The sequence below is a fragment of the Trichomycterus rosablanca genome, chromosome 1, assembly GCF_030014385.1.
Source record: "Trichomycterus rosablanca isolate fTriRos1 chromosome 1, fTriRos1.hap1, whole genome shotgun sequence".
In the NCBI taxonomy this organism is placed as follows: domain Eukaryota; kingdom Metazoa; phylum Chordata; class Actinopteri; order Siluriformes; family Trichomycteridae; genus Trichomycterus; species Trichomycterus rosablanca.
This window is the reverse complement of record NC_085988.1, coordinates 380,904-669,261: the sequence shown is the minus strand read 5'-3', so window position 1 is coordinate 669,261 and position 288,358 is coordinate 380,904. Positions and strand designations below refer to the sequence as shown.

Genomic DNA, 288,358 nt, shown 5'->3' with positions numbered 1-288,358 from the left:
ATCACTGGTAACAGTGGCAGAAAGAAGGACCCTGAGCAAACAGAACTCCATCATGGACAACGAAGCGGAACGCTAGACTTTAAAATTCTCTCATCATCTGTCTAGACCCCTCAGGTCTGTTCGATCAACCCGAATTTTCCTTCCAATCTAGTCGTATCCAATTACCCGATTGCATTATGCTTCCTCTCTACTGTATCGCATAAACTACAAAATACTCCTCTTAGTATTCAAGTCCCTGCATGGTCTGGCTCCTGACTATCTCTCTGTTCTGCTGACCAGCTACTGTCCTTCACGCTCGCTCCGGTCTGCTGATGCCAGCTTGCTCTCTGTACCTCCTGTCAAGCTGCGCATGTACGGTGAAAGAGCGTTTAGTGTTGTTGGCCCAAAGTTATGGAACACCATCCCCCTTTATCTCCGCTCATGTTCCTCCTTGACAATTTTTAAGAAGCAATTAAAAACTTATCTCTTTAGAACTGCTTTCCATAATTCTTAGTTTTATTGAATACTTGTTTTTAATGTGTTTTATTCTCAGTTATATATATATATTTGCAGTAGTACTATTTACTTTCTTATGTTTTATTACTCGTTTTACACCTTTTCTGTTGTTTCTCTTTTAATTTCTTTGATGTGTAAAGTGTCCTTGTGTATCCTGAAAGGCGCTTATAAATAAAATGCTATTATTATTATTATTATATTACTGATGTTGACCTTCACCCTGATCCTCATTATCACCCGTCTCCGTGCAGGTGCCATCAATCAGCCAGCAGTAGAAATCATGATTATAAGAGCACCACGACCTTGATCAGGTTTAATAAAGCTGAATGAGTGAATGAATGAGTTAGTATCATAATAGCTAATAAACCTGAACGTTGTAGCTCAACCACCTTCAGCTGGTGTGTTTGTACTGAAGTGAATCATCTGTAAGTCAAATATTTATTTATTGATTTATTACACTTTCATTATTAACTACATTCTAATTAATAACAGAACTAGAGTTCATAATAAAATATCACTGTGAGGATTTGAGAAGCTTTAACTTCCTTTTTACACAAACTACTAGCTTCTCCGCTAACTCTTAGCATCTCACATGATTCAGTACTGATGAACCGATTCATTTGAACCGATCCAGCAAAATGAATCAGTTTATCAAAACTAATTTTTTATAGAAACACATCGAGTTGTATTTTTATTTACATTTATGATATTTAGTGGAGTTCAATATTTAAAACACATTTATTATTTTACATTTAGTTATTCAGACAAATGGTACAAAGCTCAAACCCAGTAAAAAGAAGAATGTGTGATGTGTTCATTCTCTTCAATCTTTATTTCACTGAAGATGTAAGAAGTTCTATTGGAGGTCTTTTCTGCCAGATGCTGCCCACAATAGTTGTAACGTTCTCACCGTGTTTAGAGCCTCACAGAATAAACAATAGCCAATTAAAAGAGTCTAAAAGAATTAGCCAGATTTCAGCTCACCCCAAAGATTTTTAATGGGATTGAGATCAGGACTCATTGCTGGCCATTTTAAAACAGTCCATTTTTTCCTTTTCAACCATTCCTGCGTGCTTTTGGAGGACCCATGATCTTCGACTCAAACCAAGTTTTCTTACACTGAATAGAACATTTCGCTCTAATTCTCTGATTTCATACTTCCTGTGATACGGTCAAGGCCTCCAGTACCAGATACAGCAAGACAGCCCCACAGCATTATGGATCCTCCACCATGCTTAACTGTAGGTAGGGTGTTCTTTTCCTTATACACTTCATTGCGCCGTCTGTAAACAAACTGTTGGTGTGCATTGCCAAAAAGCTCTGTTTTTGTTTCATCGGTCCACAGAACATTTTCCCAGAAGGATTGTGGTTTGTCCAGGTACTCTTTGGCAGAGATTAGTCGTTCCTTTTAGAGCAGGGGTGTCAAACTCACGGCCCGCGGGCCAGATCCGGCCCGCCACGTCATTTTATGTGGCCCGCGAGAGCTTAAACGACTGTACGATTGTTGTGATGGTTCGAGTCGTTACAGAGACGCGCTTATAATTTAATGGGACACCTGCGCCTTTAAGCCTTTAACTGTTGACATCGTAGTCATGGCAACTAACTTTGACCTTCGCTGAGAAGCCATGTGACTTTTACGGCAAAAGAACGCGGGTAGTAATGTAAACAATAATAATAAATATAAATAATTATCTTGTAATATAATACCAAAGCATCGTCTGTAAGTAGTGGCGTTTATATTCTCAGTTGTTAGTAAATGTTTAGTGAGTATATCACAGCGTTTTAGTTACAAATTTACCATAATTAAATACAATTGTTACCGTTACTATAGCAATTAGTATCTTTACACAGAATGCTAACTCGTTAGCGCTATTTTACGTTTGGTTAAATCTCATATTGTACCAGATGTAACACTTGACTACAGCTGTGTGCTTTTACTGTATTAAGTTCTTTATTGTTTTTATTGTTTGTATTTTTACTTCATTCTGGTGCACACAGTGTATCACACAGCTGGGGAGCAAATAAACCGACTGTATTCTGAAGAGAGCTGTCTGTCTGTCTGTCTGTCTGTCTGTCTGTCTGTCTGTCTAGCTGAGCAAGGGGGATAAACTATTAGTGAAGGCAGAATGATTGTCTTAAAAATACACTGTAAAATCCTACATTAATTGCATCTCTCAAAATGCATGCTGATTTTGTGACCTGCAAAGTGACACATCCTGCCAGTAGATGATGTTAAGAAATATTTACACATGATCCCAAAAAGAAGATAATTAAGAAAATTAAGCAGAAGGAGGAAATTTAATGAAAATGAAAACCGGTGCGTCTCTTGTGTTATGAGGCCGTGTCTGTGGTAAAGTAGGACATTATAAATGCAGAATTCAGCCTCCAAGAAAAACAACAGACTGCAATCACAGCAGGATACGTTACAATCGGCCCTTTGAGGGCCACAATAATGCTGATGTGGCCCTCGGTGAAAATTAGTTTGACACCCCTGTTTTAGAGTCTTTTCTTCAGCAATGGTTTCTTCCTTGGCCTTCACCCATAAACCTCTGCTTGGTTTAGTGTGCGCCGTATGGTACTTGTTGAAACCATGACCCCAGACTGTTCCAGGTTGGCCTTCAGGTCTTTGGATGTTTGACATGGTGTTTTTTCCACCATTTGCACCAACCTTCGAAGACATCTCTCATCAATTTTCCTCTTCCCTCTACGTCCATTGAGGTTCTTGACAGTTCCATGCTTGGCAAACTTCTTAATAACATTGCGCACTGTTGAAACAGGGATACCAAGGTCTTTGGAGATGGCCTTATACCCTTTGGAGGTCTTGTGTTTGCTAAAAATAGCACTTCTGATGTCCTCAGACAGCTCCTTTGTCTTCACCATTGTGACAAAGGAACAGGGAATAACATGTGGCTTTTTAAAACACTGAAGTCATCATTCATTGGGTAATTAATGTCACATGGGCACTGACAATTTATCACAGGTGATTCTAATTTGTGATTTAGCACAGGTGAGTCAAAATGTGTTTCCATACTGATTTACTGTAAAGGGTGCCAATACCAGTGCCACAGCAAGCTTTAGGTTTTTCTATTTTTCCCTCCCATTGTTGTTTGTTTTAAATGTTGTTTATCATTTGCTCTTTTGTATTAAACACAAGTTTTCTATAAAAATAAAGCTGTTACACTTGATTCATTTTTTTCAAGGAGATATTCCACATTCCACAATAATGGTGAGCAGGACTGTAAGTACATCTATCTATCTTTGTATTAGATCTTTAATAATGCAGTCAGCAGAAGAGGGACACGTCACCCCGGAGGATCTACAACATGAAGGATTCCAGAAGAAACCAATAAAAAAGGAAGAAGATGAAGATGAGGACGATGATTGCTTCTGTAAGTAAATATGGAGCAATGAGCCATTTCTCCACCAGACAGTGTGGTACAGTACAGTGTGGTACAGTACAGTGTGGTACAGTACAGTGTGGTACAGTACAGTATGGTACAGTACAGTGTGGTACAGTACAGTGTGGTACAGTACAGTATGGTACAGTACAGCAGGGTACAGTACAGTGTAGTACAGTACAGTGTGGTACAGTACAGTATGGTACAGTACAGTACAGTATGGTACAGCACAGTATGGTACAGCACAGTGTGGTACAGTACAGTGTGGTACAGTACAGTATGGTACAGTACAGTGTGGTACAGTACAGTGTGGTACAGTACAGTGTGGTACAGTACAGTACAGTATGGTACAGCACAGTATGGTACAGCACAGTGTGGTACAGTACAGTGTGGTACAGTACAGTATGGTACAGTACAGTGTGGTACAGTACAGTGTGGTACAGTACAGTGTGGTACAGTACAGTGTAGTACAGTACAGTGTGGTACAGTACAGTATGGTACAGTACAGTGTGGTACAGTACAGCAGGGTACAGTACAGTGTAGTACAGTACAGTGTAGTACAGTACAGTGTGGTACAGTACAGTATGGTACAGCACAGTGGTACAGTACAGTACAGTATGGTACAGCACAGTATGGTACAGCACAGTGTGGTACAGTACAGTGTGGTACAGTACAGTATGGTACAGTACAGTGTGGTACAGTACAGTGTAGTACAGTACAGTGTGGTACAGTACAGTATGGTACAGTACAGTGTGGTACAGTACAGCAGGGTACAGTACAGTGTAGTACAGTACAGTGTGGTACAGTGCAGTGTGGTACAGCACAGTGGTACAGTACAGTGTGGTACAGTACAGTACAGTATGGTACAGCACAGTGTGGTACAGCACAGTGTGGTACAGCACAGTGTGGTACAGCACAGTATGGTACAGTACAGTGTGGTACAGTACAGTGGTACAGTACAGTGTGGTACAGTACAGTATGGTACAGTACAGTGTGGTACAGCACAGTGTGGTACAGCACAGTGGTACAGTACAGTGTGGTACAGTACAGTGTGGTACAGCACAGTGGTACAGTACAGTGTGGTACAGTACAGTGTGGTACAGTACAGTGGTACAGTACAGTGTGGTACAGTACAGTATGGTACAGTACAGTGTGGTACAGCACAGTGTGGTACAGCACAGTGGTACAGTACAGTGTGGTACAGTACAGTGTGGTACAGCACAGTGGTACAGTACAGTATGGTACAGTACAGTGTGGTACAGTACAGTGGTACAGTACAGTGTGGTACAGTACAGTATGGTACAGTACAGTGTGGTACAGCACAGTGTGGTACAGCACAGTGGTACAGTACAGTGTGGTACAGCACAGTGTGGTACAGCACAGTGGTACAGTACAGTGTGGTACAGTACAGTGTGGTACAGTACAGTGGTACAGTACAGTGTGGTACAGTACAGTATGGTACAGTACAGTGTAGTACAGTACAGTGTGGTACAGGACAATGTGGTACAGTACAGTGGGGTACAGTACAGTGGGGTACAGTACAGTGGGGTACAGTACAGTGTGGTACAGTACAGTGTGGTACAGTACAGTGATGTACAGTACAGTGTGGTACAGTACAGTGGAGTACAGTATAGTGTGGTACAGTACAGTGTGGTACAGTACAGTGGGGTACAGTATAGTGTGGTACAGTAAAGTGGTACAGTACAGTGTGGTACAGTATGGTACAGTACAGTGTAGTACAGTACAGTGTGGTACAGGACAATGTGGTACAGTACAGTGGGGTACAGAACAGTGGGGTACAGTACAGTGGGGTACAGTACAGTGGGGTACAGTATAGTGTGGTACAGTACAGTGTGGTACAGCACAGTGGTACAGTACAGTGTGGTACAGTACAGTGTGGTACAGTACAGTGGTACAGTACAGTGTGGTACAGTACAGTATGGTACAGTACAGTGTAGTACAGTACAGTGTGGTACAGGACAATGTGGTACAGTACAGTGGGGTACAGTACAGTGGGGTACAGTACAGTGGGGTACAGTACAGTGTGGTACAGTACAGTGTGGTACAGTACAGTGATGTACAGTACAGTGTGGTACAGTACAGTGGAGTACAGTATAGTGTGGTACAGTACAGTGTGGTACAGTACAGTGGGGTACAGTAGAGTGTGGTACAGTAAAGTGGTACAGTACAGTGTGGTACAGTATGGTACAGTACAGTGTAGTACAGTACAGTGTGGTACAGGACAATGTGGTACAGTACAGTGGGGTACAGAACAGTGGGGTACAGTACAGTGGGGTACAGTATAGTGTGGTACAGTACAGTGTGGTACAGTACAGTGATGTACAGTACAGTGTGGTACAGTACAGTGGAGTACAGTATAGTGTGGTACAGTACAGTGTGGTACAGTACAGTGGGGTACAGTATAGTGTGGTACAGTACAGTGTGGTACAATACAGTGTGGTACAGTACAGTGTGGTACAGTACAGTGGGGTACAGTATAGTGTGGTACAGTACAGTGTGGTACAGTACAGTATGGTACAGTACAGTGGGGTACAGTACAGTGTGGTACAGTACAGTGTGGTACAGTACAGTATGGTACAGTACACCGTACAGTGTGGTACAGTACAGTACAGTGGGGTACAGTACAGTGTGGTACAGTACAGTGTGGTACAGTACAGTATGGTACAGTACAGTATGGTACAGTACAGGACAGTGGGGTACAGTGTAGTGTAGTGTGGTACAGTACAGTGTGGTACAGTACATTGTGGTACAGTACAGTGGGGTACAGTACAGTGGATAGTGGGATTAGAACCTGTACTGTACCGTATTGTCTTGTGGAGAAGTGCTGCTCCACTCCAGTCTGGATTTAAGGTTTAAATCTAACTAGGATTTATTTGTGATTGGAAAACCAAACCCACAATTTTACATTTCCTCCAGTTGTTGAGTTTCTTCTTCACATGTTGATGGAATTTCAGGTGAAGGATCTTTAATCCCTGTGGAACAAGTCATGGAACTCTTCTCCCCAGTGGTCCAACTGTAGTTTGTCTACAGTTTGTCAACTGTCCAACTGGTTTGTCTGTAGAAAAAAAATCCTCTTTCTGACCATATTTTCTCAAAATCACGTGCATGTTCTAATGCTAGAAGATTCATGAATAATAGCCAAACAGTCGTGGTCAGGGTCCACTTCACTGCCAGAGTGCTGCAGGAGGTCCTGAAGTAGTTGAGCAGGAGAAGTGGACAGCGGTTTAATGTGGAACACAGAATAACTTCATAGCGTGATCTATGTTGTGCAGTTATATGTTGTGTTCATATGTTTTGTAAATTATGAATAACTTGATGTGGTGTGAGCAGAATGAGCGAGTAAGATCTGTGTGTCCTGTAACATCTACAGCCTTTGTTGAGACTAAAGCCAAGATATTGAGTCTTTGCAATACTGTAGTTTGTGCAGTGATACCTTAAATCCACTTGGTGCTAGGTGCTGAAGAAGTAGTAGGGATGCTTGATGGCAGGTATCTTCATCCTTGGCAGCAACCAGCAGGTTGAGCATCATCTGCATGCATATTATTCAAGCAAGTGTTGATAGCAAGACGTAAATCAGAACTATAGTCTCCTTCACTTTAAAAGAACAAGCAGTGTTTACAATATATAAATCAAGATACATCTTAGGTTTAGTTGTTTGTCCTTGTGAAACACTCAATACATTCTGATTACAATAACAGACTGACCTCAAACCAGCATAGAATCCGTATTCCTCTTATTCCATACTTTCTTTTTCCATCTTACCTTCATCCCACATACCTTTCTTTTTCATCATCTAAACCATCTGTCATAAATCCATATTCCAAATCAGGGTCTCCATATTTATCCACTATACACAGTGTAGCAGTTCACTAATATTCAGATTTAAATGAACCCTTCCTCAAACCTATGAATTTAATCCATCCTTACAAATTATCAATCCAACTTTGTCCTAATCTATCAAGCTATTGCTCAGGAGTTTCATGTGAATTTGGAACAGTCAACATTCTTAGAACCTTTGGCGCCCATTTTTAAACTTTTTTTAAGTACTCCCTCTCTCACAGGAAATGTTCAAGAAATATTAAATATGCTAAAAATTGAGTAACAATAATAATTGACCAGATAGTAACTTATGACACAACAGGACATTGTCTCACATCAACTTTACCCATGCTGAGCAAGCCAAGGGCGACAGTGGCAAGGAAAAACTAACTTAAAAATGACAGGAAGAAACCTTGAGAGGAACCAGACTCAGCAGGACCCCCCGTCCTTCTTGGGTGGCCTGGAGGAGTTCTTTATTTTTAATCCAGTCTTTGAAGAAGACCTGACATTATAAGTTCTGGACATTTTTGTTGCGCCCTGCCAGGTTCTCGTCCAATCCAGTAGGGGCACTCCAGGTTCCCGTCCCATCTTGTAGGAGCAGCACCGTTGGCCCTGCAGTCTTGATCCGCAGTCATCAACCTCGGGAGGGTAAACAGGTTTCCGTCAGAACCACCTTGGGGTAAAAAAAACCAGAAGATGTAGTTACAATGTGGAATCGTCAAAATATCAGTTTACAGAGAGTAGCGGCAGGGAGTAAAACTTAAAGTAAAAAAGGGGGTTGGAGTACAGAGCACCTACAGGAGCCGTAGTAACAGCGAAAGTATGCTTAGCTTTAGATGAAGTGGTGGAGTTGCCATTGGGGTTGGATTCACCGGTGCTTTTCCAGACGTCCTGGGAAGGTGCTGTCCGTCCATGGAGTGAGTATGAGTGTGTTCGAGTGGGTGCCTATACATATGGCTTGTGGTATGAAACTGTTACACAGTCTAGTTGTGTTTGTGCAAATGCTGCGTTACCTTCTCCCAGATGGCAGGAAAGTAAAAAGTCCATGCGATGGATGTGATGGGTCTTCCACAATGCTGAGTGCTTTGCGGATGCAGCGTTTGTTAAATATGTCCCTAATAGATGGAAGAGAGACCCAGATGATCTTTTCAGCTGTCCTCACCACTCGCTGGAGAGTCAGATGCGCTGCAATTCCTGAACCAGACCGTGATGCAGCTGCTCAGGATGCTTTTGATAGTTCCTCTGTAGAATGTGGTGAGGATGGGAGGTGGCAGGTGAGCTTTTCTCAGTCTCCTCAGAAAGTAAAGGCGCTGTTGGGCTTTCTTGGTTATGGCGCTGGTGTTGAGGTTCCAGGTGAGGTTTTCTGCCAGGTGAACACCAAGGAACTTGGTGCTCTTGACGATCTCCACAGAGGAGCCGTCAATGTTCAGTGGAGAGTGGTCATTCTGTGTTCTTCTGAAGTCGACGACCATCTTTTTAGTTTTGTCAGCATTCAGAGACAGGTTGTTGACTTTACACCAGTCCGTTAACCGTTGCACCTCTTCTCTGTATGCTAACTCGTTGTTTTCGCTGATGCGGCCCACCACGGTCATATCCAGCAGATAAGAACATTTCTGAGAAAAATCACTTACCTGAACTGACTTGCTCGCATTCTCCACCATTTGTTAGATCTGCTGCTCAGATAGGATAGGATCTAGTGGGGACATAAAACCTGATTAAACAGGGGCGTGGTTAACCAGTGCTGAAATAAAAACCTCTGTTGCAACAAAGAGGCTAGAGGAGAACAAGTCACCAAAAGTTTATGAACACACAATAATTAATCTAACAGTTTGTGAGAAGCGTTTAGCATTAGACATGATAAAAGCAGAAAAGGGGGCGTTTGTGTAATGATTGGAGGTTCATGTTGTGCTTTCATACCAAATAATACAGCCCCTGATGCTACTACAGGTATTACAAAAGCTTTGCAAGGTCTAACTCAGCACTTTAGGCATCACTTAATAGTCTTATAGACCTGATAGGACATGGAAATAATAAAACTTCCTGCACAACAAGAAGTTACATGTCATGTAAATAATGATAGATTACAGCAAAGCAGCCCCACAACATTATTGATCCCCCACCATGTTTCACTGTAGGTAGATGTAAACATTGCAGAGGTTCTTCGTCCATAGAGCCCTGCTTTGTTCAGTGTGTGGTAAGGATTGAAACTCTAGATGTCTCCAGTTCAGCCTGAAGTGCTTTGGACTGGGTTGTTGTACTGGGTTTCTTAGCCACATGTAGAAGCACTTTTTGTTGGGTTCTCTCATTGATTTGCCTGTTTCCACCACATCCTGGAAGGATCCTTAAGTATCAAACATAACATTTTGAACAATGTTTATTTATATAAATATATTTGATTCTTTCTGCTTCAGAACTGAACAAGGATTCCTCCTGCTCCTCGTGTCCACGTTCCTCTACAACCCAAAATCACCTCCACAATCACATCAAGAGCTGCAACCATGATAAATATGAGACTCTGGTGAAGATTAAGACTGAACATGAGAATCTGACGCCCACCAGAAGCTCCAGTAATCAGCAAATGTCCTCTGGTCCTGTCAGCATTAACACCTCTCTCAGTCCCACACAGAAAGAGGGAAACGTCTGCTCACAGTGTGGGAAGAGCTTCAGGTTCCAGCGTGATCTCAAAATACACCAGCGCATTCACACTGGAGAGAAACCGTATCAGTGTACACAGTGTGGGAAGAGTTTTAATAGAAAGAGTGATCTTAACAGACACCAACGCATTCACACTGGAGAAAAACCATATCAGTGCTCATAGTGTGGGAAGAGCTTTAATAGACAGAATCGTTTCAAAATACACCAGCGCATTCACTGGAGAGAAACTGTATCAGTGCTCACAGTGTGAAAAAAGTTTTACTACACAGTGTCATCTTAAACGACACCAACGCATTCACACTGGCGAGAAACCGTATCAGTGTTTACAGTGTGGGAAGAGTTTTAATCAACAGAGTTATCTTAAAGAACACCAGCGCATTCACATTGGAGAGAAACCGTATCAGTGCGCACAGTGTGGGAAAGGTTTTAATACACAGGGTCATCTCAGAATACACCAGCGCATTCACACTGGAGAGAAACAGTATCAGTGCTCACAGTGTGGAAAGAGTTTTAATCAACAGAGTGATCTCAAAACCCACCAGCGCATTCATACTGGAGAGAAACCATGAGTGCTCACAATGTGGGAAGAGTTTTAATCGTCAGAGTGTTCTTAATAATCACCAGCGCATTCACACTGGAGAGAAACCATTTCAGTGCTCACAATGTGGGAAGAGTTTTAATAGACAGAGTCATCTTAAACAACATCAGCGCATTCACATTGGAGAGAAACCGTATCAGTGCTCACAGTGTGGGAAGAGTTTTAATCATTTAACAACAGCTAAGAAACACAAGTGTGACACATTCAGTTGTACCGAATAAACGAAGGGTTTGATTTTTAATACCACATTCCCAAAGTAATCACCAAGTGTTCCTGTTAATGTAGCAACAGCTGTAATGTTTAGCATGTGCACCTGTTTCTGTTTATTTTAATAAATGAACCCACAGTCTCTGCAGTCGGGTGGAACAGTGGCTTAGCAGGGTTTCCTCACACCTCCCAAAAACATACCAGTATGTGGACTGACTGATATAAATCCTTCTTGTGAGTGAGTGAAAGTTTTCCTTTAAAATTCTACATGTAAAAGTTCCTTATTTGGAAACTAAACGTGGTGTTCCGTATTGAACTGATACAGGACGCGCTTTGTTCCATATTTTTATTAATGGGAGAGAAATGCTGCAAGTTTTCCACAAAAATTACAACGACCCTTTTTACCATTCCTTATGACAGTACCCTCAGGACCATCCTGGCTGATGCCCACATTCTCCACCATTTGTTAGGTTTTTACTCAGTCACCCAAAGTCCCATCCTTTGAGCTAATAGAAAGAACTTAACCAGGAGAAGAATCATTCAGTGAATCTGGTGCACGAGGAAAGCACCCAGACAAGACACCAAGTCAAAGTATGAATGTCTCAGTTTATTAACAGAAAACCGTTTTTATAAACACAGGATTACATGAGAAAGTTTTAGAGAGAAGAAGAGTTTTAATAAACAAGATCACAACTAGCCAAAACAATGTTCAGAGCTGCATGCTCAGCTTGTAAGCAGTGAGAAGTGAAGAAATACTAGGTCTAACACCATAAGTATATGGACATAAGTGTAACTAAGATCTAACATAATAGAACAAAATCTAAATACCAATTTATAAACAGGTGTAATACACAGAAAATAAGTATTTGATCCCCTGCTGATTTTGTAAGTTTACCCCCTTACAATTAACATACATGCTAAGTCTAAATTCTGTTAATGTAGCTTAATAAAAAACATTATTAGTTATCTGTCATCATATCTAAGGTAAATGTTAATGTAATCAATATGGCTGACCACACTGAATTGTGTTAGCATACATGCTAAGTCTAAATTCTGACATTGTAGCTCAATAAAAACCATTATTAGTTATCTATCATCATATCTGAGGTAAATGTTAATGTTCTCAATATGGCTGACCAAACTGAATTGTGTTAGCATACATGCTAAGTTTAAATTCTGACTTTGTAGCTGATTAAAAAACATTATTAGTTATCTGTCATCATATCTGAGGTAAATGTTAATGTTCTCAATATGGCTGACCACAGTGAATTATGTTAGCATACATGCTAAGTCTAAATTCTGACATTGTAGCTCTATTCAATTCAATTCAACTTTATTGTCATTATACAATACAGGGTTGTACAGTATAACGAAACACTGTCAGGCTACATCTCCAGTGCAGACTGTTTTGGGAATTCAAAATAACCCTTAAAGATTGACACAGACAACCGGGATAATGATAAAAGCAAATAATCAATTTATTACCCAGCTGAGGACCAATCTCAATGCAAACGCTCACACAGCTTTACAGAGGAGAGAGGCGTATGCCGTCTGTAGTATCGCAGTATTTATACCCCACTTTACTGCCCCTTCAGGCTAACTCTTCTCAGCGACCCAACTCAAGGTCAACTTTCCACATCAAACTTGCTTATCATCCTACAACAATAGTCAGTTTGTTAGAAACATGGCGTACTTCCACAAGAATGCACCCGTATCAAAACCCTGCGTGCACCCCCGCACACAGAGTCCCGACACCCATGCATTCCCATGGAAGCAAGAAGCCCATGCCAAGGTCAACATATCTCTGCCCCTAAGTAACCTTCCAAAAGTCTCTTCTACCTCTGCTAATTGAACTAAGAAAGCAGAAACGTATAAGTTTGATGCAAATAACTAATAAAATATAAAATTTCCATTCACAAGACAACGAAAGACAATAGTGCAAAAACGATGGGGGAAGTTACCAAAAATTACCATACATAAGGTGCATAGACAAGGTGCAAGAACAAGACAAGGTGCAAAGACAATCTAAGCTGCAAGAACAAAACAAGGTGCAAGAACAAAACAAGGTGCAAGAACAAAACAAGGTGCAAGAACAAGACAAGTGTTATAATCTAAATTATTATTGGGCATTACAATATTAGTCTAAAACATTTTGGTATTCAAGGAATGTGATTGGAGTTGGACCAAACCGCCACGTGGCATAAAACCGGTTAGAACTGGCTGAGCGGAAGCCTGGAACAAAAGGCATACCTTATATGGAGTAGTACTACACCTGGCCACTAGGGGGGGGGGGGTAAACTATAAATAACAGCTGCGCGCTCTACTCGGGGTCTGTTGTATTCTTCACTTAGACGGAGAGGCTTCAGAACGCAGCTGCTTGTGACCTGGAAGACGAACCAACCTTTTCTAAATAAAACTTTTAAAGAACGTCACCTTGTCTCCTGATAAATTCGGATCGATTCTAACAAAAGATCCACGACACAAGGTGCATAGACAGACTGAGGTAGTGGATTTGGATTTAGCAGCTATGTTTAGGTAAGCAAAATTTGAGGTAGTGGATTTAGCAGCCGAAGTCCAGTAAAAGTGTGAGTGCAACAGTCATAGAGGTAGTTATGTCCTAGTAGTTGTTGTAGGAGTGACCAGTTTAACCGCTCGTGGGTAGAAACTGTTCTTCTGGTGGTTCTGGCTCGAATGGTCCGGTACCTCTTCCCAGATGGCAGTGGCTGGAACAGGAAGTGGCTGGGGTGTGTGGGGTCAGAGGAAATGTTCCTGGCTTTCCTCAGACATCTTTCATTGTAGATGTCCAGTATGGGTGGGAGTGCGATTGCAGTGATGTGCTGGGCAGTTTTCACCACCCTTTGAAGAGCCTTGTGTTCAGCAGCTGTGGCACTGCCATACCAGACCGTGATGCACCTGTCAGGATGCTCTCCACAGTGGATCTGTAGAAGTTACAGAGAAGCTGCTGTGGCAGGTTGACTCTCCTCAGTCTTCGAAGAAAGTGGAGACGTTGTTGTGCCTTTTTGATGACATGCGATGTGTTGAGTGACCAGGTGAGATCCTCAGCTAGGTGGATGCCAAGGGACTTGAAGTTAATCACTCTTTCCACCATTGTCCCCTCGATGCTCAGTGGTGTGTGCACTCTGCTCCCCTGTCTGAAGTCAATGACCATCCCCTTGGTCTTGCTAACATTGAGGGAGAGGTTGTTAGCAGTGCTCCACTCTGTGAGCATCCTCACTTCCTCCCTGTACAGACTCTCATCATCGTTGGTGATTCTGCCGATTACTGTGATGTCGTCGGCAAACTTGATGATGGTGTTGGAGCTGTGTTTTGAGATGCAGTCATATGTGTACAGTGTGTACAGCATGGGTCAGAAGACGCAACCTTGTGGGCATCCTGTGCTGAGTGTGAGGATGGGAGAGGTGTGGTCGCCCATCCTAACAGATTGTGGTCTGGAGGTAAGAAAGTCCATAATCCAGCTGCATATTGTGTGACTAATCCCAAGGGTGCTCAGTTTGGAGACCAGTCTGGATGAGATGATGGTGTTAAAGGCAGAACTGAAGTCAATAAACAACATCCTGACGTATGTGTTAACTCCATCCAGGTGACTTAGTGCGGTGTGCATTGCCGGAGAAACTGCGTCATCAGTAGATCTGTTGGCACGGTAGGCAAACTGATGAGTGTCCAGGGTGCTAGGAAGACTACTCTTTATATGAGCCAAGATCAGTCTCTCGAAGCACTTCATCACTATGGGTGTGAGAGCGATGGGGCGGTAGTCATTCATACATGTGATGCTGGACTTCTTTGGGACTGGTATGATGGTGGTGTTCTTGAAAGAGGCAGGAACAGTAGACTGTGCCAGGGAAAGGTTAACGATGTCTGTAAAGGTGGCAGCCAGCTGGTTGGCACATGCCTTCAGGACCCGTCCTGGAATGCCATCTGGACCTGTTGCTTTCCGGGCTGGCACCCTCATCAGTGCTCTTCTCACCTCGTCTGTAGCTAGAATGAGTGCTGGCTCTTCTGTGGAAAGAGGCACAGCAGACGTGGTTGGTTGAGCCTGAGCAGTGGTCTCAAAGCGGGCATAGAAGGTGTTCAGTTGGGCAGGGAGTGATGCCGACTCTCAGGTTACGTCTAGCAGTCTTGAGTTCTTCGGGGTTGCCAGATTTAAAAGCTGCATCCCGTTCTTTCAGTAGACTGCGGACTTCGCTGTTCATCCATGGTTTTTGGTTTGGAAACGTGCAGATTTGCTTTGTTTGAGTCACATCATCTACACATTTCTGGATGAAGCCAGTGACAGATGATGCATATTCATTCACATCAGTCAGACAGTCACTGGTGGCTGCAGTTTTAAACATATCCCAGTCCGTGCACTCTAAACAGTCCTGCAGTACTGATTCTGCCCCTTCAGGCCACACACGCACAGTTCTCACTGTAGTTTTAACCCGTTTCAGTAGCTGTTGGTATGTGGGCTTCATCAGTAGCGAGGTGTGATCACTCTTACCGAATGGAGGCAGCGGGATGGAGCTGTAGGCATCCTTCACATTCGTGTAGACGTGATCCAGTGTGTTTTTCCCACGTGTCAGACAGAGGACGTGCTGATGGAACTTAGAAAGCACTGTTCTGAGATCAGTCTGGTTGAAGTCCCCTGCGATGATGAGTGCAGACTTCGGGTGGCGAAACTGATGCTTGTTGATAGCATTAGCTAACGTGGTTAGCGCTAGCTTAGCGTCGCTTTGTGGGGGTATGTAAACAGCCACCACGATGAGTACAGTAAATTCCCGGGGGAGGTAATAGGGTCTGCATCTTACCACCATAAACTCCAGGTCAGGAGAACAGTAGTGATCCACAACAGCTGAGTTGTTACACCATCGCTCGTTCACAAACACACATAATCCTCCGCCCTTTGTTTTTAGCGATGCAGCCGTATGGTCCGCGCGATGTGCTGTTAGCCCCTGTAGCATGATAGCCGAGTCTGGTAGTCTGCTGTGAAGCCAGGTTTCCGTAAAAATAAAAACAACAGTTCCTGGTTTGGCGATCTGTTATGAGCCTGAGTTTTAGTTCATCCAGTTTGTTTTCAAGAGAACGGACGTTCGCTACGAGTAAACTAGGCAGCGGTATCCTAGTTAGCTTTGTTAGCCTAGCCCAGACACCCGCTCGCTTACCCGCTTTTGTTTACGTTCGCATGCCCGTCGTCGGCGTCTTCCGGTACGAATTGAGACCACGAATGGCTCGAGGCCTCTGGAGCGAACAATGGGCAGCGCGAGTTCGGGAAACTGCAGGCTGGGTGTTAAGTCCTTACAGAGTTCTCCGATGTCTAATAAGGTTTGTCGGTCGTAGACAATGCTTGTCTTGCACATCGTGGACAAAAAAAAAAAAAAAAAAAAAAAAATATATATATATATATTAAATACACTAAATACACAGATAATGCTACACGTTAGCAGGAGAGGTAGCCTAGCTGCTGCCATCACCAGCACCGCCGGAAGTTGCCTCTATAAAACCCAATATTAGTTATCTGTCATCATATCTGATCTAAATGTTAATGTTCTCATTATGAATGACCACACTGAATTGTATTAGCATAAATGAAGTAAATTATAATAATAAGAGCACCACGACCTTGATCAGGCTTAATAAAGCTGAATGAATGGAGTTAGTATCAGTACTTACACTGCAGTCCAGTAGGGGCGCTAATAAACCTGAATGTTGTAGATCAACAACCTCAATTCAAACAGAAGAAGAAGCTGCAGCAGCTGGTGTGTTTGTACTGAAGTGAATCATCTGTAAGTAAAATATTGATTTATTTATTTATTACACTTTAATTATTAACTACATTCTAATTAATAACAAAACTAGAGTTCATAATGAAATATCACTGTGAGGATTTGAGGAGCTTTAACTTCCTTTTCACACAAACTACTAGCTTCTCCGCTAACTGTTAGCATCTCACATGATTCATTACTGATGAACCGATTCATGTGAACCGATCCAGCAAAATGAATCAGTTTATCAGAACTAAATCTAACATTTTTATAGAAACACATCGAGTTCTATTTTTATTTACATTTATGATATTTAGTGGAGTTCAATATTTAAAACACATTTATTATTTTACATTTAGTTATTCAGACAAATGGTACAAAGCTCAAACCCAGTAAAAAGAAGAATGTGTGATGTGTTCATTCTCTTCAATCTTTATTTCACTGAAGATGTAAGAAGTTCTATTGGAGGTCTTTTCTGCCAGATGCTGCCCACAATAGTTGTAACGTTCTCACCGTGTTTAGAGCCTCACAGAATAAACAATAGCCAATTAAAAGAGTCTAAAAGAATTAGGCAGAATATTCCTTAAAGGAGAAATAAGTACATCTATCTATCTTTGTATTAGATCTTTAATAATGCAGTCAGCAGAAGAGGGACACGTCACCCCGGAGGATCTACAACATGAAGGATTCCAGAAGAAACCAATAAAAAAGGAAGAAGATGAAGATGAGGACGATGATTTCTTCTGTAAGTAAATATGGAGCAATGAGCCATTTCTCCACCAGACAGTGTGGTACAGTACAGTATGGTACAGTACAGTGTGGTACAGTACAGTATGGTACAGTACAGTGTGGTACAGTACAGTGAGGTACAGTACAGTGAGGTACAGTACAGTGTGGTACAGTACAGTGAGGTACAGTACAGTGTGGTACAGTACAGTGTGGTACAGTACAGTGAGGTACAGTACAGTGTGGTACAGTACAGTGAGGTACAGTACAGTGAGGTACAGTACAGTGTGGTACAGTACAGTGTGGTACAGTACAGTGAGGTACAGTACAGTATGGTACAGTACAGTGAGGTACAGTACAGTGTGGTACAGTACAGTGAGGTACAGTACAGTGTGGTACAGTACAGTGAGGTACAGTACAGTGAGGTACAGTACAGTGTGGTACAGTACAGTGTGGTACAGTACAGTGAGGTACAGTACAGTATGGTACAGTACAGTGTGGTACAGTACAGTGTGGTACAGTACAGTGAGGTACAGTACAGTGTGGTACAGTACAGTCAGGTACAGTACAGTGTGGTACAGTACAGTGAGGTACAGTACAGTGTGGTACAGTACAGTATGGTACAGTACATTGTGGTACAGTACAGTGTGGTACAGTACAGTATGGTACAGTACAGTGTGGTACAGTACAGTATGGTACAGTACAGTATGGTACAGTACAGTGTGGTACAGTACAGTATGGTACAGTACAGTGTGGTACAGTGCAGTGTGGTACAGTAAGGTACAGTACAGTATGGTACAGTACAGTGTGATACAGTACAGTATGGTACAGTACAGTGTAGTACAGTATAGTATGGTACAGTACAGTATGGTACAGTACAGCACGTAGTACAGTGCATTGTGGTACAGTACAGTGTGGTACAGTACAGTGTAGTACAGTGTGGTACAGTAGTGTGGTACAGTACAGTGTGGTACAGTACAGCGTGGTACAGTACAGTGTGGTACAGTACAGTGTGGTACAGTACAGCGTGGTACAGTACAATGTGGTACAGTACAGTGTAGTACAGTATAGTATGGTACAGTACAGTATGGTACAGTACAGTGTGGTACAGTACAGTGTGGTACAGTACAGCGTGGTACAGTACAGTGTGGTACAGTACAGTGTGGTACAGTACAATGTGGTACAGTACAGTATGGTACAGTACAGTATGGTACAGTACAATGTGGTACAGTACAGTATGGTACAGTACAGTGTGGTACAGTACAGTGTGGTACAGTACAGTGTGGTACAGTACAGTATAGTGTGGTACAGTACAGTATGGTACAGTACAGTGTGGTACAGTACAGTATGGTACAGTACAGTGTGGTACAGTACAGTATGGTACAGTACAGTATAGTGTGGTACAGTACAGTGTGGTACAGTACAGTGTGGTACAGTACAGTTTGGTACAGTACAGTGTGGTACAGTACAGTATGGTACAGTACAGTACAGTGTGGTACAGTACAGTGTGGTACAGTACAGTGTGGTACAGTACAGTTTGGTACAGTACAGTGTGGTACAGTACAGTATGGTACAGTACAGTACAGTGTGGTACAGTACAGTGTGGTACAGTACAGTGTGGTACAGTACAGTATGGTACAGTACATTATAGTGTGGTACAGTACAGTATGGTACAGTACAGTGTGGTACAGTACAGTTTGGTACAGTACAGTGTGGTACAGTACAGTGTGGTACAGTACAGTATGGTACAGTACAGTATAGTGTGGTACAGTACAGTGTGGTACAGTACAGTGTGGTACAGTACAGTATGGTACAGTACAGTATAGTGTGGTACAGTACAGTGTGGTACAGTACAGTGTGGTACAGTACAGTATAGTGTGGTACAGTACAGTGTGGTACAGTACAGTGTGGTACAGTACAGTATGGTACAGTACAGTATAGTGTGGTACAGTATAGTGTGGTACAGTACAGTGTGGTACAGTACAGTATAGTGTGGTACAGTACAGTGTGGTACAGTACAGTGTGGTACAGTACAGTTTGGTACAGTACAGTGTGGTACAGTACAGTATAGTGTGGTACAGTATAGTGTGGTACAGTACAGTGTGGTACAGTACAGTGTGGTACAGTACAGTATGGTACAGTACAGTATAGTGTGGTACAGTACAGTATGGTACAGTACAGTGTGGTACAGTACAGTTTGGTACAGTACAGTGTGGTACAGTACAGTATGGTACAGTACAGTGTAGTACAGTACAGTGTGGTACAGTACAGTATGGTACAGTACAGTGTGGTACAGTACAGTATGGTACAGTACAGTGTGATTAGTATTGGGGTCACTAATCAGTAGAAATAATAAGAGAATGTGGATAGTGGGATTAGAACCTGTACTGTACCGTACTGTCCTGTGGAGAAGTGCTGCTCCACTCCAGTCTGGATTTAAGGTTTAAATCTAACTAGGATTTATTTGTGATTGGAAAACCAAACCCACAATTTTACATTTCCTCCAGTTGTTGAGTTTCTTCTTCACATGTTGATGGAATTTCAGGTGAAGGATCTTTAATTCCTGTGGAACAAGTCATGGAACTCTTCTCCTCAGTGGACCAACAGTGTGGAGGTTTCCAGATGAAGCCTGTGAAGAAGGAAGAACCTGAAGATACAGGTAGGTAATATCCAAAAAGTGTGTCAAGAGTGGATGCTCCATTGGAACTTGGAACACAGAATAACTTCATACCCTGATCTACGTTGTGCAGTTATACGTTGTGTTCATATGTTTTGTAAAATATGAATAACTTGATGTGGTGTGAGCAGAATGAGCGAGTAAGATAGGATTATTTTCTGTGTGTCCTGTAACATCTACAGCCTTTGTTGAGAGTCAAGCCAAGTTCATGCATTAAATCGCATCCTAAATAAAAGGTAAGTCAGTAATGACCACGAATCGATGAGTAAAGGAAATTATTGTAAAACCGTATCAACAGATAACAGATGTGTAAGTGGACAGTTGGTTGAGACCCCTTCTACAGTATATCCACAGACCATAATTTGTTGTTAGAGACTGGACTATTGTACTGGCGACCACTTAAGGAACAACAGGTGGCACCAGTGTCCACAAGAAAGTCATAAACTTCATCCTCTACCTGTAAAGACAATAAAGGTGAAGTAGAAAACTTGTCAGACAGGGTGGTAGTCTAGCAGGACCAATCTATTTGCACCTCAGGGTCTCTGAGGTGTGGGCAGCTTTATCGTGAATTAGGAGGAGCTGTGGGAGTGGCCTGCTAAACCATCATTAGCATAGGAGCCCACTGGGTGGGACCAGGAGTCCACTGACGGTTGTTTGAAGGAGGAGCCTGCTGCTTCTGAGATGAAGCGCCATTTTGTTTGCCATTCTTGTTTTTACCTTTGCCCTGCTTTAACTGTTTACCATATTCAGAACCTGTACCCTGTTCACACTGTGTTTATAACACTCACGTTCATAATGACCAGGTATTTCACAATAACAGCATTTTCCCTTTCTACCATTCCTCCTGACCGCCCCCCATGAAGCATCCTGTACACAAGAAACAGACACAGCAGAGGAATTAGTACACTTACCAGGAAATGCTCCAGAACCTTCTACTTCTCACACATGCTTCTGAAAGTACTCCACACTCATGTCAGTTATGCCTGATTGTAAACACATATACATGCAGATGATGCTCAGGTTATTATTCCAGCAGGTGTTGATAGCAAGACGTAAATCAGAACTAATCAGTCACCTTCACTTCAAAAGGACAAGCCGTGTTTACAATATATAAATCAAGATACAACTTAGGTTTAGTTGTTTGTCCTTGAGAAACACTCAATACATTCTGATTATAATAACAGACTGACCTCAAACCGACACAGAATCAGAATCAGCTTTATTCGCCAAGTATGTTCACACACACAAGGAATTTGTTTCTGGCTGTTGTTAGCTCTCTACAATTTACAAACAATACAATATACAGACAAGACTATATGTAGACAATGTACAAATTTACATGTTCAGCAGATTTGCATATTTACAGGAAATATTAAAATAACATAAGATAAATAGTAAAGTAAGGTAAGATGCAGTTACAGTATTATACAGCAGGTATAAAGTGCAGTGTGGCGTGTAAACAACAGTTCAGTTTTAGTTATTAATGAGTTTGATGGCATTTGGAAAAAAAACTGTTAGAGTGTCTGTTTGATTTTGTGTGCAGGGCTCTGTAGCGCCTGCCAGAGGGTAGTCAAGTCAAGTCAAGTCAACTTTATTTATATAGCGCTTTTTACAATAGACATTGTCTCAAAGCAACTTTACAAAATCCAGGACCAACAGATACAAAAACCCCTGTTGAGCAAGCCGAGGGCGACAGTGGCAAGGAAAAACTCCCTGAAAATTACGGGAAGAAACCTTGAGAGGAACCAGACTCAACAGGGCCCATCCTTCATGGGTGGTCTGGAGGAAACTTTACATAAATACACGATTTACACAAAGCATACAAACACAGAGTTAAATGATCTAAAAGTCATAACTGGTAATAAATAGATAAATAAATAATAATAGAGTTGTTATTGGCTCTAGTCTTCAATAAAGTCTGTAGTGAGTTCTTGTCATTCTCGGTGCAATTACTCCAGAACCGTCACATCCGGCAGGAGCAGCATCGTTGGCACGGCAGTCTCGACTTTAATCCTTAACCTCGGCGGGTAAACAGGTTTCCATCAGAATGCCCTCGGGGTCAAACAATAGAGAATGTAGTTAATAATGTACAATGCTAGTTGAGTAAAACAGTTTTACAGAGAGTTTTAGACTCCGGCAGCCCTAATTATTACAGCATAACTAAAAGGGAGAGCGAGCAGGTAACAAGGTCATGAAGGCTTTCACAGGACATCAGCGCCCATCTCCCCACCGTCACCAAACCTGAGTGATCGGACAAGAGAGGCAGAACGACAGCAACCCAACATCCCTGATCACCACAAGTTTCTATGACCAAGAACCCCCAAGCTCTGCACCTTTGTCTATATTAATCAAAAGCCTGAGAAAATAAATATGTTTTCAGTCTAGACTTAAACATTGAGATGTGTCCGAATCCCTAACAGAGGCAGGAAGATTATTCCAGAGTTGTGGAGCTTTGTAAGAAGATGCTCTTCCACCAGCTGTGGTCTTTTTTAATTTTAGGAACTATAAGTAACCCTGCATCTTGTGAGTGAAGTGGACGCGCTGGGTTGTAGTAATTAATAAGTTCACTCAGATACTGTGGAGCCAGACCGTGTAGCGCTTTATAGGTTAGTAAAAGTATTTTGTAATCAATGCGGAATTTAACTGGCAGCCAGTGTAGAGATGATAGAACAGGACTAATATGATCAAATTTTTTAGTTCTAGTTAGCACTCGAGCTGCTGCATTCTGAACTAACTGGAGTCGGTCAGTCAAATATGATTGAAACCAAGAGAGTGCGAGTCCTTTAACACCTACTGTATTTTCTAGCCTCTCCAGTAAAATGTTATGATCGACTGTATCAAACGCTGCACTAAGATCTAATAGAACAAGAAAAGAGACACATCCATTATCAGAAGACATTAACAACTCGTTAACTACTCTAATTAATGCGGTTTCGGTACTATGATTGGGTCTAAATCCTGATTGAAATTTTTCATGAATACAATTTTCATTCAAATAAGAACATAACTGTTTGGAAACGACTTTTTCTAATATTTTAGAGACAAAAGGAAGGTTTGAAATTGGCCTATAATTAGCTAGTACATGTGGATCAAGATTAGTTTTTTTTTTTTTTAATTAATTTTTTTATTTCAATTTTGTCAGAGACATATCCACAAACAAGTGAAAGACACAAAGTAGAAAATATCCTACATAAAGTAAATTAAAGAACATTGTCAGTTTGCAGGAAAAAAAAACCACCCAACAACAATACAATTGTGGGTCTCCATTTTAACATTAGAACATTTCCAAAAAAAACGTATTCCCATAAATAAACAAACAAACCTACAAACAAAATAAATAAAAAAAAAATAATAAAAAAAACAATTAAAAAAAACGTAAATAAATAAAACAACAAATAATATTTTTTAAAAGAGAATAAATAAATAAATAGAAAAAAAAAGGGGGGGGAATGGGGAAGTGGAGGGGGGGAGGTACTCAGTCTATCGATAATGAAGATAAAGATGCAATATGTGTAAGAAAAGGGCGCCATTTGTCATAAAAGAGGGTGGTACGACCATTAGAAGTTGCCAAGATTTTTTCCATTCTCAAGGCCTGCAACACATCCGAAAGCCAAATTGAAATTAAAGGAGGTTTGGAAGATTTCCACAAACGAAGAACGCATCGTCTCGCCATCAGGGAAGTAAAAGCCAGCACCCCAGACTGCATGGTTCAGATATGAGGGAGGTTCGGGGAAAATCCAAATATGGCGAGAGAAGCATCTGGGACAATATTTAAACCAATTACCTTGGAGAGGAAATCAAAATAATTTGTCCAAAATACAATGTGGGGCAAAAATAAAACATGTGACCAAGATCGCAAGGAGAAGCACCGCAGCTATTGCAACAATCATCTACTGATTGTGGATAAAATTTGGCTAATTGCGATTTTGATCGATGCACCCTGTGTAGAACTGTAAAAATTGAAGTCTGACACAGGGCGCACACGTACGTACCACTTTGATCGCCCCGCTCCACAAGTCATCCGTAATGTTAATCTCCAACTCTCGCTCCCATTCACGTCTAGCTCTAGAGGGCCTGATATCAGTTAATGCCATGAGCTGAGAATATATTGAAGATATAAGAGATTTCTGAAAGGGGTTCAAACTAAACAAAGATTCCCAAGGCTGGGGCGACGGTAAAGTATGATATGAGGGAAATAATATGGACAGGCAGTGTCTAATTTGCAGATATCGAAAAAAGTGAGAAGAGGGCAGCTGGAAGTCGCTCTGTAATTGGGCAAAACTACAAAAACTGCCCTCCTTGTAAAGATCACAAAGGGAAACAAGACCCTGATCATGCCAATGTCGGAAAGCCAGGTCTGTACGGGAAGGGGAAAATAAATGGTTATCTAATATAGGTAAGGATATAGAGGGAGATAGAAACTTAAAGTGTTGCCTGAATTGGAACCAAATGCGAAGTGAAGACCTAACCACTGGGTTACCTACCAAACCCACCAGTGACTGTGGCAGAGACGTAAAGAGAAGGGCCAGAAGAGAAGAATTTGACACGGATAAAAGTTCCAGTCTACACCATAGTAAGTCCGGGGCCTTCATCCAAAAAAGGATTCTATGAATATGTGCAGACCAATAATAAAATAAAAGGTTTGGGAGAGCAAGCCCACCCCGAGATCTGAACCCCTGTAACAGAGACATTCTAACCCTAGGTGACCTGCCATCCCAAACAAAATTGGTAATCAATTTATCCAATTCAATAAAGAATTTCTTGGGCAGAACTACCGGGAGAGTCTGAAATAAGAAAATAAATTTAGGTAAAACATTCATTTTTACAGTGTTGATCCTAGCAATCATGGATAAGGGGAGGGATTTCCACCTTAACAGATCTCCTTTTAGCTTACAAATTAGAGGATCAAAATTAGTACGGATAGCGGCTTCTAGTGAATTAGTAATAAAAACACCTAAATACATAAACCCCTCATCGGAGAACCGAAAAGGGACATGAGTCCTAGCCATAGACCGAGCCAGGGAGTTTATAGGGTAACATATACTCTTCTGAAGGTTCACCTTATAACCTGAAAAGGACCCAAAACCTGATAATGTGCTCAGTATAGAGGGAAGAGAGTTAATCGGGTCAGCTACATATAATAACAAGTCATCGGCATAGAGTGAAACCTGCATAGTAATGCCCGCACGACAGATCCCCTGAAACTGATGCAGAGATTTCAACACCACTGAGAGGGGCTCGATGGCCAAAGCAAACAATAAGGGGGATAATGGACAGCCCTGTCTAGTTCCCCTAAACAGGGGGAAATAAGAAGATTGTGTGGTATTAGTACGAACAGAGGCACACGGAGCAGTATATAATAGTCTTACCCAAGAAATGAACTTGGAACCAAAACCAAATCTGCGCAAAACTTCAAATAGATACGACCACTCCACTCTATCAAAAGCCTTCTCGGCATCTAATGAAATAACAATCTCTGGGTGGACCTTAGAACCATCCATCGATATCACATTGAGCAATGTCCGAACATTAGAAAATAAATAACGACCTTTAATAAACCCATTCTGGTCCGTCAAAATAATCCGAGGGAGAACAGATTCCAACCGCAAAGCTAATAATTTGGCTAGAATTTTATAATCCACATTGAGTAAGGATAGCGGTCTATCCGAAGAACAAAGGGAGGGGTCCTTGTCTTTTTTCAAAAGAAGAGAGATAGATGCCACAGTGAGAGTGGGCGGCAATGCACCCAGGGACACGGCCTCATTATAAACTCGTAAAAGAAGGGGGGCAATTTTGGAGTTAAATTTTTTATAAAATTCGATGGGGAATCCATCTGGACCGGGCGCCTTACCTGATTGCATTCTAGAAATAGCTACAAGTATTTCCTCTAACCGAACAGGTGAATCGAGATCAGAGACACATGCTGGGTCAACTGTTGGGAGGATTAAATTATCAAAAAATCTGTTCATTTCAGGATCGTCTGCAGTCGACTCGGATGTATATAGCACTTTATAGAATTCCTGAAAAGAACGGTTTATCGACAGGGGATCTGTGCACATGCTACCATTCTTATCCCTAACCTGTGAGATAAATCTAGCATTTGTGAGGCCCTTCAGACGATGAGCTAACAGTCTTGAGGGTCTGTCCCCACTCTCATAGTATTTGCTGCGAGAGCGTAAGAGGAGTCGCTCAGTCTCCTTTGTGGTCAGAAGATCAATCTGTAATTTTAACTCAACACGTTGCTTATGTAAGGATGGAGATGGAGAGACAGAATTAAGACGATCCAGGTCAGCGAGCCTGTCTGCGAGACTCCGCAGGTCAAGTCTATATTGTTTATTGGAGTGGGCAACATAGGATATAATTTGGCCACGCAAATAAGCCTTAAGAGCCTCCCAGACAAGGGCCGCCGAGACAGTGCCATCGTCATTGATGTGTAAGAAATCATCTATAGAGGAAACAATATAAGCACAAAAATCTTCATCAGCTAACAGTAGAGAATTGAGCCTCCAGGGAACGGTACAACGAGGAAAATTAGAGAACTTTAGGTCTAGAGAAAGAGGAGCATGATCAGAAATAATAATCGGGAGGTAATCGACAGAGGACACGTTAGAAATGAAAGAGTTTGAAATAAACAAATAATCAATACGGGAGTAAGACTTATGAGCATAGGAATAGTGAGAAAATGATTTGCTTGCCGAATTATAATGCCTCCAAGGGTCACTGATACCATAATTAGAAAGAAACTCGGCAATAACTTGAGAAATCTGGGAATTAGGAGAGGGTGTCGAGGAAGAACGATCTAGTACAGGATCAATTACAGAATTCAGATCACCCCCATAATCAAAGAATGAGTATGCAGGAACGGAATAGAGCTAATTAATCTACGCATGAAACCAGGATCATCAAAGTTAGGTGCATAAAAATTTACCAATAATACCGGCGTGTTAAGCAGTACACCACTCACGATCAACCACCTCCCTGATCTATCAGAGATCACTTTCTCCATTACAAATGGAGTTCCCGATCTGATCAAAATAGCAACTCCCCTGGTTCTGTAATTATACGCCGAGTGGAAAATCTCACTTATATTAGGTCCCCGTAATTTGCAGTGATCAGAATTATTCAAATGCATCTCTTGTAAAAAAAATCACGTCCGCCTTTAATAGTTTCAAATGTGTCATAACCCTAGATCTCTTGATGGAATTGTTAAGGCCATTAACATTCCAGCTAACTATTCTTAAAGACATCATAAAAAAATTTTTAAAGGTAGAATAATAGAGACGAAGAGTACCTGGGCAGAGAAAGGGTAAAATAAATAAATAAATAAATAAAAACAAACGAAAAAAAACAAAAAAAAAAACACACACATACCAACCCTTTGAACATACCCACCCATTATATAAACTATAAAACAAGTCAGAAAACGAAGTCTCAACAAAGCTCAAACACAGAGCTATCCCTAAAGTAGATATACTCCCGGTAAGCTAGCCAACCTAGCCAGGGTAACCGGCAAAGCAAAATGTACACATTCAATGTGCAAGAGTGTCAGTCTCTCTCAGAAACCAAAGATACAATCTTAAAATAACATTTCACATAAAAGCATAAACATACCAATAACAAACAGCCACCCAACTCAGCCCGCCCGCAGCCCCCGCACAAACTGTTCAGCCTCTCCAGGAGAGGTAAAGACATGACTCTCACCGCCAGCAGTTATACGGAGACGCGCGGGATAAAGCATACCGTAGCGCACTCCGTCCATTGAACGAAGAGTGTTGCGCACGCCGTTAAACGCTGCTCGCGCCTTAGCAACCTTCGCCGTAAAGTCCGGGAAAACAGAAAGAGTCATGCCTGAAAACGAGCTCCGGGGCTGCAGCCTGGCTTGTTTGAGGATAGTGACGCAGTCTTCATAGTAGTGAAGTTGCGCAACAATCGGTCGGGGAGGCTGACCGGGGGTCGGTTTAGGGGCTAATGAACGATGGGCTCGATCGATCCGCGGCGGCTCGGGTAAATGGAGCGTGCCTTTAAGTAATGTGGACACTGCAGCCGCTGAGAGGGAAAACGATCCGTCCTCAGGAACTCCGACGATACGTATATTCTGTCGCCGTGAACGAGATTCCAAATCCTCACATTTGGCTTCCAAATCAGCTACAGTCTTAGTCAGGGAAAAAACGGTAGTCTGAAGCGCCGACAGATCACCCGAGCACGCCGAGAGAGATCGCTCGACCCCATCCACGGTAGCTTGAAGAGTGGTTACGTCAGATTTCAGATTCGAGAAATCACGAAGTAAATCTGTCTTCAAAGCGAGAAGATCCGTCTTAATATTAGAATAATGCTCATTCAACACATCGCGAAATTCAGCCACCACAGCCCGAACGATCTCAGACTTAAAAGCTGCTATATCTGGAGTCAAGGCCGAAGCGAGAGGCCCACCCGACGGGCTGGATGCCCCCCGCGAAGGCGGGGATGTGGCGCAAACTGCAGGCCGGATCGAAGACTGTGAAAGTCCGGCGGTTTTAGCTATTTTCGGTGGCATGAATGCAGCGAAAAATAGAACTGAACAAATGTAGATATGATATAGTTCACAAAAAAAGTAAAGACGGACACTCAAGCACGTGAAAATAATAATAATTAAGATGGGCTTTGCAGGGCCCTAAAAAAACACTGCTACTCCATGCGGTCGAACCGGAAGTTTTCAAGATTAGGTTTTTTAATCAGGGGTTTAATAACAGCACTTTTAAACAATTTAGGTACATACCCAAGGCTAAGGGATGCATTGATTAATGTAAGCAGGGGCTCTACAATAGCTGGGAGTAAATCTTTAAGTAAACGAGTTGGAACAGGATCGAGTATACACGATGATGACTTAGATGATATAATCAACACAGTTAGTTCATTTTAGGAGATTGGATTAAAGGAATTTAGTTGGATTAACTCGTTACTATTATCATCACTATTATCACCAATGCTGCTCGGAGTGAGTCCATACTTAACATTGGGAAGTGACACACTTTGACTCTGAAGTCGTATATTTTCTATCTTGTCATTAAAGAATTTTTAAAAATCATCACTGGTACAGTCAGGCGGTATATTAGATTCAGTTTCATTAACGTTTTTAGTTAATTTGGACACTGTCTCAAAAAGGAATCAATGATTGTTTTTATTTTTCTCTATTAGGGACGAATAATATACAGATTTAGCTTTTATAAGTGCATGTTTATACTCAGTTAGAGCATCTTTCCAAGCAATCTTATACACTTCCAGTGTAGTGTGACGCCACTTGCGTTCTAATTTCCGTGCTGCTTGTTTAAGTGCGCATGTGTGGTCATTGTACCAAGGAGCAAGTTTTTTCTCCCTAATCAGTTTAGTTTTGAGTGGGGCTACGTTATCTAAGGTTGTGCGCAGTACAGTCTCTAGGTTTTGAGTTGCCTGATCTAGTTCTTTAGGTTCTGATGCTGGTATATTTGGTAATTCTGGTAGGCAGTTTATGAACGCTGCTGCAGTTGCAGATGTAATAGTGCGCTTATATTTAAAACGATTTGGTTGCTGTATATTATTGGGCAGGGACACTTCATATATTAGTAGAGAGTGATCAGAAATTAAGTCATTCTGTGGTACAATTTTCAGGTTGTCTATGTTTATACCATAAGTAAGTATTAAATCTAAGGTATGTTTACAGCGGTGAGTGGGTCCTGTTACATTTTGGGTGATGCCTAAAGATTCTAAAATAGAGTCAAACGCAGTTTTGAGTGGATTACATTTATCCTCATAATGAATATTAAAGTCACCAACAATTAAAGCTTTTTTAGTTGATAAGACTAATCTAGAAAGAAAATCGGCAAATTCGTTAAGAAATTCTGAGTAAGGACCAGGGGCTCGATAAACAGTAACCAGCTTAAACATACTAGTTTTATCAGATGAACATTTATTGGCTATGTCAGAGATAAGAACTTCAAACGAGTTTGTTATGGGAGTTGATTTTACAGTAAGACCTATGTCTTTATCATAAGTTGTGGCTATTCCTCCACCACGACCACTAAGACGTGGCTTATGTTCATAACTGTAACCCGGAGGTGATGCTTCATTTAAACCTAGATACTCATCAGGTCTAGCCCAGGTCTCGGTTAAACAAAGTGTACTAAGACTATTATCTGTAATTATTTCATTTACAATTACTGTTTTACATGCAAGTGACCTGATGTTTAGAAGTCCTAACTTTAGTTTAGCCCTACTATGGTTTTCATGATGCTCATTTAGATTAATTTTAATTAAGTTATTATGACATACTTTTTGATATTGTTTTGGCTTACACCTGCCACGGTAAACAGACACAGTCTCAATGGTTTGTGACCTAAGGATTCCGGGTGACGTCCGATGGCGACTCGCAGACAGTCGGTTAGGCCTGTTAGTCTGTTGCTTGGTCTTGGCTCTGGATAGTCATTTAACACTATCTGCCGCTACACTAACACGATGGTAAAGCCTGTCACCTATGCTGCAAGAAATGCGAGCAGCACCCTCCCACGTGGGGTGGACACCATCCCACTTCAAAAGACCAGGACTTCCCTCAAAGGTGGACCAGTTATCTACAAAATCAATGCAGTTTTCTGAGCACCATTTAGACATCCAGCGGTTCAGCGACAACAACCTGCTGTAGGTTTCGCCACTGGGTCGAATCGGTAAGGGGCCAGAGCACACTACTGCCTCAGACATCGACCTAGCTAACTCACACACCTCTTTAACATTACTCTTAGTAACCTCAGACTGCCGTAAACGAACATCATTAGTGCCGACGTGGATAACAATCTTCGAAAATCTACGATTAGCATTAGCCAGCACTTTCAGATTTGCTCTGATGTCAGGCGCCCTGGCCCCCGGAATACAAGTGACTATGGTTGCTGGTGTCTCTATGGGGGTCGCAATACGCACGTGTCAGAGCTGAGAATCTCCTATAACCAGAGCGCTTACATTAACAGGCTTCTCAGCGGGTGGCTCATTGAGTGGGGAAAACCTGTTGGACACGTGCAACTGAGATGGTCGGTGCTTTGCCCTACGACTATGTCGCCGAGACGTCACCCAGTCACCCCGCTGTGAGGGCTCTAATGCCGGAGTCTGGGGTTCTATACCTGAACTGCTGGCATTCGGGACTGCTACAGCTGAATCTAAGCACTCACTAGTAGTAGTCTGTTCTAACGCCCGAATGCGCCCTTCTAACACTGAGATCTTCTCCATCAGACTAACAACTAATCTACACTTATCACATATAAAGTTATCACTAAACACGGAGAAGGAATAACTGAACATGTTGCACTCGGAACAGGGATATAAAGCCATTATAATAATAGAGAAATGTACTTAGCTTTAGAAGATGAGTTGAAGCTGATGTTTAAGTTGGATTCACCGGCGCTTCTGCTGGTAGTCACAGAAAAACCGCTTTAATTCCGGACGAAACAGGCGATGATGAGCTGGAATATAAAAACCAACAACCAAACAACACAAACGCACTTCGTTCGGACAAAACAGCTGTAATTCTAAAGGAAAACGGTGTTTATGCGCTCGTGTACAAAATAAATAAACAGAACGCGCTTCCTACGAACAGAAAACTGCTTTTACTCTCCACAAAGCAAATATGTTTAAGCGCTAAAATACATAAACATCCAAACACAAACGTGCTTTGTGCGGACAGAAAGCGGTTTTAATTCTGGATGAATAAAATGTTTATGCGCTGAATTACAAAACAAACAAACTAAAACCGGCTTCGTTCGGATGCCGGTAGCAGAAGTTTTCACAAGCACGGATTTACGTTAGTAAACACAAGCGTAAACACAAGCGCTAGTTTTTACGATAGACAAAATAACACTCTATATCAACTACGTGTGAAAGATTAACGTTTAAATTACACGTATATAAAAAGTTATTTAGCTAATGGCTACAAACAAACAACTAGGCTACAGTCTCAGCGTGCGTACCACCGGAAACCGTGCATACCACCGGAAAAATTGACAGTTTGGAATGAGTGGTGTCTGCTCTTGGTGCCAGATACCACAGCACACCTTCAGCACACCTTCAGGGGTCTAGTGGAGTAGTGGAGTCCCAAGGAGGGTAAAAAGTTCGTGTCCAGGGTGTGAGGGGTCTGTGATAATTTTTTCTGCCCGGTTTCTGGTCCTTGTTGTGTATAAATCCTGGAGGGTGGGCAAAGGAGCACCGATGATTTTTGCTGCTCTATCCACCACTCTTTGCAATCTGCATCTGTCCTGTTTTGTGTCCAGAATCTGTATTCCTCTTATTCTCTGTTTTTGTTTTTCCATCTTACATTCATCCCAAATACCTTTCTGTTCCATCCAAAGATCTAAACCATCTGTCATAAATCCATATTCCCAATCAGGGTCTCCATATTTATCCACTATACACAGTGTATCAGTTCACAAATATTCAGATTTAAAAGAACCCTTCCTCAAACCTATGAATTTCATCCATCCTTACAAATTATCAATCCAACTTTGTCCTAATCTATCAAGCCATTGCTCAGGAGTTTCATGTGAATTTGGAACCGTCAACATTCTTAAAACCTTAAAACATTTTGAGTACTTCCTCTCTCACAGGAAATGTTCAAGAAATATCAAATATGCTAAAAATTGAGTATCAATAATAATTGACCAGATAATAACTAATGACACAACAGGAGTAGAAGAGATGAAACCTAAAACAACAACAATAAATAATGGATCCCAGACCAGAGTAATCAGATAGGTGTATGGAACCTTCAATCAACACTTTATTCTGAACCGTACTCTAAATGCTGACCAGTTTCAGCTCACCGTTTCCTCTCCAGACCGACAATCCAGCAGATAAGAACATTTCTGAGAAAAATCACTTACCTGAACTGACCTCCCCACATTCTCCACCATTTGCTGGATCTGCTGCTCAGATAGGATAGGATCTAGTGGGGACATAAAACCTGAAGAAGATGAGGATGATGAGGATTTCTTCTGTAAGTAAATATGGAGCAATGAGCCATTTCTCCACCAGACAGTGTGGTATAGTACAGTGTGGTTAGTACTGGAGTCACTAATCAGTAGAAATAATAAGAGAATGTGGATAGTGGGATTAGAACCTGTACTGTACCGTACTGTCCTGTGGAGAAGTGCTGCTCCACTCCAGTCTGGTTTTAAGGTTTAAATCTAACTAGGATTTATTTGTGATTGGAAAACCAAACCCACAATTTTACATTTCCTCCAGTTGTTGAGTTTCTTCTTCACATGTTGATGGAATTTCAGGTGAAGGATCTTTAATCCCTGTGGAACAAGTCATGGAACTCTTCTCCTCAGTGGACCAACAGTGTGGAGGTTCCCAGATGAAGCCTGTGAAGAAGGAAGAACCTGAAGATACAGATGAACTCAGTAAGACTTTTTGATCTTCAGCAAAATCACATTTTTATTTAATAAAGTTTTATTTTGTGACCTTATTTTGTCTCCAGGAATTTAAACTGTATCACTAATCCTGCTACTAGTACCTCTACTAATACCACCACCAGAATTACTAAAGCCACAACAATTACTACGACTACCTCCACTATCACCACCACCACCAGTACTTCACTGCTGTGTTTTGAAAGAAAAATATGGCTTTTTCAAGCACTGTCTTTGCTCCATAATCTTATAATCTTTTATTCTGCTTGAGTTCTTCTGCAGCACTTGTGGTCAGGTAAACAATATGGGGTACACACTGCTACAGCTGGGTGGGGGGGGGGGGGGGGTCCAACCAAAGCTTTTGGATTGAGATCAGGACTCTGTGCTGGTTACTTTAAAACAGTATTTTTTCCTTTTTTAATCATTTGGGCTATAGTAGAGTCAGACGGGTCATGACCTTTAACCACAGCAAGTTGGGAAGGCAAAGTGCAGGCTTGAATGAGATCAGAAACCAATTTAGAATTGGCAGTGGGTTTACCATCTACAGAAACAAAGCTTATGGCAGACCAGATTTTTTCAAAATCATGAGCCACGCCAAATGCATAACTTTAAATAGTAACAGGTTGTCCTGAGAGAACAGTGCTAGCACGAGTGAGTGCAATCAATTCAGCTGCTTAAGCTGATTTGTGAGGAAGGGAGGAAGCCTTAACCACAATATCTAGCAGCTTACACACAGCATATCCACAAAGAAAAGTGGAATAATTAGATTTTAAACAAGAACCATCAACAAATATTGCAGGATCAGTGGATGTTAAAGGACAATTTTTGGAGCATCCTGCACCATCATAGCACAAGCCGCAGTAGCACGGACGCAAGCAGGCATATCTTGGACCACTATGTCCAATAATTTGGACAGATAAGCCACAGGCCTCAAACCTGGTCCACCATGCTCTTGCGCAAGCACAGCAGAAACAGATAAGGTTTCTCTCAGACATAGAGGTGGAATGGTAGGTCATACCTGGGCAATCAAAGAGCTGGTGCTGAACAGAGAGCTGACTTTGGAGCTTTGAATGCTGCTGTTTTCTCTGAAGTCCACTCAATCTTAGCTGTCAGATCAGTAGGAGAACATGCCTACTGTAATTGACAAGTCCCAGAAAGTTTAGCATGGCTTTAGCTTCTGGCATCAGACGAACTCCTACAGTCTTTGTTCAGGGTGAAATCCAAATACTGTACAGTGTCTTTGCAGAACTGTAGTTTATGCAGTGATACCTTAAATCCACATTGTGCGAGGTGACGTAGCAGCAGAACAGATGCATGGCGACAGATGTCCTCAGTCTCAGCAGCAACCAACACAAGTGATGAGTGTAGAGCCCTGAGGTAGGACAAGACCCTCCAACACATATAGGAATATAAAAAATATAGAAAATAGGAAGAGATGTTTACAACACTGTGCCACTGATAAGAGGCTGGTATACAGTAGATGTGAGATCGCATTGTGTCATTAGAGACTGGTCCAATGTATTCATGACTACTGAGAGAGGAGCAAGTGGCACCAGTGTCCACCAGGAAGTCATAAACCTCATCTCCCACCTGTAAAGACAACAAAGGAAAAGTAGAGAATTTGTCAGATAGTAGTAGTCAAACAGGACCAATCAATTTACATGTCAGTATCTCCGGTTTGTGGGCAGCCGTACTGTGCATCAGAAACAGGAGGAGGATCAGTGGGTTTAGCTTAATACACCATCATTGGAGGTGGTGCCCACTGGGCGTCCACTGTGGGTTGGCAGGAGGTGGAGACTGCTGTTTCGGAGAGTCAGAGCCTTTTGGCTTTCCATTCTTGTTCTTACCATTAGGATTGCCTTTACCTTTATTCTAATTCGAGCCTGTGCCTTGTTCCCGTTGTTTTTGGTTTTTTTTGTAAGTCACGCTCACAATACCACGTTTTCCACAAAATTACAACGACCCTTTATACATTGTTATTGACAGTACCCTCCGGACCATCCTGGCTGATGCCCACATTCTCAGAATCAGAATCAGAATCTTTTTATTCGCCAAGTAGCAGATGTGCAAGGAATTTCTTTTGGTGCAGGTGTCAACATACATACAAGTTAAATAGTAAAAGGTACACTATATCTAAACGTATAATAAACAATAACAATGGTATATACAATATATACATAGAATAAAATAAACAATATAGTAGTGATAAAAAATTGTGCAATAGAGATTATTTACACATAAGGTGCATATGTGCATTAACTATTAAAATGCGGGAAGCTTGTGTGAAACCCACGAGCATTTATTAAAACGGAGGGATGTGGGAGTAGTCCTTGTTGAGTAAGCTGATTGCCTGGGGAAAGAAGCTGTGGAGGTGGCGGTTTGTACGAGTCTTTAATGCTCTCACTCTCTGTCTCCGCTGAGATGAGAACCTCTGAAAAAATGAGTGACCGGGGTGAGAAGAGTCTGCCATAATCTTCCTTGCCCTCTTTTTCATCCTAGAGGAGTATAGATCTTCTAGGGTGGGAAGACGACAGCCGATGATTTTCTCTGCACATCTCACTGTACGCTGTAGCTTACGTTTGGTGTGCAGAGACGCCGAGCCAAACCAGACGGTGATAGAAGCTGTGATGACGGACTCGATTATCGCAGTGTAGAATTGAACCAGCAGAGCTTGGGGCAGTCTAAGTTTCTTAAGCTGTCTCAGGAAGTACAAGCGCTGCTGGGCCTTCTTCATAACTGCTGTGCCATGCCTGTCCCATTTAAGATCCTGTTGGATGGTCGTGCCCAGAAATTTACAGGACTCGGCTCTGCTGACTGTGGAGCCGTGTATGACCAGTGGAGGCAGTGGAGAAGGTTTTTTCCTGAAGTCAATGATCATCTCCACCGTTTTTTGTGTGTTTAGCTCCAGGTTGTATTTACCACACCATGACACCAGCTGTGTTAGTTCCTCCCGGTATGTGGACTCGTCGTTGTTTGAAATGAGTCCGATCAGGGTAGTGTCATCTGCAAATTTAATGAGCTTAACTGAGTTGCTGTTAGATCTGCAGTCATTGGTGTAGAGGGAGTAGAGCAGAGGAGAGAGCACACATCCCTGTGGAGCGCCAGTGCTGAGGCAGAGAGGATCCGAAATGTGGTCACCCACCTTTACATACTGTTTCCTGTTAGACAGGAAGTTGTGGATCCAGTAGCAGATAGATGGGGGTACATTGAGCTGCCACAGTTTTTGAAGCAGAAGGTCAGGAATGATATTGTTAAAAGCAGAACTAAAATCTACAAACAGCACACAAGCATACGTAGAAGGGCTGTCCAGGTGTTGCAAGATGTAAGAGAGAGCCAAATTAATGGCATCATCTACAGACCTGTTGGCTCTACAGTATATGCAAACTGGAGAGGATCCTGAAGGTCATGAGTCATAACTTTAAGTTGTTGAAGTACCAGTCTCTCAAAACACTTCATCACCACAGATGTTAGGGCCACTGGTCTGTAGTCGTTCAGGCAGGAAATCTTCTGCTTTTTTGGAACTGGAACGATGACAGAGGTTTTGAAGCATGCAGGAACAGCAGACATGTTCAGGGACTGATTGAAAAGATCAGTGAGGATGGGAGATAGTTGATCAGAACAATGCCTGAGTGTAGCAGGTGAGATGCCATCAGGTCCAGCAGCTTTCCTGATCTTCTGTTTCCTGAGAACACAGCCGACCTGCTGTTCATTGAAGGTGATGGGTGGAGGTGGGGTGGGGGTTACAGGTGTTGGGGGTGAGGTGTGAACAGGCAGCTAACAATTTGTGGCAGACAGACTAAAACTTGGCAGGGGGGAGGAGGGAGATGTCCTTTGTGTTTCAAATCTCGAATAGAAGTTATTGAGCTGGTTTGGCAGCAGGGGGTCCACAGTTGCGTTTGATGGTTTGGGTTTGTAGTTTGTGATGGATTGAAGTCCTTTCCAGATGGAGGAACAGTCATTTGAGGAGAATTTCTGCTCCAGATTTTTCCTGTATTTGTGTTTGGCAGCTTTAATTCCCTTGTTTAATGTCTTCTTTGCTTTTCTGTAAGCATCGCGGTCCCCACTTTTAAAAGCCATCTCTTTTTCTTTGTGCAGTTCCCTAAGTTCATTTGAACTCCACCATTTGTTAGGTTTTTACTCAGTCACCCAAAGCCAAATCAATGTTCAGAGCTGCATGCTGAGTGCAGAAATACTAGGTCTAACACCATAAGTATATGGACATAAGTGTAACTAAGATCTAACACTAACATAATAGAACAAAATCTAATTACCAATTTATAAACAGGTGTAATACACAGAAATGGTTACATATGTGATTTACACACACAATATAGTACAAATGTCTTAAGCCTTGTGGACAGGGTGTGGGTATAACAAAGGAGTGGCTCCGTAAAAAGCATTTCAAGGTCCTGGAGTGGCCTAGCCAGTCTCCAGACCTCAACCCCATAGAAAATGTGTGGAGTCCGTGTTACCCAGCGACAGCCCCAAAACATCACTGCTCTAGAGGAGATCTGCATGGAGGAATGGGCCAAAATACCAGCTACAGTGTGTGCAGACCTGGTGAAGACTTACAGGAAACGTTTCACCTCTGTCATTGCCAACAAAGGTTATGTTACAAAGTATTGAGTTGAACTTTTGTTATTGGCCAAATACTTATTTTCCACCATAATTTACAAATAAATTCTTTAAAAATCCTACAATGTGATTTCCTGGATTTTTTTTCCTCATTTTGTCTCTCATAGTTGAAGTGTAGCTATGATGAAAATTACAGACCTCTCTCATCTTTCTATAGTAGGAGAACTTGCACAATCAGTGGCTGACTAAATACTTTTTGGCTCCACTGTAAGTGGGTATTTGTATGTGTTTCTTGTAATCTCACGGTTGGACGACTGCAACTCCCTCCTGGCAGGAGCTCCCATGTCCACTATTAAACCATTGCAGCTCAAAAGCTTTGCAAGGTGAAAAGTGGAAAGTTTTTGTGTCCAAGTAGTTTCAGTAAAGACGTAATTTTAAATGAAATATTTAATATACGAGGGTGATGATAATATTCACCACAACTGTGTTTAACTGTGTGTGTTAATAATTCAGGATGAATCAGGTTACAGGACTTTAACACAGGATCTCAGTTTGGGTGAAAAATTTGTTTCCTTTTTAACATTTACTAACAATGTTTATTTATAGAAATATATTTGATTCTTTCTGCTTCAGAACTGAACAAGGATTTCTCCTGCTCCTCGTGTCCACGTTCCTCTACAACCCAAAATCACCTCCACAATCACATCAAGAGCTGCAACCATGATAAATTTGAGACTCTGGTGAAGATTAAGACTGAAGATGAGGATCTGACGCCCACCAGAAGCTCCAGTAATCAGCAAACGTCCTCTGGTCCTGTCAGCATTAACACCTCTCTCAGTCCCACACAGGAAGAAGGAAACGTCTGCTCACAGTGTGGGAAGAGCTTCAGGTTCCAGAGTGAACTCAAAGTACACCAGCGCATTCACACTGGAGAGAAACCATATCAGTGCTCACAGTGTTGGAAGAGTTTTAATCAACAGGGTAATCTCAAAACCCACCAGCGCATTCACACTGGAGAGAAACCGTATCAGTGCTCTCAGTGTGGGAAGAGTTTTACTGCACAGAGAGATCTCAAACAACACCAGCGCATTCACACTGGAGAGAAACCGTATCAGTGCTCACAGTGTGGGAAGAATTTTAATCGTCAGGGTGATCTCAATATCCACCAGCGCATTCACACTGGAGAGAAACTGTATCAGTGCTCACAGTGTGGGAAGAGTTTTAATAAACAGAGTTGTCTCAAAGAACACCAGCGCATTCACACTGGAGAGAAACTGTATCAGTGCTTACAGTGTGGGAAGAGTTTTAATCATCAGAGCCATTTTGAACGACACCAGCGCATTCACACTGGAGAGAAACCGTATTATTGCTCACAATGTGGGAAGGGTTTTAGTACACAGGATAATCTCAACAAACACCAGCGCATTCACACTGGAGAGAAACCGTATCAGTGCTCACAGTGTGGGAAGAGTTTTAATCAACAGGGTAATCTCAAAGCACACCAGCGCTTTCACACTGGAGAGAAACCGTATTATTGCTCACAGTGTGGGAAGAGTTTTACTCAACAGGGTAATCTCAAAGCACACCAGCGCATTCACACTGGAGAGAAACCGTATCAGTGCTCACAGTGAGGGAAGAGCTTTAGGTTCCAGCATAATCTCAAAATACACCAGCGCATTCACACTGGAGAGAAACCATATCAATGCTCACAGTGTGGTAAGAGCTTTCATATCACCAAGTGTTCCTGTTAATGTAGCAGCAGCTGTAATGTTTAGCATGTGCACCTGTTACTTTTTATTGTAATAAATGAACCCACAGTTTCTGCAGTCGGGTGGAACAGTGGCTTAGCAGGGTTTCCTCACACCTCCCAAAAACATACCAGTATGTGGACTGACTGATATAAATCCTTCTTGTGAGTGAGTGAAAGTTTTCCTTTAAAATTCTACATGTACATTTTCTTTCTACTTTTATAAATGTAGAATATTTTGTGTTTACTGATTTTTTATGATTTTATTGTATTTAGTTTTTCTATTGAAATAAACACTATTGTTGCAGGTTGTAACATAATGTTGCAGGTTTATAATGAATGAATATGATTGTAATGGTAATAATAGCAGTTTTATTTTAATAAAGAATTATTTGATATGTTGCTGTTATTAGTGTCACTTCTCTATAAATGTGGCTATGAAAAAAAAATGCTTTAGCCTAACTGCAGTGGTTCTAGCACACAGACTTAGGCTAAGCATACATTTCTGGCTGGCGTCAGGCTCCTTCAGATAGCTGAAATCAAACGGGAGTAAAACTCTACTGTAGGCAGTGGTGTAAATTAATACATTAATAATACTAATGGCAAATAACTAATAATGTTTTTATTGAGCTACAATGACACAATTTAGAATTAGCATGTATGCTAACACAATTCAGTGTGGTCAGCCATATTGGGAACATTAACATTTACCTCAGATATGATGTCAGATAACTAATAATGGTTTTTATTTAGCTATGATGACAGAATGTAGACTTAGCATGTATGCTAACACAATTCAGTGTGGTCAGCCATGTTGGGAATATTAACATTTACCTCAGATATGATGACAGATAACTAATAATGGTTTTTATTGAGCTACAATGACACAATTTAGAATTAGCATGTATGCTAACACAATTCAGTATGGTCAGCCATATTGGGAACATTAACATTTACCTCAGATATGATGGCAGATAACTAATAATGGTTTTTATTTAGCTATGATGACAGTATTTAGACCTAGCATGTATGCTAACACAATTCAGTGTAGTCAGCCATATTGGGAACATTAACATTTACCTCAGATATGATGACACATAGCTAATAATGGTTTTTATTGAGCTACAATAAAACAATTTATACTTAGCATGTATGCTAACACAATTCAGTGTGGTCAGTCATATTGAGAACATTAACATTTACCCCAGATATGACGACAGATAACTAATAATGGTTTTTATTTAGCTACAATGACAGAATTTAGACTTAGCATGTATGCTAACACAATTCAGTGTGGTCAGTCATATTGAGAACATTAACATTTACCCCAGATATGACGACAGATAACTAATAATGGTTTTTATTTAGCTACAATGACAGAATTTAGACTTAGCATTGTTACGACGAATCTTTTTGTCGAGAGGCTCTGAAGAAGCAGTCGGAGAATCCAGAAAGTACTCTTCAAAAACACTTTATTAAGTGAAAGAAATGATCTGTGAATATATGTCAGAGCTAAGCCGATCAGCGCTCTTTTTCTCCTGTAATCCAGATGATCACCAGCCAAAAAAGACCGTGCGTCTGAGCGCGCCGGTTTTTTAAACTAAGCTAGGCTCCTCCTCCTTTACTGCTGGTGGAGCCAATGAAATGTGCTAAAAAGCCCAGGCTCCGCCTCCCCCCTCGGAGGGACCCTACCAAGTGATCATGGTAGGCGCCATTTTGAACAAAGGGCCACGTGGGAAAATGCCGTAAAACTTCCCATATTGAATTTACGTTTTTTATGTTCCGAAAAACCTAACCAACCCCCCTTGAAAGCATCTTAATGCTTTCACATTAACTTTTAACTATAGGTTAGGTGTTTCTAGATTCCAGGAGAAAAGGATAGCAGTCAGCAACCCCCCCCCCTTCCCCCCCAATTTAACCCCTTCTGACTTACATGGCCACTGGGCTGAATTTTTACAATAAAAGGTATCTAAAATTAAAAGGCTACCAGTTAAACTAAAGGAACCGTACCTATCGCAACAGCTCCTAACCCTAAAACAAACAAACAACAAAAAATAATAAAAACAGGAAATCAAAATAAAGTAATTTAAAAAATAGGAAATCAAAAAGAGAAGAAAAAATAAAAACAATGGGTGCGTAGCTTCTACAGGAAGTCCGTTCAGGTTGTCCTCCACCGGACGGAGCTGCAGATATTCAGAAGGGGCCCATAGCTCCTGTTTCTCTGCATGGCTCATACAGTCTCATGGATTCTCCCCTGTCGGTCTTACCTGTTTCCGCAGCAGCACGAACATTTAAACAATGAAACACAGGGAATATCCTTCCTAAAAATAGCAGAGTACCAAACATATATACATCGTACACAATCCTGAACTAACCCCTTGCGTTTTGTAGCTAAACTATGTGTGTTGTACTTAACTAGTGTTTTCAAAGATGATCTGCGTGTCTGCGAACTATATGTTTATGTTTTTCCTCCTAGTCTAACCAAATCCTTTCCCATCTTCTTGTTCCGTTCCGTTGGCTCCACTGGACTCTTCTTCCACATAGTCGGTTTTGTCGGGCTTTCTGCTGTGTTTTGTTCCCTGTTGGCTGGTCCAGTTGGTGTCACTTCTGTCCCTCGGAGTGGGTCTTCCAATTCACACGAAGTCTGCCTCTGCCAGTCCTTCCACGTCTCCTTCCTTCCTCTCGGTGTATGATCCGTAGTGCTGGTCCTCTCTCCTCATTTTCTCTGGACGGTTTTACCTTTAAGTAAGCAGAGTTAGTAGCACTTATGCCGCTCGAAGTGGGTCTTCCGGCCCACCTTCAAGGGTATCCTCCACCTTATCATCTATATGATATTTAGACAAATCAGCCAACACCATCTGGATAACTGGAGGATCCTGCCCCCCTCTGCTTCCTCTACTTACTACTTCTACCACAAATTTTTCTATTAATACCCTGATACACGGGACACCACAACAACAACATACCACTAAAATTGCCAATCCCACACATACTGACATCACCAAACTCGTAATAGCTCCCTTCCATGGTCCAAACATCTTTTCTAGCCACTTGACCCATTCTCTTACTAGTCTGACCCGTCTTAAGCAGAATTAAGAATCACCCTCAAGGATGGGTGCCTGCAGATCCTGTCCAGTCCCTGCGAGGGTTCTGGTCGGAGGTTCAGCACGGACGCAGTGGCTCAGATGATACCAGTTGTTACCTTTCTTTCCTCTTACTCTGACTGCATGTGAAGTGGCTTCAGTCACCTCCCAAGGTCCGGTCCACCTCGGCTGATCCCACTTCCGTTTGTGTGCCTTGATCCTGACCCACTGTCCTGGTTCCACCGTAGGCAGCGCTGGTGCTCGTTCCTCTCCTTCTTCCAGTTTCTGGGGAGAGATACTGGCAACAAACTTAGTTAAAGCCTCCATGTAATTATCTAACTCTTCATCCCACAAACTTAACATTTTGCCTACAGCTCTATCTCGTGGCGGACCTGGCATGGTTCGGCCAGTCAGTAGCTGGTGCGGTGAGTAATGAGTGTCCCCCCTAGGGGAGCTTCTCATGGACATGAGCACTAATGGCAATGCTTCAACCCAAGTCATCTTGGATTTATAGCAGGCTTTGGCCAATTTGGTCTTGATTGTTTGATTGGCTCTTTCTACAATACCCTGCGAACTTGGATGATACACTGAGCCAAATTTATGGGTTATACCCAGGGCTTTTTCCACTTCTTGTAGTTGCTTGTTGCTGAAGTGGGTCCCATTATCCGACCTGATTATTGTAGGTACACCATACCTTGGAATCAGCTCGGTCTTAAGCCATTTCACTACAGTTTTGGCATCTTCACGCCTGGCAGGTATGGCTTCCACCCACCTTGTGTATCTGTCTATCATTACCAGTAGGTAACGATAACCCTTCACCACTCTGTCTGGACCCATGTCAGTGTAATCAATGCAAATTTCTTTAAAAGGTGCGTCTGGTACTGGAAAGTTTCCAATAGGTAACCTGTAGGTTGGTTTCGGGTTATTCTCCTGGCACGCCCCACACTCCCTCACATGCAACTGAACCATGTCTGCTAGATTTGGATGCCACCAATTGGCCCTAAGGTGATGCAGCATGGTTTTTGTCCCTACGTGGGTGGGACCATGGGCTTCGATTAGGAGCAGCTTTAATACGGCCCCTGGTGCCACTACCTTCCCTTCATGATTTCTCCAGATTCCGTCTACCTCTTTTGCCCCTTTCTGTAACCAACTATTCTTTTCATACGCTCCTGCCCTCTCTTGCATCTGTCTAAGATAAGTGTCTGTAAGTTCCGGCAGACTCAGTGTCGTCAGTGCTACCAGCTGTCTTACATAACCCCCCGCTGCTTTAGCTGCTAAGTCGGCTGCATTGTTCCTTTGGGCTACCGTGGTTTTCAGGTTGGAATGTCCCTTACACTTAATTATGGCCACATGCTTCGGTAGGTGTACTGCTGTCAACAGTTCCTGTAACTCCGTCATGTGTTTAATAGGGGTGCCCTGCGAGGTGACTAGGCCACGTCGGAGCCATTGAGGTCCATCTACGTGTATGGCTGAGTGAGCATAGGCTGAATCCGTGTAGATGTTAACTCTCTTGCCAGCTGACAGCTTCAGTGCCTTAGTTAAAGCAGTGATTTCTGCCAGCTGGGCGGAAGCTGGTTGCGGTATGATCCCATCCTCTACTGTCTCAAACTGTCCCTGTCTTTCGCTTACCACAGCATATGAGGCTACCAACCCCTCGTTGCTCTTGTAGCAGCAGCCGTCACAATACAGGTCCATGTCCCTTTCTCCTAGAGGTTCGGTGCTCAATTCCTCCCTAACTCTCAGCGCTTTACTAGCTACTAACTCACAGATGTGTACCTCATCTTCGTCTGTTTTACCAGGAAGTGTGCTAGTCATATTAACAGTTTTTGCAGGTGCAAAGGTGATGCTTGGCTGAAGCAGGGTGTCACTAATCTTTGAACGCCTAGCATTAGATAGTGTAAACGCAGCTGAGGTCAAGAATGCTACCACCCCATGCGATGTGTTGATTACCAAAGGATGACACATAACAATGTGGGCTGTTTTGTCCACTGCTGTGGCTAATGCTGCCAAATGTTTAGTACATTGTGGTTGTCCCTATACTACCGGATCCAATTTTGAGCTATGGTATTGGAGAATTTGTCTTTCCCCATTGCTCCCCCCTCTCTGAAAAAGAACAGCATTTACAATGCCTTCTTTTTCAGAGACATCCAGATAAAAAGGTTTAGTGTAGTCAGGGGACTGCAAATGCTCTGCAAGTGCGAGTGCTTGTTTTACTTCTACAAAACTGGCTTCCAGGTTGGTACTCCACTCAATTAGAGCAGTGAGGTTACGTTGACCCAATCTGGTCACTTCAGACCTCAGTGGTGAGGTTAGGCCAGTGTAATTTGGGATGTAATTTCTACTATAGCCTGTTAGACCTAGAAAAGATAGCATCTGGCTGACTGTTTTAGGTTTAGGGAAGGCTCGGATAGTTTGTACAGCTTTCAAAGTCAATGTGTGTCCCTTTGGAGAAATGCAACGACCTAAGAAGGTGACAACGGGTCGGCAAACCTGTAATTTGGATTTGTTGACTTTATATCCTGCTTGTGCTAACTTACAAAGGACTGTCTGTGTGTCTGTCAGGCAGGTGCGTGAGTCAGTGCAGGCAATAAGCAGGTCATCTACATATTGGATTAGTGCTGTGTCAGTGTCTAGCAATTGGTCAGTCAGCAGCTGTGAAAGGTCTTGTTTTAGACACTTGTTAAAAATGCCGGGACTGTCCTTGTAACCCTGTGGTAATCTAGTGTAGGTGTATTGTTGTCCCCGATAAGTGAAAGCAAAAATGTTAGCTAAATGTGATGGTATTGGTATGCAGAAGAAAGCATTAGCTAAGTCAATAACTGTGAAGAACTTGTGCTCAGGGGTCAAGTTCTGTAGTGATCTGTAGGGGTCCGGGACCGGTATGCTCTCAGTGACAGTCACCTGATTGATCAGTCTCAAGTCGTGCACCATCCTATATTCGTTCTTGTCTGGCTTTTTGACAGGAAGTATGGGTGTGTTCCAATTTGATTGGGTTGGGAGTAAAACACCGGCATCCAATAGGCCTTGTATAGTTGGGGCAATGCCAATCTCGGCCTCAGCAGAGAGTGGGTATTGCCTTTTATATACGACCTCTGCCTCGGGTTTCAGAGAAATAGGGGCGACATGATGTTTTACATGCCCTACGTCTATCTTGGAGGTGGTCCATAAAGAAGTAGGGACAGTCCTTAGCATCTGATCAGCCAGGTGGTGATCTGTGAGTTCTCGTCCATGGTGACGTGGGAGGGAAACCTGCTCATAACGTGCATTGTCCACACACTTACAACCAATTTTCCAATACTTACTGTCCAGCGTTCGTGACAGGTATGGAACGTCCGTCGGTGCATATGTCAGGGTCTGTGCATGACTTACCATAGGACCAAGGGATCTAGCTTCAAAACCTTTAACCAACAGCAGGGAGACGTGTGGTGTCAGCGAGGAATCTGGATCCCTTCTGAAGTACTCCATCTGCTCCTGGTTTAGCTGCACTGCTGCTGCTACTCCCTCTGGTCCTAAGAAAATGGCTACACTACACAATTGGTTATTTAACCCTTCCATGTTTTGTTTCCATAAGTCGTCGTACAGGTCATCAGGGTCTCTGGTGTAGTACAGGGTACAATGGTATGGGTCTTGGGGCGGAATTAGGCAGGCTTGTGCCATCAACCAGGGTTTCCACAAGTTAAATACATACATTAAATTGGATGTGGTACCTTGTTTGTTGGGTGCGGTCAATCTAGCCCAATAGATGTCGCAGGACTGAGGTTTTGGCTCAGAAACAGGCTGCATTACACAAATTCTGGCCTCTGGAGGAGGCTCCTGGCCTGGTAAAACTAACTTTGTACCTTGTGGGGTACAATATACAGTGGCCGATAATTTGCACAATACATCTCTACCCAACAGACAAATAGGACAATTTGGAGAATATCCTGCTGGTTTACCTGGGGGTATGTCATTGGGTGGGGGCCGGTTGATGTCAAATGATAACCAGTCACTGTTATCTGTTCAGGGGGTCCAGGTGGCTTGGATATGGGGGATATAGTTGGGAGAGCTTGAAAAGAGGATCTGGTCTGGTCAGAGCCTACACTATCTTGTTCTGACTCACCACAATCACTACGATTGTCTTGAGGTGAGTGTGTAGGTACCTGTTCGGGGAATCTTACCGTGTTATTTTCAGGTCTCTGTTGTTTTGTGCCAGCTGGTGACTGTTGTAAATCAGCCATTCTATCTACGGTTTGTTTGTGTTTTTTCCTTAGGTTAGCCATTTCGGCGTTTAAGTCGTCCAACATGGCCAAGTGTACACTTAACTGCCCTCCGGTCACTACCATAGTAGTCTCTTGGGCTTCCGGACGGTGATGTGTGGGTGAAGCAACATCCTGCTTAGTGGGATCTGAATGCTTCTCATCCCTTAGCGGCATCTGCTGGAGAACTTTTAACATATTACTTACATTTTCATATGGAGGAGGGGCCTTAGGTAGGGGTACTGCACCAGAATTCAAAACTGATGGATCAGGGACTGGTAATTTAGGCTGAGGTGCGTTAACGTCTGGAGTCACAAGTCCTTTGCTCATTTCTCTATCTGCCTTGCTTATTACAACTTTCATATGTTGCAAAGCCACCTTAGTTCTAACTAGTTGGTCCTGCAGCTTTATCAGCCGTCTTCTGTAGACTAAAGACTTCAGTAGCCCTCCTTGATCTAATTTCTCCTGCTGTGCCCCAACTTCTCCCTGCTGGTGTCCCAAGATTTGTAATCTCTGTGCAGCTGGAGGAACAGGCTCACTTGAAATTGGATACAATCCCCTAGTTACCCAACTATGAAATAATTTTTTATATTTCTCCCCTTCCTTGTCTCTACCTTTTGCTGGAGTGGTGTCTTTAATCCTATTAATAACTACCTGCTGCAATTGTCCTGCGGTTAGATCTCCCATTTTAGGTTAAGTTTACTATATATATTGTTATCAAAGACCTGTGCAGTCAAAGTCAAACACAAGTGTGATGGACTGGATAAAGTGTCAAGCTAAAAGGCAACGCACATCAAGTTATTCACCTGGGGAAGAACTGGTCTTACTCAGAGATGGGGAGTCGCAGATAATGTCAGTCACTCGTGATGTCACTTTAGCTCCGCCCCTTGAGGGTCGTCCAGGGCCCGTAGTGGTATTCCTTCAATTCACTATCAACTACAGAGGGGAGCACATACCGTATTTCTAAAGTTTATCATTAACACTACAATGGAGGCCTTAAACTTTTGGATCACGTAGACATGTGTTCCTAACTTCACAACCCCCACACATTAGAACAAAGAAACAATAGAACAATCTCTCAACAATACATGCACCAACACACCCAGCAAATCTCTTATCACAATCAACAAGCACTGTGTTACTCTCAAATAATTTTTAATCTTATTCACTATTACAACCCTGATTAAGGAGATTTTCCTTAATTATTTGTGAAAATGTCCTATTCTTCAGTTTAGAGGGATAATACTTTCCACACATGAATTCTACTCTAAGTGCCTCCGTCCTAGTTTAAGAATTAAAATCTATTGTTCGGATATAATTCATTAGGGCTAGCAAGTCAATGGATTCTTCCAGACGCTTTCCACCTTAAAACCCTCTTAAAAAGGTACCATATCATATACTAGTCTTAACTCACAGTTATCTTAAGATTATAAAAATAAATTTGATTATAAAATTAACTGCAGCACTTACCCAATCCAGGCATACAAAGACAAAGATATCCGACAGAAATGCGCTGCGCATAAAGAGCCGAAATGGCCGACATACAGCAAGATATCACGCTGCGCGCCCGGAGCCAATATGGCCGCCGAACAAAGGAAACCACGCTGCGCAACCCACAGCCAAAATGGCGCCGGCGGACAAAAGATAACACGCTGCGCATCCAGAGCCAAAATGGCGCCGACGAACAAAAGAAAACACGCACACACACGAAAGCAAGATGGCTGACAGAGAGAAGCCAACAGACAAAGCAAAATGCACACACACGGTTTCACCCGCGGTTCGCAGACAAATATACACAGAAACACTGACAAACAAAACTCCTGATGAACCGAATTTAGAATAATCAAATTACTCGAGCCCCGTTACCAAAACAGACAGACTCTTTAAAATTTAGAACGCTCAAATCAGGCGAGTCCCGTTACCAAAACAGACAGACTCTTTCAAGATTTGTGTCACTCGAATTAATCGAATCCCGTTACCAAAACAGACAGATTCGTTAAAATTCAGAACGCTCAATTCAGGCGAGTCCCGTTACCAAAACAGACAGATTCGTCAGAATTTAGAGCACTCAAATCGCTCGAGCCCCGTTACCAAAACAGACAGATTCGTTAGAATTTAGAACGATCGAATCAGGCGAGTCCCGTTACCAAAACAGACAGACTCTCCTTCCACTCCGATAGTGTCCCGGGCTCCGACCCAGCCGAACACAATGGCGCCCTGTACAGTTTATTTAGACCGGTCTGATTCAAACTCAGCAATCAGGAAACATACATTTTTAGCTCCAGCATATATTCACAGTTTTAAACTATCTAATGATACTTTAGTAATTTAATCAGACACTTACGGATTCTCAGATTCAATTTCACACTCACTACGCTAAATAATAAGTGCAGCTAATCTATACAGAGAACGTCTGTTTACCTTGTGTAGGCGCGCCTTGTAGTGAGTACAAAAGATTCATAGAATCCAGGTCTTAGCTCAGTCAGCTGAATCAATTTTATGCTATTTCAGGCCTCTTCGAACCATCCTCTGCTACCATCTGTTACGACGAATCTTTTTGTCGAGAGGCTCTGAAGAAGCAGTCGGAGAATCCAGAAAGTACTCTTCAAAAACACTTTATTAAGTGAAAGAAATGATCTGTGAATATATGTCAGAGCTAAGCCGATCAGCGCTCTTTTTCTCCTGTAATCGGGATGATCACCAGCCAAAAGAGACCGTGCGTCTGAGCGCGCCGGTTTTTTAAACTAAGCTAGGCTCCTCCTCCTTTACTGCTGGTGGAGCCAATGAAATGTGCTAAAAAGCCCAGGCTCCGCCTCCCCCCCTCGGAGGGACCCTACCAAGTGATCATGGTAGGCGCCATTTTGAACAAAGGGCCACGTGGGAAAATGCCGTAAAACTTCCCATATTGAATTTACGTTTTTTATGTTCCGAAAAACCTAACATCAGTCATATTGAGAACATTAACATTTACCTCAGATATGATGTCAAATAACTAATAATGTTTTTTATTTAGCTACAATGACAGAATTTAGACTTAGCATGTATGCTAATACAATTCAGTGTGGTCAGTCATATTAAGAACATTAACATTTACCTCAGATATGATGACAGATAACTAATGTTTTTTATTTAGCTACAATGACAGAATTTAGACTTAGCATGTATGCTAATACAATTCAGTGTGGTCAGTCATATTGAGAACATTAACATTTACCTCAGATATGATGACAGATAACTAATAATGGTTTTTATTTAGCTACAATGACAGAATTTAGACTTAGCATGTATGCTAATACAATTCAGTGTGGTCAGTCATATTAAGAACATTAACATTTACCTCAGATATGATGACAGATAACTAATAATGGTTTTTATTTAGCTACAATGACAGAATTTAGACTTAGCATGTATGCTAACACAATTCAGTGTGGTCAGTTATATTGAGAACATTAACATTTACCTCAGATATGATGACAGATAACTAATAATGGGTTTTATTTAGCTACAAAGACATGATTTAGACTTAGCATGTATGCTAACGCAATTCAGTGTGGTCAGTTATATTGAGAACATTAACATTTACCTCAGATATGATGACAGATAACTAATAATGTTTTTATTTAGCTACAATGACAGAATTTAGACTTAGCATGTATGCTAACACAATTCAGTGTGGTCAGCCATATTGAGAACATTAACATTGACCTCAGATATGATGACAGATAACTAATAATGTTTTTTATTTAGCTACAATAACAGAATTTAGACTTAGCATGTATGCTAACACAATTCAGTGTGGTCAGCCATATTGAGAACATTAACATTTACCTCAGATATGATGGCAGATAACTAATAATGTCCTAAACTGTTTTCTTCTGCTGACTGAACACTTCATCAGAACAACCACCAACAAACTGGTCTGGCAGGAGTTAGAAGCTGCTGAAACATGGCCGACACTGTCCACAATCGAGCAAGCTTTACATCATCATGGACTGAGATGTTATTAGGTAAGAAAGTAGCTGCAGCTTTAAACTGGCACCTTAAAGCTGGACTGAAGCTGGTTGTGGGTCAGATAGAGTCTCTTCAGTTGTGATAAATATAAGGATCATTTCTGTAATGCACTTCGGGATCTTGTCCTGTCTTGATCATCCTCCTCTATCACACCAACCACCTGCATTCCTCCCTCACCACATCCTAAAACCTCTTCTTTGGTGTTCGTCTCCTACTCCTGCCTGGTGGCTCCATGCTCACAACTCTTCTGCTCATATAACTTTCATTTCTCTTATGAACATCTCAAACATCTCAAACTCACCTTACTATCTTTGTCTCTGAAATATCCTTCCTGTGCTGTACCTCTATTAAACTTGTTCTTCATCTCTGCAGCATCTTCATCTCTGCCACCTCCAACTCCATCTTCTGTATTTTAGTCAGTGCCACTGCCTCCAAGTCCTACACCGTACCAGGCCTCACCAGTCATGTAGTCTGTCCTTCCTTATTCCTGCCCATAACACCATATGAAGACTAGCAGTGAGATGTTCAGAAGTAATTACAGACAGGTTTGAGGTGGAGTGGGTACTGCATCATGGACCAGCTCTGAGTCCGGCCTTCCACTACTTCTCCATCAACACACTTTGCTGGCATGAAACCATAATGCTGTTCACAAATCCTCACCTCTCTTCTCAACCTAGTTTTTCTTCTCTTTCCCAGATCTTCATGCTGTGGCTGATGAACTTTATTCCTCTGTAGTTGCTGCAGCTCTGCACATCACCCTTATTCTTAAAAACTGGAACAGTTACGCTTCCTCTTCACTCCTCAGGCATCCTCGTACATTCCATCATTTTGTTAAACAATCTACTTAAAAACTCCACAGCCATCTTTCCTAAACATCTCCATGTCTTCACTGGTACGTCATCTGAGCCAACTGCCTTTCCACTCTTTATTTTCTATTTGGCTGCCCTCACTTCCTCCTTGCTAATCCAAGACACTCTCTGGCTCACTATCTGTACGTTCTCCAACCTTCTCTCTCCACTTTTGTTCATTCATCATCATCTCACTAAACTCTTTCCATCATCTCAGAACACTGTCCTCATTTATCAGCACATTCCCGTCTGCATCCTTTATTATTCTAACCTGCTGTAAATCCATTCCAGCTCTGTTCCACTGTCTGGCAAATCCCTCCAATCACCTTCCTTAGTCTCCAGCTTCATATTCAGCTAGCCATACATCCTTTACTTAGCCTTTTACCACTCCTCACTTTGCCTAACGCCACATCTCCTTGTTCTTCTGTCGATTCTCTTTGCCTTTCTGGAGATACCAGTTATTTTTTGCCTAGTTACTACAGTTTCTCTCCAACGTAAATGCGCTGGTGTATTTTGAGAACACTGTATATACAAGCTCTTCCCACAATCTGAGCACTGTAAGGAAAAAGGAAGGAAGGACGTCTCTCCGAGGTTAATAAAAAATGGTGAATCTTTATTACAGGAAGCAGTAGCAAGATACACGGGTGTAAGTTGGATTCAGCGGAGCTGGACTGAACATTTAGTGATTGAAGAACACAGCAAATATACATTTGAAAACACCGCCTATCATTTAAGCACTTCCTGTGAGGGATGTGTATTACCAAAAGCAGAGCAGACAAGATGGAACGGTCACCTCAGTTCTACCTGATGTATCTTTGATCACCTTCATGTGTAGGCCGGTTCCCTCTGTCTGTGATGGTTGTTGATCACTCATGATAATAATTCCTTTATGTTGGTTAGAACTTGTGAGAGCTGTCTCTGCTCTTCCTGTTTCTTATGCTAAATAAGCCAGATGTTCTCCCTAACTGTGAGGAGAGACACCCTGGCTCTTTGGACAACAAACTGGACTATATACGCCTACTACAGACAACTCAGAAGTCTGTGAGAGACTGTTGTGTTTTTGTGTTTACAGAAACTTGGCTTAATAACATTGTTCCTGACCACGCTATAGAGCGGCTAACATGCTATCGGGCAGACAGAGCTCTCGTTGAGGGATGAAGCTTACAAATGCAGCTTACATGGAGCTTGCATTCAATACGATCGTCCCCCAACAGCTCATTCTCAAACTCGACAGGCTGGGGCTGAACACCTCACTGTGCAACTGGCAGTACGGGTCGGCAGTAACACATCCAGCACAATCACTCTGAACACGGGGGCTCCCCAAGGATGTGTGCTGAGCCCTCTCCTATTCACTTTGCTGACCCACGACTGCCCACCGTTGCTCAGCTCCAAAGCCTTCATTAAGTTCGCGGACGACACGACTGTGGTGGGTCTCAAAAAAAACAACGACGAGACAAACTACAGGAGTGAGGTGAGTCGCCTGTCCCAGTGGTGGATTTCAGAAGATCATGCACACAACATGCTCCTCTGACCATCGACGGTGCTGCTGTGGAGAGGGTGAGCAGCATCAAGTTCTTGGGAGTGCACATCACTGAGGACCTCTCCTGGACTAACAGCACAACATCTCTAGCCAGGAGGGCTCATCAGCGTCTCTACTTCCCCCGTGAGCTGAGAAGAGCCAGAGCCCCAGCCCCCATCATGTGTACTTTTTACAGAGGTACCATCGAAAGGGTCCTGACCAGCTGCATTACGGTATGGTACGGCACCTGCACCGCGTCCTGCTGCAAGACCCTCCAACGCATCGTGAGAGCAGCTGAGAAGATCATTGGCACCTCTCTTCCCACCCTTCACGAACTTCACAACACCCGCCTCACCCGTAAAGCCCTCTGCATGGCAGGTGATTCCACCCACCCACTACACAGCTTCTTCAGTCTGCTGCCATCAGGAAGGAGACTGCGGAGTCCAAGACCAGCCGACTGAGGGACAGCTCCATCCACCAGGCGGTCAGGATATTCAAACTCGCTTCCTGTTCTGCCCCCCCCCTCACGAACCTAACCCCCCCCCCCCCCCCCAATCAATACCAAAAACTTACATCCCCATTATCTTTTCAATGCACACATCACTTTAGATAATTGATTTTGCACTGCCGTTGGAATTACACTGGTTTTAACAAAGACTTCATAATCTGCACTGCCACTTTAAATATAAAGTTTTAATATTGGGACTTCTGTTTCTAAATTTTCAAGTGGTAATTTTTACTTCTATATTTTCATATTTGTGTCAGTGTATATATATTTGCGCCTCAGTGTGTGTTTATTCTTATTCTATTTTTATATTCTTTTATTCTAGGTTTATTGTTAATTGATGTTTAATGTTGCACCATGGGTCAGAGAGTAACGCAATTTAAATCCTCTGTTTGTCCTGTACATATTGCAGTTTTGACAATAAAGCAACTTTGACTTTGACTTTTGACTAATGCCATTGAGTGCAGCTAGGTAAAACCAGTCACAATTGGGTCCTTACTGTAATTCTTACAGTGTGAATGCGCTGGTGTGTTTTGAGAATACTTTGTGTATTAAAACTCTTCCCACACTGTGAGCACTAAAATGGTTTCTCCCCAGTGTGAATGCGCTGGTGTGTTTTGAGATTACCCTGTTGATTAAAATTCTTCCCACACTGTGAGCACTGATATGGTTTCTGTCCAGTGTGAATGTGCTGGTGTATTTTGAGAGCACTCTGTTGATTAAAACTCTTCCCACACTGTGAGCACTGATATGGTTTCTCTCCAGTGTGAATGCGCTGGTGTGTTTTGAGAATACTTTGTGTATTAAAACTCTTCCCACACTGTGAGCACTGATAGGGTTTCTCTCCAGTGTGAATGCGCTGGTGTGTTTTAAGAGCACTCTGTTGATTAAAACTCTTCCCACACTGTGAGCACTGATATGGTTTCTCTTCAGTGTGAATGCGCTGGTGTATATTGAGATAACTCTGAGAATTAAAGCTCTTCCCACACTGTGGGCACTGATAGGGTTTCTCTCCAGTGTGAATGCGTTGGTGTGTTTTAAGAGCACTCTGTTGATTAAAACTCTTCCCACACTGTGAGCACTGATATGGTTTCTCTTCAGTGTGAATGCGCTTGTGTATATTGAGATAACTCTGAGAATTAAAGCTCTTCCCACACTGTGAGCACTGATATGGTTTCTCTTCAGTGTGAATGCGCTGGTGTATCTTGAGATAACTCTGAGAATTAAAGCTCTTCCCACACTGTGGGCACTGATAGGGTTTCTCTCCAGTGTGAATGCGCTGGTGTGTTTGAAGATTACTCTGTTGATTAAAACTCTTCCCACACTGTGAGCACTGATATGGTTTCTCTCCAGTGTGAATGCGCTGGTGTATATTGAGATCACCCCGGGACCTGAAGCTCTTTCCACACTGTGAGCACTGATAAGGTTTCTCTCCAGTGTGAATGCGCTGGTGTATATTGAGATCACCCCGGGACCTGAAGCTCTTTCCACACTGTGAGCATTGATACGGTTTCTCTCCAGTGTGAATGCGCTGGTGATTTTTTAGAACACTCTTTATATAAAAGCTCTTCCCACACTGTGAGCACTGATACGGTTTCTCTCCAGTGTGAATGCGCTGGTGTATTTTGAGTTCACTCTGGAATTTAAAGCTCTTCCCACATTGTGAGCACTGATAAGGTTTCTCTTCTGTGTGAATGCGATGATGTATTTTGAGTTCACCCTGGAACCTGAAGCTCTTCCCACACTGTGAGCACTGATATGGCTTCTCTCCAGTGTGAATGCGCTGGTGTCTTTTAAGATTATCCTGGAAGCAAAAGCTTTTTTCACACTGTGAGCACTGATACGGTTTCTCTCCAGTGTGAATGCGCTGGTGTCTTTTAAGATTATCCTGGAAGCAAAAGCTTTTTTCACACTGTGAGCACTGATACGGTTTCTCTCCAGTGTGAATGCGCTGGTGTTGTTTGAGATGACTCTGTCTATTAAAACTCTTACCACACTGTGAGCACTGATACGGTTTTTCTCCAGTGTGAATGCGCTGGTGTCGTTTGAGATTACTCTGTTGATTAAAACTCTTTCCACACTGTGAGCACTGATGTGGTTTATCTCCAGTGTGAATGCGCTGGTGGATTTTGAGTTCACTCTGGAACCTGAAGCTCTTCCCACACTGTGAGCAGACGTTTCCTTCTTCCTGTGTAGGACTGAGAGAGGTGTTAATGCTGACAGTACCAGAGGACGTTTGCTGATTACTGGAGCTTCTGGTGGGCGTCAGATCCTCATGTTCAGTCTTAATCTTCACCAGCGCATCATCATATTTATCATGGTTGCAGCTCTTGATGTGATTGTGGAGGTGATTTTGGGTTGTAGAGGAACGTGGACACGAGGAGCAGGAGGAATCCTTGTTCAGTTCTGAAGCAGAAAGAATCAAATATATTTCTATAAATAAACATTGTTAGTAAATGTTAAAAAGGAAACAAATTTTTCACCCAAACTGAGATCGTGTGTTAAAGTCCTGTAACCTGATTCATCCTGAATTATTAACACACACAGTTAAACACAGTTGTGGTGAATATTATCATCACCCTCGTATATTAAATATTTCATTTAAAATTACATCTTTACTGAAACTACTTACACACAAAAACTAAATCAGACTAACCTGTGATTCATTACAAATTAGACTCACTGCTACCGGTCACATGACCTTAATTAGCCTATGAATGTTTGCTACTTGAGGAACCTTCCAGGATGTGGTGGAAACAGGAGAATCAATGATCAATGGTGGGGGATCCATAATGTTGTGGGGCTGCTTTGCTGCTCTGGGACTGGAGAACAATAATGTGTTACAGGATTTGTGTGTTTATTTATTTCTGGTGGAATGTTTCATCTATCAGCAGTTACATGATGTATAACTTGTTCTTTATGAAAGTCTACTCATAGTTTATAATAAATAAACAACCATTTATTCATTCTGTCTCGAGGAGTGACAGTCCAGTGTTCAGTCTCTATATTAATGGTTTAACATATGCAGCATCTGGGAATTTCAGTATTTGGGTGCAACTTTTATAAGCATGTTTATGTTCTTCCTCATTGGTTTGGGTACTGGAGTAATTACAGCTTCTCTTTTGCAGCTGGAATATTTCTACATAAAATGGCTGTTAACACCTTCCTATAAACGTTATTAAACACCACATTAACCCCCCTCCCAGTGTAGCAGTGGGTCCCCATATTGTTTACCTGACCACAACAAGTGCTTCAGAAGAACTCCAGCAGGATAACAGATTATGAGATTGTGGAGGAATTGCAGTGATTAAAAAAACATATTTCAAAGTAGTGTTAGTTATGGTGGAGGTACTAGTAGTCAGAATCAGAATCAGGCTTTATTGGCCAAGTATGCTCACACATACAAGGAATTTGTTTTTGGTTACACAGATGCTTTCAGTGCATGAAAAATACAGTAAAGACGATCTTATTCACACAGCTCACACTCTCCTTACACACACATTCATACCTGTAAACATAGAAAACATTGTAAACATTTAGCATGTGCAATTTACATTGTGGTTTTAAAAAAGGTGCAGTTTTGTGCAATATAAAAACTATAGAAAATAGAAAAAAAAAAATAATAATAGAAAATAGAAAAAAATATATAAATATGAAATGGAAGTAAAGGTGAAAATCCTGTGTATGCTATTACATAAATGAAATAGGTAGTTTTTGATGTGCAAGTGTCCCGAGTATTAACAGTACAGTAGTGTTCAATTGTTCATGAGCTTAATGGAGTTTGGATAAAAACTTCTCTGTAGCCTGGTCGTTCGGGTCTTCATGTGGCTGAAGCGTCGGCCTGATGGAAGGCACCGAAACAGGTGATGACCAGGGTGAGACGGGTCAGTGATGATTTTCTCTGCACGCTTCCTGGTTCTGGAGGCATGCAGGTCCAGCAGTGTGGGCAGCTTTACACCGATGGTCCTCTCTGCAGACTTGATAATGCGCTGCAGTCTCTTGGTGTCATGTTTTGTGACAGCGCTGCCCCACACTGTGATGGATGTGGTGACGATGGACTCTATGATGGCTGTGTAGAACTGCACCATCAGCTCTTGGGGTAGGTTGAACTTCCTCAGCTGGTACAGGAAGTACATTCTCTGTTGAGCCCTCTTGATGATGGAGTTGATGTTGCTGTCCCACTTCAGGTCCTTGGAGATCGTTGTGCCCAGGAACTTGTAGGACTCCACAGCCATCACAGTTCTGTCTAGGATGGTGAGTGCTGGCAGGGTTGGGGGGCTCCTCCTGAAGTCCACGGTCATCTCCACTGTTTTAGCTGTGTTCAGCTCCAGATTGTTCTGACTGCTCCAGAGGACAACCTGATCAACCACCCGTCTATAAGCAGACTCATCACTGTCACTGATGAGACCAATGACTGTAGTGTCATCTGCAAACTTCAGGATTTTAACAGAGGAGTCCATGGAGGTACAGTCATTTGTGTACAGCGAGAAGAGCAGTGGGGAGAGTACACAACCCTGTGGGGCACCCGTGCTGATGGTTCGGGTCCCTGAAGTACACATTCCCAGCCTCACCTGCTGTTTTCTGCCAGTAAGAAAGTCAGTTATCCACTGACAGGTGGAGGCTGGTATGCTGAGTTCAGTCAATTTGCTGTGTAATTGTCCTGGAATAATTGTGTTGAAGGCTGAGCTGAAGTCCAAGAACAGAATTCTTGCATAAGTTCCCGGGTGATCAAGGTGTTGAAGGATGAAGTGGAGACCCATGTTCACTGCATCGTCCACCGACCGGTTGGCCCGATAGGCAAATTGCAGGGGGTCTAGCAGGGGGTCCGTGATTTCCTTAATGTGGTTGAGAACCAGTCTTTCAAAGGACTTCATGACCACAGAGGTCAGGGCAACAGGTCTGTAGTCATTTAGTCCTGTGGTAGTTGTCTTTTTGGGAATGGGTATTATTGTGGAGCATTTAAAACAGGATGGAACCACACACAGCTCCAGTGATCTGTTGAAGATCTTAGTGAAGACAGGTGCAAGCTGGTCTGCACAGGTCCTCAGGCAGGAGGGAGAGATTCCATCAGGACCTGGGGCCTTCTTGACTTTCTGTTTTTTAAAAAGTCTCAGCACATCTTCCTCGCAGATCTTCAGGGCAGGCTGGATGATGGGTGGCTGATAGTCAGATGGGTGTGAAGTGGTGTTGGATGGGAGCTCGTTGCTGGGCTGTTCAAACCTGCAGTAGAATCTGTTAAGGTCATCGGCCAGTTGACGATCTCCCATTTTCTGTGTAGGTGGCCTTTTGTAGCTGGTGATGTTCTGCAGACACCTCCAGGCGGTTGATGGCTCATTTGTGGACATCATACTGCTTAGCTTGTTGGAGTAGTTCTTCTTTGCAGCCTTGATCTCTTTGGTTAGGATGTTCCTTGCCTGGTTGTACAGCGCCCGATCCCCACTTCTATATGCTACCTCCTTAGACCGGCGCAGCTGTTTCAATTTGGCATTAAACCAGGGCTTGTCATTATTATATTTAATGCGAGTCCTGGTGGGAACACAGATGTCTTCACAAAAGCTGATGTATGAGGTCACAGTGTCCGTGTATTCATCCAGGCTGCTTGTGGCATCATCAAACACACACCAGTCTGTTAATTCCATGCAGTCCTGAAGCCTTACTTTAGCCTCATTAGTCCATTTCTTCACTGTGCTGACTACAGGTTTGGCGCACTTGAGCTTCTGTCTGTAGGAAGATGAGAAGATGAACTAAACAGTGGTCAGATAGTCCCAGTGCTGCACGAGGGACAGAGCGGTACGCACCTTTAAATACAGTATAGCAGTGATCTAAAATGTTGCTCTCCCTGGTGGGGCAGGTAACATGCTGTCTGTATTTAGGTAGTTCGTTGTTAAGTTTTGCTCTGTTAAAGTCCCCTAAGATGATGAAAACAGAGTCTGTGTGTTTGTGCTCCACGCTGAGGATCTGATCAGCACCTCACGCTTGAGGTGGAATGTAAACAGCAACAAGCTCAACTGATGAAAACTCCTAAAAACGTCTACAGTTCAGGAAAAGTGATTCCAGATTAGGGCTGCATGTTCTCATTAACACTGTCACATCTGTACACCAGCCTTGGTTGATATAAAAGCAAATTCCGCCGCCTTTTTTCTTGCCGGAAAGCTCGGCGTCGCGGTCCGCTCGGTGGAGATGAAAGCCGTGCAGGTGGAGCACGCTGTCCGGGACGGAATCGGTGAGCCAGGTCTCAGTGAAGCACAGTACAGCAGAGAGAGAAAAGTCCTTGTTGGTACGGTTTAACAGTGAAAGTTCGTCCATTTTATTTCCTAAAGAGCGAAGGTTTGTCATGTGGATGCTGGGTAGCGGTGTACGAAGTCTGCGCTGTTGGAGTTTGACGAGCGCTCCGGCGTGCTTCCCACGTCTGCGCATCCGCCTGCGTCTGCTCAGGAGCGCAGCCGCTCCGCTGACCAAAATGTCCAAAAAACTGTCCGAAAATGAAAAATCAGGAAATATACCTGGTGGCATGAGCTGCCTGATGTTCAGCAGATCTTCTGTGCTGTATTGGAGTGTGTTTGGATCACACATGCCAGAACAAACAAACAAAAACAAATAAAGCACTACGGAGCTCCTAACCAGTGTCGCCATCTGCGGCGCCATCTTGGATCTTGGATATTGGTGTTGGTTATGGTGGAGGTACTAGTAGTGTTGGTTATGGTGGAGGTGCTAGTAGTGTTGGTTATGGTATAAGTACTAGTAGTGTTGGTTATGGTGGTGAAACTAGTATTGTTAGTTATGGTGGAGGTGCTATTAGTGTTAGTTATGGTATAAATACTAGTAGTGTTGGTTATGGTGAAGATATTAGTAGTGTTGGTAAATACTAATATTGTTGGTTATGTTGGTGGTACTAGTAGTGTTGGTTATGGTGGATGTACTAGTAGTGTTGGTTATGGTGGAGGTACTAGTAGTGTTGGTTATGGTGGAGGTGCTACTAGTGTTGGTTATGGTGGTGGTACTAGTAGTGTTGGTTATGGTAGAAATACTAGTAGTGTTGGTTATGGTGGTGGTACCAGTAGTGGTGGATATGGTGGTGGTACTGGTAGTGTTGGTTATAGTGAAGGTACTAATATAATTGGTTATGGTGAAAGGAAATAGTAGTGGTGGTTATGGTGTAGGTACTAGTAGTATTTGTTATGGAGGAGGTACTAGTAGTGGTGGTTATGGTGGAGGTACTAGTAGTGTTGGTTATAGTGGAGGTACTGGTAGTGTTGGTTATAGTGGTGGTACGAGTAGTGTTGGTTATGGTAAAGGTACTAATATAGTTGGTTATGGTGAAAGTACTAGTAGTGTTGGTTATGGAGGAGGTACTAGTAGTGGTGGTTATGGTGGAGGTACTAGTAGTGGTGGTTATGGAGAAAGTACTAGTAGTGTTGGTTATGGTGGAGGTACTAGTAGTGTTGGTTATGGTGGTGGTACTAGTAGTGTTGGTTATGGTGGAGGTGCTAGTATTGTTGGTTATGGTGGTGGTACTAGTAGTGTTGGATATGGTGAAAGTACTAGTAGTGTTGGTTATGGAGGAGGTACTAGTAGTGCTGGTTATGGTGGAGGTACTAGTAGTGGTGGTTATGGAGAAAGTACTAGTAGTGTTGGTTATGGTGGAGGTACTAGTAGTGTTGGTTATGGTGGTGGTACTAGTAGTGTTGGTTATGGTGGAGGTGCTAGTATTGTTGGTTATGGTGGTGGTACTAGTAGTGTTGGATATGGTGGAGGTACTAGTAGTGTTGGTTATGGTGGTGGTACTAGTAATGTTGGTTATGGTGGAGGTACTAGTAGTGTTGGTTATGGTGGAGGTACTAGTAGCAGGACTAGTGAAACAGATTAAATTCCTGGAGAAAAAATAAGGTCACAAAATAAAACTTTATTAAATAAAAATGTGATTTTGCTGAAGATAAAAAAGTCTTACTGAGTTCATCTGTATCTTCAGGTTCTTCCTTCTTCACAGGCTTCATCTGGAAACCTCCACACTGTTGGTCCACTGAGGAGAAGAGTTCCATGATCATGAGATTATTGAGGAATTACAGTGAATGGAAAGTAATATTTTAAAGTAATGTTGGTTATGGTGGAGGTACTAGTAGTGTTGGCTATGGTAGAAATACTAGTAGTGTTGGTTATGGTGTAGGTACTGGTAATGTTGGATATGGTGGAAGTACAAGTAGTGTTGGTTATGGTGGTGGTACTAGTAGTGTTGGATATGGTGGAGTTACTAGTAGTGTTGGTTATGGTGGTGGTACGAGTAGTGTTGGTTATGGTGGAGGTACTAGTAGAGTTGATTATGGAGGTGGTACTAGTAGTGGTGGTTATGGTGGAGGTGCTAGTAGTGTTGGTTATGGTGGTGGTACTAGTAGAGTTGATTATGGAGGTGGTACTAGTAGTGTTGGTTATTGTGGTGGTACTAGTAGTGTTTGTTATGGTAGAGGTACTAGTAGTGTTGGTTATTGTGGTGGTACTAGTAGTGTTTGTTATGGTAAAGCAACTAGTAGTGTTGGTTATGGTGGAGGTATTAGTAGTGTTGGTTATGGTGGAGGTATTAGTAGTGTTGGTTATGGTGGAGGTACTGGTAGTGTTGGTTATAATGAAGGTACTAGTAGTGTTGGTTATGGTAGATGTACTGTACTATTAGTGTTGGTTATGGTGGAGGTACTAGTAGTGTTAGTTATGGTGGAGGTAGTAGTAGTGTTGGTTATGGAGGAGGTACTAGTAGTGTTGGTTATAATGGAGGTACTAGTAGTGTTGGTTATGGTGGTGGTACTAGTAGTGTTGGTTATGGTGGAGGTACTAGTAGTGGTGGTTATGGTGGGGATACTAGTAGTGTTGGTTATGGTGAAGGTACTAGTAGTGTTGGTTACAAAATAAAACTTTATTAAATAAAAATGTGATTTTGCTGAAGATAAAAAAAAGTCTAACTGAGTTCATCTGTATCTTCAGGTTCTTCCTTCTTCACAGGCTTCATCTGGAAACCTCCACACTGTTGGTCCACTGAGGAGAAGAGTTCCATGACTTGTTCCACAGGGATTAAAGATCCTTCACCTGTAATGATAAACCTTTATTAGTCCCACAGTGGGGAGATTCTCAGTGGTGCAGCAGTGAAGGGATAGCAGCGCACTCAGCACAAGAAATACATAAATAAACAGAACAATGTAAAACAATAAAGACATTTTCAATCATAATAAAAACTCAAACATATTTACAAATAATTACAAATAATTACACATGGAGAAGAAGTTGCACATTGTTCTGTATGTTCTGAAGTGTGTGTGGAAGTGATCTGCTGGTTATATCATCTAACAGCAGCAGGAAGGAAGGACCTGTGGTAGCGCTCCATCACACATTTAGGGTGAAGCAGCCTGTCGCTGAAGGAGCTGCCCAGTGCTGCCAGAGTCTCCTGCATGGGGTGGGAGTCGTTCTCCAGCTGCTGCCCCAGCAGACCACTCCATAAAAGATGGCTGATGCCACCACTGTATCAGAGATAGTCCTCAGGATGCTCCAAATGGCCGCAGTCTCCTCAGTAGGTAGAGTCTGCCCTGACCTTTTTTATAAAGTGCAGGAGTGTTAACTGACCAGTCCAGTTTGTTATTTAGATGAACACCCAGGTATTTATAAGAGTCCACTCTCTCAATGTCCATTCCCTGGATGTTCACTGGTGGCAGGGGGTGTCTGCACCTACGGAAATCCACCACCAGCTCTTTGGTCTTCACCGCGTTTATCTGGAGGTGGTTCTGCAGACACCATCCACAAAGTCCTGGATCAGTTCTCTGGATCAGTTCTCTGGACTCGCTGTCCTGGTAATTAGTTATGAGTCTGACAATCGTCAAGTCATCAGAGAACTTCTGGAGGTGACAGTCCAGTGAGCTGTAGGTGAAGTACAGCTGTACAGGGTGAAGAGGAACGGTGCCAGTACCGTTCCGTGAGGAACCCCTGTGCTGCTGACCACCATATCAGACACTCAGTCCCGTGCCCTCACATACTGTGGTCTGTTGGTGAGGTAGTCCAGTTGGACAGGTGACTGTCCACTCCAACATGATCCAGTTTTTTACTTCAGGAGCCCCAGCTGTTTGGTGTTAAAAGCACTGGAGAAATGGAAGAAGGTGATTCTCACAGTACTCCCAGGTTTCTCCAGGTGAGAACGAGCTCTGTGTAGAAGATAGATTCAAACTGAAGAGGGTCCATGGATGCTAACGACTGATCCCTGGTGTAAACAATAGGTGTGTGTGGATCCACACGGGATCTCCAGCCACAGTCGTAAACAAGCAAAAACACTGTACTGTACTGTACCACACTGTAACACACTGTACTGTACCACACTGTAACACACTGTACTGTACCATACTGTACTGTACCACACTGTACTGTACCACACTGTACTGTACCATACTGTACTACACTGTACTGTAACACACTGTACTGTACTGTACCACACTGTACTGTACCATACTGTACTACACTGTACTGTAACACACTGTACTGTACCATACTGTACTGTACCACACTGTACTGTACCGTACTGTACCATACTGTACTGTACCACACTGTACTGTACCATACTGTACCACACTGTACTGTACCACACTGTACTGTACCACACTGTACTGTACCACACTGTACTACACTGTACTGTAACACACTGTACTGTACCATACTGTACTGTACCACACTGTACTGTACCGTACTGTACCATACTGTACTGTACCGTACTATACTGTACCACACTGTACTGTACCATACTGTACTGTACCATACTGTACTGTACCATGCTGTACTACACTGTACTACACTGTACTGTACCACACTGTACTGTACCGTACTGTACCATACTGTACTGTACCGTACTATACTGTACCACACTGTACTGTACCACACTGTACTGTACTGTACCATACTGTACCACACTGTACTGTACCACACTGTACTGTACCACGCTGTACTGTACCAAACTGTACTGTACCACACTGTACTGTACCACTCTGTACTGTACCACACTGTACTGTACCTCACTGTACTGTACTGTACTGTACCACACTGTACTGTACCAAACTGTACTGTACCACACTGTACTGTACCACTCTGTACTGTACCACACTGTACTGTACTGTACCACACTGTACTGTACCACTCTGTACTGTACCATACTGTACTGCACCACACTGTACTGTACCATACTGTACTGTACCATACTGTACTGTACCACACTGTACTGTACCACACTGTACTGCACCACACTGTACTGTACCATACTGTACTGTACCACGCTGTACTGTACCACACTGTACTGCACCACACTGTACTGTACCACACTGTACTGTACCACACTGTCTGGTGGAGAAATGGCTCATTGCTCCATATTTACTTACAGAAGAAATCATCGTCCTCATCTTCATCTTCTTCCTTTTTTATTATTTTTATCTGGAATCCTTCATGTTGTAGATCCTCCGGGGTGACGTGTCCCTCTTCTGCTGACTGCATTATTAAAGATCTAATACAAAGATAGATAGATGTACTTATTTCTCCTTTAAGGAATATTCTGCCTCATTCTTTTAGACTCTTTTAATTGGCTATTGTTTATTCTGTGAGGCTCTAAACACGGTGAGAACGTTACAACTATTGTGGGCAGCATCTGGCAGAAAAGACCTCCAATAGAACTTCTTACATCTTCAGTGAAATAAAGATTGAAGAGAATGAACACATCACACATTCTTCTTTTTACTGGGTTTGAGCTTTGTACCATTTGTCTGAATAACTAAATGTAAAATAATAAATGTGTTTTAAATATTGAACTCCACTAAATATCATAAATGTAAATAAAAATAGAACTCGATGTGTTTCTATAAAAATGTTAGATTTAGTTCTGATCAACTGATTCATTTTGCTGGATCGGTTCAAATGAATCGGTTCATCAGTACTGAATCATGTGAGATGCTAACAGTTAGCGGAGAAGCTAGTAGTTTGTGTGAAAAGGAAGTTAAAGCTCCTCAAATCCTCACAGTGATATTTTATTATGAACTCTAGTTTTGTTATTAATTAGAATGTAGTTAATAATTAAAGTGTAATAAATAAATAAATCAATATTTTACTTACAGATGATTCACTTCAGTACAAACACACCAGCTGCTGCAGCTTCTTCTTCTTCTTCTGTTTGAATTGAGGTGGTTGATCTACAACGTTTAGGTTTATTAGCGCCCCTACTGGACTGCAGTGTAAGTACTGATACTAACTCATTCATTCATTCAGCTTTATTAAGCCTGATCAAGGTCGTGGTGCTCTTATTATTGTAATTCATTTCTGCTAATACAATTCAGTGTGGTCAGTCATAATGGGAACATTAACATTTACCTCAGATATGATGACAGATAACTAATAATGGTTTTTATTAAGCTACCCCTCACTTACTCCATTTCCCATCTCCTACAAACCCCCTAAATCCTGTCTCGTCATATTGAAATGAACCCTCCTGTTTGATCCTGTCATATTACCCCCACTCCCTGAATCCTACACACACACCCAATCCTGTCTACCCACACCTAATTGTGTTATTAAGCCCAAAGCCCTTTTGTTATCTCCTGTTCCTTGTCTCCTGTGTTACCCATAATAAAACCAGCACCCTTTTATTACCCTAGCCCAACCTTTTGGTCACCAAGTCTTCCCAAAATATATGTAGTTAGATTTTCTGCCGGTCTTGCAAGCTGTGCCCATACGCCTGTATGTGTTAATAAACGACTCTACTTCTGAAGACCCAGATGTCTCCTGGCTCTTGTTTAGCTGAATTTCTAACAGTGGTCAGTCATATTGAGAACATGAACGTTAATCTTCCGCTTGTAGTTGATGTAGTTTTATTTTGTCTATCGTAAAAAGCGCTTGTGTTTACTAACGTAAATCCGTGTTTGTTTTTGAAGTCTGTTACTGGGAAACTTCTGCTACTGGCATCCGAACGAAGCCGGTTTGTGTTTGGCTGTTTTTGTACTTCAGCGCTTAAACATCTTTGTTTTGTGGGGAGTTAAAACCGTTTTCTGTTCGTAGGAAGCGCGTTCTGTTTATTTATTTTGTACACCAGCGCATAAACACCGTTTTCCTTTAGAATTACAGCCGTTTTGTCGGAAACGAAGCGTGTTTGTGTTTGTTTGGTTGTTGGTTTTTGTATTTCAGCTCATCATCGCCTGTTTCATCCGGAATTAAAGCCGTTTATCTGTGACTACCAGCTGAAGCGCCGGTGAATCCAACTTAAACAGCAACTTCAACTCATCCTCTAAAGCAAAAACAAAGTATTGTTATAATGGCCCCAGCAGGAGCTTTATATCCCTGTTCCGAGTGCAACATGTTCAGTTATTCCTTCTCCGTGTTTAGTGATAACTTTACATGTGATAAGTGTAGATTAGTTGTTAGCCTGACGGAGAAGATCTCAGTGTTAGAAGGGCGCATTCGGGCGTTAGAACCAGTGGTGTATAGTAATGAAGTAATAATACTTCGTTACAGTACTTAAGTAGTTTTTTGGAGTATCTGTACTTTACTGGAGTATAAAAATTTTCTGCAACTTTTACTTTCACTTTACTACATTTACTTAAGAAAATGTGTACTTTTACTCCGATATATTTCACGTATGTAAATTCGTTACTTTAAAATAAAACGATAAGAATAGTTTTTAGCTGAATGATGTGAGATGTGTGACAGACTGCACGCAGGTTTGGCGAATCTGCGCTTTAAGTTAGAGCGGTGGTTAAACACATTACTGCGCATGTGCAAACAAACGTTCTTGTTCTGAGTGAAGCGCGTCGCTCTGTTCACCCAAACACACAAAAATCCCGGAATATCAGAATCTCCCCGTCTAACCTCACCAAACACACTGATGTCAGTTAAGAACGATTAATAAAGTAAAACCGCAGCATCCGATTTTTTATTTCTTATTATTCGCATTGAGATTGTTCAGATATCTAGCTCATACCTGTCAAGTCTCCCGTTTTGGCCGGGAAACTACCGTATTTTACCCCTCTTTCCCGCCGTCCTCCCGTATTAGTATTTTCCCGTAAATTTCCCGTATTATATTATAATTTTAAAAAACATTCCTGTGCCTCTCCAAACTGAAATCTTACTGTGATGTTCTGTTATTTACATTGGGCAAAGGGAGACCCCTGGCGTTCATTTGTGTTTTTGCTGTTCCAGTGGGTAGTTTGGACTGTATGAGGTAACTAATCAGTTGCGGTTTTCTTACTCGGCATTATATGGCCAGCAAAACATTTGCCTGTGAGTATTTTTATGTTTAGTTACTGTATAACTTTATTTTTAGACTATCTCTGATGTAAACCTTGGTTAATGTATGAAAATAAGTTCAAAATCTCTTGAGTAATTTGTAAATGCTAACCGCTAGCATCTATATGTTTTTTTTTCCATAGAAGTTAGCTTTAAGCTAATGATTGGGTTCTATTCATTTTAATGTACAGTGTCACGTAAATGCACTCAGGAAACAAATGTAACTAAGACCCATTTTGTATATCTGCTTTACAGTCTTACAGTGAGTCTTAAGTAAAGTTTTGGAGATTATTTCGGTTTCCGGCTTTTCTTGGGAAACTTATCTATCTGTCGAACTTGTAGCCACACACACGAGCAGGGGCAGAATAGTCACTAACCTCGCGAGAACTGCCACCCAGGCTGCTGCAAGTGGCAGTTCTCGCGAGGTTAGTGCGGACAGCGGGAACAAACCTGGAACAGGGAGAGATGGATGGATGCAAGGAGAGAGAGGGCATTCCTGCCAAAAAAGTAAAGACTGCATGTAAATATCTAGAGAAATGGGACATCGAATTTACCTTTCTAAAGAGGAGCAGGATGGGGCAGAGTTATGCAAAGGTAGGCCTATCAGATTCTGATCATCTAATTGTAGTTTGTAAGTGGTTCACAGGTGGTTATTTTAGATTTCTTGTAAACCTGTCTTAAAATGTAAGGGATACTGAACCTCGGTTGGGCTGGTGGGACGACTCGAAGCGTGCGGCGGAAAATTTCCCTTATTTTTAAATCCAAAACTTGACAGGTATGATCTAGCTACCATTTTCAATTACATTCGAACCACAAATAAAACGGTTCACTAAATTAGTTTGGAATGAATTCAGTGCAGACATGAAGACACGTCCATTATTTACAAAGACTGATAAACAAATATTTCCTCAGATAACTTCTGTATTACACCGACAGTAAAAAGATTCAGGGTGTTGAGGAAAATGCAGCACGTCTTTAACCCTTTAATGGTCTCAACAATAAAATAATGTTTAAAAGATTATTTCTTTGCTTTTACTAGTTTTTAACATTTCCAACTTTTCATGGATGATTTTGACATAAGTTAGAAATTGTGCTTTTTTTTATATGAATACCAATATTTTTTTTTAGTTTAACACATGCCAATCAGGGAGTAGATCTGGCCCAAACGAGATTATTTAAATACAATTAATTAATTACGATTAATTAATTTTGCCAAAGTTCAGTGGTTATAGGTTGTTGAGATATACAGTGCCTTGCAAAAGTATTCAGCCCCCTTGAACTTTTCAACCTTTTGCCACATTTCAGGCTTCAAACATAACGATATGAAATTTTAATTTTTTGTGAAGAATCAACAACAAGTGGGACACAATCGTGAAGTGGAACGAAATTTATTGGATATTTTAAACTTTTTTTTAAAATAAAAAACTGAAAAGTGGGGTGTGCAATATTATTCAGCCCCCTTGCGTTAATACTTTGTAGCGCCACCTTTTGCTGCGATTACAGCTGCAAGTCGCTTGGGGTATGTCTCTATCAGTTTTGCACATCGAGAGACAGAAATTTTTGCCCAGTCTTCCTTGCAAAACAGTTCGAGCTCAGTGAGGTTGGATGGAGAGCGTTTGTGAACAGCAGTTTTCAGCTCTTTCCACAGATTCTCGATGGGATTCAGGTCTGGACTTTGACTTGGCCATTCTAACACCTGGATACGTTTATTTGTGAACCATTCCATTGTAGATTTTGCTTTATGTTTTGGATCATTGTCTTGTTGGAAGATAAATCTCCGTCCCAGTCTCAGGTCTTTTGCAGACTGCAACAGGTTTTCTTCCAGAATGGTCCTGTATTTGGCTCCATCCATCTTCCCATCAATTTTAAACATCTTCCCTGTCCCTGCTGAAGAAAAGCAGGCCCAAACCATGATGCTGCCACCACCATGTTTGACAGTGGGGATGGTGTGTTCAGGGTGATGAGCTGTGTTGCTTTTACGCCAAACATAACGTTTTGCATTGTGGCCAAAAAGTTCGATTTTGGTTTCATCTGACCAGAGCACCTTCTTCCACATGTTTGGTGTGTCTCCCAGGTGACTTTTTATAGATATCTTTGAGAAATGGCTTTCTTCTTGCCACTCTTCCATAAAGGCCAGATTTGTGCAGTGTACGACTGATTGTGTCCTATGGACAGAGTCTCCCACCTCAGCTGTAGATCTCTGCAGTTCATTCAGAGTGATCATGGGCCTCTTGGCTGCATCTCTGATCAGTCTTCTCCTTGTTTGAGCTGAAAGTTTAGAGGGACGGCCGGGTCTTGGTAGATTTGCAGTGGTCTGATACTCCTTCCATTTCAATATGATCGCTTGCACAGTGCTCCTTGAGATGTTTAAAGCTTGGGAAATCTTTTTGTATCCAAATCCGGCTTTAAACTTCTCCACAACAGTATCTCGGACCTGCCTGGTGTGTTCCTTGGTCTTCATGATGCTCTCTGCGCTTTAAACAGAACTCTGAGACTGTCACAGAGCAGGTGCATTTATACGGAGACTTGATTACACACAGGTGGATTCTATTTATCACCATCAGTCATTTAGGTCAACATTGGATCATTCAGAGATCCTCACTGAACTTCTGGAGTGAGTTTGCTGCACTGAAAGTAAAGGGGCTGAATAATATTGCACGCCCCACTTTTTAGTTTTTTATTTCTAAAAAAAGTTTAAAATATCCAATAAATTTCGTTCTACTTCACGATTGTGTCCCACTTGTTGTTGATTCTTCACAAAAAATTACAATTTCATATCGTTATGTTTGAAGCCTGAAATGTGGCAAAAGGTTGAAAAGTTCAAGGGGGCTGAATACTTTTGCAAGGCACTGTATCTATGACTTGTACAACCCAAATCAAAAATTGGGACAGTATAGAAAATGTGAATAAAAAAGACATTCTTACATTTACATCGATATCTTATATGAACCCAGAATATTTCATGTTTTGTCTGGTCAACTTCATTACAATTCTTAACATAATTTTTTAAGCCTACAACACGTTCTAAAAAAGTTGGAAAGCTGGAAGTTAGAGCTAATAATAAGGTAAAAAAAAATAATGACGTGATTTTAAACAGGTGATGTCAACAGCTGATTATAATGATGAATTGCACAAATCATGTTCAGATGGAAGAAAGAAAAAAGGTTGTTAAGGTGGTTTACAGGATTAAAAGAACAATCTTCATATTTTTCAAAATGACCGCTTCAGTTTATACTAACAGCATTTACTTTTACTTCTACTTTTAATACTTAAGTACATTTAATATTAAATTACTTTTAATACTTAAGTACATTAAACATCAGATACTTTTAGACTTTTACTCAAGTAATATTCCATGAGGTGACTTTTACTTCTGTCTAAGTAAATTTCTGGTAAGATACTTGTACTTTTACTCAAGTACGGCCTTTGGGTACTTTATACACCACTGGTTAGAACAGACTACTACTACTAGTGAGGGCTTAGATACAGCTGTAGCAGTCCCGAATGCCAGCAGTTCAGGTACAGAACCCCAGACTCCGGCATTAGAGCCCTCACAGCGGGGCGACTGGGTGACGTCTCGGCGACATAGTCGTAGGGAAAAGCACCGACCATCTCAGTTGCACGTGTCCAACAGGTTTTCCCCACTCAGTGAGCCACCCGCGAGCAGCCTGTTAATGTAAGCGCTCTGGTTATAGGAGATTCTCAGCTCCGACACGTGCGTATTGCAACCCCCATAGAGACACCAGCAACCATAGTCACTTGTATTCCGGGGGCCAGGGCGCCTGATATCAGAGCAAACCTGAAAGTGCTGGCTAATGCTAATCGTAGATTTTCGAAGATCGTTATCCACGTCGGCACTAATGATGTTCGTTTACGGCAGTCTGAGGTTACTAAGAGTAATGTTAAAGAGGTGTGTGAGTTAGCTAGGTCGATGTCTGAGGCAGTAGTGTGCTCTGGCCCCTTACCGATTCGACCCAGTGGCGAAACCTACAGCAGGTTGTTGTCGCTGAACCGCTGGATGTCTAAATGGTGCTCAGAAAACTGCATTGATTTTGTAGATAACTGGTCCACCTTTGAGGGAAGGCCTGGTCTTTTGAAGCGGGATGGTGTCCACCCCACGTGGGAGGGTGCTGCTCGCATTTCTTGCAGCATAGGTGACAGGCTTTACCACCGCGTTAGTGTAGCGGCAGATAGAGGTAAATGACTATCCAGAGCCCAGACCAGACAGCAGACAAACAGGCCTAACCGACTGTCTGCGAGTCGCCATCGGACGTCACCCGGAATCCTTAGGTCACAAACCATTGAGACTGTGTCTGTTTACCGTGGCAGGTGTAAGCCAAAACAATATCAAAAAGTATGTCATAATAACTTAATTAAAATTAATCTAAATGAGCATCATGAAAACCCTAGTAAAGCTAAACTAAAGTTAGGACTTCTAAACATCAGGTCACTTGCTTGCAAAACAGTAATTGCAAATGAAATAATTACAGATAATTGTCTTAGTGCACTTTGTTTAACCGAGACCTGGGCTAGACCTGATGAGTATCTAAGTTTAAATGAAGCATCTCCTCCGGGTTACAGTTATGAGACTGCAGTGCCAATGTTGCTACTCCTGCCGGATGTGACGGGTCTGGAGTATTTGCACCAAGAATGACAAGAACTCACTACAGACTTTATTGAAAACTAGACCGAATAATAACTCAAATATTATTACTTATTTAATTATTTATTTATTGCCAGTTATAACTTTTAGTTCATTTAATTCTGTGTTTGTATGCTCTGTGTAAATCGTGTATTTATTTAAAGTATCCTCCAGGCCACCCAAGAAGGACAGGCCCTGCTGAGTCTGGTTCCTCTCAAGGTTTCTTCCTGTAATTTTCAGGGAGTTTTTCCTTGCCACAGTCGCCCTCAGCTTGCTCAACAGGAGTTTTTCTTCTCTTTCCCAGATCTTCATGCTGTGGCTGATGAACTTTATTCCTCTGTAGTTGCTGCAGCTCTGCACATCACCCTTATTCTTAAAAACTGGAACAGTTACGCTTCCTCTTCACTCTTCAGGCATCCTCGTACATTCCATCATTTTGTTAAACAATCTACTTAAATACTCCACAGCCATCTTTCCTAAACATATCCATGTCTTCACTGGTACGTCATCTGAGCCAACTGCCTTTCCACTCTTCATTTTCTTTTTAGCTCTCCTCACTTCCTCCTTGCTAATCCAAGACACTCTCTGGCTCACTATCTGTACGTTCTCCAACCTTCTCTCTCCACTTTTGTTTATTCATCATCTCAATAAACTCTTTCCATCTTCTCAGAACACTGTCCTCATTTATCAGCACATTCCCGTCTGCATCCTTTATTATTCTAACCTGCTGTAAATACTTTCCAGCTCTGTTCCACTGTCTGGCAAATCCCTCCAATCACCTTCCTTAGTCTCCAGCTTCATATTCAGCTAGCCATACATCCTTTACTTAGCCTTTTACCACTCCTCACTTTGCCTAACGCCACATCTCCTTGTTCTTCTGTCGACGCTTTTTACCTTTCTGGAGATACCAGTTATTTTTTGCCTAGTTACTACAGTTTCTCTCCAACGTAAATGCGCTGGTGTATTTTGAGAACACTCTGTATATAAGCTCTTCCCACAATCTGAGCACTGTAAGGAAAAAGGAAGGAAGGACGTCTCTCCGAGGTTAATAAAAAATGGTGAATCTTTATTACAGGAAGCAGTAGCAAGATACACGGGTGTAAGTTGGATTCAGTGGAGCTGGACTGAACATTTAGTGATTGAAGAACACAGCATATATACATTTGAAAACACCGCCTATCATTTAAGCACTTCCTGTGAGGGATGTGTATTACCAAAAGCAGAGCAGACAAGATGGAACGGTCACCTCAGTTCTACCTGATGTATCTTTGATCACCTTCATGTGTAGGCCGGTTCCTTCTGTGTGTGATGGTTGTTGATCACTCATGATAATAATTCCTTTATGTTGGTTAGAACTTGTGAGAGCTGTCTCTGCTCTTCCTGTTTCGTACGCTAAATAAACCAGATGTTCTCCCTAACTGTGGGGAGAGACACCCTGGTTTAGAACTTGATTATGATAATATTGCCATTGGGTGCAGCTACGTTAAACCAGTCACTGTTGGGTCCTTATTGTAATTTTTACAGTGTGAATGCGCTGGTGTTGTTTGAGATTACTCTGTACATTAAAACTCTTCCCACACTGTGAGCACTGATAGGGTTTCTCTCCAGTGTGAATGCGTTGGTGTCTTTTGAGAGCACTCTGTATATAAAAACTCTTCCCACACTGTGGGCACTGATATGGTTTCTCTTTAGTGTGAATGCGCTGGTGTGTGTGTAGATAACCCGGTTGATTAAAACTCTTCCCACACTGTGAGCACTGATACGGTTTCTCTCCAGTGTGAATGCGCTGGTGTATTTTGAGTATACTCTGTCTAGTAAAACTCTTCCCACACTGTGGGCACTGATACGGTTTCTCTCCAGTGTGAATGCGCTGATGTATTTTGAGTTCACTCTGTCTAGTAAAACTCTTCCCACACTGTGAGCACTGATACGGTTTCTCTCCAGTGTGAATGCGCTGATGTATTTTGAGTTCACTCTGTCTAGTAAAACTCTTCCCACACTGTGAGCACTGATACGGTTTCTCTCCAGTGTGAATGCGCTGATGTATTTTGAGTTCACCCTGGAACCTGAAGCTCCTCCCACACTGTGAGCACTGATATGGCTGCTCTCCAGTGTGAATACGCTGGTGTCTTTTGAGTTCACTCTGTCTAGTAAAACTCTTCCCACACTGTGAGCACTGATACGGTTTCTCTCCAGTGTGAATGCGCTGATGTATTTTGAGTTCACCCTGGAACCTGAAGCTCCTCCCACACTGTGAGCACTTATATGGCTTCTCTCCACTGTGAATGCGCTGGTGTCTTTTGAGTTCACTCTGTCTAGTAAAACTCTTCCCACACTGTGAGCACTGATACGGTTTCTCTCCAGTGTGAATGCGCTGATGTATTTTGAGTTCACTCTGTCTATTAAAACTCTTCCCACACTGTGAGCACTGATACGGTTTCTCTCCAGTGTGAATGCGCTGATGTATTTTGAGTTCACCCTGTAACCTGAGGCTCTTCCCACACTGTGAACACTGATATGGCTTCTCTGCACTGTGAATGCGCTGGTGTCTTTTGAGTTTACTCTGTCTAGTAAAACTCTTCCCACACTGTGAGCACAGATACGGTTTCTCTCCAGTGTGAATGCGCTGGTGTATTTTGAGATTATGCTGGAACCTAAAGCTCTTCCCACACTGTGTACACTGATATGGCTTTTCTCCAGTGTGAATGTGCTGGTGTATTTTGAGATTATGCTGGAACCTAAAGCTCTTCCCACACTGTGAGCACTGATGCGGTTTCTCTCCAGTGTGAATGCGCTGGTGTATTTTGAGATTATGCTGGAACCTAAAGCTCTTCCCACACTGTGTACACTGACATGGCTTTTCTCCAGTGTGAATGTGCTGGTGTATTTTGAGATGACTCTGTCTAGTAAAACTCTTCCCACACTGTGAGCACTGATACGGTTTCTCTCCAGTGTGAATGCGCTGGTGTCTTTTGAGATCACTTTGGAACCTGAAGCTCTTTCCACACTGTGAGCACTGATACGGTTTCTCTCCAGTGTGAATGCGCTGGTGTCTCTTGAGATAACTTTGGAACCTGAAGCTCTTTCCACACTGTGAGCACTGATACGGTTTCTCTCCAGTGTGAATGCGCTGGTGTGTTTTGAGTTCACTCTGGTACCTGAAGCTCTTCCCACACCGTGAGCAGACGTTTCCTTCTTCCTGTGTGGGACTGAGAGAGGTGTTAATGCTGACAGTACCAGAGGACGTTTGCTGATTACTGGAGCTTCTGGTGGGCGTCAGATCCTCATGTTCAGTCTTAATCTTCACCAGAGTCTCATATTTGTCATGGTTGCAGCTCTTGATGTGATTGTGGAGGTGATTTTGGGTTGTAGAGGAACGTGGACACGAGGAGCAAGAGAAATCCTTGTTCAGTTCTGAAGCAGAAAGAATCAAATATATTTCTATAAATAACCAATAAACAACAAACGTTATGTTTGCTACTTGAGGAACCTTCCAGGATTTGGTGGAAACAGGAAAATCACTGAGAGAACCCAACAAAAAGTGCTTCAACATGTGGCTAAGAAACCCAGTACAACAACCCAGTCCAAAGCACTTCAGGCTGAACTGGAGACATCTAGAGTTTTTAATCCTCTATAGATGAAGGCTCTGCAATGTATTCCTGCGTTATGTTTACATCTACCTACAGTGGGGGATCCATAATGTTGTGGGGCTGCTTTGCTGCTCTGGGACTGGAGAACAATAATGTGTTACAGGATTTGTGTGTTTGTTTATTTCTGGTGGAATGTTTCATCTATCAGCAGTTACATGATGTATAACTTCTACTCATAGTTTATAATAAATAAACAACAATTTATTCATTCTGTCTCGAGGAGTGACAGTCCAGTGTTCAGTCTCTATATTAATGGTGTAACATCTGCAGCATCTGGGAATTTCAGTAATTGGGTGCTTTTTTAAAAACGTATAGTTTGTGTTTATGTTCTCCCTCATTGGTTTGGGTACTGGAGTAATTACAGCTTCTCTTTTGCAGCTGGAATATTTATACATGAAGTGGCTGTTCCTATAAACTTGATTAAACACCACATTAAGGTGGAGGTATTAGTGGTGGGTATGGTGGAGATACTGGTAGTGTTGGTTATAGTGTAGGTATTAGTGGTGGTACTAGTAGTGTTGGTTATGGTGGAGGTATTAGTAGTGTTGGTTATGGTGGTGGTACCAAAAGTGTTGGTTATGGTGGAGGTATTAGTGGTGGTTATGGTGGAGATACTGGTAGTGTTGGTTATGGTGGTGGTACCAGTAGTGTTGGTTATGGTGAAGGTATTAGTGGTGGTTATGGTGGAGATACTGGTAGTGTTGGTTATAGTGTAGGTATTAGTGGTGGTACTAGTAGTGTTGGTTATGGTAGAAATACTAGTAGTGTTGGTTATTATGGAGGTACTAGTAGCGTTGGTTATAGTAGAGGTATTAGTAGCGTTGGTTATGGTCAAATTACTAGTAGTGTTGGTTATGGTGGAGGTTAGGGATGCATCGATACCATTTTTTCCCAAACGAGTACGAGTACAAGTACATGTATTTTAGTACTCGCCGATACCGATACCTATTTAGAATGATGCAATCTGGAGCATTATGGGATAGTGTAGTTTTTAGTGTAAAATAGTGCAGTGGAACAGTTGCTTGGGTTGCATCACTAATTGTAAAAAAAAAAAAACACCGCACAGACATCATTGAGAAAGCTTCCGACAAGCTAACGTTAACGTTCATTAATAAACGCACGTAATTAACGTTGTGCACATCATACATGCGATGCGATTCTGCTGATTGAAATATTTACTTTAAAAAGATAATACAGTCCGATCCCATCTGAGCCGATTCTATCAGCACATACATTCGTGGTTCACCTCGGTAAATCGTAAACGACTCTGAGTCGGCTCCCGCTCTGTGGTAATAACCAGTATAATTAAGCCTGAGCTTTATAATGTAAGCGAGTCACACAGAATGTTCTGTAGTATTTGGTGTTTATTTACAATCGCATCATTCATTATAACAGTAAACACGGAGAGATGACTGAGAAAAGAAACTTACGCTGCGCTTAAAATGAGTCGACTCATGAATCACTTGTATCGACACTGTGAACAGAGTATTGAACACACACACGTCCTGTAACAGCGGTCGCTGCTTTTGTAACCGGTTATCTTCACTGTGAGCTCTATTTTAAGGTTTTTTTTTTTGTCAAACGGAACTAAAGAACATTAAACGTGCGTGTGAGCGTGGTCAGTGAGAATAATTCAATCTGTCTCCCGTGGGTGAAAAATGAATTGCTTTAGTTTTAGAAGTAAAAAAATCTCGTAATGTCACGCCCCCCGGTCAGGCACTCGCGCCCCACAGGTTGAAAATCCCTGCGTTAACGCAGCAACATGCACTACGTACACGGTATCGGATGTTTAGTATCGGAGCCTCGTTTGCGAGTACGAGTACATGAGCGCGGTATCGGGCTAATACCCAATACTAGTATCGGTACTCATGCATCTCTGGTGGTGATACCAGTAGTGTTGGTTATGGTGGAGGTATAAGTGGTGGTTATGGTGTAGATACTGGTGGTTATATTGGAGGTACTAGTAGTGGTGGTTATAGTGGTGGTATTAGTGGTGGTACTAGTAGTGTTGGTTATGGTAGAAATACTAGTAGTGTTGGTTATTATGGAGGTACTAGTAGCTTTTGTTATAGTAGAGGTATTAGTAGCATTGGTTATGGTGATGTTACTAGTAGTGTTGGTTATGGTGGAGGTACTAGTAGCATTGGTTATGGTCAAATTACTAGAAGTGTTGGTTATGGTGGAGGTACTAGTAGTGTTGGTTATGGTGGTGGTACCAGTAGTGTTGGTTATGGTGGAGGTACCAGTAGTGTTGGTTATGGTGGTGGTACCAGTAGTGTTGGTTATGGTGGAGGTATTAGTGGTGGTTATGGTGGAGGTACTGGTAGTGTTGGTTATAGTGGAGGTACTAGTAGTGGTGGTTATGGTGGTGGTATTAGTGGTGGTTATGGTAGAAATACCAGTAGTGTTGGTTATGGTGGAGGTACTAGTAGTGTTGGTTATGGTGGAGGTACTAGTACTAGTAGTGTTGGTTATGGTCAAATTACCAGTAGTGTTGGTTATGGTGGTGTTGCTAGTAGTGGTGATTATGGTTGAGGTACTAGTAGTGTTGGTTATGGTGGAGGTAATAGTAGTGTTGTTATAGTGGAGGTACTAGTAGTGTTGGTTATGGTGGAGGTAATAGTAGTGTTGTTATAGTGGAGGTACTAGTAGTGTTGGTTATGGTTGAGGTACTGGTAGTGTTGGTTATGGTGGAGTTGCTAGTAGTGGTGATTATGGTTGAGGTACTAGTAGTGGTGGTTATGGTGGAGGTACTAGTAGTGTTGGTTATGGTTGAGGTACTGGTAGTGTTGGTTATGGTGGAGTTGCTAGTAGTGGTGATTATGGTTGAGGTACTAGTAGTGTTGGTTATGGTGGAGGTACTAGTAGTGTTGGTTATGGTGGAGGTACTAGTAGCAGGACTAGTGATACCATTTAAATTCCTGGAGAAAAAATAGGGTCACAAAATAAAACTTTATTAAATAAAAATGTGATTTTGCTGAAGATAAAAAAGTCTTACTGAGTTCATCTGTATCTTCAGGTTCTTCCTTCTTCACAGGCTTCATCTGGAAACCTCCACACTGTTGGTCCACTGGGTAGAAGAGTTCCATGATGAGATAATGGAAGAATTACAGTGATTGGAGAAGCCGTATTTTAAAGTAGTGTTGGTTATGGTAGTGGTAGTAGTAGTGTTGGTTATGGTGGAGGTACTAGTAGTGGTGGTTATGGTGGAGGTACTAGTAGTGGTGGTTATGGTGGTGGTACCAGTAGTGTTGGTTATAGTGGAGGTACTAGTAGTGTTGGTTATAGTGGTGGTACCAGTAGTGTTGGTTATGGTGGAGGTATTAGTGGTAGTTATGGTGGAAGTACTGGTAGTGGAGGTTATGGTGGTGGTACCAGTAGTGTTGGTTATAGTGGAGGTACTAGTAGTGTTGGTTATAGTGGAGGTACTAGTAGTGTTGGTTATAGTTAAGCTACTGGTAGTGTTGGTTATGGTGGATGTAGTAGTAGTATTGGTAATGGTGGAGGTACTAGTAGTGTTGGTTATGGTTGAGGTACAGTACTAGTAGTGTTGGTTATGGTGGTGGTAATAGTAGTGTTGTTATGGTGGCGGTACTAGTAGTGTTGGTTATGGTGGCAGTACTAGTAGTGTTGGTTATGGTAGAATTACTAGTAGTAGTGGTTATGGTGGAGGTACTAGCAGTGGTGGTTATGGTGGAGGTACTAGTAATGTTGGTTATGGTGCTGGTACTAGTAGTGGTGGTTATGGTGGAGGTACTAGTAGTGTTGGTTATGGTGGAGGTACTAGTAGCAGGACTAGTGATACAATTTAAATTCCTGGAGAAAAAATAAGGTCACAAAATGAAACTTTATTAAATAAAAATGTGATTTTGCTGAAGATAAAAAAAAATCTTACTGAGTTCATCTGTATCTTCAGGTTCTTCCTTCTTCACAGGCTTCATCTGGAAACCTCCACACTGTTGGTCCACTGAGGAGAAGAGTTCCATGACTTGTTCCACAGGGATTAACGATACTTCACCTGAAATGATACATCTTTATTAGTCCCACAGTGGGGAGATTCTCAGTGGTGCAGCAGTGAAGGGATAGCAGCGCACTCAGCACAAGAAATACATAAATAAGCAGAACTGTAAAACAATAGACATTTTCTATCATAAAAACTCTAAAACATAATTACAAATAACTACAAATAATTACACATGGAGAAGAAGTTGCACATTGTTCTGTATGTTCTGAAGTGTGTGTGGAAGTGATCTGCTGGTTATATCATCTAACATCACTCCCTGGATGTTCACTGGTGGCAGGGGGTGTCTGCACCTACGGAAATCCACCACCAGCTCTTTGGTCTTCACCGCGATTATCTGGAGGCTGTACAACACTGTGCTGTACCAAACTGTACTGTACCTCACTGTACTGTACCATACTGTACTGTACCACACTGTACTGTACCATACTGTACTGTACCATACTGTACCTCACTGTACTGTACCATACTGTACTGTACCATACTGTACTGTACCATACTGTACTGTACCACACTGTACCTCACTGTACTGTACCATACTGTACTGTACCATACTGTACTGTACCTCACTGTACTGTACCATACTGTACTGTACCACACTGCACTGTACCATGCTGTACCACACTGTACTGTACCATACTGTACTGTACCATACTGTACTGTACCACACTGTACTGTACCACACTGTACTGTACCCCACTGTACTGTACCTCACTGTACTGTACCATACTGTACTGTACCATACTGTACTGTACCACACTGTACTGTACCACACTGCACTGTACCATACTGTACTGTACCATACTGTACCATACTGTACTGTACCACACTGTACTGTACCACACTGTACTGTACCATACTGTACTGTACCACGCTGTACTGTATCACACTGTACTGTACCATACTGTACTGTACCATACTGTATCATACTGTACTGTACTGTACCACACTGTACTGTACCACACTGTACTGTACCATACTGTACTGTACCACGCTGTACTGTACCACACTGTACTGTATCACACTGTACTGTACCATACTGTACTGTACCACACTGCACTGTACCATGCTGTACTGTACCATACTGTACTGTACCATACTGTACTGTACCCTGCTGTACTGTACCACACTGTACTGTATCACACTGTATTGTACCATACTGTACTGTACCACACTGCACTGTACCACACTGTACTGTACCACACTGCACTGTACCATGCTGTACTGTACCATACTGTACTGTACCACACTGCACTGTACCATGCTGTACTGTACCATACTGTACTGTACCATACTGTACTGTACCCTGCTGTACTGTACCACACTGTACTGTACCACACTGTACTGTATCACACTGTACTGTACCATACTGTACTGTACCACACTGCACTGTACCACGCTGTACCACACTGTACTGTACCATACTGTACTGTACCACACTGTACTGTACCACACTGTACTGTACCATACTGTACTGTACCATACTGTACCTCACTGTACTGTACCATACTGTACTGTACCATACTGTACCATACTGTACTGTACCACACTGTACCTCACTGTACTGTACCATACTGTACTGTACCATACTGTACTGTACCTCACTGTACTGTACCATACTGTACTGTACCCCACTGTACTGTACCTCACTGTACTGTACCATACTGTACTGTACCACACTGTACTGTACCATACTGTACTGTACCACACTGTACCTCACTGTACTGTACCATACTGTACTGTACCATACTGTACTGTACCTCACTGTACTGTACCATACTGTACTGTACCACACTGTACTGTACCCCACTGTACTGTACCTCACTGTACTGTACCATACTGTACTGTACCATACTGTACTGTACCATACTGTACTGTACCTCACTGTACTGTACCACACTGTACTGTACCACACTGTACTGTACCTCACTGTACTGTACCATACTGTACTGTACCATACTGTACTGTACCACACTGTACTGTACCATACTGTACTGTACCACACTGCACTGTACCATACTGTACTGTACCATACTGTACTGTACCACACTGTACTGTACCACACTGTACTGTACCACGCTGTACTGTATCACACTGTACTGTACCATACTGTACTGTACCATACTGTATCATACTGTACTGTACCACACTGTACTGTACCACACTGTACTGTACCATACTGTATCATACTGTACTGTACCACACTGTACTGTACCACGCTGTACTGTATCACACTGTACTGTACCACACTGTACTGTACCATACTGTATCATACTGTACTGTACCACACTGTACTGTACCACACTGTACTGTACCACACTGTACTGTACCATACTGTATCATACTGTACTGTACCACACTGTACTGTACCACACTGTACTGTACCATACTGTACTGTACCACGCTGTACTGTACCACACTGTACTGTATCACACTGTACTGTACCATACTGTACTGTACCACACTGCACTGTACCATGCTGTACTGTACCATACTGTACTGTACCATACTGTACTGTACCCTGCTGTACTGTACCACACTGTACTGTACCACACTGCACTGTACCATGCTGTACTGTACCACACTGCACTGTACCATGCTGTACTGTACTGTACCATACTGTACTGTACCACACTGCACTGTACCATGCTGTACTGTACCATACTGTACTGTACCATACTGTACTGTACCCTGCTGTACTGTACCACACTGTACTGTACCACACTGTACTGTATCATACTGTACTGTACCATACTGTACTGTACCACACTGCACTGTACCATGCTGTACTGTACCATACTGTACTGTACCATACTGTACTGTACCCTGCTGTACTGTACCACACTGTACTGTACCACACTGTACTGTACCACGCTGTACTGTATCACACTGTACTGTACCATACTGTACTGTACCATACTGTATCATACTGTACTGTACCACACTGTACTGTACCACACTGTACTGTACCATACTGTATCATACTGTACTGTACCACACTGTACTGTACCACACTGTACTGTACCACACTGTACTGTACCATACTGTATCATACTGTACTGTACCACACTGTACTGTACCACACTGTACTGTACCATACTGTACTGTACCACGCTGTACTGTACCACACTGTACTGTATCACACTGTACTGTACCATACTGTACTGTACCACACTGCACTGTACCATGCTGTACTGTACCATACTGTACTGTACCATACTGTACTGTACCCTGCTGTACTGTACCACACTGTACTGTACCACACTGCACTGTACCATGCTGTACTGTACCACACTGCACTGTACCATGCTGTACTGTACTGTACCATACTGTACTGTACCACACTGCACTGTACCATGCTGTACTGTACCATACTGTACTGTACCATACTGTACTGTACCCTGCTGTACTGTACCACACTGTACTGTACCACACTGTACTGTATCATACTGTACTGTACCATACTGTACTGTACCACACTGCACTGTACCATGCTGTACTGTACCATACTGTACTGTACCATACTGTACTGTACCCTGCTGTACTGTACCACACTGTACTGTACCATACTGTACTGTACCACACTGTACTGTACCTCACTGTACTGTACCACACTGTACTGTACCATACTGTACCACACTGTACTGTACCATACTGTACTGTACCACACTGTACTGTACCATACTGTACTGTACCATACTGTACTGTACCACACTATACTGTACCACACTGTACTGTACCACACTGTACTGTACCACACTGTACCACACTGTACTGTACCACACTGTACTGTACCATACTGTACTGTACCATACTGTACTGTACCACACTGTACTGCACCATACTGTACTGTACCACACTGTACTGCACCATACTGTACTGTACCACACTGTACTGTACCATACTGTACTGTAACACACTGTACTGCACCATACTGTACTGTACCACACTGCACTGTACCATACTGTACTGTACCATACTGTACTGTACCACACTGTACTGTACCATACTGTACTGTACCACACTGTACTGTACCATACTGTACTGTACCATACTGTACTGTACCTCACTGTACTGTACCTCACTGTACTGTACCACACTGTACTGTACCATACTGTACTGTACCACACTGTACTGTACCATACTGTACTGTACCATACTGTACTGTACCTCACTGTACTGTACCACACTGTACTGTACCATACTGTACTGTACCATACTGTACTGTACCTCACTGTACTGTACCTCACTGTACTGTACCACACTGTACTGTACCATACTGTACTGTACCACACTGTACTGTACCACACTGTACTGTACCACACTGTACTGTACTGTACCACACTGCACTGTACTGTACCACACTGTCTGGTGGAGAAATGGCTCATTGCTCCATATTTACTTACAGAAGAAATCATCGTCCTCATCTTCATCTTCTTCCTTTTTTATTGGTTTCTTCTGGAATCCTTCATGTTGTAGATCCTCCGGGGTGACGTGTCCCTCTTCTGCTGACTGCATTATTAAAGATCTAATACAAAGATAGATAGATGTACTTATTTCTCCTTTAAGGAATATTCTGCCTCATTCTTTTAGACTCTTTTAATTGGCTATTGTTTATTCTGTGAGGCTCTAAACACGGTGAGAACGTTACAACTATTGTGGGCAGCATCTGGCAGAAAAGACCTCCAATAGAACTTCTTACATCTTCAGTGAAATAAAGATTGAAGAGAATGAACACATCACACATTCTTCTTTTTACTGGGTTTGAGCTTTGTACCATTTGTCTGAATAACTAAATGTAAAATAATAAATGTGTTTTAAATCATTGAACTCCACTAAATATCATAAATGTAAATAAAAATAGAACTCGATGTGTTTCTATAAAAATGTTAGATTTAGTTCTGATAAACTGAATCATTTTGCTGGATCGGTTCAAATGAATCGGTTCATCAGTACTGAATCATGTGAGATGCTAACAGTTAGCGGAGAAGCTAGTAGTTTGTGTGAAAAGGAAATTAAAGCTCCTCAAATCCTCACAGTGATATTTTATTATGAACTCTAGTTCTGTTATTAATTAGAATGTAGTTAATAATGAAAGTGTAATAAATAAAAAAATCAATATTTTACTTACAGATGATTCACTTCAGTACAAACACACCAGCTGCTGCAGCTTCTTCTTCTTCTTGTTTTGAATTGAGGTGGTTGATCTACAACGTTTAGGTTTATTAGCGCCCCTACTGGACTGCAGTGTAAGTACTGATACTAACTCGTTCATTTATTAGGCTTGTTCGAGATGAGCAGCCGGTTGCAGTTGGGGGAGGAGGTTAAAAGGAAAGTTCTAACAAACATGTTATCAAACACATATTTATGTTAATGAATAGATTTAAATATTTGTCTACAACAATTTAAATGAATAGACCTAAACTAAGTAGCCTATTTTTCAATTTAAATTTCTAATTCAATATTCTATTGAAACATTTCACATGAAAACGTGTGAATACATAATTCCAAATATACGGTTTGTTCAAGGTAGAATCAGTGAATATGATAAACAATGTATACAAAAGTGTTCCAAAAATAATTAGATGGAAATTATGAAGTGAACTCAATCAGACCTTAATCATTATGGTAAATAGACTGCAATTATATTGTGTCAAAGTGGCTTAAAGTCCAAACTGTCTACATAATTATTTTATCTACGTAAGGACTCACATTTACCCTTCTTTAGGCTTGTTCCAAAAATACAACATTTTGTAGAGGATGTTGTCCCCCTCTATAGTCTCTCAGAATTTAGAGGTCATTTCAGACTCTCCAAAGGACAAGTGGAGGTACGTAGAGTATGTGGAAGCCACATAATCATCCAGATGGTTTTAATGTTATCATGATAACCGTCTTTTCTCTCACGTACTATTTAGGATCTTATAAACACGTTTGGCCCTGTCTATATGAATCCACAGCAGACAAAATTGCCACTGACAAAGAGTGTCCTAGCCTGTCTATGGACACTCGAACCAGGAGTCATATAGGGGTATTTCAGACCGATTCAATATCACAAAATTCACTCTTGCCAAACATCTCCAGGAGTTTTGTACTCTGGTAAATACACACATGGCACACCACATTTCCTGGCCTTTAGGACAAACCCTGCACAATTCTTTGTTAGGCTTTCAAGCAGCTGGATTTCCAAACACTATCTGTGCAGTAGATGGATGCCACATTCATATTCAGAAGCCACACTGTGACAACCCCCTGGCATATTTTAACAGGAAACAGTTCTATTCTATCATTCTCACTGGATTTTGTGACAGTCAGCGTGGGTCATCCTGGTAGCTGGCATGATGCCAGAGCCTTTCGCCTCACAGAGGTTGCTCGTCTTTTAGAAGAAGATCCACTGTCCCTGGTCCCACGAGGGATGTATATAATTGGGGATTCAGCCTACCCTCTATTGCCCCAACTGATGAGGCCTTACAGAGACAATGGGCACTTGACAGCTAGGCAGAAGCGCTTTAATAGAAAACTAAACACTGCCCGCGTGGTCATTGAGCATGCCTTTAGCAAAGTTTATAGGAGACTCCGATGCCTGCACATGAGGAATGTCCAATCCATCAGCTCAGCAGTGTCAACTTGTTGCATTCTACACAATGTTTGCTTGGAGCCAGGAGACCATGGCGATGATGTGCAGGATGAAGAGGATGATGAACAGCATTCACTACAACCTCACAACCAAGATGCAATTCATTATAGAGACATAATAATAAAAAAAAAATGTAATCTTTAACTTTATGCCTTTTGGAGATTATTTTATCTTCAACTTGCTTAACTGTTCACAGTAACAGTAATTGTGACCGGGGTGCCCAAATGTTCGCATGCCACTGTATTTTATAGATGCATTGTTAAACAGTAAACTTCAGTATGCTCACCGATGTGCCCAGTATGAGTCACTAATGAATAATATAGTTAATAAGTACATTGTACAATTGTGTAGAAGCTTCTTCGAGCACTGACAAATCAGTTATTTAGGCATTGATGATGAATAGTGGCTGTGGTTTATTGAAGATGAACCTCACTCCCCTCCATACAAGAATACCAGTCACGCTGCCTCAGAAGAGCCACCGAGATAGTTGGTGACCCCACACACCCGGCCTATGGACTGTTCAGCCTCTTGCCCTCTGGCAAACGCTACCGCAGCATGCCATGCAGGACCGCCAGACTCAGCAAGAGCTTTTTTCCACAAGCCACCAGATTACTCAGCTCCCTATAACAGCACACACAACATCCCTGCTCACACTTACGGACTGTCAAAACATTTATTTATTAAGATTTAAAATACCTACACCATGCTGCTACTCTTCTATTATACTCTGTGTAATAACTTAAGTGTTTAACACCAGGCATTTTATTTATTTAATACACCCGTACCTCACCACTGCAAATTATGTGCAATATTTCCTACTAGTGTGTATATATTTTTTACTTTACTTAACGTGTATTTTATGTCTGTTTACAATGTATGTGCAATAGTGCTTTTTTATTTTGTATTTTTTTACTTAATGTATATCTTTTTTTAAACTTAATGTATATTTTGTCTTGTATATGCTTTTTTTTTTTTTTTTTTTTTTTTTTTTTTTTTTATTCTGCACATTGGAGCTTGGGAAACGCAATCTCGTTCAGCTGTGCACTCCTAGCTGTATAGTCTGAATGACAAAGTTTACTTAGACTTTGACTTAACACAGTCATCTTCTGAACAATATTGTTTTGTTCTTTCAGAACAGCTTACCTTCTGGTCTTGGTCCTTGTAAAGAAACATGACATGCTCATCCACACAGCTTTATTTATGTAGCATATTTTAAAATGTTTACAAAGTTTACAGAGAAGAATGAAAAATAAAATAAAAGTGTAATAGTGATAGAGTGTTATTAAAAACAGTTAAGATATAAAATATTAAAGCAATTCAGATTGCTTAATATTAATAAAATTACACCAGTCCACAAGATCTGCTACCTCCCTCCTGTACATCGTCTCATCCCCCCCCAGTAATAAGACCAATGACGGTGGTGTTATCAGCAAACTTAATAATACTGGTGGTGTTACAGGAGGCCACACAGTCATATGTGGAGAGCGAGTACAGAAGAGGGCTCAGCACGCAGCCTTGAGGTGTCCCAATGTTAATGGTCTTTGTGCTGGATGTTCGAGTGCCAATCCTGACTGACTGAGGTCGGTCAGATAGAAAATCTAGTATCCAGTTACAGAGGGTCGGTGTCAGTCCAAGGGTGTGGAGCTTCTCGGTGAGCTTGTGTGGGATGGCTGTGTTGAACGCCGAGCTGTAGTCGATGAACAGCATTCTTACATATGTGTCCTTGCCTTCCAGGTGTGAAAGGGCTGTGTGCATGGCTGTGCAGATTGCATCATCAGTGGATCTGTTTTGATGATAAGCAAACTGTAGGGGGTCGAATGTGTCCGGAATAGCTGTTTGGATACGAGTCATGACTATCCTTTCAAAGCACTTCATTACGATAGGTGTGAGCGCAATGGGACGATAGTCATTCAAGCAGGTTATTGTGTTTGTCTTTGGGAGTGGAACAATGGTGGTGGTCTTAAAGCAGGAAGGAACAGAGGCTTGCATAAGAGACAGGTTGAATATGTCTGCAAACACATCCGCCAACTCTGATGAACAAACCTGTAGTGCACGGCCGGGAATGTTGTCTGGACCAGTTGCCTTCCTTGGGTTTATTCTCAGAAGCGCCCTGCGCACCTCCATCACAGACACAATGAGTGAAGCGTCCTGTGTGCTCTCTGCGGCTGGAACCTCTTCCAGTGGTTCGATGGTGAGGGCCTCAAAGCGCGCATAGAACTCATTCAGCTCTTCTGTTAGTGATGGATTGCTGGTTGTAATGTCCATGGTCCTCTGCTGGTAGTCTGTGATGTGTTGCAAACCTTGCCACATGCGCCTGGAGTCCGTATTGATGTAATATCCCTCCAGCTTCAGTGTGTACTGTCTCTTGGCCCCTTTGATGGCTCTACGCAGGTCATATCTGGCCCTTTTGTAGTCCTCTGCGTTGCCTGAGACAAATGCAGCTGAGCGAGCACGTAGCATGGAACGAACTTCACAGTTTATCCAGGGTTTTTGGTTGGGGTAGTTCCTGCAGTGTTTAGTGGGAACAATAGCATCAGTGCAGTAGCTGATGTAGCCAGTTACTCCAGAAGCGTATTCCTCTAAATCAACAGTACAGTCCTCTCTCAGAGCAGCAGTTCTAAACACGTCCCAGTCTGTGCTGTTAAAACAGTCCTGAAGTTCCAGATCAGTTTCTTCATTCCACACTTTAACAGTTTTACTCACTGGTGGTGCTTGCTTGAGGAGTTGTCTGTATGCAGGGTAGAGGAACACGGAGATGTGGTCAGACTGTCCGAAGTGTGGTCGTGGTACTGCCCTGTAAGCTCCCTTTACATTGCTGTAGACTTGGTCAAGCACGTTCCTCTCCCTCGTCGGAAAGCTTACATGTTGGTGATATTTGGGCAGAACAGTTTTAAGGTTGCAATGGTTAAAATCGCCGGCTGCGATGAACACGGCGTCCGGGTGTACAGTCTCTTGTTTACTGATTGTATTGTGCAGTAGTCCCAGTGCTGTAGCGGCGTTAGCTCGCGGTGGAATGTAAACAGCGAGTATAAACACTGCGTTAAACTCCCTTGGCAGATAAAAGGGTCTACACTTCAGCATTAGCAGTTCTAAATCAGCTGAACAGTGTTTTTCCACGATCTGTACATCCGAGCACCAACTGTTGTTCACGTACACACACACACACCGCCGCCTTTGTTCTTACCCGACGCGGAGTTGCGGTCCCAGCGGTAAACAGAGTGCGTCTGCAGATGAACTGCCGAGTCCGGCGTTTTATTTGAGAGCCAGTTTTCTGTCAGAATAACAGCACAGCAGTCTCTGATCTCACGTTGTGTTGTTATCCTGGTTCTCAGCTCATCCAGCTTGTTTTCGAGGGAGCGAACATTAGCCAGCAACAGGCTAGGTAGCGGTGGTCGCGTAGCCCTAGCCTTTAGCCTAGCATGAAGCCCACCTCTCTTGCCACGCTTACGTTTTGGCCGCTCTGTTCGCCGCCTACGTCGCTCGTCCAACGCCGGTGCTGCTGGTCCATGCTGCTCACATTCCGCGGAGTGTGGACGTAAAAGAAAGTCAAAGTCCGAAATGCTTAATGAAAGTTCATGATGAACTTTACCAATGTCCAGGAGTGCTTCTCTGCTATACCTAATTTGTGCGTAGCTAAACTTTGTGTTTAATCCAAATAAAAAAGCTAAAATAAACAAAAAATAGCGTTTGAGTAAGGAGGACGGTACAAAGACATCTGCCACGGTGGGCGCCATCTTGGATTAACCGAGAACCATATTGAGAACATTATTATACAAGTCATATTGAGAACATTAACATTTACCTCAGATATGATGGCAGATAACTAATAATGGTTTTTATTGAGCTACAATGACAGAATTTAGACTTAGCATGTATGCTAACACAATTTAGTGTGGTCAGTCATATTGGGAACATTAACATTTACCTCAGATATGATGGCAGATAACTAATAATGGTTTTTATTGAGCTACAATGACAGAATTTAGACTTAGCATGTATGCTAACACAATTTAGTGTGGTCAGCAGGGCTCTCAAGTTTGCTTGGAGTGAGATGGGGGGTCCCTCCCAGTGTCCCATCAGCATAAACACAATTTGCCTCAAATGGGCCCCTTGAACAGCAGTGGTCATTGTCTCTTCACTTTACACTAAATTCTGTAATATTAAATAAATTGTTTTAGCTACGCCTTTCTAAACAAACAAACAAAAAACAGACAAATGAAATAAAGAAAAACAAATGGGCTCCTTGAACAGTGGTGGTTATTCTGTCCCTCTGTGTGTGTTTGTGTTTATGAGTGATGATGTGTGTTGTAAGTGTTTGTGGCAGATTTTGATGCCTTGATGCCTTGATTTTTGGGGGCTCCCATTTAAAGCACTGTGGTCCAATGTCAGCCATGTTCACGATCATGATGGATGACAGAGTTCTGGTTTTGGTTTTATTGAGCCCCACCATAAAAAAACCCAGTGATAGCTCAGTGGTTAAGGTACTGGACTAGTAAACAGAAGGTTGCCGGTTCAAGCCCCGCCACCACCAAGTTGCCACTGTTGGGTCCCTGAGCAAGGCCCTTAACCCTCAATTGCTCATCGTGTTCCGCTCACTGTGTAAGTCGCTTTGGATAAAAGCGTCTGATAAATGCTGAAAATGTAAATGTAAAAAACCCTCTCTGCATCTGCATTTGAGTGTGGCAGAACTAACACCAGTTTGGCAATTGTAGACAGCCTCGGAAATCTGCTCATACCCGTCACCTTTGAAAAAAATGAACCAAGGAAGCCTAATTACACTCCTACATAGTTTTATTTTATATTTTGCAGTTATTAAGTTGCTCATGTCAGTGGCTGTGTGCTGAGTATAGGTCTTATACAAAGAGTAGAAAAACTATAGTAACTAATGAAAGATTAAAATAAATGAAGGTATTACCTGATGATCCTGACGCTTGTCTTCCACCTCCAGCTCGTCTACAACTATGTGCACAGACTCACCCAGCAACAAGACATTCTATTTTCTGATTGGCTGAGAAATTCTATTTTCTGATTGGCCGATAGGTCGCTAATTCAAGACAGCTGCATGAGCGCAGAGTAGTCTGCCTGTGACTCGTGTGTAGGATAGATTATAGTCATTTCTGTGCAGCGAAGTTAATCATTTCTCAGAGTGAGAAATACCATGTGTGGCGTGTGAGATAGTTGAAATGCGTGAGACTTGAGAGCCCTGGTGGTCGGTCATATTGAGAACATTAACATTTACCTCAGATATGATGACAGATAACTAATAATGGTTTTTATTCAGCTACGATGACAGAATTTAGGCATCCTCGTACATTCCACCATTTTGTTAAACAATCTACTTAAATACTCCACTGGCATCTCTCCTAAACATCTCCATGTCTTCACTGGTACGTCATCTGAGCCAACTGCCTTTCCACTCTTCATTTTCTTTTTAGCTCTCCTCACTTCCTCCTTGCTAATCCAAGACACTCTCTGGCTCACTATCTGTACGTTCTCCAACCTTCTCTCTCCACTTCTGTTCATTCAACATCATCTCAATAAACTCTTTCCATCTTCTCAGAACACTGTCCTCATTTATCAGCACATTCCCGTCTGCATCCTTTATTATTCTAACCTGCTGTAAATCCATTCCAGCTCTGTTCCACTGTCTGGCAAATCCCTCCAATCACCTTCCTTAGTCTCCAGCTTCATATTCAGCTAGCCATACATCCTTTACTTAGCCTTTTACCACTCCTCACTTTGCCTAATGCCACATCTCCTTGTTCTTCTGTCGACGCTTTTTGCCTTTCTGGAGATACCAGTTATTTTTTGCCTAGTTACTACAGTTTCTCTCCAACGTAAATGCGCTGGTGTATTTTGAGAACACAGTATATAAAAGCTCTTCCCACAATCTGAGCACTGTAAGGAAAAAGGAAGGAAGGACGTCTCTCCGAGCTTGATGAAAAATGGTGAATCTTTATTACAGGAAGCCGTAGCAAGATACACGGGTGTAAGTTGAATTCAGCGGAGCTGGACTGAACATTTAGTGATTGAAGAACACAGCATACAGTGGGGTCAAAAAGTATGTAGTCAGCCACTGATTGTGCAGGTTCTCCTACTTAGAAAGATGAGAGAGGTCTGTAATTTTCATCATAGCTACACTTCAACTATGAGAGACAAAATGTGAAAAAAAAATCCAGGAAATCACATTGTAGGATTTAAAAAAAAATTATTTGTAAATTATGGTGGAAAATAAGTATTTGGTCAATAACAAAAGTTCAACTCAATACTTTGTAACATAACCTTTGTTGGCAATGACAGAGGTGAAACGTTTCCTGTAAGTCTTCACCAGGTTTGCACACACTGTAGCTGCTATTTTGGCCCATTCCTCCATGCAGATCTCCTCTAGAGCAGTGATGTTTTGGGGCTGTCGCTGGGCAACACGGACTCCACAAATTTTCTATGGGGTTGAGGTCTGGAGACTGGCTAGGTTACTCCAGGACCTTGAAATCCTTTTTACAGAGCCACTCCTTCGTTGCCCGAGCGGTGTGTTTGGGATCATTGTCATGCTGGAAGACCCAGCCACGTTCCATCTTCAATGCTCTCACTGATGGAAGGAGGTTTTGGCTTAAAATCTCACGATACATGGTCCCGTTCATTCTTCCCTTAACATGGATCAGTCGTCCTGTCCCCTTTGCAGAAAAACAGCCCCAAAGCATGATGTTTCCACCCCCATGCTTCACAGTAGGTATGGTGTTCTTGGGTTCTTCTTCTTCCTCCAAACACGACGAGTTGAGTTTTTACCAAAAAGTTCCATTTTGGTTTCATCTGACCACATGATATTCTCCCAATCCTCTTCTGGATCATCCATATGCTCTCTGGCAAACTTCAGACAGGCCTGGACATGTACTGGCTTAAGCAGGGGGACACGCCTGGCACTGCAGGATTTGAGTCCCTCTCGGCGTAGTGTGTTACTGATGGTAGCCTTTGTTACTTTGGTCCCAGCTCTCTGCAGGTCATTCATCAGGTCCCTCCGTGTAGTTCTGGGATTTTTGCTCACTGTTCTCATGATCATTTTGACCCCACGGGATGAGATCTTGACCCCAAGGAAGATTATCAATGGTCTTGTATGTCTTCCATTTTCTTACAGTTGCTCCCACAGTCGATTTATTCACACCAACCTGCTTGCCTATTGTAGATTCACTCTTCCCAGCCTGGTGCAGGTCTACAATTTTCTTCCTGGTGTCCTTCGACAGCTCTTTGGTCTTGGCCATGGTTGAGTTTGGAGTCTGACTGTTTGAGGCTGTGGACAGGTGTCTTTTATACAGATAACGAGGTCAAACAGGTGGCATTAATACAGGTAACGAGTGGAGGACAGAAGAGCTTCTTAAAGAAGAAGTTACAGGTCTGTGAGAGCCAGAAATCTTGCTTGTTTGTTATTGACCAAATACTTATTTTCCACCATAATTTACAAATAAATTCTTTAAAAATCCTACAATGTGATTTCTTGGATTTTTTTTTCACATTTCGTCTCTCATAGTTGAAGTGTAGCTATGATGAAAATTACTCATCTTTCTAAGTAGGAGAACTTGCACAATCAGTGGCTGACTAAATACTTTTTGGCCTCACTGTATATACATCTGAAAACACCGCCTATCATTTAAGCACTTCCTGTGAGGGATGTGCATTACCAAAAGCAGAGCAGACAAGATGGAACGGTCACCTCAGTTCTACCTGATGTACCTGTGATCACCTTCATGTGTAGGCCGGTTCCCTCTGTGTGTGATGGTTGTTGATCACTCATGATAATAATTCCTTTATGTTGGTTAGAACTTGTGAGAGCTGTCTCTGCTCTTCCTGTTTCGTACGCTAAATAAACCAGATGTTCTCCCTAACTGTGGGGAGAGACACCCTGGTTTAGAACTTAATTATGATAATAATGCCATTGGGTGCAGCTACGTTAAACCAGAGCCGTAGATAGAGAGAGTTGCGACACTCCTTGATCTTGCTGCCACGCGGTCACGTGGTTCATGTAACCCTCCAATAGTTCCAAACAAACCCGGCGCTGTCATGTTCTCATATGGGACCGGCAGCAGTGAATGAAATATTAAACACTAAATAATAAACATTTGTACAATTTCTGGGTATTTTCACCTGCCTTTACATTTACTGCATCTGCTTTGTTTATGTCAGTTTGGTATATGAAGTGGAAGATTGATGTTTATAATGATGTTAATAGGTCGTTCTTGTTAACACACAGTACATTATATTAGCATACATTACATAATGCCATATCATTAAGTAGTAGAGAGAATATACAGTACAAAGATTAAAGTTTTTTTATGTTTTGTTCTTTGCATAAACTATAATCTCCCTTCACTTTCCTGAGGATTCATAATAATAATCATTTTGGTTAAACACTAAGTCATGTGCTGGATTCATAAGGTTTACCTGCACTGAATGAACAGATTGATAAACACACTACCGTACCTGTAACATTATAGTGCAGGTACATGAAATAGCTTCATTCATCTCTTATTTCATGAGTGATTAATCATTCATTCCTACATGTAATACATGAATGAATTCATTATGAATATGCACAAGTTCATTTTGTCTAATGTAAGTGGTGGACAAGGTGCACAAACCATGTAGTTGAGTTAAAGTAGAGATATTAAGGTAAAATATTACTCCAGTAAAAGTAGTAGTAAAAGTAAAAATACTCGTTACCTCCACTAAAGTACTAAACTAAATTTACCTTCAAATGTACTTAAGTATGAAAGTAAAAGTAGCATGATTTATTATGGCTCTAATGTTTTATGATCATTTCTGTAACAAGACTCTTGATTAATCAACTCATTTTAGGTGAAAAGACTCGTGTGTCATTAATTAAGCTTAACTGACTAAGCTAAATTCGGTTATACCTGTTAATTAAGATAAACATGTAACATTTAGTGCTGAGCAAATGCTAAACAATAACAGGATTAAGTATATTAATGACATCAAATTCATTATTTTTTTAAACAAAGCAACATACAGCTGAAAATGCTTGATAAGTAGTGGAAATGAATGGGGCTCTATGGGATGTTTGGAACTATTCAGAGCTCCACAACCCGGAAGCTGCACAAAAAAAATGTCCCGCCCCCGTAACAATGGTTCCCTGTGGGAGTGTCACCACTCTGTTCTCTCTACCGCTCTGGGTAAAACCAGTCACAGTTGGGTCCATACTGTGATTCTTACAGTGTGAATGTGCTGGTGTTGTTTGAGATGACTGATTATTAAAGCTCTTCCCACACTGTGAGCACTAAAATTGTTTATCTCCAGTGTGAATGCGCTGGTGTATGTTGAGATAACCTGGTTGATTAAAACTCTTCCCACACTGTGAGCACTGGTATGGTTTCTTTCCAGTGTGAATGAGCTGGTGTGTTTTAAGAGCACCCAGAATATTAAAACTCTTCCCACACTGTGAGCACTGATATGGTTTCTCTCCGGTGTGAATGCGCTGGTGTCTTTTAAAAGCACTCTGATTTGTAAAACTCTTCCCACACTGTGAGCACTGATATGGTTTCTCTCCAGTGTGAATGTGCTGGTGTCTTTTAAAAGCACCCAGAGTATTAAAACTCTTCCCACACTGTGAGCACTGATATGGTTTCTCTCCAGTGTGAATGCGCTGGTGTCTTTTAAGATCATGGTTTCTATTAAAGCTCTTTCCACACTGTGTACACTGATATGGTTTCTCTCCAGTGTGAATGTGCTGGTGTATTTTGAGATAACTCTGTGTATTAAAACTCTTCCCACACTGTGTACACTGACATGGTTTTTCAGTGTGAATGCGCTGGTGTATTTTGAGTTCATACTGGAAATTGAAGCTCTTCCCACACTGTGTACACTGATATGGCTTCTCTCCAGTGTGAATGCGCTGGTGTATTTTAAGAGCACTCTGATTTGTAAAACTCTTCCCACACTGTGTACACTGATATGGCTTCTCTCCAGTGTGAATGTGCTGGTGTATTTTAAGAGCACTCTGATTTGTAAAACTCCTCCCACACTGTGAGCACTGATATGGTTTCTCTCCCGTGTGAATGCGCTGGTGTCTTTTAAGATCACACTTTCTATTAAAGCTCTTCCCACACTGTGAGCACTGATACGGTTTCTCTTCAGTGTGAATGCGCTGGTGTATTTTGAGATAACTCTGTGTACTAAAACTCCTCCCACACTGTGAGCACTGATATGGTTTCTCTCCAGTGTGAATGCGCTGGTGTATTTTGAGTTCACCCTGGAACCTGAAGCTCTTCCCACACTGTGAGCACTGATATGGCTTCTCTCCAGTGTGAATGCGCTGGTGTATTTTGAGGTGATTCTGTCTATTAAAACTCTTCCCACACTGTGAGCACTGATACGGTTTCTCTCCAGTGTGAATGCGCTGGTGATTGTTGAGAACACTCTTTATATAAAAGCTCTTCCCACACTGTGAGCACTGATATGGTTTCTCTCCAGTGTGAATGCGCTGGTGTCGTTTGAGTTCACTCAGGAACCTGAAGCTCCTCCCACACTGTGAGCACTGATATGGTTTCTCTCCAGTGTGAATGCGCTGGTGTTGTTTGAGTTCATTTAGGAACCTGAAGCTCCTCCCACACTGTGAGCACTGATACGGTTTCTCTCCAGTGTGAATGCGCTGGTGTGTTTTGAGTTCACTCTGGTACCTGAAACTCTTCCCACACTGTGAGCACTGATGCGGTTTCTCTCCAGTGTGAATGCGCTGGTGTATTTTAAGGCCACTCTGGTACCTGAAGCTCTTTCCACACTGTGAGCACTGATACGGTTTCTCTCCAGTGTGAATGCGCTGGTGTATTTTAAGGCCACTCTGGTACCTGAAGCTCTTTCCACACTGTGAGCACTGATACGGTTTCTCTCCAGTGTGAATGCGCTGGTGTACTTTGAGTTCACTCTGGAACCTGAAGCTCTTCCCACACTGTGAGCACTGATGCGGTTTCTCTCCAGTGTGAATGCGCTGGTGTATTTTAAGGCCACTCTGGTACCTGAACCTCTTTCCACACTGTGAGCACTGATACGGTTTCTCTCCAGTGTGAATGCGATGGTGGATTTTAAGTTCTCGCTGGAACCTGTAGCTCTTCCCACACTGTGAGCAGACGTTTCCTTCTTCCTGTGTGGGACTGAGAGAGGTGTTAATGCTGACAGTACCAGAGGACGTTTGCTGATTACTGGAGCTTCTGGTGGGCGTCAGATCCTCATGTTCAGTCTTAATCTTCACCAGAGTCTCATATTTATCATCACTGCAGCTCTTGATGTGATTGTGGAGGTGATTTTGGGTTGTAGAGGAACGTGGACACGAGGAGCAAGAGAAATCCTTGTTCAGTTCTGAAGCAGAAAGAATCAAATATATTTCTATAAATAACCAATAAACAACAAACGTTATGTTTGCTACTTGAGGAACCTTCCAGGATTTGGTGGAAACAGGAAAATCACTGAGAGAACCCAACAAAAAGTGCTTCAACATGTGGCTAAGAAACCCAGTACAACAACCCAGTCCAAAGCACTTCAGGCTGAACTGGAGACATCTAGAGTTTTTAATCCTCTATAGATGAAGGCTCTGCAATGTATTCCTGCGTTATGTTTACATCTACCTACAGTGGGGGATCCATAATGTTGTGGGGCTGCTTTGCTGCTCTGGGACTGGAGAACAATAATGTGTTACAGGATTTGTGTGTTTGTTTATTTCTGGTGGAATGTTTCATCTATCAGCAGTTACATGATGTATAACTTCTACTCATAGTTTATAATAAATAAACAACAATTTATTCATTCTGTCTCGAGGAGTGACAGTCCAGTCTTCAGTCTCTATATTAATGGTGTAACATCTGCAGCATCTGGGAATTTCAGTAATTGGGTGCTTTTTTAAAAACATATCGTTTGTGTTTATGTTCTCCCTCATTGGTTTGGGTACTGGAGTAATTACAGCTTCTCTTTTGCAGCTGGAATATTTCTACATGAAGTGGCTGTTAACACCTTCCTATAAACTTGATTAAACACCACATTAACCCCCCTGTGTAGTAGTGTTGGTTATGGTGGTGTTACTAGAAGTGTTAATTATGGTGGTGGTACTAGTAGAGTTGGTTATGGTGGAGGTACTAGTAACGTTGGTTATGGTGGAGATAACTTGGGTGTCACAATAGATTCAGATCTCTCCTTTGATACACACATTAATAATATTACTAGAGTTGCTTTCTATCATTTGCGTAACATCTCTAAAATAAGAAATATACTATCTGTTAATGACGCTGAAAAACTGATCCATGCGTTTATAACTTCTCGGTTAGATGATTGTAATGCTCTTCTAACTGGATGCTCTGGTAGATCCATAAACAAACTCCAGTTAGTTCAAAATGCAGCAGCTCGAGTGCTAACTAGAACTAAAAAATTTGATCATATCACTCCTGTTCTATCATCTCTACACTGGCTGCCAGTTAAATTTCGCATTGATTACAAAATACTTTTACTAACTTATAAAGCGCTACATGGTCTGGCTCCACAGTATCTGAGTGAACTTATTAATCACTACAGCCCAGCGCGTCCACTTCGTTCACAAGATGCAGGGTTACTTATAGTTCCTAGAATTAAAAAGACCACGGCTGGTGGAAGAGCGTTTTCTTACAAAGCTCCACAACTTTGGAATAATCTTCCTGCCTCTGTTCGGGATTCGGACACAGTCTCAATGTTTAAGTCTAGACTGAAAACATATTTATTTTCTCAGGCTTTTGATTAGTATAGACAGAGGAGCAGAGCTTGGGGGTTCTTGGTCATAGAAACTTGTGGTGATCAGGGATGTTGGGTTGCTGTCGTCCTGCCTCTCTTGTCCAATCACTCAGGTTTGGTGACGGTGGGGAGATGGGCGCTGATGTCCTGTGAAAGCCTTCATGACCTTGTTACCTGCTCGCTCTCCTTTTTAGTTCTGCTGTAATAATTAGGGCTGCCGGAGTCTAAAACTCTCTGTAAAACTGTTTTACTCAACTAGCATTGTACATTATTAACTACATTCTCTAGTTTTACCCCGAGGGCATTCTGATGGAAACCTGTTTACCCGCCGAGGTTAAGGATTAAAGTCGAGACTGTCGTGCCAACGATGCTGCTCCTGCCGGATGTGACGGGTCTGGAGTAATTTCCACCAAGAATTCACTACAGACTTTATTGAAGACTAGAGCGGATAACAACTCTATTATTATTTATCTATTTATTACCAGTTAATTAACTTTTAGATCATTTAATTCTGTGTTCGTATGCTCTGTGTAAATCGTGTATTTATTTAAAGTATCCTCCAGGCCACCCAAGAAGGATGGGCCCTGCTGAGTCTGGTTCCTCTCAAGGTTTCTTCCTGTAATTTTCAGGGAGTTTTTCCTTGCCAAAGTTGCCCTCGGCTTGCTCAACAGGCGTTTTTGTATCTGTTGGTCCTGGATTTTGTAAAGTTGCTTTGAGACAATGTCTATTGTAAAAAGTGCTATATAAATAAAGTTGACTTGACTTGACTAGTGACACGGTTTAAATTCCTGGAGAAAAAACAAGGTCACAAAATAAAACTTTATTTAAAAAAAATGTGATTTTGCTGAAGATAAAAAAGTCTTACTGAGTTCATCTGTATCTTCAGGTTCTTCCTTCTTCACAGGCTTCAGCTGGAAACCTCCACACTGTTGGTCCACTGAGGAGAAGAGTTCCATGATCATGAGATTATGGAGGAATTACAGTGATTGGAAAAGCCGAATTTTAAAGTAGTGTTGGTTATAGTGGAGGTACTAGTAGTGTTGGTTATGGTAGAAATACTAGTATTGTTGGTTATGGTGGAGGTACTAGTAGTGTTGGTTATGGTAGAGGTACTAGTAGTGTTGGTTATGGTGGTGGTACTAGTAGTGTTGGTTATGGTAGAGGTACTAGTAGTGTTGGTTATGGTGGTGGCACTAGTAGTGTTGGTTACTGTGGTGGTACTAGTATTATAGTGGAGGTACTAGTAGTGGTGGTTATGGTGGAAGTACTAGTAGTACTTGTGTTATAGTGGAGGTACTAGTAGTGGTGGTTATGGTGAAGGTATTAGTATTGTTGGTTATGGTTGAGGTTCTGGTAGTGTTGGTTATGATGGAGGTACTAGTAGTGTTGGTTATGGTTGAGGTTCTGGTAGTGTTGGTTATGATGGAAGTACTAGTAGTGTTGGTTATGGTTGAGCTACTGGTAGTGTTGGTGAACCTGCCATCAACAGAACTGCTCTCGACCGACCAAGGCGCTACCATTATCTCAAGAGATAGACGGATGCCTGATACTAGTAGTGGTGGTTATGGTGGAGTTACTAGTAATGTTGGTTACAGTTGAGCTACTGGTAGTGTTGGTTATAGTGGAGGTACTAGTAGTTTTGGTTATGGTTGAGGTACTGGTAGTGTTGGTTATGGTGGAGATACTAGTAGTGTTGGTTATGGTTGATGTACTGGTAGTGTTGGTTATGGTGGAAGTACTAGTAGTGTTGGTTATTGTGGAGGTACTAGTAGTGGTGGTTATGGTGGAGGTACTAGTAATGTTGGTTATGGTGCTGGTACTAGTAGTGGTGGTTATGGTGGAGGTACTAGTAGTGTTGGTTATGGTGGAGGTACTAGTAGTGTTGGTTATGGTGGAGGTACTAGTAGCAGGACTAGTGAAACAGTTTAAATTCCTGGAGAAAAAAATGAGGTCACAAAATAAAACTTTATTAAATAAAAATGTGATTTTGCTGAAGATAAAAAAGTCTTACTGAGTTCATCTGTATCTTCAGGTTCTTCCTTCTTCACAGGCTTCATCTGGAAACCTCCACACTGTTGGTCCACTGAGGAGAAGAGTTCCATGATGAGATAATGGAGGAATTACAGTGATTGGAGAAGCCGTATTTTAAAGTAGTGTTGGTTATGGTGGTGGTACTAGTAGTGTTGGTTATGGTGGAGGTACTAGTAGTGTTGGTTATGGTGGAGGTACTAGTAGTGTTGGTTATGGTGGAGGTACTAGCAATGTTGGTTATGGTGGAGGTACTAGTAGAGTTGGTTATGGTGGTGGTACTAGTAGTGTTGATTATGGTGGAGGTATTAGTAGTGTTGGTTATGGTGGAGGTACTAGCAATGTTGGTTATGGTGGAGGTGCTAGTATTGTTGGTTATGGTGGTGGTACTAGTAGTGTTGGTTATGGTGGAGGTACTAGTAGTGTTGGTTATGGTGGAGGTACTAGCAATGTTGGTTATGGTGGAGGTACTAGTAGAGTTGGTTATGGTGGTGGTACTAGTAGTGTTGATTATGGTGGAGGTAATAGTATTGTTTATTATGGTGGAGGTACTAGTCATGTTGGTTATGGTGGATGTACTAGTAGTGTTGGCTATGGTGAAGGTAGTAGTAGTGTTGGTTATGGTGGAGGTACTAGTAGTGTTTATTATGGTGGAGGTACTAGTCATGTTTGTTATGGTGGAGGTACTAGTCATGTTGGTTATGGTGGATGTACTAGTAGTGTTGGCTATGGTGAAGGTAGTAGTAGTGTTGGTTATGGTGGAGGTACTAGTAGTGTTTATTATGGTGGAGGTACTAGTCATGTTAGTTATGGTGCTGGTACTAGTAGTGTTGGTTATGGTGGAGGTACTAGTAGTGTTTATTATGGTGGAGGTACTAGTCATGTTGGTTATGGTGGAGGTACTAGTAGTGTTGGTTATGGTGGAGGTACTAGTAGTGTATGTTATGGTGGAGGTACTAGTAGCAGGACTAGTGATACAGTTTACACAAAATAACACTTCATTAAATAAAAATGTGATTTTGCTGAAGATAAAAAAGTCTTACTGAGTTCATCTGTATCTTCAGGTTCTTCCTTCTTCACAGGCTTCATCTGGAAACCTCCACACTGTTGGTCCACTGAGGAGAAGAGTTCCATGACTTGTTCCACAGGGATTAAAGATCCTTCACCTGAAATGATAAACCTTTATTAGTCCCACAGTGGGGAGATTCTCAGTGGTGCAGCAGTGAAGGGATAGCAGCGCACTCAGCACAAGAAATACATAAATAAACAGAACAATGTAAAACAATAAAGACATTTTCAATAATAATAAAAAGTCAAAAACTCTAAAACATATTTCTAAATAACTACAAATAATTACACATGGAGAAGAAGTTGCACATTGTTCTGTATGTTCTGAAGTGTGTGTGGAAGTGATCTGCTGGTTATATCATCTAACAGCAGCAGGAAGGAAGCACCTGTGATACCGCTCCTTCACACATTTAGAGTCTCCTGCATGGGGTGGGAGTCGTTCTCCAGCTGCTGCCCCCAGCAGACCACTCCATAAACGATGGCTGATTCCACCACTGTATCAGAGAAAGTCCTCAGGAGTGCACCCCCCCACCACACTCCAAATGACCACAGTCTCCTCAGTAGGTAGAGTCTGCTTTGACCTTTTATTATAAAGTGCAGGAGTGTTAACTGACCAGTCCAGTTTGTTGTTGAGGTGAACACCCAGGTACTTATAAGAGTCCACTCTCTCAATGTCCACTCCCTGGATGTTCACTGGTGGCAGGGGGAGTGTGCACCACCACCAGCTCTTTGGTCTTCCTCACGTTTATCTGGAGGTGGTTCTGCAGACACCATCCACAAAGTCCTGGATCAGTTCACTGTACTCGCTGTCCTGGTCAGTATTTATGAGTCAGAACTTCTGGAGGTGACAGTCCGGTGAGCTGTACATGAAGTCAGCCGTGTACAGGGTGAAGAGGAACGGTGCCAGGACCGTTCCCTGAGGAACCCCTGTGCTGCTGACCACCGTATTAGACACTCAGTCCCGTGCCCTCACATACTTAAACCTTAAATCCAGACTGGAGTGGAGCAGCACTTCTCCAAAGGACAGTACGGTACAGTACAGGTTCTAATCCCATTATCCACATTCTCTTATCATTTCTACTGATTAGTGACACCAGTACTAACCACACTGTACTGTACCTCACTGTACTGTACCACACTGCACTGTATCTCACTGTACTGTACCACACTGTACTGTACCTCACTGTACTGTACCTCACTGTACTGTACCTCACTGTACTGTACCACGCTGTACTGTACCACACTGTACTGTACCACACTGTACTGTATCTCACTGTACTGTACCTCACTGTACTGTACCTCACTGTACTGTACTGTATCTCACTGTACTGTATCTCACTGTACTGTACCTCACTGTACTGTACCTCACTGTACTGTACCACACTGTACTGTATCTCACTGTACTGTACCCCACTGTACTGTACCCCACTGTACTGTACCTCACTGTACTGTACCTCACTGTACTGTACCTCACTGTACTGTACCACACTGTACTGTATCTCACTGTACTGTACCACACTGTACTGTACCCCACTGTACTGTACCCCACTGTACTGTACCACACTGTACTGTACCTCACTGTACTGTACCTCACTGTACTGTACCTCACTGTACTGTATCTCACTGTACTGTACCACACTGTACTGTACCTCACTGTACTGTACCACACTGTACTGTATCTCACTGTACTGTACCTCACTGTACTGTACCTCACTGTACTGTACCACACTGTACTGTACCACACTGTACTGTACCACACTGTACTGTATCTCACTGTACTGTACCACACTGTACTGTACCATACTGTACTGTACCACGCTGTACTGTACCACGCTGTACTGTACCATACTGTACTGTATCTCACTGTACTGTACCTCACTGTACTGTACCTCACTGTACTGTACCACACTGTGCTGTACCATACTGTACTGTACCACACTGTACTGTACCACACTGTGCTGTACCATACTGTACTGTACCACACTGTACTGTATCTCACTGTACTGTACCACACTGTACTGTACCATACTGTACTGTACCACGCTGTACTGTACCACGCTGTACTGTACCATACTGTACTGTATCTCACTGTACTGTACCTCACTGTACTGTACCTCACTGTACTGTACCACACTGTGCTGTACCATACTGTACTGTACCACACTGTACTGTACCACACTGTACTGTACCATGCTGTACTGTACCACACTATACTGTACCACACTGTACTGTACCCTGCTGTACTGTACCCTACTGTACTGTACCTCACTGTACTGTACCTCACTGTACTGTACCTCACTGTACTGTACCATACTGTACTGTACCACACTGTACTGTACCATACTGTACTGTACCATACTGTACTGTACCATACTGTACTGTACCACACTGTGCTGTACCACACTGTACTGTACCATACTGTACTGTACCACACTGTACTGTACCATACTGTACTGCACCATACTGTACTGTACCACACTGTACTGTACCACACTGTCTGGTGGAGAAATGGCTCATTGCTCCATATTTACTTACAGAAGAAATCATCGTCCTCATCTTCATCTTCTTCCTTTTTTATTGGTTTCTTCTGGAATCCTTCATGTTGTAGATCCTCCGGGGTGACGTGTCCCTCTTCTGCTGACTGCATTATTAAAGATCTAATACAAAGATAGATAGATGTACTTATTTCTCCTTTAAGGAATATTCTGCCTAATTCTTTTAGACTCTTTTAATTGGCTATTGTTTATTCTGTGAGGCTCTAAACACGGTGAGAACATTACAACTATTGTGGGCAGCATCTGGCAGAAAAGATCTCCAATAGAACTTCTTACATCTTGTTTTAACTAATGTTTATTTTCATAATCAATCTGGTGATTCTGTTTTTGATTAATTGATGAGTTAGATGATCTAAAATACAAAAACAGAAACAATATTTAAATAAAAAGATGTTTCTGGCTTTTGTTCTACTAACTTACATTGAACGTCTTCAGAATGTGAAGAAAACTGGGACTATAAAGCTCCAAACACTGAAAGAGAACATTCCAGGAGAAGTGAGATGTTGTGGAAACGTTTAGGGAACATTCCAAAGCAACATTTTCTGTATCATCATAGAATAAAAGAACTGAATGGAACTAAATTCCCACATTCTCACTGCAGGTTCCTATAATCGATGTAAATGAGCTCGGGGATGTTCAGGGAACGTTTTCATAACATCACAACATTAAGAAAACTGGACAGAATAACGTTAAGGGAACGTTCCAATACAACCTTCTTACAACCAAAACTGTGATTCATTTTGGTTCAAATGAATCGGTTCATCAGTACTGAATCATGTGAGATGCTAACAGTGAGCGGAGAAGCTAGTAGTTTGTGTGAAAAGGAAGTTAAAGCTCCTCAAATCATCACAGTGATATTTTATTATGAACTCTAGTTTTGTTATTAATTAGAATGTAGTTAATAATTAAAGTGTAATAAATAAATAAATCAATATTTTACTTACAGATGATTCACTTCAGTACAAACACACCAGCTGCTGCAGCTTCTTCTTCTTCTTCTGTTTGAATTGAGGTGGTTGATCTACAACGTTCAGGTTTATTAGCGCCCCTACTGGACTGCAGTGTAAGTACTGATACTTACTCATTCATTCATTCAGCTTTATTAAGCCTGATCAAGGTCGTGGTGCTCTTAATATTATTATTTACTTTATTTATGCTAATACAATTCAGTGTGGTCAGTCATATTCAGAACATTAACATTTACCTCAGATATGATGACAGATAACTAATAATGTCCCAAACTGTTTTCTTCTGCTGACAGAACATTTCATCAGAAAAACCACCAACAAACTGGTCCGTCATGAGTTAGAAGCTGCTGAAACATGGCCGACACTGTCCACAATCAAGCAAGCTTTACATCATCATGGACTCAGATGTTATTAGGTAAGAAAGTAGCTGCAGCTTTAAATTGGCACCTTAAAGCTGGACTGAAGCTGGTTGTGGGTCAGATAGAGTCTCTTCAGTTGTGATAAATATAAGGATCATTTCTGTAATGCACTTCGGGATCTTGTCCTGTCTTGAACATCCTCCTCTATCACACCAACCACCTGCATTCCTCCCTCACCACATCCTAAAACCTCTTCTTTGGTGTTCCTCTCCTACTCCTGCCTCCTGCCTCTTCTCCTCATATAACTTTTATTTCTCCTCTGAACATCTCAAACTCACCTTACTAACTTTCTCTCTGAAATATCCTTCCTGTGCTGTACCTCTAATGAAATGTTCTTCATCTCTGCAGCATCTTCATCTCTGCCACCTCCAACTCCCTCTCCTGTATTTTAGTCAGTGCCACTGCCTCCAAGTCCTACACCGTACCAGGCCTCACCAGTCATGTAGTCTGTCCTTCCTTATTCCTGCCCATAACACCATATGAAGACTAGCAGTGAGATGTTCAGAAGTAATTACAGACAGGTTTGAGGTGGAGGGGGTACTGCATCATGGACCAGCTCTGAGTCCGGCCTTCCACTACTTCTCCATCAACACACTTTGCTGGCATGAAACCATAATGCTGCTCACAAATCCTCAACTCTCTTCTCAACCTAGTTTTTCTTCTCTTTCCCAGATCTTCATGCTGTGGCTGATGAACTTTATTCCTCTGTAGTTGCTGCAGCTCTGCACATCACCCTTATTCTTAAAAACTGGAACAGTTACGCTTCCTCTTCACTCCTCAGGCATCCTCGTACATTCCATCATTTTGTTAAACAATCTACTTAAAAACTCCACAGCCATCTCTCCTAAACATCTCCATGTCTTCACTGGTACGTCATCTGATCCAACTGCCTTTCCACTCTTCATTTTCTTTTTAGCTCTCCTCACTTCCTCCTTGCTAATCCAAGACACTCTCTGGCTCACTATCTGTACGTTCTCCAACCTTCTCTCTCCACTTTTGTTCATTCATCATCATCTCAATAAACTCTTTCCATCTTCTCAGAACACTGTCCTCATTTATCAGCACATTCCCGTCTGCATCCTTTATTATTCTAACCTGCTGTAAATCCATTCCAGCTCTGTTCCACTGTCTGGCAAATCCCTCCAATCACCTTCCTTAGTCTCCAGCTTCATATTCAGCTAGCCACACATCCTTTACTTAGCCTTTTACCACTCCTCACTTTGCCTAATGCCACATCTCCTTGTTCTTCTGTCGACGCTTTTTACCTTTCTGGAGATACCAGTTATTCACCTAGTTACTACAGTTTCTCTCCAACGTAAATGCGCTGGTGTATTTTGAGAACACTCTGTATATAAGCTCTTCCCACAATCTGAGCACTGTAAGGAAAAAGGAAGGAAGGACGTCTCTCCGAGGTTAATAAAAAATGGTGAATCTTTATTACAGGAAGCAGTAGCAAGATACACGGGTGTAAGTTGGATTCAGTGGAGCTGGACTGAACATTTAGTGATTGAAGAACACAGCATATATACATTTGAAAACACCGCCTATCATTTAAGCACTTCCTGTGAGGGATGTGTATTACCAAAAGCAGAGCAGACAAGATGGAACTGTCACCTCAGTTCTACCTGATGTACCTTTGATCACCTTCATGTGTAGGCCGGTTCCCTCTGTGTGTGATGGTTGTTGATCACTCATTATAATAATTCCTTTATGTTGGTTAGAACTTGTGAGAGCTGTCTCTGCTCTTCCTGTTTCTTATGCTAAATAAGCCAGATGTTCTCCCTAACTGTGAGGAGAGACACCCTGGTTTAGAACTTGATTATGATAATAATGCCATTGGGTGCAGCTACGTTAAAGTTAGTTACAGTGTGAATGCACTGGTGTTGTTTAAGATGACTCTGATTATTTAAGCTCTTCCCACACTGTGAACATTAATATGGTTTCTCTCAAGTGTGAATGCGCTGGTGTATTTTAAGAGCACTTTGAGTATTAAAACTCTTTCCACACTGTGAGCATTAAAATGGTTTCTCTCCAGTGTGAATGCGCTGGTGTCTTTTGAGCGCCCTCTGTTGAGTAAAACTCTTCCCACACTGTGAGCACTGATATGGTTTCTCTCCAGTGTGAATGCGCAGGTGTTGTTTAAGATTACTCTGTGCATTAAAACTCTTCCCACACTGTGAGCACTGATACGGTTTCTCTCCAGTGTGAATGCGCTGGTGTCTTTTGAGAGCACTCTGTATATTAAAACTCTTCCCACACTGTGGGCACTGATATGGTTTCTCTTTAGTGTGAATGCGCTGGTGTATGTGTAGATAACCCAGTTGATTAAAACTTTTCCCACACTGTGAGCACTGATATGGTTTATCTCCTGTGTGAATGCGCTGATGTACTTTAAAAGAATTCTGATATGTGAAACTCTTCCCACACTGTGTACACTGATATGGTTTCTCTTCAGTGTGAATGCGCTGGTGTATATTGAGCTCACCCTGGGACCTGAAGCTCTTTCCACACTGTGAGCACTGATAGGGTTTCTCTCCAGTGTGAATGCGCTGGTGTATATTGAGCTCACCCCGGGACCTGAAGCTCTTTCCACACTGTGAGCACTGATACGGTTTCTCTCCAGTGTGAATGCGCTGGTGTCTTTCAAGATCACTCTTTTTATTAAAGCTCTTCCCACACTGTGAGCACTGATACGGTTTCTCTCCAGTGTGAATGCGCTGGTGTGTTTTGAGTTCACTCTGGAATTTAAAGCTCTTCCCACACTGTGAGCACTGATACGGTTTCTCTTCTGTGTGAATGCTCTGGTGTCTTTTAAGATTATCCTGGAAGCAAAAGCTTTTTTCACACTGTGAGCACTGATACGGTTTCTCTCCAGTGTGAATGCGCTGGTGTATATTGAGATAACTCTGAGTATTAAAGCTCTTCCCACACTGTGAGCACTGATACGGTTTCTCTCCAGTATGAATGCGCTGGTGTCTTTTGAGTTCACTCTGGTACCTGAAGCTCTTCCCACACTGTGAGCAGACGTTTCCTTCTTCCTGTGTGGGACTGAGAGAGGTGTTAATGCTGACAGGACCAGAGGACGTTTGCTGATTACTGGAGCTTCTGGTGGGCGTCAGATCCTCATGTTCAGTCTTAATCTTCACCAGAGTCTCATATTTATCATGGTTGCAGCTCTTGATGTGATTGTGGAGGTGATTTTGGGTTGTAGAGGAACGTGGACACAAGGAGCAGGAGAAATCCTTGTTCAGTTCTGAAGCAGAAAGAATCAAATATATTTCTATAAATAAACATTGTTAGTAAATGTTAAAAAGGAAAAACATTTTTCACCCAAACTGAGATCGTGTGTTAAAGTCCTGTAACCTGATTCATCCTGAATTATTAACACACACAGTTAAACACAGTTGTGGTGAATATTATCATCACCCTCGTATATTAAATATTTCATTTAAAATTACGTCTTTACTGAAACTACTTACACACAAAAACTAAATCAGACTAACCTGTGATTCATTACAAATTAGACTCATTGTCACCGGTCACATGACCGACCAAGATGGCGGCGCGTGCACAACGTGAGGCTCAGCGTCTCTCCAGACTTTGCATATTAGTAGTTATTAGTTTACTGTTTTTTAGTTATTGCGTTCCATACTGCCAGGCGAGCATCTCATATAGCCGGCAGACACTGATTAATATTGGTTTAAATAATTTAAACGGTATATTTGATCTGCAACTTCCTCTGGAAATCTCCGTATCACCGTGGACTACAGAATCGACTCACTCAGCTGAACGAAGCCGGCGCAAGTGCAGAGACAGTAAACAAAGGCGAGGAAAACGTGGAGGGCTACGGGCTAAGCTAACGCTAAACCAGCATCGTACACCGGTTACCAACATCTTTCTTACCAATGTATGATCTCTGTCTAACAAAATGGATGAGCTGCGACTCTGGACTACAACACACAAGTGGATCATGGAATGTAACATCACGTACTCCGATAAGAGTAAAGGAGGAGGTCTGTGCATTTATGTTAACAAATCATGGTGTACAGACTCCATTGTAACTGAAAGTCACTGCTTTGCGAACGTGGAGTATCTGATGATTAAGTGCAGACCTTTTTATCTACCGAGAGAGTTCTCCATTGTTGTTGTTACTGCAGTTTACATCCCACCTGATGCTAATGCCAAGTTAGCTTTAGAGGAACTGAGTACAGCAGTCAGCAAACAACAAACTGCACACCCAGACGGATTATTTATCATTGCGGGGGATTTTAATCACACCAACCTGAGGACTGTTCTACCAAAATTCCATCAGAATGTCTCCCTCTCCACTAGAGGAAAGAACACCCTGGACTATGTGTATTCGAACATTGCAGAGGCATACAAAGCCACCCCCCTCCCCCACCTGGGACAGTCTGATCACCTCTCATTGTTCCTGCTCCCCAGGTATGTGCCACTTATCAAATGTGTGAAAACCACAACAAGGACAGTTAAAGTGTGGCCAGATGGCGCCATCTCCTCCCTACAGCATCAGTTCCATAACATTTACATTTTCAGCATTTAGCAGACGCTTTTATCCAAAGCAACTTACACAATGAGCGGAACATGATGAGCAATTGAGGGTTAAGGGCCTTGCTCAGGGACCCAACAGTGGCAACTTGGTGGTGGTGGGGCTTGAACCGGCAACCTTCTGTTTACTAGTCCAGTACCTTAACCACTGAGCGATCACTGGCCATAACACTGATTGGAGCATGTTTTCGTCTGAAGCCTCCATAAACATACACTGTGTTCCAAATTATTATGCAAAAAGTGTTTAGGAGAGATAAGGTAAGAATTTTTTTGTTTGTCAGTTAAACTCATTGATGGTGATGTGTGTCAGGGCTCTTTATATCACTGAAAGCAATTGCAGACACCTGTGCTAATTAGTTTGGCAGGTGTGTCCAATTAAAGGCAAGACTACTTAAGAAGGCTGTCCCACATTATTAAGCAGCCTACATTTTCAGCCAAAATGGGAAAGAAAAAGGATGTGTCGGCTGCTGAGAAGCAACAAATTGTGGAGTGTTTAGGTCAAGGCATGACTACAATTAACATTGCCAAGACACTTCATCGTGATCATCGCACAATCAAGAAGTATGTAGCTGATTCAGAGCACACACTTGTGCGTGCTGATAAGGGAAAATTGAGGACTCTTTCCAACAGGCAATTACGTCAGGTTAAAAGAGCAGCTGCAAAAATGCCTTGTCATAGCAGCAGACAAGTTTTTGAAACTGCTGGTGCCTCCAACGTCCCCCGAACAACAAGATGCAGGGTCCTTCAGAGGTTTGCAGCTGTGCGTAAGCCATCCTGTTGACCTCCTCAATCCACTGCACACAAGCAGAAACGGCTCCAGTGGGCCAAACAATACATGAAGACTGACTTCAAAACTGTTTTGTTCACCGATGAGTGCCGTGCAACGCTCGATGGTCCAGATGGATGGAGTGGAGGATGGCTGGTTGATGGACACCCCATGCAAACAAGGCTACGGCGCCAACAAGGAGGAGGTGGAGTAATGTTTTGGGCTGGAATCATGGGGAGAGAGATTGTCGGCCCCTTTAGGATCCCTGAAGGGGTAAAGATGACCTCCATAATGTATGTGGAGTTTCTCAAACAGCACTTCCTGCCATGGTTCAAGAAGAAGAACCGTGCATTCCGCAGCAAGATCATTTTCATGCATGATAATGCACCGTCTCATGCTGCAAAGAACACATCTGCATCTCTGGCTGCTATGGGCATAAAAGGGGACAAACTTATGGTGTGGCCCCCATGCTCCCCTGACCTCATCCCCATTGAGAACCTCTGGAGCATCATCAAAAGGAGTGTCTATGATGGCGGGAGGCAGTTCACATCTAAGCAACAGCTCTGGGAGGGTATTCTGTCCTCATGCAAAACAATTGAAGCAGATACCATCCAAAACCTGACAAATTCAATGGACGAGAGAGTTCAGAAGCTCCTTTCGAACAAGGGGTCCTATGTGCAAATGTAACATCACCTAGAATAAAGTTTTGACTTGAAAACTGTTTGATTTCAGTTTGTAATAACCTGCTAATGCTTATAATTTCACAAATGACCATTTTTTTGTTCTTTATAAAAATGAAAAGGTTGAAAACTCTGCTGTGCATAATAATTTGGAACATGCATTTTGAGTGCATTTTGAGTGTTTTATTTTTTTAAAAATATACTGTTATCATTGGCAGTTTGTTCAAAAACCTTTCAATTGTACTCTAATAGTTGATGACTGGAAAATTACAATGACTGAAATTCATATAGGTAATTTTGGAAAATCTGAGAAAATATTATTTGCATAATAATTTGGAACACAGTGTAGACTTGGACACATACACATCATCTGTAATAAACTACATCAACACGTGTATTGATAATGTCACCTCTGTCAAGCATGTGAAAATCTTCTCCAACCAGAAACCCTGGATGAATGCCGAGCTTCGACTTCTGCTGAAAGCACGGGACGCTGCATTCAGGTCGGGTGACACTGAGGCCTACAGTTCAGCCAGGGCAAATCTGAAAAGGGGCATCAGAAGAGCCAAACACACCTACAAACTGTCTGTTGAGGAGCACTTTCACAACTCTGACCCCCGTCGTATGTTGAAGGGCATTCAGACACTCACCAGCTACAAACCATCCAACAGTGCGTCCCTCCCAGATCAGCTTAACAGGTTCTAATCTTGCTTTAACTTCAATGGACTTCACACCACACAGAGTCGACCACCTGAGGACTGCAACCTCTCCACAGCCGAGGTGTGTTCAGTACTGAGTAAAGTAAATGCGAGGAAGGCTGCCGGCATCCCTGGACGTGTCCTGAGAGCATGCGCTGAACAGTTAGCCCAGGTCTTCACTAACATCTACAACCTGTCACTGGCCCAGGCTGCTGTTCCTACGTGCTGGAAGACATCGATCATCATTCTGGTGCCGAAGCGTACTACTGCAGCTTGCCTGAACAACTTCAGACCGGTAGCACTCACCTATTGTGATGAAGTGCTTTGAGAAACTGGTTCTCTGCCATCTGAAAGCGGCGCTTCCACCAGCACTGGATCCCTACCAGTTTGCCTACATTTACATTTTCTGCATTTAGCAGATGCTCTTATCCAGAGCGACTTACAAAAGTGCTTCCATAGTAAACATTTCATTTCTCAAGTTTTAGTAAACAGCCAAAGTGTTTTGTTTTTTGTTTTTTGCAAATAGGAAAAAAATGTTAGTAAATAAGTACAAGTCAACTTAAGTGCTTAGTAAAAAGGTGATAAAGGTTTTTTCCATCACTTGGGTGCTAGAACAGAGAAGAGCTTTGATGCTCGTCTTCCTTCAGTCCTGGGTGGAGGATCAAATCGAGTGAGACTAGTGGCTCGGAGGTTGCGCGATACAGAACGGGGTTTGATTAGACCGCGAAGGTAGCTTGGGGCTGGTCCTGAATGTGTGCAGCTACAGGAAGCCAGTGAAGAGAACGCAGCAGTGGGGTGATGATGTGGCAGCGTTTAGGTTGGTTATAAACCAGACGGGCAGCTGCATTTTGAATGAGCTGTAAGGGTTTAATCGTGGACATGGGAGTTCCTGCCAGGAGGGAGTTGCAGTCGTCCAACCGTGAGATTACAAGTGACAGAATCTGAGGAGCTTCCCTGGAGAGAAATGGTCGAATCTTCCGGATGTACAGGAGGAACCGGCACGATCTTGTCATGTTGGCTATATGAGGAGAGAAGGTCAGCTGGCTATTCAGGACAACACAAAGACTTCTTACCTTATCAGATGTTCTGATCTGGAAGTCATCAAGAGAAATGACTAGGTCCTGGTTTGGAGATTGATCTCCAGGAATGAGCAACATCTGTGTCTTGCTGGGATTGAGTTTTAGATGATGAGCTGACATCCATTGTGAGATATCTCACAGACATGCCTACCGTGCAAACAGATCAACAGAGGATGCCATTTCCATTGCCCTTCACTCCGCCCTCACCCATCTGGACAATAATGACACCTACATACGGATGCTGTTTATTGATTTCAGTTCTGCCTTCAATACGGTAATCCCAACCAAGCTGGTATCCAAGCTCAGTGACCTGGGAATCGGCACCCCCATGTGTAACTGGGTCTTGAACTTTCTAACAATCAGACACCAGTCTGTAAGGTTAGGTAGTCAGGTGTCCTCTAGCCTAGTCTCCGAGTACTGGTGTTTCACAGGGCTGTGTTAAGTCCACTGCTTTTCTCCCTGTTCACCCACGACTGTGTGCCGCTGCATAGATGCAACATCCTCATCAAGTTTGCAGACGACACCACAGTGGTTGGCCGGATCAAAGACAACGGCGAATCGGCCTACAGGGAGGAGATCCAGCACCTGGTGGCGTGGTGTTCCTCCAACAACCTTCATCTGAACACCGAGAAGACCAAAGAGCTCATCGTGGACTTCCGGAAAACCAGGAGCTGTACACATCTCCCTGTCCTTATCAATGGTGACGAGGTGGAGCGTGTCTCCAGTTTCAAGTTTTTGGGCATCCACATCTCTGAGGATCTTTCCTGGACCCACAACACATCCTGTCTGGTGAAGAAAGCGCAGCAGCTTCTCACAAACTTTTACCGCTGCACCATGAGAGCGTACTGTCCAACGGTGTGACAGTGTGGTACGGCAGCTCCACTGTGGCTGACAGGAAGGCCCTTCACAAGGTGGTGAGGACTGCTCAACGAATCATCGGTACACAGCGCCCCACCATCGGAGACCTTCACCACCAGCGCTGTGTGCGCAGAGCACATAGCATCATCAGGGACCCCTACCACCCCAGCCACACACTGTATAACCTTCTGCCATCTGGGATAAGATACAGGAGCATACGTGCAAGGACCAGTCGGTTTTTTTCCCACCTCAATTGTTACGTGGGTGGAGAAAGGACTCAAGCGCGGGGGTTAAATGAAATAATGATTTTATTTAATTAGACAAAACAATAAAATCAAAACACAAAACAGAAACAAAACAAATAGAAACCCCAAAGGACGGCGCTGGGCGCTGCCGGCAACAAAAACCAAAAGGGAAAAAATACCAGATGTTGGACGCGAACCCCGGTCGTTGCGCGCGGAACCGGGCGTGTTACCAGCGCGCCAATACAGCGCGGACGAGGGGGTGAGTGTAGTGAGTGTAGTTCGGTGAGCTGACGCAAGGGTAGCAAGTCTCCGCTAATAGCCTAGCCCCAGCACAGCGGTTGGCTAGGGTTGTTCGCTATCGGCGGACACCTCGCTTAAGGAACCACACCGATCTGAAAGAAGAGAGAAAATCATATTTGGTTAGTCAAGTTCACAAATGCGGATACGAACCGGGTGATGGCGTGATAGCCGAGCGCTTGACGGCATCACCATCAGGCAGTACGAAACCCACTCGAACTCAGTATAAACCAGTTGGATTCGAACCGGGTAGTGGCATTTTAGCCGAGCGCTTGACGGCATCGCCACCAGGCAGTTACAGAATCCAATGGGCCACTAGAAAGTGAACGCCCCCGAAATCACCTATGGTGCGGTTCGGGTGGAACAGAAGGCTCCTTCTTTAGCCGCAGCTGGAGACAGTCTGTCCGAGAAAATAGGTAAAGAAAACCAGTTAGTGATAAAGGTAATCAAGCTCCTAATGCGGATTCGAACCGGGGTTGCTGGCGGACCAACCGAACGTTTTACGGAGTCGCCACCCAAGGGTTGCAGAATCCAATAGCTAGATTCAATAAGCGAACTATAGCGGTGAGAGATCCAGCGCCGTGTCACGGGGCTGGCTTCACCCGCTAAAGCTAAATGCTAAGCCAATAATATCGATTAAGCGAACCGGTTATTGACTAAGGTAATCAAGCTCCTAATGTGGATTCGAACCGGGGTTGCTGGCGGACCAACCGAACGTTTTACGGAGTCGCCACCCAACGGTTGCAGAATCCAATAGCTAGATTCAATAAGGGAACAATAGCGGTGAGAGAACCAGCGCCGTCACACGGGGCTGGCTTCAACCGCTAATGCTAAATGCTAACGAGGAAATAAAAAGCAGTTCGAGGACTGCACGGCATCGCACCACGCTACTTCTAAGAAAGGTAAAGCAAAGATAATTACCTCAACCTTGCGGTCTACACACCCTAATGGCCTTATGCCACCAGGGGTACCTCTAAGGCTAAAAAGAAGCATGGGGGAGCCGTCAGCAGTCCCCACGGACACCACAGTGCCCAAAACAAAAAAGGAAATGAAGGCAGAAGGTGCGACGCCTGCAGCCTGGTGGCGTGCCCTTAAATAAGGGAACCGCAGCTGCAGGTCGTTCGCCCTAACGAGCTGGCCTATTACTTAAGGCCTAGCTCAGAACTGCTCTGTAAGGCTTGTGACGTCGGGGGAGAGTGGTAAGTCCCACAGACGCCACAGAACCTTACACAATAACTTTATTGAACACCATTATTCACCGTTAACACACTACATTCTGGACATTCTGAACTAAACCCTGGACCTATTATTTATTATTTATCATTGCACCTTCTGATTACACACTGGACTGTGTTACTATTTATCATTGCACATTTCTCATTGCACAAGTTGCACCTGCACTTTACCATCACCCTGGACTGCAGTAATTATTTATCATTGCACCTGCACTTTACTTTACACAACTGTCATACATATATATGTATAGTTATAGTTATATTTTCACCGTCCTATATAGTTATAGTTACAGCTCTATAGTTACTATTTACACATCCTTTATCCTAGTACTGTTATTACTAATATATACCTAACTAATTTTATTATTATTATTACTGTTATTATTATAATACATATTCATTTTTGCTAATATGCTTATTGTTATTATTGCTATTATGTATTTAGTAATATGTACATAGATATAATTTCACATATGTAATTAGCTATAGTTATAACTCTATATTCATATTAATCATAGGTATATGTTACTAATATTCTCTGTTCTTTTGCACAATGCTACTATTTGCTAGATGCTAACTACATTTCGTTGCCTTGTACCTGGACTGAGCAATAACAATAAAGTTGAATCTATCTATGACTTTAATTAGCCTATAAATGAAGATTTTTAACCAGTTTTATTCACTGTTTCCTTCTTTACAATGGCGACTTCAACAGTTAAAACGTTATGTTTGCTACTTGAGGAACCTTCCAGGATGTGGTGGAAATAGGAAAATCAATTAAAGAACCCAACAAAAAGTGCTTCAACATGTGGCTAAGAAACCCAGTAGAACAACCCAGTCCAAAGCACTTCAGGCTGAACTGGAGACATCTGGAGTTTTTAATCCTCTATAGACGAAGGCTCTGCAATGTATTCCTGCGTTATGTTTACATCTACCTACAGTGGAACATGGTGGGGGATCCATAATGTTGTGGGGCCTGACCACAACAAGTGCTTCAGAAGAACTCCAGCAGAATAATAGATGATGAAATTGTGGAGCAATTACAGTGATTGAAACAGCTTTTAAAGTAGTGTTGGTTATGGTGGAGGTACTAGTACTGTTAGTTATGGTGGAGGTACTAGTAGTGTTGGTTATGGTGGAGGTACTAGTAGTGTTGGTTATGGTGGAGGTACTAGTAGTGTTGGTTATGGTGGAGGTACTAGTAGTGTTGGTTGTAGTGGAGGTACTAGTAGTGTTGGTTATGGTGGTGGTACTAGTAGTGTTGGTTGTAGTGGAGGTACTAGTAGTGTTGGTTATGGTGGAGGTACTAGTAGTGTTGGTTGTAGTGGAGGTACTAGTAGTGTTGGTTATGGTGGTGGTACTAGTAGTGTTGGTTGTAGTGGAGGTACTAGTAGTGTTGGTTATGGTGGAGGTACTAGTAGTGTTGGTTATGGTGGAGGTACTAGTAGTGTTGGTTGTAGTGGAGGTACTAGTAGTGTTGGTTATGGTGGTGGTACTAGTAGTGTTGGTTGTAGTGGAGGTACTAGTAGTGTTGGTTATGGTGGTGGTACTAGTAGTGTTGGTTGTAGTGGAGGTACTAGTAGTGTTGGTTATGGTGGAGGTACTAGTAGTGTTGGTTGTAGTGGAGGTACTAGTAGTGTTGGTTATGGTGGTGGTACTAGTAGTGTTGGTTGTAGTGGAGGTACTAGTAGTGTTGGTTATGGTGGAGGTACTAGTAGTGTTGGTTGTAGTGGAGGTACTAGTAGTGTTGGTTATGGTGGTGGTACTAGTAGTGTTGGTTGTAGTGGAGGTACTAGTAGTGTTGGTTATGGTGGAGGTACTAGTAGTGTTGGTTGTAGTGGAGGTACTAGTAGTGTTGGTTATGGTGGTGGTACTAGTAGTGTTGGTTGTAGTGGAGGTACTAGTAGTGTTGGTTATGGTGGTGGTACTAGTAGTGTTGGTTGTAGTGGAGGTACTAGTAGTGTTGGTTATGGTGGAGGTACTAGTAGTGTTGGTTGTAGTGGAGGTACTAGTAGTGTTGGTTATGGTGGTGGTACTAGTAGTGTTGGTTGTAGTGGAGGTACTAGTAGTGTTGGTTATGGTGGAGGTACTAGTAGTGTTGGTTGTAGTGGAGGTACTAGTAGTGTTGGTTATGGTGGTGGTACTAGTAGTGTTGGTTGTAGTGGAGGTACTAGTAGTGTTGGTTATGGTGGAGGTACTAGTAGTGTTGGTTGTAGTGGAGGTACTAGTAGTGTTGGTTATGGTGGAGGTACTAGTAGTGTTGGTTGTAGTGGAGGTACTAGTAGTGTTGGTTATGGTGGTGGTACTAGTAGTGTTGGTTGTAGTGGAGGTACTAGTAGTGTTGGTTATGGTGGAGGTACTAGTAGTGTTGGTTATGGTGGAGGTACTAGTAGTGTTTATTATGGTGGTGGTACTAGTAGTGTTGGTTATGGTGGAGGTACTAGTAGTGTTGGTTATGGTAGTGGTGCTGGTTATGGTGGAGGTACTAGTAGTGTTGGTAATGGTGGAGGTATTAGTAGTGTTGGTTATGGTGGTGGTACTAGTAGTGTTGGTTATGGTGGAGGTACTAGTAGTGTTTATTATGGTGGTGGTACTAGTAGTGTTGGTTATGGTGGTGGTACTAGTAGTGTTGGTAATGGTGGAGGTATTAGTATTGTTGGGTATGGTGGAGGTATTAGTAGTGTTTATTATGGTGGAGGTACTAGTCATGTTGGTTATGGTGGAGGTACTAGTAGTGTTGGCTATGGTGAAGGTACTAGTAGTGTTGGTTATGGTGGAGGTACTAGTAGTGTTTATTATGGTGGAGGTACTAGTCATGTTGGTTATGGTGGAGGTACTAGTAGTGTTGGCTATGGTGAAGGTACTAGTAGTGTTGGTTATGGTGGAGGTACTAGTAGCAGGACTAGTGATACAGTTTACACAAAATGAAACTTTATTAAATAAAAATGTGATTTTGCTGAAGATAAAAAAGTCTTACTGAGTTCATCTGTATCTTCAGGTTCTTCCTTCTTCACAGGCTTCATCTGGAAACCTCCACACTGTTGGTCCACTGAGGAGAAGAGTTCCATGATCATGAGATTATTGAGGAATTACAGTGAATGGAAAGTAATATTTTAAAGTAATGTTGGTTATGGTGGAGGTACTAGTAGTGTTGGTTATGGTAGAAATACTAGTAGTGTTGGTTATGGTGGTGGTGGTAGTAGCAGTGTTGGCTATGGTAGAAATACTAGTAGTGTTGGTTATGGTGGTGGTAAGAGTAGTGTTGGTTATGGTGGTGGTACGAGTAGTGTTGGTTATGGTGGAGGTACTAGTAGAGTTGATTATGGAGGTGGTACTAGTAGTGGTGGTTATGGTGGAGGTACTAGTAGTGGTGGTTATGGTGGAGGTGCTAGTAGTGTTGGTTATGGTGGAGGTACTAGTAGTGTTGGCTATGGTGAAGGTACTAGTAGTGTTGGTTATGGTGGAGGTACTAGTAGCAGGACTAGTGATACAGTTTACACAAAATGAAACTTTATTAAATAAAAATGTGATTTTGCTGAAGATAAAAAAAGTCTTACTGAGTTCATCTGTATCTTCAGGTTCTTCCTTCTTCACAGGCTTCATCTGGAAACCTCCACACTGTTGGTCCACTGAGGAGAAGAGTTTCATGACTTGTTCCACAGGGATTAAAGATCCTTCACCTGAAATGATAAACCTTTATTAGTCCCACAGTGGGGAGATTCTCAGTGGTGCAGCAGTGAAGGGATAGCAGCGCACTCAGCACAAGAAATACATAAATAAACAGAACAATGTAAAACAATAAAGACATTTTCAATCATAATAAAAAGTCAAAAACTCAAACATAATTACAAATAATTACAAATAATTACACATGGAGAAGAAGTTGCACATTGTTCTGTATGTTCTGAAGTGTGTGTGGAAGTGATCTGCTGGTTATATCATCTAACAGCAGCAGGAAGGAAGGACCTGTGGTAGCGCTCCATCACACATTTAGGGTGAAGCAGCCTGTCGCTGAAGGAGCTGCCCAGTGCTGCCAGAGTCTCCTGCATGGGGTGGGAGTCGTTCTCCAGCTGCTGCCCCAGCAGACCACTCCATAATAGATGGCTGATGCCACCACTGTATCAGAGAAAGTCCTCAGGAGTGCACCCCCCCCCCACACACACACACTCAAAATGACTGCAGTCTCCTCAGTAGGTTAACAGCAAAAAAAGTAAACAAGCGAAAACACTTCGCCAACAAAGAGTAAAACTTCAGTATTTACAAAAGAGGAAAAAGTAAAAAAAAAAAAATCTAACGTGAGCAGAAGCAGGGCTCCAGAGTGCGACCAATTTGGTCGCACATGCGACCTAATTTCTCAATGGTGCGACTAAAAAAAATCTTAGGTCGCACCGGTGCGACCAGCTGTTCGAGGGAAAAAAAAGTCTCTGCGACTCTGATAGTCTCCCTGTGGTTCAACAACAGACACACAATCAGAGATAGTGAAGGGCGGGACAATATTGTAGTGGCGGTATGTGACATTCAGCTTAGCCAATCAGAATGCAGCACCTGGTTTGTGTGTGTGCGTTCGGACGCTCTGCAGTTTGATTAGTTTTGTATATGAGACTCGCCGTATAGCCCCAGGATTGAAGTTCGGGTGCTGGAACTAGGCAGTATAAAGTGTTGTAACGCTCTTTGAAGTCCTGACTAAACAGTTAAAGTGACTCGACCCTGCCGTGTGCCTTTATTCCCACACCTCCACCACCGCGCAGCAAAAGACCCGTAGCATCCCCACCGGACAGCGGCTAGGTGAGCCGACCCTCTACAGTAGCAAGTGGCTAATGCTAGCGGTAAAGTGCGGCAATAGTGAAAGTAAAAACACAACAATGTTTACGTTAAGTAAAATATAAAAATAACTAAAAGAAAATGAAATATCAGTATACATGTAATCACAGTACACAGTGAGTGCACCGCAAGCAATTTTGGGAATCTGTGTAAAGCCGATAATATAATGCACTGCAATTAAGATTACACTCTAGAGCCCCATACACACACACACACACACACACACACACACACAAACCTACACAAATATACACACATACATACACAAATTTACTCTTATTATTTTTATAATTTGTATTATATGTATATGTATTATAGTTACTATAATTAGACTATAATACTATAGTTGACTGTAAATAGTGTAAGAAGACCATGGCCGGCAATAGTGCATTTGTGACTGATTGTAATACATTTCGAATTAAAAAGCTGAAAAAGCACAATGCATCTATAAAACACATTACATGCCAGGATAAATGCACTGCCCAAGTGTCCCCCTCTCCTTGCTGCCTTTCAGCGGCAGGCAGCAGCAAATAGATCATCAGACGAGGCCATGTTGATCAAATTGTTACTTAATCATTTACAAGTCAATATTGCCTATATGGACAACGATTAAAAAAAAAGTGAACCTGTAAAACTGCGGTGTTAAATGCGATCCGGTCTAAAATTTGGGTGCACCTAACTTTTGTGCTGGTGCACCTAAGAAAAAAAGTTAGGCGCACCAGTGCAACCAGTGCAAAAAGTTAGTCTAGAGCCCTGAGAAGGTGCAACAGAAGCAACTCCACAGAGCCATATTCCATCAACATGTGAAGAAGAAACTCAACAACTGGAGGAAATGTAAAATTGTGGGTTTGGTTTTCCAATCACAAATAAATCCTAGTTAGATTTAAACCTCAAATCCAGACTGGAGTGGAGCAGCAACAGTATGGTACAGTACAATGTGGTACAGTACAGTATGGTACAGTGCAGTGTGGTACAGTGCAGTGTGGTGCAGTACAGTGTGGTACAGTATGGTACAGTACAGTATGGTACAGTACAGTGTGGTACAGTACAGCGTGGTACAGTACAGTGTGGTACAGTATGGTACAGTACAGTATGGTACAGTACAGTGTGGTACAGTACAGTATGGTACAGTACAGTGTGGTACAGTACAGCGTGGTACAGTACAGTGTGGTACAGTATGGTACAGTACAGTATGGTACAGTACAGTGTGGAACAGTATAGTGTGGTACAGTACAGTGGGGTACAGTACAGTGTGGTACAGTACAGTATGGTACAGTACAGTATGGTACAGTACAGTGTGGTATAGTACAGTATGGTTAGTACTGTGGTCACTAATCAGTAGAAATAATAAGAGAATGTGGATAGTGGGATTAGAACCTGTACTGTACCGTATTGTCCTGTGGAGAAGTGTACTGTACCACACTGTACTGCACCACACTGCACTGTACCACACTGCACTGTACCATACTGTACTGTACCACATTGTACTGTACCATACTGTACTGTACCATACTGCACTGTACCACACTGCACTGTACCACACTGTACTGTACCACATTGTACTGTACCATACTGTACTGTACCATACTGTACTGTACCACACTGCACTGTACCACACTGCACTGTACCATACTGTACTGTACCACACTGTACTGTACCACACTACTGTACCATACTGTACTGTACCACACTGTACTGTACCACACTGTACTGTATCATACTGTACTGTACCACACTGTACTGTATCATACTGTACTGTACCATACTGTACCGTACCACACTGTACTGTACCATACTGTACTGTACCACACTGTACTGTACCACACTACTGTACCATACTGTACTGTACCACACTGTACTGTACCACACTGTACTGTATCATACTGTACTGTACCACACTGTACTGTATCATACTGTACTGTACCATACTGTACCGTACCACACTGTACTGTACCATACTGTACTGTACCACACTGTACTGTACCACACTGTACTGTACCACACTGTACTGTACCATACTGTACTGTACCACACTGTACTGTATCATACTGTACCGTACCACACTGTACTGTACCATACTGTACTGTACCATACTGTACTGTATCATACTGTACTGTACCATACTGTACTGTACCACACTGTACTGTATCATACTGTACCGTACCACACTGTACCGTACCACACTGTACTGTACCATACTGTACCGTACCACACTGTACTGTACCATACTGTACTGTACCACATTGTACTGTACCATACTGTACTGTACCATACTGCACTGTACCACACTGCACTGTACCACACTGTACTGTACCACATTGTACTGTACCATACTGTACTGTACCATACTGTACTGTACCACACTGTACTGTACCACACTGTACTGTACCACACTGTACTGTATCATACTGTACCGTACCACACTGTACTGTACCATACTGTACTGTACCATACTGTACTGTATCATACTGTACTGTACCATACTGTACTGTACCACACTGTACTGTATCATACTGTACCGTACCACACTGTACCGTACCACACTGTACTGTACCATACTGTACCGTACCACACTGTACTGTACCACACTGTACTGCACCATACTGTACTGTACCACACTGTACCGTACCACACTGTACTGTACCACACTGTACTGTACCACACTGTACTGTACCCCACTGCACTGTACCATACTGTACTGTACCATACTGTACTGTACCATACTGTACTGTACCACACTGTCTGACGGAGAAATGGCTCATTGCTCCATATTTACTTACAGAAGAAATCATCGTCCTCATCTTCATCTTCTTCCTTTTTTATTGGTTTCTTCTGGAATCCTTCATGTTGTAGATCCTCCGGGGTGACGTGTCCCTCTTCTGCTGACTGCATTATTAATGATCTAATACAAAGATAGATAGATGTACTTATTTCTCCTTTAAGGAATATTCTGCCTCATTCTTTTAGACTCTTTTAATTGGCTATTGTTTATTCTGTGAGGCTCTAAACACGGTGAGAACGTTACAACTATTGTGGGCAGCATCTGGCAGAAAAGACCTCCAATAGAACTTCTTACATCTTCAGTGAAATAAAGATTGAAGAGAATGAACACATCACACATTCTTCTTTTTACTGGGTTTAAGCTTTGTACCATTTGTCTGAATAACTAGTCAAATAATAAATGTGTTTTAAATCATTGATGGATTTATTTAAAACTACTTACAATCAATCACATTTATAGCAATTATAACAGAGAACAAAGAACTGAACTGGTAGCTCAGTGGTGGAGATGATGGTTGAACCAGATGTACGTACTCTAAGCAATCATAATTGTTTATAAAAATGATAACTGACAAGTGATTTTTAACTATTACCCTAACGTTAATACATGGTGTCAGATAGAATCAGTTCACTACTTCAAATACGAAAGCTCCCCTGAACGCATGCGCGAGGAGCCTCGCACATTTAGTTTAAATAAGAAAACCGTTATTTTTTACACTTATTCACTGAGGATTTCAAGGTAACGTTAACAGCTGCTCTTTAGGACTAAAAACTTACTAAAACATTATATTAAAAATACTGATATACTGTAGTAACAGAACAATAGATATAATCGAATAATTACGTATTTTTGATAATTAATAAATTTAGTATAGCTAGCTTGGCAGGTACGGTAAACTTACTATCTAGCCAGCAATAATTTAAAACATACATCTAAAGGAAACTTACACTGATATTATAGATACGATATAAACCATCAAACAATATAGCCATGTTATATTACACACATTATATTAAAAAAAAACTACATTAGTTACCTATACCTACAGCTGTGTGGAGCTGGTGGTCCATCTTTTTTGAGTAAGGGTCGTGATGTATATAAAAGGTTGGTTACATTAGTTCCCTCTTCCTGGCAGTTGACAATATTATAAAAACTTTTAGTCATTGGCTGGCATAAATAACCCAGGAAACATGTTTACAAAGACAAAGCACATTATCATGCCTAAAGCACATATTTACAAGTCTTTATGAAGTTCCTTGATTGAATGATTGAACTAATTAAGTGTTTATATTTCTGCAGTGACTTTTTGTGCACCCCTGAGTCCAGCTCACTCAGCCACCTTCTGTTATTTGTCCTACACTGATCCTGGTAAGATGTTTACAAAAGCTGCTTTTATCAACATACAGTTTGAAAGACATGTTTTAGGATCGATTAGGGATAATGTACGCAAGCACTGTACACTCACTGTAAAATATTATAATCAAAAAGCACATTATCATGTCTAAAGCACATATTTCCAAGTTTGCGCTTATGTTCTTCGGCCTACTAAAGTCACTGTTTCTTCTGCTCTAGCACTGTTCTGGAAACTGCTTGTAGTGATGCCACTCCTGCTGCCTGAGTAAACCAATAAACCATTAACCAGGTAAACATATTTAAAGTAAAATTACTGGTTGCAGCAGTCATTTTAACTGGAACTGAAATTTTTGAATAAGATGAACAAGATCCACATTGATCTGTAAAAAAATAGCATCAAATTCTGTTTTTATTTCATTTCAGAATAACAGACCAGTGTGAGGCAGGAGATCGGCAGTCAATTTATGACAAGACAAAAATTATTTGTAAATTATTTCTTGGCAAATCTGAAAAAAATAAATAAATAAAAATGTGTTTTGGTGTACATTTGTTTTTTTTCTGTTACCGTTTTAACTGTTCTCGATATATTTTTACTTATACTTAATTATAATAAAGTATATATATTTTACAGAGTATTTTCATAGGTAATATCTCAACGTGCTTACAAGAGATGTAAAACACTGAGTGCTTAATGTGTGTACATTCGTCTTCTTATTAATACATTATTAGTAGTAGTACTTATTAATACGGGGCAATTGTAGTAGTGTAGCAAGAACAGTTGTAGTAGTCCCGGTAACCATTAAAGGTTGAATATGGCTGGGGAAAGCCTTTTAAAAATCTACTGCAGGCCAGAACTAGGCCATATTCAGTTCGATAATGGTTGTTCTGGCTAGCAGGTGGTCAAGTGCTGGCTTATTGTCATGGCTGGGATCCGGGCAGCCGTATACGGCCCACAATCTAACGTCGTTTATTTTGACACCGGGCCTGATCCGGCTGCCGGATGTGGGCCGACACAAAAAAGTTTCAGCATGCCGGATCTGGCCCAGAACTGGGTAGCTGTTTAATTATTTCATGGAATATGAAATACTGCTGTTACATGATTTTCACTGTGAAATCCTCTCACATACCAGTAACTCAACCATTATGAAAGAGCCACAGGCCCGTCTTACACATTAAAGACTGCAACATAACTTCAGGGAAGCTTCGTGTTTTAACAACTGAATCAATGGAACTAAATTCCCACATTCTCACTGCAGGTTCCTATAATCGGTGTAAATGAGCTCGGGGATGTTCAGGGAACGTTTTCATAACATCACAACATTAAGAAAACTGGACAGAATAACGTTAAGGGAACGTTCCAATACAACCTTCTTACAACCAAAACTGTGATTCATTTTGCTGGATCGGTTCAAATGAATCGGTTCATCAGTACTGAATCATGTGAGATGCTAACAGTTAGCGGAGCAGCTAGCGGTTTGTGTGAAAAGGAAGTTAAAGCTCCTCAAATCCTCACAGTGATATTTTATTATGAACTCTAGTTCTGTTATTAATTAGAATGTAGTTAATAATTTAAGTGTAATAAATAAATAAATAAATAAATATTTCACTTACAGATGATTCACTTCAGTACAAACACACCAGCTGCTGCAGCTTCTTCTTCTTCTTCTGTTTGAATTGAGGTGGTTGATCTACAACGTTCAAGTTTATTAGCGCCCCTACTTGACTGCAGTGTATTATTTTATATATTTATATTCATTCACTTCATATTTTTGTACATAAAGAGTCTTTAATCAATACCTGTATTTATGTGTATAATGTGTATATTTGTTGTAATTAATGTGTGTTGCAGCTGTGAGGGACCGAGCACCTAATTTAAATTCCATGTTGGCGCCTTTCGCATCTGATTGGTTGAAATGTTCCCAGCTCGATTGTGGTTGGCTGTGGGCTCATGGGCGGGGCGGTAGCGCTAACACCTTTATTCACTGCAGCAGCTGGTGTGTTTGTACTGAAGTGAATCATCTGTAAGTAAAATATTTATTTATTTATTTATTACACTTTCATTATTAACTACATTCTAATTAATAACAGAACTAGAATTCATAATGAAATATCACTGTGATGATTTGAGGAGCTTTAATTTCCTTTTCACACAAACTACTAGCTTCTCCGCTCACTGTTAGCATCTCACATGATTCAGTACTGATGAACCGATTCATTTGAACCGATCCAGCAAAATGAATCAGTTTATCAGAACTAAATCTAACATTTTTATAGAAACACATCGAGTTGTATTTTTATTTACATTTATGATATTTAGTGGAGTTCAATATTTAAAACACATTTATTATTTTACATTTAGTTATTCAGACAAATGGTACAAAGCTCAAACCCAGTAAAAAGAAGAATGTGTGATGTGTTCATTCTCTTCAATCTTTATTTCACTGAAGATGTAAGAAGTTCTATTGGAGATCTTTTCTGCCAGATGCTGCCCACAATAGTTGTAATGTTCTCACCGTGTTTAGAGCCTCACAGAATAAACAATAGCCAATTAAAAGAGTCTAAAAGAATTAGGCAGAATATTCCTTAAAGGAGAAATAAGTACATCTATCTATCTTTGTATTAGATCTTTAATAATGCAGTCAGCAGAAGAGGGACACGTCACCCCGGAGGATCTACAACATGAAGGATTCCAGATAAAAATAATAAAAAAGGAAGAAGATGAAGATGAGGACGATGATTTCTTCTGTAAGTAAATATGGAGCAATGAGCCATTTCTCCACCAGACAGTGTAGTACAGTACAGTGTGGTACAGTACAGTGTGGTACAGTATGGTACAGTACAGTGTGGTACAGTACAGTGTGGTACAGTATGGTACAGTACAGTGTGGTACAGTACAGTGTGGTACAGTACAGTGTAGTACAGTATGGTACAGTACAGTGTGGTACAGTACAGTGTGGTACAGTACAGTGTGGTACAGTATGGTACAGTACAGTGTGGTACAGTACAGTGTAGTACAGTATGGTACAGTACAGTGTGGTACAGTACAGTGTGGTACAGTACAGTGTGGTACAGTATGGTACAGTACAGTGTGGTACAGTACAGTGTGTTACAGTACAGTGTGGTACAGTACAGTGTGGTACAGTACAGTGTGGTACAGTATGGTACAGTACAGTGTGGTACAGTACAGTGTGGTACAGTACAGTGTAGTACAGTACAGTGTGGTACAGTATGGTACAGTACAGTATGGTACAGTATGGTACAGTACAGTGTGGTACAGTACAGTGTGGTACAGTACAGTGGGGTACAGTACAGTATGGTACAGTACAGTATGGTACAGTGTGGTACAGTACAGTGTGGTACAGTACAGTGTGGTACAGTACAGTGTAGTACAGTACAGTGTGGTACAGTATGGTACAGTACAGTATGGTACAGTATGGTACAGTACAGTGTGGTACAGTACAGTGTGGTACAGTACAGTATGGTACAGTACAGTATGGTACAGTGTGGTACAGTACAGTGTGGTACAGTACAGTGTAGTACAGTACAGTGTGGTACAGTATGGTACAGTACAGTATGGTACAGTATGGTACAGTACAGTGTGGTACAGTACAGTGTGGTACAGTACAGTGTGGTACAGTACAGTGGGGTACAGTACAGTATGGTACAGTATGGTACAGTACAGTGTAGTACAGTACAGTGTGGTACAGTACAGTGTAGTACAGTACAGTGTGGTACAGTACAGTATGGTACAGTATGGTACAGTACAGTGTGGTACAGTACAGTACAGTATGGTACAGTACAGTATGGTACAGTACAGTGTGGTACAGTATGGTACAGTACAGTGTAGTACAGTACAGTGTAGTACAGTATGGTACAGTACAGTGTGGTACAGTACAGTGTGGTACAGTACAGTGTGGTACAGTACAGTATGGTACAGTACAGTGTGGTACAGTACAGTGTAGTAAAGTGCAGTGTGGTACAGTACAGTGTGGTACAGTATGGTACAGTACAGTGTGGTACAGTACAGTGTGGTACAGTACAGTGTGGTACAGTACAGTATGGTACAGTACAGTGTGGTACAGTACAGTGTAGTAAAGTGCAGTATGGTACAGTACAGTGTGGTACAGTACAGTGTGGTACAGTACAGTGGGGTACAGTACAGTATGGTACAGTATGGTACAGTACAGTGTAGTACAGTACAGTGTGGTACAGTACAGTGTAGTACAGTACAGTGTGGTACAGTACAGTATGGTACAGTATGGTACAGTACAGTGTGGTACAGTACAGTGTGGTACAGTACAGTACAGTATGGTACAGTACAGTGTGGTACAGTATGGTACAGTACAGTATGGTACAGTACAGTGTAGTACAGTATGGTACAGTACAGTGTGGTACAGTACAGTGTGGTACAGTACAGTGTGGTACAGTACAGTATGGTACAGTACAGTGTAGTAAAGTGCAGTATGGTACAGTACAGTGTGGTACAGTACAGTGTGGTACAGTACAGTGGGGTACAGTACAGTATGGTACAGTATGGTACAGTACAGTGTAGTACAGTACAGTGTGGTACAGTACAGTGTAGTACAGTACAGTGTGGTACAGTACAGTATGGTACAGTATGGTACAGTACAGTGTGGTACAGTACAGTACAGTATGGTACAGTACAGTATGGTACAGTACAGTGTGGTACAGTATGGTACAGTATGGTACAGTACAGTATGGTACAGTACAGTGTAGTACAGTATGGTACAGTACAGTGTGGTACAGTACAGTGTGGTACAGTACAGTGTGGTACAGTACAGTATGGTACAGTACAGTGTGGTACAGTACAGTGTAGTAAAGTGCAGTGTGGTACAGTACAGTGTGGTACAGTATGGTACAGTACAGTGTGGTACAGTACAGTACAGTATGGTACAGTACAGTATGGTACAGTACAGTGTGGTACAGTATGGTACAGTATGGTACAGTACAGTATGGTACAGTACAGTGTAGTACAGTATGGTACAGTACAGTGTGGTACAGTACAGTGTGGTACAGTACAGTGTGGTACAGTACAGTATGGTACAGTACAGTGTGGTACAGTACAGTGTAGTAAAGTGCAGTGTGGTACAGTACAGTGTGGTACAGTATGGTACAGTACAGTGTGGTACAGTACAGTGTGGTACAGTACAGTGTGGTTAGTATTGGTGTCACTAATTAGTAGAAATAATAAGAGAATGTGGATAGTGGGATTAGAACCTGTACTGTACCGTACTGTCCTGTGGAGAAGTGCTGCTCCACTCCAGTCTGGATTTAAGGTTTAAATCTAACTAGGATTTATTTGTGATTGGAAAACCAAACCCACAATTTTACATTTCCTCCAGTTGTTGAGATTCTTCTTCACATGTTGATGGAATTTCAGGTGAAGGATCTTTAATCCCTGTGGAACAAGTCATCTCTGAGGAACACCTCACCCCAGTGGACCAACAGTGTGGAGGTTTCCAGATGAAGCCTGTGAAGAAGGAAGAACCTGAAGATACAGATGAACTCAGTAAGACTTTTTTATCTTCAGCAAAATCACATTTTTATTTAATAAAGTTTTATTTTGTGACCTTATTTTATATATATATACAGTGAGGAAAAGAAGTATTTGATACACTGCCGATTTTGCAAGTTTTCCCACCTACAAAGAATGGAGAGGCTGTAAATTTTATCGTAGCTACACTTCAACTGTGAGAGACAAAATCTAAAATAAATCCAGATAATCACATTGTATGATTTTTAAATAATTCATTTGCATTTTATTGCATGAAATAAGTATTTGATACAATGGAAAAACAGAAGTTAATATTTGGTACAGAAACCTTTACAGAGGTCAGACGTGTCCTGTAGTTCTTGACCAAGTTTGCACACACTGCAGCAGGGATGTTGGCCCACTCCTCCATACAGATCTTCTCCAGATCTTTCAGGTTTCGGGGCTGTCGCTGGGCAACATTAAGTTTCAGCTTCCTCCACAGATTTTCTATTGGGTTCAGGTGTGGAGACTGGCTAGGCCACTCCAGGACCTTGAAATGCTTCTTACGGAGCCACTCCTTAGTTGCCCTGGCTGTGTGTTTCGGGTCATTGTCATGCTGGAAGACCCAGCCACGCCCCATCTTCAATGCTCTCACTGAGGGAAGGAGGTTGTTGGCCAAAATCTCGCTATACATGACCCCATCCATCCTCCCTTCAGTCGTCCTGTCCCTTCTGCAGAAAAGCACCCCAAAGTATGATGTTTACACCCCCATGCTTCACGGTTGGGATGGTTGTACTCATCCTCCTTCTTCCTCCAAACACGGCAAGTGGAGTTGATACCAAAAAGCTCTATTTTGGTCTCATCTGACCACTTGACCTTCTTCCATGCCTCCTCTGGATCATCCAGATGGTCATTGGTGATTTTCAAACGGGCCTGGACATGTGCTGGCGTGAGCAGGGGGACCTCGCGTGCCCTGCAACCAACCAACCAACCAACACTACTAGTACCTCCACCATAACCAACACTACTAGTACCTCCACTATAACCAGCACTACTAGTACCACCACCATAACCAACACTACTAGTACCTCCACTATAACCAACACTACTAGTACCTCCACCATATCCAGCACTACTAGTCAGAGTCAGAGAGGTTTTATTGTCATTTCAGCTACATACAAGTACATATTGAAACGAATAATATTAATAAATAACTACAAAAGATATTCCTAATTATCCCTAATCTAAACAAGTAATTAGAAGACAGGACTAAAGACAAGTGTTAGTACATTATGGTGAATAGATGGTACAATGGTTCATGAGGTAGTGACATGTTGTACATTAGCAGCGTAAAATTGGCAATGGAGCCTAAGAAGTAAATAAGGTGCAAAAATACAAAAAGACTTTTTCAATATTTGAATAAACAGGTAAAAACAGTCTAACATAGTCAATATAGTTCAGTGTGTGGCAGCAGAAACATTTCTGGAGGAAATTGTTATAGTACCGAGTTGAGGAGTCTGATTGCTTGTGGGATAAAACTGTTACACAGTCTGGTTGTGTTAGTCCGGATGCTGCGGTATCGTCTCCCAGACGGGAGCAGAGTAAAAAGTCCATGTGATGGATGGGTTGGATCGTCCACAATGCTTAGAGCTTTGCGGATGCAGCGGGTGTTAAAAATGTCCGTGAGAGATGGAAGAGCGACCCCGATGATCTTTTCAGCTGTCCTCACTACTCGCTGGAGAGTCCTGCGGTCCGACGCAGTACAGTTTCCGAACCAGACAGTGATGCAGCCGCTCAGGATGCTCTCGATTGTTCCTCTGTAGAACGTGGTGAGAATGGGGGGGTGGCAGATGAGCTTTCCTCAGTCTTTTCAAAACGTAGAGACGCTGCTGGGCTTTCTTGGTGATGGAACTGGTGTTGAGGGTCCAGGTGAGATTCTCCTCCAGATGAACACCGAGAAATTTGGTGCTCTTGACGATCTCAACAGATGAGCCGTCGATGTGCAGTGGGGAGTGGTCCCTTAGTGTCTTTCTAAAGTCAATGACCATCTCTTTGGTTTTATCCACGTTCAGAGACAGGTTGTTGACTTGGCACCAGTCCGTTAGATGTTGTATCTCCTCTCTGTATGCTGACTCATCGTTGTTGCTGATGAGTCCCACCACAGTTGTGTCGTCTGCAAACTTAACGATGGAATTCGAGCTGTGCATTGCTGTACAGTCGTGCGTAAGCAGAGTAAACAGCAGTGGACTGAGCACACAGCCTTGGGGAGCGCCGGTGCTCAGTGTGGTGGTGCTGGAGGTGTTCTTACCGATCCGGACGGACTGAGGTCTCTCAGTCAAGAAATCCAGGATCAAGTTGCAGAGAGAGGTGTTCAGGCCCAGCGTGCTCAGCTTTCCAATTAGATGCTGAGGAATGATGGTGTTGAATGCTGAGCTAAAGTCTATGAACAGCATCCTGACGTAAGTGTTCTTTCTGTCCAGGTGTGTAGAAGCCAGGTGAAGTGTGGTGGATATGGCGTCGTCCGTTGAGCGGTTAGGACGGTACGCAAACTGCAGTGGGTCCATGGTGGGAGGCAGTAGGGTCTTAATATGCCTCATGACTAGTTTCTCGAAGCACTTCATGATGATAGGTGTGAGTGCTACGGGACGATAGTCGTTGAAGCATGACACAGATGACTTCTTTGGCACAGGTACGATGGCGGTCGTCTTGAGGCATGTTGGAACGATGGCGCTGCTCAGGGAGATGTTGAAGATGTCAGTGAATACATCTGCCAGCTGGTCTGCACATCCTTTGAGCACTCGGCCAGGAATGTTGTCTGGTCCAGAAGCCTTCCGTGGGTTGACTCTGTGCAGAGTTCTCCTCACGTCCGCTGTGGTGAGACGAAGCACCTGGTCGTCACAAGGTGGGGTCATCTTCCTCGCCAACATGTTGTTCTGCGCCTCGAACCGAGCGTAGAAGTCATTCAGCGCATCTGGAAGGGAGGCATCACTGTCACAGACGGGTGGAGTCGTCCTGTAGTTGGTGATGGCCTGGATGCCCTGCCACAAGCGCCGTGTGTCACCGCTGTTCTGGAAGTGGCTGTGGATGTTCTGGCCGTGTGCGCGCTTTGCTTCTCGGATTGCCCGGGACAGTCTGGCTCTCGCTGTTCTCAGAGCCGGCTGGTCACCTGCTTTAAAAGCGGAGTCTCGGGCCCTCAGCAGTGCACGCACCTCTGGAGTCATCCACGGCTTCTGGTTGGCTCTGGAAGTGATGGTTCTAGTGGTAGTGACGTCCTCAATGCATTTGCTGATGTAGCAGGTCACTGAAGTCGTGTACTCCTCTAGATCAGTGTAATCGCCGTATGTTGCAGCCTCCCTAAACATGTCCCAGTCAGTGCACTCAAAACAGTCCTGAAGAGCAGAGATGGATCCTTCTGGCCAGGTTTTCACCTGTTTCTGTACAGGTCTGGAGCGCCTGACGAGTGCTCTGTGTGCTGGAATTAGCATTACAGAGATGTGGTCTGAGTATCCGAGGTGGGGGCGGGGCTCCGCCCGGTACGCACCGGCAATGTTCGTGTAAACATTATCCAGCGTGTTCGCTCCTCTCGTAGCAAAGTCCACATGCCGATGGAATTTAGGGAGAACAGACTTGAGATTTGCATGATTAAAATCCCCAGCGATAATAAACAGTCCGTCTGGATGAATGTTCTGCAGTTCGCTGATGGCTCTGTAAAGTTCGCTCAATGCTTCCTTCGCGTTCGCGCTGGGCGGAAGATACACCGCGACAATAAGCACGCTGGTGAATTCCCGTGGTAAATAAAAAGGTCTGCATCTAACAATAGCAAATTCCACCATCGGAGAACAGTACGCCACAACAAGCACAGAGTCCTTGCACCATTCGGTGTTAATGTAAACACAAACGCCTCCTCCTCGTGTTTTACCGGACTGAGCTGCGTTTCTATCGGCGCGATACAGTGCTAGCCTGTCTAGCTGAATGGCACTGTCTGGAATGTTGTCGCTAAGCCATGTTTCAGTGAAAATTAAAACACAACAGTCCCTGTACTCACATTGGGTAGTTCGCTGAAGTCTGATACAGTCCAGTTTATTCTCTAGAGAGCATGCATTTGTGAGGAATAACGATGGTAGAGCTGGCCGGCTTGGGTTAGCTTTTAGCCTAGCACGGACCCCGGCTCGCTTTCCACGCTTCTGCTTCCTCGAGCACCGCTTGCGGCGCCCCCTCCCCCGGTCACCTGCTTCAGGTAACACCGAGGACTGCAGGTCTGGTTCGCGAAGTAGGCAGAGTTCATGCAGAGTTCGCTGCAGATCATCTTGCAGGTTGGTTTCTGACTGTTTTCTCAATTGTAGCATTGTATGGCGGTTGTAAACTGAGTCAAAAGTGGTTTCCATACGTTTATAAACAAAACTGTCCTAAACAAACTTACAAACTTTTCCTAAAAACAACAAAAAAACAGTTTTTCGACCCCAGAGCGGCCGCTGCGTGTTAACGCGCCGCCATCTTGGAACAGGGTGTACCACCACCATAACCAACACAACTAGTACCTCCACCATAACCAACACTACTAGTACCTCCAATAACCAACACAACTAGTACCTCTACTATAACCCGCACTAGTAGTACCTTCAACATAACCAGCACTACTAGTACCTTCAACATAACCAGCACTACTAGTACCACCACCATAACCAACACTACTAGTACCACCGCCATAACCAACACAACTAGTACCTCCACTATAACCAACACTACTAGTACCTTCAACATAACCAGCACTACTAGTACCTTCAACATAACTAGCACTACTAGTACCTCCACCATAACCAGCACTATTAGTACCACCGCCATAAGCAACACAACTAGTACCTTCACTATAACCAGCATTACTAGTACTTTCAACATAACCAACACTACTAGTATTTCCACAGTAACACTACTACACTCCACTATAACCAACACTACTAGTACTTCCACCATAACCAGCACTACTAGTACCACCACCATAACCAACACTACTAGTACCACTGCCATAACCAACACAACTAGTACCTCCACTATAACCCACGCTACTAGTACCTTCAACATAACCAGCACTACTAGTACCATACACATAACTAGCACTACTAGTATATCCACCATAACCAGCACTACTAGTAGCACCGCCATAACCAACACTACTAGTACCTTCACTATAACCAGCATTACTAGTACCTCCAACATAACCAACACTACTAGTATTTCCACAGTAACTAGCACTACTAGTACCACTACCATAACCAACACTACTAGTACTACCAATATAACCAACACTACTAGTACCTTCACCATAACTAACACTACTAGTACCTCCACTATAACCAGCACTACTAGTACCTCCAACATAACCAACACTACTAGTACCTCCACCATAACCAGCACTACTAATACCACCACCATAACCAACACTACTAGTACTTCCAACATAACCAGCACTACTAATACCACCACCATAACCAACACTACTAGTACCACCGCCATAACCAACACTACTAGTACTTCCAACATAACCAACACTACTAGTACCTCCACTATAACCAACACTACTAGTACCTTCAACATAACCAGCACTACTAGTACTTCCACCATAACCAGCACTACTAGTACCACCACCATAACCAACACTACTAGTACCACCGCCATAACCAACACAACTAGTACCTCCACTATATTTGTTTTGGGTTTCATCACTTTTATGTGAGCAGGAAATGAATAATTCAGGATAGGGCTGAAACGATTCCTCGAGTAACTAAAGTGATTAAATTACTAAAAATGATCAATTCAAAATTTTCGCATCGAGGAATGGTTTATTCCGTACACCGATACCTAGCTCGCGGTGTTCCGCACGGACTTTCACGACGCGTTCACGCTGTGTGCAGGTGATGTGAGGAAGCTGAGGGCTGTGTCCCAAATCTCACACTCAAACTGTACTTATTCAATGTACTTTCCGTTTGCGTACTGTTTAGTATGAAAGTAGCGATTTGAAATGCCGAGATTTCATAGCGTGGACTGCAGAATGGAGAGAAAGAGAGAGAGAGAAAGAGAGAACATAGCAAGCGAACAGAGAAAACGACTGAAACAATAAAGTATTCTGATTCTGATTCTGAAATAATTGTAAACTGAAAAAAACCCAAACTAAAGTTCAGAACAACATCCAGACCATCAGAGAGTCGTGTTTAGGGCTGTCGCGCTAACCGCAATTTTGAAATATCGCGGTATAGACCAGCCAACCGCAGGGCATGCTGGACAACCGCAACACCGCGATATTCAAGTTTTTTCTTTCTTTCTTCTCCTTTTTTTTATTGTTGCAGGTCCATCTTGTTTTATACGCTTACATTCGTGCGTAATAAATGTTAAATAAATTCATAATGAAAATGATCTAGGAGCGACATTTTCCCACAACCTGTTCTCATGCGTTGCTGCTGAGTGTCGGGCTTTGTGTTTTAAAATGTAAACAATCGCAACAGGAATTATAGGCAAGTTTATTAATGATTAAATTGAGTTCACACTCAATAAATACTTGTAATTTAGACCATATTTAAACAGCCTCGGCGTACTAAAACACTTAATGAGGGTTAATATGGCATTGCAGCCTGCAGATTCTATCTTGCTGGCTTGCTGGAATGATTTAAATGCATTTTTTCGTTGAATAAAAATGTATTGAAACGAATAATAACTTGAAACGTAGTATATATTGTTATGTTAATTATACCTACTAAATAGATGGTTAATAGTGGCGCGATAACCAGGCTAGACTTTCTCTGATCTCTAAAGTCGCATGCAGGTTCAGTACATCTACAGTGTATTAATGCAACGAGCACCATCAGAGAGAGTTTTAGTACCGAGGGGAACATCGCTACCCCACTCAGATCCTCTCTAAAACACATCAGGTGAACATGTTGGTTCGTCTAGCGCGCATGATAACGCAGGTTTAAACTCTTACAGACTTTTGTCTTTATTCTATTTTTTTACCATATTTTGATTAGATGTGCATTTAAAATATTTAGCCTAAACACTTTTTTTTTTTGTTTCACAGTGTATATCTAACCTAGGCTAGAAGCTTATTTAAACCTTTTTTTAATGGGCTTGTTAAGTCTGACGTCACACGTGACGTTCGGACCATTTCCGGGTCCAAACACAAACAACTATGATATGATAAGATAAGATAAGGCTGAACCTCTGAACCTTTTTATATATATTGTAAAAGCAATATTGCACTAATTGTAATTTTCTATGTTTATTGTCATAAATATTTCCTGTTTGGTTAAATAATACTTATTTGAAGTGGAGACTTGGTATTTTAACTATTGATAATTTTTCCTGGTAATCAATGTATGCTGTTATTCATTAGTCCTCTTTGGTTAGCCCTTAAGAGGGCAGAATTGTATTGGCTCTATATACGGAAAATATATATAAAATATACGGAAAGAAAGAGGACGCGGAGCAATAGATTTTTTACCGTAGTTTTGTTTGTTATACGCCAATTGCGAACATATTGAGTTTTTATTTTGTTTTTATAAGAAACTTGGATTAATGGATAAGCCAATTTAAGAAGAAAGTTAAAATAAATAATGTTTGTGGAAAACTTATGGAACTCTGTGTCGCTGTCATTGGAAATTGGGTTTACAAACACGAGTCATAAACTTCTAGTCCTTCTCAATAGCGATCTGGACGAGAAAAGGTCTTTTTATATATATATATATATATATATATATATATATATATATATATATATATATATATATATACAGTGTATCACAAAAGTGAGTACACCCCTCACATTTCTGCAGATATTTAAGTATATCTTTTCATGGGACAACACTGACAAAATTACACTTTGACACAATGAAAAGTAGTCTGTGTGCAGCTTATATAACAGTGTAAATTTATTCTTCCCTCAAAATAACTCAATATACAGCCATTAATGTCTAAACCACCGGCAACAAAAGTGAGTACACCCCTAAGAGACTACACCCCTAAATGTCCAAATTGAGCACTGCTTGTCATTTTCCCTCCAAAATGTCATGTGATTTGTTAGTGTTACTAGGTCTCAGGTGTGCATAGGGAGCAGGTGTGTTCAATTTAGTAGTACAGCTCTCACACTCTCTCATACTGGTCACTGAAAGTTCCAACATGGCACCTCATGGCAAAGAACTCTCTGAGGATCTTAAAAGACGAATTGTTGCGCTACATGAAGATGGCCAAGGCTACAAGAAGATTGCCAACACCCTGAAACTGAGCTGCAGCACAGTGGCCAAGATCATCCAGCGTTTTAAAAGAGCAGGGTCCACTCAGAACAGACCTCGCGTTGGTCGTCCAAAGAAGCTGAGTGCACATGCTCAGCGTCACAACCAACTGCTGTCTTTGAAAGATAGGCGCAAGAGTGCTGTCAGCATTGCTGCAGAGATTGAAAAGGTGGGGGGTCAGCCTGTCAGTGCTCAGACCATACGCCGCACACTACATCAAATTGGTCTGCATGGCTGTCACCCCAGAAGGAAGCCTCTTCTGAAGTCTCTACACAAGAAAGCCCGCAAACAGTTTGCTGAAGACATGTCAACAAAGGACATGGATTACTGGAACCATGTCCTATGGTCTGATGAGACCAAGATTAATTTGTTTGGTTCAGATGGTCTCAAGCATGTGTGGCGGCAATCAGGTGAGGAGTACAAAGATAAGTGTGTCATGCCTACAGTCAAGCATGGTGGTGGGAATGCCATGGTCTGGGGCTGCATGAGTGCAGCAGGTGTTGGGGAGTTACATTTCATTGAGGGACACATGAACTCCAATATGTACTGTGAAATACTGAAGCAGAGCATGATCCCCTCCCTCCGGAAACTGGGTTGCAGGGCAGTGTTTCAGCATGATAATGACCCCAAACACACCTCTAAGACGACCACTGCTTTATTGAAGAGGCTGAGGGTAAAGGTGATGGACTGGCCAAGCATGTCTCCAGACCTAAACCCAATAGAACATCTTTGGGGCATCCTCAAGCGGAAGGTGGAGGAGCGCAAAGTCTCGAATATCCGCCAGCTCCGTGATGTCATCATGGAGGAGTGGAAAAGCATTCCAGTGGCAACCTGTGAAGCTCTGGTAAACTCCATGCCCAGGAGAGTTAAGGCAGTTCTGGGAAATAATGGTGGCCACACAAAATATTGACACTTCAGGAACTTTCACTAAGGGGTGTACTCACTTTTGTTGCTGGTGGTTTAGACATTAATGGCTGTATATTGAGTTATTTTGAGGAAAGAATAAATTTACACTGTTATATAAGCTGCACACAGACTACTTTTCATTGTGTCAAAGTGTCATTTTGTCAGTGTTGTCCCATGAAAAGATATACTTAAATATCTGCAGAAATGTGAGGGGTGTACTCACTTTTGTGATACACTGTATATATATACATATATATATAGACAAGATGTGCAGTACACTAGTTCATGTCATTATTTAATTTCATGTCAACTCATCAAGAGGTAAGCGGTCATATTTTTAATTCATTACATGAAAACTGACATTTCTGACTCTTTGGTTTTACTTTTAATCAGTAAAGCTTATAGCTTATAAAAATCAAAAATCCAGGATATCACATGTAAATTATATGAACATATTACATGTAAATTAAAAACAGCTTGAAACACGTGTAATGAATATACAATTTGACAGTTTACATTAAATTATGAACAAAAATATTACTTCATGATATCTAATTGCAAGAAAAGCGGTAGAAAGACAGTTGGGTAGTTTTTTTCCGACTCGGACACAGCACTGTGGTATATTGAAAATACGAGGGGTCTCAGCCAACTTGGACCCGGATGTGACGTTTCATAAGGTCGACACGTCACGACTTAACAAGCGGATAGAGAAAAGACGCGCATCCCTGCTCTGTTCTGTATTTAACAATAGCCTAAACACGCATTTCATTGGTCTTAAAGCCGTCTCATCTTTGTCATTATAAAGCAATAATATATCGAATCATAGCCTAACAATAAAGCTTGTTTATATAGCTCTAAAATCCAGATCAATTAAGTCATTTTCAAAAACAACAAAAAAATGGCGATATAACCGCATACCGCGATATTGAGACAGGCTGAATACCGCAAGGGGAAATTCTGTCACCGCGACAGCCCTAGTCGTGTTAATACTTTTCTTCATCGCAATCACCACATGCTTTTTTGAGGGCTCAGGCAAACACACACACACACACACGTCAGAATATTAAAGCTTTATGTCCTGTGTGAGCTGCAGCTAAAACTTTTAGTTTTAAAAGTTGCACAAATTAAAGGCGATGTTTATGTATTATTGTTTAATTAATATATATATAAACGGTTTGTCTTTAAACTGTCCTGTATGCAAGTAATAAAAATATGCAGTTTGTTTTAATAGACATGTCATATTAATCTTATATGTATTTATTTTTGCTCTTTATTAAGCAAAAGTATTTCTTATCCGATTACTCGATTAATTGCTGGAATAATCGATAGAATACTCGATTACAAAAATAATTGATAGTTGCAGCCCTAATTCAGGATGAATCAGGTTACAGGACTTTAACACAGGATCTCAGTTTGGGTGAAAAATTCCTTTTTAACATTTACTAACAATGTTTATTTATATAAATATATTTGATTCTTTCTGCTTCAGAACTGAACAAGGATTTCTCCTGCTCCTCGTGTCCACGTTCCTCTACAACCCAAAATCACCTCCACAATCACATCAAGAGCTGCAACCATGATAAATATGAGACTCTGGTGAAGATTAAGACTGAACATAAGGATGTGACGCCCACCAGAAGCTCCAGTAATCAGCAAACGTCCTCTGGTACTGTCAGCATTAACACCTCTCTCAGTCCCACACAGGAAGAAGGAAACGTCTGCTCACAGTGTGGGAAGAGCTTCAGGTTCCAGAGTGAACTCAAAACACACCAGCGCATTCACACTGGAGAGAAACCGTATCAGTGCTCACAGTGTGGGAAGAGTTTTCATATAAAGAGTGTTCTCAAAAATCACCAGCGCATTCACACTGGAGAGAAACCATATCAGTGCTCTCAGTGTGGGAAGAGCTTCAGGTCCCAGAGTTATCTCAAAATACACCAGCGCATTCACACTGGAGAGAAACCATATCAGTGCTCTCAGTGTGGGAAGAGCTTCAGGTCCCAGAGTTATCTCAAAATACACCAGCGCAGTCACACTGGAGAGAAACCGTATCAGTGCTCACAGTGTGGGGAGAGTTTTAATAGACAGAATCATCTCAAACGACACCAGCGCATTCACACTGGAGAGAAACCGTATCAGTGCTCACAGTGTGAAAAAAGCTTTAGCTTCCAGCATAATCTTAAAAGACACCAGCACATTCACACTGGAGAGAAACCGTATCAGTGCTCACAGTGTGGGAAGAGTTTTACTAGACAGAGTAAACTCAATATACACCAGCGCATTCACACTGGAGAGAAGCCATATCAGTGTACACAGTGTGGGAAGAGCTTTCGGTTCCAGGGTGAACTCAAAATACACCAGCGCATTCACACTGGAGAGAAACCGTATCAGTGCTCACAGTGTGGGAAGAGCTTTAGGTTCCAGCGTAATCTCAAAATACACCGGCGCATTCACACTGAAGAGAAACCATATCAGTGCTCACAGTGTGGAAAGAGCTTTAGGTTCCAGCGTAATCTCAAAATACACCAGCGCATTCACACTGAAGAGAAACCATATCAGTGTACACAGTGTGGGAAGAGTTTTAATAGAAAGTGTGATCTTAAAAGACACCAGCGCATTCACACGGGAGAGAAACCATATCAGTGCTCACAGTGTGGGAAGAGCTTTAGGTTCCAGCGTAATCTCAAATTACACCAGCGCATTCACACTGAAAAAACATATCAGTGTACACAGTGTGAGAAGAGTTTTAATACACAGAGTTATCTCAATATACACCAGCGCATTCACACTGAAGAGAAACCATATCAGTGTACACAGTGTGGGAAGAGCTTTAATAGAAAGTGTGATCTTAAAAGACACCAGCGCATTCACACGGGAGAGAAACCATATCAGTGCTCACAGTGTGGGAAGAGTTTTAATACTCAGAGTGCTCTTAAAAGACACCAGCGCATTCACACTGGAGAGAAACCGTATCAGTGCTCACAGTGTGGGAAGAGTTTTAATACACAAAGTAGTCTCAATATACACCAGCACATTCACACTGGAGAAAAACCATATCAGTGCTCACAGTGTGGGAAGAGTTTTAATCAACCGGGTTATCTCAACATTCACCAGCGCATTCACACTAAAGATAAACCATATCAGTGCTCACAGTGTGGGAAGAGCTTTAATATACAGAATCATCTCAAAAGACATCAGCGCATTCACACTGGAGAGAAACCATATCAGTGCTCACAGTGTGAGAAGAGTTTTAATCAACAGAGTAATCTTAAACAACACCAGCGCATTCACACTGGAGAGAAACCATATCAGTGCTCACAGTGTGGGAAGAGTTTTAATATACAGAGTCATCTTAAAAGACACCAGCGCATTCACACTGGAGAGAAACCATATTAATGCTCACAGTGTGGAAAGAGCTTCAGGTCCCAGAGTCATCTCAAAATACACCAGCGCATTCACACTGGAGAGAAACCGTATCAGTGCTCACAGTGTGCGAAGAGTTTTAATAATCAGAGTAATCTTGAACAACACCAGCACATTCACACTGTAAGAATTACAGTGAAGACCCAGCTGTGACTTGTTGTACCTAGCTGCACCCAATGGCACCCAATGGCAATATTATCATAATCAAGTTCTAAACCAGGGTGTCTCTCCTCACAGTTAGGGAGAACATCTGGCTTATTTAGCATAAGAAACAGGAAGAGCAGAGACAGCTCTCACAAGTTCTAACCAACATAAAGGAATTATTATCATGAGTGATCAACAACCATCACACACAGAGGGAACCGGCCTACACATGAAGGTGATCAAAGGTACATCAGGTAGAACTGAGGTGACAGTTCCAGTCTGCTCTGCTTTTGGTAATACACATCCTTCACAGGAAGTGCTTAAATGATAGGCGGTGTTTTCAAATGTATATATGCTGTTAGTTCAATCACTTAATGTTCAGTCCAGCTCCGCTGAATCCAACTTACACCCGTGTATCTTGCTACGGCTTCCTGTAATAAAGATTCACCATTTTTTATTAAGCTCGGAGAGACGTCCTTCCTTCCTTTTTCCTTACAGTGCTCAGATTGTGGGAAGAGCTTGTATATACAGTGTTCTCAAAATACACCAGCGCATTTACGTTGGAGAGAAACTGTAGTAACTAGGCAAAAAATAACTGGTATCTCCAGAAAGGTAAAAAGAGTCGACAGAAGAACAAGGAGATGTGGCGTTAGGCAAAGTGAGGAGTGGTAAAAGGCTAAGTAAAGGATGTGTGGCTAGCTGAATATGAAGCTGGAGACTAAGGAAGGTGATTGGAGGGATTTGCCAGACAGTGGAACAGAGCTGGAATGAATTTACAGCAGGTTAGAATAATAAAGGATGCAGACGGGAATGTGGGGTGTTGTGCAGAGCTGCAGCAACTACAGAGGAATAAAGTTCATCAGCCACAGCATGAAGATCTGGGAAAAAGAAGAAAAACTAAGTTGAGAAGAGAGGTGAGGATTTGTGAGCAGCAATATGGTTTCATGCTAGCAAAGTGTGTTGATGGAGAAGTAGTGGAAGGCCGGACTCAGAGCTGGTCCATGATGCAGTACCCCCTCCACTTTGAACCTGTCTGTAATTACTTCTCACTGCTCGGCTTCATATACAGTGTATCACAAAAGTGAGTACACCCCTCACATTTCTGCAAATATTTTATTATATCTTTTCATGGGACAACACTATAGAAATAAAACTTGGATATAACTTAGAGTAGTCAGTGTACAGCTTGTATAACAGTGTAGATTTACTGTCTTCTGAAAATAACTCAACACACAGCCATTAATGTCTAAATGGCTGGCAACATAAGTGAGTACACCCCACAGTGAACATGTCCAAATTGTGCCCAAATGTGTCAATATTTTGTGTGACCACCATTATTATCCAGCACTGCCTTAACCCTCCTGGGCATGGAATTCACCAGAGCTGCACAGGTTGCTACTGGAATCCTCTTCCACTCCTCCATGATGACATCACGGAGCTGGTGGATGTTAGACACCTTGAACTCCTCCACCTTCCACTTGAGGATGCGCCACAGGTGCTCAATTGGGTTCAGTTTTCGAAGGGAGGGGATCATGCTCTGTTTCAGAATGTCACAGTACATGTTGGAATTCATGTTTCCCTCAATGAACTGCAGCTCCCCAGTGCCAGCAACACTCATGCAGCCCAAGACCATGATGCTACCACCACCATGCTTGACTGTAGGCAAGATACAGTTGTCTTGGTACTTCTCACCAGGGCGCCGCCACACATGCTGGACACCATCTGAGCCAAACAAGTTTATCTTGGTCTCGTCAGACCACAGGGCATTCCAGTAATCCATGTTCTTGGACTGCTGGTCTTCAGCAAACTGTTACAGCAAATCCCAAACTTCCTTCTGGGATGACGACCATGCAGACCGAGTTGATGCAGTGTGCAGTGTATGGTCTGAGCACTGACAGGCTGACCTCCCACGTCTTCAACCTCTGCAGCAATGCTGGCAGCACTCATGTGTCTATTTTTTAAAGCCAACCTCTGGATATGACGCCGAACACGTGGACTCGACTTCTTTGGTCGACCCTGGCGAAGCCTGTTCCGAGTGGAACCTGTCCTGGAAAACCACTGTATGACCTTGGCCACCATGCTGTAGCTCAGTTTCAGGGTGTTAGCAATCTTCTTATAGCCCAGGCCATCTTTGTGGAGAGCAACAATTCTATTTCTCACATCCTCAGAGAGTTCTTTGCCATGAGGTGCCATGTTGAATATCCAGTGGCCAGTATGAGAGAATTGTACCCAAAACACCAAATTTAACAGCCCTGCTCCCCATTTACACCTGGGACCTTGACACATGACACCAGGGAGGGACAACGACACATTTGGGCACAATTTGGACATGTTCACTGTGGGGTGTACTCACTTATGTTGCAGCTATTTAGACATTAATGGCTGTGTGTTGAGTTATTTTCAGAAGACAGTAAATCTACACTGCTATACAAGTTGTACACTGACTACTCTAAGTTACATCCAAGTTTCATGTCTATAGTGTTGTCCCATGAAAAGATATAATGAAATATTTGCAGAAATGTGAGGGGTGTACTCACTTTTGTGATACACTGTATATATATATATATATACAATTTTAATCGCGATTAAAAAAAGTAATCAAGATAAAAATTTTTAATCTATTTTTATTTGGCTGTTTGTACCACATACATGTGTGTCTCTGTGGTAATTAACTGTATTTCAGATGAATTAGGATGTAAAGCGCATGAACTGTTCGATGATAAACTACTTTTAGCGGTTTTCACTTTTTTTAGGTGTTGATGAAAAGATGAATGAAACCACGCGATCTCTGTAACGAGTATCTCCATTGGCTGCTAGAGCTGTCCATCAAAACCGCGTAGCTCTGCCTCCTCCCCCTCCGGTAAAAAGTGAAACTCTGTGTGATGTTTCATCTCTACATTTTATTCAGCTTATTCTATCACATGGTTATAAACATGATTTATATTTGTGATGTTTGTAGTTTTCTAAAAACACATTCGTATCTGATATTTATATGGACCTAAGCGTTTACATGGACTGTTTTAATTAACACTTTTTTTATAGCTACAGTCAATTACTTTTAGATAATGTTTGCTAACTTGACTGTTTCAGGTATTTATAGGTGTTTAAATGGTAATTTAGAACAGTATTTCCCAGTATTCTTTCTGCACAAACACAGTATTAAAGGGTTTTCTTAATAGATCTATGAAATAATCATATCTGTGTTTTGATGCTTTATTGATGCCTTATATTAGATCAAAACATTATGATTGGTGCACCTGTTTTCAGTGTCAGGGTTATAAACAGGAAAAGATCCTCACTTTTGTCAGATAATGTGCTTTCTACAATAAATTTAGATTTAACAATTTTATCATATTTTATGAATGTTTTATTGGTAAACACGTTCTTGCAATAACAATGTGCATAACTGTTCAAATTTTGCTTAATTATTAGTTTGCGATTAATTGAGATGAATACATATATATTAGGGCTGTCACACGATTAAAAATTTTAATCGAGATTAATCGCGATGAATTTTGTTCTTTAATCTCGATTAAAAAATTTAAGCGTGTGACAGCCCTAAGTATATATACAGATTATATATATATATATATATATATATATATATATATATATATATATATATATATATATATATATATATATATATATACTAGCTCGTTTCATAAAATAAACTGGAAGTTTTACTTTGTGTGTGATGAGATCTTCCCAGTGCGCACTTAAGATTTTCAGGACCGCTGATGGAGAATGCGGGCAAGTCAGTTCAGGTAAGTCAGGGGAACCTTGTACCCACTGAGGGCCAGATTAATAATTACATATCTGGTCACGGGCCACAGACTACAATGATGCAACATACAGCCAAATAATATAGGCTTTATAAATACATGATGCTGATGGAATGTAGTGTTTATATTTGATCTCAGACTTACCTTATCATAATTTCAATTTGACAGTTGTGAATATTTGGTCTTGACCAGCTGTGGAATATCTGGGGGCAATGACGTTGTGGCAACACGCAACTGGTATGTGGCAACATAACTCGTATTTGTTATGCCTGTTGTCTCGTCTAAAGTTCAATTAATTGAATAAAGCCCAGCCAATAAAATCTAGGAAACATATGGCGGGCCACATTTTATTGAGCGGGGGGCCGTATACGGCCCGCGGGCCGGAGGTTCCCCACCCCCTGAGGTAAGTGATTTTTCTCACAAATCTTATCTGCTGGATTGTCAGTCTGGAGAGGAAACGGTGAGCTGAAACTGGTCAGCATTTAGAGTACGGTTCAGAATAAAGTGTTGATTGGAGGTTCTATACACCTATCTGGTTACTCTGGTCTGGGATCCCTTATTTATTGTTGTTGTTTTAGGTTTCCTCTCTTCTACTCCTGTTGTCTTATTAGTTATTATTTGGTCAGTTATTATTGTTACTTTATATTTTAGTATATTCGATATTAACTGAACATTTCCTGTGAGAGAGGGAGTACTCAAAATCTTTTTTGTTGTCCTGTCTTTAGTGTTTAAAATGGGTGCTAAAGGCTCTAGGAATCTTTTCCAAGGCAAGGTTCTTTTAAATCTGAATTTTTGCGGAATGCTTCACTGTGATAATGGATAAATATGGAGACCCTGATTGAAATTATGAATTTATGACAGATGGTTTAGATTTTTGGATGGATAAGAAAAGTATTTGGGATGAATGTAAGAAGGAAAAAGACAAGAAAGTAGGGAATAAGAGGAATATGGATTCTGTGCCGGTTCGAGGTCAGACAATGACTACAGAAAGGACTCCGAATGTAGGGAGTGTTTCTCAAGGACAAACGATAAAATCTAGGTTATATCCTAATTTATCTATTGTTAATACTGCTTGTCCTTTTGAAGTGAAGATGACTTTTAACAATGATACTCAGTTCAAAATTACTCAGTTTCAGTGTCAGATTTGAAATGTTTTGGACTTATTGCCGTCACCTAAGAAATCTAGGGCTTTTGTGGACTGTTTGAGAATTTTAACTTCACACTTAAATTAGACGGGTGCTGATAACAGAACCATTCTTTAAAAATGTTTAAATAATTCCATCAGTAAACTGACCTTGTGACAGAAATTCCCACTTTACATCATGATTATGATCTTCCATATCATTATTCTGTTAACACTTCTATACCTTTACATTCTGTAGCTTCTTCTACACAACCTACACCACATACACCCATGGATGGGCAAAACATTATTCAAAGATTGGAGCAAGTTCTTATTGGACCACGTCCACAACATTCTAATGCTAATTCAGGACCTGCAGGGGATCCTGCTGTTCCTCTTATAGCTCATGTGCAATTTGTTTTTGCCAAGGACGGATTAAGGATAGTCTGGGCCCCTGGGCAAACAGTTGTTGGACATATTGTCAGACATGAAAAGAACATCAAATAGCTCAGTTAAGTGTGTGTATGCATTCAAACGGTGGTTGAGACAGGACGTCAATGACAACATTGAAAGTTTCGATCCGAAACTTGTCCTTTCCGTTAAATGCTACACCTGGCTCTGCACTATCATCAGACATAATTTTGCGCTTCTTTGTACGCTGGAGGTCATGCCTGTACTCTTGGCAGACAGCAGTGGTGACATTTAAAGCTGCCCCTTCAAACACCTCAAAGTTATCTCTCTGTGCTGCCACAAAGTCTCGTAAAGACAAGAGAAGTTGTGTAGCTGTACATATGTCAATATCATGCTTCTGCAGCTGCAGGCTTGTGGCTTGGAACCTCTGTAGTATTGTGTCCCAGAAGTATGCCATGAAGGCCATCTCCAGCGTGTCCAATTTTTCACAGAGTGCAGAGGCTTCACTTCGAGTTACACATTTCTCCTCCATATCTTTAGACATATCATTCAATGCCTCTCTCAGTTGTGCATAATATTTCCAAAGAGCCTTAGTTGACTCAGCTCGTGCGCTCCATCGAGTACCTGACAGTGATTTCAGTGTGAGTTTGATATCAGTATCACGGAAAACTTTTCCCCACCTGTGTGTAGATGATGCACAAAATGTGTACATTGCCTGTACAAAGTCAAAAAAACGTCCAGCTTCTGGGCTACTGTCAACAGCATTGACACCAACTAAATTCAGTGAATGTGCTGCACAGGGGACATAACAAATCAAAGGGTTTCTTTGTTTAAGATGAGCTTGGACTCCATTGTACTTTCCCGACATGTTACTTGCATTATCATATGACTGGCCCCTACAGTTGGATAAGTCTAGGCCCATATTCCCCACCATAGCAACGACACACTCTGCCAAACTGTCCCCACTATGGTTTTCAATAGGCTCAAAAGCTAGAAAACGCTCAACTACATGTCCGTCATTATTAACAAACCTGAAAATAAAAGTAAGTTGGTCCACATGAGCAAGGTCTGGAGTGGAGTCAACTATAACAGAGAAGTATTTTGATTCTTTGATCTCATTAACAATTGCCTGCTTTGTTCTCTGTCCCATCAAATGGATAAATTCTTCACACACTGTCGATGATAAGTAGGACACAGAACCTTTTCCCTTACCTCCAAACCTTTGGAGGTGCTCAGCTAGGAATGGGTCAAATTTGGCTAAGAGTTCTATGATGCCCAAAAAATTACCATTGTGGGCTGATCCTAATAGCTCATCATCTCCCCTGAAAGCAAGTCCCCTCTCCCCCAAAAACTGGATGACTGCAACAACTCTTTTCAAAACTTCCCGCCAGTATTGTCTTTCTGCATCAATTTGTTTGACAATATCAGAATCAATTGTTGCTGTGCCTCTGGAGCGATTATATAATGCTAGCATGCAAGCCCTATGCTCCACACTCCCCTGAGTAACTGAGTAGAGCATTTGTAAAGCTCCTACTGGTACCCCCAATGCCTCTATCCCTGACTGAGGCTGGGTACTTAGCACTTCTGTTTTGAAATGCAGCTTCTCCTCTACTAACAAGAATCGACTTGGCTTGGTCGGTAATGGTACTGAGCCATAAAGCAGGGTCGTTTCACACCAGGAGTTGGGGTCCTTGCCCTCCTCATTTGAAAAACGACACTCACACGATGCAGCTGGCTGGTCTGATTGTGGGTCTGACACACCTGCAACTTTCCTTTCATGGTCTTTCTGCTGCTGGTCTGTGATAGCCTGGCAGGGCTGGCATTCCTGCTCTGCACCTGACTGGGTCTGCAAAGGTACATAGTCACTGACAGGTGACACTAAGCCAGTGGTGATCACATCTTCATTGCTAGAACTCTGATCACTGCTAACATTAGCAATACTTGTCTCACTCATATCCAGCGGTTTCTCAAAGAAGTTTGAGATCAAAGGAACGCTTTTCAGGAAATCTGCCTGATTTGCTTCCTTAATCTTTTTTGCTTTTCTTTTTGAGGCACCACTTTTTTGTTTGGGATCCATGTTATTAATGGCAAGTGTTTCTTAAGATGCAAATATAGAAGCTTGTCTTGCAAATTCCTATTTCTATCCAATACTTACTATGTTGTTTCTATGTTGTGTGTTCAGGAAAAAAATACAATCACAAAATTGTAGAACCAGATACAATATGTAATAAAAAAAGGCTGACCTATAACTATTTAGCTATAAATTGTTGTTATTGTAAATGTATTGTATGTATGTACTAATATTATAAAGCTTACACTTCTACTATTATCAATGTAATGTAATATGCAAATAACAATAAGCTTTTAAAAAAGCTGTGAGTTGCTAGTTAGCAACGTTACACTAGCCTTGAAAAAGGCTGTGAACCTTTCAAAGTTTAATATATTATATATAGTAATATTATATCATGTAATATAATATAATATAATATAATATATAAGCCTTTGAAAAGACTATGAAAAGAATGTAACAGAATATATGCAATATAGTATAGTATAATATAATATAAAAATATTTATATATATTATAAAATAATATAATGCAGTATAAAGGGCAATGAGCCTTTAAAAAGGCTGTTGGTTGCTGATCTGGTAATAGCAAGGTAAAAGTTGTAGTAAAAGCACAGAGCAAGTTCGCAAGCTGAACTGTCTGAATGTGAGGAGTTTTGATACTGGCAGGGGGTTTTATATACAGTAGATCTTGCATATTCACTTGGAAGTTCTCGCAACACCTGATTGGCTCAGCCCCCGTGGGAATTTAGGGCAATGTAACAATTTTTCACCACTGAGTGAGAGAGTGGGGGAGGGGCAGCCACTATCTACTACAAAAAATGCTGTTTTGTGTGTGTGTGTGTGTGTGTGTGTGTGTGTGTGTGTGTGTGTGTGTGTGTGTGTGTGTGTGTGTGTGTGTGTGTGTGAGAGTGTGTGAGAGTGTGTGAGAGAGGGAGGGAGGGAGAGAGAGAGAGAGAGAGAGAGAGAGAGAGAGAGAGAGAAGGTTTTGAGTATATTAAAAATGCTGTGTTAATGATATTAAATCAAGTTTAATTATTGTCGAGACCCCTTCACACTGCCTTGAAACATGTCAAGTCATGTCAAACTGTCATTGAATAGTCATTGAATAACAAGCTGAATAAAATATGTTTTCCAATAAATAATCCTCAAACTAAATATCAGGGTTACACGCATACGCAGCCACAGCTACTACAACAAAACCACTTGCTGTTTCATCATCTGTCACCAAACCAAAATTGTGCTACTCAGTAAAATTAGCTTGCAGTTCTGTTGTATGAAAAGGCACTTTTCCTTTCATGCATTCCTTTAGAGCTAGAGTGACCACTGGTCTCTTTACTGTTGTTTATTAAAGGGGAAACATGAAACTAGTCAAATGGCTTGTTGTTTTCACATAAGTGAAATCACACCCTTGGCCAAATTCACTCAATTTAATCGGTCAAAGATAGCATTCATCAGACAAATTGCTTGTCTTAAATTTAAATAGTTGCAAAATTGCAAAATTAATTTGTGTCTCTGCGCTTGAACATAATAATTTTGAAATAATAAAAATTCAGAAACATTAAGTAAGGGCCTGAATCGCATATTTGCAACAAAACGTCTGTTATGAAATATGGTAGCTTGCCTGGCAATTTGTAGGTCCCTAGAAAGTCAAGGAGCCATGGTAAACGACTTCTATGGAAGTCAAGGGCCCCATAGCAGGGGCCCTCGTGATCAAGGGCCCTCTAATGGTATGCCCTGCTCTTCTCTAGGGCCCCCTGGTAGGGGCTCTCATAACCAGGGCCCTCTAAAAATATGCCTTTCCTAGGACCCCTAATAGCCAGAAGTCGAAGTCAGAGCAGTGCCACAATGCCTCATCCATTTTCATAAGGGGCCTAAAAGCATGGCTAGGGCCCAAAAGCATGGCTAGGGGCCCCAAAAGCATGGCTAGGGCCCCCAAGAGGCCCCTGGGGTCAAAGTCCCTAATAGTCAGAGGATCCTTAAAATGGAGGGCCCTCGGAAATAAAAATATATTGTATCATAAATGTTGATAGGCATCGCAAAATGTTTTGGGCCAGGGCCCCCCCGGGGCCCCCCGACCTCAAGGGCCCCTGGGCGCTGGCCCCACGGGCCCGGTCAGTAATCCAGCCATGGTTCTGACTGCACCAGTGCACCAGCTGGTCGACCTCTCGCCGGTAAGCAGATTCATCTCCGTCGCGAATCAGACCAATGATATGGATGAACGATAGGGTTGTAGCAAGTTTCCAATGTAAGACTTCACAGATCCATTTAAGGACTTAAAATGAACTTGATTTGTATTGTGTAACTTACAGGGAACCATTGGAGGAATGCAGAGACTGGGACTTAATAAAGCTGAATGAATGAATGAATGAGTTAGTATCAGTACTTACACCGCAGTCCAGTAGGGGCGCTAATAAACCTGAACGCTGTAGATCAACCACCTCAATTCAAACAGAAGAATAATAAGAAGCTACAGCAGCTGGTGTGTTTAGGGTTGCCAACTTTCAGAACTGGAAATAAGGAACACCCTGTTTACCTGAGTGGGAGGAGGGGGGGGGGGGTTAGGGTTACACCTGTAAACAATATAACGGGTCTTACACCATCATAGGAACATAATCAAAATGTTTAATTTAAGCTGTTTAACATATATTATTTTCATTCTTTAATGATAAATCAGAACCATATTTTAGGTAAAAGAACATGCATAAACAACATCATGTAAAACATTTTCTCAATAGTGAAAACAACATTTTTACATAATCCATCTTCACACCGACATGCAGCCCGGTTCTGGACTGCGTTGCTTAGGGGGGCAGTAAGAAAATTGGGGGAGGGTTGGGGCAATGCCCACCCCAGCGCCCCCATAGCGCCGGCCCTGCTTGTGTTACTTTAGTTTCGCCCTAAGCCGGATTCGAACCTAGGGCAGAAGAACGTGCGTGATGCGCGCTGCCCACTGCGCTACTCAAACAGCGAAGTATTTATAGTGGTGGTAAATTCGGTTCATTTTATGGACCCGGGTTAATCTGAGTCACTCAGTAATGTGATCCGGTTCACTTGGGTCACTTGAGTCAGTTGAGTCACTTGTACTGACATTCTGATTGCGATTGATGTATTGCATTAAAATGCATCCAAAAATCACTTGTCTTCCATGCACTCATCCTTCTCTCTTAATTCTCCTGGCACCTCACACTTCTCCTGTCAGTGACAAGTTGACACTTTTTTTAAGTGAATACTTGACCATGCGGGAGAGGGGGGTGGAGGAACAGAGGAACACCTCACCCCAGTGGACCAACAGTGTGGAGGTTCCCAGATGAAGCCTGTGAAGAAGGAAGAACCTGAAGATACAGGTAGGTAATATCCAAAAAGTGTGTCAAGAGTGGATGCTCCATTGGAACTTGGAGCATGAGAGCATTGTAGATCCTGTAACTATGGATGATCGTATGAAACAGAGAAAACACAAGCCTCAGAATTAGTGTTACTCAGAATAAGGAAATAGTAATGCCCAGTTTACGCATTAAATCGCGTCCCAAATTAAAAGGTAAGTTAGTAATTACCACTAATCGATTAAAGGAAAGGAAATGGTTGTAAAACCGTATCAACAGATAACAGATGTGTAAGTGGACAGTTGGTTGAGACCCCTTCTATATCCACAGACCTTAATTTGTTGTTAGAGACTGGACTATTGTACTGACCACTTAAGGAACAACAGGTGGCACCAGTGTCCACAAGAAAGTCATAAACTTCATCCTCTACCTGTAAAGACAATAAGGGTAAAGTAGAAAACTTATCAGACAGGGTGGTGGTCAAACAGGACCAATCTACGTATTTGCACCTCAGGGTCTCTGGTGTGGGCAGCTTTATTGTGAATTAGAGTCTAAATTGAGTAACAATAATAATCAACCAAATAATAACTAATGACACAACAGGAGTAGAAGAGAGGAAACCTAAAACAACAACAATAAATAAGGGATCCTAGACCAGAGTAATCAGATAGGTGTGTGGAACCTCCAATCAACACTTTATTCTGAACCGTACTCTAAATGCTGACCAGTTTCAGCTCACCGTTTCCTCTCCAGACCGACAATCCAGCAGATATGAACATTTCTGAGAAAAATCACTTACCTGAACTGACTTGCTCGCATTCTCCACCATTTGTTAGATCTGCTGCTCAGATAGGATAGGATCTAGTGGGGACATAAAACCTGATTAAACAGGGGCGTGGTTAACTAGTGCTGAAATGAAAACCTCTGTTGCAACACAGAGGCTAGAGGAGAACAAGTCACCAAAAGTTTATGAACACTGATAATTTATCTAACAGTTTGTGAGAAGCGTTTAGCATTAGACATGATATAAGCAGAAAAGGGGGCGTTTGTGTAATGATTGGAGGTTCATGTTGTGCTTTCATACCAAATAATACAGCCCCTGATGGTACTATTACAAAAGCTTTACAAGGTCTGACTAAACACTTTAGGGAACACCTAATAGACTTATAAACCTGACATGGAAATAATAAAATTCCCTGCACAACAAGAAGTTACATGTCATGTAAATAGTGATAGATGAAACATTACAGCAAAGCAGCCCCACAACATTATGGATCCCCCACCATGTTTCACTGTAGGTAGATGTGAACATAATGCTGGTATACATTGCAGTGGTTCTTCTCGGCCTTCCTCCATAGAGCCCTGCTTTGTTCAGTGTGTGGTAAGGATTGAAACTCCAGATGTCTCCAGTTCAGCCTGAAATGCTTTGGACTGGGTTGTTGTACTGGGTTTCTTAGCTACATTTTAAAGCACTTTTCGTTGGGTTCTCTCATTGATTTTCCTGTTTCCACCAAATCCTGGAAGGTTCCTCAAGTAGCAAACATAACGTTTTGAGCAATGTTTATTTATATAAATATATTTGATTCTTTCTGCTTCAGAACTGAACAAGGATTTCTCCTGCTCCTTGTGTCCACGTTCCTCTACAACCCAAAATCACCTCCACAATCACATCAAGAGCTGCAACCATGATAAATATGAGACTAATATGAGAAGATTAAGGCTGAACATGAGGATCTGACGCCCACCAGAAGCTCCAGTAATCAGCAAACGTCCTCTGGTACTGTCAGCATTAACACCTCTCTCAGTCCCACACAGGAAGAAGGAAACGTCTGCTCACAGTGTGGGAAGAGCTTCAGGAACCAGAGTGAACTCAAACGACACCAGCGCATTCACACAGGAGAGAAACCATATCAGTGCTTACAGTGTGGGAAGAGCTTTATTAGACAAAGTGATCTCAAAATACACCAGCGCATTCACACTGAAGAGAAATCATATCAGTGCTTACAGTGTGGGAAGAGTTTTAATAAACAGAGTGATCTCAACAAACACCAGCGCATTCACACTGGAGAGAAACCGTATCAGTGCTCACAGTGTGGGAAGAGTTTTAATACACAGAGTGATCTCAACAAACACCAGCGCATTCACACTGGAGAGAAACCGTATCAGTGCTCACAGTGTGGAAAGTGTTTTGCTCATCTTAATACAGTTAAGAAACTCAAGTGACACATTCAATTGTACCAAATAAATGAAGGGTTTGATTTTTAATACCACATTCCCAAAGTAATCACCAAGTGTTCCTGTTAATGTAGCAGCAGCTGTAATGTTTAGCATGTGCACCTGTTTCTGTTTATTTTAATAAATGAACCCACAGTCTCTGCAGTCGGGTGGAACAGTGGCTTAGCAGGGTTTCCTCACACCTCCCAAAAACATACCAGTATGTGGACTGACTGATATAAATCCTTCTTGTGAGTGAGTGAAAGTTTTCCTTTAAAATTCTACATGTAAAAGTTCCTTATTTAGAAACTAAACGTGGTGTTCCGTATTGAACTGATACAGGACGCACTTTGTTCCATATTTTTATTATTGGGAGAGAAATGCTGCAAGTTTTCCACAAAAATTACAACGACCCTTTTTACCATTCCTTATGACAGTACCCTCAGGACCATCCTGGCTGATGCTAATAGAAAGAACTTAACCAGGAGAAGAATCATTCAGTGAATCTGGTGCACGAGGAAAGCACCCAGACAAGACACCAAGTCAAAGTATGAATGTCTCAGTTTATTAACAGAAAACCGTTTTTATAAACACAGAATTACATGAGAAAGTTTTAGGGAGAAGAAGAGTTTTGATAAACAAGATCACAACTAGCCAAAACAATGTTCAGAGCTGCATGCTCAGCTTATAAGCAGTTAGAAGTGAAGAAATACTAGGCCTAACACTAAGTATATGGACATAAGTGTAGCTAAAGAAACTTTAGAATAATAAAAATGAGGGAGGAGCCAATAAAAGTGCACCAAATAAAAACAAATGGGCAAAAAATGTCAGATCAGTTGTGGTGGCAGCCTACCTCAGTGGCATCAGCTTATAGAACCAAGGATTAGGTGGTTAAAAGAAGATTTTAGTGGTAAAGGGTGCCAGACAACTGGGCTATGACCAATGAAGTGGTAAGGGAATCAGCTAGTAAAATACTTGGTGTTGGACAGAGGAAGAAAGAAAAAGAGACTTGGAGGTGAAAGTGCAAAAGAAAATTAACTTGCCAAAAAATAACTTCAGAAAGGCAAAGAGAATCGACAGAAGAACAAGGAGATGTGGCGTTAGGCAAAGTGAGGAGTGGTAAAAGGCTAAGTAAAGGATGTATGGCTAGCTGAATAAGAAGCTGGAGACTAAGGAAGGTGATTGGAGGGATTTGCCAGACAGTGGAACAGAGCTGGAATGGATTTACAGCAGGTTAGAATAATAAAGGATGCAGACGGGAATGTGCTGATAAATGAGGACAGTGTTCTGAGAAGATGGAAAGAGTTTATTGAGATGATGATGAATAAACAAAAGTGGAGAGAGAAGGTTGGAGAACGTACAGATAGTGAGCCAGAGAGTGTCTTGGATTAGCAAGGAGGAAGTGAGGAGAGCTAAAAAGAAAATGAAGAGTGGAAAGGCAGTTGGCTCAGATGACGTACCAGTGAAGACATGGAGATGTTTAGGAAAGATGGCTGTGGAGTTTTTAAGTAGATTGTTTAACAAAATGATGGAATGTACGAGGATGCCTGAAGAGTGAAGAGGAAGCGTAACTGTTCCAGTTTTTAAGAATAAGGGTGATGTGCAGAGCTGCAGCAACTACAGAGGAATAAAGTTCATCAGCCACAGCATGAAGATCTGGGAAAGAGAAGAAAAACTAGGTTGAGAAGAGAGGTGAGGATTTGTGTGCAGCATTATGGTTTCATGCCAGCAAAGTGGGTTGATGGAGAAGTAGTATATTATAATTCCACAGCTCCTCTCTCTGCACCCTTTCCTGTTTGTAATGGTCATGGACAGTCTGACTAATGAGGTTAGGTAGAAGTCGTCATGGACTATTATAATTGTGGATTAAATGAATTGTGGCAAGACTAGAAGAGTAAATTCAGGAGAGCATGGAGATGAAGATGCTGTGATTCTCGCTTGGAGTTACGAGGATGGACCAGATTAAGAACGGGTTTATTAGAGGGATGGTGCAGGTAGGATGTTTTTGTTTTTCTGTATCCATTAAGTACATGGAACAGTGGTCTCTTTTTAAAGGTTTATAAAAGAGTCCCAAACTGTTTTCCTCTGCTGTCTAGTAATGGGAATTCCGGCTCTTTTAGCTCCCAAGTGGCTCCTTAGATGTTTTTGTTGCTTGAATTAATTTATTACCAAATTACATGTAAAATTAATTACTAATGTAAAAAATTTTTATCAAATCGTTATTATTTAAATGGCTTTATTTATATACTGAACATGGAACAGAGTTACAACAATAAATTATAAAATACAAAAACAAAGGTCTCAATTAGACAAAAAGGTCTGATTGTGTTTATATAACATTAACAAAGCATCACTCAACAAAATATAAATGAAAATGTGCAAAATAAAAAAGCAGCATCCAGGTGACAGTATTTGTAAGTCTTTAGTTAAGATTGTCATTCAGAAAAAACAAGGACTTTGCACAGTCTACGCTCTGCCTTCGAACTGTTTACCACATTAAAATGTGTCCAAACTTTACTGTGTTTCCTGTCACTCATTTTCCTCACTTTTCCAGCGTACATACACACATGCTAAGTCTAAATTCTGTCATTGTAGCTCAATAAAACACATTATTAGTTATCTGTCATCATATCTGAGGTAAATGTTAATGTTCCCAATATGACTGACCACACTGAATTGTGTTAGCATACATGCTAAGTCTAAATTCTGTTATTGTAGTTCAATAAAAACCATTATAGATAGATAGATAGATAGATAGATAGATAGATAGATAGATAGATAGATAGATAGATAGATAGATAGATACTTTATTGATTCTTTGCAGGAAATTTCTTTGTTACAGCAGCTCACATGAGACAACAACAACTTCTTACATTCATACAACAATAACTAACAGTATGAAAAACAAGCAATAAAAAAAAAAAAATTACAGTATGATTCTATATACATGTAAACACTTTTTATGGTGCACGCAAAGCATACAAAAACGTAGGTGTTTATTATAAATTGTTATGAATTATTTTGAATTGTAATGAATTGTTAAACAGTCTGATTGCAGATGTAAGGAAAGATTTCCTGTAGCGTTCAGTCCTGCATCTGGGAGGAATCAGTCTGTGACTGAATGTGCTCTGTTGAAACACCTCCAGGGAGTGAAGTGGGTGTGAATGGTTTGTGATAATGGAGTTAAGCTTTGTGAGCATTCTTAACTCTGCTACCTGCTGAACTGAGTCCTGTTCAGACCCCACTATGGAGTTGGCCTTCTTAATCTGTTTGTTTATTCGGTTTGTGTCCGTTGTTCTAGCACTCTCACCCCAGCAAACTGCTCCAAAGAAAAGAGCACTGGCCACCACCGACTGATAGAAGGTGCAGAAAAGGGGCCTGCTGATCAGAATCAGAATCACTTTATTTCGCAAGGTATGTTACACATACGAGGAATTTGCTTTGGTGATACACACAATGATACACAATAGTCCACATTGTAGCACACACTACACATAATAGTACAGACAATTACACATGTATGACATGTAACATAGAACATATTTAACAGACACGACAGCACACGGACTGTTAACCAGTATTTACCAACATTTACCCAAAGAGAACAACTGTGGTTAAAAAGTGTTACAGCTCTGGGGAAAAAGCTGTTAGCATGTCTGGATGTGTTTGTTTTTATTGTCCTGAGTCTTCTGCCAGATGGAAGAGTTTGAAAAAGGTGATGTCCAGGATGAGAGGGGTCTGCTGTAGTTTTGCCGGCACACTTCAGCACTCTGCTGTTGTAAATGTCCTGAAGCGTTGGCAGACTACATCCAATGATCCTCTCCGCTGTCCTGATTATACGCTGGAGTTTGGCTCGTTCATGTGATGTTGAGGAACCAAACCAGATGGTGATGGATGATGTAAGGATGGACTCTATTATTGCTGTGTAGAACTGGATCAGCAGACTCTGTGGCAGGTTGAATTTCCTCAGCTGTCTCAGGAAGAACATTCTCTGCTGAGCCCTCTTGGAGATGGAGAGCGTGTTCTTTTCCCACTTTAGGTCCCTGGATAAGGTGGTGCCCAGGAACTTAAGTGACTCCACCACTAAGGCCATAAAGCCATCAATTGTGAGGGGGGGCGTTGTTGCACCTGAAGTCCACCACCATCTCTACTGTCTTTTGTGTGTTGATCAGCAGGTGGTTGTCGCTGCACCAGGAGACCAACTGCTCGACTTCCTTTCTGTAGGCAGACTCGTCACCATCGGTTATGAGGCCCACCACAGTGGTGTCATCAGCAAACTTAAGGATCTTTACAGCTAGTTCCTTAGAAACACAGTCATTGGTATAGAGACTGAAGAGAAGGGGTGAAAGCACACAGCCCTGTGGTACACCAGTACTTAGATTCCGCTGGTCTGAAATGTGTTTTCCTAGCCGTACCTGCTGTTTCCTATTTGTCAGAAAGTCCATGATCCACCGGCAGATGGCATCCGGCACTGACAGCTGGGACAGTTTGACCTGCAGCAGCTCTGGCACTACGGTGTTAAAAGCCGAGCTGAAGTCCACAAACAGAACTCGAACGTAGGTTCCAGGACTGTCGAGATGCTGTAGCATGAAGTGCAGGGCCACGTTGACTGCATCATCGACAGATCTATTTGCTCTGTATGCAAACTGCAGGGGATCCAGTAAAGAATTTGTGATGGTCTTCAGGTAGGCTAGTACCAAGCATTCAAAGACCTTCATGACTACAGATGTCAGGGCTACAGGTCTGTAATCATTCAGTCCAGAAATTCTTTTTTTGGGGGGGACTGGTATGATGGTAGATGTTTTAAAAGATTTCAAATAGATGTTAAAAGATTTCAGCCTTCTTAAAAAGTACAGTCTGTTTTGCCATGTGTCTAGACCAGTCCAGCTTGCTGTCCATCTGAACTCCCAGGTACCTGTAGCTGAGTACAAGTTCCACCTCAGTTCCTAGAATGGTAACTGGCTCAGGATCCCTCCTCCTCCTTCTGAAGTCCACCACCATTTCTTTGGTTTTTGAGGTGTTGAGTTGAAGGTGGTTGTTGCTACACCAGTCCACAAAGTCCTTGACCGTGCCCCTGTATTCCTGCTCACATCCTGCCCTAATACAACCCACGACTGCTAAATCATCTGAAAACTTCTGAAGAAAACAGTTGTCTGAGTTATACTGCATACATGCTAAGTCTAAATTCTGACATTGTAGCTCAATAAAAACCATTATTAGTTATCTGTCATCATATCGGGGGTAAATGTTAATGATTTCATTATGAATGACCACACTGAATTGTATTAGCATAAATGAAGTAAATTATAATAATAAGAGCACCACGACCTTGATCAGGCTTAATAAAGCTGAATGAATGAATGAGTTAGTATCAGTACTTACACTGCAGTCCAGTAGGGGCGCTAATAAACCTGAACGTTGTAGATCAACCACCTCAATTCAAACAGGAGAAGAAAAAGAAGCTGCAGCAGCTGGTGTGTTTGTACTGAAGTGAATCATCTGTAAGTAAAATATTTATTTATTTATTTATTACACTTTAATTATTAACTACATTCTAATTAATAACAGAACTAGAGTTCATAATAAAATATCACTGTGAGGATTTGAGGAGCTTTAACTTCCTTTTCACACAAACTACTAGCTTCTCCGCTAACTGTTAGCATCTCACAAGATTCAGTACTGATGAACCGATTCATTTGAACCGATCCAGCAAAATGAATCAGTTGATCAGAACTAAATCTAACATTTTTTATAGAAACACATCGAGTTCTATTTTTATTTACATTTATGATATTTAGTGGACATTTTTACCCAAAGTGACTTTCGATGATGTTTTAATCCAATCAAACAATGTAAACAGTGGTAACTTAGAAGAGTGTGGATAGAACCAGTAAGCAATTACTAGACCAGTATCTCCACCACTGAGCTACCAGTTCAGTTATTTGTTCTCTGTTATAATTGCTATAAATGTGATTGATTGTAAGTAGTTTTAAATAAATCCATCAATGATTTAAAACACATTTATTATTTTACATTTAGTTATTCAGACAAATGGTACAAAGCTCAAACCCAGTAAAAAGAAGAATGTGTGATGTGTTCATTCTCTTCAATCTTTATTTTACTGAAGATGTAAGAAGTTCTATTGGAGATCTTTTCTGCCAGATGCTGCCCACAATAGTTGTAACGTTCTCACCGTGTTTAGAGCCTCACAGAATAAACAATAGCCAATTACAGTGCCTTGCAAAAGTATTCAGCCCCCTTGAACTTTTCAACCTTTTGCCACATTTCAGGCTTCAAACATAACGATATGAAATTGTAATTTTTTGTAAAGAATCAACAACAAGTGGGACACAATCGTGAAGTGGAACGAAATTTATTGGATATTTTAAACTTTTTTTAGAAATAAAAAACTGAAAAGTGGGGCGTGCAATATTATTCAGCCCCCTTGCGTTAATACTTTGTAGCGCCACCTTTTGCTGCGATTACAGCTGCAAGTCGCTTGGGGTATGTCTCTATCAGTTTTGCACATCGAGATACTGACATTTTTGCCCAGTCTTCCTTGCAAAACAGTTCGAGCTCAGTGAGGTTGGATGGAGAGCGTTTGTGAACAGCAGTTTTCAGCTCTTTCCACAGATTCTCGATGGGATTCAGGTCTGGACTTTGACTTGGCCATTCTAACACCTGGATACGTTTATTTGTGAACCATTCCATTGTAGATTCTGCTTTATGTTTTGGTTCATTGTCTTGTTGGAAGATAAATCTCCGTCCCAGTCTCAGGTCTTTTGCAGACTGCAACAGGTTTTCTTCCAGAATGGTCCTGTATTTGGCTCCATCCATCTTCCCATCAATTTTAACCATCTTCCCTGTCCCTGCTGAAGAAAAGCAGGCCCAAACCATGATGCTGCCACCACCATGTTTGACAGTGGGGATGGTGTGTTCAGGGTGATGAGCTGTGTTGCTTTTACGCCAAACATAACGTTTTGCATTGTGGCCAAAAAGTTCGATTTTGGTTTCATCTGACCAGAGCACCTTCTTCCACATGTTTGGTGTGTCTCCCAGGTGACTTTTTATAGATATCTTTGAGAAATGGCTTTCTTCTTGCCACTCTTCCATAAAGGCCAGATTTGTGCAGTGTACGACTGATTGTGTCCTATGGACAGAGTCTCCCACCTCAGCTGTAGATCTCTGCAGTTCATTCAGAGTGATCATGGGCCTCTTGGCTGCATCTCTGATCAGTCTTCTCCTTGTTTGAGCTGAAAGTTTAGAGGGACGGCCGGGTCTTGGTAGATTTGCAGTGGTCTGATACTCCCTTCATTTCAATATGATCGCTTGCACAGTGCTCCTTGAGATGTTTAAAGCTTGGGAAATCTTTTTGTATCCAAATCCGGCTTTAAACTTCTCCACAACGGTATCTCGGACCTGCCTGGTGTGTTCCTTGGTCTTCATGATGCTCTCTGCGCTTTAAACAGAACTCTGAGACTGTCACAGAGCAGGTGCATTTATACGGAGACTTGATTACACACAGGTGGATTCTATTTATCACCATCAGTCATTTAGGTCAACATTGGATCATTCAGAGATCCTCACTGAACTTCTGGAGTGAGTTTGCTGCACTGAAAGTAAAGGGGATGAATAATATTGCACGCCCCACTTTTCAGGTTTTTATTTCTAAAAAAAGTTTAAAATATCCAATAAATTTCGTTCCACTTCACAATTGTGTCGCACTTGTTATTGATTCTTCACAAAAAATTACAATTTCATATCTTTATGTTTAAAGCCTGAAATGTGGCAAAAGGTTGAAAAGTTCAAGGGGGCTGAATACTTTTGCAAGGCACTGTAAAAGAGTCTAAAAGAATGAGGCAGAATATTCCTTAAAGGAGAAATAAGTACATCTATCTATCTTTGTATTAGATCTTTAATAATGCAGTCAGCAGAAGAGGGACACGTCACCCCGGAGGATCTACAACATGAAGGATTCCAGATAAAAATAATAAAAAAGGAAGAAGATGAAGATGAGGACGATGATTTCTTCTGTAAGTAAATATGGAGCAATGAGCCATTTCTCCACCAGACAGTATGGTACAGTACAGTGTGGTACAGTACAGTATGGTACAGCACAGTGTGGTACAGTATGGTAAAGTACAGTGTGGTACAGTATGGTACAGTACAGTATGGTACAGTACAGTGTGGTACAGTACAGTATGGTACAGTGCAGTGTGGTACAGTACAGTATGGTACAGTACAGTATGGTACAGTACAGTATGGTACAGTGCAGTGTGGTACAGTACAGTATGGTACAGTGCAGTGTGGTACAGTACAGTGTGTTACAGTACACTATGGTACAGTACAGTATGGTACAGTACAGTGTGGTACAGTACACTATGGTACAGTACAGTATGGTACAGTACACTATGGTACAGTACACTATGGTACAGTACAGTGTGGTACAGTACAGTGTGGTACAGTACAGTGTGGTACAGTACACTATGGTACAGTATGGTACAGTACAGTATGGTACAGTACAGTATGGTACAGTACAGTGTGTTACAGTACACTATGGTACAGTACAGTATGGTACAGTACAGTGTGGTACAGTACAGTATGGTACAGTACAGTATGGTACAGTGCAGTGTGTTACAGTACAGTGTGGTACAGTACAGTATGGTACAGTGCAGTGTGGTACAGTACAGTATGGTACAGTACAGTATGGTACAGTGCAGTGTGTTACAGTACAGTATGGTACAGTACACTATGGTACAGTACAGTGTGTTACAGTACAGTGTGGTACAGTACAGTATGGTACAGTGCAGTGTGGTACAGTACACTATGGTACAGTACAGTGTGTTACAGTGCAGTGTGGTACAGTACAGTATGGTACAGTACAGTGTGTTACAGTACAGTGTGGTACAGTACAGTATGGTACAGTACAGTGTGGTACAGTACAGTATGGTACAGTACAGTATGGTACAGTGCAGTGTGTTACAGTACAGTATGGTACAGTACACTATGGTACAGTACAGTGTGTTACAGTACAGTGTGGTACAGTACAGTACAGTATGGTACAGTGCAGTGTGGTACAGTACACTGTGGTACAGTACAGTGTGTTACAGTGCAGTGTGGTACAGTACAGTATGGTACAGTACAGTGTGGTACAGTACAGTGTGGTACAGTACAGTGGGGTACAGTACAGTGTGGTACAGTACACTATGGTACAGTACAGTATGGTACAGTACAGCATGGTACAGTACAGTGTGGTACAGTACAGTATGGTACAGTACAGTGTGGTACAGTACAGTATGGTACAGTGCAGTGTGGTACAGTACACTATGGTACAGTTCAGTATGGTACAGTACAGCATGGTACAGTACAGTGTGGTACAGTACAGTATGGTACAGTACACTGTGGTACAGTACAGCATGGTACAGTACAGTGTGGTACAGTACAGTGTGGTACAGTACAGTGTGGTACAGTATGGTACAGTACAGTGTGGTACAGTACAGTATGGTACAGTACACTGTGGTACAGTACAGCATGGTACAGTACAGTGTGGTACAGTACAGTGTGGTACAGTACAGTGTGGTACAGTATGGTACAGTACAGTGTAGTACAGTGTAGTACAGTGTGGTACAGTACAGCGTGGTACAGTACAGTATGGTACAGTACAGCGTGGTACAGTACAGTGTGGTACAGTACAGTGTGGTAAAGTGCAGTGTGGTAAAGTGCAGTGTGGTACAGTACAGCAGGGTACAGTACAGTATGGTACAGTACAGTGTGGTACAGTACAGTATGGTACAGTACAGTGTGGTACAGTACAGTATGGTACAGTACAGTGTGGTACAGTACAGTATGGTACAGTACAGTATGGTACAGTACAGTGTGGTACAGTACAGTATGGTACAGTACAGTGTGGTACAGTGCAGTGTGGTACAGTACAGTGTGGTACAGTACAGTGTGGAACAGTACAGTATGGTACAGTACAGTATGGTACAGTACAGTGTGGTACAGTACAGTATGGTACAGTGCAGTGTGGTACAGTACAGTGTGGTACAGTACAGTATGGTACAGTACAGTATGGTACAGTACAGTGTGGTACAGTACAGTATGGTACAGTACAGTGTGGTACAGTACAGTGTGGAACAGTACAGTATGGTACAGTACAGTATGGTACAGTACAGTGTGGTACAGTACAGTGGGGTACAGTACAGTGTGGTACAGTACACTATGGTACAGTACAGTATGGTACAGTACAGCATGGTACAGTACAGTGTGGTACAGTACAGTATGGTACAGTACAGTGTGGTACAGTACAGTATGGTACAGTACAGTGTGGTACAGTACAGTGGGGTACAGTACAGTGTGGTACAGTACACTATGGTACAGTACAGTATGGTACAGTACAGCATGGTACAGTACAGTGTGGTACAGTACAGTATGGTACAGTACAGTGTGGTACAGTACAGTATGGTACAGTGCAGTGTGGTACAGTACACTATGGTACAGTACAGTATGGTACAGTACAGCATGGTACAGTACAGTGTGGTACAGTACAGTATGGTACAGTACACTGTGGTACAGTACAGTGTGGTACAGTACAGTGTGGTACAGTATGGTACAGTACAGTGTAGTACAGTGTAGTACAGTGTGGTACAGTACAGCGTGGTACAGTACAGTATGGTACAGTACAGTGTGGTACAGTACAGTGTGGTAAAGTGCAGTGTGGTAAAGTGCAGTGTGGTACAGTACAGCAGGGTACAGTACAGTATGGTACAGTACAGTGTGGTACAGTACAGTATGGTACAGTACAGTATGGTACAGTACAGTGTGGTACAGTACAGTATGGTACAGTACAGTGTGGTACAGTACAGTATGGTACAGTACAGTATGGTCAGAGGTGGAAAAAGTACTGAAAAATTGTAATTAAGTAAAAGTACCTTTACTTTGCTAAAATTCTACTCAAGTAAAAGTAAAAGTACCCATCTAAAAATCTACTCGAGTAAAAGTAAAAAAGTACTCAATTTAAAATTTACTTTGAGTAAAAGTTACATAGTTACTTTTAATTATTTGATGTAAAAAAGTACAAGTCATAAATTAAATCATTTTTAATGAACTTTTAATGAACGAATTAAAGTCACTAAAGCAAACTTACTAAATGACACATATGAAACTTGACTCAACCAAACTCAAAGTGACGGCTAAGCGATTCCTTAGTAACACTATGCTCTTCCTTCTTTTTACAGATAATATAATTCACAAATCAACTGCATAATGTTTACAATCTGTTGAGAGATATAATGTGCAAACTATGTTCAGGTCACCCCCAACATTTTTAAGCACAACTGAAAAAAGTGCAAAAGTCTGGACTGTATGATCCAATTCAAAAACCACAATAAAAAACAAAACCAAAACCAAAATCAACAGAGAAAATGTGTGGAGCAATTCCTGGAGTGGAGTGTCCTGCCCCACAGAATACTACACCATTAGACTCTAAAGCTCTTGTTCAGTTGAAGTGAAGTGCCTCCCTCTCCATATTAAAAACCATCATAGCATCCTTCTAACATTTTAACGTCACATTTAATGAACATTCTCAAAGGTCTGCAAAGCTTGCATTCCCAATCTAGCTGTATTTTTTATCACTGTCTAGCCAAAGCTGTAGTCTGTGCTACAGCTAACAACCCAGGAGCTAGTCTATTATAAATTTAATTAAACAAATTATATCTAAAATCATACACTCGTATTATTTCTGACTTTCGTTCTGATAAAACCAATTTGTAAATGTGAGGTGATTAAATTAATTTAGGCGTCTTCATTTGAAACGTTATCAGTAGTTTATGGATGCTAGGCGGTTAAACGAATTGATATCATGAAGGCACATTTTACATGGAGGAAGATTTTAACCAAACAATAAATATAACATTTGGGATACACAGGCAAATATACATGTACTCTACTTACCACCACATGCTTTCGCAGGTTTGATGTGGAAGTTTTGAAAGCTGACAGCTCTGTCCGGCGGGGCAGGCACATTTTGCATTGCATGAGAACGTTATTGCCTCGTTTGCGTTTGAAAACAAAGAACTGGCTTAGATATGGCCAAGGATTTCCTTCGCTTTCCGATTCCTCTCCTCCAGCGGAATTCAATTTCTCTGCTTGGCAATCCTCAACCTTCTCCATGTCCTCCATCTCTTGCTCGTCTGTCTCGGCACCAGCCATCTTCCAACGATAGGCTCAAGTGGAAATTCCGCGCTCGAGCATCCGTGCACCGGCGCATCTGCGCCAATTTTTTTTTTTTTTTTTTTTTAATTCAGACAATTAGTTTTTTTTTTCCCAGCATTTCATTTTTTACTCAGTAACGGGGAGTTTTCCAAAGTAGCGAAGTAAAATACTTGTGTCAAAATGTACTTGAGTAAAAGTAAAATTACCTATTTTAAAAACTACTTTAAAAATTACAAATTACTCATAAAATCTACTCAATTACAGTAACGTGAGTAAATGTAATTCGTTACTTTACACCTCTGAGTATGGTACAGTACAGTGTGGTACAGTACAGTATGGTACAGTACAGTGTGGTACAGTACAGTGTGGTACAGTACAGTGTGGAACAGTACAGTATGGTACAGTACAGTGTGGTACAGTACAGTATGGTACAGTACAGTATGGTACAGTGCAGTGTGGTACAGTACAGTGTGGTACAGTACAGTATGGTACAGTACAGTGTGGTACAGTACAGTGTGGTACAGTACAGTATGGTACAGTACAGTGTGGTACAGTACAGTATGGTACAGTGCAGTGTGGTACAGTACAGTGTGGTACAGTACAGTATGGTACAGTACAGTATGGTACAGTACAGTGTGGTACAGTACAGTATGGTACAGTGCAGTGTGGTACAGTACAGTGTGGAACAGTACAGTGTGGTACAGTACAGTATGGTACAGTACAGTGTGGTACAGTACAGTATGGTACAGTACAGTGTGGTACAGTACAGTGTGGTACAGTACAGTGTGGAACAGTACAGTATGGTACAGTACAGTATGGTACAGTACAGTGTGGTACAGTACAGTATGGTACAGTACAGTGTGGTACAGTACAGTGTGGTACAGTACAGTGTGGAACAGTACAGTATGGTACAGTACAGTATGGTACAGTACAGTGTGGTACAGTACAGTGTGGTACAGTACAGTGTGGAACAGTACAGTGTGGTACAGTACAGTGTGGTACAGTACAGTGGGGTACAGTACAGTGTGGTACAGTACACTATGGTACAGTACAGTATGGTACAGTACAGCATGGTACAGTACAGTATGGTACAGTACAGTGTGGTACAGTACAGTATGGTACAGTGCAGTGTGGTACAGTACACTATGGTACAGTACAGTATGGTACAGTACAGCATGGTACAGTACAGTGTGGTACAGTACAGTATGGTACAGTACACTGTGGTACAGTACAGCATGGTACAGTACAGTGTGGTACAGTACAGTGTGGTACAGTACAGTGTGGTACAGTATGGTACAGTACAGTGTAGTACAGTGTAGTACAGTGTGGTACAGTACAGCGTGGTACAGTACAGTATGGTACAGTACAGTGTGGTACAGTACAGTGTGGTACAGTACAGTGTGGTAAAGTGCAGTGTGGTAAAGTGCAGTGTGGTACAGTACAGCAGGGTACAGTACAGTATGGTACAGTACAGTGTGGTACAGTACAGTATGGTACAGTACAGTATGGTACAGTACAGTGTGGTACAGTACAGTATGGTACAATACAGTGTGGTACAGTACAGTATGGTACAGTACAGTATGGTACAGTACAGTGTGGTACAGTACAGTATGGTACAGTACAGTATGGTACAGTACAGTGTGGTACAGTACAGTATGGTACAGTGCAGTGTGGTACAGTACAGTGTGGTACAGTACAGTGTGGTACAGTACAGTGTGGAACAGTACAGTATGGTACAGTACAGTATGGTACAGTACAGTGTGGTACAGTACAGTATGGTACAGTGCAGTGTGGTACAGTACAGTGTGGTACAGTACAGTATGGTACAGTACAGTGTGGTACAGTGCAGTGTGGAACAGTACAGTATGGTACAGTACAGTATGGTACAGTACAGTATGGTACAGTACAGTGTAATACAGTACAGTGTGGTACAGTACAGTGTGGAACAGTACAGTATGGTACAGTACAGTATGGTACAGTACAGTGTGGTACAGTACAGTATGGTACAGTGCAGTGTGGTACAGTACAGTGTGGTACAGTACAGTATGGTACAGTACAGTGTGGTACAGTGCAGTGTGGAACAGTACAGTATGGTACAGTACAGTATGGTACAGTACAGTACAGTGTAGTACAGTGTGGTACAGTACAGTGTGGTACAGTACAGTATGGTACAGTACAGTATGGTACAGTACAGTGTGGTACAGTACAGTATGGTACAGTGCAGTGTGGTACAGTGCAGTGTGGAACAGTACAGTATGGTACAGTACAGTATGGTACAGTACAGTGTGGTACAGTACAGTATGGTACAGTGCAGTGTGGTACAGTACAGTGTGGTACAGTACAGTATGGTACAGTACAGTGTGGTACAGTACAGTATGGTACAGTACAGTGTGGTACAGTACAGTGTGGTACAGTACAGTGTGGAACAGTACAGTATGGTACAGTACAGTATGGTACAGTACAGTGTGGTACAGTACACCACAAAACTCAAAACACCAACCTGATATTATAAATGAACAGGGAAACAGATTCATCAATAACAACCAAATTCATAATACCAATTCCACCCTAAACCACAGAAACAATTATGATCATGTTACTAACAAAAATGGTAAAGACCTCCTGCAGCTCTGTCGAACTTTAAGTCTGTACATCGTCAACGGTAGAACTCGAGGGGACTCATTAGGAAGGTTCACGTTCTGCTCACCTCTTGGTAATAGTACAGTAGATTATGCAATAACAGATTTAGACCCTTTCTCTCTCAGTGCATTTACTGTTAAACCTCTAACCCCTCTGTCTGATCACAGCCAAATTACTGTGTTCATCAAAAAGACAGAAACTAACCCCACCACACACACACGGCCCAGTAAGCTGTACAGCATCTCCAGATCCTACAGATGGGCTGAGAACAGCGCAGAAGAGTTCCAGAAAGCAATTAGCAGCACAGAAATCCAAATTAGCTTGGATAACTTTCTGGACACTGCGTACATTCACAGTAAAGAAGGAGTAAATCAGGCAGTTAAAAATATTAATCAGATCTTTAAAAATACAGCAAATAAAGCTCAATTAAAAATTAAATCTAAATCAAAACCTAAATCTACAAAAGATGACAGCTGGTTCGACAAAGACTGTCAAATGTTAAGAACAGAACTCCGTAAAATATCAAACCAAAAACACAGAGACCCAAACAACAGTAACACACGACTTCTTTACTGTGAAACCCTCAAACAATATAAACGTACACTCAGAACCAAAAAAGCTCAGTACACCCAAAAACAACTAACAATTATTGAACAATCGATCAACACACATCAATTCTGGGACAATTGGAACAAATTAAAACATAGAGAACAGGAAGAATTGGCCATTCAGGATGGGGATATCTGGACAACCCATTTCCAATCACAAATTATTAGTAAGTTAGAGGAACTGGAACGGGCTGTTAAAAACCACCAGAATCCTCTAGACTCTCTCATTACTGAGCAGGAACTTAAAGACAACATTAAAAAACTAAAAACAAAGAAATCATCAGGACCTGACGGGATCCTGAATGAAATGATCAAACACAGCAGCTCCAAATTTTACCTGGCGATGTTAAAAGTCTTTAACCTGGTTCTGAGTGTCGGTTCCTTCCCTGAAATCTGGAATCAAGGTCTCATAACACCGATCCACAAAAGTGGAGATAAATTCGACCCTAATAATTACCGGGGCATCTGTGTGAGCAGTAACCTGGGGAAGTTATTCTGTAGTATCATTAACTCACGATTATTACACTTCCTTACCCAACACAACGTCCTGAGTAAAAGTCAGATTGGTTTTCTACCAAATTACCGCACTACCGATCATATTTACACCCTACACACCCTGATCCAAAAATATGTAGTTCAAAATAACTCTAAAATATTTGCATGTTTTATTGATTTAAAAAAAGCTTTTGATTCCATTTGGCATGAAGGATTGTTTTATAAAATGTTAGAGAATGGTGTAGGGGGTAAAACATACGATCTTATTAAATCCATGTACACAGAAAACCAGTGTGGAATAAGAATCGGCAGTAAGAGAAACATCTCATCTCTCAGGAACGTGGAGTGAGACAGGGCTGCTGTTTAAGTCCAACTCTATTTAACATCTATATTAATGAATTGGCCTCCATGTTAGAGCACTCAGCCACGCCCGGTCTCACTCTACACGACTCAGAGATTAAACTCCTGCTGTATGCAGATGATCTGGTCCTGCTGTCCCCCAGCGCTCAGGGTCTCCAGCACAAACTGGACCTGCTGCAGCAGTACTGTCAGACCTGGGCCCTGACAGTCAACCTCAAAAAGACCAAAATTATGACCTTCCAGAAAAGAGCCAGATCTCAGGGAACCAAACACACATATAAATTAGGACACCATGAAATTGAGCACACTAAAGATTATACTTACCTCGGACTGAACATCAGTTCCACAGGAAACTTTAATCCGGCAGTAAATGAACTGAGAGAAAAAGCTCGCAGGGCGTCGACGCCATAAAACGTCAAACATTCGTGGAAATTCCGATTCGAATCTGGCTTAAAATTTTTGAATCAATAATTGAACCGATTGCTCTATATGGCAGTGAAGTTTGGGGTTCGCTTACACACCATCAATTCCATAATTGGGACAAACATCCATTAGAGACCCTGCACACAGAGTTCTGTAAAAGCATCCTAAAGGTGCACAGACACACAACCAACACACACCAACACACCACTAACACACACACACACACCACCAACACACACACACACACCACCAACACACACACACACACCAACACACCACTAACACACACAGACACACCACGAACAATGCGTGCAGGGCAGAATTAGGCCGATTTCCACTAATTATAAACATACAGAGAAGAGCAATCAACTTCTGGAACCATCTAAATGAGAGGGACCCCCAAACTTATCATTATAAAGCCCTGAAACACCAAGAGCTGAGCAAACATACCAGTCCCCTCATCCAACTGGTCCTGAGTCACTGCACCCATACACCACTAATACACACAGATACACCACTAACACACACAGATACACCACTAACACACACCGATACACTAATAACACACACAGATACACCACTAACACACACCGATACACTAATAACACACACAGACACTCTAACACACACAGATACACCACTAACACACACAGACACCCTAATAACACACACAAACACATTACTAACACACACTGACACACTAATAACACACACTAACACAATAAAGACTCAGGAACAAGAGAAATCTGTAAACCTAATTAGAATAAACCAAATTACACAAAAACTCCGAACTAAATATCTGAATTATTGGGAAACTGAAACTAAAACTCAAAGTAAAATGCAGTTATTTATTATTTGTTATTATTTGTTATTTGGCCCTAAACAGACACTACAGTGCAGCAGATTATCTGAGCACAGTATCCGACCCTAAATTAAGAAACACCCTGACGAGGTACAGACTGAGCGCACACGACCTGGCCGTGGAGACGGGGCGACACACCCGGTCCTGGCTGCCCCGGGAGGAGAGGTCGTGTCAGCACTGCACTCTCAGTACAGTAGAGACGGAGCTGCACTTCCTCACCCGGTGTACCAAGTACCACCACGTCCGCTCCCAATTCTTCCCTAAATTTAATAACATCATCCCCAACTTCACCTCCCTCCCAGACCCCGACAAACTGCCCCACCTACTGGGGGAGCACAGAGAGAGCTGCACACTAGCAGCACTCTATACTTACACCTGCCACCAGGTGAGGGACAGTGGGTGACCATGTCTCATACACACACACACACACACACACACACACGCACATGCACAAACTGATTGTTTTACTACCTCATTATTGTAAATATTATACTTTTTATTGTTATTATTTTGCACTGTTTTTATTAATATTTTATTCTATTCTATATTTTTTGCACATGTAACTGTTCTGTATATTTTTGTTCTTTCTTATTTTTATTGTTTATATTTCCCTGTAACTTGCTTTGGCAATACGAATGTCCTTATTTGTCATGCCAATAAAGCTTCTTTTGAGTTTGAGTTTGAGTACAGTACAGTATGGTACAGTACAGTATGGTACAGTGCAGTGTGGTACAGTGCAGTGTGGTACAGTACAGTATGGTGCAGTACAGTATGGTACAGTACAGTATGGTACAGTACAGTGTGGTACAGTACAGTATGGTACAGTACAGTATGGTACAGTACAGTGTGGTACAGTACAGTATGGTACAGTACAGTGTGGTACAGTACAGTATGGTACAGTACAGTATGGTACAGTACAGTATGGTACAGTACAGTAAGGTACAGTACATTATGGTACAGTACAGTGTGGTACAGTACAGTATGGTACAGTACAGTGTGGTACAGTACAGTATGGTACAGTACAGTATGGTACAGTACAGTATGGTACAGTACAGTGTGGTACAGTACAGTATGGTACAGTACAGTGTGGTACAGTACAGTATGGTACAGTACAGTGTGGTACAGTACAGTATGGTACAGTACAGTGTGGTACAGTACAGTATGGTACAGTACAGTGTGGTACAGTACAGTATGGTACAGTACATTATGGTACAGTACAGTGTGGTACAGTACAGTGTGGTTAGTATTGGAGTCACTAATCAGTAGAAATAATAAGAGAATGTGGATAGTGGGATTAGAACCTGTACTGTACCGTACTGTCCTGTGGAGAAGTGCTGCTCCACTCCAGTCTGGATTTAAGGTTTAAATCTAACTAGGATTTATTTGTGATTGGAAAACCAAACCCACAATTTTACATTTCCTGCAGTTGTTGAGTTTCTTCTTCACATGTTGATGGAATTTCAGGTGAAGGATCTTTAATCCCTGTGGAACAAGTCATCTCTGAGGAACATCTCACCCAAGTGGACCAACAGTTTGGAGGTTTCCAGATGAAGCCTGTGAAGAAGGAAGAACCTGAAGATACAGGTAGGTAATATCCAAAAAGTGTGTCAAGAGTGGATGCTCCATTGGGGTAAACACATCAGTAGAAGGAAAGGAGAGATTGTCTGTAACCATCAGACCTTGAGCAGCCTGTTTGTCTGTAGCATCAGCTAGAGCGTTACCTTTGGTAACTTCTAAATTGGACGAGTTAAATTAACTGTAAATTGGCAATGAACTATCAGCAGAAACAAATCCTCTTTCTGACCATATTTTCCCAAAATCATGTGCAACCCTATATGCCTACCTTGAGTCTGTGTAAATGGTCACAACCTGTCCAGAGAAAATAGTACAAGCTCGTGTCAATGCTACAAGTTCAGCTGCTTGTGCAGACTTGTAAGGGAGAGAAGAAGCCTCAACCACAATATTTGGTAATTTACATACAGCGGATCCACAAAGGAAGGTGGAATCATTGAAAGATGTGTATCGCCTTTAGGTCTAATACTACAAGATTCATGAATTATAGACAAACAGTCGTGGTCAAGGTCCATTTCACTGCCAGAGTGTTGCAGGAGGTCCTGAAGTAGTTTAGCAGGAGAAGTGGCAGAGGACAGCGGTTTAATGTGGAACACAGAATAACTTCATAGCCTGATCTATGTTGTGCAGTTATCAAGTCAAGTCAACTTTATTTATATAGCACTTTTTACAGTAGACATTGTCTCAAAGCAACTTTACAAAATCCAGGACCAACAGATACGAAAACCCCTGATGAGCAAGCCGAGGGCGACTGTGGCAAGGAAAAACTCCCTGAAAATTACAGGAAGAAACCTTGAGAGGAACCAGACTCAGCAGGGCCCATCCTTCATGGGTGGCCTGGAGGATACTTTAAATAAATACACGATTTACACAGAGCATACAAACACAGAATTAAATGATCTAAAAGTTATAACTGGTAATAAATAGATAAATAATAATAGAGTTATTATTCGGTCTAGTCTTTAATAAAGTCTGTAGTTAGTTCTTGTCATTCTTGATGCAATGACTCCAGACCGTTACATCCGGCAGGAGCAGCATCGTTGTCACTGCAGTATCGACTTTAATCCTTAACCTCGGCGGGTAAACAGGTTTCCATCAGAATTCCTTTGGAGTAAAACAACAGAGAATGTAGTTAATAATGTACAATGCTAGTTGAGTAAAACAGTTTTACAGAGAGTTTTAGACTCCGGCAGCCCTAATTATTACAGCATAACTAAAAGGGAGAGCGAGCAGGTAACAAGGTCATGAAGGCTTTCACAGGACATCAGCGCCCATCTCCCCACCGTCATCAAACCGGACAGAGTGATCGGACAGAGAGGCAGAACGACAGCAACCCAACATCCCTGATCACCACAAGTTTCTATCACCAAGAACCCCCAAGCTCTGCGCCTTTGTCTATACTAATCAAAAGCCTGAGAAAATAAATATGTTTTCAGCCTAGACTTAAACATTGAGACGTGTCCGAATCCCGAACAGAGGCAGGAAGATTATTCCAGAGTTGTGGAGCTTTGTAAGAAGATGCTCTTCCACCAGCTGTGATCTTTTTAATTTTAGGAACTATAAGTAACCCTGCATCTTGTGAACGAAGTGGACGCGCTGGGCTGTAGTGATTAATAAGTTCACTCAGATACTGTGGAGCCAGACCATGTAGCGCTTTATAGGTTAGTAAAAGTATTTTGTAATCAATGTGGAATTTAACTGGCAGCCAGTGTAGAGATGATAGAACAGGAGTAATATGGTCAAATTTTTTAGTTCTAGTTAGCACTCGAGCTGCTGCATTTTGAACTAACTGGAGTTTGTTTATGGATCTACCAGAGCATCCAGTTAGAAGAGCATTACAATAATCTAACCCAGAAGTTATAAACGCATGGATCAGTTTTTCGGCGTCATTAACAGATAGTATATTTCTTATTTTAGAGATATTACACAGATGATAGAAAGCAACTCTAGTAATATTATTAATGTGTGTATCAAAGGAGAGATCTGAATCTATTGTGACACCTAAGTTTTTTACATCTGGGCTGGGAGTAACAGAGAACGTGTTTAAGTTTAGCACCAGGTTAGAGAACTCGTCCCTCACAGCTTTAGAGCCAACAAGTAAAACCTCTGTTTTATCTGAATTAAGTAAAAGAAAATTACACGACATCCAGTTTTTTATGTCGTTTACACTTTAATCTTCTATCTTACTGATTGTGTCAGTATCATTTGGTTTGGCTGATATATACAGCTGTGTGTCATCTGTTATATGTTGTGTTCGTATGTTTTGTAAAATATGAATAACGTGTTGTGGTGTGTGCAGAATGAGCAGGTAAGATAGGATTATTTTCTGTGTGTCCTGTACCATCTATAGCCTTTGTTGAGAGTAAAGCCAAGTTTATGCATTAAATCGCATCCTAAATTAGACGGTAAGTCAGTAATGACCACAAATCGATGAGTAAAGGAAATGGTTGTAAAACCATATCAACAGATAACAGATGTGTAAGTGTACAGTTATGCCAAGTTCACACTACACGACTTTCCAAGTCGTCAGGTCGCTGTACAGTTCACACTATACGACTGAATCTTTTGCACTCGGGAGTCTTTCAGTCGGTGTATATTTCACACTACACGACTGATCGGCATTAGGGGGTTTCACACTACACGATCCATCACCAACTGGAATCGCAGACGAGCTTCTCTGGTCTCCCTTTTTTTCTTTTTTTTTTTTTAAACACGTGAGAAGTGACGAGAAGTTTAATGATACCACGTCCAAAAATGCACGTCAACAAATAGCGAGAGATCAAAGTTTGTGCGCTGACGTGATGAAATCAAGGAAGAAAAATAAATGAATCTCAGTGGATTTGGCAACACGAACAGTATATGGCTTGTTCTGTAGTAAGTTGGAGGTTAATTAATAATTTTGCAATGCAGCGTGGGTATTGTTTTGTAGAGGACGATCAAGTCAGAAATACTGTAAAACGTGTGTGTGCCGGTGTATCCTGATATAAACTATATTAATTAAGCACCTGTACCACTCGTCTCTTGCGTTTCCCCTCACGCTGTATCCTGCGTTTTCATTGGCTGTTCGACATGTCACTCATTCCCAGTCGCACATCTGAGATCAGATATCTGACGTGCTAGAAAACTCAATCCAGTCGCCGAGTGGTCGGCGAGCCGGTCGGGTCGAGTTGTTGGATAGTTCACACTTGGCGACTGAGAGCCGAGTTTTGATCGCCGAGCGAACACCGAGTTGCTCCCGACTCGGAAAATCAAGCACCGACTAGTCGCCGAGCGAAAATCAGGGCAAAAATCGTGTAGTGTGAACTAGGCATTAGTTGAGACCCCTTCTATATCCACAGACCTTAATTTGTTGTTAGAGACTGGACTATTGTACTGACGACCACTTAAGGAACTACAGGTGGCACCAGTGTCCACAAGAAAGTCATAAACTTCATCCTCTACCTGTAAAGACAATAAAGGTGAAGTAGAAAACTTGTCAGACAGGGTGGTAGTCAAGCAGGACCAATCTATTTGTACCTCAGGGTCTCTGCTGTGGGCAGCTTTATTGTGAATTAGGAGGAGCTGTGGGAGTGGCCTGGTACACCATCATTAACATAGGAGCCCATTGGGTGGGACCAGGAGTCCACTGAGGGTTGTTTGAAGGAGGAGCCTGCTGCTTCTGAGATGAAGCGCCATTTTGTTTGCTATTCTTATTTTTACCTGCTTTAACTGTTTACCATATTCAGAACCTGTACCCTGTTCACACTGTTTTTATAACACTCACGTTCATAATGACCAGGTATTTCACAATAATAGTAATTTCCCTTTCTACCATTCCTCCTGACCGCCCCCCATGAAGCATCCTGTACACAAGAAACAGACAAAGCAGAGGAATTAGTACACTTACCAGGAAATGCTCCAGAACCTTCTACTTCTCACACATGCTTCTGAAAGTACTCCACACTCATGTCAACTGAACAGCATAGCCCAGACATGCTTTAGCTTCACCCCACCCTGGATGATACGAAGACCTGATATTATATTTGATCTTGCATATAACAAGAAAAGAGACACCCATTCAGTTACATATCAACAAGAATTCATTATGATTAGACTGAAGTTTCCAATGCACCAAGCTATTTATACAGATGGATCGAAAACGGAGAATCAAGTATCGGCGGCAGTTGTAGCTGGTAGCTACTCCAATGAAGTAAATCTCCCACAGAACAGCTCCTCCTTTACAGCTGAAGGTTATGCCCTCCTAATGGCTTTAGAACATATAGAAACCACTAAAACAAACAAAGCACTGATATTTACTGACTCTAAATCCTGTCTGCAAGTTCTGGAATCGCGTACCCCACTCCATCCAACCATCATAAACATTCTGGAAAAAACTCATAAACTAACAGAGCACAACTTTGAAATAAAATATTGCTGGATCCCTGGTCACTGTGGGATTACAGAAAATGAAAAAGTGGACCAATTAGCAAGAAGGAACACAAGCGAACAGATAACAGACCTCAAACTCCCACCCTCCGACCTCTTCACTCTAATAACAGTATACATACTAAACCAGTGGCAATCAGAATGGAACTCACAAATCAGCAATAAACTGCATGAAATCTGTCCTGATATAACGACTAATCAAACAACATTTCTAGAAAAACTGACAGAACAAACCTTATACACAAGATGCCGCATCGGACACACCCAGCTCACACATTCATATTTAATAAGAACAGAGGAGCCCCCTGTATGCAACATATGTCAAACCATTATTACTATAAAAGAAATTTTCATAGAATGTGTTAAATATAACTGAGAGAGAGAGAGACTGAAAGCAACGGACTCTATAAGCAATATCTTCACCAGAAATAATTCAAACATGATCATAAACTTTCTTACAAATACAAACTTGAGGACTTTCTTATAAGTGCAATAAACTACTACCCAGAATAACCGGTCCTGCCTTGAAGATAACTCAACAGAGTAAACAAGGCATTAGAAAAACCAACCAACCACTCATGTCAGTTATGCCTGATTGTAATCGCATAACCTGAGCATCATCTGCATGCATATTATTCAAGCAAGTGTCAGAACTATAGTCACCTTCACTTCAAAAGAACAAGCAGTGTTTACAATATATAAATCAAGATACAACTTAGGTTTAGTTGTTTGTCCTTGAGAAACACTCCCTACATTCTTTTTTTATTGTCTGTGTTACAATAACTGACTCAAACCGACACAGAATCCACATTCCTCTTATTCCCGATTTTTCTTTTCCATCCAAAGATCTAAACCATCTGTCATAAATCCATGTTCCCAATCAGGGTCTCCATATTTATCCACTGTACACAGTGTAGCAGTTCACTAATATTCAGATTTAAAAGAACCCTTCCTCAAACCTATGAATTTCATCCATCCTTAGAAATTATCCATCCAACTTTGTCCTAATCTATCAAGCCATTGCTCAGGAGTTTCATGTAAATTTGGAACCGTCAACATTCTTAAAACCTTTGGCACCCGTTTTAAAACAATAAAGACAGGACAACAAAATGATTTTGAGTACTCCCTCTCACAGGAAATGTTCAAGAAATATCAAATATGCTAAAAATTGAGTAACAATAATAATTGACCAAATAATAACTAATGACACAACAGGAGTAGAAGAGAGGAAACCTAAAACAACAACAATAAATAAGGGATCCCAGACCAGAGTAATCAGATAGGTGTATGGAACCTTCAATCAACACTTTATTCTGAACCGTACTCTAAATGCTGAGTTAAAGCACTTTTCATTGGTTCTCTCATTGATTTTCCTCTTTTCACCACATCCTGGAAGGTTTGCTGTTTATTGTTTATTCATAGAAATATATTTGATTCTTTCTGCTTCAGAACTGAACAAGGATTTCTCCTGCTCCTCGTGTCCACGTTCCTCTACAACCCAAAATCACCTCCACAATCACATCAAGAGCTGCAACCATGATAAATATGAGACTCTGGTGAAGATTAAGACTGAAGATGAGGATCTGACGCCCACCAGAAGCTCCAGTAATCAGCAAACGTCCTCTGGTCCTGTCAGCATTAACACCTCTCTCAGTCCCACACAGGAAGAAGAAAACGTCTGCTCACAGTGTGGGAAGAGCTTCAGGTACCAGAGTGAACTCAAACGACACCAGCGCATTCACACTGGAGAGAAACCATATCAGTGCTCACAGTGTGGGAAGAGCTTTAATAGACCGAGTCATCTTAAAGATCACCAGCGCATTCACACTGGAGAGAAACCATATCAGTGCTCACAGTGTGGGAAGAGCTTTAATAGACAAAGTGATTTCAAAATACACCAGCACATTCACACTGGAGAGAAACTATATCAGTGCTCACAGTGTGGGAAGAGCTTTAATAGACAAAGTGATCTCAAAATACACCAGCGCATTCACACTGGAGAGAAACCATATCAATGCTCACAGTGTGGTAAGAGCTTTCATATAAAGAGTGTTCTCAAAGATCACCAGCGCATTCACACTGGAGAGAAACCATATCAGTGCTTACAGTGTGGGAAGAGTTTTAATCAACAGGGTAATCTCAACATGCACCAGCGCATTCACACTGGAGAGAAACCGTATCAGTGCTCACAGTGTGGGAAGAGTTTTAATACACAGAGTGATCTCAACAAACACCAGCGCATTCACACTGGAGAGAAACCGTATCAGTGCTCACAATGTGGGAAGAGTTTTGCTCATCTAAATACATTTAAGAAACACAAGTGTGACACATTCAATTGTACCGAATAAATGAAGGGTTTGATTTTTAATCCCACATTCCCAAAGTAATCACCAAGTGTTCCTGTTAATGTAGCAACAGCTGTAATGTTTAGCATGTGCACCTGTTTCTTTTTATTGTAATAAATGAACCCACAGTCTCTGCAGTCGGGTGGTACAGTGGCTTAGCAGGGTTTCCTCACACCTTCCAAAAACATACCAGTATGTGGACTGACTGATATAAATCCTTCCTGTGAGTGAGTGAAAGTTTTCCTTTAAAATTCTACATGTAAAAGTTCCTTATTTGGAAACTAAACGTGGTGTTCCGTATTGAACTGATACAGGACGCGCTTTGTTCCATATTTTTATTATTGGGAGAGAAATGCTGCAAGTTTTCCACAAAAATTACAACGACCCTTTTTACCATTCCTTATGACAGTACCCTCAGGACCATCCTGGCTGATTGCCCACATTCTCCACCATTTGTTAGGTTTTTACTCAGTCACCCAAAGTCCCATCCTTTGAGCTAATAGAAAGAACTTAACCAGGAGAAGAATCATTCAGTGAATCTGGTGCACGAGGAAAGCACCCAGACAAGACACCAAGTCAAAGTATGAATGTCTCAGTTTATTAACAGAAAACAGTTTTTATAAACACAGGATTACATGAGAAAGTTTTAGAGAGAAGAAGAGTTTTAATAAACAAGATCACAACTAGCCAAAACAATGTTCAGAGCTGCATGCTCAGCTTGTAAGCAGTGAGAAGTGAAGAAATACTAGGCCTAATATAAGTATATGGACATACAGTGGGGAAAATAAGTATTTGATCCCCTGCTGATTTTGTAAGTTTACCCCCTTACAAAGACTTGAACAGTCTATAATTTTTATGGAAGGTTTATTTTAACAGAGAGAGACAGAATATCAACAAAAAATCCAGAAAAAAAAACATTAAATAAAAGTTATACATTAATTTGTATTTAATTAAGGGAAATAAGTACAGTGTATCACAAAAGTGAGTACACCCCTCACATTTCTGCAAATATTTCATTATATCTTTTCATGGGACAACACTATAGAAATGAGACTTGGATATAACTTAGAGTAGTCAGTGTACAGCTTGTATAGCAGTGTAGATTTACTGTCTTCTGAAAATAACTCAACACACAGCCATTAATGTCTAAATAGCTGCAACATAAGTGAGTACACCCCACAGTGAACATGTCCAAATTGTGCCCAAATGTGTCGTTGTCCCTCCCTGGTGTCATGTGTCAAGGTCCCAGGTGTAAATGGGGAGCAGGGCTGTTAAATTTGGTGTTTTGGGTACAATTCTCTCATACTGGCCACTGGATATTCAACATGGCACCTCATGGCAAAGAACTCTCTGAGGATTTGAGAAATAGAATTGTTGCTCTCCACAAAGATGGCCTGGGCTATAAGAAGATTGCTAACACCCTGAAACTGAGCTACAGCATGGTGGCCAAGGTCATACAGCGGTTTTCCAGGACAGGTTCCACTCGGAACAGGCTTCGCCAGGGTCGACCAAAGAAGTTGAGTCCACGTGTTCGGCGTCATATCCAGAGGTTGGCTTTAAAAAATAGACACATGAGTGCTGCCAGCATTGCCTCAGAGGTTGCACCATACGCCGCACACTGCATCAACTCGGCCTGCATGGTCGTCATCCCAGAAGAAAGCTGACGCACAAGAAAGCCAAGACAAGCAGTCCAAGAACATGGATTACTGGAATGCCCTGTGGTCTGACGAGACCAAGATAAACTTGTTTGGCTCAGATGGTGTCCAGCATGTGTGGCAGCGCCCTGGTGAGAAGTACCAAGACAACTGTATCTTGCCTACAGTCAAGCATGGTGGTGGTAGCATCATGGTCTTGGGCTGCATGAGTGTTGCTGGCACTGGGGAGCTGCAGTTCATTGAGGGAAACATGAATTCCAACATGTACTGTGACATTCTGAAACAGAGCATGATCCCCTCCCTTCGAAAACTGGGCCTCATGGCAGTTTTCCAACAGGATAACGACCCCAAACACAACCTCCAAGATGACAACTGCCTTGCTGAGGAAGCTGAAGGTAAAGGTGATGGACTAAACCCAATTGAGCACCTGTGGCGCATCCTCAAGTGGAAGGTGGAGGAGTTCAAGGTGTCTAACATCCACCAGCTCCGTGATGTCATCATGGAGGAGTGGAAGAGGATTCCAGTAGCAACCTGTGCAGCTCTGGTGAATTCCATGCCCAGGAGGGTTAAGGCAGTGCTGGATAATAATGGTGGTCACACAAAATATTGACACATTTGGGCACAATTTGGACATGTTCACTGTGGGGTGTACTCACTTATGTTGCCAGCCATTTAGACATTAATGGCTGTGTGTTGAGTTATTTTCAGAAGACAGTAAATCTACACTGCTATACAAGTTGTACACTGACTACTCTAAGTTATATCCAAGTTTTATTTCTATAGTGTTGTCCCATGAAAAGATATAATAAAATATTTGCAGAAATGTGAGGGGTGTACTTACTTTTGTGATACACTGTATTTGATCCCCTACCAACCAGCAAGAATTCTGACCCCCACAGACCGGTTATGTGCCCATGAGGCACACATTAGTCCTGTCCCTGTATAAAAGACTCCTGTCACAGAATCAGTTTCTTCTGTTCAAATCTCTCGACCACCATGGGCAAGACCAAAGAGCTATCAAAGGACGTCAGGGACAAGATTGTAGATCTGCACAAGGCTGGAATGGGCTACAAGACCATCAGCAAGAAGCTTGGTGAGAAGGAGACCACTGTTGGTGCGATAATTCGAAAATGGAAGAAATACAAGATCACAGTCAATCACCCTCGCTCTGGAGCTCCATGCAAGATCTCACCTGGTGGGGTAAGAATGATTCTGAGAAAGGTGAGGTCAGTCCAGAATTACACGGGAGGAGCTTGTCAATGATCTCAAGGGAGCCGGGAGCACAGTCACCAAGAAAACCATTAGTAACACACTTCGCCGTAATGGATTGAGATCCTGCAGTGCCCGCAAAGTCCCTTTGCTCAAGAAGGCTCATGTACAGGCCCGTCTGAAGTTTGCCAATGAACACCTGAATGATTCAGAGAAAGCTTGTGAGAATGTGATATGGTCAGATGAGACCAAAATTGAGCTCTTTGGCATCAACTCCACTCGCCGTGTTTGGAGGCAAAGAAATGCCCGGTGGGGATGGTGTTCTTGGGGTCATATCCAGCATTTCTCTGCTCCCGGCTCCCTTGAGATCATTGACAAGCTCCTCCCGTGTAATTCTGGACTGACCTCACCTTTCTCAGAATCATTCTTACCCCACCAGGTGAGATCTTGCATGGAGCTCCAGAGTGAGGGTGGTTGACTGTGATCTTGTATTTCTTCCATTTTCGAATGATCGCACCAACAGTGGTCTCTTTCTCACCAAGCTTCTTGCTGATGGTCTTGTAGCCCATTCCAGCCTTGTGCAGGTCTACAATCTTGTCCCTGACGTCCTTTGATAGCTCTTTGGTCTTGCCCATGGTGGTCGAGAGATTTGAACGGAAGAAACTGATTCTGTGACAGGAGTCTTTTATACAGGGACAGGACTAATTTGTGTGCCTTTTGTGCACATAACCGGACTGTGGGGGTCAGAATTCTTGCTGGTTGGTAGGGGATCAAATACTTATTTCCCTCAATTAAATACAAATTAATTTATAACTTTTATTTAATGTTTTTTTTCTGGATTTTTTGTTGATATTCTGTCTCTCTCTGTTAAAATAAACCTTCCATAAAAATTATAGACTGCTCAAGTCTTTGTGAGGGGGTAAACTTCAGATAAAAAATCAGCAGGGGATCAAATACTTATTTCCCCCACTGTAAGTGTAGCTAAAGAAACTTTAGAATAATAAAAATAAGGGAAGAGCCAATAAAAGTGCACTAAATAAAAAACAAATAGGCAAAAAATGTCAGATCAGTTGTGGTGGCCTCAGTGGCATCAGCTTATAGAACCAAGGATTAGATGGTTAAAAGAATATTGTAGTGGTAAAGGGTGCCAGACAACTGGGCTATAACCAATAAAGTGGTAAGGGAATCAGCTAGTAAAATACTTGGTGTTGGACAGAGGAAGAAAGAAAAAGAGACTTGGAGGTGAAAGTGCAAAAAAAATGAACTTGCCAAAAATAACTGGTATCTTCAGAAAGGCAAAGAGAATCGACAGAAGAACAAGGAGATGTGGCGTTAGGCAAAGTGAGGAGTGGTAAAAGGCTAAGTAAAGGATGTATGGCTAGCTGAATAAGAAGCTGGAGACTAAGGAAGGTGATTGTGTTACGTGGGAGGAAAAAGGAGGACCCAAGATGCAGAGTTAAATAACAAAAAATTTATTAATAAAAGTAAACAAATAATAATCAGGGATATAACGTTAAACATAAGAAAACTTAACCGAGTCGCGAATCCCCATCGCAACTTGCGAGGCCGTCGCGACCGGCATTGCAGGACAGGAGCTTCTCCATAGAGGAAATAACCCGAACTCGCCGTCGCAATGTCCGGGGACAGGTGGCTCTGTCACTAGTCGCACCATGCTGACACCAGGCAGAAGCTCACCTATAGGAAACAAGAGAATGATCCGGACCCGCGTCCGCGCAGTCCGAGGAAACCGGTGGCTCTGTCACTAGTCGCACCATGCTGTCACCAGGCAGAAGCTCACCTATAGGAAACAAGAGAATGATCCGGACCCGCGTCCGCGCAGTCCGAGGAAACCGGTGGCTCTGTCACTAGTCGCACCATGCTGTCACCAGGCAGAAGCTCACCTATAGGAAACAAGAGAATGATCCGGACCCGCGTCCGCGCAGTCCGAGGAAACCGGTGGCTCTGTCACTAGTCGCACCATGCTGTCACCAGGCAGAAACTCACCTCTAGGAAACAAGAAACACACCAAACTCGCCGTCGCGATGTTCGGGGAAACGGATGGCTTGAACGTCAGCCGCAGCTGGAATGCAACCAATCCGTTTAGCGCGAGAAACACACCGAACTCGCCGTCGCGTCGTTCGGAGCGATGGCTGTATTCCCAAAGACCGCTTAAGCGGCGGGGAAAAAACAGCCATCCCGGAGCGCTTGCATAACGGGTTCATGGGCTGAACTCCCAAAGACCGCATAAGCGGCGGGGGAGAACAGCCAACCCGTATAGTGCAAGGAACACACCCGGAGCGCTTGCATAACAGGCTCGTGGGCTGAATTCCCAAAGACCGCATAAGCGGCGGGGGAAAACAGCCAACCCGTATAGTGCAAGGAACACGCCGAACTCGCCGTCGCGATGTTCGGGGATACACCGAACTCACCGTCGCGAAGTTCGGGAATCGGGTGGTTTGTCACCAAGCCGAAGCTGGAATGAAACCAACCCGTATTGTGCAAGGAACACGCCGAACTCGCCGTCGCAAAGTTCGGAGAGCCTGATGGCTAAGTCACCAACCACACCTTGCTGTGGCTGGGACTGAAAAAACAAAAAGCAACCAAACCAAACGAAACAGGGCTAAAGGCATGACAACCTGTGGCTGCATGGTGCCTGCTTAAATAAGCAGGTGCAGCTGCAGGTCGTCAGCCTTAATTAGGAGACCTCTAATTTAAGGCCTTTGTTCCAGAGGATCTGTAATTCCTGCAACGCCGGGGACCAAGGTAGGTTAACCCCAACGCCGCAGGAAACCTTACAGATTGGAGGGATTTGCCAGACAGTGGAACAGAGCTGGAATGGATTTACAGCAGGTTAGAATAATAAAGGATGCAGACGGGAATGTGCTGATAAATGAGGACAGTGTATTGAGAAGATGGAAAGAGTTTATTGAGATGATGAATGAACAAAATAGGAGAGAGAAGGTTGGAGAACGTACAGATAGTGAGCCAGAGAGTGTCTTGGATTAGCAAGGAGGAAGTGAGGGCAGCCAAATAGAAAATGAAGAGTGGAAAGGCAGTTGGCTCAGATGACGTACCAGTGAAGACATGGAGATGTTTAGGAGAGATGGCTGTGGAGTTTTTAAGTAGATTGTTTAACAAAATGATGGAATGTACGAGGATGCCTGAGGAGTGAAGAGGAAGCGTAACTGTTCCAGTTTTTAAGAATAAGGGTGATGTGCAGAGCTGCAGCAACTACAGAGGAATAAAGTTCATCAGCCACAGCATGAAGATCTGGGAAAGAGAAGAAGAACTAGGTTGAGAAGAGAGTTGAGGATTTGTGAGCAGCATTATGGTTTCATGCCAGCAAAGTGTGTTGATGGAGAAGTAGTGGAAGGCCGGACTCAGAGCTGGTCCATGATGCAGTACCCCCTCCACCTCAAACCTGTCTGTATTTACTTCTGAACATCTCACTGCTCAACATCATATATATTTTACACCACATTCACATACTTCATTATTCTGCCACTCTTGGTGTCCTCACATAATTCCACAGCTCCTCTCTCTGCACCCTTTCCTGTTTGTAATGGTCATGGACAGTCTGACTAATGAGGTTAGGTAGAAGTCATCATGGACTATTATAATTGTGGATTAAATGAATCGCAGCAAGACTAGAAGAGCAAATTCAGGAGAGCATGGAGATGAAGATGCTGTGATTCTCGCTTGGAGTTACGAGGATGGACCAGATTAAGAACGGGTTTATTAGAGGGATGGTGCAGGTAGGATGTTTTTGTTTTTCTGTATCCATTAAGTACATGGAACAGTGGTCTCTTTTTAAAGGTTTATAAAAGAGTCTCAAACTGTTTTCCTCTGCTGTTAGAACTAGTAATGGGAATTCCGGCTCTTTTAGCTCCCAAGTGGCTCCTTAGATGTTTTTGTTGCTTGAATTAATTTATTACCAAATTACATGTAAAATGAATTACTAATGTAAAAAAAAAAATTGTATCAAGTGGCTATTGTTTAAATGGCTTTATTTATATACTCAACATGAAACAGTGTTAAAACAATAAATTATAAAATACAAAAACAAAGGTCTCAATTAGACAAAAAGGTCTGATTGTGTTTATTATATATAACATTAACAAAGCATCACTCAACAAAATATAAATGAAAAAGATTGTCATTCAGAAAAAACAAGGACTTTGCACAGTCTACGCTCTGCCTTCGAACTGTTTACCACATTAAAATGTGTCCAAACTTTACTGTTTCCTGTCACTCATTTTCCTCACTTTTCCAGCATACATACACACATGCTAAGTCTAAATTCTGTCATTGTAGCTCAATAAAACACATTATTAGTTATTTGTCATCATATCTGAGGTAAATGTTAATGTTCCCAATATGACTGACCACACTGAATTGTGTTAGCATACATGCTAAGTCTAAATTCTGACATTGTAGCTAAATAAAAACCATTATTAGTTATCTGACATCATATCTGAGGTAAATGTCAATGTTCTCAATATGGCTGACCACACTGAATTATGTTAGCATACATGCTAAGTCTAAATTCTGTCATTGTAGCTCAATAAAAACCATTATAGATAGATAGATAGATAGATAAATATAAATATCTATATTTAAAGATAAACATAAGTATATACATATGTATAAACACAAAAAATATATATATACAGTGTATCACAAAAGTGAGTACACCCCTCACATTTCTGCAGATATTTAAGTATATCTTTTCATGGCACAACACTGACAAAATGACACTTTGACACAATGAAAAGTAGTCTGTGTGCAGCTTATATAACAGTGTAAATTTATTCTTCCCTCAAAATAACTCAATATACAGCCATTAATGTCTAAACCACCGGCAACAAAAGTGAGTACACCCCTTAGTGAAAGTTCCTGAAGTGTCAATATTTTGTGTGGCCACCATTATTTCCCAGAACTGCCTTAACTCTCCTGGGCATGGAGTTTACCAGAGCTTCACAGGTTGCCACTGGAATGCTTTTCCACTCCTCCATAACGACATCACGGAGCTGGCGGATATTCGAGACTTTGCGCTCCTCCACCTTCCGCTTGAGGATGCCCCAAAGATGTTCTATTGGGTTTAGGTCTGGAGACATGCTTGGCCAGTCCGTCACCTTTACCCTCAGCCTCTTCAATAAAGCAGTGGTCGTCTTAGAGGTGTGTTTGGGGTCATTATCATACTGGAACACTGCCCTGCGACCCAGTTTCCGGAGGAAGGGGATCATGCTCTGCTTCAGTATTTCACAGTACATATTGAAGTTCATGTGTCCCTCAATGAAATGTAACTCCCCAACACCTGCTGCACTCATGCAGCCCCAGACCATGGCATTCCCACCACCATGCTTGACTGTAGGCATGACACACTTATCTTTGTACTCCTCACCTGATTGCCGCCACACATGCTTGAGACCATCTGAACCAAACAAATTAATCTTGGTCTCATCAGACCATAGGACATGGTCCCAGTAATCCATGTCCTTTGTTGACATGTCTTCAGCAAACTGTTTGCGGGCTTTCTTGTGTAGAGACTTCAGAAGAGGCTTCCTTCTGGGGTGACAGCCATGCAGACCAATTTGATGTAGTGTGCGGCGTATGGTCTGAGCACTGACTGGCTGACCCCCCACCTTTTCAATCTCTGCAGCAATGCTGACAGCACTCCTGTGCCTATCTTTCAAAGACAGCAGTTGGATGTGACGCTGAGCACGTGCACTCAGCTTCTTTGGACGACCAACGCGAGGTCTGTTCTGAGTGGACCCTGCTCTTTTAAAACGCTGGATGATCTTGGCCACTGTGCTGCAGCTCAGTTTCAGGGTGTTGGCAATCTTCTTGTAGCCTCGGCCATCTTCATGTAGCGCAACAATTCGTCTTTTAAGATCCTCAGAGAGTTCTTTGCCATGAGGTGCCATGTTGGAACTTTCAGTGACCAGTATGAGAGAGTGTGAGAGCTGTACTACTAAATTGAACACACCTGCTCCCTATGCACACCTGAGACCTAGTAACACTAACAAATCACATGACATTTTGGAGGGAAAATGACAAGCAGTGCTCAATTTGGACATTTAGGGGTGTAGCCTCTTAGGGGTGTACTCACTTTTGTTGCCGGTGGTTTAGACATTAATGGCTGTATATTGAGTTATTTTGAGGGAAGAATAAATTTACACTGTTATATAAGCTGCACACAGACTACTTTTCATTGTGTCAAAGTGTCATTTTGTCAGTGTTGTCCCGTGAAAAGATATACTTAAATATCTGCAGAAATGTGAGGGGTGTACTCACTTTTGTGATACACTGTGTATATATATATATATATATAAATAAATCTGATAATTTTACAAAGTTTATCTCATTTTAAACACTATACACTGCAATCTGCACAATGTCACTTACTGTTAGTAATTGGAACATCCAAGGCCTGAGCTCCTCTGCCTTCGGATTAAAAAGCGTACACACTGACTTCCACACACACATTAAAAACCTTGACATCATCATCCTACAGGAAACATGGTGCAAGGCCGACACGGTCACTCACTGTCCCCGTGACTACAGAGAAATCATACTACCCTCCCAAAAACTTAGCACAGTGCGCCAAGGCAGAGATTCAGGAGGTCTGATAATCTGGTACAAATCACACCTACACACGCTAATAAACATTATGAAAATTGGAAAATACCACATTTGGCTAAAAATAAACAAAACTATACTATCATCACAGAAGGATCTGTTTCTCTGTGCCATTTATATCCCTCCATCAGAATCTCCATACTACTCTGAAGACATGTTCTCAGAGCTGGAGAGAGAGACCTGCCATTTCCAAACCCAGGGAAACGTGCTCGTCTGTGGAGACCTGAACGCCAGAACAGGAACCCAACCTGATATTATAAATGATCAGGGAAACAGATTCAATAACAACCAAATTCTTAATACCAATTCGAACCTAAACCACAGAAACAATTATGATCACGTTACTAACAAAAATGGTAAAGACCTCCTGCAGCTCTGTCGAACTTTAGGTCTGTACATCGTCAACGGTAGAACTCGACGGGACTCATTAGGAAGATTCACGTTCTGCTCACCTCTTGGTAATAGTACAGTAGATTATGCAATAACAGATTTAGACCCTTTCTCTCTCAGTGCATTTACTGTTAAACCTCTAACCCCTCTGTCTGATCACAGCCAAATTACTGTGTTCATTAAAAAGACAGAAACTAACCCCACCACACACACACGGCCCAGTAAGCTGTACAGCATCTCCAGATCCTACAGATGGGCTGAGAACAGCGCAGAAGAGTTCCAGAAAGCAATTAGCAGCACAGAAATCCAAACTAGCTTAGATAACTTTCTGGACACTGCGTACATTCACAGTAAAAAAGGAGTAAATCAGGCAGTTAAAAATATTAATCAGATCTTTAAAAATACAGCAAATAAAGCTCAATTAAAAATTAAATCTAAATCAAAACCTAAATCTACAAAAGATGACAGCTGGTTCGACAAAGACTGTCAAATGTTAAGAACAGAACTCCGTAAAATATCAAACCAAAAACACAGAGACCCAAACAACAGCAACACACGACTTCTTTACTGTGAAACCCTCAAACAATATAAACGTACACTCAGAACCAAAAAAGCTCAGTACACCCAAAAACAACTAACAATTATTGAACAATCGATCAACACACATCAATTCTGGGACAATTGGAACAAATTAAAACATAGAGAACAGGAAGAATTGGCCATTCAGGATGGGGATATCTGGACAACCCATTTCCAATCACTCTTTAAAAATGTAGAATTAGATTCAAATCCTGAACAAAATCAAATTATTAGTAAATTAGAGGAACTGGAACGGGCTGTTAAAAACCACCAGAATCCTCTAGACTCTCTCATTACTGAGCAGGAACTTAAAGACAACATTAAAAAACTAAAAACAAAGAAATCATCAGGACCTGACAGGATCCTGAATGAAATGATCAAACACAACAGCTCCAAATTTCACCTGGCGATGTTAAAAGTCTTTAACCTGGTTCTGAGTGTCGGTTCCTTCCCTGAAATCTGGAATCAAGGTCTCATAACACCCATCTACAAAAGTGGAGATAAATTCGACCCAAATAATTACCGGGGCATCTGTGTGAGCAGTAACCTGGGGAAGTTATTCTGTAGTATAATTAACTCACGATTATTACACTTCCTTACCCAACACAACGTCCTGAGTAAAAGTCAGATTGGTTTTCTACCAAATTACCGCACTACCGATCATATTTACACCCTACACACCCTGATCCAAAAATATGTAGTTTATATGTAGTTTAAAATAACTCTAAAATATTTGCATGTTTTATTGATTTTAAAAAAGCTTTTGATTCCATTTGGCATGAAGGATTGTTTTATAAAATGTTGGAGAGTGGTGTAGGGGGTAAAACATACGATCTTATTAAATCCATGTACACAGAACACCAGTGTGGAATAAGAATCGGCAGTAAGAGAAACATCTCATCTCTCAGGAGCGTGGAGTGAGACAGGGCTGCTGTTTAAGTCCAACTCTATTTAATATCTATATTAATGAATTGGCCTCCATGTTAGAGCACTCAGCCACGCCCGGTCTCACTCTACACGACTCAGAGATTAAACTCCTGCTGTATGCAGATGATCTGGTCCTGCTGTCCCCCAGCGCTCAGGGTCTCCAGCACAAACTGGACCTGCTGCAGCAATACTGTCAGACCTGGGCCCTGACCGTCAACCTCAAAAAGACCAAAATTATGACCTTCCAGAAAAGAGCCAGATCTCAGGGAACCAAACACACATATAAATTAGGACACCATGAAATTGAGCACACTAAAGATTATACTTACCTCGGACTAAACATCAGTTCCACAGGAAACTTTAACCCGGCAGTAAATGAACTGAGAGAAAAAGCTCGCAGGGCGTCGACGCCATAAAACGTCAAACATTCGTAGAAATTCCGATTAGAATTTGGCTTAAAATTTTTGAATCAATAATTGAACCGATTGCTCTATATGGCAGTGAAGTTTGGGGTTCACTTACACACCATCAATTCTGTAATTGGGACAAACATCCATTAGAGACCCTGCACACAGAGTTCTGTAAAAGCATCCTAAAGGTGCACAGATACACCACGAACACACACCAACACACCACTAACACACACCACTAACACACCACTAACACACACCACTAACACACCACTAACACACCACTAACACACACCACTAACACTCTAAAACTAAAACTGAAACTAAAACTCAAAGTAAAATGCAGTGCTATTTGGCCCTAAACAGACACTACAGTGCAGCAGATTATCTGAGCACAGTATCCGACCCTAAATTAAGAAACACCCTGACGAGGTACAGACTGAGCGCACACGACCTGGCCGTGGAGACGGGGCGACACACCCGGTCCTGGCTGCCCCGGGAGGAGAGGTCGTGTCAGCACTGCACTCTCAGTACAGTAGAGACGGAGCTGCACTTCCTCACTCGGTGTACCAAGTACCACCACGTCCGCTCCTAATTCTTCCCTAAATTTAATAACATCATCCCCAACTTCACCTCCCTCCCAGACCCCGACAAACTGCCCCACCTACTGGGGGAGCACAGAGAGAGCTGCACACTAGCAGCACTCTATACTCACACCTGCCACCAGGTGAGGGACAGTGGGTGACCATGTCTCATACACACTCACACACACACACACACATACACACATACACACACACACACGCACATACACACACACACACACACACGCACACACACACACGCACACACACACACACGCACAAACTGATTGTTTTACTACCTCATTAATGTAAATATTATAATTTTTATTGTTATTATTTTTGCACTGTTTTTATTAATATTTTATTCTATTTTATAATATTTTTTGCACATGTAACTGTTCTGTATATTTTTGTTTTTCCTTATTGTTATTTTTATATTTCCCTGTAACTTGCTTTGGCAATACGAATGTCCTTATTTGTCATGCCAATAAAGCTTCTTTTGAGTTTGAGTTGAGTTGAGTTAGATAGATAGATAGATAGATAGATAGATAGATAGATAGATAGATAGATAGATAGATACTTTATTGATTCTTTGCAGGAAATTTCTTTGTTACAGCAGCTCACATGAGACAACAACAACTTCTTACATTCATACAACAATAACTAACAGTATGAAAAACAAGCAATAAAAAAAAAAAATTTACAGTATGATTCTATATACATGTAAACACTTTTTATGGTGCACGCAAAGCATACAAAAACGTAGGTGTTTATTATAAATTGTTATGAATTATTTTGAATTGTAATGAATTGTTAAACAGTCTGATTGCAGATGTAAGGAAAGATTTCCTGTAGCGTTCAGTCCTGCATCTGGGAGGAATCAGTCTGTGACTGAATGTGCTCTGTCGAAACACCTCCAGGGAGTGAAGTGGGTGTGAATTGTTGTTGATAATTGAGTTAAGCTTTGTGAGCATTCTTAACTCTGCTACCTGCTGAACTGAGTCCTGTTCAGACCCCACTATGGAGTTGACCTTCTTAATCTGTTTGTTTATTCGGTTTGTGTCCGTTGTTCTAGCACTCTCACCCCAGCAAACCACTCCAAAGAAAAGAGCACTGGCCACCACCGACTGATAGAAGGTGCAGAAAAGGGGCCTGCTGATCAGAATCAGAATCACTTTATTTCGCAAGGTATGTTACACATACGAGGAATTTGCTTTGGTGATACACACAATGATACACAACAGTCCACATAGTAGCACACAATACACATAATAGTACAGATAATTACACATGTATGACATGTAACATAGAACATATTTAACAGACACGACAGCACACGGACTGTTAACCAGTATTTACCAACATTTGCCCAAAGAAAACAACTGTGGTTAAAAAGTGTTACAGCTCTGGGGAAAAAGCTGTTAGCATGTCTGGATGTGTTTGTTTTTATTGTCCTGAGTCTTCTGCCAGATGGAAGAGTCTGAAAAAGGTGATGTCCAGGATGAGAGGGGTCTGCTGTAGTTTTGCCGGCACACTTCAGCACTCTGCTGTTGTAGATGTCCTGAAGCGTTGGCAGACTACATCCAATGATCCTCTCCGCTGTCCTGATTATACGCTGGAGTTTGGCTCGTTCATGTGATGTTGAGGAACCAAACCAGATGGTGATGGACGATGTGAGGATGGACTCTATTATTGCTGTGTAGAACTGGATCAGCAGACTCTGTGGCAGGTTGAATTTCCTCAGCTGTCTCAGGAAGAACATTCTCTGCTGAGCCCTCTTGGAGATGGAGAGTGTGTTCTTTTCCCACTTTAGGTCCCTGGATAAGGTGGTGCCCAGGAACTTCAGTGACTCCACCACTAACACCATAGAGCCATCAATTGTGAGGGGGGGCGTTGTTGCGCCTGAAGTCCACCACCATCTCTACAGTCTTTTGTGTGTTGATCAGCAGGTGGTTGTCTCTGCACCAGGAGACCAGCTACTCGACTTTCTGTCTGTAGGCAGACTCGTCACCATCGGTTATGAGGCCCACCACAGTGCTGTCATCAGCAAACTTAAGGATCTTTACAGCTGGTTCCTTAGAAACACAGTCATTGGTATAGAGACTGAAGAGAAGGGGTGAAAGCACACAGCCCTGTGGTACACCAGTACTTAGCTTCCACTGGTCTGAAATGTGTTTTCCTAGCCGTACCTGCTGTCTCCTGTTTGTCAGGAAGTCCATGATCCACCGGCAGATGGCATCCGGCACTGACAGCTGGGACAGTTTGACCTGCAGCAGCTCTGGCACTATGGTGTTAAAAGCCGAGCTAAAGTCCACAAACAGAACTCGAACGTAGGTTTCAGGACTGTCGAGATGCTGTAGCATGAAGTGCAGGGCCACGTTGACTGCATCATCGACAGATCTATTTGCTCTGTATGCAAACTGCAGGGGATCCAGTAAAGAATTTGTGATGGTCTTCAGGTAGGCTAGGATCAAGCGTTCGAAGACCTTCATGACTACAGATGTCAGGGCTACAGGTCTGTAATCATTCAGTCCAGAAATGTTCGTTTTTTTGGGGGGCTGGTATGATGGTAAATGCTTTAAAAGTAGGGCTGTCGTTAATCGCGTTAATTAATTAATTAATCAAGATTAAAATTTTTTATCTAACTATTTTTATTTGGCACATACATATATTTGTGATGTTTGTAGTTTTCTAAAAACACATTCGTATCTGATATTTATATGGACTAAGCGTTTACATGGACTGTTTTAATTAACACTTTTTATATAGCTACAGTCAATTACTTATAGATAATGTTTGCTAACTTGACTGTTTCAGGTATTTATAGGTGTTTAAATGGTAATTTAGAACAATATTTCCCAGTATTCTTTCTGCACAAACACAGTATTAAAGGGTTTTCTTAATAGATCTATGAAATAATCATATCTGTGTTTTGATGCTTTATTGATGCCTTATATTAGATCAAAACATTATGGTTGGTGCACCTGTTTTCAGTGTCAGGGTTATAAACAGGAAAAGATCCTCACTTTTGGCATTTTAGCTTTAATAATGGCTTTAGATTTAATAATTTTATCATATTTTATGAATGTTTCATTGGTAAACACGTTCTTGCAATAACAATGTGCATAACTTCAAATTTTGCTTAATTATTAGTTTGCGATTAATTGAGATGAATACATATATATTTAGGGCTGTCACACGATTAAAAATTTTAATCGAGATTAATCTAGATTAATTTTGTTCTTTAATCACGATTAATCTCGATTAAAATTTTTAATCGTGTGACAGCCCTATTTAAAAGATTTCAGCCTTCTTAAAAAGTACAGTCTGTTTTGCCATGTGTCTAGACCAGTCCAGCTTGCTGTCCATCTGAACTCCCAGGTACCTGTAGCTGAGTACAAGTTCCACCTCAGTTCCTAGAATGGTAACTGGCTCAGGATCCCTCCTCCTCCTTCTGAAGTCCACCACCATTTCTTTGGTTTTTGAGGTGTTGAGTTGAAGGTGGTTGTTGCTACACCAGTCCACAAAATCCTTGACCCGTGCCCCTGTATTCCTGCTCACATCCTGCCCTAATACAACCCACGACTGCTAAATCATCTGAAAACTTCTGAAGAAAACAGTTGTCTGAGTTATATTGAAAGTCCGATGTATACAGCATAAACAGGAACGGAGACAGGACTGTTCCTTGTGGGACCCCCATACTGCTCAAGGTTTTTACAGAGACACAGTTCTTAAGTCGCACAAACTGTGGTCTTGAAGTTAAATAGTCCATAACCCAGGAGACTAGAGCTGGTTCCACATTCATCTGCCATCATATCTTATTAGTTATCTGTCATCATATCTGAGGTAAATGTTAATGTTCTCAATATGACTGACCACACTGAATTATGTTAGCATACATGCTAAGTCTAAATTCTGTCATTGTAGCTCAATAAAAACCATTATTAGTTATCTGTCATCATATCTGAGGTAAATGTTAATGTTCTCAATATGACTGACCACACTGAATTGTGTTAGCATACATGCTAAGTCTAAATTATGTCATTGTAGCTCAAAAAAAACAAAACATTATTAGTTATTTGACATCATATCTGAGGTAAATGTTAATGTTCTCAATATGACTGACCACACTGAATTGTGTTAGCATACATGCTAAGTCTAAATTCTGTCATTGTAGCTAAAAAAAAAAACATTATTAGTTATTTGACATCATATCTGAGGTAAATGTTAATGTTCCCAATATGACTGACCACACTGAATTGTGTTAGAATACATGCTAAGTCTAAATTCTGTCATTGTAGCTCAATAAAAAACATTATTAGTTATCTGACATCATATCTGAGGTAAATGTTAATGTTCCCAATATGACTGACCACACTGAATCTTGTTAGCATACATGCTAAGTTTAAATTCTGTCATTGTAGCTGTTAGGATTTTCGGAACATAAAAACGTACATTTAATATGGGAAGTGTTCCGGCATTCACCCACGTGCTCCCTTTGTTCAAAATGGCGCCGGCCATGCTCCCTTTGTTCAAAATGGCGCCGGCCAGGCTCCCTCCCTGACTCCTACCGAGGGGGGGGAGGCGGAGCCCTGGGCTTTTTAGCACATTTCATTGGCTCCAACAGCAGCGGCGGAGGAGGAGCCTAGACTAGTTTAAAAGAAGGGCGCGCTCAGACGCCGGCTCTCTTTTTCTTTGGTGGTTGTGTTTCTAGACTGCAGGAGAAAGGAGCGCCGATCGGCTTAGCTCTGACATATATTCACAGATCATTTTTTACACTTAATAAAGTGTTTTGAAGAGTACTTTCTGGATTCTCTGACTGCTTTCTTCAGGACCTCTCGACAAAAGATTCGTCCTAACAAATGGTAGCAGAGGACGGTCGTAGAAACCTGAAGTAGCAGCAAAATTGATTCAGCTGATTGAGCTAAGACCGGAGATTCCGAGGATCTTTTGTACTCAGTACAAGGCGCGCCTATACAAGGTAAACAGATGTTCTCTGTATATGTATTAGCTGCATTTATTATTTAGCGTATTGAGTGTAAAAGTGAATCTCGGAATCCGTAAGTGTCTGATTAAATTACTAAAGTATCATTAGATAGTTTAAAACTGTGAATATATGCCGAAGCTAAAAAAAAAATAAAAAAATGTGTTTCCTGATTGCTGAGTTCGAACCAGACCGGTTAAAATAAATGGTAAAGGGCGCCATGTGTTCGGCAGCGGCTGGGCCCGGGACACAATTGAAGGGAAAGGACGCTTGTCTGTTTTGGTAACGAAGCGAACCTAATTCGAGTGTAATAAATTCTAACGAATTCGTCTGTTTTGGCAACGGAATTCGGGTAATTTGATTGTTAATCTCAAAGGAGTCTGGCTGTTTTGGAAACGGGACTCGGCTAGTTCGTCTGTTTCGGTAACGGAATTAGCCTAATTCGATCGTTCTAAATTCTAACTAGCCTGTCTGTTTTGGGAACGGGGCTGGAATAATTTGATTACTCTAAATTCTAAATTCGGTTCGTAAATAGTACATCAGGAGTTTGTTTGTCAGTGTTTCTGTGTGTATTTGTCTGCGAACCGCGGGTGAAACCGTGGGTGAGCAGTTTACTTTGTCCTTAACCTTTTGTTTGTCCGCCATTTTGGTCTTGGGAACGCAGCGTGGTTTCCCATCTATCCGCCATCTTGGCTCTGGGAACGCAGCGTGCTTTTCTGTCTATCCGCCATTTTGGTCTTGGGAACGCAGTGTGCTTTTCTGTCTATCCGCCATTTTGGCTCTGGGTTGCGCAGCGTGGTTTCTTTTGTTCGGCGGCCATATTGGCTCCGGGCGCACAGCGTGATATCTTGCTGTATGTCGGCCATTTCGGCTCTTTATGCGCAGCGCATTTCTGTCGGATATCTTTGCCTTTGTATGCCTGGATTGGGTAAGTGCTGCAGTTAATTTTATAATTTAATTTAATTTTATAATCTTAAGATAACTGAGTTAAGATAAAGTATTTGTTATGGTACCTTATTAAGTGTGTTTTAATGTGGGTGGCGTCTGAAAGAATCCAGTGAGTTTTGCGACGGGGAGTCGAGTCTTTTGTCTCGGTTCCTTTTGAAGAGCCGCATATTTACATGGCGACTCCCGGAAGAGTCGGTTCCTTTGTTTCGGTTAGAAGAGCCGGTTCATAGATTCGAATCATTTTACGACACATCGCTAGTGATTATACAGTTTGAAAAAGTTTTATGTCATTTGAAATGACACACTACACATCCCTAACTGTTTTAATTGTTGCATCAACATGTTTCTTCTATTGCATTTGAGTTAAAGACTACGGTTGTGAGGTTTGTATCCACTCCTGTTTGCATTACACCGAAGAGACCCCCCCTTGCTGTTTGTTCTGAGTACGTTTTAAATGAGTTACTTTCTACTTTTTGCTTGAGTAGATTTTTAGAGTAGTAACTTTACTTGTAACTAAGTAAAGATTCATTAAAGTAATAGTACTTTTACTTGAATACAATTTTTTTGGTACTCTTTCCACCTCTGATTAGGACATATGGTAATATATTAGATTATATATTGTCAAAGCTTATGTTTATTTGAGAGTGATGTCGTGTTTTTCTCTGTATACAAATGCTGAATACAAGTAAAAGGTAAAAGCTATTATATTACTGTTTCTAAAATATTGTGTAGTTGTGAAGGGTGAGATTTCGTAGACTGTTGCAAGGTTCAGAAGTTTACAGGTGAGGCCTTTCATTGTTGATGTTTTTGGCAGTTTTTCTGGAATTTGTATTGTTCGTGTCAATGTCTGAGTTATATCGTGTCGACCGAGATTGGGAGTTATATCGTGATATAAATTTTAGCCATATCGTCCAGCCCTAGTGTGGGGGTTGTGAAGTTAGGAACACATGTCTACGTGATCCAAAAGTTTAAGGCCTCCATTGTAGTGTTGATGTTAAACTTTAGAAATACTGTATGTGCTCCCCTCTGTAGTTGATAGTGAATTGGAGAAAGCTAAAAGGTTGAAAAAAATTTACTTTTAAAAGGGTTTTAATATCTGTTGAAAATGATTTAGCTCTGACACAGATTATAGTCCAACATAAGAAGCCATTTGTTTAAGTGTGAATTCTGCCCCCGCTGAAAATCACACAGACACCCACTGAGGAGAAACAGGAAGTAACCAATTCAGCACAGATGGCGCCGCCCGACACAGCTGTGCTGAGCCCCTCCCCCATATGTAGTGTCAGCCATTTCTGAGCAGACGGCCACCTCCCTCCCGTCTCTCACTCTCACACATACCTCAAATACCACACCCAACGCTCCTGTTTTACAGCACACACAAACACACTGATAATGAGCATCAGAGTGAACAAGGTAAAGACATACACACATCAAATGTGACATTAAAGGTGCTAAGTGGGGTTTTACATGCTAAATCAGAAGAATATGAGCAGCTTAGAAGGCAACAGTTTGATTTTCAAATGAAAGTACAAGAACAGGTACAGCAATTGTCCAATGTGTTAACAGATCAAGTAAAGATGTTGACTGACAAAGTAGAGAGGGCTGAGTGTATTCCTCCAAGAGAACAGGAACTAGAATCTGGGAGGGAGGAATCAGAAGAAGATCGGGGCCAGTGATAGCTTGGTGGTTGAGGTACTGGACTAGTGGGCAGAAGGTTGCCGGTTCAGGCCCCGCCGCCGCCAGGTTGCCACTGTTGGGTCCCTGAGCAAGGCCCTTGACTCTCAATTGCTCATCGTGTTCCGCTCATTGTGTAAGTCGCTATGGATAAAAGCGTCTGCTAAATGCTGAAAATGTAAATCAGAAGAAGAGGAGGAAGATATTGGAAGTGAAGATAGCAGCTGGAGGAGAGCAAGTAGGGGAAGAAAACAAGGTAAAATGCAAGGTAGGGTTGTCAGGCCTAAAATTAGGGCCAGTAACAGTAGAGAAGGTGTATTACTGGTGAGGATCTGGATGTGGAATGAAAGGAAAGGAAAGTTGAGTAAAAAATGAAGCTTTTGGCAGATATGAGAGGGACTTAGCGGTTATCAAATCAGCTAGAAACTTCAAGGGCTGAGTTTGACATAAGGATGGGAACAGGTGAGACTGGCCATGAAGAGCCAAAATGCACTAAAACGGTCCCCCTGTGTCTAGCTATCTTACTGACACAGAACCTTTTGAGCAGTAACACCGTGTTGATTCAATATGTTGATGACTTGCTAATTGCTTGTACTTCTGAAGAGCTCTGGTTACAGGATACTGTTACCATTCTTACTCATCTGGCGAACTTAGGATACAAAGTCAACAAAGCCAAACTGCAGATATGCCGACCTGTCGTGACATTTCTAGGATGGAGGGTTTCCAGCAAGGGTCACTCCCTGACTGCTGACACCAGAGGTTGCATCCTGAATCACCCGAAGCCAACTACCGTGAGTCACCTTCTGTCTTTTCTTGGCTTGACAGGTTATTCCAGGAACTACATCCCTAATTACTCAGGCTTGGTTGCACCTTTGAGGGCTGAAATTACCAGGTTAGGTCAAAGAAACCTAACAACCTAAGTAGAGTGGGCCAAGCCCCTTGAGGCTGCTTTTATTGAATTAAAACAGCAACTGACCTTAGCCAGTGACCTACAACAACCGAAATACTCTGACCCTTTCTATTTGGATGTTTCTGAAAAGAATGGCATTATAAATGCAGTTCTTTTTCAGAAAAGGGGGGAGTGGAGAGCTGTACCCTTGTACCATAGCTCAAACAGCACATTTGGTCATGTCATCCTCTTATTGTCAATACAAGTCATGTACCCTTGTACCATAGCTCAAACAGCACATTTGGTCATGTCATCCTCTTATTGTCAATACAAGTCATGTACCCTTGTACCATAGCTCAAACAGCACATTTGGTCATGTCATCCTCTTATTGTCAATACAAGTCATGGTGTGACTGCATTTTTGATTTCCACAGCCTTTACCCTGTCAAGAGCGAGAAAAGACAGAATCAATAGTATTCTCACTCAACCTCATATCTCATACACTACAGGGAAGATGGTGAACATCAGGACTATATTACTCTATCTATTTTTTCTGGGCCTGACAGGAATCCTGAATTGGAAATGTTTGTGAAAGGATTTGCATCCAGAGATGCTGCAACAGACAGGAAACAAGTGGGCTTAGTTAAAATTTTAGCAAATGATACTTCGTGTCATTGTCCCTCCTATTCAATTTATTGGCTTAAACTGTTGAACTACATGCTCTAATAACAGCCTCTAGACTGGCTGAAAGCAAAACTGCTTACATGTTTATGAACTAAACTTTCACATATGGAATCGAACAATTGGTTGTATTTGGTGGGAGAGTGTCTTGTTTTGACTAATTTAAATTTGGAAATCGCCCACCATACCTTGTTGCACAACTTGTGGGTGCAATTCTGCTGCCCAAACAGAGAGCCATTTTGTAAATTGTGCATATTCTAAAGTTTTGTTCCAATTTTACAGGACAATGCCAGAGGTGACACTGCCGACAAAGCTGTTGCACACCTTCCACTGCTCACTAACGACATTATTTGTTTACAGGTCCAGCTAACACCAGACTTTGATTGAACTAACTTTAAAATTCTGTGCTTTCCAACAGGATAAACACATTTAGAAGGTTCTGATTGTGTGTCTCCTGATGTTTGGAGATGTCCAGTGGGCAGACCATGTCTTACTAAAATACTATACCATACCAAATTGACCCATGAGTAGAACCATGTGTCAAACAGGGGGGGACACAATAAAACAATCTATGCAAATCTAGATAATAAAAACCTGCCAAATGCAACAAGGGCTCCTAGTGAAGGACATCCTGTCTCTAATAATCTTTTGAACTGAGACAACATTGTGTCTATTACCCAGCTACTGGAGGAGCTGTGAAGAGGGAAATCGGCACCAAACACTGAAAATAATAATTCTCATACAGATGAGCATGAGATAAACATAAAAAAAAAAAATGCCTTTAGGCCGTTTGAAATTCTGTTTGGACAACTCTACAAAGACATGGATTGAAAATATTTAATGGACAAAATTCTAATCGGACACAGGCAAAAATGCAGATTTAATGCTTGGTTGCCGTAAATTTTTTAATTATTTTTGTTTCAGTTGCCCACATCTGGTGGAAAGAGGTTAAGAGGGGTCGGTCTCTGCATATGCGGAGTCTCCACACTGATCTCGTTTAGGTTTATTTAATGTTTTATTTTCAAGATTTGATTGTAAAATTTGAATAAAGGGGGGAGTATAATGGAATGAGAGTTTATGTTTAAATATGGCAGGAGTACTATGGCAGGAATAAGAATTTATGTTTAATATGCTGCTTTGTGTATTAAATCCTGTGATACATTGTGCTGGGGCAGCTGGACTGGCAGACCTACGGATATGCATGCAGATTCAGGGACGCCTGGTGAAGGTAATCTTCAGCCTTACCTCCTGTTTAGAGAAAAGGGAGTTGTAGCAATCTGTAGTATCTCTCAGCGCTGCTGCTTGCTTGGACTCAGGTGAGATTAACCTTTTGCGACCCTGCGGTCACATATGAGGACATTACATTTTGGTTTTGTTATGCCTTATTCCTTGACCTGCTAAACTTCGATCGATTGTCCCCATTAGTGGACACTTTTGCCTGCCATCTAGTGGTAGCAAAAGTACTAGAACACTAATAAAGTTTGTTTGTTTCTTTATTGAGATTTTGACATTATGTTTTGCACTTTGGTTGCATTTATGACGGAGGCGGTGGTTGCTCATTGCACGAGATTCAGGTTGTATCGGACACAGACATGGACGGTTCGGTGTCTCTGGTTCGCCTCGCTTGCGTGTCTTTGGACTGTGGGAGGAGACCGGAGCACCCGGGGGAAACCCACACGACAACATGCGGGCTCCGCAGAGGGGGAACCTTCTTGCTGTGACAGTGTGCGACAGTGCTGCCCACTGAGCCAGCCCAACTAATAAGGTTAAAAACATAAGGAATAGGAAAAATACATTGAAAAAATCAAAGCTCGGGTCTCAGGAGATTAAATATAATTGCTTACACGGACTCCGGTAAGATTCAATTTAATTGGTCATATTTTTTGGAAATTGTTAATTGGCAATTGTTAATATTTGATGCTTGTGTTGTATCCGATGAATCTTTTCTAGCTAATTGATCAGGTCAACTCACTCATTTTATAATTAAGAGGTTTATTGAAAAGTTACAAAGAAATCGGCTCTCCCCAGGCTCTCAGGCTGCAGCGTTCTGAGTCTTCACCCCTCAGGGAAAGTTGAAGCACAGACCCCGACCTGTGCATGCAAAAGGTTTTTTATACCCCTTGTCAAGACCTTATGCTCGTAAAGTGACACGTATCCCTAGTCACCAACCTGTCCTAACCATTTTTCCCTCCTGGCTTTTATCTGGTTTATGATTTTACCACATTTATTGGGGTGGGTGTGTGAGCCCAGCTGGGCGCAGCTGCACAGCTGGGGGCAGCAGTTATGGAGAGCAGGATGTGATTTATTAGCCACAATTGTGCTAAGGTTTTAGTATTCTTTATTGTTGGCTGGAGACTTAAGAACTTACACAGTGAGGTGTAAGTTGGATTTACATAGAGAGTTGTAAATCGGGAGAATAAACAAGAGGCTTATTCGGAATAAACAAGAGGTTTATTCAGAATAAACAGGTGGTTTATTCAGGGAAGAAAATTGGGCCCTTCGAAGTTTTTTGACCAAGGTTTTAGCGTGGGAAACCTGGTGCGGACAGATGGGTTTGTAATGTTGTGAATAATGCACTAGCCTCTCAGAAGGAGAGGACAAGTTGCATCCAACTAATAAACAATACAAAAACCAACTATACGTAGATATATGAAAATTGAGGATTGGTGACTGGATTGAAGAATTTATTGGATTTATGTTTTGTATGTGTCTATGTGTTGTATGAGACAACGTATGTGTTTGTTGAAATAAGAAGGGGGTGGAAGGTATTGTTTGTGTTGTACTTGTGTGTCTTTGTTCTAAGTGTTACACATAAACAATTTTTTAATAATCTGTCCAGGTGAACTTAAGCAGTGGAATGGAAAGTAAAAAGTAAGTTGGAATGGAAAGTAAAAAGTAAGTTGGAATGGAAAGTAAAAAGTAAGGTAGAATGGAAGGAATTGTGTAAAGTGGAATTGAGTTGTCTTAAGGGACAAAGTAGTTTGGCAGTTCGACAATACGACTGCAGCAGGTTGGAACAAGTCCAGACAGTATTGTTGTACTGTGGGGATTGATGGCGGTGTTATGTTTAGAAAATAAAGGAATGACCAAGACAGGGACAAGGAGATCGTCTGTAGATAAGGAAGAGATGATGGTAATAGTCAAATCAGAGATGGCATGGAGGGACCAATTGACTATAGAAACAGGTTATGATGACACAAATACCTGACTGGAATGGGTCAAGTACTCAGTATCTTCAGTGAAGATAGATAACTGCTTTGTTTGCGCAGCTGAAAAACCTAATTTGGCCACACATCCAGTAACTTCAGGAAATTGGACATGCCTACTCTCATTGTTCAATGAGATTGAGCCAGTAGGGTGTGAGAATTTATCCATGTCTCACCCACTAACTCAGGAACCAACCCCAACCAACATCAAAGCTTATAAAGACAATTACACCTGTTTCAGGAGCAACAAACCAGGACCGATAAACAGGGGACATTTTTCAGAGGGATGGTGTAAGGAAACCATTATCTTGGATAGTGATGGGAATTATACAGGCAGCCAGCTGAATGCACAAAAATTCAGTTGGGCGGATTTAGTATGGTTGTGTGGAGATATGAGGATCCGGCGAAGGTTGCATGGGATGCCGGGGACGTCCTGACCAATCACCACAGCCATCGAAGAAACACCCGAGAGGTCAAACCTGGCGGATCCTTCGACAAGACCGTGTGGATTGATGGTATAGGGGTCCCAAGGGGGGTCCCAGATGAAGTTAAGGCTAGGAACCAGATTGCTGCAGGGTTTGAAAGTGCACTCTTTTGGTGGGTAACTATCAATAAGAATGTAGACTGGATAAACTATCTCTATTACAATCAGCAGAGATTTGTTAATTTCAGTGTTCAGGCCATTGAGGGACTGAGAGACCAGCTAGACCAGACTTCACTTATGACCATACAGAATAGAATGGCGTTGGACATGTTGTTGGCAGAGAAAGGTGGAGTTTGCCAGATTGTGGGTTCATCGTGTTGCACCTTCATCCCCAATAATACTGCACCTGATGGTAGTGTGACACGAGCTTTGGAAGGATTGAGGGCTTTGTCACGAGAATGGAAGGAAAATTCAGGGATAGACAATGGATGGGTCAAGTGGCTAGAAGGGATATTTGGACCATGGGAGGGAGTTATTGCGAGTTTGGTGATGTCAGCATGCGTGGGAACGGCAATTTTAGTGGTATGTGGTTGTTGTGTCCCGTGTATCAGGGTGTTAATGGGAAGATTTGTAATAGATATAGTGAGTAGAGGAAGCAGAGGGGGGCAGGATCCACCAGTTATCCAGATGATGTTGGCTGATTTGTCTAGATATCATGTAGATGATGATGAGGAGGATACCCTTGAAGGTGGGCCGGAAGACCCACTTCGAGCAGTATAAGTGCTACTAACTCTGCTTAATTAAAGGTAAAACCGACCAGACAAGACGAGGAGAGAGGACCAGCACTACTGATCACACACCGTGATGAAGGAAGGAGACTTGGAAGGACTGGCAGAGGCAGACACTGAGGGGACTGGAAGACCCACTCCAAGGGACAGAAGTGCCACTAACTGGACCTGCCTACAGGGAACTAAACACAGCAGAAAGCCCGACAAAACCAACCATGTGGAAGAAGAGTCCAGAGGAGCCACCGGAACAAGAAGATGGGAAAGGATTTGATTAGACTAGGAGGGAAAAACATAAACATATAGTTCGCAGACACGCAGATCATCTTTGAGAACACTAGTTAAGTACAACACACATAGTTTAGCTACAAAACGCAAGGGGTTAGTTCAGGATTGTGTACGATGTATATATGTTTGGTACTCTGCTATTTTTAGAAAAGATATTCTCTGTGTTTCATCGTTTAAATGTTTGTGCCGCTGCGGAAACAGGTAAGACCGACAGGGGAGAATCCATGAGACTGTATGAGCCATGCAGAGAAACAGGAGCTATGGGCCCCTTCTGAATATCTGCAGCTCCGTCTGGTGGAGGACAACCTGAACGGACTTCCTGTAGAAGCTACGCACCCATTGTTTTTATTTTTTCTTCTCTTTTTGATTTCCTATTTTTATTATTTTTGTTGTTTGTTTGTTTGTTTTAGGGTTAGGAGCTGTTGCGATAGGTACGGTTCCTTTAGTTTAACTGGTAGCCTTTTTATTTTTAGATCAATAAAAAACATTATTAGTTATCTGACATCATATCTGAGGTAAATGTTAATGTTCTCAATATAACTGACCACACTGAATCTTGTTAGCATACATGCTAAGTTTAAATTCTGACATTGTACCTGTATAAAAACCATTTTTAGTTATCTGACATCATATCTGAGGTAAATGTTAATGTTCTCAATATAACTGACCACACTGAATTGTATTAGCATACATGCTAAGTCTAAATTTTGTCATTGTAGCTAAATAAAAACCATTATTAGTTATCTGACATCATATCTGAGGTAAATGTTAATGTTCTCAATATAACTGACCACACTGAATCTTGTTAGCATACATGCTAAGTTTAAATTCTGACATTGTAGCTGTATAAAAACCATTTTTAGTTATCTGACATCATATCTGAGGTAAATGTTAATGTTCTCAATATAACTGACCACACTGAATTGTATTAGCATACATGCTAAGTCTAAATTTTGTCATTGTAGCTAAATAAAAACCATTATTAGTTATCTGTCGTCATATCTGAGGTAAATGTTAATGTTCCCAATATGACTGACCACACTGAATTGTGTTAGCATACATGCTAAGTATAAATTCTGACATCGTATAAATGAATGAATGAGTTAGTATCAGTACTTACACTGCTGTCCAGTAGGGGCGCTAATAAACCTGAACGTTGTAGATCAACCACCTCAATTCAAACAGAAGAAGAAGAAGAAGCTGCAGCAGCTGGTGTGTTTGTATTGATGTGAATCATCTGTAAGTAAAATATTTATTTATTGATTTATTACACTTTAATTATTAACTACATTCTAATTAATAACAGAACTAGAGTTCATAATAAAATATTACTGAGGATTTGAGGAGCTTTAACTTCCTTTTCACACAAACTACTAGCTTCTCCGCTAACTGTTAGCATCACACATGATTCAGTACTGATGAACCGATTCATTTGAACCGATCCAGCAAAATGAATCAGTTTATCAGAACTAAATCTAACATTTTTATAGAAACACATCGAGTTCTATTTTTATTTACATTTATGATATTTAGTGGAGTTCAATATTTAAAACACATTTATTATTTTACATTTAGTTATTCAGACAAATGGTACAAAGCTCAAACCCAGTAAAAAGAAGAATGTGTGATGTGTTCATTCTCTTCAATCTTTATTTCACTGAAGATGTAAGAAGTTCTGTTGGAGGTCTTTTCTGCCAGATGCTGCCCACAATAGTTGTAACGTTCTCACCGTGTTTAGAGCCTCACAGAATAAACAATAGCCAATTAAAAGAGTCTAAAAGAATGAGGCAGAATATTCCTTAAAGGAGAAATAAGTACATCTATCTATCTTTGTATTAGATCTTTAATAATGCAGTCAGCAGAAGAGGGACACGTCACCCCGGAGGATCTACAACATGAAGGATTCCAGAAGAAACCAATAAAAAAAGAAGAAGATGAAGATGAGGACGATGATTTCTTCTGTAAGTAAATATGGAGCAATGAGCCATTTCTCCACCAGACAGTGTGGTACAGTACAGTATGGTACAGTACAGTGTGGTACAGTACAGGGTGGTACAGTATAGTACAGTACAGCGTGGTGCAGTGCAGTGTGGTACAGTACAGTATGGTACAGTGTGGTACAGTACAGTGTGGTGCAGTACAGTGTGGTACAGTACAGTATGGTACAGTACAGTGTGGTACAGTACAGTATGGTACAGTACAGCGTGGTACAGTATAGCGTGGTACAGTACAGTGTGGTACAGTACAGTATGGTACAGTACAGTGTGGTACAGTACAGTGTGGTACAGTACAGTGAGGTACAGTACAGTGTGGTACAGTACAGCGTGGTACAGTACAGTGGTACAGTACAGTGTGGTACAGTACAGTGTGGTACAGTACAGTATGGTACAGTACAGCGTGGTACAGTATAGCGTGGTACAGTACAGTGTGGTACAGTACAGTATGGTACAGTACAGTGTGGTACAGTACAGTGAGGTACAGTACAGTGTGGTACAGTACAGCGTGGTACAGTACAGTGAGGTACAGTACAGTGTGGTACAGTACAGTGTGGTACAGTACAGTGAGGTACAGTACAGTATGGTACAGTACAGCGTGGTACAGTACAGTGTGGTATAGTACAGTGAGGTACAGTACAGTATGGTACAGTACAGTATGGTGCAGTACAGTATGGTACAGTACAGTATGGTACAGTACAGTGTGGTATAGTACAGTGAGGTACAGTACAGTATGGTACAGTACAGTGTGGTGCAGTACAGTATGGTACAGTACAGTATGGTACAGTACAGTGTGGTACAGTACAGTATGGTGCAGTACAGTGTGGTACAGTACAGTGTGGTACAGTACAGTATGGTACAGTACAGTGTGGTGCAGTACAGTATGGTACAGTACAGTATGGTGCAGTACAGTATGGTACAGTACAGTGTGATACAGTACAGTGAGGTTAGTATTGGGGTCACTAATCAGTAGAAATAATAAGAGAATGTGGATAGTGGGATTAGAACCTGTACTGTACCGTACTGTCCTGTGGAGAAGTGCTGCTCCACTCCAGTCTGGATTTAAGGTTCAAATCTAACTAGGATTTATTTGTGATTGGAAAACCAAACCCACAATTTTACATTTCCTCCAGTTGTTGAGTTTCTTCTTCACATGTTGATGGAATTTCAGGTGAAGGATCTTTAATCCCTGTGGAACAAGTCATGGAACTCTTCTCCTCAGTGGACCAACAGTGTGGAGGTTTCCAGATGAAGCCTGTGAAGAAGGAAGAACCTGAAGATACAGATGAACTCAGTAAGACTTTTTTATCTTCAGCAAAATCACATTTTTATTTAATAAAGTTTTATTTTGTAACCTTATTTTTTCTCCAGGAATTTAAACTGTATCACTAGTCCTGCTACTAGCACCTCCACCATAACCACCACTACTAGCACCTCCACCATAACCACCACTACTAGTACCTCCACCATAACCACCACTACTAGTACCTCCAACATAACCACCACTACTAGTACCTCCACCATAACCAACACTAGTAGTACGTCCACCATAACCAACACTACTAGCAACTCCACTAGTACCACCACCATAACCAACACTACTAATACCACCACCATAACCAGCAAGACTATTACCCCTGCCACCACTATAACTACTAATAATCCCGCCACCAGTATAACTAAACCTATAACCACAACCACCACAATTTTTAGTACAATCACTACTACCTCCACTATCGCCACCACCACCACTATCACAACGACTATTAACACGACTATTACCTCTGTCACCACTACAACTACCACCACTACTATTAGTGGCCAGTGATAGCTCAGTGATTAAGGTACTGGACTAGTAAACAGAAGGTTGCTGGTTCAAGCCCCGCCACCACCAAGTTGCCACTGTTGGGTCCCTGAGGAAGGCCCTTAACCCTTAATTGCTCATCGTGTTCAGCTTATTGTGTAAGTCGCTTTGGATAAAAGCATCTGCTAAATGCTAAATTAAAAATTAATTACTATTATTACCACTACCACCGTCACTACTACTAATAAAGATTTGTTCTGTTTCTCATCACTTTTATGTGAGCAGGAAATTAATAATTCAGGATGAATCAGGTTACAGGACTTTAACACAGGATCTCAGTTTGGGTGAAAAATTCCTTTTTAACATTTACTAACAATGTTTATTTATATAAATATATTTGATTCTTTCTGCTTCAGAACTGAACAAGGATTTCTCCTGCTCCTCGTGTCCACGTTCCTCTACAACCCAAAATCACCTCCACAATCACATCAAGAGCTGCAACCATGATAAATATGAGACTCTGGTGAAGATTAAGACTGAACATGAGGATCTGATGCCCACCAGAAGCTCCAGTAATCAGCAAACGTCCTCTGGTCCTGTCAGCATTAACACCTCTCTCAGTCCCACACAGGAAGAAGGAAACGTCTGCTCACAGTGTGGGAAATGCTTCAGGTCCCAGAGTGCCCTCAAAAGACACCAGCGCATTCACACTGGAGAGAAACCGTATCAGTGCTCACAGTGTGGGAAGAGTTTTAATGATCAGAGTTATCTCAAAGAACACCAGCGCATTCACACTGGAGAGAAACCATGTCAGTGCTCACAGTGTGGGAAGAGTTTTAATAGACAGAGTCATCTCAAAAAACACCAGCGCATTCACACTGGAGAGAAACCACATCAGTGCTCACAGTGTGGGAAGAGCTTCAGTTTCCAGAGTGAACTCAAAGTACACCAGCTCATTCACACTAGAGAGAAATCGTATCAGTGCTCACAGTGTGGGAAGAGTTTTAATACACAGACATGTCTCAGAATACACCAGCGTGTTCACACTAGAGAGAAACCATATCAGTGCTCACAGTGTGGGAAGAGCTTTAGTACACAGAGTTATCTCAAAATACACCAGCGCATTCACACTGGAGAGAAACCATATCAGTGCTCACAGTGTGGGAAGAGTTTTAATCAACAGAGTGATCTCAAAATACACCAGCGCATTCACACTGGAGAGAAACCATATCAGTGCTCACAGTGTGGGAAGAGTTTTAATATGCAATGTAATCTCAAAATACACCAGCGCATTCACACTGGGGAGAAACCATATCACTGCTCACATTGTGGAAAATGCTTTGCTTATTTAACAACATTTAAGAAACACAAGTGTGACGCATTCAATTGTACCAAATAAATGAATGGTTTGATTTTTAATAGATAGGTAGATACTTTATTGATCCTAAAGGAAATTAAGGTCCCAGTAGCATTATATATCAAATATAATTAAAAAAACAGCAGAAACATGACTAAGATTGAAGGTAACCTGAGTTCTACAACGAACTGACAACGAATGTGTCCATGTGAATTGGGAATTTTTAAAGGTAAAAGCAAAGATCGGTTGTGTGTCAGGATGTACAGGAATAGAGAAAAAAGCAAATATCAACAACTGTGTACCGTTAGTAAGAGGCAGGTACAGATGTAAGTATTGTGATTACATCTGCCTTTAAAACTGGGTTCACAGGTCTGTTATAGGCAGAAACAGTAGGAACAATGATGCCCTGAGCTAAACATAAGATGGAAGGTTGTATTCCGCTCGCCTTATCAGCAGACAGGGGATATTGTTTTACAAATACTGGCTCCTGTGTCTTTAAAGAATTACACGGAATAAGACCGGCCTCGTTCTTGTGGGTGGTCTACAATGAAATAGGAACTGAGAACAGGTGTTCAGGGATAGAGAAAGAGGAAAGAGCATGAGAGCATTGTACATCCTGTAACTGTGGATGATAGTTTGAAACAGAAAACACAAGCCTCAGAATTAGTGTTACTCAGAATAAGGAAATAGTGACGCCAAGTTTATGATTTATTATCTTATTTTTACCTTTGGGACTGTTTACCATATTCAGAACCTGTACCCTGTTCACACTGTTTTTTATAACACTCACGTTCATAATGACCAGGTATTTCACAATAACAGCATTTTCCCTTTCTACCATTCCTCCTGACCGCCCCCCATGAAGCATCCTGTACACAAGAAACAGACACAGCAGATGAATTAGTACACTTAACAGGAAATGCTCCAGAACCTTCTCATTCTCACACATGCTTCTGAAAGTCAGTGCACACATGCACACTCATGTCAGTTATGCCTGATTGTAAACGCATAACCTGAGAATCATCTGCATGTATATTATTCCAGCAAGTGTTGATAGCAAAATGTAAATCAGAACTATAGTCACACCTTCACTTCAGAAGGACAAGCAGTGTTTACAATATATAAATCAAGATACAACTTAGGTTTTGTTGTTTGTCCCTGAGAAACCCTCCCTACATTCTGTTTTTTTTGTCTGACTTACAATAACAGACTCAAACCGACACAGAATCCGTATTCCTCTTATTCTCTGTTTTTGTTTTTCCATCTTACATTCATCCCAAATACCTTTCTGTTCCATCCAAAGATCTAAACCATCTGTCATAAATCCATATTCCCAAACAGGGTCTCCATATTTATCCACTATACACAGTGTATCAGTTCACAAATATTCAGATTCAAAAGAACCTTCCCTAAAACCTGTGAATTTCATCCATCCTTACAAATTATCAATCCAACTTTGTCCTAATCCATCAAGCCATTGCTCAGGAGTTTCATGGGAATTTGGAACAGTCAACATTTTTAGAACCTTTGGCACCCGTTTTTTTTTTTTTTTTTACACCCCTTTTTCTCCCCTTTTAGCGCATCCAATTGTTCAATTAGCATCGTGCTTCCTCTCTGTCTACGCCGAACCCTGCCCTGACGGAGGTGATTGAAGCTAACCCGTATCCCCTCCGAAACACGAGCAGCAGCCAGATGCATCTTTGCCACCCACACACTGACGAGTTTGGCGCCACCTAGCGTTGCATGCGGAGAGACACACCCTAAGGGCACCCTCTCCCATCTCTGTGTAAGCGCCTCCAATCAGCCGGCAGAGAACGCAATCGCATTCTGACAGAGAGAGACCCACATCCGGTTCTTTGTCCCACCCCCCACATGAGTAACCGGCCAATTGTTGCTCATATAGCCACTCAGCTTCGAACCGGTAAAGCAAGGCTGGATTCGATACCACGCTCTCAGAATCCAGCCCTGGTTGCACCCGTTTTAAAACACTAAAGACAGGACAACAAAAAGATTTTGAGTACTCCCTCTTTCACAGGAAATGTTCAAGAAATATCAAATATGCTTAAAAGTGAGTAATAATAATAATTGACCAAATAATAACTAATGACACAACAGTAAATAAGGGATCCCAGACCAGAGTAATCAGATAGGTGTGTGGAACCTCCAATCAACACTTTATTCTGAACTGTACTCTAAATGCTGACCAGTTTCAGCTCACCGTTTCCTCTCCAGACCAACAATCCAGCAGATAAGAACATTTCTGAGAAAAATCACTTACCTGAACTGACTTGCCCGCATTCTCCACCATTTGTTAGATCTGCTGCTCAGATAAGATAGGATTCTTTAACCACAGCCCTCTGACACAAAGGAGGGAATCTTCTGGACCTGGTCTTCAGCCATCCAGCTTCTGCTCTGGACCTCACCGTCACCCCACTTCACCTCTCCGACCATCACTTTGTGTCCTTCTCTCTCTATCTCCCAACTCTTCCTACCTCCAACCACACTTACACCCTTAAAACACTCCCTAATCTTCACTCTCTTTCTTCCTCCCTGCTGATCTCCAACATCCTAACTTCATTACCTAACCCTGACATGCTTGCTACCCTTCCACTCAACTCCGCAACTAATACTCTACTCTCTTCTCTTTCCACATCCCTCGATCAGCTCTGTCCTCTTACCCTCAAACGAGGTAAACCTTCTCACCCTGCTCCTTGGCTTTCAGATGCACTGCGCAGCAACATAAGAGAATTAAGGGCAGCTGAGAGAAAGTGGAGGAAATCTAAGCTCTGTGTTGATCTCCACTCCTACCACGATCTGCTGTCCAGGTTCTCATCTGATGTGACTGCTGCAAAAACATCTTTTTACAAAGCCAAGCTTGAACAATCTTCTGCTGACCCACGTAAGCTTCATGCTATCTTTTCCTCTCTTCTGAACCCTCCTCCTCCTCCCCCTTCTGCCTCTCTCACTGCTACTGACTTTGCAACATTCTTTCAGGACAAGATTGACAAAATCAATCAATCCTTCTCTTCGACTGACCCACTTTCAACTGACCCTCAACCCACCAACACACTCACCAGCTTCACCCCACTCACCATGGATGAGGTTACACAGCTCCTCTCATCCAGCAATCCCACTACATGCACACTTGACCCTATACCATCCACCATCCTCAAAGACATCTCACAGGACCTAATCCCCTTCATCACACCCATCATCAACAACTCCCTGACATCAGGTGTCGTCCCTACTGCTTTTAAGAAGGCTCAGGTCATCCCCCTTCTTAAGAAACCTACACTAGACACTACAGACATCAACAACTACAGACCTGTCTCACTCCTCTCTTTTCTATCCAAAATTCTTGAACGTTCTGTCTATAACCAACTATCTGCCTTTCTTACTCAGAATGACCTCCACGATCCGTACCAGTCTGGCTTCAAGGCAGCGCATTCTACGGAAACAGCACTTGTAGCTGTTCATGCAGCTTCATGCAGCCAAAGCAGCCAAACTGTCATCTGTCCTCATTCTTCTTGACCTCTCTGCAGCCTTCGACACAGTGAATCACAGCATTCTCCTGACCACTCTCTCCAACCTTGGAGTAACAGGTTCAGCATGGCAATGGATGGCCTCCTACCTCGAAGGGCGCCCTACCAAGTGTCATGGAGGGGATCCATAACTCCCCCATGCACTCTCTCAACCGGTGTTCCTCAGGGCTTTGTACTTGGCCATGGCCCATGGCTTCTCCTACCACTCCTATGCCGATGACACTCAGCTCATTTCCTCCTTCAGACACACAAGTCTCAGCTTGCATCTCAGCATGTCTGCGAGATATCTCACAATGGATGTCAGCTCATCATCTAAAACTTAATCCCAGCAAGACCGAGATGTTGCTCATTCCCGGAGATCAATCTCCAACCCAGGACCTGGTCATCTCTCTTGATGACTCCCAGATCAGACCATCTGATAAGGTAAGAAGCCTTGATGTCGTCCTGGATAACCAGCTGACCTTCTCTTCTTATATAGCCAACATGACAAGATCGTGCCGGTTCCTCCTGTACAACATCAGGAAGGTTTGACCATTTCTCTCCAGGGAAGCTACCCAGATTCTGGTCCAATCACTTGTAATCTCACGGTTGGACGACTGCAACTCCCTCCTGGCAGGAGCTCCCATGTCCAATATTAAACCCTTGCAGCTCAAAAGCTTTGCAAGGTGAAAAGTGGAAAGTTTTTGTGTCCAAGTAGTTTCAGTAAAGACGTAATTTTAAATGAAATATTTAATATACGAGGGTGATGATAATATTCACCACAACTGTGTTTAACTGTGTATGTTAATAATTCAGGATGAATCAGGTTACAGGACTTTAACACACGATCTCAGTTTGGGTGAAAAATGTGTTTCCTTTTTAACATTTACTAACAATGTTTATTTATAGAAATATATTTGATTCTTTCTGCTTCAGAACTGAACAAGGATTTCTCCTGCTCCTCGTGTCCACGTTCCTCTACAACCCAAAATCACCTCCACAATCACATCAAGAGCTGCAGTGATGATAAATATGAGACTCTGGTGAAGATTAAGACTGAACATGAGGATCTGACGCCCACCAGAAGCTCCAGTAATCAGCAAACGTCCTCTGGTCCTGTCAGCATTAACACCTCTCTCAGTCCCACACAGGAAGAAGGAAACGTCTGCTCACAGTGTGGGAAGAGCTTCAGGTCCCAGAGTGCCTTCAAAATACACCAGCGCATTCACACTGGAGAGAAACCGTATCAGTGCTCACAGTGTGGGAAGAGTTTTAATAGACAGAATCATCTCAACATGCACCAGCGCATTCACACTGGAGAGAAACCATATCAGTGCTCACAGTGTGGGAAGAGTTTTAATCAACAGCGTGATCTCAAAATACACCAGCGCATTCACACTGGAGAGAAACCATATCAGTGCTCACAGTGTGGAAAGAGTTTTAATCAACAGAATAATCTCAAAACACACCAGCGCATTCACACTGGAGAGAAACCGTATCAGTGCTTACAGTGTGGGAAGAGTTTTGCTCATCTAAATACATTTAAGAAACACAAGTGTGACACATTCAATTGTACCGAATAAACGAAGGGTTTGATTTTTAATACCACATTCCCAAAGTAATCACCAAGTGTTCCTGTTAATGTAGCAGCAGCTGTAATGTTTAGCATGTGCACCTGTTTCTGTTTATTTTAATAAATGAACCCACAGTCTCTGCAGTCGGGTGGTACAGTGGCTTAGCAGGGTTTCCTCACACCTCCCAAAAACATACCAGTATGTGGACTGACTGATATAAATCCTTCTTGTGAGTGAGTGAAAGTTTTCCTTTAAAATTCTACATGTAAAAGTTCCTTTTCTTTTTACTTTAAATGATCTTTAAAATCCCGAGTATAAGTTTTTACTTTTATAAATGTAGAATATTTTGTGCTCACTGATTTCTTTATGATTTTATTGTATTTAGTTTTTCTATTGAAATAAACATTAGTAATGTTGCAGGTTTATAATGAATGAATATGATTGTAATGGTAATAATAGCAGTTTTATCTTAATAAAGAATTATTCGATATGTTGCTGTTCTTAGTGTCACTTCTCTATAAATGTGGCTATTAAATAAAAATGCTTTAGCCTAACTGCAGCGGTGTTAGCACACAGACTTAGGCGAAGCATACGTTTCTGGCTGTCAAAGGCGTCAGACTCTTTCAGATTGCTGAAATCAAACTGGAGTAAAACTCTACTGTAGGCAGTGGTGTAAAGTAATGAAGTAATAATACTTTGTTAGAGTACTTAAGTATTTTTGGAGCTATAGCATGTATGCTAACATAATTCAGTGTGGTCAGTCATATTGAGAACATTAACATTTACCTCAGATATGATGACAGATAACTAATAATGGTTTTTATTGAGCTACAAAGACAGGATTTAGACTTAGCATGTATGCTAACACAATTGCATTAATGCAGGAGCATCTAACCAGAAGTGCAAGATAGAGATTATTTATATATAATACAGTACAGGTAAAGTGCAGAAGTGACCAGATAGTGAAATGAGGAGACGTATCAGAATATTAAGAATATTAAACAGATAATGATGATGTACAGTCTATAGACTAATATGTATTCACAGAGTAATAGAAAGTGACTAAAATGTTCTTTCTTGAGTCCTTTCTGACCAGGACTGATGTGTTGAGGGACCAGGAGAGATTGTCTGAGATGTGGACGCCGAGGAATTTGAAGCTGGGCACCTGTTCTACTACAGCACCGTTGATGCAGATAGGGGCATGTGCCTGACTTCCTGTTCTTCTGAAGTCCACAATAATCTCTTTTGTTTTCTCTGTGTTAAGCTCCAGGTTGTTGTCCTCACACCATGCCGCCAGATGCTGAACCTCCTCCCTGTAGGCCATTTCATCGTTGTCTCTGAATAAGCCTGTCACCGTGGTGTCATCCACGAACTTGATTATGGAGTTGGAGCCATAAACAGGAACACAGTCGTAGGTGAACAGGGAGTACAAGAGGGGACTCAGCACACAGCCTTGTGGCACGCCAGCGTTCAGGGTAATGGAGGCTGAGTGGAGGTTGCCTAATTTTACAGACTGAGGTCTATTAGTTAGAAAGTCCAGAATCCAGTTACATAGTGACGTGCTGATCCACGCCGATGATCAGCTTGGATGGAATCACTGTGTTAAATGTTGAACTGAAGTCGATAAAAAGCATTCTAACATAGGTGTTATAGCAGTCCAAGTGGGTCAGTGTGGTGTGAAATGCAGTGGAGATAGCATCCTCTATTGACCTGTTGTGACGATAAGCAAATTGGTGCTGATCTAATGTAGCTGGTAGACAGGCTTTCAGGTGAGAGGTAACTAATAATGTTTTTTATTGAGCTACAGTGACAGAATTTAGACTTAGCATGTATGCTAACACAACTTCTGCCTAACTTCATTAGTCAGACTGTCCATGACCATTACAAACAGGAAAGGGTGCAGAGAGAGGAGCTGTGGAATTATATGAGGACACTGAGAGTGGCAGAATAATGAAGTATGTGAATGTGGTGTAAAATATATATGAAGCCGAGCAGTGAGATGTTCAGAAGTAATTACAGACAGGTTCAAAGTGGAGGGGGTACTGCATCATGGACCAGCTCTGAGTCCGGCCTTCCACTACTTCTCCATCAACACACTTTGCTGACATGAAACCATAATGCTGCTCACAAATCCTCACCTCTCTTCTCAACCTAGTTTTTCTTCTCTTTCCCAGATCTTCATGCTGTGTCTGATGAACTTTATTCCTCTGTAGTTGCTGCAGATCTGCACATCACCCTTATTCTTAAAAACTGGAACCGTTACGCTTCCTCTTCACTCCTCAGGCATCCTCGTACATTCCATCATTTTGTTAAACAATCTACTTAAAAACTCCTCTGCATCTCTCCTAAACATCTCCATGTCTTCACTGGTACGTCATCTGAGCCAACTGCCTTTCCACTCTTCATTTTCTCTTTAGCTCTCCTCACTTCCTCCTTGCTAATCCAAGACACTCTCTGGCTCACTATCTGTACGTTCTCCAACCTTCTCTCTCCACTTCTGTTCATTCAACATCATCTCAATAAACTCTTTCCATCTTCTCAGAACACTGTCCTCATTTATCAGCACATTCCCGTCTGCATCCTTTATTATTCTAACCTGCTGTAAATCCTTTCCAGCTCTGTTCCACTGTCTGGCAAATCCCTCCAATCACCTTCCTTAGTCTCCAGCTTCATATTCAGCTAGCCATACATCCTTTACTTAGCCTTTTACCACTCCTCTCTTTGCCTAACGCCAAATCTCCTTGTGCTTCTGTCGATTCTCTTTGCCTTTTTGGAGATACCAGTTATTTTTGGCAAGTTAATTTTTTTTGCACTTTCACCTCCAAGTCTCTTTTTCTTTCTTCCTCTGTCCAACACCAAGTATTTTACTAGCTGATTCCCTTACCACTTCATTGGTTATAGCCCAGTTGTCTGGCATCCTTTTACCATTACGATCTTCTTTTAACCACCTAATCCTTGGTTCTATAAGCTGACATCAGTGAGGTCGGGTGCCACCACAACTGCTCTGACCCTTTTTGGCTATTTGTTTTTTTATTTTGTGCTCTTTTATTGGCTCTTACCTCCTTTTCCTAAAGTTTCTTTATCTAGAGATGCCAAAAGCCTGCCCTCTTTCAGAGCAACAAAAATGCATTACCCAGTTAGAACAAATCAGGGAAGAAAGGAAAAGAAACATGTGGAAGAAGTTGAGGTCTAGAAAACAAGAAGCTTTAAACTTCTGAGATTCACCTAATTAAATTTAAACCTCTAGAACAACTCAGTTTAGTCTTCGTCTTCCCAAGTCTAAGTTCTCTGTAAGTTGTTGTTTCAAGCTGGTCACTACAGTTAGAAGTCCTTTCAGGTGTCCTACAGTAGAGTTTTACTCCAGTTTGATTTCAGCAATCTGAAAGAGCCTGACACATTCACCAGCCAGAAACATATGCTTAGCCTAAGTCTGTGTGCTAGCACCGCTGCTACTCGGGATATTAAAGATCATTTAAAAGTGAGAAGAAAAGGAACTTTTACATGTAGAATTTTAAAGGAAAACTTTCACTCACTCACAAGAAGGATTTATATCAGTCAGTCCACATACTGGTATGTTTTTGGGAGGTGTGAGGAAACCCTGCTAAGCCACTGTTCCACCCGACTGCAGAGACTGTGGGTTCATTTATTAAAATAAACAGAAACAGGTGCACATGCTAAACATTACAGCTGCTGCTACATTAACAGGAACACTTGGTGATTACTTTGGGAATGTGGTATTAAAAATCAAACCCTTTGTTTATTTGGTACAATTGAATGTGTCACACTTGTGTTTCTTAATTGTTGTTAAATGAGTAAAACTCTTCCCACACTGTGAGCACTGATATGGTTTCTCTCCAGTGTGAATGCGCTGGTGTTGTTTAAGATGACTCTGTCTATTAAAACTCTTCCCACATTGTGAGCACTGAAATGGTTTCTCTCCAGTGTGAATGCGCTGGTGATTATTAAGAACACTCTGACGATTAAAACTCTTCCCACATTGTGAGCACTCATATGGTTTCTCTCCAGTGTGAATGCGCTGGTGGGTTTTGAGATCACTCTGTTGATTAAAACTCTTTCCACACTGTGAGCACTGATACGGTTTCTCTCCAGTGTGAATGCGCTGGTGTATTCTGAGATGACTTTGGTGATTAAAACTCTTTCCACACTGTGAGCAGTGATATGGTTTCTCTCCAGTATGAATGCGCTGGTGTTCTTTGAGATGACTCTGGTGAATAAAACTCTTCCCACATTGAGAGCACTGATATGGTTTCTCTCCTGTGTGAATGCGCTGGTGCATGCTGAGATTACCCTGTTGATTAAAACTCTTCCCACACTGTGAGCAATGATATGGTTTCTCTTCAGTGTGAATGCGCTGGTGTCTTTTGAGATCACTCTGGAACCTGAAGCTCTTTCCACACTGTGAGCACTGATACGGTTTCTCTCCAGTGTGAATGCGCTGGTGTGTTTTGAGTTCACTCTGGTACCTGAAGCTCTTCCCACACTGTGAGCAGACGTTTCCTTCTTTCTGTGTGGGACTGAGAGAGGTGTTAATGCTGACAGTACCAGAGGACGTTTGCTGATTACTGGAGCTTCTGGTGGGCGTCAGATCCTCATGTTCAGTCTTAATCTTCACCAGAGTCTCATATTTATCATGGTTGCAGCTCTTGATGTGATTGTGGAGGTGATTTTGGGTTGTAGAGGAATGTGGACATAAGGAGCAGGAGAAATCGTTGTTCCGTTCTGAAGCAGAAAAAATAAAATATATTTATATAAATAAATATTATTAATAAATATTATCACCCTCGTATATTAAGAAGGATACATACTTTTGGCAATATAGTGTACACTTATCCGGAGTTCCAGTGGCCCGAATCAGGATTTGGACATGATCTATTTCAATTAGGAAAATAACTTGTTGTATTTGTTGTCATTTCTATGAATAGTATCAGAATATAAACATACTGTCCCCATAATTATACATTTTAACTCTTTGACTCAAGATATAGTGTTAAGAGTTATGTTATACCCACACCCTGTCCACAAGGCTAAAAAACATTTGTACTGTACTGCGTGTTTAAATCACATATGTAACCATTTCTGTGTATTACACCTGTTTATAAATTGGTATTTAGATTTTGTTCCATTATGTTAGTGTTAGATCTTAGTTACACTTATGTCCATATACTTATGGTGTTAGACCTAGTATTTCTTCACTTCTCACTGCTTATAAGCTGAGCATGCAGCTCTGAACATTGTTTTGGCTAGTTGTGATCTTGTTTATTAAAACTCTTCTTCTCTCTAAAACTTTCTCATGTAATCCTGTGTTTATAAAAACTGTTTTCTGTTAATAAACTGAGACATTCATACTTTGACTTGGTGTCTTGTCTGGGTGCTTTCCTCGTGCACCAGATTCACTGAATGATTCTTCTCCTGGTTAAGTTCTTTCTATTAGCTCAAAGGACGGGACTTTGGGTGACTGAGTAAAAACCTAACAAATGGTGGAGAATGTGGGCAATCAGCCAGGATGGTCCTGAGGGTACTGTCATAAGGAATGGTAAAAAGGGTCGTTGTAATTTTTGTGGAAAACTTGCAGCATTTCTCTCCCATTAATAAAAATATGGAACAAAGCGCGTCCTGTATCAGTTCAATACGGAACACCACGTTTAGTTTCCAAATAAGAAATGATACTGTATTTTACGGGATGGTTCACAACCCTAGTGGTCAGTCATATTCAGAACATTTCCATTTACATCAAATATGATTGTCAGCTAAAATGACAGAATTTAGACTTAGCATGTATTCTTTAGTTGTGATAAATATAAGGATCATTTCTGTAATGCACTTCGGTATCTTGTCCTGTCTTGAACATCCTCCTCTATCACACCAACCACCTGCATTCCTCCCTCACCACATCCTAAATCCTCTTCTTTGGTGTTCCTCTTCCCAAGTCTAAGTTCTTTGTAAGTTGGTCACTAGTTAGAATCCTTTCAGGAGTCCTACAGTAGAGTTTTACTAATAACAGCAACATATCAAATAATTCTTTATTAAAATAAAACTGCTATTATTACCATTACAATCATAGTCATTCATTATAAACCTGCACTATTACTAATGTTTATTTCAATAGAAAAACTAAATACAATAAAATATTCTACATTTCTAAAAGAAAAAACATATACTCAGGATTTTAAAGATCATTTAAAGTAAAAAGAAAAGGAACTTTTACATGTAGAATTTTAAAGGAAAACTTTCACTCTCTCACAAGAAGGATTTATATCAGTCAGTCCACATACTGGTATGTTTTTGGGAGGTGTGAGGAAACCCTGCTAAGCCACTGTTCCACCCGACTGCAGAGACTGTGGGTTCATTTATTACAATAAACAGAAACAGGTGCACATGCTAAACATTACAGCTGTTGCTACATTAACAGGAACACTTGGTGATTACTTTGGGAATGTGGTATTAAAAATCAAACCCTTCGTTTATTCGGTACAACTGAATGTGTCACACTTGTGTTTTTCAAATGTTTTTAGACGAGCAAAGCTCTTCCCACACTGTGAGCACTGATATGGTTTCTCTCCAGTGTGAATGCGCTGGTGTAGTTTAAGATTACTCTGTTGATTAAAACTCTTCCCACATTTTGAGCACTGATACGGTTTCTCTCCAGTGTGAATGCGCTGGTGGGTTTTGAGATAACTCTGTGTATTAAAACTCTTCCCACACTGTGAGCACTGATACAGTTTATCTCCAGTGTGAATGCGCTGGTGGGTTTTGAGGTAACTCTGTGTACTAAAACTCTTCCCACACTGTGAGCAATAATACGGTTTCTCTCCAGTGTGAATGCGTTGGTGTATTTTGAGAACACTCTGTTGATTAAAACTCTTTCCACACTGTGAGCACTGATACCGTTTCTCTCCAGTGTGAATGCGCTGGTGGGTTTTGAGATTACTCTTTGTATTAAAACTCTTCCCACACTGGGAGCATTGATATGGTTTCTCTCCAGTGTGAATGGGCTGGTGTATTCTGAGATGACCCTGTGTATTAAAACCTTTCCCACACTGTGCGCACTGATATGGTTTCTCTCCAGTGTGAATGCGCTGGTGTATTCTGAAATGACTCTGTCTATTAAAACTCTTCCCACACTGTGAGCACTGATACGGTTTCTCTCCAATGTGAATGCGCTGGTGTTCTTTAAGATAACTCTGTTGATTAAAACTCTTCCCACACTGTAAACACTGATACGGTTTCTCGCCAGTGTGAATGCGTTGGTGTCGTTTAAGATGACACTGTGTAGTAAAACTTTTTTCACACTGTGAGCACTGATACAGTTTCTCTCCAGTGTGAATGCGCTGGTGTATTTTGAAACGATTCTGTCTATTAAAGCTCTTCCCACACTGTGAGCACTGATATGGTTTTTCTCCAGTGTGAATGCGTTGGTGTCTGTTAAGATCACTCTTTCTATTAAAACTTTTCCCACACTGTAAACACTGATACGGTTTCTCTCCAGTGTGAATGCGCTGGTGTATTTTGAGATCACGCTGGAACCTGAAGCTCTTCCCACACTGTGAGCAGACGTTTCCTTTTTTCTGTGTGGGACTGAGAGAGGTGTTAATGCTGACAGTACCAGAGGACGTTTGCTGATTACTGGAGCTTCTGGTGGGCGTCACATCCTCATGTTCAGTCTTAATCTTCACCAGAGTCTCATATTTATCATGGTTGCAGCTCTTGATGTGATTGTGGAGGTGATTTTGGGTTGTAGAGGAACGTGGACACGAGGAGCAGGAGGAATCATCGTTCAGTTCTGAAGCAGAAAGAATCAAATATATTTCTATAAATAAACATTGTTCAAAATGTTATGTTTGATACTTAAGGATCCTTCCAGGATGTGGTGGAAACAGGCAAATCAATGAGAGAACCCAACAAAAAGTGCTTCTACATGTGGCTAAGAAACCCAGTACAACAACCCAGTCCAAAGCACTTCAGGCTGAACTGGAGACATCTAGAGTTTCAATCCTTACCACACACTGAACAAAGCAGGGCTCTATGGACGAAGAACCTCTGCAATGTTTACATCTACCTACAGTGAAACATGGTGAGGGATCAATAATGTTGTGGGGCTGCTTTGCTGTAATCTATCATTATTTACATGACATGTAACTTCTTGTTGTGCAGGAAGTTTTATTATTTCCATGTCCTATCAGGTCTATAAGACTATTAAGTGATGCCTAAAGTGCTGAGTTAGTGCAAAGCTTTTGTAATACCTGTAGTAGCATCAGGGGCTGTATTATTTGGTATGAAAGCACAACATGAACCTCCAATCATTACACAAACGCCCCCTTTTCTGCTTATATCATGTCTAATGCTAAACGCTTCTCACAAACTGTTAGATTAATTATTGTGTGTTCATAAACTTTTGGTGACTTGTTCTCCTCTAGCCTCTGTGTTGCAACAGAGGTTTTTATTTCAGCACTGGTTAACCACGCCCCTGTTTAATCAGGTTTTATGTCCCCACTAGATCCTATCCTATCTGAGCAGCAGATCTAACAAATGGTGGAGAATGCGAGCAAGTCAGTTCAGGTAAGTGATTTTTCTCAGAAATGTTCTTATCTGCTGGATATGACCATGGTGGGCCGCATCAGCGAAAACAACGAGTTAGCCTACAGAGAAGAGGTGCAACGGTTAACGGACTGGTGTAAAGTCAACAACCTGTCTCTGAATGCTGACAAAACTAAAGAGATGGTCGTCGACTTCAGAAGAACACAGAATGACCACTCTCCACTGAACATTGACGGCTCCTCTGTGGAGATCGTCAAGAGCACCAAGTTCCTTGGTGTTCACCTGGCAGAAAACCTCACCTGGAACCTCAACACCAGCGCCATAACCAAGAAAGCCCAACAGCGCCTTTACTTTCTGAGGAGACTGAGAAAAGCTCACCTGCCACCTCCCATCCTCACCACATTCTACAGAGGAACTATCGAAAGCATCCTGAGCAGCTGCATCACGGTCTGGTTCGGGAATTTCAGCGCATCTGACTCTCCAGCGAGTGGTGAGGACAGCTGAAAAGATCATCTGGGTCTCTCTTCCATCTATTACGGACATTTTTAACAAACGCTGCATCCGCAAAGCACTCAGCATTGTGGAAGACCCATCACATCCATCGCATGGACTTTTTACTTTCCTGCCATCTAACGCAGCATTCGCACAAACACAACTAGCCATACCACAAGCCATCAGACTTCTGAACTCTAATCTGATCTGAGGGACCATATGTATGTGTGTATGTATGTATGTGTATATATATATATATATATATATATATATATATATATATATATATATATATACAGTGTATCACGAAAGTGAGTACACCCCTCACATTTCTGCAAATATTTCATTATATATTTTCATGGGACAACACTATAGACATGAAACTTGGATATAACTTAGAGTAGTCAGTGTACAACTTGTATAGCAGTGTAGATTTACTGTCTTCTGAAAATAACTCAACACACAGCCATTAATGTCTAAATAGCTGGCAACATAAGTGAGTACACCCCACAGTGAACATGTCCAAATTGTGCCCAAATGTGTCGTTGTCCCTCCCTGGTGTCATGTGTCAAGGTCCCAGGTGTGAATGGGGAGCAGGGCTGTTAAATTTGGTGTTTTGGGTACAATTCTCTCATACTGGCCACTGGATATTCAACATGGCACCTCATGGCAAAGAACTCTCTGAGGATGTGAGAAATAGAATTGTTGCTCTCCACAAAGATGGCCTGGGCTATAAGAAGATTGCTAACACCCTGAAACTGAGCTACAGCATGGTGGCCAAGGTCATACAGCGGTTTTCCAGGACAGGTTCCACTCGGAACAGGCTTCGCCAGGGTCGACCAAAGAAGTTGAGTCCACGTGTTCGGCGTCATATCCAGAGGTTGGCTTTAAAAAATAGACACATGAGTGCTGCCAGCATCGCTGCAGAGGTTGAAGACGTGGGAGGTCAGCCTGTCAGTGCTCAGACCATACGCCGCACACTGCATCAACTCGGTCTGCATGGTCGTCATCCCAGAAGGAAGCTGACGCACAAGAAAGCCCGCAAACAGTTTGCTGAAGACAAGCAGTCCAAGAACATGGATTACTGGAATGCCCTGTGGTCTGATGAGACCAAGATAAACTTGTTTGGCTCAGATGGTGTCCAGCATGTGTGGCGGCGCCCTGGTGAGAAGTACCAAGACAACTGTATCTTGCCTACAGTCAAGCATGGTGGTGGTAGCATCATGGTCTTGGGCTGCATGAGTGTTGCTGGCACTGGGGAGCTGCAGTTCATTGAGGGAAACATGAATTCCAACATGTACTGTGACATTCTGAAACAGATCATGATCCCCTCCCTTCGAAAACTGGGCCTCATGGCAGTTTTCCAACAGGATAACGACCCCAAACACAACCTCCAAGATGACAACTGCCTTGCTGAGGAAGCTGAAGGTAAAGGTGATGGACTAAACCCAATTGAGCACCTGTGGCGCATCCTCAAGTGGAAGGTGGAGGAGTTCAAGGTGTCTAACATCCACCAGCTCCGTGATGTCATCATGGAGGAGTGGAAGAGGATTTCAGTAGCACCTGTGCAGCTCTGGTGAATTCCATGCCCAGGAGGGTTAAGGCAGTGCTGGATAATAATGGTGGTCACACAAAATATTGACACTTTGGGCACAATTTGGACATGTTCACTGTGGGGTGTACTCACTTATGTTGCAGCTATTTAGACATTAATGGCTGTGTGTGGAGTTATTTTCAGAAGACAGTAAATCTACACTGCTATACAAGTTGTACACTGACTACTCTAAGTTATATCCAAGTTTCATGTCTATAGTGTTGTCCCATGAAAAGATATAATGAAATATTTGCAGAAATGTGAGGGGTGTACTCACTTTTGTGATACACTGTGTATATATATATATATATATATATATATATATATATACAGTGCCTTGCAAAAGTATTCAGCCCCCTTGAACTTTTCAACCTTTTGCCACATTTCAGGCTTCAAACATAACGATATGAAATTGTAATTTGTTGTGAAGAATCAACAACAAGTGGGACACAATCGTAAAGTGGAACGAAATTTATTTGATATTTTAAACTTTTTTTAGAAATAAAAAACTGAAAAGTGGGGCGTGCAATATTATTCAGCCCCCTTGCGTTAATACTTTGTAGCGCCACCTTTTGCTGCGATTACAGCTGCAAGTCGCTTGGGGTATGTCTCTATCAGTTTTTCACATCGAGAGACAGAAATTTTTGCCCATTCTTCCTTGCAAAACAGCTTGAGCTCAGTGAGGTTGGATGGAGAGCGTTTGTGAACAGCAGTTTTCAGCTCTTTCCACAGATTCTCGATGGGATTTAGGTCTGGACTTTGACTTGGCCATTCTAACACCTGGATACGTTTATTTGTGAACCATTCCATTGTAGATTTTGCTTTATGTTTTGGATCATTGTCTTGTTGGAAGATAAATCTCCGTCCCAGTCTCAGGTCTTTTGCAGACTGCAACAGGTTTTCTTCCAGAATGGTCCTGTATTTGGCTCCATCCATCTTCCCATCAATTTTAACCATCTTCCCTGTCCCTGCTGAAGAAAAGCAGGCCCAAACCATGATGCTGCCACCACCATGTTTGACAGTGGGGATGGTGTGTTCAGGGTGATGAGCTGTGTTGCTTTTACGCCAAACATAACGTTTTGCATTGTGGCCAAAAAGTTCGATTTTGGTTTCATCTGACTAGAGCACCTTCTTCCACATGCTTGGTGTGTCTCCCAGGTGACTTTTTATAGATATCTTTGAGAAATGGCTTTCTTCTTGCCACTCTTCCATAAAGGCCAGATTTGTGCAGTGTACGACTGATTGTGTCCTATGGACAGAGTCTCCCACCTCAGCTGTAGATCTCTGCAGTTCATTCAGAGTGATCATGGGCCTCTTGGCTGCATCTCTGATCAGTCTTCTCCTTGTTTGAGCTGAAAGTTTAGAGGGACGGCCGGGTCTTGGTAGATTTGCAGTGGTCTGATACTCCTTCCATTTCAATATAATCGCTTGCACAGTGCTCCTTGAGATGTTTAAAGCTTGGGAAATCTTTTTGTATCCAAATCCGGCTTTAAACTTCTCCACAACAGTATCTCGGACCTGCCTGGTGTGTTCCTTGGTCTTCATGATGCTCTCTGCGCTTTAAACAGAACTCTGAGACTGTCACAGAGCAGGTGCATTTATACGGAGACTTGATTACACACAGGTGGATTCTATTTATCACCATCAGTCATTTAGGTCAACATTGGATCATTCAGAGATTCTCACTGAACTTCTGGAGTGAGTTTGCTGCACTGAAAGTAAAGGGGCTGAATAATATTGCACGCCCCACTTTTTAGTTTTTTATTTCTAAAAAAAGTTTAAAATATCCAATAAATTTTGTTCTACTTCACGATTGTGTCGCACTTGTTGTTGATTCTTCACAAAAAATTACAATTTCATATCGTTATGTTTGAAGCCTGAAATGTGGCAAAAGGTTGAAAAGTTCAAGGGGGCTGAATACTTTTGCAAGGCACTGTATATATATACAGTGAGGAAAATAAGTATTTGATCCCCTGCTGATTTTGTAAGTTTACCCCCTTACAAAGACTTGAACAGTCTATAATTTTTATGGAAGGTTTATTTTAACAGAGAGAGACAGAATATCAACAAAAAATCCAGAAAAAAATAAATAAAAAAAAGTTATAAAATAATTTGTATGTAATTAAGGGAAATAAGTATTTGATCCCCTACCAACCAAGAAGAATTCTGACCCCCACAGACCGGTTATGTGCCCATGAGGCACACAAATTAGTCCTGTCCCTGTATAAAAGACTCCTGTCACAGAATCAGTTTCTTCCGTTCAAATCTCTCGACCACCTTGGGCAAGACCAAAGAGCTATCAAAGGACGTCAGGGACAAGATTGTAGACCTACACAAGGCTGGAATGGGCTACAAGACCATCAGCAAGAAGCTTGGTGAGAAAGAGACCACTGTTGGTGCGATAATTCGAAAATGGAAGAAATGCAAAATCACAGTCAATCACCCTCACTCTGGAGCTCCATGCAAGATCTCACCTGGTGGGGTAAGAATGATTCTGAGAAAGGTGAGGTCAGTCCAGAATTGCATGGGAGGAGCTTGTCAATGATCTCAAGCTGGCGGATACTCGAGACTTTGCGCTCCTCCACCTTTCGCTTGAGGATGCCCCAAAGATGTTCTATTGGGTTTAGGTCTGGAGACATGCTTGGCCAGTCCATCACCTTTACCCTCAGCCTCTTCAATGAAGCAGTGGTCGTCTTAGAGGTGTTTGGGGTCATTATCATGCTGGAACACTGCCCTGCGACCCAGTTTCCGGAGGGAGGGGATCATGCTCTGCTTCAGTATTTCACAGTACATATTGGAGTTCATGTGTCCCTCAATGAAATGTAACTCCCCAACACCTGCTGCACTCATGCAGCCCCAGACCATGGCATTTCCACCACCATGCTTGACTGTAGGCATGACACACTTATCTTTGTACTCCTCACCTGATTGCCGCCACACATGCTTGAGACCATCTGAACCAAACAAATTAATCTTGGTCTCATCAGACCATAGGACATGGTTCCAGTAATCCATGTCCTTTGTTGACATGTCTTCAGCAAACTGTTTGCGGGCTTTCTTGTGTAGAGACTTCAGAAGAGGCTTCCTTCTGGGGTGACAGCCATGCAGACCAATTTGATGTAGTGTGCGGCGTATGGTCTGAGCACTGACAGGCTGACCCCCCACCTTTTCAATCTCTGCAGCAATGCTGACAGCACTCCTGCGCCTATCTTTCAAAGACAGCAGTTGGATGTGACGCTGAGCACGTGCACTCAGCTTCTTTGGACGACCGACGCGAGGTCTGTTCTGAGTGGACCCTGCTCTTTTAAAACGCTGGATGATCTTGGCCACTGTGCTGTAGCTCAGTTTCAGGGTGTTGGCAATCTTCTTGTAGCCTTGGCCATCTTTATGTAGCGCAACAATTCGTCTTTTAAGATCCTCAGAGAGTTCTTTGCCATGAGGTGCCATGTTGGAACTTTCAGTGACCAGTATGACAGAGTGTGAGAGCTGTACTACTAAATTGAACACACCTGCTCCCTATGCACACCTGAGACCTAGTAACACTAACGAGTCACATGACATTTTGGAGGGAAAATGACAAGCAGTGCTCAATTTGGACATTTAGGGGTGTAGTCTCTTAGGGGTGTACTCACTTTTGTTGCCGGTGGTTTAGACATTAATGGCTGTATATTGAGTTATTTTGAGGGAAGAATAAATTTACACTGTTATATAAGCTGCACACAGACTACTTTTCATTGTGTCAAAGTGTCATTTTGTCAGTGTTGTCCCATGAAAAGATATACTTAAATATCTGCAGAAATGTGAGGGGTGTACTCACTTTTGTGATACACTGTATATATACATATATACAGTATGTATATATATATATATATATACAGCGGGGAAAATAAGTATTGAACACATCAACATTTTTCTCAGTAAATGTATTTCTAATGGGACTATTGACATGAAATTTTCACCAGATGTTGGTAACAACCCACGTAATCCACACATACAAAGCAGTCAAAACAAATAAGTCCAAAAATTAAGTTATGTGTAATAAAGTGAAATGACACAGGGAAAAAGTATTGAACACATGAAGAAAAGGAGGTGCAAAAAGGCATGGAAAGCCAAAACACCAGATGAAATTTGTCAATATTTAGAAAGTAGGGGTGTAACAATGCATCGCGATGCAAAAATGTAGCGATGTGCATCGTGGACATCTGCGCGATTGTATAATTGCACGTGCATTCTGTAATTTATTAGTGATGGATCGGTCGCGAACAAAATTCGGCTCTAAGAGTCGGCTCTTTAAAGTGAACGGGAGCCGACTCGGGTTTTTTTTCTGTTAAAGCTGCGCGCACGTGATTGGTCAGAATGCGTTTTTGTACACTGAGCAGGAGGGGCGGGGTTACAGACACACACACGAACAGGAGAGAGAACTTTTTACATAGCGCTTTATGTAGCCAGACATTACACGCTGAAAAGGTGAGGAAAATGAGTGACAGGAAACAGTAAAGTTCAGACCCACTGATGGGAGACCAAGTGTTCAGTCTACCCACATCTTATCCATGTCACTGTGTACTGTAGCAACATCTGTCCCCTCAGAGAGAATCTTTTCTAAACCAGGGCAGATCATAACAGAAAGGAGAAACAGGATCAACCCCTCAGAGATGAGCTCCTTGGTTTTTCTGACTGTCAATCTTCACTAAATACTTACAAATACTGTCACCTGGATGCTGCTTTTTGTTTTGCACATTTTCATTTATATTTTGTTGAGTGATGCTTTGTTGATGTTGTGTTGTTCCACTGTAGATGCAAATTTACAAATAATATACACAATCAGACCTTTTTGTCTAATTGAGATGGGTCTTTATTGTTGTGGCTCTCTGTTCCACATTGAGTATATAAATAAAGCCATTTAAATAATAAACATTTAATAAAATGTTTTTACATTAGTAATTTATTTTACATGTAATGTGTTAATAAATTAGTTTAAGCAACAAAAAAATCTGTTTAAAGACTCAGCTCAGTTCAATGAGCTTGTTTGATTACTTTGATTTTCAATTTAAGATGGCGATAAGTAACTTAAATTTGGTAAACCTGTTAGTAGGTTACAGTAAAGTACTCTGTTCTTGGTAATTACCTTTAAATTGCAGGGGACTGAAGTTTTTTTGCTTAAAAATTTACAAGAAAATGTGCACTGTTTACACTTCAGAAAAAATCGTGAAAAAATCGAATCGTGAACTCAGCATCGTGAATCGAATCGAATCGTGAGCAGAGTGTATCGTTACACCCCTATTAGAAAGCAACCCTGCCCCTATCAGTGCAAATTAATATCAGCTGGTTTAGTCCTAATTGATGGCCTACAAAAAGGTTTCTTATTACCAAGGTGTCACACAAGAAGCATCTCATGATGGGTAAAAGCAAAGAGCTCTCTCAAGACCTTTACAACCTTATTGTTGCAAAACATAATGATGGTATTGGTTACAGACGTATTTCTAAACTTCTGAATGTACCAGTGAGCACCGTTGGGGCCATTATCCGGAAGTGGAAAGAACATCATTTCACCATAAACCGGCCACGACCAGGTGCTCCTCGCAAGATTTCTGACAGAGGAGTCAAAAGAATAATCAGAAGAGTTGTCCAAGAGCCAAGGACCACTCGCAGAGAGCTTCAGAAAGACCTGGAATTAGCAGGTACAGTTGTTTCAAAGAAAGGTATAAGTAATGCACTCAACCGCCATGGCCTTTATGCATGCTCACCACGCAAGACTCCATTACTGAAGAAAAAGCATGTTGAAGCTCGTTTAAAGTTTGCTGCACAACATTTGGACAGGCCTATAAAATACTGGGAGAATATAGTCTGGTCAGATGAGACCAAAATTGAACTCTTTGGATGTCATAGCACACACCATGTTTGGAAGGGAAATAGAACTGCACATCACCCCAAAAACACCATACCAACAGTGAAGTTTGGAGGTGGGAACATCATGGTGTGGGGCTGTTTCTCAGCATATGGTGCTGATAGACTTCATATAATTAAAGAAAGGATGAATGGAGAAATGTACTGAGACATTTCTGATAAGAATCTGCTGCCATCCACCAGGATGCTGAAGATGAAACGAGGGTGGACATTTCAGCAAGACAATGATCCCAAACACACAGCCAGGAAAACTCTTAAGTGGTTTCAGAGAAAGAAAATAAAGCTGCTAGAATGGCCCAGTCCATCACCCGACTAGAATCTAATTAAAAATCTATGGAAAGAACTGAAGATCAGAGTTCATAGAAGAGGCCCCCGGAACCTTCATGATCTGAAGACAGTTTGTGTGGAAGAATGGGCCAAAATCACACCTGAACAAAGCATGTGACTCGTTTCTCCATACAGAAGGCGTCTTGAAGCCGTCATCACCAACAAAGGCTTTTCTACTAAATATTAAATACATTTCAGTAAGCGTGTTCAATACTTTTTCCCTGTGTCATTTCACTTTATTACACATAACTTCATTTATGGATTTATTTGTTTTGACTGCTTTATATGTGTGGATTATTTGGGTTGTTACCAACATCTGGTGAAAATGTCATGTCAATAGTCCCATCAGAAATATGTTTACTAAGAAAAATGTTGATGCATTCAATACTTATTTTCCCCGCTGTATGTGTGTATGTATATATGTATATGTATAGGCACCCACTCGAACACACTCATACTCACTCCATGGACGGACAGCACCTTCCCAGGACGTCTGGAAAAGCACCAGTGAATCCAACCCCAACGGCAACTCCACCACTTCATCTAAAGCTAAGTATACTTTCACTGTTACTACGGCTCCTGTAGGTGCTCTGTACTCCAACCCCCTTTTTTACTTTAAGTTTTACTCCCTGCCGCTACTCTCTGTAAACTGATATTTTGACGATTCCACATTGTAACTACATCTTCTGGGTTTTTTTTTACCCCGAGGTGGTTCGGGCCACAGTGCCACCCAAGAAGGACGGGGGTTCCTGCTGAGTCTGGTTCCTCTCAAGGTTTCTTCCTGTAATTTTAAAGGGAGTTTTTCCTTGCCACTGTCCTTTACCCATGCTGATGCTTGCTCAGCATGGGTAAAGTTGATGTGAGACAATGTCCTGTTGTGTCATAAGTTACTATCTGGTCAATTATTATTGTTACTCAATTTTAGCATATTTAATATTTCTTGAACATTTCCTGTGAGAGAGGGAGTCCTCAAAAAAAGTTTTAAAATGGGCGCCAAAGGTTCTAAGAATGTTGACGGTTCCAAATTCACATGAAACTCCTGAGCAATGGCTTGATAGATTAGGACAAAGTTGGATTGATAATTTGTAAGGATGGATGAAATTCACAGGTTTGAGGAAGGGTTCATTTAAATCTGAATATTTGTGAACTGCTACACTGTGTATAGTGGATAAATATGGAGACCCTGATTGGGAACATGGATTTATGACAGATGGTTTAGATGATGAAAAAGAAAGGTATGTGGGATGAAGGTAAGATGGAAAAAGAAAGTATGGAATAAGAGGAATACGGATTCTATGCTGGTTTGAGGTCAGTCTGTTATTGTAATCAGAATGTATTGAGTGTTTCACAAGGACAAACAACTAAACCTAAGTTGTATCTTGATTTATATATTGTAAATACTGCTTGTACTTTTGAAGTGAAGGAGACTATAGTTCTGATTTACGTCTTGCTATCAACACTTGCTTGAATAATATGCATGCAGATGATGCTCCACCTGCTGGTTGCTGCCAAGGATGAAGATACCTGCCATCAAGCATCCCTACTACTTCTTCAACACCTAGCACCAAGTGGATTTAAGGTATCACTGCACAAACTACAGTATTGCAAAGACTCTGTTCAATATCTTGGCTTTAGTCTCAACAAAGGCTGTAGATGTTACAGGACACACAGATCTTACTCGCTCATTCTGCTCACACCACATCAAGTTATTCATAATTTACAAAACATATGATAACCCTAACCCTAGATCAGGCCATGAAGTTATTCTGTGTTCCAAGTTCCAATGGAGCATCCACTCTCGACACACTTTTTGGATATTACCTACCTGTATCTTCAGGTTCTTCCTTCTTCACAGGCTTCAACTGGAAACCTCCACACTGTTGGTCCACTGGGGAGAAGAGTTCCATGACTTGTTCCACAGGGATTAAAGATCCTTCACCTGAAATTCCATCAACATGTGAAGAAGAAACTCAACAACTGGAGGAAATGTAAAACTGTGGGTTTAATCCTAAGTACATTAAAATTTAAATCCAGACTGGAGTGGAGCAGCACTTCTCCACAGGACAGTACAGGTTCTAATCCCACTATCCCCATTCTCCTATTATTTCTACTGATTAGTGACCCCAATACTAACCACACTGCACTGTACCACACTGTACTGTACCATACTGTACTGTACCAAACTGTACTGTACCATACTGTACTGTACCACACTGTACTGTACCATACTGTACTGTACCACACTGTACTGTACCACACTGCACTGTACCACACTGTACTGTACCATACTGTACTGTACCAAACTGTACTGTACCATACTGTACTGTACCACACTGTACTGTACCATACTGTACTGTACCACACTGCACTGTACCACACTGTACTGTACCATACTGTACTGTACCAAACTGTACTGTACCATACTGTACTGTACCACACTGTACTGTACCATACTGTACTGTACCACACTGTACTGTACCACACTGCACTGTACCACACTGCACTGTACCACACTGTACTATACCATTCTGTACTGTACTACACTGTACTGTACTATACTGTACTGTACCACACTGTACTGTACTATACTGTACTGTACCACACTGCACTGTACCACACTGCACTGTACCACACTGTACTATACCATACTGTACTGTACTGTACCATACTGTACTGTACCATACTGTACTGTACCACACTGCCCTGTACCACACTGTACTATACCATACTGTACTGTACTGTACCATACTGTACTGTACCATACTGTACTGTACCACACTGTACTGTACCATACTGTACTGTACCACACTGTACTGTACCATACTGTACTGTACCATACTGTACTGTACCACACTGTACTGTACCATACTGTACTGTACCACACTGTACTGTACTATACTGTACTGTACTGTACCACACTGCACTGTACCACACTGCACTGTACCACACTGTACTATACCATACTGTACTGCACTGTACCACACTGTACTATACCATACTGTACTGTACTGTACCACACTGTACTGTACCATACTGTACTGTACCACACTGTACTGTACCACACTGCACTGTACCACACTGTACTGTACCACACTGTACTATACCATACTGTACTGTACTGTACTGTACCACACTGTACTGTACCACACTGCACTGTACCACACTGTACTGTACCACACTGTACTGTACCATACTGTACTGTACCATACTGTACTGCAGCAAACTGTACTGTACCAAACTGTACTGTACCACACTGTACTGTACCACACTGTACTGCACCATACTGTACTGTACCATACTGTACCACACTGTACTGTACCATACTGTACTGTACCATACTGTACTGCACCAAACTGTACTGTACCAAACTGTACTGTACCACACTGTACTGTACCATACTGTACTGTACCATACTGTACTGTACCACACTGTACTGTACCATACTGTACTGTACCACACTGTACTGTACTATACTGTACTGTACTGTACCACACTGCACTGTACCACACTGCACTGTACCACACTGTACTATACCATACTGTACTGCACTGTACCACACTGTACTATACCATACTGTACTGTACTGTACCACACTGTACTGTACCATACTGTACTGTACCACACTGTACTGTACCACACTGCACTGTACCACACTGTACTGTACCACACTGTACTATACCATACTGTACTGTACTGTACCACACTGTACTGTACCACACTGCACTGTACCACACTGTACTGTACCACACTGTACTGTACCATACTGTACTGTACCATACTGTACTGCAGCAAACTGTACTGTACCAAACTGTACTGTACCACACTGTACTGTACCACACTGTACTGCACCATACTGTACTGTACCATACTGTACCACACTGTACTGTACCATACTGTACTGTACCATACTGTACTGCACCAAACTGTACTGTACCAAACTGTACTGTACCACGCTGTACTGTACCGCACTGTACTGTACCATACTGTACTGTACCATACTGTACTGTACCAAACTGTACTGTACCAAACTGTACTGTACCACGCTGTACTGTACCACACTGTACTGCACCAAACTGTACTGTACCAAACTGTACTGTACCACGCTGTACTGTACCATACTGTACTGTACCAAACTGTACTGTACCAAACTGTACTGTACCAAACTGTACTGTACCACGCTGTACTGTACCAAACTGTACTGTACCACACTGTACTGTACCATACTGTACTGTACCACACTGTACTGTACCGCACTGTACTGTACCATACTGTACTGCACCAAACTGTACTGTACCAAACTGTACTGTACCACACTGTACTGTACCATACTGTACTGTACCACACTGTACTGTACCATACTGTACTGTACCATACTGTACTGCAGCAAACTGTACTGTACCAAACTGTACTGTACCACACTGTACTGTACCACACTGTACTGCACCATACTGTACTGTACCATACTGTACCACACTGTACTGTACCATACTGTACTGTACCATACTGTACTGCACCAAACTGTACTGTACCAAACTGTACTGTACCACGCTGTACTGTACCGCACTGTACTGTACCATACTGTACTGTACCATACTGTACTGTACCAAACTGTACTGTACCAAACTGTACTGTACCACGCTGTACTGTACCACACTGTACTGCACCAAACTGTACTGTACCAAACTGTACTGTACCACGCTGTACTGTACCGCACTGTACTGTACCATACTGTACTGTACCAAACTGTACTGTACCAAACTGTACTGTACCAAACTGTACTGTACCACGCTGTACTGTACCAAACTGTACTGTACCACACTGTACTGTACCATACTGTACTGTACCACACTGTACTGTACCACACTGTACTGTACCATACTGTACTGTACCACACTGTACTGTACCATACTGTACTGTACCATACTGTACTGTACCACACTGTACTGTACCACACTGTACTGTACCATACTGTACTGTACCACACTGTCTGGTGGAGAAATGGCTCATTACTCCATATTTACTTACAGAAGAAATCATCGTCCTCATCTTCATCTTCTTCCTTTTTTATTGGTTTCTTCTGGAATCCTTCATGTTGTAGATCCTCCGGGGTGACGTGTCCCTCTTCTGCTGACTGCATTATTAAAGATCTAATACAAAGATAGATAGATGTACTTATTTCTCCTTTAAGGAATATTCTGCCTCATTCTTTTAGACTCTTTTAATTGGCTATTGTTTATTCTGTGAGGCTCTAAACACGGTGAGAACGTTACAACTATTGTGGGCAGCATCTGGCAGAAAAGACCTCCAATAGAACTTCTTACATCTTCAGTGAAATAAAGATTGAAGAGAATGAACACATCACACATTCTTCTTTTTACTGGGTTTGAGCTTTGTACAATTTGTCTGAATAACTAAATGTAAAATAATAAATGTGTTTTAAATATTGAACTCCACTAAATATCATAAATGTAAATAAAAATAGAACTCGATGTGTTTCTATAAAAATGTTAGATTTAGTTCTGATAAACTGATTCATTTTGCTGGATCGGTTCAAATGAATCGGTTCATCAGTACTGAATCATGTGAGATGCTAACAGTTAGCGGAGAAGCTAGTAGTTTGTGTGAAAAGGAAGTTAAAGCTCCTCAAATCCTCACAGTGATATTTTATTATGAACTCTAGTTCTGTTATTAATTAGAATGTAGTTAATAATTAAAGTGTAATAAATAAATAACTAAATATTTTACTTACAGATGATTCACTTCAGTACAAACACACCAGCTGCTGCAGTGAATAAAGGTGTTAGCGCTACCGCCCCGCCCATGAGCCCACAGCCAACCACAATCGAGCTGGGAACATTTCAACCAATCAGATGCGAAACTCTAAATCATATCAGTAAGCATCTGCTCCTCTAGCCCTGAGTTCCATCAATAAATCAAATCATTTCATTATCACATGAACACAGGTGTGGAAGGTGAGTGAGATGCTCAGGTGCTCAGTCCCTCAGTCCCTCACAACTGCAATACACATTAATTACAACAGATATACACATTATCTTACATAAACTTCTATAAAACTAGCACCATCTGTTCCATATATACAGGTATTGATTAAAGACTCTTTATGTGGGTGATTCTTCAATTAGGGGAATTTTTACGTCCCTGGGTTATAAATTTGTGTTAAAAATACTTTATTTCAAAACAAATATTTTAGGTATTAAAAAGATCACTCATTGCATCACTAAAAATTACTTGCCAAAATAATTATGATTTCCATTTTTATGATGATTTAAACATCAATATTTTGCTACTTTGGCCTTGTCCCCAACCTTTAAAACTTCTGCAGTTTCCTGCAGCAATAACTGCAACTAAATGTTTCCGGTAACTGTTGATCAGTCCGGCTTGGAGGAATTTTAGCCCATTCCTCCGTACATAACAGCTTCAACTCTGGGATGTTGGTGGGTTTCCTCACATTAACTGCTCGCTTCAGGTCCTTCCACAACATTTCCATTGGATTAAGGTCAGGACTTTGACTTGGCCATTCCAAAACATGAACTTTATTCTTCTTTAACCATTCTTTGTAGAACGACTCGTGTGCTTAGGGTCGTCGTCTTGCTGCATGACCCACCTTCTCTTGAGATTCAGTTCATGGACAGATGTCCTGACATTTTCCTTTAGAATTCTCTGATATAATTCAGAATTCATTGTTCCATCAATGATGGTAAGCCGTCCTGGCCCAGATGCAGCAAAACAGGCCCAAACCATGATACTACCACCACCATGTTTCACAGATGGGATAAGGTTCTTATGCTGGAATGCAGTGTTTTCCTTTCTCCAAACATAACGCTTTTCATTTAAACCAAAAAGTTCTACTTTGGTCTCATCCATCCACAAAACATTCTTCCAGTAGCCTTCTGGCTCGTCCACGTGATCTGTAGCAAACTGCAGACGAGCAGCAATGTTCTTTTTGGAGAGCAGTGGCTTTCTCTTTGCAACCCTGCCATGCACACCACTGTTGTTCAGTGTTCTCCTGATGGTGGACTCATGAACATTACCATTAGCCAATGTGAGAGAGGCCTTCAGTTGCTTAGAAGTTACCCTGGGGTCCTTTGTGACCTCGCCGACTATTACACGCCTCGCTCTTGGAGTGATCTTTGTTGGTCGACCACTCCTGGGCAGGGTAACAATAGTCTTGAATTTCCTCCATTTGTACACAATCTGTCTGACTGTAGATTGGTGGAGTCCAAACTCTTTAGAGATGGTTTTGTAACCTTTTCCAGCCTGATGAGCATCAACAACTCTTTTTCTGAGGTCCTCAGAAATGTCCTTTGTTCGTGCCATGATAGACTAGCACAAACATGTGTTGTGAAGAGCAGACTTTGATAGATCCCTGTTTTTTTAAATAAAACAGGGTGCCACTCACACCTGATTGTCATCGCATTGATTGAAAACACCTGACTCTAATTTCACCTTCAAATTAACTGCAAATCCTAGAGGTTCACATACTTTTGCCACTTACAAATATGTAATATTGGATAATTTTCCTCAATAAATAAATGACCAAGTATAATATTTTGTCTCATTTGTTTAACTGGGTTCTCTTCATCTACTTTTAGGACTTGTGTGAAAATCTGATGATGTTTTAGGTCAGAAATATAGAACATTCTAAAGGGTTCACAAACTTTCAAGCACCACTGTATATATTAAATATTAAAATTCAGTAGTAGCCATCATTAAGTCTTTGCTCTAAATCAGGTAAGCATTATCTTGACATAATTAAAACTAAATTATTACTAATTTTATTTTTCAAAAGTTAAGATGGTAAAAATAGCCTGCAATTGAAGAATCACCCATGTAGAAAAATATGAAGTGAATGAATATAAATATATAAAATAAAATTGGAATAATAAGTCTGAGGTGTACAGTTATTGTGCAAGATATGAATTATACATGGTAGTGCAGAATGCAGAATGGGTTGTGTGGGGTGTTAATAAAGCTGAATGAATGAATGAGTTAGTATCAGTACTTACACTGCAGTCCAGTAGGGGCGCTAATAAACTTGAACGTTGTAGATCAACCACCTCAATTTAAACAGAAGAAGAAGAAGCTGCAGCAGCTGGTGTGTTTGTACTGAAGTGAATCATCTGTAAGTAAAATATTGATTTATTTATTTATTACACTTTAATTATTAACTACATTCTAATTAATAACAAAACTAGAGTTCATAATAAAATATCACTGTGAGGATTTGAGGAGCTTTAACTTCCTTTTCACACAAACTACTAGCTTCTCCGCTAACTGTTAGCATCTCACATGATTCAGTACTGATGAACCGATTCATTTGAACCGATCCAGCAAAATGAATCACAGTTTTGGTTGTAAGAAGGTTGTATTGGAACGTTCCCTTAACGTTATTCTGTCCAGTTTTCTTAATGTTGTGATGTTATGAAAACGTTCCCTGAACATCCCCGAGCTCATTTACACCGATTATAGGAACCTGCAGTGAGAATGTGGGAATTTAGTTCCATTGATTCAGTTCTTTTATTCTATGATGATACAGAAAATGTTGCTTTGGAATGTTCCCTAAACGTTTCCACAACATCTCACTTCTCCTGGAATGTTCTCTTTCAGTGTTTGGAGCTTTATAGTCCCAGTTTTCTTCACATTCTTAAGACGTTCAGTGTAAGTTAGTAGAACAAAAGCCAGAAATTTTAGATAATCTAACTCATCAATTAATCAAAAACAGAATCACCAGATTGATTATGAAAATAAACATTAGTTAAAACAAGATGTAAGAAGTTCTATTGGAGATCTTTTCTGCCAGATGCTGCCCACAATAGTTGTAACGTTCTCACCGTGTTTAGAGCCTCACAGAATAAACAATAGCCAATTAAAAGAGTCTAAAAGAATGAGGCAGAATATTCCTTAAAGGAGAAATAAGTACATCTATCTATCTTTGTATTAGATCTTTAATAATGCAGTCAGCAGAAGAGGGACACGTCACCCCGGAGGATCTACAACATGAAGGATTCCAGAAGAAACCAATAAAAAAGGAAGAAGATGAAGATGAGGACGATGATTTCTTCTGTAAGTAAATATGGAGCAATGAGCCATTTCTCCACCAGACAGTGTGGTACAGTACAGTATGGTACAGTACAGTGTGGTACAGTACAGTTTGGTACAGTACAGTGTGGTACAGTACAGTATGGTACAGTACAGTATGGTAGAGTACAGTGTTGTACAGTACAGTGTGGTACAGTACAGTGTGGTACAGTACAGTGTGGTACAGTGCAGTGTGGTACAGTACAGTGTGGTACAGTACAGTATGGTACAGTACGGTACAGTACAGTGTTGTACAGTACAGTATGGTACAGTACAGTATGGTACAGTACAGTGTGGTACAGTGCAGTGTGGTACAGTACAGTGTGGTACAGTACAGTATGGTACAGTATGGTACAGTACAGTGTTGTACAGTGCAGTGTGGTACAGTACAGTGTGGTACAGTACAGTATGGTACAGTGTGGTACAGTACAGTGTGGTACAGTACAGTATGGTACAGTATGGTACAGTACAGTGTAGTACAGTATGGTACAGTACAGTTTGGTACAGTACAGTGTGGTACAGTACAGTATGGTACAGTACAGTATGGTAGAGTACAGTGTTGTACAGTACAGTGTGGTACAGTACAGTGTGGTACAGTACAGTGTGGTACAGTGCAGTGTGGTACAGTACAGTGTGGTACAGTACAGTATGGTACAGTACGGTACAGTACAGTGTTGTACAGTACAGTATGGTACAGTACAGTATGGTACAGTACAGTGTGGTACAGTGCAGTGTGGTACAGTACAGTGTGGTACAGTACAGTATGGTACAGTATGGTACAGTACAGTGTTGTACAGTGCAGTGTGGTACAGTACAGTGTGGTACAGTACAGTATGGTACAGTGTGGTACAGTACAGTGTGGTACAGTACAGTATGGTACAGTATGGTACAGTACAGTGTAGTACAGTATGGTACAGTACAGTATGGTACAGTACAGTATGGTACAGTGCAGTGTGGTACAGTACAGTGTGGTACAGTACAGTATGGTACAGTATGGTACAGTACAGTGTTGTACAGTGCAGTGTGGTACAGTACAGTGTGGTACAGTACAGTATGGTACAGTATGGTACAGTACAGTATGGTACAGTACAGTGTTGTACAGTGCAGTGTGGTACAGTACAGTGTGGTACAGTACAGTATGGTACAGTACAGTATGGTACAGTACAGTGTTGTACAGTGCAGTGTGGTACAGTACAGTGTGGTACAGTACAGTATGGTACAGTACAGTATGATGCAGTACAGTGTGGTACAGTACAGTATGGTACAGTACAGTATGGTGCAGTACAGTGTGGTACAGTACAGTGTGGTACAGTACAGTGTGGTACAGTACAGTATGGTACAGTATGGTACAGTACAGTGTTGTACAGTACAGTATGGTACAGTACAGTATGGTACAGTACAGTGTGGTACAGTATGGTACAGTGTGGTACAGTACAGTATGGTACAGTACAGTGTTGTACAGTACAGTACAGTATGGTACAGTATGGTGTGGTACAGTACAGTGTGGTACAGTACAGTGTGGTACAGTACAGTTTGGTACAGTATGGTACAGTACAGTGTGGTACAGTACAGTGTGGTACAGTACAGTGTGGTACAGTATGGTACAGTACAGTGTTGTACAGTACAGTATGGTACAGTACAGTATGGTACAGTACAGTGTGGTACAGTACAGTATGGTACAGTACAGTATGGTAGAGTACAGTGTTGTACAGTACAGTATGGTACAGTACAGTATGGTACAGTGCAGTGTGGTACAGTACAGTATGGTACAGTACAGTATGGTACAGTACAGTATGGTACAGTGCAGTGTGGTACAGTACAGTATGGTACAGTGCAGTGTGGTACAGTACAGTATGGTACAGTACAGTGTTGTACAGTATGGTACAGTACAGTATGGTACAGTACAGTATGGTACAGTGCAGTGTGGTACAGTACAGTATGGTACAGTGCAGTGTGGTACAGTACAGTATGGTACAGTGCAGTGTGGTACAGTACAGTATGGTACAGTACAGTATGGTACAGTACAGTGTGGTACAGTACAGTATGGTACAGTACAGTATGGTACAGTACAGTGTGGTACAGTACAGTATGGTACAGTGCAGTGTGGTACAGTACAGTATGGTACAGTACAGTATGGTACAGTGCAGTGTGGTACAGTACAGTATGGTACAGTGCAGTGTGGTACAGTACAGTATGGTACAGTACAGTGTTGTACAGTATGGTACAGTACAGTATGGTACAGTACAGTATGGTACAGTGCAGTGTGGTACAGTGCAGTGTGGTACAGTACAGTATGGTACAGTACAGTATGGTACAGTACAGTATGGTACAGTGCAGTGTGGTACAGTACAGTATGGTACAGTGCAGTGTGGTACAGTACAGTATGGTACAGTACAGTATGGTACAGTACAGTGTGGTACAGTACAGTATGGTACAGTACAGTACAGTATGGTACAGTACAGTATGGTACAGTACAGTGTGGTACAGTACAGTATGGTACAGTGCAGTGTGGTACAGTACAGTATGGTACAGTACAGTATGGTACAGTACAGTGTGGTACAGTACAGTATGGTACAGTGCAGTGTGGTACAGTACAGTATGGTACAGTACAGTGTTGTACAGTATGGTACAGTACAGTATGGTACAGTGCAGTGTGGTACAGTGCAGTGTGGTACAGTACAGTATGGTACAGTACAGTATGGTACAGTGCAGTGTGGTACAGTACAGTATGGTACAGTGCAGTGTGGTACAGTACAGTATGGTACAGTACAGTATGGTACAGTACAGTGTGGTACAGTACAGTATGGTACAGTGCAGTGTGGTACAGTACAGTATGGTACAGTACAGTATGGTGCAGTACAGTACAGTGTGGTACAGTACAGTGTGGTACAGTACAGTACAGTGTGGTACAGTACAGTATGGTACAGTACAGTGTGGTACAGTACAGTGTGGTACAGTACAGTGTGGTTAGTACTGGGGTCACTAATCAGTAGAAATAATAAGAGAATGGGGATAGTGGGATTAGAACCTGTACTGTACTGTACTGTACTGTGGAGAAGTGCTGCTCCACTCCAGTCTGGATTTAAGGTTTAAATCTAACTAGGATTTATTTGTGATTGGAAAACCAAACCCACAATTTGACATTTTCTCCAGTTATTGAGTTTCTTCTTCACATGTTGATGGAATTTCAGGTGAAGGATCTTTAAACCCTGTGGAACAAGTCATGGAATTCTTCTCCCCAGTGGACCAACAGTGTGGAGGTTTCCAGATGAAGCCTGTGAAGAAGGAAGAACCTGACGATACAGGTGTGGACAGTTGGTTGAGATTCCTTCTATATCCACAGACCTTAATTTGTTGTCAGAGACTGGACTATTGTACTGACGACCACTTAAGGAACAACAGGTGGCAGCAGTGTCCACAAGAAAGTCATAAACTTCATCCTCTACCTGTAAAGACAATAAAGGTGAAGTAGAAAACTTATCAGACAGGGTGGTAGTCTAGCAGGACCAATCTATTTGCACCTCAGTGTCTCTGTTGTGGGCAGCTTTATAGAGTAGCCTAAATTGAGTAACAATAATAATTGAATAAATAATAACTAATGACACAACAGGAGTAGAAGAGAGGAAACCTAAAACAACAACAATAAATAAGGGATCCCAGACCAGAGTAATCAGATAGGTGTATGGAACCTCCAATCAACACTTTATTCTGAACCGTACTCTAAATGCTGACCAGTTTCAGCTCACCGTTTCCTCTCCAGACTGACAATCCAGCAGATAAGAACATTTCTGAGAAAAATCACTTACCTGAACTGACTTGCTCGCATTCTCCACCATTTGTTAGATCTGCTGCTCAGATAGGATAGGATCTAGTGGGGACATAAAACCTGATTAAACAGGGGCGTGGTTAACTAGTGCTGAAATGAAAACCTCTGTTGCAACACAGAGGCTAGAGGAGAACAAGTCACCAAAAGTTTATGAACACTGATAATTTATCTAACAGTTTGTGAGAAGCGTTTAGCATTAGACATGATATAAGCAGAAAAGGGGGCGTTTGTGTAATGATTGGAGGTTCATGTTGTGCTTTCATACCAAATAATACAGCCCCTGATGGTACTATTACAAAAGCTTTACAAGGTCTGACTAAACACTTTAGGGAACACCTAATAGACTTATAAACCTGACATGGAAATAATAAAATTCCCTGCACAACAAGAAGTTACATGTCATGTAAATAGTGATAGATGAAACATTACAGCAAAGCAGCCCCACAACATTATGGATCCCCCACCATGTTTCACTGTAGGTAGATGTGAACATAATGCTGGTATACATTGCAGTGGTTCTTCTCGGCCTTCCTCCATAGAGCCCTGCTTTGTTCAGTGTGTGGTAAGGATTGAAACTCCAGATGTCTCCAGTTCAGCCTGAAGTGCTTTGGACTGGGTTGTTGTACTGGGTTTCTTAGCCACATGTTGAAGCACTTTTTGTTGGGTTCTCTCAGTGATTTTCCTGTTTCCACCAAATCCTGGAAGGTTCCTCAAGTAGCAAACATAATGTTTGTTGTTTTTTGTTTATTTATATAAAAATATTTGATTCTTTCTGCTTCAGAACTGAACAACGATTTCTCCTGCTCCTCATGTCCACGTTCCTCTACAACCCAAAATCACCTCCACAATCACATCAAGAGCTGCAATTATGATAAATATGAGACTCTGGTGAAGATTAAGACTGAACATGAGGATCTGACGCCAACCAGAAGCTCCAGTAATCAGCAAACGTCCTCTGGTACTGTCAGCATTAACACCTCTCTCAGTCCCACACAGGAAGAAGGAAACGTCTGCTCACAGTGTGGGAAGAGCTTCAGGTTCCAACGTAATCTTAAAACCCACCAGCGCATTCACACTGGAGAGAAACCATATCTGTGCTCACAGTGTGGGAAGAGTTTTAATACACAGCATAATCTCAACAAACACCAGCGCATTCACACTGGAGAGAAGCCATATCAGTGCTCACAGTGTGGGAAGAGCTTTAATAGACTGAGTCATCTCAAAGATCACCAGCGCATTCACACTGGAGAGAAACCATATCAGTGCTCACAGTGTGGGAAGAGCTTTAATAGACAGAGTGATCTCAAAATACACCAGCACATTCACACTGGAGAGAAACCGTATCAGTGCTCACAGTGTGAAAAGAGTTTTAATAAACAGAGTCATCTCAAAATACACCAGCGCATTCACACTGGAGAGAAACCGTATCAGTGCTCACAGTGTGGTAAGAGCTTTCATATAAAGAGTAATCTCAAAGATCACCAGCGCATTCACACTGGAGAGAAACCATATCAGTGCTTACAGTGTGGGAAGAGCTTTATTAGACAGAGTGATCTCAAAGTACACCAGCGCATTCACACTGGAGAGAAATTATATCAGTGCTCACAGTGTGGGAAGAGTTTTAATCAACAGGGTAATCTCAACATGCACCAGCGCATTCACACTGGAGAGAAACCGTATCAGTGCTCACAGTGTGGGAAGAGTTTTAATTCACAAAGTGATCTCAACAAACACCAGCGCATTCACACTGGAGAGAAACCGTATCAGTGCTCACAGTGTGGGAAGAGTTTTGCTCATTTAAATACATTTAAGAAACACAAGTGTGACACATTCAATTGTACCGAATAAACGAAGGGTTTGATTTTTAATACCACATTCTCAAAGTAATTACCAAGTGTTCCTGTTAATGTAGCAGCAGCTGTAATGTTTAGCATGTGCACCTGTTTCTTTTTATTTTACAACCCCAGTTCCAATGAAGTTGGGACGTTGTGTAAAGCATAAATAAAAACAGAATATGATCATTTGCAAATTCTTTTCAACCCATATTCAACCGAATACACTACAAAGACAAAATATTTAATGTTCAAACAGATAAACTTTATTGTTTTTTGCAAATATTCACTCATTTTGAATTTGATGCCTGCAACACGTTCCAAAGAAGTTGGGACAGGGGCATGTTTACCACTGTGTTACATCACCTTTCCTTTTAACAACACTCAATAAGCGTTTTGGAACTGAGGACACTAATTGTTGAAGCTTTGTAGGTGGAATTCTGTCCCATTCTTGCTTGATGTACAACTTCAGTTGCTCAACAGTCCGGGGTCTCCGTCGTCGTATTTTGCGCTTCATAATGCGCCACACATTTTCAATGGGAGACAGGTCTGGACTGCAGGCAGGCCAGTCTAGTACCCGCTCTCTTTTACTACGAAGCCACGCTGTTGTAACACGTGCAGAAGGTGGCTTGGCATCGTCTCGCTGAAATAAGCAGGGACGTCCCTGAAAAAGACGTTGCTTGGATGGCAGCATATGTTGCTCCAAAACCTGTATGTACCTTTCAGCATTAATGGTGCCTTCACAGATGTGCAAGTTACCCATGCCATGGGTACTAACACACCCCAATACCATCAGAGATGCTGGCTTATGAACTTAGCGCTGATAACAATCCGGACAGTCCTTTTCCTCTTTGGCCCGGAGGACACGACGTCCATGATTTCCAAAAACAATTTGAAATGTGGACTCGTCAGACCACAGGACACTTTTCCACTTTGCGTCGGTCCATCTCAGATGAGCTCGGGCCCAGAGAAGCTGGCGGTGTTTTTGGGTGTTGTTGATATATGGCTTTCGCTTTGCATGGTAGAGTTTTAACTTGCACTTGTAGATGGAGCGACGAACTGTGTTCACTGACGATGGTTTTCTGAAGTGTTCCTGAACCCATGTGGTAATATCCGTTACAGAATGATGTGGGTTTTTAATGCAGTGCCGCCTGAGGGATCGAAGGTCATGGGCATTCAATGTTGGTTTTCGGCCTTGCCGCTTACTTGCACAGATTTCTCCAGATTCTCTGAATCTTTTGATGATATTATGGACTGTAGATGATGAAATCCCTAAATTCCTTGCAATTGCACGTTGAGAAACATTGTTCTTAAACTGTTGGACTATTTGCTCACCCAGTTGTTCACAAAGTGGTGAACCTTGCTTGTGAACGACTGAGCCTTTCGGGGATGCTCCCTTTATACCCAATCATGACATTTACCTGTTTCCAATTAACCTGTTCACCTGTGGAATGTTCCAAACAGGTGTTTTTTGAGCATTCCTTAACTTTTCCAGTCTTTTGTTGCCCCCGTCCCAACTTCTTTGGAATGTGGCATCAAATTCAAAATGAGTGAATATTTGCAAAAACACAATAAAGTTTATCCGTTTTAACATTAAATATCTTGTCTTTGTAGTGTATTCAATTGAATATGGGTTGAAAAGGATTTGCAAATCATCATATTCGGTTTTTATTTATGTTTTACACAACGTCCCAACTTCATTGACATTGGGGTTGTAATAAATTAACCCACAGTCTCTGCAGTCGGGTGGTACAGTGGTTTAGCAGGGTTTCCTCACACCTCCCAAAAACATACCAGTATGTGGACTGACTGATATACAGTGGGGCCAAAAAGTATTTAGTCAGCCACTGATTGTGCAAGTTCTTCTACTTAGAAAGATGAGAGAGGTCTGTAATTTTCATCATAGGTACACTTCAACTATGAGAGACAAAATGAGAAAAAAAATCCAGGAAATCACATTGTAGGATTTTTAAAGAATTTATTTGTAAATTATGGTGGAAAATAAGTATTTGGTCAATAACAAAAGTTCAACTCAATACTTTGTAACATAACCTTTGTTGGCAATGACAGAGGTCAAACATTTCCTGTAAGTCTTCACCAGGTTTGCACACACTGTAGCTGGTATTTTGGGCCATTCCTCCATGCAGATCTCCTCTAGAGCAGTGATGTTTTGGGGCAACACGGACTCCACAAATTTTCTATGGGATTGAGGTCTGGAGACTGGCTAGGCCACTCCAGGACCTTGAAATGCTTTTTACGGAGCCACTCCTTCGTTGCCCGAGCGGTGTGTTTGGGATCATTGTCATGCTGGAAGACCCAGCCACGTTCCATCTTCAATGCTCTCACTGATGGAAGGAGGTTTTGGCTTAAAATCTCACGATACACGACCCCGTTCATTCTTCCCTTAACACGGATCAGTCGTCCTGTCCCCTTTGCAGAAAAACAGCCCCAAAGCATGATGTTTCCACCCCCATGCTTCACAGTAGGTATGGTGTTCTTGGGATGCAACTCAGCATTCTTCTTCCTCCAAACATGACGAGTTGAGTTTTTACCAAAAAGTTCCATTTTGCTTTCATCTGACCACATGATATTCTCCCAATCCTCTTCTGGATCATCCATATGCTCTCTGGCAAACTTCAGACGGGCCTGGACATGTACTGGCTTAAGCAGGGGGACACGCCTGGCACTGCAGGATTTGAGTCCCTCTCGGCGTAGTGTGTTACTGATGGTAGCCTTTGTTACTTTGGTCCCAGCTCTCTGCAGGTCATTCATCAGGTCCCTCCGTGTAGTTCTGGGATTTTTGCTCACCGTTCTCATGATAATTTTGACCCCACGGGATGAGATCTTGACCCCAAGGAAGATTATCAATGGTCTTGTATGTCTTCCATTTTCTTACAATTGCTCCCACAGTTGATTTATTCACACCAACCTGCTTGCCTATTGTAGATTCACTCATCCCAGCCTGGTGCAGGTCTACAATTTTCTTCCTGGTGTCCTTCGACAGCCCTTTGGTCTTGGCCATGGTTGAGTTTGGAGTCTGACTGTTTGAGGCTGTGGACAGGTGTCTTTTATACGGATAACGAGGTCAAACAGGTGCCATTAATACAGGTAACGAGTGGAGGACAGAAGAGCTTCTTAAAGAAGAAGTTACAGGCCTGTGAGAGCCAGAAATCTTGCTTGTTTGTGGGTGACCAAATACTTATTTTCCACCATAATTTACAAATAAATTCTTAAAAAATCCTACAATGTGATTTCCTGGATCTTTTTTTCTCATTTTGTCTCTCATAGTTGAAGTGTAGCTATGATGAAAATTACAGACCTCTCTCATCTTTCTAAGTAGGAGAACTTGCACAATCAGTGGCTGACTAAATACTTTTTGGCCCCACTGTAAATCCTTCTTGTGAGTGAGTGAAAGTTTTCCTTTAAAATTCTACATGTAAAAGTTCCTTTTCTTTTTACTTTAAATTATCTTCCCACCGTCCAAAGACGTGCAAGTGAGGTAAATTGGAGACACTAAATTGTCCATGACTGTGTTTGATATAAACTTGTGAACTGATGAATCTTGTGTAAGCAGTAACTACCGTTCCTGTCATGAGTGTAACCAAAGTGTAAAACATGACGTTAAAATCCTAATAAACAAACAAACACAAAAAAATCCCGAGTATAAGTTTTTACTTTTATAAATGTAGAATATTTTGTGGTCACTGATTTTTTATGATTTTATTGTATTTAGTTTTTCTACTGAAATAAACATTAGTAATGTTGCAGGTTTATAATGAATGAATATGATTGTAATGGTAATAATGCTGGCTGATTGCCCGCATTCTCCACCATTTGTTAGGTTTTTACTCAGTCACCCAAAGTCCCGTCCTTTGAGCTTATAGAAAGAATTTAACCAGGAGAAGAATCATTCAATGAATCTGGTGCACGAGGAAAGCACCCAGACAAGTCAAAGTATGAATGCCTCAGTTTATTAACAGAAAACCGAGTTTTTATAAACACAGGATTACATGAGAAAGTTTTACAGAAAAGAAGAGTTTCGATAAACAAGATCACAACTAGCCAAAGCAATGTTCAGAGCTGCATGCTCAGCTCGTAAGCAGTGAGAAGATGAAGAAATACTAGGCCTAATACCATAAGTAGATTAGATTAGATTAGATTAGATTCAACTTTATTGTCATTGTGCAGAGTATACAAATACAGAGCCAACGAAATGCAGTAGCATCTAACCAGAAGTGCAGTAGCATCTAACCAGAAGTGCAAGATAGAGAATATATACATATAATCCACAGGTAAAGTGCAAAAGTGACCAGATAGGTGAAATGAGGAGACATATAAGAATAATGAGACTATTAAACAGAATATTAAGACTATTAACAGATAATGATGATTGTACAGTGAATAGACTAATATGTATTTACAGAGTGATGAAGGTGACTAAAGTGGCTACATGAATGGGTAATGAATGTAAATAAATAAAGTGAAGTATATAAGTATAGCGAGTATATACAGTATATACATTATTATTGTGCTGGTGTAAACAGTGCAATAGTGCCATGTGCAAATTTGCAAAATACTGATTGTATATACAGTCAAGATGAAACATTTGTAAAAAGTACAGGGTTAAATGTGGTACAAAGTGCAGTGATATTTTTACAATGGTGTGCTGGAGTTCAGCAGGGTTACAGCCTCAGGAAAAAAGCTCTTCCTGAGCCTGCTGGTACGAGAGCGGAGGCTCCTGTAACGCCTGCCAGACGGAAGCAAGGTAAAAAGTCCATGGTTAGGATGAGAAACGTCCTTAATAATGTTCCTCGCTTTGCCCACGCACCGTTTGTGATAAATGTCCTGTATGGTGGGTAACTGAGTGCCGGTGATGCGTTGGGCGGTTTTAACCACCCGCTGGAGAGCTTTCCGGTCAGCTGCGGAGCAATTGCCGTACCACACAGAGATGCAGTTTGTAAGAATGCTCTCAATGGTGCAGCGATAAAAGTCCACAAGTATTCTGGGACACAAGTAGGCTTTTTTGAGTCTCCGAAGAAAGTAAAGGCGCTGTTGTGCCTTTCTGACCAGGATTGATGAGTTGAGGGACCAAGAGAGATCTTCAGAGATGTGGACGCCGAGGAATTTGAAGCTGGGCACCCGCTCTACTACAGCACCGTTGATGCAGATATGGGCGTGTGCCTGACTTGCTGTTCTTCTAAAGTCCACAATAGTCTCTTTGGTTTTCCCTGTGTTAAGCTCCAGGTTGTTGTCCTCACACCATGCAGCCAGATGCTGAACCTCCTCCCTGTAGGCCGTTTCATCGTTGTCTTTGATCAAGCCTATCACCGTGGTGTCGTCCGCGAACTTGATTATGGAGTTGGAACCATAAACAGGAACACAGTCGTAGTATAGGAGGGGACTCAGCACACAGCCTTGTGGCACGCCAGTGTTCAGGGTGATGGAGGCTGATTGGAGGATGCCTAACTTAACAGTCTATTAGTTAGAAAGTCCAGAATCCAGTTACAGAGTGACGTGCTGATGCCAAGCTGACTGAGCTTCAAAATCAGCTTGGATGGAATCACTGTGTTAAATGCTGAACTGAAGTCAATGAAAAGCATCCTAACATAAGTGTTATGGCAGTCCAAGTGGGTCAGTGTAGTGTGAAGTGCAGTGGAGATAGCATTCTCTATTGACCTGTTGTGACGATAAGCAAATTGATGCTGATCTAATGTAGCGGGTAGACTGGCTTTCAGGTGAGAGAAGACTAGTCTTTCGAAGCACTTGGAGATGATGGGAGTGAGTGCAACAGGCCGGAAATCGTTCAGTGCTGAAGCAGTTGAATGTTTTGGTACTGGCACAATGGAGGCTGTCTTGAAACTCCTTGGAATTACAGCCTGGACCAGAGACAGATTGAAAATGTCAGTGAAGCTAGCTGCTTAGCACAAGCTTTTAGCACACGTCCAGGTACTCCATCAGGGCCAGCAGCTTTCCTAGCATTCACCTGGTTCAGCATGCGGTAGACATCCGTGGTAGAGAGTGTGATTGGTTGCTCATCTGGAGGAAGATCTGTTTTAAAGGCAACCATGTTATTACCCCGGTCAAAGCGAGCGTAGAAGTTGTTAAGCTCATCGGGGAGTGAGTCATTGTCGGCATAGGGAGCTGTATTAAGTGGTTTAAAGTCCGTGATTGTTCGGATCCCTTGCCACATACGCCGAGGGTCGGAGGAGTTGAAGTGGTCCTCAATCCGTTGTTTGTAGCTGTGTTTAGCCCTGGAGATGCCTTTCTTCAGACTGGATCTGGCTGTGCTGTAGGCTGCTCGATCTCCAGATCTGAAGGCTGTATTCCTTGCTTTGAGCAGAAGGCGAACCTCGCTGTTCATCCAGGGTTTCTGGTTGGGAAATATTTTTATTTTTCTGTATGTTGTCACACTGTCCACACAGTTGTTAATATGGTCCAGCACAGAGTTAGTGTAGGAGTCAATGCAGATAGTGTGATCCGTGGTGGCTTGGAGAGCAAACCGGTTCCAGTCTGTGTGCTGGAATTGATCCTGGAGAGTTGAGTCAGCGCCTTCCGTCCAGATCTTGACTGTCCTCGTTGTGGGTTTCACACGCCTGATGATTGGTGTGTACTTGGGGAGCAGGAACAAAGAAAGGTGATCAGACTGACCCAGGTGGGGGAGGGGTGTGGCTTTGTAGGCATCAGCAACATTTGTGTAAACATGGTCCAAAGTTTTTAGTCCCCTTGTGGTGCAGTGGACGTTCTGATGAAACTTTGGAAGTCCAGATTTTAAACTGCAATGATTAAAGTCCCCAGCAACAATAAAGGCTCCATCTGGGTGCAAAGTTTGAAGTTTGCCAACAGCAGCACAAAGGTCTTTCATAGCTATGTTAGCATTAGCATCCGGAGGAATATAAACTGCAGCAACAACAATGCAGGAAAACTCACGTGGAAGATAGAAAGGTCTACACATGATAATCAGGTATTCCAGGTCAGCAGAGCAGTAGGTGTTCACTACGACAGAGTCCATGCACCATGTTTTGTTTACATAAGTGCAAACACCACCACCGCGGCTCTTACCCGATGCTGCTGCTTCTCTATCAGCTCTGAAGAAAGCGTACCCCTCCAGCTCCACCACGCTGTTCGAAACATCATTGTTTAGCCATGTTTCCGAGAAAATCATGAGGCTGCAGTCCATAAGCCTTTTCTGTGTCAAGGTCCAGAGTTTTAGCTCGTCCATCTTATTCGGCAGAGACCGCACATTGGCAAGGAAGATAGTGGGAAGCGCCGGCCGGTGTGGATTTAGCCTTAGCTTAGTACGCAAACCTCCGCGCTTACCCCTTCTTTGTTTACGGTCTCTACGCCGGCGCCGAGCACTTCCGGTCGGGACGAACAGCTCGCTTGGACGCGGCGTTCTGCTCAGCTCCGGAGGTAGCTCGTCGAAGTTGAATGGATGGTCCAAAACAGCGTTTAAGTAGTATAAATTAATGTCCAACAGCGTCTGTCTGTCGTATATGTAGTTCGCCCGAGTGATACGAGCGAAAACGCAGTAAATTACTAAGTAAATAAATACTAAATTGCGAAAACTGGTGAGACGCAGAGCCTCGCGATGTACACGCGCCGCCATCTTGCGTAGATTCCGTATATGGACATAAGTGTAGCTAAAGAAACTTTAGAATAATAAAAATGAGGGAAGAGCCAATAAAAGTGCACTAAATAAAAAACAAATAGGCAAAAAATGTCAGAGCAGTTGTGGTGGCAGCCTACCTCAGTGGCGTCAGCTTATAGAACCAAGGATTTCTCTCTCGCTCTCGTGGAAGACGGACGCACTTTTCCCTCCTCCTCCCTTATCTTCCCTGCTTGGCTTCTCCTGTCTCGTCTACTCTACTCTACAGAGATTTTCTTAGCACAGCTCCTCAAAGAACAAATTATGGAATTGGTTAAATGGTCTCTGAATGCTATTGACACCATCTTCTCATCGAGAAGTTCGGGTTTGGGGGAACCCACATGCCCCGACGGAACGCAGATGGCGGGATACGCGATGGACTCGTGGGAGAAGTGGAGGGTCGTGTGCCTGGCACCTCTTTCGTTGGAGGACGTAGAGGATGTTTACCTATTCGGAACTTTGATTGTGGGGTTTTTGCTGATTGGATTAGGCTTTGCCCTGCTGTATCGGGAAATTAAAAGAGTTGGGTCAGTTGTCAAAGGTCCCCAGAAACTGCCCAATTTGATTGATATGGTGGGCAGAGCCGTCGGAACTCAGACTGTGAATATAAATCGCAATATGGATTCCGTCTTGGAGAAACTAACGGCTTTGCGAAATGAGATGAACCATAGACGCATTCATTCTGAGAGTTTGTGTTACATTTTTATTAGTGCTCAGACAAAACAAGAAGTCATTTCTGCTCTTGGCTCCCCTGTTATCAGCAATGGCCTCGCTGATAAGTAAATTCCTCCAGAGGATCTGCTGCGATGTACCTACACCCCCTTCACTGACTGTTTTTTCATTCTGGGCAGTAAGAGCTGTAAACAGCCATGTTATCGCGAACTTTGTACAGACTTTTTCTTTCTTGCTGCAGGAATGGAGGACTGACAGACTCTTTCCCAACCCCAACCAACGTCTCCACTCTTAGCTTAATCCCACCAATACGGCAGGATGGGCTGCAGCGCGCGCCGGCATATGGCTGTGAATCGCTGGATGGCTGCTTGTCGTAGTTGGTTACTTTTCCTATCCCCACATCCCTAACCCGTGGCTCGTTGTGTGACTATGTTATGTTCTTATGTTTACATGTGCTTGTGTGCTGTTAGGGGCTTTTTTTCGTGTTACCATAGTGTGCTCCTTAGGGAGCACAATCTGGTTGCTGGTTTTTTTTTTTATCTCCTACTCTCCCAATGTGTTACCATTTCTTGTCTAACGATGTGAATTTCCCCATTGTGGGACTAATAAAGGATTATCTTATCTTATCTTATTAGGAGGTTAAAAGAAGATTGTAGTGGTAACGGGTGCCAGACAACTGGGCTATGACCAATGAAGTGGTAAGGGAATCGGCTAGTAAAATACTTGGGGTTGGTTTCACAGACAGGGATTACGCTTAGTCCTAGACTACACAGCATTTTGAATGGAGATTCTCCATTGAAAGCAAAATTTTGTCCTGGACTAGCCTTAATCCCCATTTGGGAAACCAACCATTGGTGTTGGACAGAGGAAGAAAGAAAAAGAGACTTGGAGGTGGAAGTGCAAAAAAAATTAACTTGCCAAAAATAACTGGTATCTCCAGAAAGGCAAAGAGAGTCGACAGAAGAACAAGGAGATGTGGTGTAAGGCAAAGTGAGGAGTGGTAAAAGGCTAAGTAAAGGATGTATGGCTGGCTGAAAAAGAAGCTGGAGACTAAGGAAGGTGATTGGAGGGATTGGAGGGATTTGCCAGACAGTGGAACAGAGCTGGAATGGATTTACAGCAGGTTGGAATAATAAAGGATGCAGATGGGAATGTGCTGATAAATGAGGACAGTGTTCTGAGAAGATGGAAAAAGTTTATTGAGATGATGATGAATGAACAAAAGTGAAGAGAGAAGGTTGGAGAACGTACAGATAGTGAGCCAGAGAGTGTCTTGGATTAGCAAGGAGGAAGTGAGGGCAGCTAAAAAGAAAATGAAGAGTGGAAAGGCAGTTGGCTCAGATGACGTACCAGTGAAGACATGGAGATGTTTAGGAAAGATGGCTGTGGAGTTTTTAAGTAGATTGTTTAAGAAAATGATGGAATGTACGAGGATGCCTGAGGAGTGAAGAGGAAGCGTAACTGTTCCAGTTTTTAAGAATAAGGGTGATGTGCAGAGCTGCAGCAACTACAGAGGAATAAAGTTCATCAGCCACAGCATGAAGATCTGGGAAAGAGAAGAAGAACTAGGTTGAGAAGAGAGTTGAGGATTTGTGAGCAGCATTATGGTTTCATGCTAGCAAAGTGTGTTGATGGAGAAGTAGTGGAAGGCCGGACTCAGAGCTGGTCCATGATGCAGTACCCCCTCCACCTCAAACCTGTCTGTATTTACTTCTGAACATCTCACTGCTCAACATCATATATATTTTACACCACATTCACATACTTCATTATTCTGCCACTCTCAGTGTCCTCATATAATTCCACAGCTCCTCTCTCTGCACCCTTTCCTGTTTGTAATGGTCATGGACAGTCTGACTAATGAGGTTAGGTAGAAGTCGTCATGGACTATTATAATTGTGTATTAAATGAATTGCAGCAAGAGTAGAAGAGCAAATTCAGGAGAGCATGGAGATGAAGATGCTGTGATTCTCACTGGGAGTTACGAGGATGGACCAGATTAAGAACGGGTTTATTAGAAAGATGGAGCAGGTAGGATGTTTTTGTTTGACTGTATCTATTAAGTACATGGAACAGTAGTCTCTTTTTAAAGGTTTTTAAAAGAGTCCCAAACTGTTTTCCTCTGCTGTCAGAACTAGTAATGGGAATTCCGGCTCCTTTAGCTCCCAAGTGGCTTCTTAGATGTTTTTGTTGCTTAAATTAATTTATTACCAAATTACATGTAAAATGAATTACTAATGTAAAAAAACATTGTATTAAATGTTTATTATTTAAATGGCTTTATTTATATACTCAACATGGAACAGTGTGTAACAACAATAAATTATAAAATACAAAAACAAAGGTCTCAATTAGACAAAAAGGTCTGATTGTGTTTATTATATATAACATCAACAAAGCATCACTCAACAAAATATAAATGAAAATGTGCAAAATAAAAAAGCAGCATCCAGGTGACAGTATTTGTAAGTATTTAGTGAAGATTGTCATTCAGAAAAAACAAGGACTTCATCTTTGAGGGGTTGATCCTGTTTCTCCTTTCTGTTATGATCTGCCCTGTTTTGGAAAAGATTCATGAAATTTTACCTTTGCACAGTCTACACCTTCGAACTGTTTATCACATTAAAATGTGTCCAAACTTTACTGTGTTTCCTGTCACTCATTTTCCTCACTTTTCCAGCGTACATACACACATGCTAAGTCTAAATTCTGTCATTGTAGCTCAATAAAACACATTATTAGTTATTTGTCATCATATCTGAGGTAAATGTTAATGTTCCCAATATGGCTGACCACACTGAATTGTGTTAGCATAAATAAAATAAATTATAATAATAAGAGCACCACGACCTTGATCAGGCTTAATAAAGCTGAATGAAGGAGTTAGTATCAGTACTTACACTGCAGTCCAGTAGGGGCGCTAATAAATCTGAACGTTGTAGATCAACCACCTCAATTCAAACAGAAGAAGAAGAAGAAGCTGCAGCAGCTGGTGTGTTTGTACTGAAGTGAATCATCTGTAAGTAAAATATTTATTTATTTATTTATTTATTACACTTTCATTATTAACTACATTCTAATTAATAACAAAACTAGAATTCATAATAAAATATCACTGTGAGGATTTGAGGAGCTTTAACTTCCTTTTCACACAAACTACTAGCTTCTCCGCTAACTGTTAGCATCTCACATGATTCAGTTCTGATGAACCGATTCATTTGAACCGATCCAGCGAAATGAATCAGTTTATCAGAACTAAATCTAACATTTTTATAGAAACAAATCGAGTTATATTTTTATTTACATTTATGATATTTAGTGGACTTCAATATTTAAAACACATCTTTATTTCTTTATTTCACTGATGAAAGTAGAAAGAAAAGATTTCCAATGTTTCACTGATTAACTTCACTGCAGTTTGTAAATAGAAACATATTTAGAATTTGATGCTGTAACAGACTCCAAAAATGTGCTCCAGAGGTGTTTAGCTCTGAGATCCATCATCTTTTCTATTAATGAGACGCCTCCACGTTAATGGAACCCTCACACAGTACCAGTCAGAAGTTCTTTTATTATTTTCTACATTGTAGATTCATATTGAAGACATCAAAACTATGAAGGAACACACATGGAATCATGGAATAAACAAAAAGTCATGAAACAAACCTGAATATGTTTTAAATAGATGTTTTTAATATCGATTAAGCACCATCTGAATCCATTTAGCTCCAGACTCATTCCAACAAGATGTAAGAAGTTCTATTGGAGGTCTTTTCTGCCAGATGCTGCCCACAATAGTTGTAACGTTCTCACCGTGTTTAGAGCTTCACAGAATAAACAATAGCCAATTAAAAGAATGAGGCAGAATATTCCTTAAAGGAGAAATAAGTACATCTATCTATCTTTGTATTAGATCTTTAATAATGCAGTCAGCAGAAGAGGGACACGTCACCCCGGAGGATCTACAACATGAAGGATTCCAGAAGAAACCAATAAAAAAGGAAGAAGATGAAGATGAGGACGATGATTTCTTCTGTAAGTAAATATGGAGCAATGAGCCATTTCTCCACCACACAGTGTGGTACAGTACACTATGGTACAGTGCAGTGTGGTACAGTACAGTGTGGTACAGTACAGTGTGGTACAGTACAGTATGGTACAGTATGGTACAGTACAGTGTTGTACAGTACGGTGTTGTACAGTACAGTGTGGTACAGTACAGTGTGGTACAGTACAGTATGGTACAGTACAGTATGGTACAGTACAGTGTTGTACAGTACGGTGTTGTACAGTACAGTGTGGTACAGTACAGTGTGGTACAGTACAGTATGGTACAGTACAGTGTAGTACAGTACAGTGTGGTACAGGACAGTGTAGTACAGTACAGTGTGGTACAGTACAGTATGGTACAGTACAGTATGGTACAGTACAGTGTTGTACAGTACGGTGTTGTACAGTACAGTGTAGTACAGTACAGTGTGGTACAGGACAGTGTAGTACAGTACAGTGTGGTACAGTACAGTATGGTACAGTACAGTATGGTACAGTACAGTGTTGTACAGTACGGTGTTGTACAGTACAGTGTGGTACAGTACAGTGTGGTACAGTACAGTGTGGTACAGTGCAGTGTTGTACAGTACGGTGTTGTACAGTACAGTGTGGTGCAGTACAGTGTGGTACAGTGCAGTGTAGTACAGTACAGTGTGGTACAGTACAGTATGGTACAGTACAGTATGGTACAGTACAGTGTGGTACAGTACAGTATGGTACAGTACAGTGTGGTACAGTACAGTGTGGTACAGTACAGTGTTGTACAGTACAGTGTTGTACAGTACAGTATGGTACAATACAGTGTGGTGTGGTACAGTACAGTGTTGTACAGTACAGTGTTCAAATCTAACTAGGATTTATTTGTGATTGGAAAACCAAACCCACAATTTTACATTTCCTCCAGTTGTTGAGTTTCTTCTTCACATGTTGATGGAATTTCAGGTGAAGGATCTTTAATTCCTGTGGAACAAGTCATCTCTGAGGAACATCTCACCCAAGTGGACCAACAGTTTGGAGGTTTCCAGATGAAGCCTGTGAAGAAGGAAGAACCTGAAGATACAGGTAGGTAATATCCAAATAGTGTGTCTAGAGTGGATGCTCCATTGGGGTAAACACATCAGTAGAAGGAAAGGAGAGATTGTCTGTAACCATCAGACCTTGAGCAGCCTGTTTGTCTGTAGCATCAGCTAGAGCGTTACCTTTGGTAATTTCAGAATTGGACGAGTTAAATTAACTGTGAATTGGCAATGAACTTACTATCAGCAGAAACAAATCCTCTTTCTGACCATATTTTCCCAAAATCATGTGCAACCCCATACGCCTACCTTGAGTCTGTGTAAATGGTCACAACCTGTCCAGAGAAAATAGTGCAGGCTCGTGTCAATGCTACAAGTTCAGCTGCCTGTGCAGACTTGTAAGGAAGAGAAGAAGCCTCAACCACAAAATGGAAGATGTGTATCGCCTCATGGCCTAATACTAGAAGATTCATGAATAATAGCCAAACAGTCGTGGTCAGGGTCCACTTCACTGCCAGAGTGCTGCAGGAGGTCCTGAAGTAGTTTAGCAGGAGAGGTGGCAGAGGACAGCGGTTTAATGTGGAACACAGAATAACTTCATACCCTGATCTACGTTGTGCAGTTATACGTTGTGTTCATATGTTTTGTAAAATATGAATAACTTGATGTGGTGTGAGCAGAATGAGGATTATTTTCTGTGTGTCCTGTAACATCTACAGCCTTTGTTGAGACTAAAGCCAAGATATTGAGTCTTTGCAATACTGTAGTTTGTGCAGTGACACCTTAAATGCACTTGGTGCTAGGTGTTGAAGAAGTAGTAGGGATGCTTGATGGCAGGTATCTTCATCCTTGGCAACAACCAGCAGGTCGTCAGCATAGTTGATAAGTGTAGAGCCCACAGGTAAGATAAGGCCTTCCAAAGCATGTCTGACCACAGCAGAGAAAACTGCTGGACTGACAACGAATCCACGAATATCAACAACTGTGTACCGTTAGTAAGAGGCAGGTACAGATGTGAGTATTGTGATTACATCTGCCTTTAAAACTGGGTTCACAGGTCTGTTATAGGCAGAAAGAGTAGGAACAATGATGCCCTGAGCTAAACATGATAAGATGGCAGGTTGTATTCCACTCTCCTTATTAGCAGACAGGGGATATTGTTTTACAAATACTGGCTCCTGTGTCTTTAAAGAATTACACGGAATAAGACCGGCCTCGTTCTTGTGGGTGGTCTACAATGAAATAGGAACTGAGAACAGGTGTTCAGGGATAGAGAAAGAGGAAAGAGCATGAGAGCATTGTACATCCTGTAACTGTGGATGATCGTTTGAAACAGAAAACACAAGCCTCAGAATTAGTGTTACTCAGAATAAGGTAATAGTGACGCCAAGTTTACTGCATTAAATCGCATCCCAAATTAAAAGGTAAGTTTGTAATGACCACGAATCGATGAGTAAAGGAAATGGTTGTAAAACCGTATCAACAGATAACAGATGTGTAAGTGGACAGTTAGTTGAGACCCCTTCTATACCCACAGACCTTAATTTGTTGTTAGAGACTGGACTATTGTACTGACGACCATGTAAAGAAAAATCACTTACCTGAACTGACTTGCCCACATTCTCCACCATTTGTTAGATCTGCTGCTCAGATAGGATAGGATCTAGTGGGGACATAAAACCTGATTAAACAGGGGCGTGGTTAACTAGTGCTGAAATAAAAACCTCTGTTGCAACACAGAGGCTAGAGGAGAACAAGTCACCAAAAGTATAAGAACACTGATAATTTATCTAACAGTTTGGAAGAAGCGTTTAGCATTAGGCATGATATAAGCAGAAAAGAGGGCGTTTGTGTAATGATTGGAGGATCATGTTGTGCTTTCATACCAAATAATACAGCTTCTGATGGTACTATTACAAAAGCTTTGCAGGGTCTAACTACTATGGTAAATGAGTTGGCTACAAATTCTGGATTCGAAACTTTCGACTCCTTGAATCATGGTGTGGGCCGCAGTGGTGCCGGGTTCCGAGCGTCAGAGATGTATCATTCTCCTCTTATAGTTGAAGTTCAGAGTGAACTCCACGAGTCCACTTGCTGCTCAAAGCTGATGAACCCTGGGGTCCTGTCCGGGTGCCAAGATTTGTGGTGGAAATAAGTTCTGATTCACCTCTTGGAAAAGTCAAAGCAAGCTTTATTAAGGAAACAGAGAGACACTTAGACAAAGAGAGATGAAGAAGTGCTGTCTGACCTACACAGACTTATAAACCTGATAGGACATGGAAATAATAAAACTTCCTGCACAACAACAAGTTACAGTACATGTCATGTACAACCCCAATTTCAATGAAGTTGGGACGTTGTGTAAAACATAAATAAAAACAGATTACGATGATTTGCAAATCCTTTTCAACCCATATTCAATTGAATACACTACAAAGACAAGATATTTAATGTTCAAACAGATAAACTTTATTGTTTTTTTGCAAATATTCACTCATTTTGAATTTTATACCTGCAACACGTTCCAAAGAAGTTGGGACAGGGGCGTGTTTACCACTGTGTTACATCATCTTTCCTTTTAACAACACTCAATAAGCGTTTTGGAACTGAGGACACTAATTGTTGAAGCTTTGTAGGTGGAATTCTTCTCCATTCTTGCTTGATGTACAACTTCAGTTGCTCAACAGTCCGGGGTCTCCGTTGTCGTATTTTGCGCTTTATAATGCACCACACATTTTCAATGGGAGACAGGTCTGGACTGCAGGCAGGCCAGTCTAGTACCCGCTCTCTTTTACTACGAAGCCACGCTGTTGTAACACGTGCAGAAGGTGGCTTGGCATCGTCTCGCTGAAATAAGCAGGGACGTCCCTGAAAAAGACGTTGCTTGGATGGCAGCATATGTTGCTCCAAAACCTGTATGTACCTTTCAGCATTAATGGTGCCTTCACAGATGTGCAAGTTACCCATGCCATGGGTACTAACACACCCCCATACCATCAGAGATGCTGGCTTATGAACTTAGCGCTGATAACAATCCGGACAGTCCTTTTCCTCTTTGGCCCGGAGGACACGACGTCCATGATTTCCAAAAACAATTTGAAATGTGGACTCGTCAGACTACAGGACACTTTTCCACTTTGCGTCGGTCCATCTCAGATGAGCTCGGGCCCAGAGAAGCCGGCGGTGTTTCTGGGTGTTGTTGATATATGGCTTTGGCTTTGCATGGTAGAGTTTTAACTTGCACTTGTAGATGGAGCGAGGAACTGTGTTCACTGACGATGGTTTTCTGAAGTGTTCCTGAACCCATGTGGTAATATCCGCTACAGAATGATGTGGGTTTTTAATGCAGTGCTGCCCGAGGGATCGAAGGTCACGGGTGGTCAATGCTGGTTTTCGGCCTTGCCGCTTACTTGCACAGATTTCTCCAGATTCTCTTTATCTTTTGATGATATTATGGACTGTAGATGATGATAATCCCTAAATTCCTTGCAATTGCACGTTGAGAAACGTTGTTCTTAAACTATTTGCTCACCCAGTTGTTCACAAAGTGGTGAACCTTGCTTGTGAATGACTGAGCCTTTCGGGGATGCTCCCTTTATACCCAATCATGACATTTACCTGTTTCCAATTAACCTGTTCACCTGTGGAATGTTCCAAACAGGTGTTTTTTGAGCATTCCTCAACTTTCCCAGTTTTTTGTTGCCCCTGTCCCAACTTCTTTGGAATGTGTTGCAGGCATCAAATTCAAAATGAGTGAATATTTGCAAAAAAACAATAACGTTTATCCGTTTGAACATTAAATATCTTGTCTTTGTAGTGTATTCAATTAAATATGGGTTGAAAAGGATTTGCAAATAATCGTATTCTGTTTTTATTTATGTTTTCCAATTTCATTGGAATTGGGGTTGTAAATAATGATAGATTACAGCAAAGCAGCCCCACAACATTATGGATCCCCCACCATGTTTCACTGTAGGTAGATGTGAACATAATGCTGGTATACATTGCAGAGGTTCTTCTCGGCCTTTCTCCATAGAGCCCTGCTTTGTTCAGTGTGTGGTGTATGGTAAGGATTGAAACTCCAGATGTCTTCAGTTCAGCCTGAAGTGCTTTGGACTGGGTTGTTGGACTGGGTTTCTTAGCCACATTTTAAATAACTTTTCGTTGGGTTCTCTCATTGATTTTCCTGAAGGTTCCTCAAGTAGCAAACATAACGTTTGTTGTTTATTGTTTATTTATATAAATATATTTTATTGTTTTCTGCTTCAGAACTGAACAAGGATTTCTCCTGCTCCTCGTGTCCACGTTCCTCTACAACCCAAAATCACCTCCACAATCACATCAAGAGCTGCAACCATGATAAATATGAGACTCTGGTGAAGATTAAGACTGAACATGAGGATCTGACGCCCACCAGAAGCTCCAGTAATCAGCAAACGTCCTCTGGTACTGTCAGCATTAACACCTCTCTCAGTCCCACACAGGAAGAAGGAAACGTCTGCTCACAGTGTGGGAAGAGCTTCAGGTTCCAGAGTGAACTCAAAATCCACCAGCGCATTCACACTGGAGAGAAACCGTATCAGTGCTCACAGTGTGGGAAGAGTTTTAATCAACAGAATCATCTGAAACAACACCAGCGCATTCACACTGGAGAGAAACCATATCAGTGCTCACAGTGTGGGAGGAGCTTTAATAGACTGAGTCATCTCAAAGATCACCAGCGCATTCACACTGGAGAGAAACCGTATCAGTGCTCACAGTGTGGGAAGAGCTTTAATAGACAGAGTGATCTCAAAATACACCAGCACATTCACACTGGAGAGAAACCGTATCAGTGCTCACAGTGTGAAAAGAGTTTTAATAAACAGAGTGATCTCAAAATACACCAGCGCATTCATACTGGAGAGAAACCATATCAATGCTCACAGTGTGGTAAGAGCTTTCATATAAAGAGTGTTCTCAAAGATCACCAGCGCATTCACACTGGAGAGAAACCGTATCTGTGCTTACAGTGTGGGAAGAGCTTCATTAGACAGAGTGATCTCAAAATACATCAGCGCATTCACACTGGAGAGAAATCATATCAGTGCTCACAGTGTTCGAGGAGTTTTAATCAACAGAGTGATCTCAAAATACACCAGCGCATTCATACTGGAGAGAAACCATATCAATGCTCAGAGTGTGGTAAGACCTTTCATATAAAGAGTGTTCTCAAAGATCACCAGCGCATTCACACTGGAGAGAAACCGTATCAGTGCTTACAGTGTGGGAAGAGCTTTAATAGACAGAGTGATCTCAAAATACACCAGCGCTTTCACACTGGAGAAAAACCATATCAATGCTCACAGTGTGGGAAGAGCTTTCATATAAAGAGTGTTCTCAAAGATCACCAGCGCATTCACACTGGAGAGAAACCGTATCAGTGCTTACAGTGTGGGAAGAGCTTTATTAGACAGAGTGATCTCAAAATACACCAGCACATTCACACTGGAGAAAAACCATATCAATGCTCACAGTGTGGGAAGAGCTTTCATATAAAGAGTGTTCTCAAAGATCACCAGCGCATTCACACTGGAGAGAAACCGTATCAGTGCTCTCAGTGTGGGAAGAGCTTTTTTAGACAGAGTGATCTCAAAATACACCAGCGCATTCACACTGGAGAGAAACCGTATCAGTGCTCACAGTGTGGGAAGAGCTTTCATATAAAGAGTGTTCTCAAAGATCACCAGCGCATTCACACTGGAGAGAAACCGTATCAGTGCTCTCAGTGTGGGAAGAGCTTTTTTAGACAGAGTGATCTCAAAATACACCAGCGCATTCACACTGGAGAGAAACCGTATCAGTGCTCACAGTGTGGGAAGAGCTTTAATCAACAGAGTAATCTCAACATGCACCAGCGCATTCACACTGGAGAGAAACCATATCAGTGCTCACAGTGTGGGAAGAGTTTTACTCATTTTAAAACATTTAAGAAACACAAGTGTGACACATTCAATTGTACCGAATAAACGAAGGGTTTGATTTTTAATACCACTTTCCCAAAGTAATCACCAAGTGTTCCTGTTAATGTAGCAGCAGCTGTAATGGACTCCTGAAAGGATTTCTAACTGTAGAGAACTTAGAGAACTTAGACTTGGGAGGAACACCAAAGAAGAGGTTTTAGGATGTGGTGAGGGAGGAATGCAGGTGGTTGGTGTGATAGAGGAGGATGTTCAAGACAGGACAAGATACTGAAGTGCATTACAGAAATGATCCTTATATTTATCACAACTGAAGAGACTCTATCTGACCCACAACCAGCTTCAGTCCAGCTTTAAGGTGCCAATTTAAAGCTGCAGCTACTTTCTTACCTAATAACATCTCAGTCCATGATGATGTAAAGCTTGCTCGATTGTGGACAGTGTCAGCCATGTTTCAGCAGCTTCTAACTCATAGCAGACCAGTTTGTTGATGGTTGTTCTGATGAAATGTTCTGTCAGCAGAAGCAAACAGTTTGGGACATTATTAGTTATCTGCCATCATATCTGAGGTAAATGTTAATGTTCTGAATATGACTGACCACACTGAATTGTGTTAGCATACATGCTAAGTCTAAATTCTGTTATTGTAGCTGAATAAACACCATTATTAGTTATCTGCCATCATATCTGAGGTAAATGTTAATGTAATCAATATGGCTGACCACACTGAATTGTGTTAGCATACATGCTAAGTCTAAATTCTGTTATTGTAGCTTAATAAAAAACATTATTAGTTATCTGTCATCATATCTGAGGTAAATGTTAATGTAATCAATATGGCTGACCACACTGAATTGTGTTAGCATACATGCTAAGTCTAAATTCTGTTATTGTAGCTTAATAAAAAACATTATTAGTTATCTGTCATCATATCTGAGGTAAATGTTAATGTAATCAATATGGCTGACCACACTGAATTGTGTTAGCATACATGCTAAGTCTAAATTCTGTTATTGTAGCTGAATAAACACCATTATTAGTTATCTGTCATCATATCTGAGGTAAATGTTAATGTAATCAATATGGCTGACCACACTGAATTGTGTTAGCATACATGCTAAGTCTAAATTCTGTTATTGTAGCTTAATAAAAAACATTATTAGTTATCTGTCATCATATCTGAGGTAAATGTTAATGTAATCAATATGGCTGACCACACTGAATTGTGTTAGCATACATGCTAAGTCTAAATTCTGTTATTGTAGCTTAATAAAAAACATTATTAGTTATCTGTCATCATATCTGAGGTAAATGTTAATGTAATCAATATGGCTGACCACACTGAATTGTGTTAGCATACATGCTAAGTCTAAATTCTGTTATTGTAGCTAAATAAAAAACATTATTAGTTATCTGTCATCATATCTGAGGTAAATGTTAATGTTCTCAATATGGCTGACCACACTGAATTGTGTTAGCATACATGCTAAGTCTAAATTCTGTTATTGTAGCTAAATAAAAAACATTATTAGTTATCTGTCATCATATCTGAGGTAAATGTTAATGTTCCCAATATGGCTGACCACACTGAATTGTGTTAGCATACATGCTAAGTCTAAATTCTGTTATTGTAGCTGAATAAACACCATTATTAGTTATCTGCCATCATATCTGAGGTAAATGTTAATGTTCTCAATATGACTGACCACACTGAATTGTGTTAGCATACATGCTAAGTCTAAATTCTGTTATTGTAGCTAAATAAAAAACATTATTAGTTATCTGTCATCATATCTGAGGTAAATGTTAATGTTCTCAATATGACTGACCACACTGAATTGTGTTAGCATACATGCTAAGTCTAAATTCTGTTATTGTAGCTAAATAAAAAACATTATTAGTTATCTGTCATCATATCTGAGGTAAATGTTAATGTTCCCAATATGGCTGACCACACTGAATTGTGTTAGCATACATGCTAAGTCTAAATTCTGTTATTGTAGCTGAATAAACACCATTATTAGTTATCTGCCATCATATCTGAGGTAAATGTTAATGTAATCAATATGGCTGACCACACTGAATTGTGTTAGCATACATGCTAAGTCTAAATTCTGTTATTGTAGCTGAATAAAAACCATTATTAGTTATCTGCCATCATATCTGAGGTAAATGTTAATGTTCCCAATATGGCTGACCACACTGAATTGTGTTAGCATACATGCTAAGTCTAAATTCTGTTATTGTAGCTGAATAAAAACCATTATTAGTTATCTGCCATCATATCTGAGGTAAATGTTAATGTTCCCAATATGACTGACCACACTGAAATGTGTTAGCATACATGCTAAGTCTAAATTCTGTTATTGTAGCTGAATAAACACCATTATTAGTTATCTGCCATCATATCTGAGGTAAATGTTAATGTTCTCAATATGACTGACCACACTGAAATGTGTTAGCATACATGCTAAGTATAAATTCTGTTATTGTAGCTGAATAAACACCATTATTAGTTATCTGCCATCATATCTGAGGTAAATGTTAATGTTCCCAATATAACTGACCACACTGAATTGTGTTAGCATACATGCTAAGTCTAAATTCTGTTATTGTAGCTGAATAAACACCATTATTAGTTATCTGCCATCATATCTGAGGTAAATGTTAATGTTCCCAATATGACTGACCACACTGAATTGTGTTAGCATACATGCTAAGTCTAAATTCTGACATTGTAGCTAAATAAAAAACATTATTAGTTATCCGTCATCATATCTGAGGTAAATGTTAATGTTCTCAATATGGCTGACCACACTGAATTGTGTTAGCATACATGCTAAGTCTAAATTCTGACATTGTAGCTAAATAAAAAACATTATTAGTTATCTGCCATCATATCTGAGGTAAATGTTAATGTTCCCAATATGGCTGACCACACTGAATTGTGTTAGCATACATGCTAAGTCTAAATTCTGTTATTGTAGCTGAATAAACACCATTATTAGTTATCTGCCATCATATCTGAGGTAAATGTTAATGTTCCCAATATGGCTGACCACACTGAATTGTGTTAGCATACATGCTAAGTCTAAATTCTGTTATTGTAGCTGAATAAAAACCATTATTAGTTATCTGCCATCATATCTGAGGTAAATGTTAATGTTCCCAATATGACTGACCACACTGAATTGTGTTAGCATACATGCTAAGTCTAAATTCTGTTATTGTAGCTGAATAAACACCATTATTAGTTATCTGCCATCATATCTGAGGTAAATGTTAATGTTCTCAATATGACTGACCACACTGAAATGTGTTAGCATACATGCTAAGTATAAATTCTGTTATTGTAGCTGAATAAACACCATTATTAGTTATCTGCCATCATATCTGAGGTAAATGTTAATGTTCTCAATATGACTGACCACACTGAATTGTGTTAGCATACATGCTAAGTCTAAATTCTGTTATTGTAGCTAAATAAAAAACATTATTAGTTATCTGCCATCATATCTGAGGTAAATGTTAATGTTCCCAATATGGCTGACCACACTGAATTGTGTTAGCATACATGCTAAGTCTAAATTCTGTTATTGTAGCTGAATAAACACCATTATTAGTTATCTGCCATCATATCTGAGGTAAATGTTAATGTTCCCAATATGGCTGACCACACTGAATTGTGTTAGCATACATGCTAAGTCTAAATTCTGTTATTGTAGCTGAATAAAAACCATTATTAGTTATCTGCCATCATATCTGAGGTAAATGTTAATGTTCCCAATATGACTGACCACACTGAATTGTGTTAGCATACATGCTAAGTCTAAATTCTGTTATTGTAGCTGAATAAACACCATTATTAGTTATCTGTCATCATATCTGAGGTAAATGTTAATGTTCTCAATATGACTGACCACACTGAAATGTGTTAGCATACATGCTAAGTCTAAATTCTGTTATTGTAGCTGAATAAACACCATTATTAGTTATCTGCCATCATATCTGAGGTAAATGTTAATGTTCCCAATATAACTGACCACACTGAATTGTGTTAGCATACATGCTAAGTCTAAATTCTGTTATTGTAGCTAAATAAACACCATTATTAGTTATCTGCCATCATATCTGAGGTAAATGTTAATGTAATCAATATGGCTGACCACACTGAATTGTGTTAGCATACATGCTAAGTCTAAATTCTGTTATTGTAGCTGAATAAACACCATTATTAGTTATCTGCCATCATATCTGAGGTAAATGTTAATGTTCCCAATATGGCTGACCACACTGAATTGTGTTAGCATACATGCTAAGTCTAAATTCTGTTATTGTAGCTGAATAAACACCATTATTAGTTATCTGCCATCATATCTGAGGTAAATGTTAATGTTCCCAATATAACTGACCACACTGAATTGTGTTAGCATACATGCTAAGTCTAAATTCTGTTATTGTAGCTAAATAAACACCATTATTAGTTATCTGCCATCATATCTGAGGTAAATGTTAATGTTCTCAATATGACTGACCACACTGAATTGTGTTAGCATACATGCTAAGTCTAAATTCTGTTATTGTAGCTGAATAAACACCATTATTAGTTATCTGCCATCATATCTGAGGTAAATGTTAATGTTCCCAATATAACTGACCACACTGAATTGTGTTAGCATACATGCTAAGTCTAAATTCTGTTATTGTAGCTAAATAAACACCATTATTAGTTATCTGTCATCATATCTGAGGTAAATGTTAATGTTCCCAATATGACTGACCACACTGAATTGTGTTAGCATACATGCTAAGTCTAAATTCTATCATTGTAGCTAAATAAAAACCATTATTAGTTATCTGCCATCATATCTGAGGTAAATGTTAATGTTCTCAATATGACTGACCACACTGAAATGTGTTAGCATACATGCTAAGTCTAAATTCTATCATTGTAGCTAAATAAAAACCATTATTAGTTATCTGCCATCATATCTGAGGTAAATGTTAATGTAATCAATATGGCTGACCACACTGAATTGTGTTAGCATACATGCTAAGTCTAAATTCTGTTATTGTAGCTAAATAAACACCATTATTAGTTATCTGCCATCATATCTGAGGTAAATGTTAATGTTCCCAATATAACTGACCACACTGAATTGTGTTAGCATACATGCTAAGTCTAAATTCTGTTATTGTAGCTAAATAAACACCATTATTAGTTATCTGCCATCATATCTGAGGTAAATGTTAATGTTCTCAATATGACTGACCACACTGAATTGTGTTAGCATACATGCTAAGTCTAAATTCTGTTATTGTAGCTGAATAAACACCATTATTAGTTATCTGCCATCATATCTGAGGTAAATGTTAATGTTCCCAATATAACTGACCACACTGAATTGTGTTAGCATACATGCTAAGTCTAAATTCTGTTATTGTAGCTAAATAAACACCATTATTAGTTATCTGCCATCATATCTGAGGTAAATGTTAATGTTCTCAATATGACTGACCACACTGAAATGTGTTAGCATACATGCTAAGTCTAAATTCTGTTATTGTAGCTGAATAAACACCATTATTAGTTATCTGCCATCATATCTGAGGTAAATGTTAATGTTCTCAATATGACTGACCACACTGAATTGTGTTAGCATACATGCTAAGTCTAAATTCTGTTATTGTAGCTGAATAAACACCATTATTAGTTATCTGTCATCATATCTGAGGTAAATGTTAATGTTCCCAATATAACTGACCACACTGAATTGTGTTAGCATACATGCTAAGTCTAAATTCTGTTATTGTAGCTAAATAAAACCCATTATTAGTTATCTGCCATCATATCTGAGGTAAATGTTAATGTTCTCAATATGACTGACCACACTGAATTGTGTTAGCATACATGCTAAGTCTAAATTCTGTTATTGTAGCTAAATAAAACCCATTATTAGTTATCTGCCATCATATCTGAGGTAAATGTTAATGTTCCCAATATAACTGACCACACTGAATTGTGTTAGCATACATGCTAAGTCTAAATTCTGTTATTGTAGCTAAATAAAAACCATTATTAGTTATCTGCCATCATATCTGAGGTAAATGTTAATGTTCTCAATATGACTGACCACACTGAATTGTGTTAGCATACATGCTAAGTCTAAATTCTGTTATTGTAGCTAAATAAAAACCATTATTAGTTATCTGCCATCATATCTGAGGTAAATGTTAATGTTCTCAATATGACTGACCACACTGAATTGTGTTAGCATACATGCTAAGTCTAAATTCTGTTATTGTAGCTAAATAAACACCATTATTAGTTATCTGCCATCATATCTGAGGTAAATGTTAATGTTCTCAATATGACTGACCACACTGAAATGTGTTAGCATACATGCTAAGTCTAAATTCTGTTATTGTAGCTGAATAAACACCATTATTAGTTATCTGCCATCATATCTGAGGTAAATGTTAATGTTCCCAATATGGCTGACCACACTGAATTGTGTTAGCATACATGCTAAGTCTAAATTCTGTTATTGTAGCTGAATAAAAACCATTATTAGTTATCTGCCATCATATCTGAGGTAAATGTAATGTTCCCAATATGACTGACCACACTGAAATGTGTTAGCATACATGCTAAGTCTAAATTCTGTTATTGTAGCTGAATAAACACCATTATTAGTTATCTGTCGTCATATCTGAGGTAAATGTTAATGTTCCCAATATAACTGACCACACTGAATTGTGTTAGCATACATGCTAAGTCTAAATTCTGTTATTGTAGCTGAATAAACACCATTATTAGTTATCTGCCATCATATCTGAGGTAAATGTTAATGTTCCCAATATGACTGACCACACTGAATTGTGTTAGCATACATGCTAAGTCTAAATTCTGTTATTGTAGCTAAATAAACACCATTATTAGTTATCTGCCATCATATCTGAGGTAAATGTTAATGTTCTCAATATGACTGACCACACTGAAATGTGTTAGCATACATGCTAAGTCTAAATTCTGTTATTGTAGCTGAATAAACACCATTATTAGTTATCTGCCATCATATCTGAGGTAAATGTTAATGTTCCCAATATAACTGACCACACTGAATTGTGTTAGCATACATGCTAAGTCTAAATTCTGTTATTGTAGCTAAATAAACACCATTATTAGTTATCTGCCATCATATCTGAGGTAAATGTTAATGTTCTCAATATGACTGACCACACTGAATTGTGTTAGCATACATGCTAAGTCTAAATTCTGTTATTGTAGCTGAATAAACACCATTATTAGTTATCTGCCATCATATCTGAGGTAAATGTTAATGTTCCCAATATAACTGACCACACTGAATTGTGTTAGCATACATGCTAAGTCTAAATTCTGTTATTGTAGCTAAATAAACACCATTATTAGTTATCTGCCATCATATCTGAGGTAAATGTTAATGTTCTCAATATGACTGACCACACTGAAATGTGTTAGCATACATGCTAAGTCTAAATTCTGTTATTGTAGCTGAATAAACACCATTATTAGTTATCTGCCATCATATCTGAGGTAAATGTTAATGTTCCCAATATAACTGACCACACTGAATTGTGTTAGCATACATGCTAAGTCTAAATTCTGTTATTGTAGCTAAATAAACACCATTATTAGTTATCTGCCATCATATCTGAGGTAAATGTTAATGTTCTCAATATGACTGACCACACTGAATTGTGTTAGCATACATGCTAAGTCTAAATTCTGTTATTGTAGCTGAATAAACACCATTATTAGTTATCTGTCATCATATCTGAGGTAAATGTTAATGTTCCCAATATAACTGACCACACTGAATTGTGTTAGCATACATGCTAAGTCTAAATTCTGTTATTGTAGCTAAATAAAACCCATTATTAGTTATCTGCCATCATATCTGAGGTAAATGTTAATGTTCTCAATATGACTGACCACACTGAATTGTGTTAGCATACATGCTAAGTCTAAATTCTGTCATTGTAGCTAAATAAAACCCATTATTAGTTATCTGCCATCATATCTGAGGTAAATGTTAATGTTCCCAATATAACTGACCACACTGAATTGTGTTAGCATACATGCTAAGTCTAAATTCTGTTATTGTAGCTAAATAAAAACCATTATTAGTTATCTGCCATCATATCTGAGGTAAATGTTAATGTTCTCAATATGACTGACCACACTGAATTGTGTTAGCATACATGCTAAGTCTAAATTCTGTTATTGTAGCTGAATAAACACCATTATTAGTTATCTGCCATCATATCTGAGGTAAATGTTAATGTTCTCAATATGACTGACCACACTGAATTGTGTTAGCATACATGCTAAGTCTAAATTCTGTTATTGTAGCTAAATAAAACCCATTATTAGTTATCTGCCATCATATCTGAGGTAAATGTTAATGTTCTCAATATGACTGACCACACTGAATTGTGTTAGCATACATGCTAAGTCTAAATTCTGTCATTGTAGCTCAATAAAGAACATTATTAGTTATCTGCCATCATATCTGAGGTAAATGTTAATGTTCTCAATATGACTGACCACACTGAATTGTGTTAGCATACATGCTAAGTCTAAATTCTGTCATTGTAGCTCAATAAAAACCATTATTAGTTATCTGCCATCATATATGAGGTAAATGTTAATGTTCTCAATATGACTGACCACACTGAATTGTGTTAGCATACATGCTAAGTCTAAATTCTGTCATTGTAGCTCAATAAAAACCATTATTAGTTATCTGTCATCATATCTGAGGTAAATGTTAATGTTCTGAATATGACTGACCACACTGAATTGTGTTAGCATACATGCTAAGTCTAAATTCTGTTATTGTAGCTAAATAAAACCCATTATTAGTTATCTGCCATCATATCTGAGGTAAATGTTAATGTTCTGAATATGACTGACCACACTGAATTGTGTTAGCATACATGCTAAGTCTAAATTCTGTTATTGTAGCTAAATAAAAACCATTATTAGTTATCTGTCATCATATCTGAGGTAAATGTTAATGTTCCCAATATGACTGACCACACTGAATTGTATTAGCAGAAATAAATTATAATAATAAGAGCACCACGACCTTGATCAGGTTTAATAAAGCTGAATGAATGAATGAGTTAGTATCAGTACTTACACTGCAGTCCAGTAGGGGCGCTAATAAACTTGAACGTTGTAGATCAACCACCTCAATTTAAACAGAAGAAGAAGAAGCTGCAGCAGCTGGTGTGTTTGTACTGAAGTGAATCATCTGTAAGTAAAATATTGATTTATTTATTTATTACACTTTAATTATTAACTACATTCTAATTAATAACAAAACTAGAGTTCATAATAAAATATCACTGTGAGGATTTGAGGAGCTTTAACTTCCTTTTCACACAAACTACTAGCTTCTCCGCTAACTGTTAGCATCTCACATGATTCAGTACTGATGAACCGATTCATTTGAACCGATCCAGCAAAATGAATCACAGTTTTGGTTGTAAGAAGGTTGTATTGGAACGTTCCCTTAACGTTATTCTGTCCAGTTTTCTTAATGTTGTGATGTTATGAAAACGTTCCCTGAACATCCCCGAGCTCATTTACACCGATTATAGGAACCTGCAGTGAGAATGTGGGAATTTAGTTCCATTGATTCAGTTCTTTTATTCTATGATGATACAGAAAATGTTGCTTTGGAATGTTCCCTAAACGTTTCCACAACATCTCACTTCTCCTGGAATGTTCTCTTTCAGTGTTTGGAGCTTTATAGTCCTAGTTTTCTTCACATTCTTAAGACGTTCAGTGTAAGTTAGTAGAACAAAAGCCAGAAACATCTTCCCAGTCTTTATTTGTGTGATCCAGCAGTACTCGGTGTTCAAGTTCAGATGATTTCAATGTTCCTTTTAACAGAACAACAGACGGAGAACATGTTCATGTTAATCCCTCTGTCCTGAACCCCCTCAGACATTCCCATTCATTTAAACAATTATCTGAATCACTCTGATCACATTTGCTATAATGCTCTAATTCAAACAGTTCATGTGATAATAGTGACATAAACTAAATCAGTGCAAACATATTTATTACAAAATGTTTTATTATTATCAATCAAATTCAATTGAAGGAACAAAAAATGAAAAAAATTTTCTATCCCTTATAAACTGAGGTAAAATCAATTAAAGTTTATTATTATTACTATTAATTATTATTATTATTATTGTTTATTATTATTACAGTCGAATCCGGTTAATTGGACCACCGGTTAATCGGACTAGCCGCTTATTCGGACCGAATCCTAAAGTACCGAAACAAATCCTATTATGTACGTGTAATGTTATTCGCTTATTTGGACCAAAATTCCGTTTAATCGGACCAAAGAACGTGAGAGCGAATAAGAAAAAGAAGCCACAAGTCGCCACTTAGAGCGGATGCAAAGCGGGTCAGCGAGATATGGGAGGATTCCTGGGCTCCCCGGGAGAATTTATGCTTTTATCAAAGGTCAGGAGGGAAATGAAGGCAGTCCCATTGCTGCGTTAGATGTTTGTGGTGATTTTGTTCAAGTGCAGTCCGTCAAGAGAACACTGGATAAGTTCTTCAAACGTTGACTGGAATTTAGTAAGAACTTTTTTTTTTGTATTATGCTTCGCATGCTGAGTACCTATACATTGTGTTGTAGATCGTTTCGAAAAACTTGTTTGCAAATTTATTTTTCAATGAACAAAGTTCGTAAGCAACAGTAGTTCTTGTTTGTACGTTTGCTATACGTGTATATCGCACAATAAAGGTTTAATAAACATTTAATATGTTACATAAATTATAGCACGTCCCGTCTTGTAACATAGGGCATGTTCGTGTAATCGGACCAGCCGGTTATTAGGACCAAAACGATCGCGTCCCGATGTGGTCCGATTAACCGGATTCGACTGTATTATCATCAAGCAATTAATTTAAATGAATAAATGAAAAATGGGAGAGAAAAACAAATGAAGTCGGGAAGTAATTTAGGGCGTGGCTGCATTCTCCACCTGCAGAGTAAACAAAGAGGTTTATTAGGTATTTCTGCACATTAATCAGTACATGTAAAGCGTTTTTACACTGTAACCGAGCCATTCTGGGCAGCTAAAATACAAAGCTTCCCTGAAGTTATGTTGCAGTCTTTAATGTGTGTCTTACACACCTGTGGCCTGTGGCTATTTTTTAATGGTTGAATTACTGGTATGTGAGAGGATTTCACAGTGAAAATCATGTAACAGCAGTATTTCATGAGGTAAATGGCAGTGTTTAATATTCCATAAAATAATTAAACAGCTAACTTGATTAAACAAAATGAAGAAGGGGAATTATATTAGTGTTGTGGATGTTTTTATTTAAATATATATATTTTTAAATAATCTAACTAATCAATTAATCAAAAACATAATCACCAGATTGATTATGAAAATAATCGTTAGTTCCAACAAGATCTAAGAAGTTCTATTGGAGGTCTTTTCTGCCAGATGCTGCCAACAATAGTTGTAACGTTCTCACCGTGTTTAGAGCCTCACAGAATAAACAATAGCCAATTAAAAGAGTCTAAAAGAATTAGGCAGAATATTCCTTAAAGGAGAAATAAGTACATCTATCTATCTTTGTATTAGATCTTTAATAATGCAGTCAGCAGAAGAGGGACACGTCACCCCGGAGGATCTACAACATGAAGGATTCCAGAAGAAACCAATAAAAAAGGAAGAAGATGAAGATGAGGACGATGATTTCTTCTGTGAGTTAATATGGAGCAATGAGCCATTTCTCCACCAGACAGTGAGGTACAGTACAGTGTGGTACAGTACAGTGTGGTACAGTACAGTGTGGTACAGTACAGTGTGATACAGTACAGTGTGATACAGTACAGTATGGTACAGTACAGTGTGGTACAGTACAGTATGGTACAGTACAGTGTGGTACAGTATGGTACAGTACAGTGTGGTACAGTACAGTATGGTACAGTACAGTGAGGTACAGTATGGTACAGTACAGTGAGGTACAGTACAGTGAGGTACAGTACAGTGTGGTACAACGTTTGTTTTTTATTGTTTATTTATAGAAATATATTTTATTCTTTCTGCTTCAGAACTGAACAAGGATTCCGCCTGCTCCTCGTGTCCACGTTCCTCTACAACCCAAAATCACCTCCACAATCACATCAAGAGCTGCAACCATGATAAATATGAGACTTTGGTGAAGATTAAGACTGAACATGACTGAACGTCCTCTGGTACTGTCAGCATTAACACCTCTCTCAGTCCCACACAGGAAGAAGGAAACGTCTGCTCACAGTGTGGGAAGAGCTTTAATAGACAGAGTAATCTCAAAAAACACCAGTGCATTCACACTGGAGAGAAACCGTATCAGTGCTCACAGTGTGGGACAAATTTTACTAAACAGAGTGATCTCAAAATACACCAGCGCATTCACACTGGAGAGAAACCGTATTATTGCTCACAATGTGGGAGGAGTTTTAATCAACAGAGTAATCTCAAAGAGCACCAGCGCATTCACACTGGAGAGAAACCGTATCAGTGCTCACAGTGTGGGAAGAGTTTTTTTTATTCAACAACATTTAAGAAACACAAGTGTGACACATTCAATTGTACCAAATAAACGAAGGGTTTGATTTTTAATACCACATTCCCAAATCAATCACCAAGTGTTCCTGTTATTGTACCTGCAGCTGTAATGTTTAGCATGTGAACCTGTTTCTGTTTATTTTAATAAATTTGGGTACATATCCAAGGATAAGGGATGCATTTATTAAAGTAAGCAGGGCCTCTACAATGGCAGGGAGCAAATCTTTAAATAAACGAGTTGGAACAGTGAGAGATTGGATTAAAGGATTTTAGTTGGATATCATTGTTGGTGACTATTATCGTCCAGGCTGCTCAAAGACTTTTGGGTTCTAGAGCCTCTCTGCTAGAACTGTAACTCTATTTTCCCCTTCACCACCATCTGCACTCCATAGAATGCAGCTTTGTATTCATCCATGTTTCCGCTGATGCACCCCGCATTGTAAGAGGCGATGCGAGAACCTTATAACTGTCCTTGAACTGTCCTTGAACCACTGTCATGGTATGGAGTACTGGAAGTTGAGCAGATAAAAGATGAAATATCTCAAATTCATCCTGTCTGACATCAAATAAAAGTCAAAGTCAATGTAAGAAACTCTGTGTTTTTATTTTATTTACATTTTCCAGGCTGTCCCAGCTTTTTCTGATTTGGGGTTGTATATAATTATTATTGATTTTGAGGTATTTCATACACACCCATTGCTAACATTTTTGAGAAAAGAGTTTGGGGAAGGCCCTTCCCTGTTTAATTGTGTGCACAAAGACACAGTTTGGCAGGTTTGGTGTGGAGAAGCTCCAGTAGCTTGTACATCACTTCAACCCTATTTAACATATTTGGGATTAATTGGAATATTGACTGTGAGCCAGACCTTTTCATCCAACATCAGAACACGTTTGCTTAATTTTGACTTGAATAGGCGCTGATTTCATCTTGTGAAAAGCCTGTTCTAAAGAGTGAAGACTGTTAGAGTTGTGAAGGGTGGGTGGTTGAGAGAACTCCATGTTTATACCCAGGGTTTTAGAGTGGGATGTCCAGCAAGCTCATGGTCCATATACAGAATCATTTCATTAATTAAATAATTTATTTATTAATCAATAACATCCCTACCTCCCTCTCCAGGCTTTTAAAGGCTGCTGTAGAAAAAAAACAACTTCTAGAAGTCTGAACTCCAAAATTCAGTTTTAACCTAAATGACACACATGGTTTGAGGATTTAAGGAGAATGGTGTAAAAAGCAGAAAGGTACCAGGTTATGGAAAACAGCCAGACTCATGTAAATAAAGAAATGAAGCCAAACCCCGAAATGCAAAGTGATATTGAGCCGTCACTGAGAAGAATTTGCATGGGTATTAAATCACTGGAGTGTTTTGGAGAGCTGCATAAACACCTCGCATGGACGCTTCACTGCAGTGCAGCAGTTTACAACAACTCCAGCGTGATAAAGCTAGTGACTAAAACTGAAACTTCATTACATTTTACAAAAAGCAGTGAACAGATGTGTAGGCAGTGGTTTATAATTAGTGCCTTTCACAAATTAAAAAATCTATCTATATATATATATATATATATATATATATAGGGAGAGAGAGAGAGAGAGAGAGAGAGACGGTCGGAGTCAACTTGTTTGTGACGTCACGTGTTTCGCGAATTTCGGTTCGTAATCTGAAATTTGTTTGTACTTTAAGTTGAAAAAGATTGTTCGTAACCTGAACTGTTCATATGGTAAACCGTTCATAACTCAAGGGTCCACTGTATCTCATAAAAATGCTGGTTTATTGACCAGTAACAGAACCTTAATGGGGGAATGGGGGAATGGGGGTGGGTGGGTGTTCTCTTCTACTGCTCCGAGTGAGAAACGGCTGCATTTTGAATCAGTTGAAGCTCTTATCTATCCGGTTAGAGATGCGCTCAAGCCATTTACAAAGTGAGTCAAGAGGACCGTGATTATTTGGGGACAGGGCAAAGTAAATCTGAGTGTCATCTGCACTTGCTGTAGTAGGATAGCCCACAGTCTCCTGTGCTACATAGTGTGTAACTGTACTATTGGTAGTACACTTAACATACTTAGCAACAGTGGATGAGTAATCGTGGTGAACTTGGGGAGAATGTTGGGCTGGAGTTTAGGGTGGTTCCCTCTGTGCTGGGCATCCAAACACCCCTTATTTTTATTTAGAACATCAAGATCATTCAGCTGTGGAGAAACTGGGTTGTGAATCATGGGTAAAATATACAGGCAGTCAGGCATAGGGAGGAGTTTTAATTGTGTTATGTCTCCCAAACCTTAGTTATTCCATTATTTTTTACATTGAGCTATGACTAGCCTATAAAAATGAACTGCTAATGAGACAGGTTCCCTGTTTAATGCTTACCAGCCACTTTTGCTTCAGATTCACTCCGAATGTCAAATCTGGTTAGAGAAGAAGGCCGTCCCTGTGAGACTAAGAGCAATGTGGTATTCAGTTCTCATTCATTTTGGGACACACTTAGCATTTGTGAATGAATGAATGAATGAATAAGAGATACTGATCTGCAAGGACATACATACATACCAGCCTAGACCACTCTATGTTACTCCTTTAACCCTTAAACAACCAAGAGTGGAGGATTAGTTGTAAAAAAAATAATTTTATATTATTGCTTACCTCATTTGTAGTAACCACATTATTTCAACTGATTCAAAAAAAAGAAGGAATGACCAGCAGCACCTCCCACTCACAATCACTCTCTTATTTTTTGTGGAATTTTTGGAAGCAGTTTGAAGTGATTTTTCAGTGAAATATTTCATCAATATAAGTGCAAAATGTTGGAATAATATCCTTTATGGTAAATCAGCAATCATATTGCTGATTGACCATAAACACATCTCTGGTCATGTTCTGTACTGCTTTTGTCTATGTGCTCCGTGGTTGTTATTCACTGATACAAAACTGAAGATTGCAGTGGGTCTAAATTTTGTTAAAAATAACTACTGCAATTCTCTCCTCTATGGGCTTCCCTCAAAATCCCTCCGATTCTTGCAGATCGTTCAGAATGCTGCTGCCCGAGTGCTGACCCAGTCTAAAAAAACATGAGCATATAACACCGGTATTAGAACGACTCCATTGGCTCCCAGTCAATAAGCGTCTTCAATATAAAAAATTTTTGCTCACTTTTAAGGCACTTCATGGTCTGGCTCCCTCGTATCTGACTAATCTTTTATGTCGCTATGTCCCTTCCCGCAGGTTAAGGTCGTCTGATGCTGGTCTCCTGGTTGCTCCTAGGTTTAGGTTGATCACTATGGGTAGTAGATCATTTAGTGTTGCTGCCCCTACACTGTGGAACTCTCTTCCTTTACCTCTTGTTTACTCTGCACTTTCACTCGTCTTCTTCTGTTTCTGTTTGATCTTGTTTGTTTGTGATTATGATTCCTATGTAAAGTGTCCTTGGGTACTGTGAAAGGCACTATATAAGTTGAAATTATTATTATTATTATGTGTGAGAGAGAGAATTACACACAGCTGGACCTGTCAGTCATTGTGATTGTTTTTCAACCTGGGGTTATAAGAACCAAATGGTAGGGGACCGTGAAGTGTGGGAAAAAGGGGCCCTGAAACAGGAATAGGTGAAAAGAGTCTAAGGTCTAAGCCCACCCTTGATTTTGGTAAAATAAATAGAGGACCAGAATCAATGCAAGTCAGTCGTTACCCGGGATGGCTCGGTTTATTGTGTGTTCGCTGTTAATATGCAATAAATCTATACTTTTTCTGCAACTTCTTGTGGTGGTTTGATTTATTTAGGTAAAGTATGTTACAAGTTGAGTTTCTGACACCACAAGTTTCGTGGGCTTTTCCCGGTGACGATGCACTGACCATCTCGGCACAACATGCATCTTTTCCAGTTACCAAAAACTGGGAAGTGATCAATTTGATCATGGAGGACATCATCAACAGGTCTTGGATAATGTCTGCCTTTGTTCCCTTGTTGGGGACCAATTGAGAACTGGTAACTTCACCTCCTCTTCCTCCTCAGTGGAACTACCCTCACTCACTGACTCTCCCTGAGAATTATCTCCTCATCTTCATCACTAGACTCTGAATCTGAAGAGCTTGTAGGGATTTTCCTCTATCACTTTTATCCTCTTTCATCCCTCTTTTCGCCTTTTGACATAAAACAAGCTAACTGTGACGCCCTGCAGGGAAATATGGTTATACTCTAATAATATTCATACCTGTGCATGATAATATCTCATTTTGTGGTGAATATTCATTTTAAATATTACACATTGACCAAATTTCTACCCAGAATCCGTCAACGTAGTTGAATAAGACCACGAACATTGTTAGACTTTTTTTTTCTTCATCAGCATATTAAAACAATACTCACAATAATTTTTAATTAATTTATGGTTTTGATTTATTAAAATGTAATTAGTGACCACTTGGTCGGTACGT

At 41.3% G+C, this 288,358-nt stretch overlaps 3 protein-coding genes, 4 long non-coding RNA genes and 2 pseudogenes across 8 annotated transcripts; 4 read left to right on the top strand and 5 right to left on the bottom strand.

The window, feature by feature from the left end:
- Positions 1-54,762: 54,762 nt before the first annotated feature.
- Positions 54,763-66,715, bottom strand: LOC134319686 (zinc finger protein 271-like; annotated as a pseudogene).
- A 7,534-nt stretch (positions 66,716-74,249) lies between these two features.
- On the bottom strand, positions 74,250-224,693 carry LOC134331611 (zinc finger protein 850-like; annotated as a pseudogene).
- Positions 106,892-127,182, top strand: LOC134332465 (uncharacterized). 2 transcript variants are annotated; one of them, XR_010015258.1, is made up of 4 exons: positions 106,892-106,975; positions 126,626-126,694; positions 126,899-126,968; positions 127,103-127,182. It is a non-coding gene; the product is annotated as an uncharacterized LOC134332465 (long non-coding RNA). The 2 variants fall into 2 exon arrangements; XR_010015255.1 differs by lacking the exon at positions 106,892-106,975 and adding an exon at positions 122,333-122,508.
- LOC134332601 (uncharacterized) lies at positions 129,331-132,378 on the top strand. Its single transcript, XR_010015270.1, has 3 exons — positions 129,331-129,424; positions 132,081-132,209; positions 132,293-132,378. It is a non-coding gene; the product is annotated as an uncharacterized LOC134332601 (long non-coding RNA).
- On the top strand, positions 165,765-183,989 carry LOC134332165 (zinc finger protein 239-like). The gene is made up of 3 exons (XM_063013728.1): positions 165,765-165,878; positions 176,911-177,030; positions 182,893-183,989. Exons 1-3 carry the CDS (start codon positions 165,767-165,769, stop codon positions 183,789-183,791), a joined length of 1,131 nt encoding a protein of 376 aa, XP_062869798.1. The 5' UTR covers positions 165,765-165,766; the 3' UTR covers positions 183,792-183,989.
- Positions 196,933-214,274, bottom strand: LOC134332720 (uncharacterized). Its single transcript, XR_010015299.1, has 3 exons — positions 213,172-214,274; positions 211,184-211,300; positions 196,933-197,336 (listed from the first exon to the last, which is right to left on the bottom strand). It is a non-coding gene; the product is annotated as an uncharacterized LOC134332720 (long non-coding RNA).
- LOC134331697 (zinc finger protein 850-like) lies at positions 219,976-284,523 on the top strand. Its single transcript, XM_063013237.1, has 6 exons — positions 219,976-220,275; positions 251,157-251,931; positions 257,686-257,692; positions 269,811-271,281; positions 271,337-271,341; positions 283,750-284,523. The coding sequence occupies exons 1-6, from the start codon at positions 220,035-220,037 to the stop codon at positions 283,963-283,965; spliced, it is 2,715 nt and encodes a 904-aa protein (XP_062869307.1). The 5' UTR covers positions 219,976-220,034; the 3' UTR covers positions 283,966-284,523.
- Positions 226,375-242,451, bottom strand: LOC134331785 (zinc finger protein 501-like). Its single transcript, XM_063013345.1, has 3 exons — positions 242,212-242,451; positions 239,012-239,125; positions 226,375-228,114 (listed from the first exon to the last, which is right to left on the bottom strand). The coding sequence occupies exons 1-3, from the start codon at positions 242,321-242,323 to the stop codon at positions 226,796-226,798; spliced, it is 1,545 nt and encodes a 514-aa protein (XP_062869415.1). The 5' UTR covers positions 242,324-242,451; the 3' UTR covers positions 226,375-226,795.
- LOC134332759 (uncharacterized) lies at positions 262,622-263,265 on the bottom strand. The gene is made up of 2 exons (XR_010015312.1): positions 263,161-263,265; positions 262,622-262,816 (listed from the first exon to the last, which is right to left on the bottom strand). It is a non-coding gene; the product is annotated as an uncharacterized LOC134332759 (long non-coding RNA).
- Positions 284,524-288,358: the final 3,835 nt, after the last annotated feature.

Bases quoted from the DNA above. Each gene is read 5' to 3' on its own strand.
- LOC134332165 (XM_063013728.1), top strand. From the start codon at position 165,767: ATGCAGTCAGCAGAAGAGGGACACGTCACCCCGGAGGATCTACAACAT. The intron at 165,879-176,910 runs GTAAGTAAATAT...ATGGAATTTCAG, and splicing joins TGAGGACGATGATTTCTTCT to GTGAAGGATCTTTAATCCCT. The intron at 177,031-182,892 runs GTAGGTAATATC...TTTCTGCTTCAG, and splicing joins GGAAGAACCTGAAGATACAG to AACTGAACAAGGATTTCTCC.
- LOC134331697 (XM_063013237.1), top strand. From the start codon at position 220,035: ATGCACCAGCGCATTCACACTGGAGAGAAACCATATCAGTGCTCACAG. The intron at 220,276-251,156 runs ATACATTTAAGA...TCAGGTTCCAAC, and splicing joins GAAGAGTTTTGCTCATCTAA to GTAATCTTAAAACCCACCAG.
- LOC134331785 (XM_063013345.1), bottom strand. From the start codon at position 242,323: ATGCAGTCAGCAGAAGAGGGACACGTCACCCCGGAGGATCTACAACAT. The intron at 239,126-242,211 runs GTAAGTAAATAT...ATGGAATTTCAG, and splicing joins TGAGGACGATGATTTCTTCT to GTGAAGGATCTTTAATCCCT. The intron at 228,115-239,011 runs GTAGGTAATATC...TTTCTGCTTCAG, and splicing joins GGAAGAACCTGAAGATACAG to AACTGAACGATGATTCCTCC.